Source organism: Bos mutus, chromosome 18 (assembly GCF_027580195.1).
Source record: "Bos mutus isolate GX-2022 chromosome 18, NWIPB_WYAK_1.1, whole genome shotgun sequence".
NCBI classification, from domain to species: Eukaryota; Metazoa; Chordata; class Mammalia; order Artiodactyla; family Bovidae; genus Bos; species Bos mutus.
Genome location: NC_091634.1, coordinates 48491351 through 48735370, shown reverse-complemented (window position 1 = coordinate 48735370; position 244020 = coordinate 48491351). Strand labels below are relative to the sequence as shown.

Below are 244020 nucleotides of genomic sequence, written 5' to 3'. Positions count from 1 at the left end.
ATCTCCGCCTTTGGCCCCATGAACATCCTCCTTGTAACACTCTGCCTGATGGGTGTGCTGTACTGTAACTGCTTTTAGACAACACTGCTCTGGTTGGAAAGGACGAGATCTCCTCCAGGTGCACTCTGATCCTGGCGCTGGGCAGTGAGCTTCCTGTGCGCTGCTCGTCTGTCTGCTGCTTTGTCTTTGGTGCAGGCAGGGCTTTGTGGCATCTACATTGGTCATTTGGAAAATACTGCTTCACTGACTAAGCAGAGCTTCCAAATGCCGACGAGTTTCATTTTATAGTATCAAAAACTCTCATCCGAAAAGTCCTTAAACTTGGGAAACTGCCAAGCTTTTAGGGAAGACAGACGTTTCCAAAATTGCCATTTTTTTCTCGAAAGCACAAATGCTTGTCACTGGCAAGTGTAGTTCTTCACTCAGAAGCTCAGAGGGACCAGGACTCAGGGACTGAAGATGTCCTGAAGCTGATGTGCTTTGTGTGGGTAGGTGGTGGTGAACTGTGGTGCCCTGGTGTGTGTGGAGCCTCTGGCAGTGCGGCCCCCCAGCTTCTGCACTGTCCATGGGTGTGGTGGCCGTAACCAGCCCCCCCCAGTGCAGCCCCTGGTCTGCTGACCACCTGAAGAACTGCTGGTGTAGGAGTGTGGGTTAAGTTCTGCAAGAGAAGGAGGTAGATGACCCCTGAGGTGACCAGAGCTGAGCGGCTAGCTGGCCGTGCCTCCCCAATGCCAGCGGGGTCACCTGACTGTCCTCAGTCTCGGGCTCTTTCTGACTGGTCCCAAGCCGCTACATCTCAGAGGCTGCCCTGCAGCGCTCACAGAAGAGCCCCTGGGCTCTATGACCCGCCTTCCTGCAGCCTCCCATTTCTGAAGCACAGGTGTGACTGTGTCCTGGGCCCCAGACCTGTTCCCAAGGGGAGGACAGGTGGCAGGTGTTTGAGCTGCAAGCAAGAACTGAAGTGATTCTGCATCTTCCTGAGCACTAGTTGCAGGCCATCCTTATGGGGGACAAAAGAGCAGCCCTGAGGGGCGGAGGCGTGGGAGGGGTCATCCTGGGGAGAGCGGGCTGTGAAACCCAGTCGGAGGCTCTGACTGACCCACGGGAGGACCGTCATCTGTTCTACATGATACCCAAGGATGGACCCTGGTGGGAGCCCCCTCCACTCTTGCCCTCTGCCCTCCTGTCCTCCAGCTCTGCCCAGTGCTCTGCGGGCACCTGGGGATGGATGCTTGGGCAGCTGCCAGACCACCTCTCCAGCAGCTCAATGGGCCAGGCGGAGGCAGCTGGGAGGAGAGGTACACTGGAGCTGGAACTTGGTGGTCAAGAATGGACAGAGCATCCGGGAGAGGTTAAGGGTGGAGGGTCTCCCTAGAATGAGCAGTTGTGTTGTGTTTTTGGCGTCTCCTGTCTCCTTGGCTGCCATGTCCCCCTGGCCCCTCTTGAGTTCTGCAGCAGAAGCTCACCTACTTTCTCGCAGACACCGAGGCGTCGCAGTAGAGTGAAGCTCAGCAGAGCCACGAGGCTGGAGCCAGCATGCCTCACTGCTCACCTGGCAAGGACTCTGTGTTTGCCGGCAGAGGCCTGCAGACCCCCGACTTGTAGAGGGGGTGCTGCCCGCCGCGCCCAGGTCCCAGCCTCTCCCTAGCACCTCTCGGTTTTGGCTGCCATGGTGCTCTCCCTGGAATGCTCCACCATCTGCAAGGTGATGGAGGCTGGAAACTTTTGTTCCACTGAACTTTGCCAGGGAGCTATACTTAGCCACCAAGTGGAGGCCAGGAGTGGGCTCTCTGAGTATAGATAGTAACCAGTGGGCTATTTTCAAACTTCCAGAGAACCCCCGGAATATTCTGGGCCAACCCGATATTTATGGAAGCCTCTGGGCTCCCTAGTGCGTCTGCAGATTCAGGAGAGAGGTCTCAACAGGGAGTGGGGGGCAGCTGGGCCCCCAGGAGGCCGGGCATCCCTCCCACACCTGTCCTGGGATCTGAGCCATGAGCCGGGCGTGAGCGTCCCAGTCAGAAGGTGGCCCCAGGGGTTTTTTGTCTGCCGCCCCTCACGAGCCTCCCGGGAGCACTTTTCATATGGTGCAGATGCCGCCCCCACCCCAATTCTCTTGTCCAGAATCCTGCGGATTTCTTAGGCTCCTGCTTTTGCCCAGACTTAGCCCACTGCCTCCGAAACACCTGCTTCCTATTCCTCAAGTCCTGGGGCTCCTGTCCCCCAACCCAGTCTCTTGCCCTGGAGAGAGGCACTGACAGTGTGCTTGGAGCAGTGTGATCAAAAGGCCTTCCGACGGGAGAAAAGAGAAGTGTGACACATAAAAATCTGGGTAGAGAAAAGAAAGCCTGTGGTTGCAGGGCAGGAGACCCAGATAGCAGTGCCATACCTCACGTGGGGTCAAGTGTGAGTGAGGGTTGGACCCCTTCTTGATCCCCACCCGTGGGTGTTGGGAGTGGGCTCCAGAAACCCGAACACTAAGCGAGTGTCCTGGGTCAGTGCTGCTGCTGACTAGGCAGAACCACGAGGAACAGAGAGGTGGGAAGCTGTGAGGCCTGAGTGGCCAGCGGGGACGTGGCCCCATGGCAGGGACGCGGTGTGCTGACTGCGGCCACCCTGCTCGGAGGGGAATGTCTCCCCCATTCATTCCACGTTGGCTCCCTGGCAGGTGCCCGGGCCTGTCTTCACCCTGCCTGCCAACCCACCCTCCGCCAGCCCAGATATAAATATAAGAGCATTTTCCATGGGCCAGCACAGAAGGGCAAACATGGGACTTTATTTTAGGCTTGTGAAATTCCCTTCCTCCATCCCCAACAGGTGCATCGGCTTCATTTAGATATTGGTGCTCAGAAATAGAACACAATTTACAATATAGCTTCCTTCAGGCATCTGGATGCCATTTTAAAAAAGCTGTCCAGCGCGGTGGTCGGACACAAACACAAGTGCAGTTGGAGCTCAGCCTTTGCCAGGAACCAGCAGAGGCTCCCGAGCCCTGGGCTGCCCACCCCACCCAGCAGCGGCCCGGGCACTTCAGGAGACGGTGCGGGGTGGGGGTGGGGTGTCCCTGTAGGCCAGAGGCCCCTTCTCACCCGCAGTGGGGCCCTGACCAGGACAGCGGAGAGGAGGTGGGGTCAGGCACCAGCAAACTCCAGAGTGGGCTGTGGGGGTGGGCTCATGCTGCCTTTGGCGAGGTGTTTCTTGTGAGATGGCTGCCGCCTCGACCCTTCGTGCCTGAGGGGAACAGGGACCCACCAGACATCTCTGGGCAAATGTGTGTTGTCGTCAGCTGTTACAGGGTGAACAGTGCCCCCATTCATATACTGAGGTCCTGACCCCAAGGAACCTCAGAATGTGGCCTCATTTGGAAACCGGGTCTTTGCGGATATTGTCAAGAGGAGGTCATCAGGGTGGGTCCTCGCCCAGTCTGACGGGTGTCCTTATAAAAAGGGGAGATCTGGACACAGAGACAGACACACACACGCGGGGAGATGGAGGCAGAGATGGGGGTGATGCTTCCATGAGCCACAGAATGTCAGAGGAGCCAGCAAAACAGGAGCTAAGAGAGGCCTGGGGCCCCAGAAGGGACCAGCCTGGCGGGCACCTCAGCCTCAGACTTCCGGCCTCCAGGCTTGTGGGGGAGTCATTCTCTGTGGTCTGAGGGCCCCGCTCTGTGGGTTTGTAACGGCCACCCCAGCAAAGGGCACATTTCCTTCAAGGGAAACGTCCGGTTCCTGCCATCTGTCCTCGAGAGAGGCTGACTCCTGTGAGGGGGGCAGCGGGCCTGGGAACGCGAGTGTGGCTTCCTCCTCAGGGTCTGTGTTGTCAGCAGATGCAGTCTGGTTCAGGCTGGATCAGGGGCTCTCCTGGGTGGTTAGTTTCATCAGGGTCACCTTCGGTCCAAAGAAGCCCAAGGTCCAGTTTCCTCTGGCATGTCCCCGGGTCCCTTCTGACGGCCGGATCAAACCAGCCACCCGGGGCCTGTTGGCCCCCTGACGTGTCCCTCAGGGTCTGTGTGTGCAGAGCCGGGGACACTGTGGTCCTGTCACACAGGACACAGGAAGGGGGTCAGCAGGTCCAGTGGCTCAAGGCTGAGAGCGGGGGCCTCTGCCACTTGCCATGTGACTTCACCCTGGAAGCGGGACCGAGGTGCCTAACTCTGTCCCTTGGCCAGGACCAGCCCTCCTGCAGAGTGGAACAGGCGTCCCCTCCTGGTGTCAAGGACTCAACCCATCTCCGCCAGACTCAGGCTTCCTTCCTGGTTCCTGAATGCCACCCCACAGGGTCCAGTGCAGACGACTCAGACACGCTGCCAAGAAGCCGGGCCAGCCCAGCAGGTGACTGCCCATAACAAGGAAATGGGGTCTCAGCGTCTGAGTTAGCTTGGAAAGCTGTGTTCTGGGTGGGATCAAAGATGGGCTGTTCGCTGGTTTGAGGGTGCTGCAGCCTCAGGAAGGCGCTGCAGCCTCAGGAGGGCGCGTGCAGGAAGGAGGCTGCATGCTGAGTGATGGGCTTGGGCCGCGGGCAGGGGGCTACAGTGAAGCTGTGTCCGTGGTGGTCAGTACAGATGCTGCAGGCACAGCATGGACTGTCCTCTGAGTTAGGCTTTGAGGAGATAAACGCCCATCACAGACAGCCGGCCTCGGGTGCTCTCTCACACCCTCACCCCGTCCCTCGTCTGCGTTGAACTGTCCCCACGTCCTTCCGAGGGAAGGTGCCCTGCTCACCTGGGGCTGCCAGCCCAGAAGGACCGCACAGCTCAAGGCCCTTGACCCTCGGTTTCCCCTACTCTGGCCAGAAGCCAGGATCATCCAGGTGCCCTGCAGCTGCAGCAGCCTGTCAGAGCTCAGCCTCTTCCGTGGACCTGGGGGACTGGGCAAGCCTCAGAGGCCAGCGCATCGGGAGTGCAGGCTCTTTATCACCCTGAATCCACCCGCCTCGGGGCCTCCTGCTGCTCCCTCCTCAGGACAGCCTAGTGAGGAGGCAGGGGGATGCGTGTCGTGAGTGTGCGCCTGTGCACACGTGACATGAGACAGCTTGGCCCACCCCCAGGCAGGTGGAGGTGAGCCTCGAGGTAGCTCTGCCCGCGGGTGGCCCCCAGGGATGTGCTTGGCCCAGGTCAACCTGTCAGTCAGGAGCGGAGGGCACCCAGGGTAGCCCCGGCCTTGTCAGCCTCACTCAGGGGTCGCCTGTGTCGGCTGAGCACGGAGGTTCTAGTCAGGATGAGCGTCTTCCCTGGAGAGAAGCCCCTCACCTGGGCAGGGGAGGGCGCCGGGCTCCTCAAGGACACCCCTCCCCTCTCAGGGGGCGCAGCAGCCAGCCTCCTCATGCCGCGCCAGGAGCGCCATGCGGGAGAAGGTCTTGGCGCAGCGCTTACACCGATACTTCTTGGTGTCCGAGTGTGTCTGTAGGTGGGCCCGCAGGTTGGAACGGTCAGCGAAGGCCCTGCTGCAGTGAGGGCAGGTGTAGGGCTTCTCACCTAGGGGAGCAGAGGGGACACCGGTGAGGGACCCACTTGCAGCAGTCAGAACACTGAGGGGGAAGCCCCCGCCTTGTGAGTGAATAACTGCCCCATCCAGAGGCTCGCTCAGCCCCCCAACAGGGACTCCAACGCCTTCCTCCCCATCGCCCCCTCCCTCCGGATAACTGATGGGGGGGTCCTCTCCACGCCTGCCCTCAGCCGAGGGGTCACGTGCCCAGTAACCTGGGCAAGACCTCAGCAGCTAAAACACAGACTTTGGTGAGATGGCTCTTCTGCTGGAGCTCCCCAGGGCCCCTGCCACCAGCCCTGGGCAGGAGAGGCGCTGCGAGCCTTCTGGGAGCTGTGCCCACCCCCACCTCCCCCCAAGCCTTGAGGGTGGCCATGCGCGGGCAGCATACAGGCCCTGGAGTGCACCCGTGTCCTCCAGGCCGCCTCCAGTCAGGGCAAGCGGGGATTTGGACAGAGTCCTTCTGCTGGGACCTTCTGTTAGGCCGACCCAACAGGTGTAAAAGGAAGGTCAGTGAGAGTCCTCTGTTCAGCTCTGCCTGTGTGGAGAGTCCTGCAGGGCCCTGAGCATCACGTTCCCGCTGCCCGGCCCTTGTGTTCCCAGAACAGGGCGCTGACCCCTGACGGTGTGATCGGGCACCCGGAGGGGGACATCCTCAGTGAGTGGTCAGGGAAAACCGGATGGATTTCCAGCCTGAAGAAAGGCTCCTATGAAACCCTCCTTCCCGTCCCTCATTCAGTACGACTCACAGGGCTGTGACCGAGGTGTAAGGGAGGGTCCAGTTATGGAAAGTGTGTATTGTAAGGCCCGGAGCTGTCTCTCCGTGCCTGTCTCTCAATCACCAAGTGCTTCACAAAGCCCAGGACTCGAGATGAAGAGTCCCCGAGGGCAGGGCAAGGCTGGGCCCTTGCAGTCTTTCTGGGCTGTTTAGTTTACCACTAAGACGTGGCTCCCTGCCCCACATTCCCCTCCCATCTGCCCCTCTTCTGCAGCACTTGGCACTCCGCGGCCACCCTCTCACCCAACGATGGGTTTGCTCCAGAGTAACTCCCAGCCCCCGTCTCTGTCCCTCAGACAGACTGTGCGATCCCCTGGGGTCCTCCTGCCCAAGCCAGGCCCTTCTGGCTCCTCTCCTTTCCTTCTCCTCCAGAATCTGGAAAGGCCACGGAATGTGAGAAGTCAGCCCCTGCAGACGCCCTGTGCATCCCACCAGGTGTATGAGTTGATACTGGAGACAGGAATGTCCCCAAAAGGATGCCTGTGTGTCCTAAACCCGGGTACCTGTGAGTCTGGGGGTGTGGGCCTTTGAGCCGCAGCCTCAGGACACCAGGAAGTAGAAGCAGTGTGTGCATCTGTCCTCTTGCTTATGAAACCACCCCTCTCCCTGCACCTCCCGCTTTGAGAGCCAGGCCTCACCCCGCCCCCAGCTAGCTCCTTGGGGGCCCGCGTCTACCTGTGTGGGTCCGGAGGTGGCCCTGGAGCAGCCAGGGCCTGGAGAAGGCCTTGCCGCAGATGGCGCAGAGGCAGGGCAGCGTGTGCGTGCGGATGTGCATCTTGAGGGCGCCCAGGCTGCCGTACTCCTTGTCACAGAACTTGCAGGTGAAGCAGCGCTGGGCCTGCAGGTGGCAGTGCAGCTGCTGATGCCCGGCCAGGGCGGCCGGCGCGTGGAAGGGCCTGTGGCAGGGGAAGCCCCCCGGGCTGCAGGGGGCCCGCTCGGCCCCCGGCAGGCAGCAGCCCGGAGGCTGGGCCCCATCTGCGTTCAGGATCGAGGGCCAGCGCGTGGGCAGAGCCAGCAGCGGGGGCAGGTTGAGGTGGTTCACGCTGTCTCTGAGAGGTGCGCTGGGGGCCCGGCCAGCCCGGGGGTCCTCCAGGCTGACTTCCAGGGGGCCTGGCCCCAAGGCCCTGCCAGCTTCCTCATTACACAGGAATGTGGGGAGGGGCAGGGAGACGTGGGCAACGACGGAGGTGAAGTCCCAGGGCTGGGGAGGGTCGCCAGATGTGGACGGGGCTGCCTTGTCTGGGAGGACGAAAGGCACCACCAGCCCCCCACAGGCTGCACAGGCACCACTGGTATCTAGAAGCAGGGCAGGGAGACAGGGCATGGTGAAGTCTGAGTCCCAGTGCTGGGAGTCCTCCAACCCGCCTTCCTGGCCCAATCCCACAACCAGGCCTTCGGCAGCCCTGTGCAAAGGAGGTCCTCACCAGACAGAAGTGTGGGCCACTGGGTCAGAGCAGGAATCTCAGCTCCTCTTTAAAAACAAGGACAGAGAAACATCTCACAGGGTCCCAGAGCAGCCCTCAGGGGCCAAGGGAGACCCCCTGACCCCCTGGGCAGGACAGGCCCTGTCTCTGAGCCCCTGCCCCAGCTCAGGGCCAGCTCAGAGCTCCGTCCTGCGGGCTCCCACACAGCATTAATTCACAGCACTTGGCAGCAGGCCGATGTGTGTAAAATAGCTAATTGGCCTCCAGTCACCTCCGACCCCGCTTGCCCATCACAACATGGGTGCACACAGCCTCCTGCAGATGCTCCCAGGTCAAAACAGGTTGTTCCAGCTGGTGTCTACTGCCTTCTGGGTTGGCCTTCCCTCAGGCTGTGGGCCAGCATGCCTCATGCTTGACCCAGGGGGCAGAAGCCCCCAGAGTAAACAAGTTAGGCAAGTTCAGTTCTGCACTTCCCCAAGATCAAATCTCCAAACAGCTCTCAATCTATTTCTTATTTCATGTGTCAAAATAAATCTCTGGCCCCATTTCTGTGTCCGCACTATTGCTCTGGGTTGAGAAAGACAGACCATAGAATGGGGAAAATATTTGCAAATCAGATATCTGATAAGGAATTAGAGTCAAGAATATATAGGGAAACTTTGCACTCAACAATGAAACAACAAATAATCCAATTTTTAAATGGGTAAAGAATCTGAATAGACATTTTTCCAAGGAAGACATACACACAGCCAATAAGCACCAGAAAAGATGCTCAGTGTCCTTAGCCTGCAGGGAGATGCAGGTTAAAGCCATAGTGAGGTGCCACATCATACCCATCTAGGATGGCTAGAATTAAAAATAGGCAATTAGATGTGTTGACGAGGATGCAGAGAAATGGATAAGTGAAGGAAGTTTTCCCTTTCTCCACCCTCTCCTGACTTCACTGTTTCCCACTGCAGTCTTCCCAGTGATAACATCAACACACCAGTTTCCTGTCCTTCCAGAAGTAGAGGCTGGACAGTGACTAGCTAAGGGATGAAGTCCAAGTAATTTCTGGAGACAGCACTGGGGTGCCCAGAGAGTCTAAGGGCCCTTGTATAGGAAGAGAGTCACCTTAAGTCTCTGAGGCTCAGCTACTACCCAGGCCCCAGGTGCCACCATGGAGCCAAACCCTATCTGGGGGCCGGTGTTGACCCCACTGGGAGGGCAGGGGAGAGGCAGCCATCTGCTGGGTGCTTGTGACTGCATGCTTCTGTTAATACTTTTCTTTTTAGTTAATTAATTACTTTGGCTGCGCTGGGTCTTAGTTGTGGCATGTGGGATCTAGTTCCCTGACCAGGGATTGAACCCAGGCCCCATGCATTGGGAGCACAGAGTCTTAGCCACTGGACCACAGAGGAGTACCTCTGCTAATACTTTAAATGTTTCCCCATACATCCTGGGTTAGCTAGATTGTTTTATTCATCCTGTAGCTCAGATTCCTGGGAGAATAGACTTTTAAATTCCCTTCTGGCTTCAGGGGTTCCCTGGGGAGGCCCAAAAGGGCACTTATTGAAAAGTGAAGAATGCTGCTGCTGCTGCTGCTGCTGCTAAGTCGCTTCAGTTGTGTCTGACTCCGTGCGACCCCATAGACGGCAGCCCACCAGGCTCCCCCGTCCCTGGGATTCTCCAGGCAAGAACACTGGAGTGGGTCGCCATTTCCTTCTCCAATGCATGAAAGTGAAAAGTGAAAGTGAAGTCGCTCAGTCGTGTCCGACTCTTAGCGACCCCATGGATGGCAGCCCACCAGGCTCCTCCGTCCATGGGATTTTCCAGGCAAGAGTACTGGAGTGGGGTGCCATTGCCTTCTCCAAAAGTGCAGAATGGGGGACCCCAAATCCAGCATCTCAGGTCTATGCTAGGGTAACTGCCTGACAGAAAGAGGGTCACCACAGCCATTTGGCCTCAGGAAGCTGGTGCTCAAGGCTGAGGGAGAGGGGTAGGGAGCAGAACACTGGTGGCCCCAAGGCTGCTCCCTGACCATCAGTCACTGGGCCTTGGGCGACTGTGGGGTCTGCACAGATGAGTGGGGTGCCTGTGACACTGGACTCTAGACAATGGTTTTTCAGCCTGTAAAGCCACGACCCATGTGAATTATGTGTCCTGTCATACATGTATATCCAAAAGAAAAGTTTCCTTTACCATCTGCATTGTACTCTGATGGTTTCTGTTCTTTTTTATTTTATAAAATTGCTGGTGGTGACTCAACTGGATTTCTAAATGTGAAGTTGAGAATCCCAGTCCTAGACTCTGCCCACTGGTGACAGCACCCGCTCCCCCAGCCTGGACTGTCTCCCTGCTGCCAGTCCTGAGTGGGCACCGACTCTGTGCTCTAGTCTCCACAATGTCCCTCCACCCCACTCTGAGACAGCAGTACCCCAGAGGGTCTTCACCCCAAGAAGCTGTGGAGCTGGGGGCAGCTCTGACCACTCCAGAGAGGCCTTTGCCCTGGCACCTCCACGTGTTCTGACCCTAAAGGGAGTGGAGATGAGTGCACAGGCCTGGTTGCTGGACGCCCGTTTCCCCACCTGGGTGAGGACTGTCCTCCCTTAGTCCAACCTACCCTGGGCAATCTTCTCTAGGGTGAAGGGAGGTGGGAAGGAAGGAGACCCCCAGAAGGGGTGAGGAGGCATTGGAGGGGGCCCAGCAAACTACTGGGCGAGCTGGGGCTTGGCACCAAGGGCCCCCTGGGTCACTCTTCCCATTCCCTCTGCTCACCACCGACGCCAGGATGCTCTGGGGGCCTTTGGAGAGCAGCCTGGGGTCACGTCGTCTCTCTCCGCAATATCTGTGGGGCTCTCTCAAATATCTTGTCCCAGGAAGATGGCCCTGGGGTCCTTTTTCTAGGATGAACATGCCAGGCCATAGCGAAGAGCCTCAGAGTGACTAGGGGCCTGGAAACTTATCTAAGTGGACAGAGAATCCTCACCCACTCTGCCTGACGCGAGGCCGAGGTCCCTGGAGTGCACAAGGCGCCCGCGGGACACCTTCCTACCTTCAGCTCCGTGGTCCCTCCTCCCACCTGGGACAGGTGTCCCGGCTCCCGGGGGGCGCGGGCGGACGGGGACGAGGCGTCTCCCCTCTTGCCCCGCGGGAGTCGAGCTCTGGGCGGGGCAGGGAAGCGAGCAGCCCCTACCTCTCTGCGTCTCCAGCTGCCCGTAGTTGGGGACCCTGTGGCTGGAGTGCGTCTTCACGAGGAAGGAGCGCGGCATGGTGCCCTCGCGCGGGTGGCGCTCAGCGTCCGCCGGGGCCCGCGGGCTGCGCGTCCCGCAGGTGCCTGGAGGGTCAGGTTATTAGCATAGCGCGCCGCCTCGGCCAACCAGCGCGCGGCGCGGCCGGGCCTGGGCGGGGCCGCGGGGCGGGGCCTCGGGCCACGCCCAGGACAGGTGCGCGGGCCGCGGGGGAGGGAGCGCGTGGCTGCGTGTCCAGCCCACGGGACTTCCCTGGCGCGCGCCATGAGTCACGCCGACCCCGAGACCTGGCGCGCCCACTCGCCGTGGACTGAAAGGAGGAGGTCAGGGCTGGGCGGAAGCCGAGCTGGGCTCAGTCCACCCTGTGGTGGGAGCGTGAGCAGAGTCCAGCTTCGGAGAACCTGCTCCAGCCAGTTATAAGCTCGCCCCGCCTCCTGCGCAAACCCTCAAAGGTAGGTTTGATGAGCGCCAGCCCTGAACTGCAGAGCTGACCCTGTTGACCCGCTAGAGTGGTGACCAGGGGCTCGACCGGCCTTGGGGAGAGTGGCCCTCTCCCAGTGGGAGGGGACCCAAAAGAGACAGTACTTTAGCAGTTGGCTCCAGAAAGCTCATTTGGAGAAAGGACACCACCTGACATTCCGGAATTCCGAGGGTTCAGACAGGCAGTTGTGGGAAGTGGTGTGAGAGGGCAGTGTGCGTGCACCCGCTGCCGCAGCCTAGTCTGTGTGACCCAGGCAGCCTCACCTTCTGTGTCTTTTGGAATTTTCAGTGCCACCAACAGCCGGCCATGCCTGCATGTCTGGTACCTTCTGATGTGGACATTTTATGAGTTCAGGGGTCCCTCTCTGGCGGGGGTGGAGGAACACACTGCCAGGCCCCTAAGAACCACCAGGCACTTCCCTGGCTGTGCAGCAGGCCTGCCTTGAGAGACACAGGCACCATGTGCAGCCTGATGCTTTGCCAGCCAGGAGCCTGGGGGTGAGTGGAGGTGGTGAGGAGTCCACAGAGGAGCCTCAGAGAGACGAGGGGAGGGAGGCCTGAGTCACATCGGGTCTTACATGCCTTCAGTTTTGCAGAAAAGAAAACGTGCCAAGGTAGGCTACAGTGGGACTGGGACTGGGGCTGGCACTTCCAGCCTCATTCAGGGTGTCTGTTGCTTGGTTGGGGCTCATGGAAGAACAGACAGGTGGGGCACAGATGGGAGAAGATGTCTGTGTCTCCCATCACCTGGCTTACCACCGGTTGCCACTCGCTTGCATTTCAGAGAACATGTGGCTGCCTTCTGCTTGTGTGTTTCTCCCGTGGCCTCGAGCTTTCCATGTGTACCTTCCCTTCCTTTTCTTCTTCCCAGATGTAGATAACACTTGCAGATACCTGGGCCAGCCCTGCACCCACACCGTCCTTCTTCGCCCAGTAAGCCACTGTGTGGCCACCCCAGGTTGACTTTAGTCCCCAGAGGGACTCGCGCACTCCCATGGAGAACCAGCTGATCTCATCCAGGAAACACCCCAGGGATTTCGAGGACCCTAGATCACCTCTGGGGTGGGGTGCTCCTTTCCGAGGGCTGCCATGAGCAGTGACCCAAAGGGAAGTTTGAGGTCCCTGCCTACTGCTCAGAACTGCCCTCCTGTGGTCACGCAGACTCCCTGTTCGGCTGTGACTCACAGGGTTGTGTCCGGGCCAGGCTGGAGTAGGATTCACAGAGGAAAACCCGAGTGTCTGCCCTGTTCGCACCCGGGCAGTGCTGGGAGGTCGGTGGCAGTGCCCCCTCACCCTGCTCTGTGTCCTCTGTCTTCAGTATGACCACCTTGCCTTACAGCTAGGCCCCATGCTATGCTGTCGGAAGCTCACTCCCCCCGGCCTCCTGGAATGGTGCTCCCCATCAGAGCAGGACGTTCAGGGACCCCAGCGTCTGCCCTTGACACCTGGTGACTTCTGCTTGTGGTCACATGCCCGCTTGCCTCTATCAGACACTGAGCCAGCAGAGGCCAGGTGAGATTGTTACAATTCCTCCTACACTGGTGTTCTCTTTCTTTTACAGGTATGTTTTGTTCTTTTCTGTGCTTTACAATGTGGCTCTGGGCTTGTGCACCTGTATTCTGTTAAGCCTGGATTTTCTACTGCCTGGGCTTCCTGGCCCAATGTGTAAAGCCCGTCTCTGTTAGATGCAGCCCAAGGGCTGGAGAGGTGGGACGCTCTCGCCCTCCCCCACAGCGCCTGGGCGAGGTTGGGTCTGTGGTTGGGGCTCAGCAGTACCTGTCAGATTAGATGGAAAAGTGTCAGGTGTGGTCCAGGCATGCCCCTCCCCAGGGATCTCTCAAGTGTAGACACGTGGGTGAAGGGACCTGGCCCCGCGGTGGGCCTGGCTCTGGGGCTCAGAATGGCACTCAGAACCTGGCCTTGCAGCTGGGGCTCAGCTGTCCCAGGACTCGGGGCACTTGCCCTGGTGGCGTGGCCCCTGTGTGGGTGTGTGGTGTATTTGTCATGAGGGCGTGGCTGTGACAGCCTGGCTTGGAGCATCCTTGTGGCTGGGTCCAAAGTCATGGACACAGTGCTCTGGCTCAGGCTGGTGGCCAGTGTGTGTGTGGTCACCCCCAGAAGGGGCTCATAGCTGCTGACAGCTGCAGGATCGCTCTAGAGGGCTGGTTGTTAGAGGTGATACTGGTTCTTAAATGGGGGGAGGGGTTCACATGCTGTGTGACATGGGGTTTCTGGGAGGGGACCCTGACCTTCACCCACAGCTGTGACCCACAGTGGGTGTATCACCAGGCACTGAGCCTCACGGGTGATGCAGGGCTGAGGAGGGATGCATAGGTGTGCATGCATCAGTGCTCGGGGGTGTGCAGGCCTGCACTCTGGCGTGCACACAAGCAATGCCGCAGGAGCTGTTCCAGGTGTCACTGTGGTTGGGCTTCCGCAGGTGCGCCGGGGTTTGCAGGGGAGTGTCTGCTGGTGCACAGCCGAATTCCCAACTCTGGGCCCCATGGCACCCTCTAAGGGCCCCTTCCCTGTCTGGGCCCTCGTTCCTGGTGGCTTGTGGGAGAGGCCAGAGGGCCACGGGGCGTGGCTCTCTTCTCTGTGATTGTGAGGGCAGCTCCTCCTGGTGGGGTCCCGGCCCTGGCAGCTGGCTGGGCTGGAGAACAGGGCTCACCATGGGTTCTGGGCGCGGAAGCTCGCTGCCGGCTGGTGCTGATCACACGCTGCTGGGGATGTGTTATCAGGCCCACGGTGTGGAGGTGTCTTTGGGCCCGTTAGTCTGCACTGCCTTGTCATGAGGGAGTTCAAGGCTCCTTTCAGGGAGTACGTTTCGTGGGTAGATGCGTGGTGCTCAAGTATGTCAGAGTCCAGAGGAGGCGCTGCAGCCTGGGCGTCACCCCTGGGGACTGCCAGCCTGCTGTGGCCAGGAGCCCTTGGTCGAATGCTGACATGGTGGGTGCTGAGGCCTCTACAGGGCGAGACTCGGGGACAGACACCCGGGCATCGCCTCCTCGAGGGCACTGTGAGGTCAGGACCTGCTGAGGCTGCCCTAAGGCTGCCCCTGGGACTCTCTGGGCACCAAGGGTTGTGACAGGCACATGAGAACAGCTCCATCCTCCCCAGGTGGCCTGTGGGTGGCTGACCAGCCTGGCTGTGTCCAAGAGGGGAGAACGTAGCTGCCACCAGCCCCGCTCCCAGGGCTGGAGGCTGAACTGGGGCTGGGACACGGGCCCAATGACCCCAGAACCCCATGTATCCCAGACACGACGTGCTGGCAGCTCCGGGGTGGCAGGGGGAGAAAGCGACAGGTCCTGGATGGGGGCAGGGTGGCCAGCCCCGGAGGAGTCAGCAGTGATGACTGCCGGGGGCAGGGGAGGTCGTGGCGGAGTGAGGTGCTGGGCTGGTGGGGGGAGGACGCAGGGCAGCATCTGCACCTGTCTTCTGGAGCCGGGCGGTCCCCACGCTGCCCCCGCTGGCTCCAGGCCCTGGGTGACCTGCCAGGGCCACCCCGAGGCTCCCCTACCTGCACACGGGGGCCTGAATCCCAGCCCCTCAGCCTCCTGCAGGAGGGGGACTTCAGCCACACGCTTCCTTTCCCTCCAGCCCTGGGGAAGCTGATGCTGGGCCTGGGTGGCCCCCGGATCATGTCACAGCCTCTTTTGGAAGGTAGCAGGAAGGACGGGCTGGCAGGTGGCATCTGTGGCCAGTGGGGGGCGGGGTGCTGGTGGCTCCTGAGGAAGGCTTTCTATAGCGGCTAACTGAGCCCCAGGCAGGACGGTCCTTTCGTGGAGGCCTCTGCTTGTCAGCCCTGCCATGGTCAGCGGGAGCCTCACCTTCTCCTGAGGGGCAAGGTCCAGGGCACAGGTAGGGGAGGCAGGCAGGGACAGCTCAGCAGCGCACCAGGACCCTGACCACACGGGGTTCTCGTCGCGTTTTAAAGGCCTGTGGTGACTTGGAAACAGCAGGGGGCTCCTGGCATTGATGTTGGCCTGAGACCACTGTCCCTGGATGGATGTCTGAGAGGAGGGCTGGCTCCTGGGCTGGAGTGAGGGCACATGCTGAGGGCACAGCCTAGCAGGCTGCCTGGGGAGGCTGTGGGAGCCTCAAAGGTGGAACTCCTTGGGAAGGACACATGACCGCAGGCCTGCAGCAGAGGATGGCCTCCTGACCCCACTCCAGCCCTCTGCTGTTAATGTTTGCTGAAAGAAACGCACTGGTCAGGCCGCTTGAGATGCTTTGAAACGTTTTATTTAAATTTTTTTTTTTTTTAAAGACAGCAATAATTTACTCCAGGAACCAAACGAAGGTGCCAGTGAGCATTTTCTGGCCTGACCAGCCACTGCCCCGGCCCCGCGTTCTGCCACCCTTGGGGGTGGCCCTGCCTGGGCCGGGAGGCTGTCAGCTTCAGAACAGTGACTGCGGGGCTGAGGCCGGGACCCAGGCGGGGGGCCAGGAGCAGACCCAGCTGCCTCCGCAAGTGGCCAGACATTGGGATTTCTTCTGGCTGTTATCACAGGGCCCCTGGGGAACGGCGAGGTGACCTGGGCAAGTAGTCACCTTGGTCCCCAGGCACAGCCGTTGTCCCGTCTCTCCCTTCCTTCCCCCACCTATCCCACAACCGTTCATTTTTGATTGTTTTTTTTAAAAAATATAATTTTGTAAATGTTCCATAAAAATACTATTGTTCCTAGTCAAACACAGATATTGCAATATGAAGGGTAACTGCTCTGTCTTTGCTCTAGAAAATGTGAAAAGGTCATCACACCGGATAATATAGAAAAGTGCGGAACCTCTAGGTATCACAAAAGCCAGTACCGAGCGCGCGAGGGGGAAGCGTTGCCAGGTGCTGGGCTGGGCCCCTGCGTGTCCCTGCTGGGTGGAGGGGCCTGAAGGGTCCTCTTGGCAGGGAGGACAGCATGGCTTTGAGACACGGACAGGGGCCGCACTCGCCACCCCACGAGGCCATGTGCTCAGCCCGAGCACCGAGGAGCCAGCAGCGCTCAGCAGGAGCGCAGGTGGTGGGGACGTGGCCTCTCCTCTGGCAGCAATGCGGTTCTGCCCGGCCCTCGAGGCGCCTTCCCAGGCGGGTCTGGGCGCAGGAGCTGGCGGGCTCTGTCCTTGGAGGTGGGAAGGCTCAGCCGGTGGTGGCACCGTCAGTTCTCGGAGAGAGACAGGGCCAGGGCGGCCTGGAAGGCGGCCTCCTCGTCGATGCTATAGTCCTGGAAGACGGGGCGGAGCTGGGCGGGACGCCGTGGTCTCTCAGGGCCACCCCTGCCCGGTCACCTCAGACAGACTGGAGTGCAGTCCCCCCGCCCTGCTGCTGTTCAGCCTCACAGTCACGGGTCCTGGGCACCTCGTGGCAACTAGTAGGGGATGGTCTGGCTGCCCTGAGGACACTGCGCCCGGTGACGGAGGGCTGGACAGACTGTGCGCGGTGGACGCGAGGAACGAAAGCTGTCCTTTCCCCCCAGATTCAAGGACGGCAGGGTGGGGGAAACCAGCACCCCCGTGTTTCTACCATCAGGACCAGGTGCGGGCAGAGTGGAGGCGGGAGCCTACAAGGCTGGGTGCCCGCAAGCTGGCAGGGGACGGGAAGAGCAGACCTCGGGGCGCACAGGAGGGGAGCGTCTGCAGGCGGGATGTGGCTCTTTCCCAGTGGGCACTGGAGGGGCCTGTCCCCAAGGAGGGTCTGTGTCCCCAGGCCTCAGTGCAAACCCGGGGAGACGGTCCCCCTGCGATGGCGCCTCCCCCAGAGGACCCCCCGAGTGAGGAGAGCTGGTTGGCCCGTGGGTGAGAGGCCCACTCTGCACAGCCCAGGGTCCCCAGCCTCTGCTGGCCCTGCAGACCCACCCACCACCAGCGCTGGGAGGGCAGGGGGGGGCGGGTCACCCACCACAAAGGTGTCGTAGGAGAACTTGTGCCTGTGCAGCAGGTGTTGCAGGAAGTTGGCGCTCTTGTAGCTGGGGTCACCCCAGGGCATGGCCGAGCAGATGGGACATACCTGGGACAGAGCCGGGGGTGGGGGGTGAGCCCACGGGGCCTGGGAGGCCGTGCGTGCGGGGAGCAGGGTCTGGGGCACAGGCAGGCTTACCACGCGGTTGGGATCGCTGCGGTGGTTGTCCACGCAGTGCTTCACCAGCTCCTGCTGGTCCAGGTTGCGGGCGCCACAGTAAGGGCAAGCGAAGGTGGACCTATTGGGGACGGCGCTGGGCGGGGGCGAGGGGTAAGTGGCGCTGCCCCTCTTCCTACGGCCTAGCCGGCTCGCCCTCCTCCGCACTGTGGGCCCTGTGGTCGTGGAGCCCGTCCTCCTCTGCACGTTCCACCAGGACCTCCCACCTGGTAACTCCCAGTCTCTCCTTCCTCGACGTGGCTGCCCGCCCAGAGTGGTGTCTGTCTGGCCCCAGCCTAAGGACTGCGCTCCCATTAGGGGGTGACAGGTAGGCCAGGCCAGGCCCTCCTGGGTCCCCACCTGCAGGGGTTGAGGCCCTTCAGAGCCCTCCCACCTCCTCAGGGTTGAGCCACGCTGCCCATCCTGTGACGTAGGCCAGAAACTGCCCCAGAGGATGACCTGCGCGGGGCCTACCTGGGGATGGGCTGGGACGTGGGCACCACGGGGACGAACTTGGGACAGTTGGCCATCTGCTCCTGGACCTTCATGCAGGAGGACACGTGCACTCTCATCTTGGCCAGCGTCACCTGGGAAGAGAGAGGGGAGGGTCGGGGCGGGGGCTGAGGCCCTGGCTACTGACACCCCGGCCAGCACCGTGGCTGGAGAAGGAGGCCAGTGCACCCAGGGCTGCAGAGCCGCACCCAGAAGCAGGTGCTCACAGCTCACGCTGTGGTCATGCAGGGGGCAGGGGGCCTCCAGGGAGCAGCCCTGACGGGGCCCCTGGGGAGCTGGGAGACATGGGAGGGTTGTTCGTTTAACTGGTTGATTGATTTGGCTGCTCTGGGTCTTAGTTGCCCCACTTGGGATTGTCAGCTGAGCCTTGTAGGGTCTAGTTTCCTGACCAGGGGCCGAACCCGGGCCCCCTGCATCAGGAGCGTGGAGTCTTGGCCACTGGACCACCAGGGAAGCCCCATGGGAGGGTATTTACTTGTGAAAGGTTACCCCTCATAACGGGAGCCAGCAGACAAAATTCTAGGCAGTCAGATGTGCTGAAAACTCCTTACTAAGAAGCAGAAAAGCTAATGTGACACAGCCTTCTCAATCACCAGGTTGCCCGCTCCGGCCAGAGGTGGAACCGGCTCGGCAGGGCAGGGCAGGGTGCACTGGCTGCCCGGGGCAGGCAGGAATGAGTGGAGAGAAAGAGGCCCGGGCAGCACTCCCAGGTGGCACAAACGGGAACCTCCAGGAGCGCCCACCCAGAGCCTGCGGTACAGGGGGAGGGCCTCCTGACACCGGCCTGGCCCCCCTCTGCCCAGGGCTGGGGACACTGCATGAGGCCTGCCCCTCTGATCCCACCTGTGTGGAAAGAACCACGGCACAGACCGAGCGCGGGGCACCTCATGCTGCTCCTGGGCTGGGAGGGAGGGGCGCGAGAGCCTGAAGGAGGCCCCTGGACATTCAGACCTGTGACCCTGAGGACAGAGCAACCAGGGCCGCTTCCTACTGTGGTAACTCAGGAGAGTTAACCTGTTAACCTGAGCAATGGCGGAATCTGAAAACCTCACTTCACGTTTTGCTCCCAGGCTGGGTCCCTTGAGAGCTGGTATACCTGCCTGCAGGAACAGCAGGTGTCGGGCGGGCTGGGGGGGCTCGGGTGCTGGAGGGATGGTGGGCCTGGGCCTGCCTCAGTCACCGCCTGCAGCGTGAGGGTCACTGGGGTGTTAGGCTGCATCTAGGGCGGGCTCAGCTCAGCCCCCATCCCCGCATTGGCCACAGCCCAGAGCCTGGGCCACGCTCGGGAAGTGAGTGGAATGGCAGGTTGCTCAACAGGACTGGGGGGTGGCCTGCACCTGGTTCCCCCATGCACCCGCCAGGAGCCCAGCCAATACCTTCTTACTGCAGCCTCGGCAGGGCGCCTTGTAGGACGCGAGCTGCTTCTCCACGTGGGCAGCCTTGTCCACCTTCTTGGGGTCAAAGGGCAGGCGGCACAGCGGGCACAGCGGGGACGGCACCTGCAGGCAGGGCTGGAGGCACTCCCCACAGAACCTGCAGGGGGGACATGGGCCTGAGGGCTGCGCACCCCTACGTCAGCAGGTGCTTCTGTGCGGGGCCTGAGGGCGGAGTGGGCACTGTCTGGCTGAAAGATGACCACTGTCCCTGCCCCATCATGGGCTCCTGAGCTGCAGCCATGACCCCCTGTCCTGTGCTGGCTCCCAGACTTGGTCCCAGCAAGAGCACTGGCTGCGGGAGGGCCAGGGCCCACCCTGCCCATCTCACTGCCACGGGTGATGACAACACCTCGGGGGCTCCAGGACAGCGTGGGAGACCCAGGAGGCCCTCCACCCACTAAGTCTGGGGGTAAAATCACTAACCCCCAGTGCTGAGAGGAAACCACAGGGCCCCAGGGCCCAGCACTCACTGGACTGAGCAGGGCCAAGGCTGGCCAGGAAGCGTCACCAGTCTTGGGACATGCCCTGTCCCCAGGCAAGCAGGGCTCAGGCCCTGAGCAGAGGCAGGGTGGCAGAGGGGCTGTGCCCAGGTGCCCAGGCTCCTCTCGGCTCTGAGCTCTTAGCCACGTCTCTGGAGGTGCCATGTCCTACACCCTCAGGTGCTTGGCCACAGCAGCTCGTGTTCACAACCAGCCCTGTGCTGTGGAAGAGCACACACCGCAGGTCAAACATTCTCAGCTGGGAGACAAGAGGGACTGAGAGCCTGATCTCAGGACCAGCTTGGTCTGGCCTTGTAGGAAGTGCTGGGCCTCGTCCAGCAGAGACTGGGGCCTCGTCCACAGCCCACAGGCTCAGCCCCGCAAGAAAGGTGGCAGCTTGGCGGCCTGCACAAACCCTGCTGGGCACTGGGGTTTGTACTGTTCCCCACGGGTCAGGCAGCTGGGGCTGCGGGCATTTCTAGGGGCCCAGCTGAGCGCAGGGTCCCCATCCTTCTGCCTCAGACTTTCACCTCTTTTCAGGAAGAGGCACCTCAGGCGATCCAGAGGCCCTTCTCCTGCATGCTGGCTTCCGTGCAGCCACCTCTGTGTGCTTTCAGTGAGGGATGTGTCCCCTGAGCCACAAGCAGCTGGAGGAAGCTTGCAGAGCGCCAGGCTGAGGCTGTACTCAGGACAAACCGGTCTTGGGTCAGGGGAGGGGTGCCTGGTAGGGATGGGAGGCAGGGAAGCTGCGGTTCCAGAAGCAGGATGAGCCCCGCCTGACCCGCCCGCCACACTGCCAGCTCATCTTACTCCCTAAGGAGCCGGGGCAGAAGGAGGTGCAGCACGGCCCCTGCCCTCGCAGGTGCACGGAGGCCTGGTTAGGGGGTGGGGGCGCAGCCCGTCAGCTGGCCGGAGCCTCTTCTGCGTGGGCCCATCGCTCAAGTGCTGCCCCCACTGGTGAACCCCTGCACAGACACAGGGGAGCCACCTGGGACCCTGAGAGGCCACTGAGCCTGTGGACAGAGGCCTTGCAAACTGAGCAGAGAAGCCCGCCCCAGGCTGGTAAATGCTCAGCAGTCCCGGGTCTCTGCAGGCACTGGACCACGGGCGCTGGGGGCTGTGGCCACAGAAGGGGCCTCAGTGACAGGGTGAGAGGCTGGCCTGGCCCAGTAGCCTGAGCTCCAGCCTCGGCTCTGCTGAACGCCTGGGGATTGCCCTCGGCTGCCCCGATCTCCTTTCCCTTGTGCTGGAAGAGTAACAGCACCTGTCTCCCAGGCCTCTGCAAGCAGGGAGGACTCAGAAAATGTCTGTTACCACCATTCTCTACACATCTCCTGACGCATAAGTGTGCCAGTTTTCTACAACTTCTGTTCATTAACAGACTGCACGTGGGGACACTTAAGCGGGGGACAATGTGACGGCACTGACCAGAGAGGGCGACAGAAGAGGCACAGTGGCTGGAGGCAGCCCAGGCAGAACTCTGGCCCCAATACACTGGCACTAGGGGAGGCTTTGTCAGAGCATTCGAAACAGGAGGTGGCTTCTGGTTCCAGATGCGGCTTACTGCCCAGGGCATCCCCTGAGTGTGACAGATTACTGGCTTATCTGGGGACTTCCTGGGAGCGCTTTCACAGTCTCCACCGAGGAGCCCCCTTGCCTCTGGGCTCCTGCTGGAAAGCCCTCCCTATGACCTGCCCCTTCTGTCGGGTGCTAGAGCAGGAGTCCAGGCCCAGGCAGGGCTGCTGTCACCTCCAGAAAACCTATTTTGTGGAAGGAAACTGCTTAGTTAGGTAGCTGTGGGGTGAGGCAAATAACCAGACCACCAGCAAACTTTTTAAAAGGAAAGGCGTGTCTTTAAATCTTTCATGTTCGTTTGCGCTGCTGCTGCTGCTGCTGCTGCTGCTAAGTCGCTTCAGTCATGTCCGACTCTGTGCGACCCCATAGACGGCAGCCCACCAGGCTCCCCCGTCCCTGGGATTCTCCAGGCAAGAACACTGGAGTGGGTTGCCATTTCCTCCTCCAATGCATGAAAGTGAAAAGTGAAAATGAAGTCGCTCAGTCGTGTCCGACTCTTTGCGACCCCATGGACTGCAGCCCACCAGGCTCCTCCGTCCATGGGATTTTCCAGGCAAGAGTACTGGAGTGGGGTGCCATTGCCTTCTCCTGTTTGTTTGCACACACGCCTTCAAAACATCGGACAAGAAACTTATAGAAAGTAGGCAGCAGAGATAACCAGCCAGGAAGTTTACATCAGCAGTAGGGTCAGGAAGGAAATATTTCTAAGGCAGAAGCTAAAGAAGAGGCTGCTGCAGGACCAGCTCAGGAACAGGAGCAGAGGAGTCTGATTCTGCCGAGAAAAGTGTGGGGAGAGGGTATTAGAGAAGAATATGCTTTCACAGCAGTTTGTGTAGTTCTGTATTCTAAAAAGACTTATTTGGGAAAAAAGGCTTGTGTCTAGGGCTGGGTGAGTGTTGATAGAAATCCTAAGCCCAGGAAAGGCTTTCTAAAATTGGGCCCCAAGACAAGCTCTGCAGCTCTCTCAACGATTGGCTGGAAGAAGCTGAACACACTGTGACAACACCCACTGATGTGTGTTGATGAGAGAGGTGCTGTTCAAAGGCTGCCCCTGCCAAAATGTCACAAATGGCATGAAAAAGTGAGGTGCAGCGCCTTCAGGACTTGTCAGCAACGCTCCCCCAGGATGCGCAGGTGGGTGTCTGTGCCGTGTGTGTGTGTGTGTGTATGTGTGTATGTGTGTGTCTGTGTCTGTGCCGTGTGTGTGTGTGTGTGTGTGTGTGTAGGCTTCCCGACTCCTGACACCGTCCTGCAGCCCGAGGATACACAGCATACACACCTAGCAGTTCCAGTTCCCTCTTTGCATCAAGAACCTCCTGGGCCAGCTGCCTTTGTTTGCAAAATGTTCTGGGGCCTCCTACTATCCTGGGTGCACCTCGGCCCCACCTCCTCAGCAGCTCTGCGGGCAGCCAAGCCCTCCTGTCCCCTCTCCCACCCTGCTATTTTCACTCAAGAGCTGTGTTATTCAGCCTTCTGGAGAGTTGGAGACCACACACTCTGATCTCAGGCCCCTCCCAATCAGGCTGGCAGCTCCCAGAAGACAGGAGTGCAGCTCTCTGCTGGGAGAAGAGCTACATCCTCAGGTTTGTGTTCCTGAAACAACTGGCCCTGGCGCAGCTTAAAACCCTAGCAATGTGTGTGGCATGTGGTCCACCGAGGGCCAGCCTGCCTGGCTGCTCAGTGACCCATGGTGACCCAAGTTCTCCATCAAAACAAAACAGCACCAGACTCCAAGAAAGCCTTTGTCCAAACTTTAGGGAACTCCTCTCCTCTGCAGTCACGACAAGCTGACAGCAGATCCAAAAAATAGTTGACAGCAAAAGCCACAAAGCATTTATTTACAATTGCCCACCCCAGTCTCCACTAGACAAGAGGGAAGGCGACCGGCACAGAGGTCGCACCCGCTGCCCTTTGAGTTCCCAGGGAGGCCCGCCGAGGCCGTCAGCGGCTCCTGGCACACGAGACCGGGCAGAGCTGCAGGTCGGCCCTGTCTGCCGACGGGGTGATCGGGGTCGAGCGCCCGGGGCGGGCGGGCAGGACGCTGGGCTGAGGCGGATGGACGTGCCCAGAGGGCAGAAACGGCGCTGCGCGTGGAACCCCTCGCCCCGCAAGTTCTCGCGCGCTGGGACTGCGCTGGGGTGGCCTCAGACCTCCCCGCGGCGGAGCCCGACCCCGCGGCCTCCCGGAGGCCAGCGCACTCACGTGTGGCCGCAGCTGCCGATGGCCACGGGCCGGTGGTAGACTTCCAAGCAGATAGGGCAGCTGTACTGCGCCTCCAGGGCGCTGTCGCCGCCAGCGGGCCCGCCCGGCGGCTGTCGCTGCTGAGCCGAGCCCACCAGGCTGCGGAACATCGCCATCCCGGGGCCCGGCCAGCCGCCGCCGCCCCTGTCCCGGCTCGGCCTGCGCGTCACGGCCGCGCCGGCGCCGAGATGACATCAGAAGGAGCGCCCGCCCCCAGCTCTAGAGTCACGGCTGCGCCGGCGTCGTGTTGACGTCATAGAGAGCGACCGCCCCTCGCGGCGGCGCCTAGGTGACGTATCAGGATGCGCCCCGCCTCTGCCGTCGAAGCTGTCTGCTAAGCGACACAGCGCAGCCATGTGCGAGATGTCTGAGGAGTACCGGGAGTCCGCCCCCAAAGGGCCGCCGCCGCCACGGCTTGGGTAAAAGTTGGGCAGCTGCACCCGCCACTTCCTTTCCGATCCTCCGGCAGGCGGCGAGCCCTGCCCCGAGGGCCAGCCCGTACGCGCTTTGCGCTCAGTCTCGGGGGCCACGCTCCGGGAAGCCCGGAGACCGCCCAGGGCGGGTCCTGGGAGTCCAGGAATCTCTGGTGTGGGGTGGACCTCGCTCCTCAGCATCCGGGGAGTGCCTGGCAAGCCCGTGGTAAACACTTGGCGCGCTCGCACCTCTAATTTTTGTAGCCAGTGGAATGGTTCCGCCTCTGACCAAGCTGTCCTTACTTGGCGAGGAAAGTCGACCTGCCGGCCGCTTCTGCACTCTGGTTCCAGTTCTCCCCTCCAGCGCCTCCCAGAGCTAGCTGTCTCTTTTCTCGTGCCAGTCCTAAGAGACAGAGCCCACTGAGCTGGCTTTGACGAACTGAAATCCCCTTAGGGCCCTGGTATTTCCTCAGCGGGGTAGTCTGGAGAAGAATACTAGGTCCGGTCTGTGAGGTGCAGGCTCCTTCCTCCCCACCCCGACCCCCACCACGGTCTCTGGTACAACAGCTTGGGATGAGAAACCGGCTGCCGCCTCCCTGAAGCCCCTGAGCGCATGTAATCAGTGTCCTGGTCTCTCTTCTCCCAATGCCTCAGAACTGGGGATCAGAAGTGTGTGAAGTGCAAGGAAGGCCTGCCTGTGGTGGTGATCCGGGCTGGAGACGCCTTCTGCAGGTGAGGCCTGGAGGTGGGAGGTGACCCGGCACACACAGTCTCAGTAACCAGGACTGCCTCCATTTCTGCGGCTTTATTTCTTGCTTTTGAAAGCATTTTACTCCTAATGTCCAGGGGTGGGTGAGTGTGTGTGTATGGCTGTGGGTGTCGGTTTTTGCGTGAGTGCCGTTCTCCCAGGTGTGCATCAGGAGGCAGGAAGGTCCGAGTGGCGCTTACAGAGAGTTGGGAGCGAAGGTGAAGAGGAGTGTGGTGCAGGCGAGAAGAGCTCCTCAGGGCAGCTGGAACGTATTCAGGGGCAGCTTGGAGCACCCTGGGCTCTCTGGCAGGCGCTCTGTGTGTTGCCTGTTTTACTTGTGAGAGAGGGATGAAAGGGGGAGTTCTAACCTCCCAGCTGTGGGGGCATCTCTGGGGATTTTTTGTTTTATTTATTTGGCTCCATCAGGTCTTATTTGAGACATGTGGGATCTAGTTTCTTGACCAGGGATGGACCCCAGGCCCCTGCATTGGGAGCACAGACTCTTAGCCACTGGACCACCTGGGGCAATCCGTGGGGGGACCTCTGGACAGGAGCAGGGGCTGATCCCTGGTCCCAGAGAGGCCTAGCATGTTCCGTCTGATCTGAAGCTGTCTATGGCCCTGTCACGTTGGCCATGAATCATAACTTTCAGTGTCTGGTCATGTTCATGGGGTCCGTGGGTCCACAGGGGTCAGGCTCGTCACCTGCTTTATGAAATTTAGGTGACGTGACATGCATGGCAAACAAACACGTTGAATTATTTGACGAGCTCACATTTTTAAATTGGTCTCCCAAAGTATCAGACTCTACTTGTTAAGTTTCTGAAAAAGAAGCTAAAGGAATAGAATAAGTTGTTTTCTCCCAAACTTTCTCACAGTTGCCCATTTTTGCGGGGCTGAGTAGATTTGCTGTGTGCTGTCAGGAAATATGTTTTAGATACGAAAGTCACTGCTTTAACCACATAAGAGCATCTGGAAATGACGGTCTCTCCAGTCTGCTTGGAGAGCTCCCCGATGAAGAGGAGAGAGGCCACAGTGACTCCTTCTGGGCCCAGGGCTCCCCTCCCCTGCTCGCTTAGTCTGGAAAGAGGTGATAGACTGGTCTTCCAGGTTGCAGATTTTGGCAGTCTGGGTTTTGAGCAAGTTCCTCATTGGTGGAGAAGGTCAGCATGTAGGAAGCCCTTGCCTTGCCTGACCAGAGGGAGAGCGTGGTTTCTGGGGCCTCATGGTGCTGTGGGGGGCACGGCTGTGGCAGCTGCAGGGTCCTCTCTGCCACTGTGATCATCCGTGTCTGCCCAAGGAACCTCCCGGGGCCCTGACCTTCCAGGAGCCACCCCGTGGCGGATCCCCTGGGGTCCCTGGAGCCTCAGTGTTCTGCTGTTGAGTTACTGTCCACAATGCCTCCATGGGGTGTTTGGTCAGCTATTCATAAGCAGGGCCTGCTCTGTGTTGGGGGCTGTTGTGACACTAGATCATCTGACCAGCAAGAAGTAAATGCTGTGGGGCACAGCCCCAGGCTTGGCCACTGTCTGGGGCAGCGCTGCTCACCTCTGCTCAGGTCCCTCTGCTTGGGTCCCTCTGCTTGGGCCCCTCTGCTCCACCTGCCTGCCTTCTGGGTTGCTGGGGAGGGAGCTTGCTTTCTCTCTGCTTGTCTCTCTTCTCTCTTTCTTCTCTTTCCTCCCTTCTTTCCCCTTTTTCCTTTCTGTCTCTTTCTCTTCCTTTTTCCTTTCTTTACTTGCATTTTTTTTTTCTCATTTCTACCCTCATACATCTTTGGGTGCAGCTCTTACTGTCAAGACATTGCTTTAAGGGTGGAAGTTGCTAAAAGAAAGTGTAACCTGGTGGACTCTCAGGCTGTGCCTGCGAGGTGTTGGTGGGTGGCCTGGGCTGTGTTGCCGCGGCTGCCAGTGTCTGTGTTGCAGGGACTGTTTCAAGGCGTTGTACGTGCACAAGTTCAGAGCCATGCTGGGGAAGAGCAGGCTGATCTTCCCAGGAGAGAAGGTAGGCTGTGGCGCCCCCCTCGCAGGCGGCCCGTCCCAGCCGCATCGTGCCAGCCCCTCCTACGGGCGCACACCCGGACTCCTGGGGGACTCACGTTTGGAGACATCCCTGGGCGGAGTAGGGGGCCGTGTTGGAGGTGCGGTGCCCCCAGTGATGTTCCTTCTTCCGCAGGTGCTCTTGGCGTGGTCTGGGGGGCCTTCGTCCAGCTCCATGGTCTGGCAGGTCCTTGAGGTATGTCTCCACACCATCCTCCTGCCACGCCTAGCCAGGATCCAGTGTGGGGGCTGACACCAAGGGACTCTTGCTTGGGGCTGGAGAGAAAGGTCCTATTCCCAGCCAGGATGCTCGGGGCTCTTAGATGTGGGCACGTGGACGCTGGCCCTGGAGTGGTATGGGGAGTGCCCAGCCATGTCTGGGTTTAGTGCCCTGTCCCTTTGCTCGAATGCAGACATGTGTTGCTGGACAGCACCAGGCACCAGGGTGGCACCAGGGCAAAGCGCCCCTCAAGGCGTCCAGGGGCGTTCCCCTGGTCCAGGGACGGTGTCAGAACAAGACAGTAAAGCAAGAGCAGGTGCCCCAGGGACCTGAGGGCTTGGGGATTCAGGGTGGCTTCCTTGAGCAGTTTAAGGGGGGGCTTGGAGAGGCAGGGTCAGGGTCTCGGGGGTTCAGTGGAGAGACAAGGGGCATGGGGGCTGTGCTGGCCCATCCACAGGCCTACTTTGGGCACTGGAGGCAGTGGGACTCCTGGTAGCCCTGGGGCGCTTGGGAGGCCTTGACCCGCGTGGCACATACCTGTACCCCTGCGCACCCTCTAAGGGACGGTGGTGTGGCCTGTACCAGGGCTTCCCGGAGGCGGCACTTCTGCGCTTGGTTTTCTGCCCTTGCCTCCTGGTCTCCTCAACCTGGCCAGAGGGGGTGAGACCAGCCCCCTCCCCGCCCTCGCCTGGCGGTGCTCTTCCCCGTGACCAGAGACGCCTTGCTGTCATGGTCTCTTCTTGCTCTGAGTGGTCTGAAGGGCTTGGCAGGGGCTTCTCGGGTGTTGCCAGGAGGCACAGACAGGCTTTGAGAGCGGGTTTTGCTTGGAGGGGGACAGAGGTACCCCAGGGAGTGCCACTCTGAAGCGCGCTGGGCTGTGCCTCTGCCCTGTGGGCCTGCGTGGAGTCCGGCACAGCACAGGGGACACTGCTGCCCTTTCCTGGGGCCCTTGGTCTGGAAGGAGCAGAGTCTGCAGCAAAGTGCCCGGTGGCTTCTGGCCTTGGAGCTGAGGCCCTGTCACATCCCCCCAGGGCCTGAGTCGAGATTCTGCCAAGAGGCTGCGTTTCGTGCCAGGGGTTGTCTACATTGATGGTACGTCTCCTCCTGGGCCCTGGTGTTCAGATGGGCCTGCTGACTGCTGGCGCTGTGCCCATAGGAAGCCCTCCTGGGGGCATTTCTCTGGAGACAGTGAGCGTGTTCGGCGGACAGCACTACTGCTGTCCTAAGTCTCAGACCATCCAGGGTTGGGCAGAAACGTCTACCGAGTGTCCACCACGGGGTCCAGGGCACTGAGTGAGAAGGGCGAGTTCATTGCCTGAGGGGACCTGCCCTTCCGGCCTCCACCCCATCCCCAGAGAACTCACCAGCCACTCTGAAAATGCCCCCCGAGGAGACAGGTCAGCATTCAGAGACTGCTGCCCCCACAGGGCTGTTGGTCCTGACCACTGCCCACATCTCTTGAAGCCTGACTCTCTTTTTCTGCCTGCGGGTCTCAGAGGGAGCCGCCTGCGGCCAGAGCCCCGAGGACAGAGCGAGAACTCTGGCGGAGGTGAAGCTGGCCCTGCAGACCACTGGCTTCCCATGGCATGCTGTGGCCTTGGAGGAGGTGGGTGGGCCGTCCCTGTTCGAGGGCCTGGGGGCGAGCACTGGGTGCCTGAGGGGCACGGTCTGCTTCCCCCACGTTGGGTGGGTCTCACAGCTCTGCCCTCCTGCAGGTGTTCAGCCTGCCACCCTCTGCGCTGCGCTGCTCTGCCCAGGAGGCAGCGGGGACGGAGGGAGCCTACAAGGCAGCCGTGGACAGCTTCCTGCAGCAGCAGCATGCACTGGGCACCAACGGGGTAGAGCGGCAGAGCCAGCACTGTGCCCAGGACCCCCAGAGCCCCGCTGGGCCACCCACGACCGCCCAGACCCAGGCACTGTCCAGGTTGTTTGACTCAGTGAAGACGCTGACGGCCAAGGAGGAGCTTCTGCAGACCCTGCGGTGAGTCTGTCTCGCCCTGCCCCCCGAGTTCTGGGCCTGTCTCCCTGCGCTCCTGAGACCTCCCGCCTCGATCCACAGGACCCACTTGATTCTCCATGTGGCCCGGAACCACGGCTACTCCAAGGTCATGACGGGGGACAGCTGCACCCGCCTGGCCATCAAGCTTATGACCAGCCTGGCACTGGGGAGAGGGGCCTTCCTTGCCTGGGACACGGTGCGCCTGCAAGCTGCCCAGGGGTCACCCAGGAGGCAGGGAGAGGTCGGGACCCCCCAGCAGGCAGGGACAGCCGAGTATAGTGAGGAACACTGTCCCCCTCACCACCCCCAGGGCTTCTCAGACGAGCGACATGGTGACGTGGTAGTGGTACGGCCCATGCGTGAGCACACGCTGAAGGAGGTTGCCTTCTACAACCGTCTGTTTGCCGTGCCCTCCGTCTGCACGCCGGCCCTGGACACCAAGGTGGGCAGCGTGCACGCCCCTTGTTGTAGTGGAACCCGCGTGGGGCATCCCTGTGCTCCCGGAGTGGGGGTTTGTGGGGGTGGGGTGAGGGGCAGGACGGGCTCTGTCAGGGTGCCTGATTGAACGGGGGGGCGCTCTAGAAGTGGGGCGCCTGGTTTGCTGCACAGCAGACTCTCAGGGCTGATGCTGTGAAGTCCGGGGTCCACGCTCCTCTCAGGTGGGGCCCCTCCCACAGCTGCCCCCTTGTCTCATTGCCCCAGGCACCCGAGAAGGCCAGCATCCACCGGCTGATGGAGGCCTTCATCCTCAGGCTGCAGGCCCAGTTCCCCTCCACGGTCAGCACCGTGTACAGGTGGGTGCGTGTAGGCACTGGGGGTGGGGGCGCTGGGGGGGTGGAGCCCCCGGCCAGCAGTGTCTTAGAGCCCTGTCCCCACCCCAGGACAAGCGAGAAGCTGGTCAAGGCCCCCAGGGCTGGCTGTGCCGCCGGCCCCCGCTGCCTGCTCTGCATGTGCACGCTGGACGTCGACACTGCTGGTCTGTCCTCACCCGTGCGGTGCTGGGGCGGAGCACCCGCGAGTGCTCTTGGGGTTTTGTGGCCCCCAAGGTCCCCTCAGCTCCTCTCTGTTTGCAGATAGCGCCACGGCTTTTGGGGCTCAGACCTCACATCTCCCCCAGATGCAGACCCCTGTCACACAGGCTAGGGGGGCTGCCGGGCCCTGCTGCTGTGCCGGAATGGGTGGGGCCCCCAGCTGCTGCAAGAGGTGAGTCCCTGCCTCGACCTGTCGTGCCCCCCACCCTGCTGTGGTCGGCACCTCGTGGTTGCACAGTGTGGGTGCGCCCTGGGGTCCTCACTGAGGACCAGGCCAGGCGCTCAGTCCAGCGTGCTCTGCAGGGAGGAACCCCGGGCCCAGGTCATGGAGCAGCTGTGCTACGGCTGCCGAGTGAACATGAAGGACTTGGTGAGCGGCCACCTCTCTCCCGGGTGAGGGACAGGTGGGCACTGGCCAGCCTCGTGCCTTTCAGCCCCTCGCCTGTGCTAACTCTCTGTTGCAGCCCTCCTTGGAGCTCTTGCCACCCTATATCCTGTCCGAGGCCCAGCTCCGCAGCCAGAGGTACTGCCTGTTCTGCTGGGGAAGGGAGCATAGGAGGGGTCCTTCTGGGTGTCCGTTCCTACCATGCAGTTCCCCCAGGGCCACAGCCGAGCAGGAGATCCGGGAGTACCTGCTGGGGGACAGCGAAGACGAGGCCGGGACTGGCGAGAGCTGAGCTCGCGGACCAGCACCTGGGACAAGAGACCCCCCGGGAGCAAGAAGGCAGGCAAGGCTGGGCAGTCGGCATGTGATTGCCCCTTTGTATAAATAAAAACGTTTTAATTAGAAAACTACAGTACGCGTGGGGGTGGGGGACAACATGAAGGGCCAGCAGTCCTGCGCCGAGCGGGCCGCGGCTTCCTGTGACAGCAGCATCAGGCTGGGGCCTCGACTCCACCCATGGTGGCTCTATTCCTTGTCGCGCGTCCACTTGATCATGGTCTCGGGTGAGCGGTACAGGAAGATGAGCTTGGCGTAGAGCTCCTCCTCCAGCTCCAGCTCCCGCGTCTCCCGCACCAGGAAGATGTCCTGGCATAGCTTGAGGATGCGGTCCACGCAAGGCAGCTCCTCAAACATGATGGAGTGCGAGATCTCGCTGAAGAAGCCGCGCACGAACTTGCCGATGACCAGCACGATGGACACGTACAGCCCCATGATGCTGGGGGCAGGTGGGTGGGCAAGTGAGCCTCGGGGCTGCTGCTGGCCTGCACCCTGCTCCAACCTGCCCCCCAGCACTGCCACACTCACCCATAGCCGGCCAGGAAGCCCAGGCTGGGCGGGCTGACCTTGTCACTGAAGATGACCATGGGCAGTAGGTTGCAGTTGGCCTGGCAGTCCTGCAGCTCAATGACCCACCACTCGAGGAAGCCAGCTGCCCCTGTGCCCACACGCTCCCTGCGCAGCTGGATACGCACGCCGAGATAGTCAGCCTCCTCGTCTAGGTGGGAACCGGGAGGTGTCAGGGCCCCCAGCTGTCCAGGGCCACGGCCACAGCCAGCACCCCCACCCAGGACCCCTGCCCCGCTCACTGGGCTGCAGCTGCTTCACGGGGTTGGCTTCAGGCCCATTGGGGGCACGGATGTACTTGGGGAAGAGGTGGGGGATGACCCTGTGGGGAGAAGTGGTAAGTCAGGCCTGGTCCAGCCCTCCTGTGGCCTCCACGCCCGGTCCCCCCACCCACTCACACGGACTGGTCCGAGGTGCCTTCCAGCAGGCTGGCCAGCTGCCGCCGGGCAGTGCTATTAGGGGCCAGGTCCAGGGTGTGCTTCTCGTTGGTGTACTCCACGCTGCCGCCCTTGGCCAGGTCCCTACAGCGGGGGCACAGTGTGACCTGGTGGGGTGTGTGACCCTTTGAGGTTGCCCTCTGCCCAGGACGCACCTCTGAAGTTCCAGGTGAAGGGTGGGGTGCCCCCCCGGACGCACCTCTGGAAGTTCCAGGTGAAGCGCAGGGTGATGTCGGCCGTGCCGTTATACAGCTCCCGCTTCATCTGTGCCCGGCTTGGCGGGCTGATGCGCCACAGTGCCCCGGAGCTGCCCTCGATGTGCACTGTGACGATATCCTCAGGGCTGTACTGGCTGATGAACTGCATGGCCAGCTGGGTGCAGGGCAGCATCTCAGTGGGGAGCAGCCGGACCCTCCCTCCCACCACAGGCAGACGCACGGGGGGCCACTCACTGGGTGGGGGTCGAACTGCTTGGACAGCTCTTCGTAGGCATGGTGCGTGAAGGGCACGATGGATGGCTGCTGGGCGCTCATGGTGAACAGGGGCTGGCGGTGGGGACATGGTGACCTGGCGCCCGGAGAGGGCCCCCAGCCCCGCCACAGCAGCAACGTGCAGCCAGACCCCCTTATGATGCTCACCTCATAGCCGCCCAGCTTGAGGGTGACAGTGACGTCGATGGGCTGGTTGACGACGCCGACCACAGAGCGCACCAGGGACATGAAGAGCAGCGGGAACCAGATGATGGCCACGAGGAACAGGATGATGAGGCCGCCCATGCCGTACTTGACAATCTTTTTCTTCTTCTGCCCCTTGGGCTGCGGGTATTTCTGGGGGTGGGGGGTAAACACAGGTCACCCACCTGGCCCTGTGCCAGTCCCTGACAGCAGGCATCGTGGTCTCAGGCTCCCCTGTGACCCCACAAAGTCAAGCCTTGACTATACATTGAAACTGAAGCCATAGCGGTGAAGACAGCTGACCAGGGAGTAGAGCCCAAAGCCAGAACCAGACCCTCACCTTGAGGCCGTGGGGAAGGAAAGCCTTTGCCACAGAGGGTACTGGTCACCCACATCCTTGACAAAGATGAACTCATGGGAGACCTAAAGCAGTAGATGCTTTCAGGGCAGATCTACCTGATAAGGGTCTGACTTCCGGGATGCATAAGGAACCCTCACAATGACCAAAAACCACCCAAGTAAGAACCAGAGAGAAACCTGGACACTGTCTCTCCAAAGACAACGATACACAGGTGACCAACAAGCACAGGGAAAGATGCGTGATGGGAAACAGAAGTCAGCAGGTGAAACAGAAGGAGAAGCACAGTGCGACACCTCCCTGCCAGGGCGTGGCGCAAGCAGGCTGGCGTCCCTGCCATGCCATAGCCACAGGGCTCGGCAGGGGCCCCCAGAGACACGGTTCTTTCCTAAGCGCACACCCAGGAGATGTGAAAGGCTGTGGAGGCTTTTTTTTTTTTTTAGGACATATACAAGTCTTAACCACAATGGACTACTACTTAGCCTTGAGAAGAAACTGTGGTACAGCTGTATGGATAAGCTTGGACCACACTGCGCTGCGAGAAGCCAGTTGTGGAAGGCCATGCATTGTGGGTCCATGCAGCTGGCGTGACAGGAACAGGTACACCTATGTAGGGGTGGATGGGGGCCGGGGGCCAACTGTTTGTGGGGCTGAGGTTTCTGGATGATGAGTGTGGTCTTAACTGTTCTGATGTTTGTGGAGATTTGAATATACTAGAAACCATCCACCTGGTGATGTGTGAATGTTATCAATAAAACTGATGAGAAAGCACAAAAGCCCAGTTAACAGGTCAGTGCTCACACTGTGACCCACAACAGTGAGCCAGGGCCCAGAGGCCAGGCCTCCTGCTCAGTGTTGGCTCTGGCCCCTCTGTGGTTGGGCCACCCCTGAGGCAGCCTCAGTCACCGTCCCCTGGGAGGAGCCCTTTCTGGCTACCAGGAGGATTTTAGGACAGTGCCCTCTCGACTTCTGCTGTGTGGGCAGTGAACCCCAGGCGGGACCCCAGTGGGGGTGAGTGGCCAGTGCCCCCTAGGGCCCCGGCACCTTCTCAGTCTCTCGGCTGCACTTGATGATGAAGATGTTGGCGTAGATGTCCTCCACGCACATCCAGTTGGACAGGGACAGCGTGGTGTCCGTCCACACCCAGTCCATCACTGCCCGCAGCTCCACCAGGAACGGCACCAGCCGGAACCTGCCCAAGGTGGGGCACCATCAGGAGGGCTGAAGGGATGATGCCCCCTACCCCCAGACCAGCACCCCAGGCTGGCCACACACACCCCTGGAAGAGGAAGAGGTTGAGGTGGTTGTACTTCTTGGTGAGGAAGTTGCCGAGGATGCGGGTGGGGTAGCCACAGCGGATCTGGTAGGCGGACAGAGCGAAGTAGATGCATTTCACAAAGTACCACAGCTGGGCCACCGCGTTCTGGCTGAACATCCTGGATGGGACCGGGAGGCCAGGTCAGAGGTCAGGCTGCCCATGCCCCCAACCCTGCCTCCACCAGGCACCACAAAGCCTGTGTCTGGGCGGGGCCTGCACCCTGGCACGCACCGCTCAGTGACAGCGGGCAGGATGAAGAACATCCAGAGGTGGACGGCCAGCACCAGGACGACCTGGAAGGCCAGCTTGCCCAGCACGGTCTTGCGCAGGTAGAGGGCGCGGTCAATGACCATGGTGCTGAACTGGATCAGCAGCATGACCAGGAAGGCCTCGGGCACCTGGTCATCTGACAAGGAGGACGTGATGTCCGTGGCTGCCGAGTGCTTCTGTGGCCGGGAGAGCAGAGGTCAGAGGTGCTGGGGAGGCCACGGGGCCTGGGCTCACCAGGGCGGAGACCCAGCTCACCCCAAAGGCCCAGAATCCGAAGATGATGATGATGAAGTCGATGACGTCGGCCAAGAACATGAGCGCGTAGACGTCGGTCGCGGCCCGGTACTTCGTGTGCAGGATGTCCTGGAAGAAGCGCCGCACGGGCCAGTACATGCTCCGGGCCCTGCGGGCGGGCGGGCTCAGTCCAGGCCCTGCTCCTCCCACCCTCGCCTGGGTGCTCCCAGCAGGGCACTCACAGGGACAGGCAGAAGCTCTGCAGCCGGACCCCCAGCACCCTCACTCTTTCCTGGGGGCGACTCCGCCTCTTCTCTGTCCGCAAGGTCGCTGCCCCCGCCGCCACCACCGCCACTGCTGCCTCCTCCTCCTCTTCCTCGCCTTCTGTGAGGAGCAACCGCCACTGACGGTGGAGCCTGCATGGCACGGGCTGGCCCAGCTCAGACTCCTGACCATCCCAGGAAACCTCTAAGGGGCTGCCAGTGTAACCAGCCCACTTTGTACAAACCAAACCGAGTGCAGGGACCTCCCCAGGGTCACCAGCAGAGGGTGTGAGGGCCGTGGGATGTGAGTGGCTCCACCGGGTGGGCCCTCGTACCAATGGCCTGTCCTCTGGTTTCCGTGCTCTCCTTCCTCCTCCTCCTGAAACGGAGGCTGATGCGCCTCTTGCCGCCGGGCTCTACGGGTCCACCCTTCGCTTCCGCCTGGACATTGTCCTCAGCAGGGGGCCTGGCCGCCCCTCCTGGCTCCTCCTGGGGCGCAGGCAGGGCTGGCTCCTCCTCAGCCCCCTTCTCCTTTGCACTGCCCCTATCGTGCTCCTTGGACAATGGGGGGTCCTCATGGTCCCAGAGGCCGTAGCACTGTGGAGTGAGGCAGGCTGGTGAGGCTGGCATGGCCACCCTGGGCTGGGTGAGATGGCCAGGCCCACCCTGGGCCCCAGTATGTCCCGCCTGCTTCCTGAAACAAACTGGCTGTGTGTGTGCGTGTGTGTGCGTGTGTGTGTGTGTGTCAACCTACGTGTGCAGGTGTGTGTATGAGTACTCACCAGCAGCTGTGCGCGGTGGAAGAATAGCGCCATGAGCTGCAGCAGGTCATACTTGACGTAGCTGTCGCTCTTCTCCAGGCCCAGGATGCGCGGCGGGAAGTAGGGCTTGTTTTCATAGCGCCGCAGCACAGCGTGGCTGTTCCAGGGGAAGAAGCCAAACTGGAACAGGTACTTGGCGACCACCGTGACCTGCAGGGGTGAGAGGTCAGCGTGGCGCCCGCACCCCCCCCCCACCCCCACCCCTCCAGCGACGCCCACCTCCGTGAAGACGATGGCCGTCATCCAGAAGCGCTTGCTGGGCCGCGGGATGGAGAGCATGGCCCACAGGAAGACCAGCACGGGCAGCACAAGGGAGGTGGCTGAGGCAGTGACCATGTGGTTGAGGACGATCACGAAGTAGCACAGCAGCTCCGAGTGGGCAGCCACGCACTGGTACAGGGCCTCCAGCAGCCGAAGCGCCCGGCCCCGCCCCGCCGCGAACTGCTCCGCCTCCTCCAGCTCCGGAATGTGCACGAGCCTGCGGGGGACCAGGCTCAGGCCTGGCGCAGAGGCCTGGACGGCACCAGCACCGGCACCGGCTCGGAGCCTCGGGGGCCACCCGCTGTGCACCCCTCCCTGCTCACCTGTCCACCAGCAGCTCGCTGGCCGTGCGCATTCGGGCGCGGCCGCCAGCGGGAAGCTCCCCAGAGCTGCGCAGAGAAGCCCCAGGCTCGGTGACCACCTCTTCACTGCTGCTGCGGGTATTGTAGCCAGTGCTCAGGGGGCTGCTGGTGTTCTCGGTCACGCTGCTCAGCGGCTCTTCCACCCCCAGCCCGCTGCGGGAGAAGGCAGCTCATAAGGCGGCCTGTGCTCTGCCCGGGCTCTGGGGGCAGTCCTGGAGGGCCTCTGGGTCTCTGGTGGACAAGGGCCCAGCCGGCTACCGCCCCCTGTGCAGCAGCTCAGGCGCTGGGGCTGGACAGGCCGCGTGAGGTGAGTCCCCACTGTCCTGAGCCGCCCGCCCCTGCTCCTACCTCGATGCTGTGCTCAGCGCATCACGGGCTGCCTCAGCTTCGTTGGCGTACAGCTGGTCCAGCACGTCCCGGCGCACCTCTCCGCCCTGCAGGGCAGCCAGGGTCTCAGGTCAACCGACTTGGGCAAATGGGGGGCGTGGCAGGCGTCTGTGCAAGGGCGGGGCATGTGGTGGTGGGCGGGGTGTCGGTGTAGGGGGCGGACCCGGGGGAGTGGCAAGGCGGGGCCGGGGCAGCCCGCTCACCCGGAGCAGCTCCTGCGTGAGCAGGTAGCGCTCTGCGCGCAGTACGTCGCTTATGGCGCGGTGGTGCCGCGTGAAGTCGTGCAGCCAGCGTGTCAGCCCGTCCACCAGCGCCTGGCCCAGCACCCACAGGAACTGCACGGCGCTCAGGACTTTCTGCATCACATGGCTGCGGCCTGCGGTGAGGGTTGGGCAGGAGGGCATAAAGGAGCGGTCAGCGGGTAACCCCCACTCCCTGACCCCAGCCCTTGGCACCAACTCACCGGTCACCTCGTCCTCCAAGCCCTCTGCCGGCCCTGCTTCCTGGCTTGGGTCGCCTCCTAGGCACAGGGGACCTGATCAGCGCTTTGCCTCCCCACTACCCCACAACCTGCCCATAGCCAGACTCACCTGTGCGCAGCTGCTCGGCCCTCTGCTGCCGCTGCTGCCGAAGCACCGTCTGCGCGTTGGTCACCCACGCCTGGTAGGCCATCTGCAGGCAGGGCCCTGGGTTAGCACCCCTCCACCCCTGCCATGGGATCCCATTTACCCACCTCTGCCTCCCGTCCAGGAGCAGCCTGGGGTCAGGAGGCCAGAGTGGGGGCCATCAGATCCCTGGGGGGCTGTGGTGGGAAGACGGGGGTGGTACATGAGCCACCCAGCACATCCTGGCTGCCACTCAGTGCCAGTCCCCATGCTGAGAACAGGAGCCCAAAGGTGGACAGGAAGGGTGTGTCTAGCAAACAGTGAGCCTTCTCAAGAGACCAGGCTGGTCAGTTAGGGCCCGGGGAGGTGGGCAGAGGGGCACACAACTGCCCATGACCTTTACCCCTAGATCCTGCCTTCCCCCCCATATGTGAGTGCAGGAGGTCTGAATGGGCTGGGTAGGTGCCCTAGGCCTAGGGAGTGTCGGGCCCACATGCTCACCTGAAAGGCGCTCTGTGACGATGGCCTGGGGTCCTCGGGCTGGGCTTCCTCCTCCTCCTCACTGTCCGACTCGAACAGGAAGTAGTCCCCAGAGTGGATAACTGCAGGCAAGGGGGGCACTGAGAGCCAGCCACCCTCCCTCCTCCCGCCAGACCCTCAAGTTCATCTCTTTGGTTTGGGATGGGTCCAGTAACAGTCTGGCTATTCTGGCCAGCTTGGGACCCTCAGCAGCCCGTGACCCTGGGGCAAAGGCCCGCAAGCCACACTCCTCAGAGGGACGGCCACGGGCAAGAACCAGGGAGTGGCAGGCCGGGGGACAGCAGCACATGCACAGGACACAAGCAAGAGCAGGGGGGGACGAGACCAGACTGGACGAGAGGAACACGAGTGGGCAGGACTGGGAAGGAGGGACACTGCCAGCCAGCAGCCAAGACTCATACTTCTGAGTCCAAGAGTTAGAAAGCAGAAGACACACAGAGCCTGTTGTAGGGATGTGGCCCCTGATGACCCAGAGGCTCAGTGTGAAGCCTGAGAGCAGGGCTCCTGGGAGGTGCCGGCCAGGTCAGTGCAGGGCAAGAGGGAAGCCTGCCTAGCGCACAGCGGCTCTGAAAGGGTGGTCAGGGAAGGCCAGGTGGGAGCAGTACCTGTGGCGTGGTCCAGCCAGGGCCGCCACCACTGTTGTTGTGGCGGGGAGGAGCCCCCTGGACTGCCGGGCCCTGTGGAGGGGCAGGGTGCGCATGAGCCAGTGGGAAGGGGCGCAGGCGGCCCCTCAGCAGACACAGACTCGGAGCCCCTGGGCAATGAAGGGGCTACATGAAGTGCCACGGTGGGTGGAGGACAGCCCACAAGTGCAGACGGATAGTCATGGTCCGGCCATGTGGCCTGCAGGGACAGAGTGACCACACAGCACAGGGTGGATGGGCCAGAAGCCCCGTGGGACATCACACAGCATGGACATGGCTCCAGCGGGCGTGGACACATGGGATGTGGGCGCCGAGCCTCTGTCCACACTCACCTGGCTCTTGGCCAGGGTCCGGGGAGCCCTGAAGGCAGCCTCGGTTGGCCCGGCCCTGCCTGTGCTTCTCTTGCTTGGCCCGGATCCGCTCCATCCTGCAGAAGGGGAGGTGGCTCAGCATTGGGCAAGTCGGGAAAGCCCTGGCCTTGCCCACATGGCACCTACTGTCTTTTCAGCTGGGCCAGCGACTTCTCCTCCGCTCTGCGGTGGAGCTCGATGGTCTTGAGATTGGCAGCATTGTAGAGGGCAAAGCCCCTGTAGGGCAGCAAAGCTGCGTATTAGCTATGGCCTGGCCCAGGGGGCTCAGGTCCTAGCCGCCCACACCCCTCCTTGTCCTGCTGTGGGGAGAGGGAAACCCTCCTAGAGCCTCCAGTATCACAGGGAGGGAGGGAACAGGAGCAGCCAAAGCGCAGGGCTGGGGAGGAAGGCCTCCCAGTGGGGACGCAACCTCAGTCCAGCCAACAACCAAGAGGGGGGCGAGACCGCGCCTCGCCAAGGTCCTGAAAAGGTCCCAGGGGGTCTGTCTCCTTGGTTCTCCCTCTAGGTGACAAGTCAAGTCACAGAGGGGCAGCACACCTGGAGGCCTGCAGGGCGGTGGCGCGGAGCTCGGCCTGAACGTGCAGGAAGTAGTAGCTGAGGAACACCCTGCGCTGCAGCAGCAGAAACAGGAAGCAGACACTGTCCCACAGGACGCCCGCCTCCTCCACGGGCAGCAGGCAGTCCTGGTCGCGGCCCAGCATCTCCTTGGCTGCGGACAGATAGGGTCCAGGTCAGGGTCCTGTACGCCGGCTATCCCGGAGCACCCCCGGAGCCCCGGCCGCCTGCTTCGCCCACTCACGGTCGTAGTAGCCCTTGACGGTGCATACGAGGCTGAAGAGCTGGATGACCCAGCAGAAGCTGCTCTGCATCTGCTCCACGAAGACGCAGGACAGGAGCTGCGGGTGGAGGAGGGTCAGTCTGGGTGGCAGGGCGGGGCGGAGCCAGGGGGTGGGGCGGGGCCAGGCGAGATGGGGCGGGACGGGGCGGGCGGGGCCGGGCTCACAGAGAGCATGTTCTTGGAGATGATGACAGTGACATTGTAAAGGATGAGGCAGTCCCACAGCACGAGGCGGGCACGCGTGTCCTTCTGCTGCAGGCTGGTGCCGAAGAGCAGCAAGTAGAAGCAGGCCAGTAGGTAGCCCAGCCCAAAGACGCTGATTCGCGTGGCCCCCGTGATGAACACCACCACCAGCACCAGCCAGAAGAAGTAGCGGAAGACAGCCACCTTCAGCATGTCGAGGTAGGACCTGCCGAGTGGATGTCACCGTGGACCCAGGTCACCACCACTTCCCCAGCAGCCCGGGACCACGGCCCCAGGAGTCCCACAGCCTCTAAGACCCCCACCTGCAGTGGATGAAGTTGGGCACGGGGTTGGGCTCCCCCCGCAGAGGCTCCAGGCGGTCAGTATTGACGCCAGCCATGTGCCGCCACTCCTCCATGCGCTCGGCCGAGAACACCTGCCACTGCTGGGAGGCGCAGAGCAGCAGCAGGAAGTCACCTGTGGGCAAATGGGAGGCCACTGTCACGCCCTGGAAGTGCAGTCCACTTCCTGCCAGCTTGGCCCTTATCCTGGGGTGATGGGTTGTGTGGGCAGCTGGGCAGAAACGCCCATGCGTATTTACGCCAGCATCTACACACCGTGCGGATGTGCACACAGGTGTCAGAGAACATACCTGTGTGCATTTTCTGTGTGTACATGTAGATCTACATACACACACACACACATCAGGAAATAGGCCAATGCGAGCCTAACTGTATGCCATGTGGCATCAGTCTCCACACCCGTGTCCGCCCATGTCCACTCCTGCATGCACACCTGCGCCCACACCAGTGAGCAGACATGTGTCTGTGTGGTGGACTGTGTACATGGGAGATGGGCCTGTGGGACAGGGTACATTCATGGAACACAGACCCCACAGGGATGGCAGGACTGGACTGCCTGGTGAGGCCTGGACAATGGGCCCCTTGCTGGCTGGAGAGGAGGGTTGGTGCCCACCCGCTGACCATCCCATGGGCATCTGCAAGGTCTCAGCATGGCTGGCAGTGGCACGTGTGTGTGAGGGGCTGGGGACTCACTGATGAGGTTGGTGGCATTGGGGGTGCTGAAGAAATCAGGCAGGTATAGCCACTTGATGAGCGCAGAGTTCATGGGGACGGCCCGGCTCCAGCGCCACGGGTAGTCTGTAGGCAGAGGGTGTGGTCATCCACTGTCCCAACCCACCTCCAACCCCAGTAACCCCAGGAGTCGCACATACACACCCTCTTGCACACAGGCCTAGGGAGCCCAGTTCTCACAGACATGCGCTCCAGACGCCCTGGGTGGGCAGGGGGATGTGGGTGGGGCACAGGGGTTGAGGGGGGTGGGGCCGGAGCCCTGCGTGTGGGCCACAGCCCAGATAGACCCAAATGAGGCTTCACTGCACACCTGTCAGAATCGCTAAAACAGTGTGGACGCCCAGTAACGGAGCAGAGGGGAACTGGCAGGACTACCTGGGGTGATCACCCCAGAGAAACAGAAACCACGGCCCCACAGACACCTGCACACTGGTGAACAAGCAGACCTCTGCAGCACCTCATCCCCGACATCTCCTGCACCTCTTCTGGTTCTTAACTTGGGTCGCTGTGCCAGGTCAAGTCAGAGGCTGACGCTTCACAACTACGTGAAGCATGTTTACAAGCTCTGTTGTGCTTCTGCTGCTCTCTGTCAAAACTCACAGACTGTCAACCAAAAGCGGCATTTCCCGGGCCAGGGATCTGCCTTCCACAGACACTGAGGGAGGAAGGGCTGCCTGGGGGCTCCAGGCACCGCCGAGACGCTCCGAATGTGAAAGGGAGCACAGGACATTACAAGGCGTCCAGAGAAACCCCTGTACCTGCAGACCACAGGAAACAGCAGGAGGGGGAGAAACCCCAACTCCTCTCACAGAGAGGACAACTAACGAGTGCGCCAGGAGTAACGGAAGTCGGAACCGATGTGCACCGCACGCAGGCCTGCCCGCAGCAGGGAGTCTGCAGGTGTGGATGTGCACACACGACCGCGAGCCAGCCCCTCAGCACGCAGGGCTGATGGCCGCTCACTCCCCCAGCTGTGGGCCGTTCCTGCCCACGTGTTCACCAGCCTCTAAGCCTGGGGCATAGCCCACAATTCCAAGATCAGGGCTTTCTGCCAGCCCGTGGCCTGACCCCGGAAAGGTCCCAACAGAAAGGTGACGGAAGGAGATGGCCAAGCGCTCCTGTCAGGTCCTGCTCAGAGCCAGCAGCCACCAGGGACACGGCCTTGAGGATGCGGCCACTGAGCTTGGATGGCACACCAGACCAAGGTGTCGTCCAGGGATGGGCGGCCGAACATGGTCACCGCCCTGCACACAGAGGCCTCCACCCTGGGCATACTGGACGTGGACTCCAGACAGCCCCCACTAGCCAAGAGGAGCGCACGCCCAGACTATTTTTCAAACTCTCAACCTCTCTGATCATTTGAAACTTTTCAAAATAAAATTCTTGGCAAAAAGTAAACAACGGATTCAGGGAGACCAGTGAATGAGGGGCCAGCACTGCCCGCTAGAGCTGGCACGGCTGCGGCCCACAGAGCCCACGGAGGGGGAGCGGGTGCAGGTGGGAGGGGCCTGACGCCACACCAGTGGCCAAGGCACCCAGCGTGTGCCCAGCCAGCGGCCCACTCACCAATGCACAGGGCGGGGGGAACACCCAGGCACAGCAGGTACTGGTACAGCAGGAAGAGCGCCAGGAACAGGCAGTAATTGGGCCAGAGGCGGGCGATGGCCTCCCGGCGTCGGCGGGTAAGGATGGCCACCAGCCAGCAGCCGTGCAGGATGACCATGAAGTTCATGCGCTGCCCGATCACGTTCACGGCCGCCAGGAAGCAGACCTGGGGGTGGCAGAGAGGAAAGGGGTGGCCAGAGTGAGGACAGTGAGCCGGCGGTGGGGGTGGGGGGTCCTCCTGACTCTGCCTCTGGGTGGCCTTGGGGGGCAGAGGGTGTTGTGCCCAGGATGGGGGCAGCGGCCCAGACCACTCTCCTGGATGAGAAGAGAGGCTAAACACGTCTCCATGCTGGGGGAATCAAGGTGGGGGTCCCACGACAGAGTTGAGCCCAAGCCCAAGCCCACCTCCAGCTGGGGCACCTGGCCCCCTTGGTCTGCACCCCCCCATCCACTCTAGCCTTTGCTCAGCAAAGGCCCCACAGAGGGTGGCAAGGACCCCTGCGGCTGAGCCCAACCCCATGGAAGGGGCAAGAGTTGACCCCCGCCTCACCTCCAGCCCAAATTTGTAGAAGAAGAAGTTCACGTAGTACTTGAGGCAGCTGGGCAGGTCGCGGTCCAGCCGCTGGCGGGTGCCCTCGGCGCAGACAGCCTGGGCAGGCAGCGGGGCCAGCTGGTGCCGGCGGCGGTGGTAGTCCTGGCTCCGGTACACCATGGCCTCAAACACCAGCAGCAGCAGGATCTGCAGGTGGTTCTGAGGGGCAAGGGCAGTCAGGCCCCACCTGCCCCACAGCGCCCCCTACCCGGCCCACCTGCCTGCTGCACTCACCTGGATGTAGCCCAGGTTGGGGAAGCCCTTCCGCACCCCAAACCAGTTGGCAGGGTCAACAGGCCCGCGATACAGCAAGGACTGGCGGATCTCCGTCTTCTGCAGGTTCGTACTGTTGGGGAAGGGCTGGGAGAGGAGCGGCGGGCACTGCATGCTGACCCCAGGGATGGACCCCCACCCAGGCCCTCTGTGCCCGCCCTTCCACTGTGACACGTACCTCCGTGCAGTTGCTGGCATACTCGTGGGGGTTGACCACCTTGAGCTGGTACAGCATCTTGCACACGATGATGATGCAGGTCCACACAGTGGCCAGGCATGAGGCCATGGGCCGGAAGCGTGGGTAGGGCAGGGCGAAGGCCCAGAGCACGACCAGCAGGAAGTTCAGCACCGACACCTACGGGTGGCGGCGGCCGGATCAGTGCCCTCCCCACAGGCCCCTTGCCCCCCTAACAGCACCCAGGGGGCCCAGGCGGGTATGCGAGAATGTCCACACTCACCTCCTTCAGGGCCACCCACACGGTGTACAGGGCCACCAGCTTGAAGACGTGCAGCTCCAGCAGGCGCCGCACCAGCACCTGCACGCGGGTGATGACGTCCGAGAAGCCGGTGGCCAGGTCCAGCAGCCGCTCAGCCACCAGGCCCCACTTGCTGGCTGGGGGGGCATTGGGGGGACAGTGAGGAGGAGGGGCCTGGGCCATCCTGTCCCATGCAGATGGGGCTCCGGGGCTCAAGTCTGGGCACCTTGAACTTACCCTCTGGGACCTGTGTGACCTGGTGGGGGCTGGCCGTGCCCAGCCCCTCGTCCCTGGGTACCTCCTCCTCTTCCTCCTGCTGCAGCAGGGGGGTCCGGCTCACCGCGTCCTGCCTAGGACAGGGCCCCAGAGTGTCCTTCCCACCTGTGCTCCTCAGGCGGCCCTGCAGCCCCTTCCTCTCCTGCCTCCCCCTCCCCAGCTCTGGGACCCCGGCTGTGGGTGCTGCAGCCACCAGGTGGGAGCATGGGGCCTGCTGATCTCCTGACCCCTGTGACCCCATTGGGGCACCTGAAGGCTATGGCTGAGGCCCTACCCCCATTCCAGGTCTCCTGCCCAACACCACCAGCCTCTGCAGACCCCAGCCCCAGGGGCCAGGCCTACCCGGGAACCCAGTGTGGGGTGCAGGCACCAGGTAGGGGCCGGTGCTCGGGGTCGGTGAGCTGCATGAAGGGCCGGTGGAAGTAGTGCAGCTGCAGAATGCAGGCAAGCAGGAAGAAGCCGGGGACCAGGATGCTGGAGAAGAGCTCGGACACGCTGAACTGCTCCAGGCCCAAGTCCCCCAGCCTGGGTGGGGGGGCGGGGTAGGGGTCAGCATGGTTGCATGGCCCCTATGGTGGCATCCCGCCGCCCCCAGCCCCATCCCAGACTCACTGCTCATCGGTGAGGCCCGTCAGGTTGCGCCAGTAGGCCGGGAAGTCCTGGAACTGGAAGGTGTAGACGGCCACCAACACCAGCATGGTGTAGGCCACCACCAGCCACCAGAATGCCTTGAGCAGCTTCCGCCACAGGCTGTAGTAGACCTGCCGGCCAACGGGCGCAGTGAAGCCGGCTGTGAGGCCCAACCGCCTGACTCCGTGCCCCTCTGTGCCCCCACCTCCACCTCTCTGTGCCCCGTGCCCCCACACCTGGAAGAGGATGAGACAGAGCAGGAAGAGCAACATGTAGACGATCTTGTAGACCACCAGGCGGCCAGCAAAGCTGACCACGATGAACATGCCTGCGCACACGTAGATCCAGTACTTGGCGTAGATGCCCCTGACCAGCTCCCCCAGGCTCCGCAGCAGCATCTGCGTCCGCGTGGGCTCTGCAGCGGGTGGGGCACGGCATCAGGACCAGGCAGGTGGGAAGGAGCTGCCCCCCAGTCACCCAGCCCTCCCGCCTACTCACCCGTGGCGGCCACGGTGACCTCCGTCAGCGCCACAGGGGCCCGTGCCCTCCTCAGCAGCTTCTCCTTCACAAACTGGCGCAGCAGGAGCCAGAAGGTCAGGGTGCACAGCAGCTGGGGAGACGGGGGCGGCATCACTGAGGGGCCCAGGCAGGGGAGCCGGAGGCGAGACTAGAGCAGGAAGGTGTCCCCCAACCTGCCATCCTCCTCACAGGCACGAGTTCACAAACAAACGCGCACACACTCCCACACAGTGGCTCCTACTCACACATGATCTTGTGTGCACACAGACCCACAGGTGAACACGGGCTCACATGTGTTTGCATGCTTGCATGCCCGTGGACTCACATGGTGAGGTGTAACCCACACCCCCCACATGGCCACCGGTGGCATGGATGCCCAGGTGCAGTGACCTGTCTCACAAGGGGCACCATGAGGGCACAGAAACTCACTGGGACCTGGGACCACATGCAGTGCTCACAGAGCCTGTCTCAGGCAGATAGGATGGTGCCCCCAGCAACGTGAGGTTGTCACACATTCACTCGACAAACACCGATTGAGCAACTATGCTGGGCTTGGCCAGGGGTCCAGGTGACACCCAGACACAGGCCCTGGGCTGTAGCACGCCCACCACACTGGGAGCCGGGGGAGGGCCGGGCGGACTCACCATGGCACCCAGGTCCAGGCAGGGGTAGCGGGTGTGCTCCAGCCCCAGCTGGCGCAGGCTGACGGGGCCCAGGGCGGTGGGCAGCTCGGGCCGCAGGTCCATGGCCCACACGTAACGCAGGCAGCAGAGTGCCAGCCCATAGAGCAGGATGAAGGGCGAGCAGAGCATGGCCAGCTGGTGGCGGCTGCGTACCGTCCAGATGAGGCAGGCCCAGAGCAGCAGCACGAAGGTCAGCCAGCTGTGGTAGGTGATGCTCCACACCTGCGGGCCGGGCGGGGCAGGGCTGCACGCACGCTCCCCAGGCCAACAGGAAAGCAAACCCGCCCTGCTGGCCCACCCACACACCCACCGCACAAACGTGCACACACAACCACGCAGCTGCTGGCTGGCCTGGACGGCTTGTGGCCCAGCAGGCAGGCCACAGTCCCACCCACCTCTGGCGACAAGGCACCAGGCCACCATCCTCTCCTGGAATGCCGTGAGAGCCCGTGGGAAGGCCCAGCCCTCGGCTGGTCCGGGCCAGTGCCCTTACCATCATGGCGATGAGGGCACACACGTAGCTCTGGTCCATGATGAGGTGGCCCAGGCCGTGCAGCGGAGACGTCTCCTTTGGCTCAGCCAGCCGGGGGCATGCTAGGGTGAGGGTAGGGGTCACAGGTGAAGCAGGATGCCTGCTGGGGAGGCTCCAAAATCAATAGGGCAAAGCCCCTACCCATACCTGACTCAGCCCCCAAGTGCAGACAGTGCTGGAGCTGCAGTCTGGGGCGGGGGCGGGGGGAGCCATGCTTAGCACAGTCTCATAGGGGCTCTGGGGGCAGAAAAGGGTCCAGGTTCCTGTCTGACCCTGTTCCCAATGTGTCGTGGGACCCTGGCCCATTCTCACCCCCCCTCCCAGCTTTGGTTTCCAAGACTCTAGAGGGACAGGGTGGACGAGATGGCCTCAGTCCTTCCAGCTCTGTGAGTGCCCACATCCCCAGAGGCCAGCAACTTCATCCCCTTTGTAAGATGGAAATCGAGGCTTAGGGCAAAAGAAAAGAAAGAAAAAGCACCGAGGAAAAAAGCCCAGACCTGCCCTGGAGACACAGAGCCAGCCCAAGACAAAGCAGTGAATAACTCTGGGACTGAGAGGCAAGCGGACAGGCAAGGGAGATCCCTGCAGGGTCTTGGGTCCGTGAGTAAGTGAGTGAAAGTCGCTCAGTCGTGTCCGACTCTTTTTGACCCCATGGACTATACAGTCCATGGAATTCTCCAGGCCAGAATACTGGAATGGGTAGCCTTTCCCTCCTCCAGGGGATCTTCCCATCCCAGGGATCGAACCCAGGTCTCCCGCATTGCAGGCGGATTCTTTACCACCCAAGCCATGAAGGTCCGTGGGCAGCCCCAAAGAAGGGTGAAGCTAGAGAGGCCGATACGGCAAGGCCGCCAGGGGGCAGCACTGCACGGCTACATATACTTACAGGTTCGCTGCTGGACGGCGCTGTGGCCAGTGAGGTCGTGTATGATGCAGTTGTCCTCAGGGTCTGGTGTTGTGGGAGTAGGCATTGTGTGCTGTAGACAAGCCAAGCCCATGAGCCAAGCCCGTGGGCAGAGGGGTGCCAGCCCCACCTCTCAGTCCCGACTGCTCACCTGGGCAGCCCCTTCCTCCTTGATGGCCACAACTCTGGCCTGACCCTGGGGCCACTGGTCCACCTCGGTCAACTCCACCTCCCGTGTGTCATCGTCCCCGGCCGCCTCCTTCCTCTGTGGAGACCAGAGGTGACGATCAGCCCCCTTGCCCTGGCCCAAGGGGGTAGGGGACGCAGGGCGCTGGCCTGGGTGCTCACCTGGTCCACAGGCTGGTGGGCATGGAGCTTCAAGAGCGAGGTCACCGTGTAGCAGAGCAGCAGCAGGATGCCGGGGCTCACGTACACGGGCCAGTCGTGGTTAGCATTGATGACCAGCACGTTGGGGCTGGAGCAGTTGGTGGGGGCCAAAAAGTCCTTGAGACCAAACACCCTGCCCAGAGAAGGCGTGTTGGTGACTGCGGCAAGGGGGTCATGGGTGCCGGGTGGGCAGGGCTGGGGCGAGGGCAGAGCGGTGCCTGGGGCGAGCCCTCACCTGGCCCAGATGCCAGCAGGTGGGAGAGTGGCCTGGGCGAGAGGTGTCTGGTAGCAATAGAGGCAGATGAGATGGCCGGTGCCAACGCAGCTCACCATGACACAGAGTGTGTTGAAGCCCAACAGGCTGATGGGGAAGTGACAGGCCCACCAAGTGCCAATGGCCAGGAAGAGCAGGAAGTAGACACTGGAGAAGGCTGAGGGGTGGGCAATGCCTGCGGGCCAGGCAGGGGCACACAGGGTCACTCCTGGCTGGGGTGGTGTGACCACCGTCTCACTGGTCAGTGGGGAGCTTGGCTGCTGAGACCCCTCCCAGCGTGATGGTCAGAGGTGGGGTCCCAGCCCCCTGCCCAGTGAGTACCTGCCAGTGCGAGCAGCATGATGGCCAGAGTCCGCCCAGCTGCCACGAGCAGCCAGTGAGCTGTGATCCGGAACCGGGCGGCCAGCCGAGATCTCCGCGTGGGGGACAGTTCAGGGGCTTCCCGCAGCTCCCCCAGTGAGCCGGTGTCCAGTTCCTCACTGTCATCGTCCTGCCAAGGTCATGGGAAGAGCAGAGGTCAGGCACATGATGGGGGAGGGGGAGGAGGGAGGAGGGAGTAGAGAGCGGGAAGGGGAAAGAAGGAAGTGGGGAGGAGGGGGCAGGGAGGGAGAGGGAGGTGGGGGCAGGGAGGGAGAGGGAGGAGGGAAAGGGAGGAGGAGGGAGGGAGAGGGAGGAGGGAGGAGCCCACCCCTATGGCCATCTCCCTGGCCCCCCTTCACACCCACTGCTGGCCCTCTGAGGTCACAGGGCCACTAGCCTGTGTGCACCAGTGCTGCCCTCCATGCCTGGTCTGCCCACCACCTTCCCATGGCCTCGCAGCCCTGGAGGCCTTCCTGGAGGTGGCCCACTGCAGCAGTGACACCTTCCTGCCAAGGCCTGGCACTCAGATGACCCAGGTGCCCCTCAGGTGTGTCTTCTTTATCTCCCACCTGCTCCAGGGGCCCTGAGGACAGGGCAGCCCACAGGCTCATGCATCTGTGCCCCAGGCCCCTGGCCTGAGAGCGCCCCAGTGGGTGTCCCCAGTGGACGCATGCCAGGACCACAGGTGCTCCTTATTCTATGGTCACAGAGCAGCTCCACACCCTACTCCTGGCCCACAGCACCTTCCTTATAAGAACGGCAATGGAGGCTTGGGGGTGGGGGGACTCAGGTCACACTGTCAGGGGAGACTGCGTCAGGGGACAGCCTGCTCTCATTCTGCTGCCCATGGGGCGTCTGGAGAGTGAGGTGGGCCTCCTGGGTGTCCCTGGCCAGCCCTACTGGCCTCACCTGTCCGCAGGCACGGAGACCCACCAGGGTCTGTCTCCTTGGCCCTGCCTCAAGGTTTCCCAGAACAGACTGTTTCGTGGAATTGGGGAGCTGGAGGGAGGCAGAAAGAACAGCCTCTGTGTCAGAAGCCCAGGCCCTGGGTCTCCACCTGAGATGTGGGCGCTGGCCTGTGCCTCACCTGTCCTGGCCAAGGCAGCCCTCGGTGTCCAGGCTGAGAGCATGGGGGAGCCAGGAGCCCTGGTCACACCCCAGCACCACATCTCCCAACTGGGCAGCCTCGGCAAGCCCCCTAACCTCTCTGAATCTGTCTTCTGCCTGTCAAATGTAGGTGGGGAGCTGGGCAGGCCCCAGGGAGTGCTGCTGGGCCATATCTGTTAGTGTGGAGGGGACAGGGCAGGGCAGGAGGCCCAGCCTTGGGGTCAGAGTGGTACCCAGGGACATACCCCTCGTTATGTCCGGGAATGGGAGTGGGGGGTCAGCCCTAGAAGGCACAGCAGCCAGGCCTGAGCTCACTCCACCCACAGCCTGGCCCCAGCTCTGGGAAAGCTGCCATGGAAAATGAGCGCTTCTGGGTGTGGGAAGAACAGAAGCAGCTGCTGGGCGAAAGGACAGGTGCTGGGGGCCGCTAGCAGCGTCCAGCCTGCCTTGGCCAGTCCCCCAGGTCGCACCCCTCACTGCAGCCCATCTGAAATGCAGGGCAGGCATGGATACACGTGTGCCAAGTTGGGATGGGTGCATGTATGCAGACGCATGTACTATGGCCCTGCCAGGTGGGGTCGTCCGCAAGGGGTGCTGTGCCTGCTTCTGGCTCAGACCTTAAATGCTGGGTGCCTGTGATGCCTTGCTCTGAGGTCTGAGGGGCGATGGGCAGGGTGGAGTGGGGGGCTGGCATGGGGAACCAGCTAGCTCCTTCCCGTCAGAGCTGTTCCTAGAAGCCCTGGCTCTGCTAACGAGGAAACCAGAGGCTGCCCTGTGCCTGCCAGTGCCACACGCCATAGGGATGGAGGGAGCCAGCCAGTCAAGGGGCTGCCCCAGCCCCCACTCGACCCCTACAAGTACCTGGAAGAGCTGCTTGATCTCCAGGCCCCATGTCCTCTGTGAAATGGGGGTGCCAGCCTTGCCCCCCAGGACTCAGGGGATGGGCAGTCAGTTGCAGGCTGAGCCCCACCCCAGTCCGTGACAGGAAGGGCCCCCTCTCTGGGGACTGAGGCCCTCATTTCCACTAGCATCAGCAGCCTGACCAGAGGACACTGGGGCTAAGGGTGTGAGCCTGTGTCCCCCACCGCCTCCTGGGCAGGGACCCTCCCTGGATATCACAGACCTGACCCAACCCTGGAAACCAGGTCCTACTGACAGAGGCCGAGGCCGAGTGTAGGACCCAAACGGGGCTCAAGACTACAGCCCTCATGCAGGGACAGGAGAGCTGAGCCTTTAACCAGAGGACCCAGAGGAAAGACCCAGGGTGGGACTCTGATGCAGGGCCCTGCTCTAGGCCTCCTGCCGACACAGCCTCTGCCTTGTCCACAAGCCCATCGATGCCCTTGCTGTGGGTGGTGATCCTCAAACATCCATCTGTCTGTCCATCCGTCAGTCCCCAGGTGCTCCTTGACGGCCCCACACACGGCCTCCCAGCACCACTGATTCCCTGTGGCCTGCATCCCTGAAGACCCTCCTCAGGAGCAGCTCTTGGGGCAGATGCTGCCTGTAGCCCCCGCACGTTCTGGGACCGTGCGCTGCGATGCCAGTGCCCCGCGGGACACACACTTGACCTCTCCGCTGCTGTCACGTCTCTCCACGGTGGGCACATACAGGCTTTTACAACTAAAATGTCCACGTTTGTTTAAGAAAAGAAAAGAAAGAAAGAGGACATACAACAGTCCTCAAACGGCTGGGACCTGGGGTGCCCCATAGCCCTCACCGGCTCCTGGACGTGCTGGCTGCGCCGGGCTGTCCTCGTGAGGCGCCTGCAGACCCCAAGGCACAGGGAGGAGACTACTAGGATGCCCAGGTCAGGGGCCACCAGGCGGATGGCATTGGAAATGTCCTTCAGGTCCAGCCTGTAGAGGGCAGGGAGAGCCCATGGTGGGCTTAGTGGGGCTGGGGCCACTGGGGGCACCCCAGGAGCTGGAGGCCCCCACCTCAGGCCCAGGAAACCCTGAGGGAGACTGAGGACTCTCACCTCGTGACCCCAGTGAGCCGGGAGATGGCGTCCCAGGTGATGGCGTCCCCGGTGCTGCCTGCAGAGAGAGGCGGGGGAACCAGGTCAGGCAGATGGGCGCCAAGAAACCCTCTCGTTGCCAAGAGGCCCTCAGAAGCCCTTAAGCCACAGGCCCCCAGGTTTCCAGGGATGCTCAAGAATGCTGCTTATGCTGGTGGGGAAACAGGCCCAGCCAGGGAAAGTCTGGTAGGTCAGAGGCGTATTAGTTCTGCCTGGTGGAATGGGGCTCACAGCCCAGCTGGGTGCTGTGTGGCCGTGGCAGGGCTCTCAGGTCTGTTGGCCAAGGCTGACTGCTCCTTGGGAGCCAGAGGGGGCACACATGGGAAACCTGGTCTCAGAGCCACCAGGACCAGAGAGCCCTCAAGGCACATGACTTCCAGTGTCTAAGCTGCAGGAGACACATGATCTTCACAGAATGAAAATGGGAAGCCAGGTGGGACATCCTGCCCTCCACAATCCAGGCGGGACATGGAGGTGGGAAACCCCTCCTCCGAGCAGTGGGGATGGGACCCCAGGGCTCCGTCATCTGCACACTGGGGTGCTGGAGTCAGTGGAGGTGGGAGGGCTGGGTGCCAGCTGGAGATTCTGTCCACAGGTTGAAAGGGTGCAGGATGGTGGGCAGGCAGCTCACCTGGTCTGCTGGCACCCCTGTCCCCCCAGCCTAGTCTCTAAGCCTCCAAAGGCTCAGGAGGAAGATGTGAGCAGGTGGGGCCTGAGAAGTCCAGGGCTGTCCAGTGAGCCAGATGCCAGGCTCAGTTTGGTGTTGCTGATGTTCAGCCCAGCCCCATGGCCACCTGTTACTGGGGCAGTTAACCTGGGCCCATTTGCACTGGATATAAATAGTGGATAGAAACTCAGAGGTAGACAAAGCCTGGGTGAGGCAGGGTGGCCCCTGAGGCTGGCTGACCTTGCTGAAGAGTGTGAGGCTCCCCAACCCTGCCCAGGCCCTCTGGTAGCTCAGGGAGACCATTGGCTCTCCCCCAGGCCTGCTGCCCTCAAGCATCCCCCCAGGCCCCCTGGTGACTCACAGTTTGGCTCCAGAAGCTGGTCCAGGCGGGGCACAGTATGCAGGCATATCTGGAAGGTGATGTGGGCTGCCAAGAAGAGGAGGCTGAAGCCCAGCAGGGCTCGGAGGAGGCGACCAGTGTGACCTGCAGGCAGAGTGGGCAGGGGTAAGGCCAGCATGCAGCTGAGCCTGTGGGAGTACAGGGAGGCGGAGACCAGTGAAGGCCAGTTAGCCCTGGCTGTCAGCCCTGAGCCAGGCTGTGTCCACCAGCCTAGCATGGACCCAGGGTCTGTCAGCAGAGAACTCAGGCAGCACACCCCTCCTACACCATCCCACTGATCACTCACAGCCGCCCCATGGTCCTGAGCTATTGTGACCTCACTTTACAAAGAAATGGGCACAGAGAGGTGAAGTCACTTGCCCACAGTCATACAACAAGGAATCAGTGGAGCACAGCACACCCAGGCTGCCAGTGCTTGAGTCTCGCCCCCTACTTGGGGCATGGGACATGGGGGGCAGAGCCAGCACCAGGAGGAAAGGTCCCCTCAGGCCGGAGGCCACCTTCAGGTCTGGTCACGTATCCAGCAAACATCTGTGTTGCTACTTGACCCTGGCAGCATGGTACTGCCTCACCCCCAATGTGGGCTGAAAGCATGCACCATGCAGGGAAGACCCTGTCTGACACTCAACCACACGACTTATCAAACCTGCCCACAGAACAAAGCCTCAGATTTCCAGAGGTGACTGTACCCCAGGAATTCACATGATGGATGGGGGACAGATGGAGGGACAGACGGAGGGATGGATGATGGCTGGATGGAGAAGAGGATACACTGGATGGATGAGAGGATGTACCATGGGAATGGATGGGAGATGATAGATGGATGAATGAATAGATTAGAGAAGGGATGGATGGCAGAAGGTCGATGAGAAGACAGAGGATGGGAAGTTGGATAAATGGATGGGCAGCTGTGATTATGGACATATGAATGGATTGGCTGTATGAGAAGATGGATGGATGGGTAAATGAGGAATTGATGGAAGGATGGAGAGATGGATGAATGGGAAGAAGGATGGTGGGAAAGATGGGATGGATAGATAGGAGGACAGAGAGGTTAATGGATGGGGATGGATGGATGGATGGATAGAGCAGTGGGTGAATGGATGGAAGGATGGATCAACAGGTGGAGGATGGATATATAAGTGAATGGGTGGGTGGGAGGATGCGTGGATAAATGGAATGATGGATGGAGGATAAGAGGGTAGCAGGATGGCTGACAGCAGTGTTGGGTGAGGCCGGGAGGCAGCTCTAACTTCAGAGGGTGGAGGGCAGTCAGGCTGGTGTGGGGATCCTGAGAGGGTGGGGCGGTGTGTGTGGGTCCTGGGCCACCCACTGCAGTTGCTGGAAGCCCTGCCTGCCTCTCCCCTAGATCTGGGGTCACTCGTTTGGTCTTGTGAGGCCTGCAGGGCACAAGGAGCATGGTGGAAGGATGGCACCCTGCCTTGGTGGGCAGGCGACCCCCACCTCTGTCGTGCAGGGGAGGGGTCAGACAGAAGTGTTTCCTTCTGAAGGATCCAGGATGCCGCTCAGGCCAGAATCTCTGGAGAAGCAGGAAATGGGGCTGGGAGGCTGGGGCTTCAGGCGTGGAGGAGAGGGAGCTTGTCGGGGTGCAGAGAGCATTTGACCAGAGTGGGCACTGAGGCTCAAGCCCCAAACCTCCCTGATCTGACCGCTCAGTACTCAAACACTCCAGGACAGCCCCACTCCCATGACCCTGTTCTGGGGCAGCCTAGGACCCCTGTGAGTGTGGTGCCCACCTGGGCCCAGCTCTGGCACCATGGTGAGCTGCTGGTCGACCTCACCCTCCCAACATGAACTGGGTGAAGGGTGCTAAGGGAAGGGGAGTCCCCTACTCATCCGAGGCCCTATCACAGGGAGGATGGTCCAGAGGTGGGGGGCATGGAGGGACAGGGCCAGAGAAGGTCAGAGCCTGAGCTCGAGGCCCTGGGAATCTGCTGTGCCACGCCTGGCACATTGTCCGCCCAAAGGCAGGAGGGCACAGGTCTCGGGAGGACAACAGAGCCTCTCATCCCCTCTTCCAAAGAGCACTGGGTTCTCCTGGGGCGCCGTTCTGTGACGTGAACGAGGTCTGCCCTCCAGACCCTCCCGTCCACGGCCCCCAAGTCAGAGCAGAGCCCAGGGCTCCAGGGAAGTCACCCTCTCCGGACAGCAGTTGCAGGGCCTGGCCCCTCAAGTCCCTGTTAATCAGGTCACAGGAGCTGACCCTCAGGTTTCCCTGAAGCTTCTGCTGCAGCTGTGCTCTGCTGGGGCATGTGGTCCACAGTGCCAGCAAAATGACCGAGGAAATGCTGGAAGGTTCCTGAGGATGCACTGAAATGGACACGTCTCTGGCCAGCACAGGGAGCTGGGGTAAAGCTGACACCCACGTGAGAATAGAGCCAGGAATCAGCACCCACAGGGGACCCGGGCAGCCTCAGACCTTCCACCCAGAGCTGGCGCCAAGGCCCAGCTGCAACACGACTGTGACCCTGTGGCCAGGCACTCAGGCATGGATGGGCCTCACATTTTCCTCTCTCCCACCCGGAAAAACCCAGCAGGCTCTCTGACCCTGAGGGCCTCTGAGGCCAGACAGATGGACAGAGGGAGGTCAGGCAGGCGAGTCTTCCCAGTGCCCTGACCCTTCCCCACCCTGGACTCCTGCCCTGGCTGAGAGCCTGTGCTTCTTCCAGCGCCAATTAGAAGAAAGTGTTCCCCATCACTGCAGGGCATGAAATACAATGGAACAAACAGCTGAGAGCTGAGACCCTGGGAACGGGGTCCACGGAGAGGAGGGGAGGGCCTGGACTGCCCGCAGTCTCCCCAGGTTGGCCCAAGCTGCGGATTGGGGAAGGGCTGGGACAGCCAGCTGTACAGGGTTGTGGCCTGGAGATCCCCGTGGCTCCCAGCCCTACACCTGTGTGGGACCCCTCCCTGAATTCTCCCTGCACTCCAAGGTCAGGACCCCCCCATACCAGTGCCCATGGGAGCAGAGAGTCTGACCAGACACCACAGGCCGGGGAGGGGGACCTGTGACCCTGTGGGAAGCAGGTTGACACCCCTCCAGGAGGACCCATGCCCCAATCCTGGGACCCTGTGAACATTCCCTGATGCAACAAAGGGGAACCAGGAGTGCCAAGCAGCTACCCTTAAACAAGGGCTGCTCCTGACCACCCCCACCCAGGGCAGGCCCAGTCTCACTCCAGGGTCCCAACCATGGAGACAGGGCAGGAGGGCCCAATCAGAGTGATGGGGGGTGATGTTCAACTAGCCATTGCCAACCTGGATGATGGGGAAGGATCGCCGAGCTGAGGAGCTGGAAACAGGAACCAGATTCTCCCCAGATCCCCCAGGAGGGACCAGCCTGGTGACACCTGGGTTTTCACTCCAAGAAGCCCATGCTGGACTCTGACCCCCAGACTGTGAGCAGGGACCTGCAGGTGGCTGCTGGGTATGAGGTGGTCTCTGCAGCCACAGGACACACCTGAGGCCCTGGGCGGCCAGCCTGCCGCCAGCACCTCCCAGGGGCAGCAGGTGTGGGCCTGGCTCCCTGCGGTGGTCTTGGTGATCCCTGCCAGGCTATTCTTCCATGACCTCTGTCCGGAATGGGATGGGGGTCACACCACTGACAATGTGCTCCCTGGGAACCCTCTTTTAAGCCTGGGCATCTCTCTTCACCCTGGGAAACCTAAGGGCCTCCCTGCCCATGGGGCACAGAGCCATCCACAGCACCTGTCCTTACTGAAAAGCCAGGACAAAAACTGACCCGGAAGCACCCCGAGAGTGGCTGGTGGGACTCCGGCCTGAAGGGGCTCCTCAACCACGCGCCTCGTGCTGTCAGCCTGCAGGTCTGCGTTCCCCTTCACAGGGACCTGTCTGTGCTCCACAGGACAGGGGGCAGGGCGCCCTCCTACTCTGGGATCCTCTCCACTCTCAGCCCCTCTCAGATAAGCCGGTTCTCTGGGCCTCACTGTACAGACTGCCCTGGGGGCAAAGGCACCCTGACAGGCTTTCCCACACATCTTGTCCGCCTGGTGTACTCAGAGGCCACCCTCCAGGAGCTCAGAACTAGGTGGGGACCGCCGGGCACCCAGTTACCCTGACAACAAGGTGGTCAGAGGAAAGCACTGCCCCACAGAGCACCGAGCACACATGGATGGAGCCTGAGTCCACAGTGGGGCAGGGGCACTGGTGAGGTGGCTGGACTTAAGGGTTGGCCAGAGCTGCTCAGGGCAGATGGGCTGCAAGGTCAGTGCTGGGACCGGGTAGGAGTCAGGGGAGGGACCTGGCAGGAAGGTGGCCCAGCCCATGGCCGGAGGAACACGGCATAGGACCTGCAATATGAGGTCACAACAGAGATCTGAAACAGCCAAGGGTCCACCATGAAAAACGAACCTAGGACCACTCATCCTTCACCAGTGGCTCTTCAACCACAGAGAACATAACCCGTGCCTGGTTCAGCCATGGCCCAACTCTACCCTGCCCCGGGCATCTGGAGAAAGAGCTCTGAGACCCCTGAATCCACACCCCCACCCCCACCGAGCCCCACCCACCCTTACCTCGGATGCTGTGCCGGGAGGGGCCCGGGAACCAGGGCAGCAGCAGCAGGAACAGCAGGTAGACCAGGGAGAGCGCGTTGACCCGGAACAGGCAGGCTGCGGAGGAGACGGGACAGTCATCAGGGCTGCTCGCCAAGGGAGGACAGCCAGCCCCACACCCCAGCCGCTGCCCCGAGCCTCCTCGCCACAGGTGCGGTGCTTGTCACCCCAGGAGGCTGCCCACCTCCCTCCACATGTGAGAGACCACACTCGGTACAGGACGAGTCACCTGCCCCGGGAGCCCTGTGTCTGACCTACGACAGGCTCTGTTTACACTGAGCAGGGGGCCCTCATGCTGCACATGTAGCAGGACTCGCTCTGCAGAGCTGCCCCCCACCCCCAGGGCCAACACAGAGGTCATGACAACCTCCCCACTTGTTTTCTCTCCTTTGTAAGACTTTACGTCCCCAGGCAACATACAGCATGGCTGACTTTGGGGTCTAGCTCTCTAAATCTCCTCCCTCCTGCCCAACCTCCACTTCCTGGACACCCTGGTGCACCCACTGGGGCCGTGGCCATGTCCCCCATCACGTCTCCCAGGGGAACCACGGCATGACCCCTTCAAGCCATGCATGCATCCACAACTCACTCCCGGAAGCCTCCCCAGCGCCATCCTGACAGAGTGCAGCGGATGCTGGGACTGGGGAGGCTGGGGAAATGCCAAGTGTCCCAGCTCGGGGCTCATCACCCAGAAACCAGCCCTCTCAGCCTTTCCCAGGGGCCTGAGAGGGAGCTGGGCCAGGAAAGTCAGGCTACCAGCCCAGAGGGTACTGGTATCCCTGAAAGCGGGCCCTGGCCTGGAGCCACCTCTGCCCATTCCACTCCTCAATCCACGGCCAGCAAGTGGCCCCAGTGACCTGGCCCTGCCCACCCACCCCCCAACCAGCCCAGGACAGAGTGGACAGATGCGGGTGCCAGTACCCACCACAGACCCAATCTCACCCCTAGACAGTCCAGCGTCTTGGCCCTGTCATCGTGACTGAGCAGAGTGGCACAAGGGTAACCCCCTCCTCAGACTGGCCTCCCAGGGGTGCTATCCCACTTCCACTCTCACCCCTCAGGCTCCCAGGTGGGGACCGTGAACCCAGCAATAGCTGGACCTCCGCTTAACAGCCCTCTGGACGTCCTGGGCCAAGACAAGCTGACCTGAACCTGGCCACACCATCTCCCCAGAGCAGTCAGCAGGGCCAGATTGGGTGTTCAGTCCCCAAGCCCTCCAACCACCCCAGCATCAAGGTAACCTGGAGAACCATATGGGAAGAGCTGCGACCCTGAACTCTGATCAGCAGTCTTCCTTTCTGGACACCACCATGCTCTCCTGCTCCACGGAGCACCCTGACATGAAGCTGCCTCCTTCCACGAGGTATACTAGCCATAGCGACCGGCTCAGTCAAAGCCTAAAACTGCTCACACTTACACAGTTGCATAAAAAACAAACAAAAAATCAATCTGATTTGGCCCGAGAAGACCAGGGAAGAGCATTTATGGCAAAGGCTTCTAACGTTCTGTTCTGTTCTCCAGGGCCGCACTTTTACCCTCTGGGCTCTGCCCCCTGCACCCACAGCACCAGCCAGGTGATGTCCACCCATCTGACCAGGTAAATTTCCTCCTAAGGGTGCATCCTGCTGGTCTCTGTACTGAGGTGTTCCTGTTCTGATCCACCAGGGACAACAGCGCTGGACAAGCACTTGAGCCCCTTTGACAGTGTGTACAGGCCCGTGATAGGGAGGCTAGCTCAGTGCAGCCCTGGGGAGCTCCTGGCTCTGACACCAACCCTGAGCTGGAGGGATGGTGTGGAGAGAGGCGGAGTCAGAGTTTCATGATGAGGGCTGCAGCCTGGAAGACGCAAGGTTCTGGAGGTGATGGTGCCGGCTGCACGATGCTGAGAATGTAATTAATGTCACCGAACCATCCACTTGAAAATGGTTAAGGAGGGGACTTCTCTGGTGGTCCACTGGTCAAGACTCCACACTCCCAGGGCACAAGGGTTCCATCCCTGCTTGGGGAACTAAGACTCTGCATGCTGCATGGTGCGGTCAAGTAACTAAATCAGTTAAATGGTTAGGATTGTGAACTTCATTTTATGTGTATTTTACCAAAATAAAAGAATAAATGGTCCCAGAAATCAGTGAAGGATCTCAGACCAGAACCAGAAGGGCAGGGGCCACCCAAGCCCCCTCCTCTGCCACCAGTGGGGCCACAAGGCATGCGGAGCTGGGCCTCTGCCCCTTCCCCAGCCCAAGCAGAAGGAAAAGACTCTAGAAGCTCCTTCTGCCAAAAGCAGGAAATCAGAGATGAAGGGTCAGAAGGGAGGGCGTGGGAAGACAGGACAGACACAGTCACCCCATGTGGGTGCTGCCGGGCACACTGCCCTACCCTGAGATGGTTGCCAGGCACCAGAGTCCACATAGGGCCTGCCCTGGAAGGGGGGAACAAGGACCCCTCAGTCATTCATTCATTAGACGCAGAGCTGTCGGCCCAACGGGAGTCCTGTCTCCCCAACGGGAGTCCTGTCTCCATGAGGATACGGCAGAGAGCTAGAGAAAGTGTCCCAGGTGGTGCTAGTGGTGAAGAACCCTCCTGCCAATGCAGGAGATGTAAGAGATGCGGCTTCCACCCTGATCAGAAAGATCCCCTGGAGGAGGGCACGGCAACCCACTCCAGTATTCTTGCCTGGAGAATCCCATGGACAGAGGTACCTGGCCAGTTCATAGGGTCGCAAAGAATCAGACACAACTGAAGTGACTTCACATGCATGCATGCACTGCCAACACAGATGAGGAAACAGAGACCCTGGGGTGTCCAGGAGTGCAGCCCAGCTGCTGGCCCCACAGAGACAGGCTGAGAGATGGCCCCCCAACCAGGAAACTGGCACCACAGGCAGTTGGTGCCCGGACAAGCCCTGGACTTGACCCAGGGGACGTGAGCTGGGAACGTAGCCCAGGGGTTGTGGGCCCACTGGCCTCCAGCCCCAGCAGGGCAGCCCTGGGCCAGGATGAGAGAGGCTGAGGTCACATTCCCAGACCACCTTCCCTTCCTGTTATCAGGGCCTGGGGCGAGAGGCTAGCAGAGCAAGAGTGACAGGGGGCCGGCCTGGACACAGAGACTAGAGGCAAACTGGCCTCTTGGGGGAAGCCAGGGTGGCTAGAATCAGGTGCCTGGGGGCAAGGGGTTCGGATGGGAGACCGGGACTTTGGTGTAGACTCCTGGCTGCATACCTGCCCTTGGAGTCACTGGTCTAAATGCCAAGGACATGGACTCACTGTGACTCTGCAGGACCAGGAGACTCAGGGCATCTGAGCAGGCTGCCTGGAGGAGGAGGCACAGCTTTTGGTCTTGAAGGCCAACTAAGACTCAGGAGGTTTGGGTCGGCCCCAGCTCCCACAGAGAAGGAAGATGCTCAGCTGGGGAGGCAGTGGGGACATTCTGAGACAGGGGGACAGGCTGCTCTGCCCAGGCAGCTCCCACCTCCCCAAGAGAGCTGCCAGTGGCTGGTGACCTCATGGGGGAGATATGCCTTTTCCTGAGCAGGAACAATGGGGTGGGGGAGGGCTGTGCCTGCAGGGCTCTGCCTGCAGGAAAGGCCCTGCAACCCCTCCCCGAATGCTTAACCCTTCAGAGCCTCCCTGCCCCTGTCCTGCAGGTGAGGCAAGTGAGGCCTGCGGGGAGAGACGGAGTCCTGGTCTCGCTGGTGCCTGGCCAGGAAGGGAGGCGGCATGGAGGGTACAGACACCCGGACACTGCGTGCAGAGCTGGACCCCACCGCCTGGCCTGCAGGGAGACGGGGTCCCTTGCTGGGGGCTGGACTCTAGAGACCCCAGGCCTGCACGTGGTGCCATGACACAACCCCGAGTCTGGCTTGCGTGTGCCACCCCACCAGATGGGAGACATGTGGACAGTGAGGCCCCATCCTCTGCTCCCACGCCCAGCCCTGATTTCCCTGCCTGTGAGGTGGGTGGGGGCTGCAGCTCTGCCCGTGCCCTCGGGGTCCTCATCGTTACCCTCTGAGGGGTCTTTCAGCCCATCTGCAGGGAGGCCTGAGCACCATACCACCTGGCTGGTGGGACCCACACACAGGGTGGCACAGGTGGGTGACCCCAGGGTCAGCAGGGATGGCAGGAGGAGGCTCAGAGGTCATGTCAGACCTGCATCAGCATCCAAGCTGGAAGGACGGAGGAACTGGGAGAGACTCCGGGAGAGCGCAGAGGTCAGGAGTGGGGGACGCACAGCGGCCACCACCATGACTGTCCTGGCACCTCCTCTTCGTAGATAGGGAGACAAAGAGAGTCCCAGGCACAGGGGCTAACGCTCCCGCCGGGGAAGTGATGTGGGTCTAGGTGGCCCAGGGTGTAGAAGCGGGTGGGTGAGGGTCACTTCCAGGCCAGGCATTAGGACCTGCTGAACCAGCTCTGGAGGACAGCCGGCAGTAGACAGATGGGGCAGGAGGGCTGGACCAGGACTGGCAGACCTGTGGGGTCAGCTGCGGACAGGGGCCCGACGTGGGAAACCAGGCCCCGGGAAGAGCTGCCATACCCTCCAGCAGGCTAGGGACACCAGGCCCCTTCCAGGGCGGCCAGCACCATGGCACCCGGAGAAACAGGGAGGAGGATGCATGGGCGTGGGGCCCAGAGTCCGGGGCAGCTGCAGCTCCCTGGCCCTTCCTACTCTCCCCACTGGTCCTGCTCGAGGTCAAGGGGAGAAGAGCTGTGGGCCTCCGCTTGGGGATCACTTCTGGTGTGAGGCGGCTCAGGAGTCCAGAACCTGGACCCCAGACCACGAAATTCTTCCTTGAGAAATGACTGGAGGAGACCCAGTCCTGCAGGAGACAGGCCGCTCCAGGCCGCTGTCTCCCCAGCCGCTGGGTGCGGTTGGACAGCTGATAACCACCCTGAGGGGCTGCTGCCATGGGGACAGCGCCAGACGGGCAGCAGAGAGAACTAGCCAATCCCCAAGGTATCGTGCAGGATGGAGGCCACAGCTGGCAGCCACGCCCACCACCACTCCTTGTGTAAAACTTAAGTGAGAACAGACACACACACGTGTAAACATCACAATTGCCCAGAAGAGCCATGCCAGCAGAGCCAGTGTTTACCTGCACAGGAGGGACCTTGCTTGCCCAGGAGTTTCCTCCTCGGGGGTGTGTTACTGGGCTTGTTGGCAGTGTGACGAAGAGGGTGAGACTGCAGGACACACCACAGAGCCGTGGGTCCCCAGGCCCAGGCTTCCCGGTCACAGACGTGGCGGGAGGCTGGGGAGGGTGTGCGTCACTGGAGTCCCCAGGCGGTGGCAGGACTAGGCCCGGGGTCTCCTGACCCGACAACGGGCACCCTTGGGCCACCTCTGTGCCAGCTCTTCCGGGCAGAGCCGGGCGGGGCCCAGAGGCTCCGAGTCCCCAGGGGCCCGCTGCCAGGCCACAGCAGCAGCCAGGGCGGGGGTCCCGTCCGAGCCTGTCCTCCCCCAGCCTGCTGCATCTCCCGCCAGCTTGTTCACCCTGCCTTATTTGGCCTGGAGGAGAAACCCATAAACACTTCCCTGCTCACTTCGGCCAGGGGCCGGTGGGTGGGGCGAGGGAGGAAGAGGAAGACAGAAGAGGGGAGACAGACACAGTGGGACCAGCCGTCCCCTGCCATCTGTGGGGCCGCACGGCCTCGGAGCGCCCATGGCAGCGCCCACGGCACTCGGTTGCTGCACCTGCCACCACTCCCACCCACACCAACCAGGCCCCGACCCAGAGAAAACCAAGACTCAGATCAGACCCGACTTTCTGAAGAAGAGGGCGAGGGGATGGGCTGAGGGCCCCCCAGTGCCCCCTACCTCAGGGGACAGGAGCCCGGGGCCAGCACAGGCAGTGCGGATGGCACCTCAGGGCCCCTCAGAGGGCGTGCAGGCGGCTGGGGGAGAGGGGAGTGAAGGCCCTGCTGCCCAGACCCGCCTGCAGCCAAGACACCTGGCTCTTCAGCTGTACTTCCTCCACTGCCTGCTGCCTACCCCATGCTCCATCCAGTTCGTGCCTGCCTGAGACCCCGTCCCACTGGGGTACCACCTCCGCTGAAGCTCACCCGAGACCCCGTCCCACTGGGGTACCACCTCCACCAGAGCTCACCTACCTGAGACCCCATCCCACTGGGGTACTACCTCCACTGGAGCCCACCCAGCTGAGGGTCGCACACAGGCGTCCAGAGGCTCCCTCCATGGCCACCCTTAGGGTGGCGGGGGTACACTGCACGGCAGGAGGGACGAGGGCAGTGCAGGGTAGCCTCCTCCAGCTCAGGGACCAAGGAGGATGGGCCCACAATGCCCTGGAGCCTCAGTGACCTTCACAGGAGTCCCCTTCCCTCCACAGTAGAAGCTGAGGCCACAGGCGAAAGGAGGCCACAGACACGGCCGCAGGCTCATAGGGGTGCAGGACGGAGTCAGGGGACAGGAGAGGCCAAGGGACACGGCTACCTACTTGGAGCCCTGCCAGCAGCCTGGGCGCCCAGGGCAGGCGGAGGGTTTAACCACCACCGCGTCCAGGTTTAATGAGCTCGGTGTCCAGGAAACCAGGTTCCAACTTGCCTGAGTGCACACAGGTGGCCGCCCCTTCCCCACAGCACGGGCTCCAGGAAGCATGGTGATCAAACTTCCAAACAGCGCGGCCCAGGCCAGGGGACACGGCGGGGGCCAGGGGTGCTGAGAGAGCTGCTCCTGGGGTCAGGCATGGGCTTCGGGGCTGTTCACAGGCCTCCTAATTCAAAGGAGAGCCGCCCGCAGCCCATGCTCTGCCAGGGAGACATAGGGGAGGGGAACTTTGGCACCTGTCCCCCCCAAGGCTGCTCAGACCCCTTCCCCCAGAGCTCAGCCTTCCCTGAAGACCCTCAAGCACTGCTGGGAATGAGCCGGTCTCCCCAGACCAGGGCCGCACTGCTGTCCCGAAAAACAGCTGCCCCCCAGGCCTGTGTCTGGAGCTTCAGGTATTCGCTGTGGTCCGAAAGGGTCAGGGCTCCCACCCCAGCTAGCCCTCCACAATGGAGAGGCTGGATTCCAAGCCTGGGGTGGGAACCACATTCCACAGGGAGGGACAGAGAACCCCTGCCGGGCCCCCAGCCTCCCCGGGGCAGGAGGAGACAGCACTTATCTCAGTCTCTGCAGGTGGGACTAAGGGAGGACAGACACGCCCCTCCCACCCCTGCCCGGGTGCGGCTTGACCATGCGGCCCTCCCCAGCACCTGGAGCCCAGGGCCTGGCAGACACATGGGTCACTGCTGGGGCTTCACGGAGGGCCACAGTGAGCAGGTGACAGTCAGCCGCGTCCCCAAGGCCAGCACCCAGCAAGAGGAACCCACCCTCCACAAGGGCAGACAGGGTCCACCGGCCTCTCCACGCGGGTCGGCTCTGGGCATGGCTCCTGCCCTCCTGGACTCCCCAGGGACAGGCAGGACCCTCTCCAGCCTCAAGGAAAGGGGCTTCCAGCTGAGCTGCACCCCCAGACTGAGGGGAGTACACCCCACTGCACACCATTGCACACTGCCACCCCCAACTCCAGGCTCTGTGCCAGCAAGGGGCTCCTGCTGGCCATTAGTCAGGAGCAGAAGCTGAGGCCCGGCAGGGTCCACATTTAGACCTCAGGGCCTCCCACAGCCCGCTGCTTTTCCGGTGACCAAGTTCTGACCACCTCCTCCAGGCACCAGCCTCACTCGGCAGGTCCCACCTGCTCTCCCCCAGACCCTGTCCCCAGCCCCCCAGATCAGATCAGATCAGATCAGTCGCTCAGTCGTGTCCGACTCTTTGCGACCCCATGAATCGCAGCACGCCAGGCCTCCCTGTCCATCACCAACTCCCAGAGTTCACTCAGACTCACGTCCATCGAGTCGGTGATGCCATCCAGCCATCTCATCCTCTGTTGTCCCCTTCTCCTCCCACCCCCAATCCCTCCCAGCATCAGGGTCTTTTCCAATGAGTCAACTCTTCACATGAGGTGGCCAAAGTACTGGAGTTTCAGCTTCAGAAATCCCAGAGCTGATCTCCTTCAGAATGGACTGGTTGGATCTCCTTGCAGTCCAAGGGACTCTCAAGAGTCTTCTCCAACACCACAGTTCAAAAGCATCGATTCTTCGGCGCTCAGCCTTCTTCACAGTCCAACTCTCACATCCATACATGACCACAGGAAAAACCATAGCCTTGACTAGACGAACCTTTGTTGGCAAAGTAATGTCTCTGCTTCTGAATATGCTATCTAGGTTGGTCATAACTTTTCTTCCAAGGAGTAAGCGTCTTTTAATTTCATGGCTGCAGTCACCATCTGTAGTGATTTTGGAGCCCAGAAAAATAAAGTCTGACACTGTTTCCACTGTTTCCCCATCTATCCCATGAAGTGGTGGGACCAGATGCCATGATCTTCGTTTTCTGAATGTTGAGCTTTAAGCCAACTTTTTCACTATCCACTTTCACTTTCATCAAGAGGCTTTTGAGTTCCTCTTCAATTTCTGCCATAAGGGTGGTGTCATCTGCATATCTGAGGTTATTGATATTTCTCCTGGCAATCTTGATTCCAGCTTGTGTTTCTTCCAGTCCAGCATTTCTCATGATGTACTCTGCATATAAGTTAAATAAACAGGGTGACAATATACAGCCTTGACGAACTCCTTTTCCTATTTGGAACCAGTCTGTCGTTCCATGCCCCTAGGAGCCCCCCAAACCCCGTGTATCAGCTCACAGGGGATGGACAGGCAGCCCCCAACAACCAGAGTGCCCATGTGCCCCCTGCAACAAGGTGCCTGCCTGGCGGATGCAGACAGAAGCGGTCGTGGTGACAGACAGCAGCCCAGGTGCTCAGCTCTGCGTAAACAAGGATGCTCACAACCCGGGCACTCCCACCCCACCCCAAACCTCAAGCCAATTGATATGATGGGGTTCCTACGGGGGTGGCCCCAGCATGGGGTCCCCTTGAGATGCCCTGTCCACAGTGTCAGGAGCGGGGTGAGGAAGGGCAGTGCCATATAGGGGACCCTCCTGAGCCAGCACTGAGGCATGTCAGCCCTGGGGCCTGAGGTAGCCTCAGCCACCAGCATGCCTCCCACAGCCTCAGCCAGGGCCTCCCATCCCCGAGCAATGTGAACAGGTCACAAGGTCATGGAGAATGCGGGGAGAACGGGGAGGAGACGTGAAGCCACGGGAGGTGCTGCTCACACGAGTCTGGACAGAGCCTCCCCTCCGGGGTGGGCAGGCCCTGGACCCGGGCCTCCTGCACAGACAGGGCTCTCCAGCCAGCGGCCCAGATCCTCCCCAAAGTTCTTCACTGTGACCAGATGTGGCAGAACCCGTCCTACAGAGCCGTGGTCCTCCCAGTGGGTTCCCAGGCCACCCCATCGCATCCCCTGTGGATCTGGCAGCGAGGCCCAGCTTGCCCAGCCCTGCATGTTGTGACACAGCCCTGCGGGACTTGCCTGCAGACAGAAGGTTACCCAGACATGGAAAGAAGCAGGTGCGTGGTTCTCCCAACAAAACGGTTACTTGTGGGACCCCCTGCTACAGCCTAGCCTGACCTGCGGCATCTTGGCAAACAGTGACCCCCAAGTGCCCCCAGGAGAACAAGCTGCCTCCCTGAGTCCTTCATCTCCCGCAAGTGGAGGTGACGTCCACTGTGAGGCTGGCCTCAGCAGCCGGGGCTGAGGCCTCTGAAGGCTGAGGTGCTGACTCAGAGCGCCCGCCCTGTGATTCAGCACCCCAGTCCCTCAGCCTCTCCGGTCTGGCTAGTGCAAACAGCCCCAGAGCCTGGTCACGGTCCCCCCACTCTCCAGGGCCCTTCCTGGCATCTAGTGAGGAATGCCACCCAGCCGCCTCGGCTGGCAGGTGGGGGCGGGCTCACTGGCTGAGGGAGGCAGGCTGGCCAGCAAGAGAGGGTCTGCAAGTGCCTTCAGAGCCCTGCCCTCCCCATGAGGTGGGACCTGGGGGAGAACAGTGTCCTTGCCTGGGCATTTATTTATTTTCAATCAGTTTATATTTTAAATTGGGATAAAGCTGCTGTATGACATATTGGTTTCTACTGTACAACCACGTGAATCAGCTATACATATACATAATTAAACACCATCTTCCAACAACACAAGAGACAACTCCACACATGGAAATCACCAGACGGTCAATACTGGAATCAAATTGATTATATTCTTTGCAGTCAAAGATGGAAAAGCTCTTATACAGTTGGACAAAATAAGACCTGGAGCTGACTCATATCATGAGCTCCTTATTGCAAAATTCAGCCTTACACTGAAGAAAGCAGGGAAAACCACTAGGCCATTCAGGTTTGACCTAAATCAAATTCCTTATGATTATACAGTGGAAGTGATGAATAGATTCAAGGGATTAGATCTGATATGGTGCCTGAAGAACTATGGATGGAGGTTGGTAACACTGTAAAGGAGGCAGTGACCAAAACCATCCCAAAGAAAAAGAAATGAAGAAGGCAAAATGGTTGTCTGAGGAGGCCTTACAAATGGCTGAGAAAAGAAGAGAAGTGAAAGGCAAAGGAGAAAAGGAAAGATATACCCAACTGAATGCAGAATTCCAAAGAATAGCAAGAAGAGATAAGAAAGGCTTCTTAAGTGAACAATGCAAAGAAACAGAGGAAAACAATAGAATGGGAAAGACTAGAGATCTCTTCAAGACAACTGGAGATACCAAAGGAACATTTCATGCAAAGATGGGCACAGTAAAGGACAGAAATAGTAAGGAGCTAACAGAAGCAGAAGAGATTAAGAAGGGGTGGCAAGAATACACAGAAGAATTGTACAAAAAAGGTCTTAATGACCCGGATAACCACAATGGTGTGGTCACTCACCTAGAGTCAGACAGCCGGGAGTGTGAAGTCAAGTGGGCCTTAGGAAGCATTCCTACAAACAAAGCTAGTGGAGGTGATGGAATTCCAGCTGAGCTATTTAAAATCCTAAAACATGATGCTGTTAAAAGTGCTACACTCAATATGCCAGCAAATTTGGAAAACTCAGCAGTGGCCACAGGACTGGAAAACATCAATTTTAATTTCAATCCTAAAGAAGGACAATGCCAAAGAATGTTCAGACTACCGTACGAATGCACTCATTTCACATGCCAGTTAGGTAATGCTCAAAATCCTTCAAGCTAGGCTTCAACAGTATGTGAACTGAGAACTTTCAGATGCATAAGCTGGATTTAGAAAAGGCAGAGGAACCAGAGATCAAATTGCCAATATCCACTGGATCATAGAAAAAGCAAGAGAATACCAGGAAAACATCAACTTCTGCCTCATTGACTATGCTGAAGTCTTTGACTATGTCAGTTCAGTTCAGTCGCTCAGTCATGTCTGACTCTGGACCCCATGGACTGCAGCACCTCAGGCTTCCCTGTCCATCACCAACTCCCAGAGCTTGCTCAAACTCATGTCCATCAAGTCGGTGATGCCATCCAACTGTCTCATCCCTCTATAGTCCCCTTCTCCTCCTGTTTTCAATCTTTCCCAGCATCAGGGTCTTTTCTAATGAGTCAGTTCTTTGCATCAGGTGGCCAAAGTATTGGAGCTTCGGTTTTAACATCAGTTCTTCCAATGAATATTCAGGACTGATTGACTGGTTTGATCTCCTTGCAGTCCAAGAGACTCTTCAAAAGAGTCTTGTCCAACACCACAGTTCAAATGCATCAATTCTTCAATGCTCAGCTTTCATTATGGTCTAACTCTCACATCCATAAATGACTACTGGAAAAACCATAACTTTGACTATACAGACCTTTGCCGGTTTGTCATAGTTTTTCTTCCAAGGAGCAAGCGTCTTTTAATTTCATGGCTACAGTCACCATCTGCAGTGATTTTGGAGCCCAAGAAAATAGTCTCTCACTGTTTGCATTGTTTCCCCATCTATTTGCATGAAGCGATGGGACTGGAAGCCATGATCTTGGTTTTCTGAAATGTTGAGTTTTAAGCCAACTTTTTCACTCTCCTCTTTCACTTTCATCAGGAGGTTCTTTAGTTCCTCTTCACTTCCTGTCATAAGGGTGGTGTCATCTGCATATCTGAAGTTACTGATATTTCTCCCGACAATCTTGATTCCAGCTTGTGCTTCATCCAGCCCGGCACTTTGTATGATGTACTATGCATATAAGTACTCTTGCCTGGAAAATCCCATGGAGGGAGGAGCCTGGTGGGCTGCCATCTATGGGGTCACACAGAGTCAGATACGACTGAAGTGACTTAGCAGCAGCAGCAGCACTCTGCATATAAGTTAAATAAGCAGGAGTGGATCACAACAAAATGTGGAAAATTCTTAAAGAGATGAGAATACCAAACCACCTTACCTGCCTCCTGAGAAATCTGTATGCAGGTCAAGAAGCAACCGTTAGAATCAGACACGGGAAAATAGACTGGTTCCAAATTGGGAAAGGAGTACGTCAAGGCTGTATATTGTCACCCTGCTCATTTAACTTTACACAGAGTACATCATGCAAAATCCTGGGCTGGGTGAGTCACAAGCTGGAATCAAGATTTCCAGGAGAAATTTCAATAACCTCAGATATGCAGATGATACCATCCTAATGGCAGAAAGTGAAGAGGAACTAAAGAGCCTCCTGATGAAGGTAAAAGAGTAAAAAAGCTGGCTTAAAACTCAACATTCAGAAAACTCAGATAAATGGCAACCAGTCCCATCACTTCATGGCAAATAGATGGGGAAACAATGGAAACAGTGGCAGATTTTATCTTCTTGGGCTCCAAAATCACTGCAGATGGTGACTGCAGCCATGAAACTAAAAGACACTTGCTCCTTGGAAGAAAAACTGTGACAAACCTAGACAGCATATTAAAAAGCAAAGACATTACTTGCCGACAACGGTCCATATAGTCAAAGCTATGGTTTTTCCAATAGTCATATATGGATGTGAGAGTTGGACCATAAAGAAGGCAGAGTGCCAAAGAACTGATGCTTTCAAATTGTGGTGCTGGAGAAAATTCTTGAGAGTTCCTTGGACTGAAAGGAGATCAAACTAGTCAATCTTAAAAGAAATCAACCTTGAATATTCACTGGAAGGACTGATGCTGAAGCACCAATACTTTGGCCACCTTATATGAAGAGCCGACTCATTGGAAAAGACCCTGATGCTGGAAAAGACTGAAGGCAGGAGGAGAAGGGGGTGACAGAGGATGAGATGGTTGGATGGCCTCACTGACTCAAAGGACATGAGTTTGACCAAATTCTGGGAGATGGTGAAGGACAGGGAAGCCTGGCGTGCTGCAGTCCATGGGATCACAAAGAGTCAGAGATGACTTAGCAACTGAACAACACCAATACATAATCCCGTCCCTCAGGGGCCTTCCTCCCACCCCTCTAGGTCACCACAGAGCACCAAGCTGAGCTCCCTGGGCTACACAGCAGCTTCCCACTAGCTGTCTGTTTTACACATGGTGGTGTATATATGGCAATGCTCCTCTCCCAGTTCAGCTCACCTGCCCCTTCCCTGCTGCGTCTGCAGGTCCATTCCTACGTCTGCGTCTCTATTCCTGTGTTGCAAACAGGTTCATCAGTACCATCTTTCGAGATTACACATTATGCGTTCATATACATTTGTCTTTCTCTGACCTACTTTGCTCTGTACGACAGACTCTAGGTCATCCACATCTCTGTAAACGACCCAGTTCCATTCCTTTTTATGGATAAGTAGTAATCCACCGTATATATACGCACTGCATCTTCTTCATCCATTCATCTGTCATTGGACATTTAGGTTGTCTCCGTGGTCTGACAGTTGTAAATAGCGCTGCTGTCCACACTGGGGCATGCCTGGGCATTTAGGGAGGAGGCCCTGTTTGTGTGTGTGTGTGTGTGAGATCAGGAGATGAAAGGGGACATTCATGGCCCTCTGCCCCACGACCATCCTGCTTTTGAGGAGGTGCCTGCCCCAGCACGGTGCTGACCCCAGAAGGTACCCCACAAGTATGTGACTGAGTGGGTGCCAACAGCAGGGAGCAGCTGGAGAACCTGGCCACCCTCTTCACTCGGGTGAGGGTGCTAAGGTCAGGGGATGGTCTGAGAGCCTGGAGGTGTGACCAGAGACATCACATGCCAACCAGCTCATGCAGATTTCTTTTCCTAGAGAGGCAGACGGGCTGAGAGCTTCTGCAACGGGCCTCAGGCCTGTGAGGTGCTTCATCCCGTGTCCATCAGAAGCTGGAGGACGGTGGATACTTCCTCATAGTAAAGCCTGAGACCCCCAGGGAAGGACGAATTCTCCAGCCCCTTCAGAGTCTGGACACCAAACTGCAACACCAAGGCTTGTTCCAATTTCCAGCCTGCTGGGCTCCCTGCAAATTTCAGACTTGTCTCACAATTGTGCAAGCCAATTCTTTAACACAAATCCTTCTCTCCCTCATGAGTGTATATATATGCCTCTTCTGTAAGACACCACACCCACTCTATCCCTCTATTACTGGCTCTGTTTCTCTGGAGAACCCTGACTGATCCACCGGCTCTCGGGGATTCTACACTGTGAGCCACTGGCTGACCTGCCCGTCTCTGAGGTCTGGGCCCTGGTGGCTGCAGGGCTGGGGCAGAAAGGGTGTCGGGGCCCTACTTGGGCTCTGGGACTGCAACAAGCTCAGAGTTACTGAGGGAGAAACCAACACCATCTAGTCCTAACAACCAGCCTGGGCAGGGTGGCTCAGCCTGGCTTCTCCCGCAGGGCACCAGCCCCTGGGGCATAGAAGCAGCCCATGCTGCTCTGTGCACCCACCCCCAAGGGCAGGATGGCCGGAGGCAGGGCCTCCCCAGGCCTGAACTCTGGTTCCGTCAGGCCAGGAGTGGGCGATCTCTTCCCCTGGGCAGGAAAGGGTGCTGACCAGCTCACAGAACATTCACTTTCCTTTCCTTCCTTTTCAGAAGTTTTTTAGATGCGGAGAAGCACAGAAATAACAAACAAGTGAGTTCCACTCCTCCCGCTCCTGTGGTCTGGCTGTCACACAGTCCTCCTGCCAAAGCACGTCCCTCCAGGTCACACGTCACCCTCGGTCGTCACACTCAGCCCGAGTGTCCTTTGCTTATCTCCCCAGGCCTCCTCTCCCCTCCCTGAGAAAAAAACGCGCATGAATTTCAGGATATCCTTCCAGGAAAGAGGCACTTCTGGGCTCTGGAATTCCATCTGGGGTGGTTTCCAAGGGGGCATCTGGGCCTGCAGCTGCTGTGTGTTGAGCCGGAAAGAAAAAAAGAGCCCTGGGCATGAGGGGCCCCCTGGCCAAGCCCCAGGCCCACCATGGAGGGTGGGCCACCCTCACCCAGGCTCCCAGGGGCCTGTCTCAGCCCCTCCCCTCCTGTCTCCCAGAAGACCAGAACCCAGAGGACCCTGCCAGCCTGCCCGACAAAGGTTGAGCCGGTCTGGGGCTTTCTCCCCTTTTAAATCTGTGCTGAAACTTCCTGAGGCATGAATTTTGAGCCTGTGGAGAAGGGGCTGGGGAAGGGTGGGGGTCAGGGGCAATGATCAGCTTTGCTGGAAACCCCTGCCCCTCCGCTCCATGTTCTCAGATTCTGCAAGTGCAATGCTATCAGCGCTCACCCAGGGCGCCAAGACAAGCCCACTGCTATCTGCTCATGGAGGAGGGAGGTCTTGCAGGTCACAAGCGACCATGGTCGCTGGGCCAGTGAGTGACCAAGCCGGGCCTCTCACTGCGTACGGGGCAGCCTCTCCGCAGCGGGAAGCAGCAGCCCTCTCGTGGAGGTCCTCTTGGGACGAGGTCTACTCCACAAGCTCCTCTGTGTAGCTCCTGTTGCCTACAGACAAGTCCACACTCCTTACTGTGCCCCCAGCCCCTCCAAGCTGTGCCCACAGCTCCACCACCCCTGGGCTCTTCCCTGAACTAGCCATGAGATTCACACCCTTCCCCATGCACAGAGGACCTGCCCAACCCCTGGCTGAGCTCTTCACCACCTCTTGTGGACAATGGACCCTCCAGACTGAGGCTGAAACCCCCAAGGGTCTGTGCTGTCAGGCGAGAGGCCAAGGCCAGGCCATCTCCCCCTGTCCAGCATCAGTGGCTGAGAGGTGTCCCCCTCCAACTTGCCCAGCTCTCAGACCACATGGTGGGAGTGTCCCTGCCAGCTCCTGATGATGGAGTCAGCTCCCCAGACAGAAGAAGCAACCACTTAAGAGCAGAGAGCACTGTCCCCGCACCCCAGGGGGAGGCAGTGGGTGAGGACAGGGCACTCCTGGCCAAAGCCATACATTCAGTTCCTGGAAAAAGAGGCGTGACAAAAAAGATCGAACACTGCCTCTCACCCACCACATCCTGTTTTTATGGAAAACTAATCTAATTCCTGACAGCAAAGCAAGCAGCAGACATCCGCGGGGGTCCCCAGGGACCTGATGGATAGGCCCCCATAAGGCGTGAGGTGGAGCCAGCGCCCACCCCCCGCCCTGAGCAGCCCCACACCCAGGGTCAGAGCCCCCATCTAGCATCCCTGACTCCCCAGGGAGGCCGGGATTGACAGACCTTCTTTGGCAATGAGGGGCAGGCCAGCTCCTGTCTACTTCCCCCTAGTCTCAGCTGGCCCTACTCCAGAGGGCCTTGGCTGGTCAGCACACAGACAATGGTCACCACAGGGCTGCCACCCACAATGGATGGGTCATGAAAGATGAGGACGCCCTGAGCTGCGAGAACAAGCTCCCAGGTGGGGCAGCCTCATGGCCACAGGACTCTGGCTCAGGAGTCCAGTAGCCTGGGCTGGGGGGCTGTGAGGTGGGGACACCAAGACCATCCATCCTAGAGGCTGGCTCATGGGTGGTTATCAGCTGGTGGTTCTCTGGCAGCAGGGAGAGAGCTCGCTAATGCCTGCCGGAAGCCTGGCCTGTGCTTGGTCCACCTGCCCAGAGCCCAGGGGCCCTGGGCCCGGAACCCAGCCTCAGGTCACCTCCACCACTGCCACCTGGCCCTGGACTCCCTCCCAGGCCCACCTGCTCCTAAGGGTCAGTGCCAAGCCTTCGGGAACATGCAGGCTCCAGTCATCACAGGGAGGAGGCCACATCCAGACCTGGCTGCCGTTGGGTCCCCGTGGGGTACTCGCTACACAGGGACAGGCCACATGGTCTATGTTCCATCCAGCTGCTGCAGCCAGTGGCGGGAGACCAGGAAGGCCAGAAAACTGGAGGAGGCCCACAGAAACCCGCTCCCAACGCCCCGCAGAATGTCTCTCCACCCAGAGGGGCTCCCGAGGCCTGAGAGGTCCCCCATACAGACATGCCTACAAGCGGGGAGCCTTCTCACTCCCTTTGCCAGCTGAGCATGTGATTCCATCCTCGCACCCTCATCAGACGAATCCCTGGGAAGCCTGGGCAGGAACCTGACCCCAGGACTTCCCGTCCTTGTGCACCCTGATGCCAACCGCACACCCATCCCCCTGGATGGGTCACAGCCCCACTGACTTCTGGTTCTGAGGATCCAGTTTGGGACTGGGAACCAGCTCAACTTCTCTGGGCTGCAAGATTCTCTTCTGCTCCCTCAGAGTCAGGCTGAGGCAGACAGACTCTTGTGGGGGTGTTGGGGGGGGTCGCCAGGAAACATGGCCAGCTGCCACAGCCCCAGGAGCCCCTAGCACCCCCACCCAGGCCTGGGCTCCAGGCAACATCCTCCATTCTCTCCCGGCCTCCGCCAGCAGCCCAGGGCCGGCCACGTGGTGTCCAAGCTGCTGTCCCAGGGGAGTGCCTGGCCGCCGTGACTTATTCAGACCCAGCTGGTTCCACTGCGCTTGCCTGAGTGAGGTGTCCTCACCCCACCACCCTCGCCTCAGCCGGGATGTCACCAGCAACCCTGCCCCAGATTCCCCCCTGGTGAGACCGCCGCATGTCCTGAGGCTCAGGGCACCTTGATTAAAGCACTGGGCGGCCAGGCTTCCTGAGAGGCGCCTGGGGGTGTGGGCGCGGCAGCACAGCAGCCTCAAACTCAGCGACTCAACTGAATATTTCCACCCACGTCACCTGGCAGGTCACCCCGAGGGCCGTGGGGCCAAGCAGGGTAGGTGCTAGTCTCACAGCTAGAGGTTACGACAAGCAGGCGCAGAGATGCGGGAGCCTGGCGCAGAGCAGGCTCCGCACCCTGGCTCCGCTCCGGACGGCCTCCCCGCAACCCAGTGTGTCCTGCTTCTAAAGGTGAGGCGTGCAAGGCCCAGAGAGGCTGCGTCACTTTCCCCAGGGTGCCCAGCAGCAGAGCCAGGGCTTGGCCCAGCTGGAGACTGGGAGTGGAAAGGTGACAGAAGCTTGTCCCGGGAGCCTTTCCACCCCACTCCTCTGCTCCGAAGGTACCCGCCACCCAGCAGGCAGAGGGAGGAATGTGCGGCCTCAAAGTACGGGTGCTGAAGTCCCGCCGGCAGGTGCTGGGCACGCTGCGGCCACACTCACTGGGGCCTGAGTCCTGGCCCAGCGGTGCCTGTGACAGCACTCAGGGCCAGGCAGGGACCGCCTGAGGTCCCAGGACAGGCCTGGTGGGCCCCCACGCCCCACATGCAGAACAGGACCGGGCAGGGCACCGATGTGCAGGAGTGACACGGGGTTACGACATCCAAACACCCGTTCATAAACACCCCCGAAGCCCCGGGACCATCCCGGTGGGAGTTGGATTCCAAGCAGGGTGCTGGCACAACCATCCGCTACCTCTGGGTCCAGCATCTGTGTCTCCAGACCTGACAATCCAGGTCTGTGGTCAGAACAAGGAAGAAGTAATGTGACTCCAGGACCCCGTGCCAGGCAGCAAGTGAGGAAGCTGATGATATGCCCTTTCCCACACAGAGAGCCCAGTGGACTGTGGTGGCCTGGCCATCACAGGAGCCACCGGAGAGAATGCAGGGCAGAGAGGAAAGCAGCTTCAGGTTACAAGGAACCAGCAGACGGGCGCTGGATGCCTAACTCCTGGTGGCCTTGCTCACAGCGCGAGGCCCCTCGCCCGCAGACAGGAGAGACAGAACAGCCTCAGCTCCATCCCCCTCCGTGGCTCCAGAGCCTGCCGCCTCCTCGCTTGAAGGGTGGCAATGGCGCCCCGGCCCATGGCCTCAGGTCACCCCTGCGAGGGCGCACCTGCTCCCAGCCCGCCCCTCTGCAGCAGCACCATCCCCGGGGCCCCTTCATCTCCCAAGTCCCAGCACCCCGGCCCACGGCCCAGCCCCTGTAGGCACCCTTCACTTCCTGAAGACACGAATGGGCTCCCCCTGCCCACCCTCCACACACCCCCCCCAAATGCCTGGAAGTGTCTCAGGCTCTGGAATGTGACACAGCCTGTCCAGCCCAGAAGCTTCCGGGAGCCGCCTCCAGAGGCAGCCATTCCTTCTCTGTCTGCCTCGTGTGCCTTCCAGGCCCCTGAGGTCAGAGGGCTCCTCCATTCAGCGTGGGCACCCTCCTCCCCAACAACTCTTGGCCTCCAGCCTTTCATGCCTCACTTTTGCGAGGAAGGGAGCAGACGAGGTGGGGTGGGCACTGCCCCCCTGGTGTGGTCACCCTTCTAGTCTTCATGGTGTGAGGGAGGCGATGGTGAGGGCAAAGGGGCCGCGTAGGGGTGAGGTGGGAGGTGCACCCCCCGGGGAGTGGAGCACAGGCTTCTCCCTCCCTGTGTAGCCCAGGTTTCGTTCATTCAGCGAAAGCCTGGACAGAGGACCCCCCAGCTAGAGACTCCACCTGCAACCCTGGGACAGAAGCCACCCCCCAACCAGAGGCCCCAGTTCCTAAGGACCGGAGTCTGATGGGGCAGCTGCTGACGGCCCCACAGAGCCAGGGTGCAGCCCCCAGGGGAGCAGGGGACACCAGGACAGAGGATCCAGGGCCCAGGCCCTCCCCTGACCCCAGAGCTGCCTCCAAGCCAAAAGATGCCCCAGCACTTTGCTTTCAGAGCTACTCCCGCTTCCTGAGGTCACATTATCTGCCCGTCAGGACGAGGTTTCAGAGGCAAGAGAGGCCCTGGCTGGGGTCACCTGTGACGTTGCCCACCCCAGGGCCCCCTCTGGGACCACTCAGGGGGCCCCACAGGGTGTCAAGACCCTGTCTCTGGATCACCCACACCCCTGCCAGTGCCCCCCGCCCCTGACCTCCAGAGATTAGGGCCTGACAGGCCAACTCTCCCCGGCGGGGAAGGTCTGCACCACTGATAAGCAGCAGAACGCTCCTGGAGCAGGCAGGGCTCAGAGCCCGCAGGCCTCTGCCTCAACCACTTCCCACTCGCAGGGCTGGGCACGGGCCCACCCTGGCCGGGCCACAGCAACAGTGACAAGGAAACAAGCGCCCAGGTTCAAATGGGCACCACCCCGACAGCAAGGGTGGAGATGAACCGTGAGGGCGCCTCCGCACAGGGTGGAGAGACGGGCTAAGCGTGTGCCGAGCTGGGCAGGGCCCAGAGGAGACAGGAGCAGGCAGGAGGCAGGGTGCCGGCCACCCTGGACATGGACAGGCCCCCGGGACCAACCACCTCCCCAGAGGCTCACATGAGACTCACACCCCAGAGTGTGCATCCAACAGCAAGGCTGTCCTGCCCTCGGACTTGGGGGTCCGACTCTGGGGGCTTATGCTTGGGGGTGGGGAACAGTCAGGAGGGAAAGCCAGTGAACAAGAGCTGGTCACGTGTCCATGGGGACCACAGTAATTGAGGTCAGGAGGCCAAGACCATCTCTGCAGCGCTTGAAATGGACCCACTTCATGCAATCAGCGGCTGTGGGAGGTCACACGTCATGACAGGCAGAGTGAGGGTCCCAGCGGCAGGACTGACACCAGGACAAGAGCCTGCCGTGGCAGGACAGAGGCCCCAGAGGAGGTCTGAGAGCCGGCAGAGCCCTGGGTGGGCAGCAGAGGCGGGTGGGATGGGAGGGCGAGTGGAGGGTGCAGGAAGGGCAAGGGCAGGGTGCAGCGGAAGCGGGAAGGCCCAGCCCAGTGAGTGGGGGGCCCACCCACCAGGGAACACTCAGAGACCCCGCCACCAGCTCGGGGGAGCAGGAGAGGATGTCCCAGCCAGTAACATCTGAGTTCACGGGACTTTGAGCTAGAGACACTTGCCCTTAACCGGACACCATAAAGATGACGATTAGCTCGTAACCGGGCACCATAAAGATGACAATCAGGATTGTAAGCCACAGGCAGGGAAAACCACACGCAGTACAGAAGGGTGATAAAGAGCTTACAGTCTCACATCCACAAAGAACCCCCCGAGTCAGAAATAAGAAGATAAACAATCCATTTTTTTTAATGGGTGCAAGATTCTTAGAGACACATGCCAGAGAAGATACCAAGGTGATTAGCATCATTGGCATCAAAGTAATGCAGCCTGAAGTCTCAGGAGATGCCACCTCACGCCCACAGACCAGCTGGAATCAGAGGCCAACACCACGTGTGGGGCGCCCTGGAACATCCCCAAATGACAACCAGGAGGACAGATTGGAGCATACTTGCAGTGGACAATCGAGGCCCGTGACCCGGCAACCGATGCCCAGGAGTGAATGAAACACATGTGTGTCCGTGGAGATGCACCCGCTCGAAGCCTACGCCGACTCGCCAGGAGGGTGGGTGACGGGATAAGCAAATGTGGCGGTACTTTCAGGGGACAAGCCAGCGCCAGAAGGGACCACCGCCACGCGGTCACAATCACACAAACTCAGTACTGAGGAGACAGCAGACACAGCAGTACACGCCCCCAGGGGTCCCTTAAGCATGGACCCCCAGAGCAGGGAAAACCAAGTTGAGGGCGGGGCGGCGGGGGGGGCAGTGCAAGAGGTGGAAACGTTTTCCAAGTCCTTGGGGAAGGTGGTACGTGGCTGCACTGGACTGTTAACCCAGCCTCAACTGTGAGGCCTGCCCTCCACCCCGAGCTCCAGCTGTCCCCATGGAGAGCTTGATGTGTGGGCTGTGCTGTCCTCCCCTGGGGGCTCTGTGGGGACCCCAGAGACTCCTAAACCTGGGCCGAGCGAGTGTCGGGGGGGCCAGAGGGGTGGCCGTGGGAGGTGGTGGCAGGGGGACAGCTGGCAGGTTCCAGGGTGAGGACAGGTTCGGGGAGTTGGTGGGCCAGATGGAAGTTCTGCAGGCAAAGAGCTGCAGCCAGAGGAAGGAACCAAGGAGCCTCCCATGTGCTGACAGGCGCCGGGGCGGGCGGCTCCCAGGAGGCAGGGGTGTCACGGCCAGAACTCTGGCCCTGAGTGCTCATCTGTGACACGGGGCCACTACTGCCCACCCTCAGGAGTAGAAAAGTGAGTGGAGATTCATCCTGAGGGGAGACTAGAAAGCTGGGAGGCCCTGTGCCAGGTGAATGCAGCAGAGACGGCATGGTGGGCAGCAGGCAGTTCTCGAATGACTGGGAAGGTCACCTTTCCATGGGACGCATCTGGGAGCAGAGCTGGGAGCCTGGGGCCCCCGAGTGTCCAAGCAGAGGCTGTGATGCCAGTGAACGTGGATGGAGGCTGCAGGGTTGGGGTTGAGGGGTGAGTGGACACTGAGGCAGAGACATGATGCAGAGCTGTGTGCCCACATGACTGGAGGAGATGGTCAGTGCTGGCTGCCCACACAGGCACATGACGGTTAGGGGCCTGGGGACCTGCCCTGCAACATCACAAAGGCAACTTGTGCAAACCTTTTCCCAGCTGCCCCTGGGCCCATGGGAGCCCGCTAGGGTCTCTGCCATGAGACTGACTCGTTCCCCCATGAAGCAACCTAGGGATACTCCCCCAGCAGGGGAGCCAGGTACATGCTGCACAGCCTCCGAGGGCTCCTGGGAGCACCCCGTGGTTACTATGACCCCTGGCCATTGACAGGGAGGAGCAAAAGGGGAGGATGAAGCAGCTGAAAGGGGGAGTGGAATAGGAGAGTGTGCTTCCCTTTGAAAAGCATCCTTTAATGCTGTTGTAATGATGTGTTGTTTCAGTGTTTTAACCATAAATATGAATAAAGTGAATGAGAGGACGGAATTGGGAGGGTGGTGGATGAGGGGGAGGGATGGGGGTGAATGAAGGGGAGGGACTGGGGGGAGCGGGAATGAAGGCAGAACAGGAGCCTGAGCCCCAAGGGGAGGCTGGGGTGTGACAGGGCCCAACCGACAGGTCACAGGCCTGGTGGCTCCAGGAGGTGAGAGAGACCGAGACTCAGGCCTGAGGCTGGTGAGGCTTCTGCTCCGAGGCCCCTGCCCAGGAGCCCAGGCTGTGTGCTCTCTCGGTTGGTCCCTCCAGACTGGGCTGTGATCCTGGCCACAATCACAGGCCTTTGGCTGCTCATGCGGGCCCAAGGAATCTGTGCACATAGCAGTTCTGTTCTTTTGTTTTCCCTCAGAGGATCCACCAGAGGCCACCGAAGGGCAGGGGAGGTGGGGAGAGCCAGGGAATGGCCGCCGGTACACCTGGGCACTGCCACAGTCACAGCCGAGCCTGGACAGGGCCCAAGAGGCGCGTCCCTCACAGCCCACCACGCGGTCAGCGGTTCCGGACTAGGGACAGACCCCAACCTGCTCTCGAGGACAGAAGCCCCCAGGCCCCTCCCGCACTGCGGAAGCTACGGGGCCTGGTTCAGCCGCCTGTTCACTGGCAAAGGAAACCACAGGAGGCGGCTGAGGTGGCCACGGTCCCGCTTTAGCCTGACCCCAGGGAAGGAGAGGAGGCCCAACTATATATACTCTGGGAGACAAACAGCGCAGGTCTGAGCCTGGTAAACAGCCGGCCGTTACAGGGAACTAAAAATACTCCCTATAATTATGTGATTAAAACACACCAGAAAAATCGACCCGCCCCACTCGGCAAAGGCCCGAGACAGTGCATGGAAGTGGGAGGCCACGCACGTCGGCCTGAGGTGCCCGGGGCGGCTGGTCTGGGCCAGCACTGCCCATCGCATGCTGGTGGCTTTCCAGGGCTGCCCGAGTGCCAGGCCTCAGCCTCGCAGCCTCCTCCCCAGGGCAGAGGCTGGCGACCCTGGGCACCCGCAGAACCCCAGCCACAGGGCACTGCCATGGCTCCAAATGCTGGAGCCACCTAACCTCAGGAGGGGGACACAGCAACCTCAGGCCCTCACCACTGACCAGGGCCTTGCTTTGGACAAAAGGGAGAAGAAAGGATGAAAGAAGAAGAAACTTACTCTCATCTGATTTAACTCTTGGCTATTTTAAGACAAGTATTCATACGTTACTTTTGTAGTGAACGTTAATACAGATCAAAACGTGGGGGGGGGGGGGGATCAAGTCCCTCCTGCCTGACTGTCCACTGGGTGCTGCCCCTTCCTCTCCACCCCACCTCAACCCTCCGACTGGCCACTCGGGGGACTGGAGCCCCCATCTGGAGGCCATTCATTGACCTCCTTCCACAGACGGCCTGACCCTGGCTGCACTGGTCTGGAGCCTTGGATCTGCCTTTCTGCCCCCTGCCCAGCATGGTGGACAACCTCTCTCCCTCCGGCAGACTGGTCTTGCCTGGTGCCCACCCCCACTGCGTCCCCCAGCCCCCTCCAGCCCAGACCTCGATCTGTATGACATTTACTAGGGGACATCCCCGGGGACGGTGTCACTGACGGCACCATGTTTCTCTCCCATCTGGACTCAGCACAGCGTGAACAAACACGGCAAAGGCCCTTACAGAACCAAGGTGCCGGAAGCTGGGGGGATCCACACCTCCTTTATACCCAAGGAAACCTTGGCCCAGTTACAGAGGAGAGCAGGCCCAGGTCCTTCCATCCCACCGCCACGGGCCCTGAACCAGAGCCTAGGAGGCTGCCCGGAGCTCCGTCTCAGGAGACCTGGTGAGACGATGCTTGAATGAACTTGGGAACACGTTCCACGTGAGCACAGGAATCTGGGCAGGCAGGTGTCAGGCAGGGTAGCCCAGCTGGCCCTGGATACCACACCTCCTGCCCTGGAAACCACCTGTGGCCAGTGGGCAGCCGAGTGGGTTCGCAAGTGTCGCGGACCCACTCGGCACCCCCAGCACTGTACAAGGGAGGGCTGCCCGGCCCTGCCCCGTCCAGAGGCCAAGAGATCAGAGACCTGGCATTGGCCTTCAAGCTTTTACTGTCTTGTTTACAGGTGAGGAAACTGAGGCCCAGAGAGAGGGGCGAGGGCCTGGCAAGTCAAAGCAAGGCAGAGGCTGGCACCACCTTGAGCTTGTCCCGCAAAGCCAGCCCCTAGCCTCCCTGAGGCTGCCCACCCTGGGCTCTTCTACAGGTAACACCTGCCAACAGGTATGCAACTCACTTGCCCTGGGAAGGAAAACCCGCTTGTGTTCTCATCCCCCAAGCCCCTCCCCCCACCCTCATCCAGAGAGCAGGCTCAACTCAGAGGGGTTCAAAGGTCAAGAGTGGGAGGAGCTCACACAGAGGGCACTGACCTACCTCCTGGCGGCACTCAGGGCAGCCTTCTCACCTGCTTCTATAACACCTGGAGCCTTTACCCCAAGGAGGAAGGAAAACTGCTTTGGAAACCAGAAGGGAGAAGTCTACATACAAAGGAGTCTACATAAAAAATGTCTAGGAGAAGAAAATGGCAACCCACTCCAGCACTCTTGCCTGGGGAATCCCTTGGACAGAGGAGCTGGGCGGGCTACAGTCCATGTGGTCACAGAGTCGGACACGACTGAGCTACTGACACACACACAAAATTGAGGAGATACTTGGTGGCACAAGTGTATACTTTATCTATTCTCCCATCTCCTGCAGGAAGCAGGATAGGGCAGGCAGCACCAGGGGGCAGGATGGCTCACCCCCACCATCCCTTCTGGAAGTCTTGGGGCCTCAGTGCCTGCAACAGCTGGCCTTGGGCAAATAAAAGACTTAAGTGTTTTTTTTTTTTTTAAGTTTATATATTTCTAAAAATAGAAAACACAGAAAAGACCAATACTTCATTGGACGAGGGTGGTCAAGAGTGGCTTCCTGTAAGAGGCAGCTCACACTGGGCCCTGAAGATAAGGGGCAGGCCCAGGGGATACCCTCAACCCTTGCAGTGGCCCCGCCACAGAAGGCAGTCCCCTGCGGCTGCACACAGAGCAGAGGGCCCCTTTCCCTCTCCATCTCTGAGCACTGAAAGTGTTAGAGGAGTGACACCGCCCAGGAAGCAGCCTCAAAGCCAGGACCCAAGACGTTGCCCACCGCTCCATCAGCACTTCCTCTGCAGGACCCTTCCGACTGGTACAGATGCCGGTGGGGTGGCCATTCTCAGCTCCCAGGCTGACCCCGGCCCCTCCCTGATCACACTGATTCCTCAGGGCCCATCAGCCAGACACCTGAGTCCTGCAACATAATCAGTCCTGGGAGCAGGCAGGGGCTGCCAAGGCTGAGTCTCCTCCCTAAGGTGGCAGAGGAGAGCAAGACCCACCCCTAGCTCTGGGGGGGTCTCTGAACGGGACAGCCTGGGCTTGCTGCTGGCTCCAAGAGCCTGGCAGCCCGGGAGCTGAGGTGGACTCTTGGGGCTGCATTCCTAACAGGGGCCCCTGTCTTAGGACTGCCTTCTCACTGCCTTCCTCACGGTAGCGTTGAAACAGTAATGGTGAATACCCTATGTAGAGGAGGAAGCATCCCCATTCTAAACGGTGACACAGCAGTGACAGGCTGGCAGGTGACGTGGCGTGCGGTGGGCGTGCCTGAGAGGCCGGAGCCCCATTCCACAGGAGGAAGCCATGTTGCCACCCTGCACATGTCTGCCGGTCAGTGATACAGTTACCACCTTCTCACCACCTGCCTCGCTGCTACAGTGCTACCTTCAGGCTGCCCCTGCCCCGTTAGGTCAAGAGTTGGGGGCGGGGCCGTTCCTGGGGAAGTCACAAAGCGTTCTGTCCTGACGTCTCTCTAGAAGCTTTCGGCTCTGGGTCCTGACCCCCGCAGGGCTGCAGGGACAACAGGTGAAATGATGAAGGCAGTCCTGGGATGGGGGACTGGGGAGCCTCTGACGTACTAAGGAAGTGGAAGTGGGATTTTGGGAGGCTAGAGGTGCCCTAGGATAACCCAAAGCCTCAGATGGCCTCATCCAGCACCTACTACTCACTTTGAAAACTCTGCCGAACTAACCATTTCTACCAAAGCTCATCACAGAGCAAGGGGTGCTCAGAAGGCAGAACAGTGACCATCCCGCCTCGAGCCAGCAGCACAGCAAGATCCCTCGGGAGCTACCCGGCCCCGAGAGCTGGCCTCCGGCCTCCACCCTCTCAGGTGTCACTGGGCAGGGCTCTTGGCCAGCTCTACATCACCCTCGCCTGAAGCTCAAGAAAAAACATGGAAGTCCAAATCCTACACCCAGACACAGAATCCGTGCGGGGTATGGCCTGGGTATCCGGGCTTTAATTAATAGACTTTATTTGGGGGGACAGTTTCAGGTTTACAGAAAAACTGAGCAAAGGACACAAAAAATTAGTCATCAGGATGTGAAAAGCTCCCAGGAGACTCCAATACACCCAGGTGGGAACCCTGAGTAGCTCCACCCCGCATCCAGAGAACTAGAGACCTACCCTCCCCCCTACTCCATCACCCACTTGAGTTACAGCCAAGGGCCCGAAGAACACAGATTAATTCTCGGGGTCAACAAACCTCAGCTCTCAGTCTCAGCCTGGCTCCACCACTTGTTTTGCTGCAGCCCACAAGCTAGGAGTGGTGTTTACATTTTTTAATAGCTGGAAAAAATATCAGAAGAGTTGATGATGTGAAAATATTTACCATCCAGCTCATCAGAGAAAAGTCTGCTGACCCTGAACAAGGAGACTGCACCGTGGAGAGAGGCATGCCCCTTCAGGAGGGAGGCCCCTCTCGCACAGGCCAACCCGATTCCCCTCGTGTCTTCGGAGTCTAAGGAGAATGCAGGTGTGCTGCAGGCCGTCAGAGGCAAGCCTGCAGTGAGAAGGTTACGGACTTTTGAGCCCAACCTCCAGCTGGGTCTCTTCTCCTGGCTTGGTAACGTGTGTTTTCCCGAGGCGAGAGGAGAAGGACAGGCCAGCTGACCCTGCGCTCTTCCCAGCACATCCTGGGCTGTTCTGTCCACACAAGGCTGACTCAGACCCTCCTCCCTGACCTCAATGGTTTTCATTGATTCCTGTCCTGAAAATTTCCCCAAGTTTCACCACCTTTCTCTGCTACAAATCAAAACACAGTCTGTGTGGGAGTTGGTGCCGGCTGCTCCGGGCCCCCATATTCCTGGCCCACTGGAGCCCACGCCCACCTATGACAGAAGTGGGCAGAGTCCACCTGGAGCGATTTAAGAAGCTCTGCAAAGGCTTTCAGAGTAAAACCACCAACACCCACCATGGTCTGACGGATTTCCACCCAAAGGCAGACTCACAGTGCAAACCATTCCCTGTTTCTCTGAATTAATCGGACCACTCTTCAGCTCACACCCAGTAGAGGCAGCAGCCCCAGAGGAGGGAGCTGGGGACAGAGCGCTGGCGTGTGAAGCGTGAAAGGAGGCTCCGGCACTCTGCCCTGGGCACAAGGAGGCCAGGAGGGGTGCAAAGGGGAGGGGCCTTGAACAACAAGAACCACAGCTAGAGCTTTCCGGAAGGGGCGCAGATGACAGCTCAAGCTGGAGACACTGATGCCAGGGTGGGGACCTCAGCTCTGGCACCAAGACCAGAGTCTTCTGGGGGCACCCTCTCCCCCAGCCCAGATCAGAGCCACCCCCGGCCCCTCCCGCAGCTCTAGAGCCCAGCGGAGGAGCCCAGGCACCGGGAAGACAGGGAGGAACCCGAACTATTTTTTCCAGAGCAAGGGCCTGCCCTAGTCCGGCCGGGGGTGGGGACGGGAAGGGGAAGAGTGAGGGGGGCCGAGCCCAGGGCACAACGACGTTAGTTCTGCTCCAGAGGCTCCAGATTAAACAGCTCCAGGCAGGAAGCCCGCCTTCTCCCAGATTGGTCAGGAAGTCGTGATGCAAGTTTGCGCTTTTTTTTTTTTTTTAACACGAAAGAGAAAAAGAGATTCGTGCCCCACTCACCGACACCCCAGCCCCTCCCATGAGGGCCCACATTCCTCCCCCTGTCCCCGTGTCCCTATCCCCAGCGCCGCGGGCCGAGGCACCCGCCGCCCTCTCCGGGGGGCGCTCGCCGCCGGCCTTCGTGGGCGCCAGAGTGCCATCTGCCCGCCACCCCGCCGCCGCCGCCCTCCCAGCCTGGCGCTCGGACGGGGCCCCGGCCTTCCCGGCGGGCCCGGCGCTCTCATGCTTCTGGAATGCGGGCGCCCAGGGCCGTGCGTCCCGGGGAATCTCCGCGCCCGCCCGCGCACCATCCTTGGCCCGACCATTCTCGCCGGGTGGCCCGGCCGGAATGCCGGGAGCGGGGACGCAGACCCTGTCCCAGTCCAGAGCCCTCCACGCACGCCCCCACTCACCGGCCAGAAGCGCGAAGGGCAGCAGCAGCCAGTACAGGACGGCGCCGAGCACGTGCGGCTCCATGCCCGAGGGGCCCGGGGGCCGGCCAGGGTCTCTCGGCCGGCGCGGCGCTAAGGGGCGGTGCCGGGGAGCCCCGGCCGGCGCATGGCGCACAGGGCGGGTGGCCGCACGTGCCGCGCGCTGCGGCCAGGACCCCGGCTGGTCAGCAGGGACCTGAGCGCCTCCGCTTCCTCCTGCTCCTTCTCCCAGGGCCGGGGTCCGCAGCGCCCCGCCGGTGCCGACGGCCGGGGTCCGCGCTCGCTCCGGTGTCAGCCCTGCCCCGTAGCGAAGCGCCGCGCGCGGCTCGCGACTCTCTCGGCGGCTCGCGACTCTCTCGGCGGCTCGCGGAGGCCGAGCAGGGCGGGACGCGGCTCGGCGGCTCCCTCCTCCCTCGGCCAGCCCGTGGGCCTTTATAAGCTCGGCCTCCGCCCTCCCGGCGTGCCCGCCCCCGCGCCTCCCCGACTGCCCGGCGCGCCCCGGCACCCCCTCTGCGGCTCCACGCGGCCCGCGCCCGGTACTGGCCCTCACGGTACGGGGTGGCCAGTAGGGGCCGGAGACCCCCGCTCGGCGCACTTCCCTAGAAGATCCCCCACCCTCAGTAGCCTTGGCGGGGCCTTTCGGAGTCGCGTGGGTGCGGGCGGGGACAGCTTCCTCCCCGGCCGTCGCAGCCAGGAGCTCTCGGTAAAGGTGCCCTAGCCCCGGGCTTCTCGGACAGCACCCCACTCACAAGTGCGCCCCGCGTGGCAGGAGCAGCCGAAACCTTGCTCCCCCGGCCCGCAGCGCCCCCTGGGACCGTGGAGTGGCTCGGAGGCTTCCACCGGCGCCTCCGCCTGCCACCAGCACCACCACGGGCCCTGCCGTAGGAAGGAAATGAGAACTTCCCTTGGGTCAACAGGCCAGGGTCTGAATCCAGGCTGCACTGGGCACTTCACTTGGCCACCCCAGTTTGGCCTTCTCTACCTTGAGTTGGGCTGGGAAAGGAGAAAAAAAGAGCCGCCCAGTGTGCAAGGCAGAGCGCACGGAGGTGGCAGGACTCAGGGCCCAAGGACACCTGAGGCAGCTGGCGCTGCCTGACCAGCTCCAACACAGGCCCAGACCCTCCCACTCTTCAAGTCAGAAACTTTCAGTGGACTTTCACGAAAGCTAGGATTTCAGTGCTGATCGTGTTTCTCCTTGCCTCTCTGCTTGCTCGTTCCTGGAGTCATGTCTGACCCCGGACTTTTTCTGGACCCCTTGAGACTTTAGCTTCAGGGTTCCTCCCCAGGTCAGAACCCAGAGGAGTCTGGGGACATGGGGTTGAGCTAACTGAGAGGCCCAGGACTGCCTGTAAATGCTACCTATTCCCAGCCTCTAGAGATGGCTGGAACCTGGCCACTGGAGCCGTCCCTTCGCAAGGACGTGGCCAGAGTCTCTGAGCAGCACCAGCATCAACAGAGAAAACTGCAGGACAGCCCACAGCGGCTCCCCTGGGTGCCGGCCTTCTGCCCAGGAGGCCACCTGCCTCTCCAAGCCTCAGGGGACATCCGTGAGATGGGGTGGGGGCTCAGCTGCAAAACTGTGAAGACGTCAGACAAAGCCATGTAAAAGTGATGTGAAGTGACACACCCCCCTGAGGGGTCACCATCAGTCCCCTAGGTGACCTTCCATCATCCTTCTTTCCTGGGGTATGGGCTGGAGAGAAGGGGGCAGAGGGAGTGGGGCTCACCCAGAGAAATGGGCAGAACAGACTCAGCATCAGGGTCAGGGCTCCCCGAGCCCTGTCCTCTGCCTGGCCTGCCCTTGGCATGACTGGGGCAGCCGAGGGCCCCTCTCAGGACACGGGACACAGGGCCTTGTCTGCATAAACAGTTTAAATGCAAAAACAACAAAAAGCTTAAAAATCACTTCTTAAGCTGAGTCCGTCTAAGGCCTGGGGTACAAGGTTCTAGACTCTGTCCCAAGAGCAAAGCCTGAGAGAGAAGCAGGAGGACTCAGAAAATGAAGACGAGGGGAGGAGAGCCCCGGGCGAGCAAGCCCCCAGACCCACCATGGCTTCAGGGACCTGGCTCACAGCGCTTCCCACCTTCCAGTCCGGCTCCAGAACAGAGCGAGAACTCTCCCTGCAAAGGAGCACAAGGTATGCTTCCAAGAATTGTGAGCAGCATGATTGGAAAAAAACTAACTGTTCTGGCCAAGTTAGGAGCCCTTAAAGAAATCACAGTATATCCTGCAGTGGAGGCTTCAAAGCAGTTAGAGACCCAAGCAACTCTCTGTGTATCAATATGGAACAATTCCTAAGATACAGTGTTACAACTGGGGAAAGTAGCCCCCTTGGATCCAGCCTGCCACAGATATTCCACTCTCTGGGAGGCACACAAGCCTTAACCAAGCTTTGGGGGATACTATCAGATAGGAGGAACAGCGGAGAAGGCAATGGCACCCCACTCCAATACTCTTGCCTGGAAAAATCCCATGGACCGAGGAGCCTGGTAGGCTGCAGTCCATGGGGACGCTAAGAGTCGGACACGACTGAGCGACTTCCCTTTCACTTTTCACTTTCATGCGTTGGAGGAGGAAATGGCAACCCACTCCAGTGTTCTTGCCTGGAGAATCCCAGGGACAGGGGAGCCTGGTGGGCTGCCGTCTATGGGGTCGCACAGAGTCGGACACGACTGAAGCGACTTAGCAGCAGCAGCAGCAGCAGGAACAAAGGTCGCTGAAATGCCCTTTTACGTTTTGGGTTTTTTTTTTTTTGGCTGCACACATGTATCATCTATTCACATAATAAATTCTATATGAGCACAGTGGGGACAGATCCTCAGCAGAAGAACTTCCCCACCTGCCAACTTGCCAAGTATCAGGTGGGGGGAATCCTGGCTGTTCAGTAACACAGATTCTAATCCTTTGCAGAGGAGGACACAGGGGCCTGACAGGGGGACGTCTGCTGCCAAAGGCCACGCCAGGCCTTGAGGGTTCCTGATTCCAAGTCCAAAGCCATTTCTGCCCCACCACCCCATGGCTTGGCGTCCTACCACATTTGTTAATTAAAACAGAAATTTAACCACTATGGAGAACAGTATTAAGGTTCCTTAAAATCTAAAAATAGAGCTACCATATGATCTAGCAATCTCACTCTCGGGCGTATGTCCAGAGAAAACCACAATTCAAAAAGACACAGGCACCCCAATGTTCACTGCAGCGCTATTCACAACAGCCAAGACATGGAAGCAACCTAAGCGTCCATCAACAGAGAAATGGATAAAGAAGATGTGGTCCACATATACAGTGGAATACTACTCAGCCATAAAAAGAGTGAAATAATGCCATTTGCAGCAACATGAATGGACCTAGAGATTATCATACTAAGACAGAAAAAGATAAATATCATATGCTGCTAAGCTGCTAAGTCGCTTCAGTCATGTCCGACTCTGTGCGACCTCAGAGACGGCAGCCCACCAGGCTCCCCTGTCCCTGGGATTCTCCAGGCAAGAACACTGGAGTGGGTTGCCATTTCCTTCTCCAATGTATGAAAGTGAAAAGTGAAAGTCAAGTCACTCAGTCGTGTCCGACTCTTATCGACCCCATGGACTGCAGCCTACCAGGCTCCTCCGTCCATGGGATTTTCCAGGCAAGAGTACTGGAGTGGGGTGCCATTGCCTTCTCCGAAATATCATATGGTATCACTTAAAAAATACAAGTGAACTTATTTAAATAAGTTACAACTTATTTACTTATTTAAAAAGACTATTTGAAGAAACAGACTCACAGACTTTGAAAACAAACTCACGGTTACCAAAGGGGAAACAAGAGTAGGGGGGATAAATTTGAGGAGTTTGGGATTAATGTATACACACTGCTGTATGTAAAACAGATAAACAACAGGGACCAACTGTACGGGAGAGGGAACTCTACTCAAAATTCTGTAATAACCTATATGGGAAAAGAACATGGAAAAGAATGGGTATATGTATGTACAACTGGCAACTGTACACCTGAAACTAACACAACATTGTAAATCAACTACACTTCAACATAAAATAAAAATTAAATTACAAAAATAGTACTTTAGTCGTGGAAGAGCAGGAACTGTCAGGTCCCCCACGGAGAGAGGAAGGGCCAGGGCAAGAGCGTCATCAGAGGGGATTTCATCATTCAGGCCTAACTTTTCCCCAAGGAGATCACAGTTATCCTTACCTGTCTCTATACTTACAAATTATTTCTGAAAGAACCCAGATACTCATGAACAGATGAATGAGTAAAGCAAATGTGATCCCTCCACACAATGAAACATTATTTGGCCATAAAAAGGAAAGTCCTATTGCTACTACAACCTGGATGAACTCTGGGAACATTCTGCTCAGTGAAAGAAGTCAGATACAAACGGACAAGTATTACACAGTCCCACTTAGATTTAAAATAGACAAATTCATAAAAGCAGAAGCTAGATTAAGGGTTCCTGGGGCTGAGAGGAGGAGGGAGTGGGGAGTTATTACTTAACAGGTATGGGTCTTCCTTTTGGGATGATGAGGAAGTTCAGGAAATAGTGGTGGTAATTACACAACAACGTGAACGTACTTAATGCCACTCAATTGCATGCTTAAAAATGGTTAAAATAATTCATCTTGTATTATGGATTTTTCCCACTTTAAAAAATTAATGTGGGGGATTTGCATGTAGCTAAGGTTTCCCTGTAGCCTACACCAGGAGCCTCCCTGCTGCTGCTGTTGCTAAGTCACTTCAGTCGTGTCTGACTCTGTGTGACCCCATAGACGTGACCCCATAGACGGCAGCCCACCAGGCTCCCCCGTCCCTGGGATTCTCCAGGCAAGAACACTGGAGTGGGTTGCCACTTCCTTCTCCAATGCATGAAAGTGAAAAGTGAAAGTGAAGTCGCTCAGTCATGTTCGATTCTTAGTGACCCCATGGACTGCAGCCTACCAGGCTCCTCTGCCTCCCCAGGCAAGAGTGTTGAGTAGGGTGCCATTGCCTTCTCCAAGGAGCCTCCCTAGAGGCTACCAAGTTGTCTGTTTCTTCCGGATGCTGTCTTCCTGATTCCCGCCCAGAGACTTGATGAGATTGGGGATTATTTTTTAATTTCCCTGAGTACATTCCCACTGAGTCTCCCCAGACCCCCTTTCCTGGAAACAAGACCAGGAATCAATCCAGCAGAGAATAAGCCCAAGTCGTGCTCCTGTCAGTGGATCTCAGGCCAGGCTCCTTCTACAGGACACGTCCCCCCAGAGCCCCCTCCCATCCAGCTGCCCATGAAGGCCTAGCCCTTGGCCCTGTCCCTGCTCAGGACGTGACTGGACCAGAGTCAACACTGGTGCTTGGTTCTGCACTCAATGCTCCCAGCTGGTCTGGAATCTGCCCGCTGACCGCACGGGCCAGCTGAGTCCAGAGGCTGGAAATCGGCGCCTACAACACAGAAACATGCCTATGGGGCCTGTGGCCGCAAGCTCTTCACGAGCCATCACCAGGAATGGCGTGGGCACTAAACCCACACTGTGGGAAAGGTGGCCTGCTGAGTAACTGAGTTTTCCATGTGAAGCCAACGTTCAGAAGTTGGTCAGTGGTTTCCCTACCCCCATCTCAGCAGCCAAACAGGACTCCAGCTGGACAGGATGACAGAGGGACCAGGCCAGAATGGCCTTGTGGTGCTGATGGCCCGGTCCCAGGCGGCAGATACTTCCCAGCTGCAGCAACAAACCGGGCCAGCGCCCAGTATCCTGTGGCTGACAGGCCAACAGGGACAGTAGGCTGAGGGGCCTCACAGAGGTGACGGGCACGGCTGAGACTCATGGCTCTGCCCAGCCCCCCGCTCTGCCTGGGAGGGCGGTGGAGGGAGACTATGCCCACAGCAGGGGGCACTGGCAAAGGAGAGGGGGTGGCCAGGGGCGGAGACAAGGCTGAAGCACAGCCCTCCACGTGAACTGGGGTCATTTCCACCATCCCCGTGAACTGGGGTCGTTTCCGCCATCAGATATTTCTTGGGATTATGAGGGTAGGGATGCTGTGAAAAATGTCCAGCACTAAACTTGCACAAAGCAGGTGAATGAGGGAACAGAGGAGGCAGGTGACTGTGGGCAAGAGTGAGATGGCCTGTCACCCCTTCATCGATTAGCGCCTGGGGGCCTGGAGTCAACATTTCACCTGTGGTTCTAAAGAAAACTGGGGACTCCCTGGTGGTCCAATGGCTAAGAGTCCATGCTCCCAATGCAGGGGGCCCGTATTCAATTCTGGTCTGGGAACTAGATCCCACATGTCCCAACTAAAGATTCCACAGGTCACAACTAAGACCTGGCACAGCTGAATAAATAAATAAATCTTTAAAAAGAGAGTAACACATGTGTTTGTTTCTAACACCTGAAGAAACTGAGCTCAGAGAAGGGGTTGCCAGGCCCAAGGACAGTCCAAACTGACCTGCCCCTCTGCCGGGTCCCAGATGTAGCAGAGGCTTGGGCTGGCTTTGAGGACTCCAGGGCCTCTCTGAGCAGAGGACCCCTGCCCCCTCAGATCCCACTCAGGCTACGCCGAGTAAGGCGTGACATGCAGACGGCAGTGTCTCTCATCACTTCTGCATCTTCTTCACCTTGGTTTTTGGGGAGATGGTGGTGTTCTGAGCTCCCATTGCCCCAGCAATATGCTGAAGGAACCCAGGGCAGACCACCAGGGTGTCCCAGGGCAGCTCCCCCCACCCCTGGGCAGAGCAGCAGGCAGATGCTGCCCAGGATGCAGCAGCCTCAGCGACCAGGCACTCCAACCCAAGCCTGGCAGGACAAGGTGGACATCACCAGGTGAGCAGGTCAGCTCGTGGTCCTGCTGGGTCACACTCACCCCTCCTCCCTTCCGACACTGTCCGATCTCAGTAGCCAGCCTGCCGCAGCCTCCTCCAGGCCTCTCACCCCACAACATCCTCTGCACGGCAGTGGACTGGTCTATTGTTAACACGGATCTGCCTGCCACTTTCCTCCCCACCAGCCTTGGAGAAAGTTCAAACTTGATCACAGTATTCTGCGTCCTCTGTGGGCTGGTGGTCACACCTGCCCTGGCCACACTGTCCGTCCTGCCTTCAACTCCCGAAGTCGAGGGCTGGGCCCTCCTTATCCAGTCCTTGGATGTGCCAGCTTTGCCCCGTGCTGGTGACCAATCAGTTCTCGCACCCGAGCACTGCCCTAGAGGCAGCAACCTGTATGCTGGCCCTGCGGACACACAGGATGCCCTCCTGGGCGGTGCGCTCACCCGCACGAGGGCACACAGCATCGTGTGGGAGAGTCGGCCTGTGGCCTGATCTTGGGCCTGCCCACTCATCTCATCCAAAGCCAGGGGCTTGTGCCCAGGTGCCTGCAGCAACCCCTGCCTTCCTGCCCAGGCTTCCTGCCCAGCCAGGACAGTGTCTGAAAATCCTGCCAGCATGCGGCTTCCACTGCCCTCAGGAGAGACCAGATGCCCTCTGAGGCCAAGCCCGCCCCCTCCCACCAGCAGATCGCCCTCACTGCCTGTGCTCCGGGGGCCCCTAGCCCAGTCAGAGCCCACGGCGGCGCCCCCCCGGGTGTCACTGCACCCAGTCCACCTCGGCTGGGTCCTGCTCCCCTTTATACACTTATTCAAGGTATGTTTCTGCACTGGCGGCTCCCCGAGGTCCCCTGTGCTCGGAGCACAGTCGGCGCTCCGCGAATGCTGGACGAACGGCGGCCTCACTCCAGCCCCAGTTCTCAGCACCAGCTCACCTTCCACTCGGCCGGTCTTGAGCCCTCAGAGGCCGGACACCCCCCTGCTTACAGGCGGCAGGCCGTCAGGGCGTCAGAGGGACGTTTACAGAGCCTCGGGGGTAGTCCACGGGCCGCGGCTACCTCAGGAGGGGTGCCCACCGCCACCCTCCGGGGGAGGGAAGGAACCCCGCTGGGCAGACGCTGGTGTCATCTGGCTTCCGGAGACAAGCCCCTCGGTCTCAGGAACGTCTCTGTTGTCTCAGGTTGTTCACGCAGGTTTAGGACGTCTCGCCACGTGGGGCCACCCTGTGGGCAAACGGTGCGCCGGGAGGGCAGCAGGTGACAGGACTCGGGGTGGTCAGGGCAGGCAAGCCGGAGCGTGACAGGACCCTGGGACTGTGGTGACCAGGTAGCCCGGCGCCCCCTGGCGGCAGATGCCGCGACTGAGGTACCCTGTCCGGCGGCAACTCCTGGAACTCTCCCGCTTTGGCGCGCGGCCCCGCCCCTGGAGGCAGCCACGCCCCTGAGGGCTCGCCCCGCCCATCACGTGGTTCCCCACCGCCTGGGTGGGCAACGCCACGTGACGGACAACCAGGCCCCTAGCCTAGCCCCCACTAGTTCCGGGCCTGCGAGATTGGCAGCTCCAGGGTGCGTTGCTCTCATGCCCCGGGTGGTGCGCGTCCACTCGAGGGCTGCACCCAGGATTGGCCCTCACCTCCGGCCGCCTCTTCTTGCGTCGCAGGGCCCTCGCACCGTCTCTTCTTTGTGTCAGGTCCCTGGTCGTCCACACGGCTTCTGCCTGCTCCTGACTCCACAGGCCGGTGCGCAGTGGGGGGCCTCTGGCCTGCTCTTGCATTTGCCTTTAGCTAATTTTAACACTTTTTGCCCTTATTGGAAAAATTTAAGTCTACTTAGAATAACTTGGGCACGTGATTCCACTCTTCCAATTTCATGATTTCAAAATAAAGATCGAGTATTTCCATGACAGTTTGGCACGCTCCAAATTGAGATGTGCTGTCAGTGTAAAATCTGAGAAGGCCATGGCACCCCCACTCCAGTACTCTTGCCTGGAAAATCCCATGGATAGAGGAGCCTGGTGGGCTGTAGTCCATGGGGTCGCTAAGAGTCGGAAATGACTGAGCGACTTCACTTTCAATTTTCACTTTCCTGCAATGGAGAAGGAAATGGCAACCCACTCCAGTGTTCTTGCCTGGAGAATCCCAGGGATGGAGGAGCCTGGTGGGCTGCCGTCTATGGGGTCGCACAGAGTCAGACATGACTGAAGTGACTTAGCAGTAGCAGCAGCAGTCAGTGTAAAATACAGGCTTCACTTCATATGATTGGTACTAGTGATTAGTACTTCGTGATGATGATGGTAATAGTAAATTTTATATTGACTTGTTGAAATAACATCTTGGAAATACGGGTAATTTATCTCACAACTGTCACCTTATCCTTTATACCTTTTTAATGCAGCTACTAAAAAATGTAAACTACACTTGTGGCTCCAGCTACATTTCTTTTGGACAGCACTGTGGTAGACACTGACATTGGAGCAAGACAGTCCCCCACCCCCACCCCAACCTGCTCTGAAACTAAGAGGGCTGGTGACAGTATCCGTCATCATCACGTAAGAGTCTCAGGCTCAGTTCCCTTTTCCATGATTCTCACAGTAGCCTGCTGACACCAGGTTCCCTTTAGGTCCCCCTGGTATGGACGAGGAGACTCAGGCCTGGTGGGGGGGAAGGGGAGACTTCTTGGGTCACTCACACTGGAGCCAGTGGCTTCCACTTTGTCCCATCCTGTTATGGAGCCCAAGGTTGCCTGGTGGACAGTGAGCGAAGTGCAGATGGATCCTGGCTGAGATCCAAATGTCTTCACTGAAGGTGAAAAACCACCTCCATACTTGGCCACGGACCTCGTGTGACAAGCCAAGACCACTAAATGCACCCTGGTGGCTGCCAGTGGGGGCTTTTGGCCAGGTCCATGGGAGTCCCCAGAAGCCTGAATTCCACCACAAGTCTCTGACTGCAGAATAAAGAGCAGCAGACTGAGAGGCAGAGGTAGGGATACAGACACAGCTTCCCAGTGCACCTGCTCTGTGTGCCGGGAGAGTCGGTTTCTTCACCCAAAATGGGAGACCACTTATAGGGTGAGACAGATAAGGCATTCCACTCACAGGGGCCAGGGCCTGCACACAGCACACCCCAGCAGAGGCCAGCTAGTTTTGTTTTCTGAAACTGTGTAAAATCTGTAAGTGGCTACACACCCTGGGTAGTTGCTGTGACGTGTAAATGGTGCCAAGGTACAGAACTGGGGATCAGAGACACAGGTACTAAGGTGGCAAGACTGGCAGGAGCAGCAGTGGGGCTGGGTGGACCCTAGGGAGGTCAGACATGGCTGTGGTCCAAACTCGGAACCTACTGCAACTCTTCGTATTTTGCAGTGTGGCTAAAGTGATGGTGGTGATGGTGATGATGGCAAGCCCCATCTGCTTGGACTGGCTGTGGTCCGAGCACTGTGCTGGGCACTTCACCCACACTAATCCTCATGGGCCAAGTAGTATTACGATCCCTTGTTACAGATGAGAAGACTGTGGCTAGGGTGATGCAGCCACCTGTGTGGAGTCACATAGCCAGATTCCACTTGGGCTGTTTGACTGAAGATCCTTCACCCATTCAGACCCCAGCTGTACACCCCTAAAAATTACTGAGGACCCCCTAGGGGCTTTTGTTGATGTGGGTTATAGCTATCAATATTTGCCATATTAAAAGAGGCTTTAAAAGCCTACGTATTAAATCATTAAAAATAACAGTGATGGACCCACACTTTAAAAAAATGAAAATGAGTTGTACTTCCCAAGACAAAAAATGTTAGTGGAAGAGTGGCATTCTTTTGCTTTTTGTCAGTCACTTTAAAGTCTGGTTGAATAGGAGGTGGCTGGATTCTTACAGCTCCTCCACGTCCAATTTGCTGTGATGAGCTGTTTTGGTCAAAGCATATGAAGAAAATCCAGCCTCACATTGGGGATGCTGTCTGGGACCAGGGCACAGTGACGGAGGGAGTGAAGCACCAGATTGCCGGAGTCTGTAAACTTCAGCTTGTGGCCTGATGAGACCAAACCCTGGGCTGAGGAATTCTGCAGGAAAAGCAAACTGGATACCACAGCAGTCCCCTTGGCCAACCTCCAGGTTGAAAGTTTAGGTCAGCCCACAACCAGTGATGTTCCTGTATGTAGATCCAGAACAGGCCTGGCTGACAGAGATTAAGCCCACAGGCCTCTCAAGGAGCTGGTGGAGGGACCAAACTAAGTCACTCCAGTCAGGGATGGGGGTCACCTGGGTGGGCACAGGCTCTGGCTCACCTCAGATGGGTGGGCTGGCCAGCAGTGGGGGCATGGGTTTGAATTTCAGTTCGGTCTCTTGCAGGGTCTGTGACCTGAAACAAGTGGCTCAGCCTCTCTGATCTCAGTCTTCATATCCATGAAATGGGCATATCTGTAGAATCTATGTCCTAGGTAGCTGTGTGTGTCAGATGTAGCAGTATATATAAAGCTCTCAGGACTAGACCCGGCACGTGGTAATCACACACACTTTGGTCATTAATATTCAATGCCTGAGTCCCTTCTCCTTGTGGTCCTTCGTCACTCAATAAACACTGGTTGACCAAATGACTGAAGGCACAGTCCCAGATCTCCAAGTTTCTGCAGGGTAAACATCCACAGACAAGGACCCTGGCCCCTCTGCCATTTGGTCTCTCTTGCCCAAGCATTTCAGCCAGACTGTCCTCTCTGAGCATTCCACACCTACAAACTAACCTGACATGTCAGAGGAACCTTGTCACAGAAGGGGATCTTCCCAACCCAGGGACTGAACCCGCATCTCCTGCATTGGCAGGTGGATTCTTTACCACTGCGCCACCTGGGAAGCCCCAAGACTCCTTGGGTTGGGAGAAATAGAAATCCACCCGGCACTTTAAGCTAAAGAGGCGGGTGTGTGGGACGGAATCGAGGCTACCTCAGAAAACTTGGGCCTCACAAGAGATCAAAATGAAAAGAATAACAATCTGAGTTAGTTCTTCTCTGGGGCCACAAGGCCCTTACTCTGTCTCTACACACATGGTGAAGGTGGCGGTCCTCCTCCATCTCACTTTTTGCCACCAGAGAAGACAGAGGGGATTCCAACTCCAGAGTCCTGGGTCCCAGAAGAGGTTCTGATTGGCTCAGCTGCCCCTCAGACCAGAGGGCCATGTAGGGGAGGGCTGACACACTCCATCACTGCAGGTGGGTGGGCAGTTCTCTTGAGAAGTAACTGGCCCCAGGGTTAAAGTCACCCCCAAATGCCTACTCTCCAGGGTGTATATATATATGTGTGTGTGTGTGTGTGTGTGTAAAATATCACCGTGCTATACAGCAGACATTAACTCAACACTGTAAAGCAACTGTATTTCAATAAAGTAAATTAAAAAATTTTTACTGGGTGACACGAATACACACACCAAAACAAACGTGTAGCAAAATGTAGCCTTATAGCCTCGGCCCACGAATAGCTTGCTCCTGTCTGTTAAACTACTGATCTAGTTGCGGACACCCTTTATTACATACGGGAAACGATGCTTCTATATCCACCTGTCTCGGGGGCTCCCAACTTTATCAATCTCGTCATTTTGCAAACAGCAGCCCGACAGATGTTTCTGTTCCTTTAACTTTTCTAAAGGCACAATTCACACTCTTTACACAAAACTTGGCAAAGATGGCAAAGTAAAACGCCAGTCTAGTCTCAGTTTTCACCCCCTCCCAAAGACAACCCTTGTGATTTAGTTTCCTCCCAGACCTGCGGTCAGACTTCAGGACCGGGCTAACTGCATTCTTCTATGATGGGAATTCCACAGACACGGAACCTGCCAGATAGCCCGATAATCACGTTCACCCTTAAAGAAGTGTGCAATTCAGTGGTTTCGGTCGGAGAGGCGCACCCCCGCTGCCTCAGCGTCCGGGTCCACACACTGAGCCTCAGGCCTGGCCCAGGATGCGCCTCCCACATGCACAGCACCCTCCAGGTCCGAGCAGCCTGATGCCAGCTTTACTGCACCGTATTAGCTTAAATTTCCGCTGGAAGCAGCGTACCATTTCCCTCTTTGCCAGGACAGCACTAGCTTGGCGCCCACTCGCGCAGACCCGGCCACGGCCTGGAAGATAGCAGGAAACAGCCAACGTCCCCAGGCCTTCCCAGTGGCGCATGCGCGGGAGGCGCAGCCCGAGCCAGAGCGGCGCGAGAGAACCACCGCGCATGCGCCCCGGAGCGTCTATTTCGCGCCAACTCCCCTGGCCGAGGTGCCGATGGTCCCGCCCATGGCGGGGGCGGAGCCAGGGCGCGGCGCGAAAATCCGCGGGAAGCGCAGCTCCACTTCCGTCCGCCGGCCCACCACGGTGCTCCTGCTGCTCCAGATCCCGCCGCTCCCGCCATGGCGCAGCGCCGCCTCACCGACTTCTTTGCGCGCCGCCGTCCCGGGGGCAGCGCCACGCTGCCGCGCGCCAAGCCGGCGTGGCGCACCCCGAGCCCCGCCAAGTCCGCGCCCTGCGCCGCGGCTCCAGGTCCCGGCAGCAGCCGCAAACGCACCCGCCCGCCTGCCGAGCCCACGCGCGACGAGCGTGTGCCGCCCGCGCGCAAGAGGCTGAAGCTGTCGGCTGACGCGGTAAGAGCGCGGGGCGCGGAGGGGAGGGGGAAACTGAGGCCGGGGTGACGGACAGACGGGAGGGAACCCGTGGAGAGGGGATTGGTGCCGGGCGGGAAGGAGGCGGGGCTGCTGGAGAGACCAGCCCTGGAGGAGGGCACCGACAGGGGGCCTGGAAGCCCGGGGTGAACCTAGATCCACCCCCAGTGGGAGGAGGGGCTGGGCCAGGTCACGTGCACCTGGTAGGCGGGGTCCTCCCTTCCAGAGGACGTCCGAGATGCGGGGATGCCTGCCGGGTCTGACCGATGTTGGAAGAGGGCCAGCGGGCTGGTTAACACCAGGCTCGTCTGCAAGACTGGCCAGGGGTCGGGCCTGGATGATTCGACCTGTCTGTGAGTGGGTGTTTACTGGTTAATTGAGGGGACTGGAGAGACGCTTTCTGGGAGACGGTGCACCCCAGGGTCTTGTGGTTTCATCACCTTTGGGGTCCTTCCCATCAGGTCTCTGGCCCCAGTTCCCCGGCTGCCCCTGGCTCCCCAGAGCACCCTTCTCCCCAGAGCAAGGAGACAAAGAAGGCTGCCCGCTCAGCTGGTGGGCGACCCTGCTTGGCAGTTCAGGAAAACAAGGTGAGGAGGCTGGACCGAGGGGAGGGTAGGTGGCCTAGAGTGGGCTGACAGGCGGGCTGAGGAACCCTGTGTCCACAGGTCCCTTCAAAGGTCACCTTATCTGAGCTCAAGTCGTGCCTGCAGCGGGCACAGGAGCTGGGGGCACGGTTCCAGGAGCTGAAAGCAAGTGCACAGAAGGATGCTGGGGAACCCAGCGCTCCAGAGGATGAGGGACGCCTGGAGGAGCCATGGTGAGTCCTGAGTGGCTAGGCACCCCAGGAAAGGGTAAGCTGATGGGAGGCCTGATGAAGCTGGGCTGAGCTGGGTGTAGGGGGACAGGATTGCTCCTTCCAAGGGGGTCAGCATAGTCCACAGGTCTCAGCTTCTGTCTGTCAGGGCCGGGCAAAAGTTACTGGGTACCTTTTGCCCGGCTGCATGCTGTCTTCCACCCCCAGGTCATGTGGTTATCATATGCCTCTTAGAGGCAAGGAAGCCAGGGCTGGAGGTGGTCGCGGACCTCCCTGGGTGACAGCTGGGTTTGAAGCCATGCTTTTGTCTCTGTCCCTTCGTCGTGCCAGGGAGGCATGTTGGGGCTTTGTAAACTGGAGTATAGTGTATCCTGGGGCAGCTCTGGGATCTCCCCCACCATTCTGCCCGCCGTTGAGCGCTGGAGGGGGTGGGTCTGGTGCTTCTCTCACAGCCCTGCTCCCTCCCTGGCAGTGGAGAGCAGATGCCAGCCTACCAGCGCTTCCATGCCCTGGCCCAGCCGGGGCTCCCGGGCCTTGTGCTGCCCTACAAGTACCAGGTGCTGGCCGAGATGTTCCGCAGCATGGACACCATCGTGGGCATGCTCTACAATCGCTCCGAGACCGTGACCTTCGCCAAAGTCAAGCAGGGCGTCCAGGACATGATGCGCAAGTGAGCGGGGTGGGCCAGGGCCTCGTCCTGCCCTTGAAGTCTGTGTGCCCTCTGGCCCCGGCTTTCTGACCCCTGCACCCTCATCCCACAGACGCTTTGAGGAGCGCAATGTGGGCCAGATCAAAACTGTGTACCCCGGCTCCTACCACTTCCGCCAGGAGCGCTTCGTCCCCACTTTCAAGGATGGCATCAAAAGGTCCGATTACCAGCTCACCATCGAGCCGCTGCTGGACCAGCGTGAGTGTACCAGGCCTCAGGTTCCTGACTGGGACACTGCCTGCTTTGAGCATGGGTGTGAGGTGGCAGGCACTGGGCCTCATCTGAGACCCGCAGGTGTGGGCTGGGTGACTGGGTAGGCCTGGCCCCGGGGCTCAGGCCCTGACTCTTCCTGCAGAGGCTGGCAGTGCAGCCCCCCAGCTCACAGCGTCGCGCCTGCTGCAGCGGCGCCAGGTCTTCAGCCAGAACCTGGTGGCCCGAGTTCGGGAGCATCACAGGGTGAGCAGGTGCCCCAGCTTCAGTGCTCAGTTGTCCCTGCTATTGCAGTCGCATCAGATCCACAGGCAATGGGCTCCTCCCAAGGCTGAATCCTAGAGTTCTTCTAACTGTTCTCCCTGGCTGTCTTCTACACATGGGTGGCTGTAGGGCTGGGCAAACTGGGAACTCAGGGCTGCAGCCTCTGGCCCCCGGAGGCTTGGGAAGAGTCCCAGAGATGCTTCTGGGTGCTCTTTGCTTTGCCCCCAGCCTAGCTGAGCCCCTGCAGCTCAGAGGTGAAGTAACTTGCCCATTGCTTAGCTGGGACAGGAACTGGGCAGATGTGCCCAGGGTCACCAGCTGGCCCCCCTTCTCACATAGGCCTTCCTGGCCTCCCTGAACCCCCCCATGGAGGTGCCAGAGGACCAGCTGACACGCTGGCACCCCCGCTTCAATGTGGATGGGGTGCCTGACATCGAGCCAGCTGAGCTGCCCCAGCCGCCCGCTGTGGAGAAGCTGACCACCGCCCAGGAGGTCCTGGCCCGTGCCCGTAGCCTGATGTCACCCAGGGTAAGGCTGGGGTGGAACGGCCTGACCCCCATGTTGGTGTGTGACAGGCTCCACCTTTGGCCACAGGCCTCAGAGTGGGCGGACGTGCCTTTCCCACTGTGGAGCACCACCCACCAGCAGGCACTGCCCTGTGCAGGCGAGCATGGGCCCTGGATGTGCTGGAATGAACCTGGGCTGGATACAGGGCTCCTGGGGGCTCCCCTGCAGCTGGACGGGGGAGGCTTCTGACCTCTCCCTTCGTATTTGTCCCAGATGGAGAAGGCCCTGAGTGACCTGGCTCAGCGCACAGCTGAGCCTAGCAGCCCCAGGTCCCCCAGCCTGGCACAGCCAGCCACCCCGCCAGCCACTCCACCTGCTGCCCGCCTTCTGCCCTGAAAGGGGTGTCCCAGGCCCTGCTGGAGCGAGTGAGTGTTCAGCGTTTCTATGGTGGGTGGGTGTGGGGTGTGTGTGTAAGAGAGGAACAGGCCCCTGAACACCCATGCCCACCTCAGATCCGGGCCAAGGAGGCGCAGAAGCAGCTGGCACAGATGACACGGCGCCCAGAGCAGGAGCAGCGGCTGCAGCGGCTCGAGCGGCTGCCCGAGCTGGCTCGGGTGCTGCGCGGCGTGTTTGTGTCAGAGCGCAAGCCAGCGCTTACCATGGAGGTGGCCTGTGCCAGGATGGTGGGCAGCTACCGAGCAGCCATGAGCCCCGGTGAGTGCGGAGTGAGGGTGGGCACCGTACCCTTGGGGTTACCTCCTGAGGCCCCACGGGACTTGCCTGTTCTCTCAAGGCCTCTGGTCCCTCGAGGCAGGGCAGCCCATGGTGGGGTCTCTGTGGGAGCACGAGCTGCTGGGCGAGGCTGCGGGGTCACTGTGGCATCTTCTCCTGTCTTGTTATGGGAGGTTTGACAGGGTCCTGGCACCCAGCCTCATGCTCCCCTCTCTGCAGGGGAGATGGAGAAGCACCTGCAGCTCCTCTCTGAGCTGCTGCCTGACTGGCTCAGCCTCCACCGCATCCGCACGGACACTTACGTCAAACTGGACAAGGCCGCCGACCTGGCAGATGTCATGGAGCAGCTGGCCCGCCTGGCCCGTGCAGAGGAGACACTGTGAGCCCGGTGGACATGTGCCTGGCCTGTGTCTTACTCCCTTTTGGAAAATGATGCACTTTGCTGTCCCTGTCCTGAGTCTCATGAGGGCCAGGCTGGCCTGGGCTCAGGCTGCTGAGCTAGAGGGTCTCTGGTGGAGGCCCCCTGCCTTGTATACAGGATGCAGGGAAAAGGGGGGGTGGGGGAGGGTAGTGTGACAGCCAGAGTTACCCTCTTGGGGGCCCACAGGGGCTCCTGGAGGACCCAGTATCACACATGTTCCCACAGAGGGAGGCCTATGCAGAATCTGAGATTGAGTCTCCCTGCAGCCTCCAGGAAGAAGCAGCTGTGCCCTCCCATGCCCCAGATCTTGTATTTGGTCTCTAGACTGTCAGATAAAGTTGTTGGAAGTAAGCATGTTTGTGTGATGAGTTACAGCAACAGGGGAAGGCAAGTTGGGGTGCCTGTGCGTGCAGACAGCTCACAGGGCTTGAGAACCACCAAATGCTAACATCAGAAAGTGCCCAGCCTGCTTACTGGGCCGTTTCACCCCGTCGCTGGGAAGTAAACTCTGCTCTAGAAAGTTGTTTATTCTCATTCCATTATCAATCAGCAGGCAGCTCCTGGCCTCGGGGGTTCCAGAGCCTCAGCAGGGCCTCCGGGGCAGCCCCACCCTGAAGAAAGTCACTCAGCCACAGACCAGGTGAGAAGCCAGTGCCCCCTGGTGGCCAGTGGGGGTTGCTGCATCTGCCCATGCTGGTCCTCTCCTTTCAGGTGGCTTGGGGCTGGGGTCACTCGTACTGCAGGAGGGAGAAGAAGGGCACAGCCCCCAGCTTCTCCCTGCCCTTCAGTGAGGTCAGCTCCACCAGGCTTACACACTCCAGCACCTCAGCCCGCAGCTGGCCCAGCAGCTCACAGGCTGCGCACATGGTTCCTGGTGGGGGAAGAAAGGGACCATGGAGACAGCCCCTAGGAGACTAGAGCTGAAGCCTGTTCCCACCCGGACACCAGGCCCACTGCTGGGAAAGACCCTCACCACCAGTGGCAAGCAGGTCGTCCACAACCACCACCTTCTGCCCTGGTTCCAGGGCATCTCTCTGGATCTCCAGTTCACCCTGCAAAGTAAAGTGGACATGTGACCTACAAGTGTCCCCAAAAAACGGCCTTGGTACACAGAGCTGGGGAACTAATAAGCGCCACCTCCTAGGCCCAGTTCTAACCCACCCTATCTCTTGGCTGTGTCAATCTGGCCCAGCTCCTCAGCCTCTCTGAGCTCCCATGTTCACTACAACCACAGTGGCTCCACTGGAGTCCATGGCTTTCCTTTTGGAAATGCACGGTCCACGGAGGCACCCCCCGGCCTTCTCACCTTCCCGTATTCCAACGCATATGAGGCGCACACGGTGGGGCCTGGCAGCTTCCCTCGCTTGCGGATGAGAATGCAGCCCAAACCCAGCTCCTGGGCCAGGGATGGACCAAACAGGAAACCGCGTGAGTCTAGGCCTGTTGGCGAGACCTGGGGTATTGGGGAAAGCCGTGTACTACAGCAGCATTGCAGTCCCCGTAGTTAGGGCTGGACAGTGACACGTAACCATCGTGACACAGGACACATGGCCTCGTGGGCTCCAGGTGAAAGACCAACACCACCCATCCACTTCAGGGACGTTGACAGATTCCCCTATCACCCCAGGACTGCTGTGTGCTGGAGAGCAAGAGGTCAGGAGCTGGGCAGGGGCCACTCCATACAGCCATGTAAATAGCCATGTGGCCTGGGGTAAGTCACCTGACCTCTCTCCAAAGTTCAGCTGCTCACCACTGGCTGGTGGTACCTGAAATGCCCTTTGCAGATGGCTCAGCATCTGCCCTAGGAACTTCAAGTCCAGGAGAGGCTGTGACTGCACGGGCCACCTCGGGGATGGACTGAGCCCTTCTGGGGGAGCTCAGGGTCTCCTCCCCACGTGGGAGTTTTGGCTAGGGAGGGAGGCTTCTGGAGGAAAGACTCCACCTCTGCTAGCCAGAGCCCCTCCCAGTTCCAGGGCCCAGCAGTTGGCCCCTCGGGGTATTCAGGAATCTAGTGACGGTTAGACATGGGGCTCTCAAGAAGACACATGACCTGACGGGGTCTTCTCGGATCTGCTGCTGCTGCTGCTGCTAAGTCACTTCAGTCGTGTCTGACTCTGCGACCCCATAGACGGCAGCCCACCAGGCTCCCCCATCCCTGGGATTCTCCAGGCAAGAACACTGGAGTGGGTTGCCATTTCCTTCTCCAATGAGTGAAAGTGAAAGTGAAGTTGCTCAATCGTATCCGACTCTTCCCAACCCCATGGACTGCAGCCTACCAGGCTCCTTCACCCATGGGTTGCCATTGCCTTCTCCCTCGGATCTTCTGGGTTTTCCTAAAACCCTCCACTCGGTACAAGGCCTGGCACAGGGCAGGCGCTCTATAGGCAGCAGTACAAGAACAAGCAAGCATGTTTGGCCCTGGGGAGTCAGCCTGGGAGCCCCATCTGTCCAGGGCTGGGGCAGGAAACTGGGGTGCAGTCCTCAGCCCGCCGCCGGCAGCCACCGAAGAAGCCGTTCCCAGGCTGAAGGGGCCTATTGCCCCACTTTGGATTGTTAAGTGGGCGTAGGGCAACGGGTCTGTTCTTACAACTTCATTGGGGGCGTCTGGTAGGTCCCCCCTCCCCCCTCATCAAAGCCCTCCCCTAAGCAGAATGCGGCCGCCCTCCCAAAGCCTGCCCTGCCCAGAGTAAAGGACCCTCGACACCGCGCCCTCGTGGCGGACACGCGCAGCCTCGGGGAGGGTCCGGGGACCCAGCGAACGCCCGCCGCTCCACTTGCCCGCGATGTAGTCGATCCTGCCGCCGTGGGCCTTTTTCAGGTGATTCGCCAGGAGGCTGATGGAGGCGCGGAAAGAGGTGGGGTCCTTCAGGACGGGCGAGATGTCCCTGGCACGCGAGGACAGGCCTGGTGACTGCCGGACCCACGCAGAGGCCACCGCGTCCCGACAGCCCTGGCCGCGCGGACCCGTCAGTCCCTCCCGCCGCCCGTTACCTGAACAGCACGCCCGGGATGGGGAAGTCGGGGAAACTGCGGATGCGCCGCGCCACCAGCTGCAGCTCAGGATCCGCCATCGCCACTTCCGCGCGTGTCGCTGGCACGACGGGCCGGCTCGGCGGCTCCGCGCCTGCGCGGAGTGGCAGCGGAGTCCAGGGGGTGGGGCCGGACGCCAGGGGCAGGCTCAGCAGCTCCGCGCCGGCGCGGTGGGGGGGGGGCGGGACCCCAAGGAGCGGGGCCACTTCCTCCCGCAGGAGGTACCGTATTTCATCGAGTCTTAAGTACGGTCGGTTTTAAGACGCTCGCTTGTTTCTGGTGCCCAGAACACAAGCGTCCCCGCCTCGAGGACGTTCACGCAGGGCCCAGATGTGAGTCTGGGTTGATGAAGTACAGCGTCTACGCAGGCCCAACCAGAGTTTCGGGGAAATACTCGCCCAGTTTCGGCCGAGCCGAGAGTGCCCGCAGGTCTTCGGCACAGCTGTGGCCGAGACCCCAGGCCTTGGGTGGCGCGCACCGACCGGCCTTGCCCACTCTCCTTCCCTCCCAGCGGGTCTCGGCTGAGCTCCGGCAGAACCATACGAGGGGGCCTTCCCCTCAGGACCCCCGCCTCCCCGCCAGTCCCCGGTGCCTGAGGACCGGAGCAAGAAGGGGTTCGGAGCAGGGCCTGAAGGGGAGCAGTTCAGAAGACTCAGGGCTGAGAGAGGGGCGAGCCAGAAGTGGAAGCCCAGGCATTTGGCCCATTCCAGCCCCCACCATGGCACCCAGGGGGCCACCTTCCCTAAATAGAATTTGTTTTTTGAAAAAGCTAAATGCCTGTTACTTTATTCTAAACCCGTTTTCTTCACCATTCCCCAAATCTTAACAGTAGAGTTGGCAGGGCAGCCTGCAGAGCGGAAACCACCCCATGGGAGTAGCCCACAGGCCCTTAGGGTGGGTCCCCTGGAAGCTATGCACAGGCTGGCTCAGGCTCATCTTCAAGCTTTGCCACCCTGGACTCCACAAAAGGAGGGCAGGCAGGGAACCTCTGAGGCACAGACAAACCCCAGTGTCTAAGATGTCTAAGGGAGGTGCTGGCATCAGCAGTCCCCACTGGACTAGGGAGGCTCTGGGTCAGAAAGGCCCTTGGCCACCCCCATCATGTTCACACCACACCCCTGCACCATGGGGGTGGGGTACACGGGGGAGGTGCTGGGGGAGGCCCTGTGCACAGCGCCAAGGAGCAACAGGATGGGAAGGCAGCCTCAACACCAGGACCACAGTCCTCGAGGGGCTGCATCTCAGCCTCTGGGTCCAGGGACAGAACTCAGACCCTAGACGAGGCGGCCATGAGGTAGCTGGAGCAGGGTGGGAACACGAGGCGGGTAGCCTCCAGTTCAGGGGCTGCTGTGGGCCTCAGGCAGCAGTCAGGCGGGCCAGGACAGCTGGCGAGAGACTCCAGGGCTGGGCTTGGGCAAGTACCGCTGCTGGCTACAGGCGACGTCCGTCTGGCAGGCTGGCAGGGCAGAGGGAGTTGGTGCTCTTCTAGCCGAGGGCCCTGAGGCCAGAGCCTTCCTAGCCCGGGGCTTGGGCCTGGCCTGAACCCAGGCTGTCGCTAGTGGGGCCAGGAGCACTTCTCCGGGACAGACTCCGGGGGTGTCAGGCACTTCCCTAACTTTTCACAGCCTGGGGGCGCCCAGTTCTAGGTAATGAAAGTTCAGAAAGAGGACATGCAGTTACTCCAAGCACTTTCAGACTAGGTACTATCCAGACTCATGCCCTGCCCAGGCCTGTGACCTGCCCCACCCCAACAGATGGATGCCACAGTGTGGAACCACCTGTCTCATCTCCACCTGGCCTGGAAGCAGCTCTGCGCCTGAGGCTGGCACAGGAGACACTGCCCTGCGGCGACCCGGAATTAACATGGCCTGCTTGTCACTGAAGGGGACAGTCTGCTAACTGCCCAGCACCATGGCCTCTGCAGGCCCCCAGGTGGTGGAGGGGGTGGGACAGACTCCTCTCTCCCCTAAGCTATGTAGGTGGTGGCCTTGGTGCCTCTGCAGGCTTGCCCAGCTGCACCTTCGAGCGCAGACTTGCTTTGTGTGGCCATGATTTCCTGGCAACAGGACACTCACATCCCTGAGAAGGAGCCTTCGTGGCTTTGCTGGGTCCCCCAACACAGGAAGTGTGCCCTCCCCAGAGTCACTCCACCCACTCTCGCCCCCCTCAGACCTTGAGTCTGAATTGGAGCATCAGTGCCTGTGAGAACCACGGCTCAAGTCTCCCCTGCCCTGAACACCATCAGGTGGCTCTCTAGATGCACAGCCACCTGGCAGAGCCAGGTTTAGGAAAGGGAGCAGTTCCCAACCTTTGACGCAGGGCAGAGAAAGGGGTTGGGTGCACGCAAAAGCCTGTGCGCCTGGGGGTCAGGGAGGGTGTCTGTTGAGGCCCTAGGGAGACAGGCTGCAAGCTGCTCTTGTCCTGAGAGCGGAGGACACGATCCAGAGTCTACGCGCTGGTCCAGAGGAGCTGGGCGGAGCAAAGCACGGAGGCTGGGGAGTGCTTTGCACACTGGTGCGCACATATAGCTGCCCACATGTGTGTAAGCCGCTGAACCTCTTGTGGCAGTGCTTGCTTCAGAGTCTGAGCCCAACCCCCACTGTTCACTCACTTGGGAGCCGTGGCAGTTCCTGCCACGCCCAGGAGGTGGCGGCAGCGCCTGTCAGGTTGGCCCCTCCCCATCTGCTGTACTGTCATTCTCTGAGCCACCTGGCCGCTACCTGGAGACTCAGCCCACAGGAGATGGTGTGCTGGGGTGGGGACAGCACCATGTCCAAGACGACAAGATGGGCTTGAAGGGGGCACCGGGGGCTCTTCCCCGGGTGGAGGTCTCTCAGCCACTGGGACCTGAGGGACCTCGGTGGTCCCGAGACAGGGCCCTTCTGCTCCATTGCTGAGTCCAGGGGCCAGAATGCCAGCCTGGTGTCCTTCTAAGGGACAGGGAGGCCCTGCTGGCCCCTGCCCCGAATCTTTCCCTGTGAGCCCTGGATGTGGACCACAGTGACCAGGACACCCCCAAGGACAGCTGCCCCCGGCACTCCTCACCCCCAGGGAATACATCCAATGTCCTTTAGTTCTTGTCCCCGCTCCTCCACCCAGCTCAAGGCAGCAGCTCGGGCTGCACATCCATCCTCACAACTCCAGCAGGGTTTGGTGGGGGTGGGTGGGGAGAGGGGCTCACAGGCTGGCCGTACCCCAAGCCATCCACCCAGCCGGTCCACACCCACATCCCACACAGGTTTGGCTTGTCTTGCTCCTGCAGAGAGGCCAAGAGACCCTCTGCCGCTCCTGTGAGGTTGGGGCCAGAGCGGCAGGAGGGAAGCGGGGCTCATGTCTGAGGCAGACAGCTCAGCACACACGCAGCCCTGGGCTGCCCCCACAGTCCACGTACAGACCACTCACCATGACTGCCCGGTTGCACACATTGAGCTGGGGCTGTCCGGGGACCAAGGCCTCCTGGTGCTGCTGGACGACTGGGGTGATCCTGTGAAGGGCGTCCAGGTACTCGATGCTGGCAACACTGCAGGCAAGCGGCACCAGGTCACGAGGTGGGGGAAGGGCAGAGCGAGCCTGGCAGCCCGCTCAGGTAGACCAGGGTGTGGGGAGACCGAGGGGACAGTCCTGCTCCAGGTGCCACCATATGGCAACCTGCCAGGAAGACAGGCTGGGGCTGTGGTCCCCCCTTGTCCTGCCTGCCCACCCTGAGGTGGGCACTCAGGAAACCATCCAGCAAATGAGGGTTCAGGCAGAGCCAGGGGCCCAGGACAGTGGCTGTGACTCTTCAACCTGCTCCTCAGCTGGAAGCCCTGGAGTGCTGCCCAGAACTGGGGGGCTCTTTCCTCTCTCAGGGTCCCTTTTAATCCTCTGGCCCAGGCTCCTTTTTCTTGGAGCAACTGGTCCTGGTGGATTTGACCGAGCCCACTTGGCTCCTGGGCCCTCGGCGTCCTGCTCTGTTGGCTGCACTCGTCCTACCAGCTAGTCTCCCCAGGATCCTGTGTGACGGCATCGGGGGAGACACCTGGGAGACCTCGTGCTCAGCCCTGCACACTTCCCAGACAGGTGGCAGCTCCAAGGGCTTCTTGCCCAGAGCTCTGTCCCCCAAATCACCCCATGCAAGTCATGTGGTCTCCCCACCGGGGGAGCCTGGTATCCACGCTGGGCCCTCTTCTTGGGCCAGTGACCCTGACAGTGATGGTGGGGTCTCCTGGGGGCACTGGCAGGTATGTTCCTTGGGACCTCGAATTTCAGGAGACACCATCTGGCCAGCTCAGAGCTAGCTCACAGCCAGGGGCAGGGCTCGCTGCTGCTGCCGCTGCCGTCTAATAGGCACTTGTATTGGAAGTCACGTATCTCCCTCTCTCTCACACACACACACACACACACACACACACACACACCTGCCATCCAGGGTGGGGTCAGATGATGTCTCTCCTTATTCCCCACCTGGAGACCTGGAGGCCCACACTACTCATCTGTGAGGCGGGCTAAAGGCCTTGGGGCTGCCGGGGGTGGGATCATGTGCCCCACCTCCACCATGGCCTGGCCGGAACAAACATCGGGAGCAACAAGCAGGTGCTGGGAGGTGACTCAGGGGAAAACCCAGGAGATGGAAAACTATGGGGTGCAAGAGAGCAGGGCCAGTGACTCACTGGCCTTGACCTCTGGGTGGCCCCAGGGGGCAATCAGGCTGCTGGGGCCCTGTAGGCATAGGGCCTGTGGTCTGCTCTTGCCAGGTCTCAGCTCCACACTGACTCCCAGGCTGCCTCAGCCTGGTTGTAACCTCCAGCCTCAGTCTCCCCGACCTGTGCAAGCGTCCTGGGCCCCACAAGCCCCAGGCTCACCTGAGGGGGAACCTCTCTCCGGGGTCTCGGCCCAGGTGGAAGATGAGGGGCAGCTTCGTGTGCTCCTCCTGTGAGTGGGTGGTGACCCCTGAGACATTCTGCCCGGGACAGAAATCAATGCCCTGAAATGAAAGGTGGGGGGCTGCAAGTGAATGCTCGATCTATGGGGCTCCTTGAGGCGGAGCAGGTCACAGGACGGCAGCAGCCGGCGAGCCCAGCAGGAACCGCAGACGGAGCCTTCTCACACCCGGCCCAGAGCTGCACCACCTGCCCTGAGCACCGTCCCCTAGGGTTTCAGTACTTTTCTGTGGGGAGGGGTGAGTCTCTTTAAAATACTTTAGTCCACATTCTACTTTTTTTTTTTTTTACATTCTAATTTCTAGAACAAAGCTTCTCACGTCCACCCTGTGAGCCTTGTAGTGATGAGGTACATGGCGACCAGCATTCGTCCGAGACCCCTTGGCTGGCTAAGGAGGAAGGACTACGGACCTGAAGCCAGAGGAAATACAGGTGATCCCAACGCCCGCCTTTAACAGGAGTTGGAGCATCTGTTCCACCAGGCTTAGGGTCCAGCCCTGCTCCATGCCCTCCGGGTGGCCTCTGCCCTTGGGTTCAGCCTTTGATGCTCGTGTGAGATGGGGTTCCTGTGCCAGTGAGGCCTCCAGGCTAGAAGATGCCCCCCGGGGCTCCCTGACTTAGTTCAGGGAACTGCCTGCTGCTATCCTGGGTGAGTCAGGTGAGGCTAGGGCAACCCTCCGGAACGACTGGGACCCCAGGGCCCCATAAACAGCTGGACAGAGGTCTCCAGCCACCATTGGACATCGTTTACAGGATCTGGAATGGAGCCCTGACTGGGCACGTTAATCCTGACCAGGGCTGGGGACACAGTGGTGCTCCCTGCTCCTTCTGACAGGCGATCCTCCCAATACCCATGTGTCTCTCCTGGCCAGCCAGTCAGCAAGTATTCTGCTGTTCAGTAAAGCAGGAGCCGAGGAGCCTGGGAAATTCCATTGTCTGCACCAAGCTATAGACCCCAAAGTCCGTCTAAGCTGCTGAGGGCGGCGAGAATGGACACCCAGGTGGTTCCCAAGTGGGTGACTCTCTGACCTTCTGGGAGCAGCCCAGCTGGAGAACAAAACGGATTTAATGGTGGGAGAAACAACTACGTTCAGCGTAAAAAAGATGACCGGTTAATGGAGAAGAATCCAAGTCTAGATAGAAGACACAAATTATAATTTGGATGCAAATCAAATAAGCTATTTAATTAAGAGCCCACTAATTAGCACTGGATTTTTCTCTTACGACTGCTCACGGGAGGGAGGCCTTGCCCCAGGGGCATTGCAGCTGAGCGCCACCACCGCAGCCCAGCCAGGCAGAGAGGGGTGCGGAGAGGCCCGCCCAGCACAGCGCTGGCTTCTGGAGGGCAGGGTAGAAGGAGGGAGAGAGGGAGCAGAGTTGTGCCCTTGAGCTGACCTTGTGGGTTTAGTCCATAAATGCAGAAGGTCACGTGGACACACGGACCCTCCTTCCTGCCTCAACCCCTAGGCATCAGACACCCTACAAGGGGAGGTCAGGGACTTGGTGGGGACAGGCATGGCACAGCCCTTCTCCTCCCTCAGTCTGGCACCCAGTACCTGACCCAGGACACCCTCAGGTGGCTCCCAGGATACCAGGCCAGGGGCACGGAGCCCTCCCCAAGAGGCTCCATGGGGCTGAGACCTCTCACCTGTTTGAACTCCTCCCAGGAATTAGTCCAGGTCCAGAAGTGGGCCTTGTACTGGCCGAGCGTCACTGCCATCAGCGTGTTGCCGCGGTAATAGAATATCGGCCTGTTGGGGGACCGGCAGGGTCAGGAGAAACGGTCCCTGGGCTTCAGGGGAGGTCCCCCGGCAGGCCCATGATCCTTGGTTCTGGGGAGGCTGGCAGCAGAGTGAGGGGGTGGTGCCTGGGCTTGGCAGGTGGCCTGGCAGGGAGGGCCATGGTGGCCGGCACCTCCCCAACCCCTGACCCTGCAGTAACAAGCTCTCATGGCAGGTTTTAAGACAGAAAAAAGGGAGCAAGCTGTCTGCTCCCAGCTGTAAACCTGCTCCAGCTATGCTGTTCACACTTTAGAAACTGCACTTGTTCACAGCACCCAGGAGAAATGATTTTGTTTGAGCACAACAGTAGTTGGTCTTGAGCTGGAGAAAATGACTGGACAGCGCCCGGGAGGAGCTGGACATGAGCAGAGGGTGGTGAGGGACACCGTGGGGAGGAGCAAGGCCTCTTGGCCCCACCACGCATCTCACGCCCAAGTCCCCTGTATCTCACCTCCCTCTGGGCAAGGATATCTACCTATCTGTCAGGCGGCCCTGCAGCATGGCGGGCAGGAGGTCCAGGCCATCGATGGCCCTGTCCCTGGGCGGCTCCAGGCCTGCGAGGGACAGGCTGGTGGTGAAGAGGTCCATGATGCTGCCCAGCTGGTGGCTCACCTGCAATGCATGTGGTTCTGTGCTGCCCAGATGCGCACAGTGAGATGCACACATACACGCGTGCACACACACACACACACACATGCAGTTACATCCCACACGGAGAACAGAGGCAGTCCCTGACCGATGACACATACATGTGCCCTGGTGAGCACAGGGAGAAGGCCAGGAGGGGACAGAGCCTTCTTGCCCCAGGATGACCACAGGCCTGGCACAAGGCCTGCTCTGACTCACCTGGCCGGCAGGGATGTGTCCGGGCCACCAGGCTATCGCAGGCTCCCGCATCCCACCTTCAAATGTGGTCTGCTTCCCGCACAGAAAGGGCCCGTTGCTGCCACCTGGGGAGACAGCTGCCCATCAGCCCATGTGCCTGAGTGCCCAGGGTCACACATGCCCTGCCGGGCACTCGACCTTGTGACATGACTGTCCGCCTGGCTCCCTGCCCGGCCCTTCAGAGGTGCTGAGCACCAAGGCCACCTTGGAGACAAAGGACCAACCCTGGGGTTCAGGCCTCAAGTTCAAGGTCGGAATGACTGGAGATGGCTGTGACCTAGAGCTGTGGTTGTAAGGCTGTGCCCCTGTGGACAGCGACCATGGATGCACAGAGCATGTAGACTGTTGGTGAGACGTGAAATGTGAGACAGTTAGAACCCCAAGCCTGGCAGGTGCTGGACCCTCAAACACCAGTGTGCATAAGCAGTTCCTGTGCGCTGGGCTCTAGGGGAGCAGACCCCGTCTTTCTGATATGCCCCACTCTGAGCAGGCGATCCTTGAATCTCTGGGCAGAGGGCGGTCAGCCCGGCTCTGGCTAACAGTGCCCGTGACAGAGGGAGGGTTCCTGCCCCCTGGGGACCTGGGGGACAGGGAGATGAACGCAGTAGTGCAACGTTCAGCAGCGACCCCATGGCTCATCCCTTCCCTGCAGCCCAAAGCCCACCTTGCTGGTTGGCACAGGGCCAGCAAGGGTCACTGGCCAGTGGCCGACAAGAACTGTTCCTCGTGTTTCTCCAGCTGCAGGTGCGTACACGGGTCGTCACCGTACTGTCCTCCCCCTGCAGCTCCTTCTCGGCCAGTTGCTCTGGTCCTGTCGCTGAACATCCCCGGGCCCCTCTCTGCCCAGGACTCACAGCTGCAGGGTCTCCCAGGGCCTCCCCATGCAGGCCCAGCCCCGGAGGGTTTCCAGCTCCTTACAGAGCTGAATGACTCAGGCCCTCCTGGGGCCCCCAGCGTTTTTAGAGACACGTCACCACAGGGGTGTGAAACCCTTATGGGACCATGAAAAGCCAGGTATAACAACCTCCCTCCACGATGTGGAAAAGCCTCAGATCTGAGCGGCCTGGAGTTCAGGGTTCTGAGCAGGCCTGCAGTGGGCCAGGAACTGAGGGGCCCCAAGTGGACCCCATCTGCTGGGGCACCTGCCTTGTCTGGGCGCAGAAATGAGGGCGGCACCATTGTCAGATGTGAAGAAAACAAAGGTGTTCTCTGCGATGCTCAGGTCCCGGAGGAGACGCAGGATCCTCCCGACGCTATCGTCCAGCTCACGGATGGCGTCCCCATACCTGCGGGAAGAATGGGGCAATCAGTGGGGGCCAGCGGCGTCAGGACCCAAGGGCGGTCAGAGCCTAACCTCAGGGATGGAGAGGAAGGGGCACGTGGGTCAGTCTCAGGTGGAATCAGGGTAGCGCCAAGCCCTCCGTCCACCCCCTGGAAGAGGCACAGATGCTTCATCACCCACAGCTGATGGTCACTTGTGACAGTGACTCTGCCCTGCAGATGATCAGACATGGCTGACCATCCCCCTCGCCACTCCCGCCCCAGGGGTCCAGGTCTCTGGGGCAAAGGGCTCACCGCCCTCGTTGGCTGGTGCCCAGGAAAGGCTTGGAGGCGTAAACGGGCGCATGTGTAGCGTCGACAGCCCAGTAGAGAAAGAAGGGGCGGTGGGCTGCCTGCTGCCTCTGAATGAACTCCAGTGCCTCCTAAGGAGAAGGGATGACGGTCATCCCCACCGGAGACCACCCCACTCCCTGGCCCGGGGCCCACCCAGCACCATCATCCCTGCCCGAGACCACCCTACTCCCTGGCCCAGAGCCCACCCAGCCCCAATATCCCCACCCAAGACCATCCCACTCCCCAGCCCGGAGCCCACCCAGCCCTGTCGTCCTGCCCAAGACCACCCCCTCCCGGGCCCAGAGCCTGTGTGGCACTGGCAGCCGTCACCTGCAGATAGATCTGGGTGAGGTTCGCTTCTCCGGTCTTCAGGTTAATTGGAAATTCTTCATAAAATCTGAAAACAGTACAGACCCAAACAAAGATCAGCCTTCACTGCAGGGAAGCCCCCTCCCTTATCTCCTGGATAAGTCTCCCTTCCTCTCCTGGAGGAAGTCAGAGCCTGGAAGGTCCCAGGTCCTGGGGGACCAGGTCGGGGTGGGGCTGAGGCTGCGCCCCTGCCCGGCGGACAGGCAGGACTGGGAGAGGAAGGGGTGGGTCCCCGGGGCTGTGGAGGGCACAGGGCCTTTCTCTGGGGTGCAGGGGAGTGGTGCTGGGTGAGCTACCCAGCTCTGTGGTGCACTGACGTGTAATAAGCTCCAGCAAAATACAAATAATAAAAAGGAACAAAGAAAGGGAAGTTAACCCAAACCCCGCCCCGCAGCCGCCCGATGGTCAGAACAGGTGGTCCTGCAGCTGATGGCCCCTGGACAGTGGATTAGAATGAGGCTGATCATTTGGAACACAGCCCCCTGGCCGCTTCAGGGGTCGGGCCTGAACCCTAGAAGCCGAGTAAAGCGTCTGGGGCTCTCAGCACATTTCCTGAGACTGTTAGAAGCCCCCTGAGGTGGGGCGCTTATCAGCCATGGCTTACAGGACAAGTCTGGGCGTGTGCAGGAGCTGGTGGAGTGGAGCTCAGGACTCAATACCTGCCGACCATCTCCTGATCCCGGTACACCGGAATGTTGGGCCTCGCCTTGTTGTCGTAAGGTCCAAAGTGACAGTTGGGGGATCCAAACCACTCATCGAATCCGTGCTTCAGGGGGTGGAACTGAGGTCGGTGGCCCAGGTGCCTGGAGACAGGAACCCAGGGCACTTCAGGGAGCTCCGCAGAGCAACCACCCTCGCCTTTGGAGAAAGGCTCAGGAGACGAGGTCCTGCCAGCCCAGGGTGCCCTGAGTCTGGCACCCGGAGGCCACAGCCCCTCCCTCCTTGGCCACCCAGGAACAGCAGAGGGGAGCACACCCTGGGGCTGCCTGGACCAGGTCTGGTGATTGTGCTCAATGCCTGGGCAGGAGCCAGTGGAGACAAGAGAACATGGCGAGATGCCTGCAGGGCGACAGCCCAGCTGTTTCCTGAGGCTGTGCTCGGACCCACCCCCTGGTCCCACCCAGGGGCCCCTTCCCACGTCGGGTCCTTCTGCCAGAGACTCTTGAGAAGGTATGGCTTAGGAAAGCAGCGTCCGGGCAAGGTGCCCCCACCCTGGGAAGTGGACAGGTCTTCTAGAGTCACGTCTGCAGGGTCGCTGGCACAGGCCGACCCCAGGTGACCATGAGCTCACCGCGCTGCTTGGTCACTCGGCCAGGATGGATGTGGCCAGGGCACCAGGGCAGGACAGAGCCAGAGCTGAGCTGGCCAGCAGCGGAGTCTGGGTGCCTATAAGCAAACCTCTCTGTCCCCCACTGTGGGTCCTGACCCACTCTGCCTCTGAGGGATGGCTGCCGGCCTCTGCAGCCCTTGTGTGGGGCAGGGTAGGGGACACCGCACCGGCTCTGCCCTGAGCTCTCTTTAGAGGTGCTTCCTCTCTGGGCCGCAGCTACACAGCAGGGCTGGGCCTGAGTCCTTCAGCCCAAACGGCCTTCACGGAACAGAAACACCCATGAAGGTCCAGCTCGTGTGAAGCTGTTGATTCAAAGAGCTGGTCCCAGAGTAGCTGTGGGGTCAGCACTGTCTGCAGGTCTCAGAGCCCATCCTAATCCTGGCCAGGGCCATCCTGACCCCAGCCCGTCCACCTCCCTGAGTCCACGCCGGCTGCTTCTCTAGGCCCTGCCATGCCCTTTCCTGCCCAGAGTCCACCTGCCTCCAGAGCTCATGGGGACAGGTTCCCCCTCCAGCTGGGGCAGCCCGGAGTCACTGACCATGAACAGAAGACTGCTGGACCAGGGTGGAGCTGCCAGGCTGGGCAGGGAGCACCAGTCATCACAGGCACTCCCTCTCTGTGGGTACAGCCCTGGCGCAGCCCAGCCACTGTCTCCCCGGGCCTTCCCGTCTCTGCCGGAGCCATGCAGGCTTCTACAACCCTCGTGCCCTCTTCGGCTTTGCGCTGCAGCCACCACCCTCTCCCAGCTCGTCAACTCAGCAGGACGGCTTCCGCCTGGTCTCAGGAGTGAGGAAGTGCTCCTGAAGCCTCCAGACTCCCCGACTCGCTGAGTCTCCTCTCCTGGCTTCTGCAGATCCCCCTGCCGCCACAACAACCAGGTGGAGCAGGGGCCCCCAAGAGGTACAGATGAGGTGCTTGAGAAGGTGCGTGCCAGGGGGCTGAAGGGGAGAGGGTCTGAAGCACAGCAGCAGCAAAGGAGACACAGTCAGGTCTGGAAAAGCAAGGGAGGCTTCCTGTAGACAGACAGGCCTGGTCTCTGAGGGGTCCAACGATCAGGAGAGGGAAGAGAGGACATCCGACCTCTGCATCAACCTCCAGGGCCATGCATGGGGGTGTCCCCGGGGAGCAGGAGAGGAGACACCTCACAGCCCTCTAATCATCACCCCGATGACCCAACCACATGACCTTCCACCCCTGCCTGCTTCCTGGTTTCACCATGAGACAGAGCCTCCTGACGTGTCCTCCGTGATGGCATGTGTGTGCAATAATGGGGCTGCTTTGGTGGTGCTGTGCAGCCAACACCCCAGCCTTGTCACAGAGTTGGCTGGCGGGGTGTGGGACTCACCACTTGCCCACGATCTTGCTGGCGTAGCCAGCTCCCTTCAGCAGTGCCGGCAGCAGGAGCTCCGAGTCCGGGATGCCCCCCACTATCTCCTGTGGAGTGTAGGCTGCAGAGCAACACAGCCCGTGAGCTGCTCGCAAGGGAGGCCACGCACCGTGAGGATCGAGGGGCAGAGCCCTGGTGGGGGTGGCACCGCCCGGGCACTTTTTGGGTCTTCCAGCTATACCTCACTGTCAGCACTGTTACCGGGGTAGGACGGGCAAATGTGCCCCCCGAGGGGGGTCTGGACCTCAGGAGAGGGCCCACCCCGGGGTCTCTGAAACACACCCTCCTCCAAGGACCATGGGAAACCCCACCAGGTCAGGGAGCCCGCCCTGGAGCCTACCGTTCCTGGCGTGCCCATTGGTGGTATAGAAGCCGCTGCGGATGGGCAGACGTCCGGTGAGCAGAGCTGCCCTGGCTACACAGAAGGGACACGACAGAAACATGTGTCACACGTCCAGCCTGAGGCTGGCCCTGCAGTACCTGAGTCCCGGAAGCCCCTAGAGAGCCGGGTGGGCGCACAGCCTCCCGCCTCATGCTCTCCAGCTCCTGGGACAGCCTGTGGGTCATGGCCAGCCCCACCAGGATTACTTCTCATCCTGAGATCAGAGATTCTCCTCACCTGTAGGGCCCCCACACCTCTGGCTGACAACCACTTCCCCAGCCCAGCGCCTCCCCTGAACGAGCCGCTGAACTCAGCTCCGTGAATGAACAGCTGCTGCCAAGGTCCCCACAGGCTCCAAGCCCTTGGTGACCTCTGACAGCTCTGGTGGCCCCATGTCCGCCAGAGGGTGGATCCTGGGAGCTCCCCAGCATCAGGGTTCGATGGACACCTGAGTCGAGGCTGCCCCTCCACACCCCCGCCCTGTCCCATGCCTGCCCCCTGTATCCCACCTCCCGGTCTGCAGGTCCCCCCACCCTGCCTCACTTCACTGCTGTCTCCCTGTTCCATGTGTGCCCCCTGCTCCCACGCCCCAGTGGCCTGAGCCGGCCCTGACTTACATGGGGAGCACAGGGGGTTGGCCGTGTAGAAGTTCGGGAAGAGCATCCCCTCCACGGCCATCCGGTCCAAATTCGGGGTCTCTCTGGAAGGTTCTCCATACACCCCCAGGTCGCCCCACCCCATCTGCAGGAAGGAGCATGTGGAGGTCGGGTGAGAACACAGCCGAAGCCGCTCCTGGTACCCCAAGTAAGGCCAGGACACAGTCTGCCACTTCCCCGGTGCAGATGCCAGCCCACGTGCTCACAGGGCACCAGCATCAAGACTCCTCTGTCCTCCACACAGACACAGAGGCCATCCTACTCCATGGGGCAAACTCAGATTTGAAAACAGCGGTGAGGGCCCACAAAGCCAACCCAGTGAGGCCCCGAGACCCGCAGTCCCTCCTGAGCTTGCCACCTGGAGAACCGAGCCGGCTGGCACCCAGACACGGGGCAGATGTCCACAGCAGCAGGACTCCCAACAGCCCTAAGAAAACACCGGAGTCCATCACTGATCAACAGTGGACAGAATGTGGGCTGTCCACCTAGTACCGGGGTGAACAGAGGCCCCCCGCAAGCTTCTTTCCATTCAGAACCTGTGAACGTAACTGTATCTGGAACACAAATGTATCAGCCTGCCTGCACCTGTGCAGAAGGCAACCGGACCCCGGCCCTGTGGTTCCCCTCCTGCCCTCCACCTTGCTTTCCTTAGTGGGACGTTCAGGGCTTCTGGGCAGTACAGGTGCCACACGTGGCTATGAGGAATGATCACGTGCGCGCGCACGTATGTGTCCACGTCGACACATTTGGGAGGAGGCCCTGGAGATTCAGGACACTGTGGGGACCCAGAGCTGGTGTTTGTACAGCTCGGCCTCACACCTCCCAGGAGTCATGGGGGCCTCCTTAGTCCTGTTTTACGAGTAAAGAACAGAGACACACACGGCGCTAGGGTCCAGGTGGGCAAGAGGGAGCTCTGTGCCCCGGCCCACAAGCCACAGAGAATGGAGGTGAGCCAGAACCACTGAAAAAGGCTACTCAGCATCTTCTAAGAACTTCCATGAGCTGATACCTACTGGGCCTGCACTGGGTCTGAGGACCTGCGGGGGGGCACCCCCAGGCCTGATGACCGTAGGGGTGAGGCCGGGTGAGGACACAGCACTGTTGGGGGCCTGAAGCCTGTCTGGTCTGGAGAGCCGTGTTCCCCACTAATGCTCAAGTTGCTTTGAGTCTGTTTTCTAACATTCACTGACCAGGACAGAGGTCTCCCCAACTTCTCTGGGCTTCAGCTGCCAGAGTCACAGGAGGAGATGACACAGGAGAGGTGGGGGCACCAGGGTCTTTTGGCCTACTGTTCCTGGTTCCTGGGGCCCACCCTGGGCACCCAGGTGGACAGTCCCCCGGTCAGCCCCCTTGAGTAAGATGTGCCCAGCATTGGTCCCCCTCCACCACTCAAAGAATGCAAGAGAGACCAGGAAGCCACCCGCTAGGCCTGTCATCCAGCAGCCCCAGTAACAAGCAAAGAGAAACACTTGGTGTGGGCACAGGTTTTGTTTTGTTGCTTTAGCTGAGCAGGGCCTTAGTTGCTGTACACGGGACCTTCCATCTTTGTTGCAGAATTCGAACTCTTAAAAAAAAAAAACTATTTATTTGGCTGTGCCAGGTCTTAGTTGCCGCACCCAGGATCTTCAGTCTTCACTGTGGCATGTGAACTCTTAGTTGCGGCAAGTGGGATCTAGTTCTCTGACCAGAGATTGAGCCCCAGGCCTCCTGCATTGGTAGTGCAGAATCTTAGCCACTGGACCACCAGGGAAGTTTCCAGGTTTTTTTTTAGCTCCATAAATCCAGGAAACGACCATCTCAACAAGCCTGCAGCGTCAGTCTTTCCTAATGAACTGTCACCTTGGGGAGAGGAGAGGCAGAAGTGGGAGAGGCTAAGGGCTCAGCTTGATTCAGCCTCAATGATTTAAGTACTTAAACAGCCTTCCTGCCTGGGAACCTCAGCTCTGAGAAGGCTGACCCTGACACAGCAAGCATTTCCAAGACCCACGTATTGGTTATGAAGCAAAGTTTCCTAACCAGCCATCAGACGGGCTCCCAAGAGAGGAGCTTTGGGGCCCCTTCGGGAGCCAAGGTGTCTGAACAGCTGTGACTGAACTGAAACACATTCTATCTCACCTCTGAGAGGAGCCACTACATATTGGTGGCTCTGCGATCTTTTCTAGCTTATCTGAATGTTGTTAGCTTTTTGTAATAAAGAATTAGGGATTCCCTGGTAGCTCAGCTGGTAAAGGATCCGCCTGCAATGCAGGAGATCCTGGTTTGATTCCTGGGTTGGGAAGATCCACAGAAGGGATAAGCTACCCATTCCAAAGAATTACTTTGATAATAAAAAATGTTGCATGAAATATATTTTACGTTTTTGTCTTATAGTAGATGTTTGAAATCTGAGGGTTTTACACACACAGAACCTTGCAATTCTGACAAGCCAGGAGCGTAGAGCAGCAATGTGAGGCTCGTGGCCTCAGTCCAAAGACTACTGGGAGTCTTTGCTGGCCTTTTGGGGGAACTTTGAGATATTTTTACTCGCAACTCTTCTGACACTAAATGTGTGTGGGAACCTCCATTTCACTCATCCAAAATACATTCCTGGCTTTCTTGGGAAGGAGGATGAGGACCAAGTCATAAAGAAGCTGGGAACAGCTCGGTTTATCCCCAGACTTGGCTCACCAGAGTGACCAGGGTGACCTGGGGCCACACACATGCTCAACGGGGGACATTCCTCTGGTTCAGTTCTTTACCACCCCACAAAGACCAGACCTTTGGCCAGAAATCCCAGCAGAGGCAGAGCAGCCAGATCAAGGAATTCTGGTCCAGTAGGGCAAAGACAGCAGAAGGGACTTTCAGAACAGGCAGGCCGGAGTCTCAGTCAGCTCTGCACTCTTTTTCTGCTACCAACGCCCGGAGAATTGGAGGGCAACAGGTGAGCAGAGGTCCTGGAGATCTGGTCCTCACGTGGCCAGCACCACAGTTGGTCTGGGCTGCCGCTCAGACCTTCCTGCGCGGTGTGGGGCAGGGATGGGGCAGTGGAGGCACAGGGCAGAAAGGTCTTCTGGTCCGGCCCGCAAACGCCCACCTCACTTCAGCTTCACTCAAGAGCCACGCTGCGGACGGCAGAACCAGGCATGACCCCCACACCGCTGGCCGCCCTTCCCCTGCCCCCGACCCCGCGCCGAGCGCAGCAGCACTCCCCGGAGCCCGGCTCGCGCGGACACTCACGTCGTCCATGAGCAAGAGCAGGATGTTGGGGGGCTGAAGGGCGCGCGCGACCCCCACCTCCGCGGCGCTTAGCACCAGAAGCAGCCACCACCTGGTCGCCACAGCAACCGCCGCCATGGCAACCAGGCCAAGTGCCACGGACCCCGGAAGCTGCAGGAACCTGACCGGCGAAGCAAGCTGTCCTTCCGGCCTGGCGATGGGGCGAGGCCATAATGTCTGAGTGACAGGAGGGGCGGGGTCAAGGCTCTTACACTAGAGATGGGGGCGGGGGGTAGGGCGGGGTCAGGCCCACTGAATACCAGAAGAGGCGGGGCAAGGCCGGCTGAGTGACAGGAAAGGCGGGGTCGCGGCCGACTGAAAGACTGGCGAACGGGGCGGGGCCTGGCCGGCCTCGTGACCGGCGTCGTCGTCATGTGACGCGGCCGGTCGGGCTCCCAAGATGGCGGTGTGTGTAGCGGTGATCGCCAAGGAGGTGCGTATGCGGGCTGCAAGGCCCGTTCCACCGTCACCCTCTTTCTCCGCCTTCCCTCCTTCCCTGCCTCGGGGACTCCAGAGGGTGGGCTCCGGGACTTTGCCGAGCCTAGGTGGCCGGGGCGGGCCCGGGGTAGGCGCCGCGCAGACCTACACCTGCCGCTGCCGGAGCGTCACAGACCGGGTCCTCCTCTTCCGTCCCGGCCCCTGCTCCGCCCAGCCGTCGTCGGCGGGCTCTGTGGTTTCCTGCTCCGGAGTCTAGCCGTCCACTTCGGTCCGTCGTGCTCCACCGCGCGCTTCCACTGGCCGGGCCATCGCTTACCTTCCACCCCAGACGACTGACTCGCTTTTCTCCGCTCGGCAGCCACAAATGTACCGTGACACACCCGTGCCTAAAATCTCAACAGTGGCTTCTCATTGGAATCACGTCTGAATAACCTTCCTCCCATACCAGTGACATCCTCCACTCCAGCCGACGGAATTACTTGCAGCTCCCCTGCCAGGCTGTGCTCTCTCACTGGGCCTTTGGACCTGAAACCCCACCCTGCCCTCCTCCACTCGCGTTCCCTCCACTGGCCACCATAGATTTCACTTTCTCTAGAAAGCTGTTTCTAAATCCTACGATTGAGCTGCGTGGCCATCCACCCGCCACAGTATACTGCAGGGAACCTTGGTAGCCTCACAACCTTTTGTTAAGACAAGGTTTCTGAGGCAGTTCTCCCGTGAAGCTCTTGCTACGCTGGGTTCTGTGTTAGCACGTGCTGCGTTATTTGTCGGTGGGTTTGTGGACTGTCTCTTTAACCCGACGTCATCCCTATCAGTCAGGGTAGGGGCAGTGTTGTGCACACTATATTTGTGCAGCACCAGGCCTGTGGCAGCCTGGAAAGATGCTGTTTAAACTCCAGGGTCAGTTCAGTTCAGTGGCTCAGTCGTGTCCGACTCTTTGGGACCCCATGAATCGCAGCACGCCAGGCCTCCCCGTCCATCACCAACTCCCAGAGTTCACTCAAACTCACGTCCATCGAGTCCGTGATGCCATCCAGCTATCTCATTCTCTGTCGTCCCCTTTTCCTTCTGCCCCCAATCCCTCCCAGCATCAGAGTCTTTTCCAATGAGTCAACTCTTCTCATGAGGTGGCCAAAGTACCGGAGTTTCAGCTTTAGCATCATTCCTTCCAAAGAACACCCAGGGCTGATCTCCTTTAGAATGGACTGGTTGGTCTCCTTGCAGTCCAAGTGACTCTCAAGAGTCTTCTCCAACACCACAGTTCAAAAGCATCAATTCTTTGGCGCTCAGCTTTCTTCACAGTCCAACTCTTGCATCCACACATGACCACTGGAAAAACCATAGCCTTGACTAGATGGACCTTTGTTGGCAAAGTAATGTCTCTGCTCTTCAGTATGCTATCTAGGCTGGTCATAACTTTTCTTCCAAGGAGTAAGCGTCTTTTAGTTTCATGGCTGCAGTCACCATCTGCAGCGATTTTGGAGCCCCCAAAAATAAAGTCTGATACTGTTTCCCCATCTATTTCCCATGAAGTGATGGGACCAGATGCCATGATCTTCATTTTCTGAATGTTGAGCTTTAAGCCAACTTTTTCACTCTCCTCTTTCACTTTGATCAAGAGGCTTTTGAGTTCCTCTTCACTTTCTGCCATAAGGGTGGTGTCATCTGCATATCTGAGGTTATTGATATTTCTCCTGGCAATCTTGATTCCATCTTGTGCTTCTTCCAGCCCAGCGTTTCTCATGATGCACTCTGCATAGAAGTTAAATAAGCAGGGTGACAATATACAGCCTTGACGTACTCTTTTTCCTATTTGGAACCAGTCTGTTGCTCCATGTCCAGTTTTAACTCCAGGGTCAGGTTGCTCCAAAATGGCTCTGCAGAGATGGAGGTCTGAGCTGACCCTTGAAGGATCTAGAATGAGTCTGCCAGCGCCTCTGCCCAGGTGACAATTGCAGGAGTTGGCATGTTGGGAAACAGCCAGTATCATGGGGTTAGGAGAAGGGCACCCACTAGGGTGGGGCCTTGTTTTCTGGGCCAGTGCACCCAGGGTGGATCCTTGTCACTTCAGCCACCATCATCCTTTTCTTGCAGAATTATCCTCTTTACATCCGCAGCATCCCCACGGAGAATGAGCTCAAGTTCCACTACATGGTGCACACATCCCTGGACGTGGTGGATGAGAAGATTTCTGCCATGGGGAAGGCCCTTGTGGACCAGAGGGAGCTCTACCTGGGCCTGCTCTATCCTACAGAAGACTACAAGGTGTATCCTTATGTCTGTCAGTGACTTCAAGTCTGAGGATTTTCTGCAGTCTCAGAGTGCACTGTAGCATCAGGTCCCTTTGAAAAGCATCTTATAACGTCACTTGGAAAGGAAAAAAGATGTGGGCTTTTGATCAATGGGGAATTAGAGCAGCTTGAGACCAATTACGACCTCATACCCCTTTTCCTTCAGTTAGGAGGATGATGTGGGAACAGCCAGGCTTGAGTTGCCTGGAGAATTGTGACAGTCCTCACTTGTCCCTGGGGTTTGTGGAGGGACTGGGGACTCTCTAGCATCATGCCTGCAAGGATGCCTTCCTGTGCCGTCCCAGCAGGGCCACCACCTCCTGAGCCAGGGGTCTTCGTTCGCTAATCTCTTTTTTAGGCTCAGCCCCACCTGTCACTGTAAGATCTTGACCGGTCCTCAGGACGTATTATTCCAAAACCCATGGAGTTCAAAGACATTCCAACAAATATTTCATAGTAATGACCTTGCCCAGTGTCACTGCCTGGGAGCCACTGGTCCACAAGACAAAGTAGCCTTTTGAGGTTTGGGTACCTTAGGCTGACTGCACCTCGTTTGTGCAACCTCTGGTTTTGCAGTTAACTCTCTGGGGCCAGGAATTGGTGCAGAGAGAGGGTGAGGTGCCCCAGGGTTTGGGCAGGTTGCCCCAGGACTTGAGTTGTGACAGGCCTTAGTTGCCTGCCCTCTGCTCCTCCAGCAAACACCGGAAGCTGTATAAGGACGTGTCCGGTCACACCTGGCGTGGCCCTGTGACCTCCTGGCACTGCAAGACAGGCTCAGCCCAGGGCTGGTGCTGTGATGCAGGTTGTCATGCACCTCCAGAGCAGCTGAGGAGCTGGGAGACATGTGCAGATGGCCCTGCACTCACAGACTCTGCAGTGATGAGTCCCTGTGTTAAGAGCGAATTCCCTAACCAGCTGTGCAGATACGGCTACGTGACCAACTCCAAGGTGAAGTTTGTCATGGTGGTGGATTCCTCCAACACGGCGCTCAGAGACAACGAGATCCGCAGTGTGAGTGTGGGGACTAGTGTCTTGATTTTCCCTGTTTCTTTAGAAATGCTGAGAAGCCCCCAACGTGGCAGCAGCTGTGCGTCCATGTGAAGTAAACATGTTGCTTCTTGTTTCAGATGTTCCGGAAGCTGCACAACTCCTACACAGACGTGATGTGCAACCCCTTCTATAACCCGGGGGATCGCATTCAGTCCAGGTGGGCGTGGCACCTTCTCTGGTAACCCCTGACCTGCTGAGAGGCAGCAGTTCTGAGAGGGATGGAGAGAGGGAAGGCCTTTTTAAGCAACAGGCACTGTGCCTCTAAGGCAGCTGTTCTGAAATGGCAGAACCCTGTTTTTCCAAACAGGGTTTGGAAATGCTTACAAGGATCTCCAACACGTGAAACGGAAGGGGAGTTGGGGAGCAGGGCGGGGGCAGAGCTTGTCCATCTGGTCTTCCAGGTGCGCCCAGCAGGTACTGGGGCACCTCCCCAGATCCCAGTGAGGGCCCAGGCATATGGACAGGAGCCTTCTGGCAGAAAAGGTTCTCTTGCCAGTGCTGATTTTGTCTTTGACATTGAACTTGGATGATTAGAAAATTAGATTACAGATATCTTCCAAATAGCCTTCAGTTAAACACAGACAAAACACTGGAATGTCAAAAAAGATGTTTCCCAAAGAACTGTTCATGCGTATGTGCTCCAGAACTGCTCCTGGGAATTCCCTGCGTTCCCAACAGGTGACTCCAGCCAGACCCTTCCTGTGGCACCTCCCCTCAGTGGTGACACGGTGTCTTGGGTCATCCGGGTTCCCACCCCTGACTGGAGACCCAGCCAGGGCAGCTCTGTGGAAAGTCGCGCAGGAGTGAAGCAGGAGACTCAGATTCTCACCACCCAGTGTGGGAGGATGCACACGTGGGCCTCAGCCAGCTTCACTTACCCGGACCTGGGAGACTGACGTCTCTGCCAGCCGGGGATGGAGGGCGGGCGTAGGTCTGCCTCTTTGATTGGTCCATTTTTCTCTCCAGGGCCTTCGATGGCATGGTGACCTCCATGATGATCCAGGTCTGCTGAGCAGAGCTCTGCAGCCCCTGGCTGGAAAGAAGGGTTCTGTACATAACCGCATTGTCCAAATGTCTGTTCATCTCACTTGCCTCTCCTGGGGGTTGCTGGGGGCAGGGCCTCATGCTCGGGGCATGTTGACTAAAGGTCTTGTGAGATCAGCTTTGGGTTTTTCCTTCTGAGACAGCAGAGGCTTGAATTAAAGAGAGTTTAGGAACTCCCCTACTGGTCCAGTGATTAGGACTCTGAGCTTCCACTGCAGGAAGCCCAGGTTTGATCCCTGGTGGGGAACTAAGATCCTGCAATCTATGTACTACACCCCAAAAAAGAGTTTATGTGGGACTTTACAGGGGACAGAGCTGATCAGGGACCAGATGGAACAGGAACTCTTGTCCCCACTAGGCATGAAGGGGCAAGGAAAGCCTGGTGGCAAGAGCTCCTGGAGCTTAGAGCCCTGAAGAGGCTGCAAAGGGAGGGGCAGAAGACCTGTAGACCGGCCACCCTGCTGCATCAATGCCGTGGCTGCACCCCCCAGTGACTGAGAAGGTGGGCTTGTCTGGAGGGGTCAGCCTCCTGTGCCCAGAGCCCAATTAGAGGGGCACGTGGGATGGCCTGCACACCTTCCCCTGGGGGTGGGGCTTGCCCTTTTTGGTTTTGCTCCACCCTGGAAGGCTGCCTTCCAGAGACCGTGTAGCTAGCATCTCATCAACTGCTGGTGGGCATCAAATGAGCAAACTCTGAGAGTCCCCTTCTGCCTCCTCAGTCACTCTGGAGGGGGTCTTTGGCCAGGAGAAGGGTGGTTTAGACTCATTGGGAGTGGGAAAGCTGTGATCTGTGAGTGTTGGCAGCCCAGGGCTAGATCTGGGGTGCATTCTGCTCCGCTTATCTTTGGGTTTACTAGCACAGATGAGATTTTTTTATAATTACAGAAATAAAAAAAATTAGCTCAGAGTGTGTGTGAAAGACACAAGTCCCAGGTCACCCCCCCCCCACCCTCCACACACACATACACACACACACACACAAAGGTGGGATCATAGGACCTAGACGAGGGCCGAGAAGTGTGATCAGCAGGTATGGGGCTGATGCAGCCATCTTCATGTGGGCTTTCTCCCCAGTCCATCGTCAGAACTCTGGTTGAGCTGTTACTAGTAATCTGTCCTGCCTGAGGAAATGACCGAAGCAGGGATTGCAGTTTGCTAAGCCGACATCCATTTTGTCTTGTTTCTTTACTAATAGGTCCCCAGTGTTATTGGGGACAATTGGTCAGACAAAATATACTTCCTGTCCTCACACGGGTAGGTCATTGTGGCATGTAAGTGGATGGTGTTGGGAGGCACTTGCAGGAAAGATACTTAAAAGAGGGATTTAGCTGGCAGTACCTTCACTTTTCCTCTTCTATCCTGGAACTGGATGTGATGGCTGAAGCTTAGGAAACTATCTTGAGAGCATGCAGACAAGATTCATCTCTAAAGATGGGGAGCAGAAAACTAGGCAGTGTCTGGGTCTTTGGTGACATATCAGTCCTGAATGTTCAGCATTTTTTTTAAATTAAAAAATAAAACCCCTATCTTGTTGAAGCTACTGCTGTTTGGGTTTTTCTTTGGGTGGAGCCAGATCAACCCATAAATTGCTTTATATTTATGGGTTTTCACATGCATTTCCATTTTCAGCCTGAGAAAATAAGGGTTAGAAGTAATGTGCTTGCCTTTGCCAGCAGAACTCTCAGATAGCACTTTCACCTTAACTTTTTTTTTCTTTGTACCATGAGGCTGGCCTCAACAGAGCCTGCCTGCCTGTTCGTCCCCACCTGCCCCAGGCCCATCCTCCCTCCAGGGGCTGAGCCCTGTCAGATGCAGCCCCTACTCAGCCCTTGGCTGTTGCACCAGTGATTTCTGTTGAAGTTGGTCTTCCCTCCCCATCAGGAGTCCTTCTCCCTTCTGTGCCAGGCCAGATGGACCAAGAGGATGCTGCGTGTCTTGGCTTCCTCTGGGCATAGCTAAGGAAGTGTGGGTCGGAGCCCTGGCCGCCCATGTGGGCTGCTCAGACCTGAAATCCAAGGGAAAGGAGGGCCTCCCAGATCCATTCTCCTTGAAGTGGCCATACAGAAGGGATTAAGAAGGTACTTCTGAAAAGGGACCAGTTCCTTGGGGTAGATGGCTTGTCAGCAGGTACTTACAGAAAAGTAACATGCAGGGACTTCCTTGGTCATCCCAGTGGCTAAGGCTCCACACTCCCACTGCAGGGGGCTGAGGTTCAATACCTGGTCAGGGAGCTAGATCCCACACACTGCAACTGAGAGTTGGTGATAACTAAAGATCCTGCAAGTTGCAACTAACAGATCCCACATACCACAACTGAGACCCAGCACAGCCAAAGAAATACACGTTTTCTAAATAGAAAAGCAATGTGCACAGTGACAGTGTGTAGCCTGCTTGCCAAGGAGGGTACTGACCTCAAGTGTGGAGCAGCAGGAGCTGGTGCTTCACGAAGTTCAGCTCCAGAGTGTGGTGCAGGCAGCCTGTCTCTCCTGCAGCCCCCTAAGTGCACATGGTCCTGGCAAGGGCCTTGCCACTCAGCCCCTCCCACCCATCTCCAGGAGTGGGTAGTGGTGTGTATGTGTGAGCATGCTGGTGCGTGTGTAGAAATAGAATCTAATTCTCTCACACGGTTCTGGGGGGCAGAGTCAGAAACCTAGGGGTCAGCAGGGCTGGTTCATCCTGGAGGCTCTGCTGCTAAGTCGCTTCAGTCGTGTCGGACTCTGTGCGACCCCATAGACAGCAGCCCACCAGGCTCCCCCGTCCCTGGGATTCTCAAGGCAAGAACACCGGAGTGGGTTGCCATTTCCTTCTCCAATGCATGAAAGTGAAAAGTGAAAGGGAAGTCGCTCAGTCATGTCTGACTCTTAGCGACCCCGTGAACTGCAACCTACCGGGCTCCTGCGTCCATGGGATTTTCCAGGCAAGAGTACTGGAGTGGGGTGCCATTGCCTTCTCCAGAGGCTCTGAGGGAGGGTCTTTTCAGCCTCTCCAGCTTCTGATGATGGCCAGCAATCATCATGGCTCCTTGGTTTATGGACACATCACTGCAACTTCTGCTGTCTCCACATTGCTTTCTCCGTGTGTCTCATACCCAGTTTGTGTCACTGGGTTTAGGGCCACCCAGCTGATGCTTAGTTGCATCTGCAAAGACCCCTTTTCCAAATAAGATCACATCTACAAGCACCAGAGATTACGATGCAGACATATGTGGGGGGAGGTTTGTCATTCACTCCTCTATAAGGACCATTGCTGACCCCAGATCAGCAGGGGAATGTCAACCTGGCCTGATGGACAGGTGGATGGAGAGTAGAGGCCTACTGGCCCTCCCGAGAGAATGCTATCTTCACTGGTGCTGTAAAGACACCAGGGACTGGGGACCTTTGGGGCTTGGAGCCCCAGAGCAGCTGTGTTCGAAACTTGAGGAGCTGATAACTGAAAGATTACAAGGCAAAGAGGGTTGCTTTAGAGAAGCCCACGGAGAGGTTTTTTAGTTACTTAAGGCCGTGACCGAGTGTGTCTGCAGCCCAGACCCACAGCTTCCTTCCTCAGCTCTGAGCTGAGCATAATCAGTGCACACTGCCCCTTCAGGGAGAGAGTGGGGCATCTGTCTGGGGGTGGGGGTGGTGGTGCGGGGCACAGGCAGGGGCCCAGCATGGAAACCTCTGTATTCAGGTCTCACCAGGGCTGGGCCTGTGCCAGGTGTACCATCCCTCTGCCCCTCGTCATGGGGCGAGCACGTGTCCAGAGGCCACCAGACCTGGGGTGAAGACACAGGACAGCTTGCCCCTACGGTGTGAGGAGGCTGCCCGTTGGCTGTTAGCGTGTGTCTCAGAGGGAGACACCCATCAACTGCTTTCTCTGCACCTGAGGAAACAACGTCCGAGTGAGGCGAATTAAAGGGGACACTCTTGCCATGTGCTTTTAAAAAATATTCAAGTTTAATAATTTATGCTTTACCAATAAGATACATATTTCTACTTTTCTATAAAAGGCGTTAGTGGAACATCCCTGATTAAGTCAAGCCAGCGCTGACCCCGTGGTGCCCGGACCTCACCTGCCCACAGCTTCGTCCCATGCCCTCCAGAGCCCGGAGTGGCATCCGCGCCAGGCCCACCCTGTGCCCCGCTCCGTGCATGGTGGCCTCGGTGGGGTCCGGCAGTCCTCCAGAGGAATGAAGGGGGCGGGGAAGTTATTCTTAGGAGCACCGCTGTTGATTCCTGACCCAGCGGCAAACCCCACTGTCAAAATCCGGTCCTCACTTCAATATGGAGAAAACCACGGTGAGAATCTTCCGCGTACCCTGCGGGAAGGAGAATGGGAGGTGAGCGGCCTCCAGAGCTCCGCCCACCGAGCCCCGCCCCGCCCCAGTAGGTTACCGCCCTCCCAGGGCCCCGCCCACCGGCTCCGCCCTCGTGGCCTGAAACGGGCCCCGCCTTGAAGGCCGCTGTAGGGGAAGGATCCCACTCTGGCGCCTGGGTGTCCCCGAAGGCCCCCGCGGTCCGTGGAACTGATCCCTGGTAAATTGGTCCTTTTGGGCAGCACCTGGAAACAAAGGCCAAGTCCGCCTAAGACCTCTGTTCTCATATCCTCCTCCCCACCCCTAGCCGAGAGGAAGGCTAAAGCTGCCTTCCTGGGTTTTCCTGCTGAAGGCTCTTAAGCAGGTGAACATAGGCCCCAGGGCATGAGGCTGCCTGAGGCATCAGACCCTAGCCTGGTCCCAGTCCTCTCAAGATCTCCACTTAGGCCACAACAGTACAGCCACAGCCTCAGTCAAGCCAGTATCTCCCCTGCAGGTGGGGTCTGGATCAGGAAGGAAGCCTCCCCCAGCAGTCCAGCTGATGTGCCCAAACACCAGAGACTGGCAAAGGGCCAGGCTGGGGCAGCTGTGTGTCCTTGCCACTCGCCCTACCCCCACCCCCTCGCCTTGCAGTGACACACACCTTGATGACCCGGCCTCGAAAGATGCTCTTGTCCAGCTCCACGGCGGCCTGGGCCGAGCTCTCCGTGGCAAACTCTATGTAGGCATAGCTGGGATGGAGCAGGGGCCAGTGAGGGCAATGCTTACCCAGGCACAGCTGTTCTCCCCGGGCACCGGACCCTTCCTCGAGGTCCCCTCCCCAAGGCCCCACACTGACCCCTTGGGGTGTCCAGAGAACTTGTCACACAGGATGGTGACCCGGTGGATCTCCCCACAGTGGTTGAAATAGGCCTCCAGCTCCTGGGCCGTTCCCCCATAGTCCACCTGCCAGGCATGGGCCATGGTGGGGGGCCTCGTGCACTGGCCTTCCCCTCCCAGGGGCTCCTGCAGCACGTTTTCTTGGTAGAGAGGGGTTGATCGGGCCCCGGGGTGGGGGGTAGTAGCTTGGGCCTCTGTCCTCCACCCCTGTTGGAGGAGGGGACTGGATACCCAGAGGAACGCTCCCCAAGTTCACTGGCCTAGGCAGGGGTTGTGTGGCTTTTCCCAGTGGAATTCGTTGCCAGTGATTTGCTCACTGGGAGACTGCATGTGGAAACCCTGAATCCCAGGCTACAGTGGGTCTGACCACAAAGGGTCCACACTCCCTCTTGGGGATGCCCCCTCATCGGACCCCCAACCCAGGCCACAGTGGGTCTGACCACAGAGGGTCTCCGTTCCCTCTTGGGGATGCCCCTTCATCAGACGCCCCTCCTTTTTCTCCCTTGCAGGCCTGTGTGGCTTTGGAGTCTGCCCCTGAAATGCGGCCCTTCGCCCTTCCTTTAATCCTCTCAGCCAGGAGGGGGCTGCAGTTGCCTTCCTCCCCTCACTCACATTGCCCACGTAGATGGATCTGTGGTCAGCCTCTGCCTTCTCCAGGGGGCTGTCTGTGGAGAGAGGGGCTTCAGGACCAGGGGCTTGTCTTGGGCAGGGGGCTCCTGGCAGCTGCTAAGGGCAGGCGCCCACCTGGGTGGCTCAGTCCTCACTCCTCTGAGAAGAGGTGCACCCGCATCTCTCGGGGGCTCTTGGGGAAGACCACCTCTTGGGGCTTATCCAGAAGGCCCCACTGCCAGGCTGGACCTCATGGAAACCCCGGCCTCTCCCTGGGAGTTTGCAGTCATCCCAATTTACCAGGAAAGGGGTGCTCAGAGCCATGCAACCGAGGACTCAGCCCCACGGCCCAGGACAGCAGTCAGCCTGGCCTGCCGGCTCCTACCTGTCTCGGGACTCAGTAGCTGCCTGGCCAGCAGGGCCCCGGCGGCTTCCTCTCCTTCATCCAGGTTCTGCACCCTGGGCGGCTCCGGCCCCTGGGCCTGCTCCATGGCCCACAGCTTCAGTTTGATGGCCTCCAGCTCCTGCCAGCACATGGCCCAGGCTGAGCCTCGAGGTGGGACGGCCCCCAGGCTTCCCTGGAGCAAGGACAGAGGGGATGGGCCTGCCTGTCCTCAGGTCATGCTGGGGCTCCCCGGAGGGGCGAGGGAAGCCGTGAGGACCCGGGCCTGCAGAAAGCCCCTTTTTGACACCCCAACACACAGAGGCCTCTCCAGCTTATGTGTGGCGGGTGTCCCTACACCCTCCTCCAGGCGGGGGACAGTGGCCTTCTAACCCCTAGAGGCAGAGCTGCAGCGGTCTATCCCCGGGCCCCAGGCACCGGGTTCTTCCGGTTCCCAAGATCCCACTGGCTTCCCCCAGGCGTTCTGCTCAGTGGTTACCTGGTCAGGCACTGGGCACTCAGCCAGGCCCTCCCTCTCCAAGAGAGACAGCAGGAAGCCGGCATCTTCCTTATTGTCTTCCTCAGCTTCCCCCGTCTCCTCCTCCTCCCCGCCAGCCCCCGGGTCCAGATGGGTCTTCTCCGCTGGGCTCCAGGCCCCCCAGCCCTGGGCCTCAGGGTCTGAGGAAGCCCTCTGGAGCCAGGCCTCAGTAGGGGGAGGGAAGAGCGTGCGGCTGAGGAAGGGCCACATGGCAGCAGGGGCAGGCCAGGCTTCCGGGCTCACTCCACGCCAGCACCTGCCCGCACCCTCCTGGGTTTTAAGCCTGCCCTCCCAGGCCAGGTGTTCTCACTAGAGGCTTCAGCGGTCTCCTGGCTGGGGCCAAGCCTCCCCTCTGGCTTCTGGGCCCTGAGGGATCAGAGGCCAGACCCCAGTCCCAGGCCTTTCTTCCTCGCAGGGTGGCCCCTCCGGGACACTTAAGATGGAGAGGGTGCAGCTGAGGTGGGGGGTGGGGCTGGGAGGTCCATCCCCCCACAGCTCAGCCTCACCTGCCAGGATGCAGGAGTTGTTGTCCATGGGGTTGTCTATGGGGTTGTTGTCTACACGCCTTGCTGTGTCATGCCTCCAGTGGTCGACCACCGTCAGGATGACACAGGCACAAGCAAGTTGTCCGAGTGTGCAGAAGCGAAATTGGGGCATGGGGGTCAGAGCAGGCTTCCCGGAGAAGGTGGCATTCGAGCCAGCCTTCACAGATTGGGTCAGGCAGAGCCGAGGCGAGTGTGGCCTGGGTGGAGGGAACAGCTTGAACAAAGGTCTGGGGGTGGGGGTTGGGTGCCACGGGGTCAGAGGTCTTGCAGAGTGGGGTACTGGGCCAGAGGAGAGACATCCCTCCTCTTGACCCCCCTGGATCCCCCACGGACCCTCCCCCCTCAACCCTAGCTCTTAGGTGGGAACCCTTGACAAAACTGCAGGCCTGTGGAGATCAGGCCTGGATACCGGGGGCTTGATGGCAGCTTGTCAAATCCTGGCCTCTTCCCCGCACTCTCCTCAAGGACGGCTGCAGACCTGTGTCCCTGGGTGCCCTGGTTTCCGGTCTCCCCTCCCAGCAGCTGCTCTGGCCTCTTTCTCGCCCTGGTATGGCATCCTCCTGAGTGTTTGCTCACCCAGCCCATATTGCGCCCTCTAGGCTGTAGCTGGTAGGTCCCCTTGGACCAGTTGGGGTCTCTTCCCTGGGATGTGGAGCTGGGGGATGGGAGAGCTGAAGCCTGTGGACCTTGGGGGGCCACTGGTGGGAGGGTGAGGCATGTGCTGTGGGGCCCGCGGTGGCTGCCTTTCTCCTCTTGGCTCTGTTCTCACCTCTGGGGAAGCTGAACTAAGCCTGCATCATCCCCCCTCCATCCCCCGGGGCCCTGGAGGGAAAGGAGCCGGCCTGAGCTGGCTACCAGCCTTTAGGCATGGCCTGCTAGCTCCCAGCCCTCCTGCCTGCTCTTCTCCCCTTGGCTTCACATGGTTTTATGCATTTGCATGTCTGAGGTCCCCGGGGCACTATTGCCACTGTGTTGCTGCTTCCAGGAAGCCCTCCTGATTGCTCCCTCTGTGGCCACAGTGCCCAGGCCTCTGCTGGTCCTGTGTCAGGCACACATCCCCAGGTCCCCCCAACCCCGGCTGGCCAGAGCACCTCAAGGGCAGCACTGAGGACGTGGCCCCGGCCTGAGGGTGGTGGACGAGGACAGAAGTGTCGCTGCCGCAGGTCTCTCTCACAGCTCAGGGCAGTCAGCTCCCCTCACTTGCAGGCCGAGACTCCATGGAGGGGCTCTGGCCCGGGCGCCTCCCTCTACCTCCACATGGCTAAGCGACTGCATGGCGGCTGTGTCCGAGCCAAGGGCCGGCTGGACTCCGGCCTGGCCCGGCAGGCTCCTCTGAACTCAGATCTCTGCAATGGAAAATTGCTGTCATCCCCTCTGTGCCGGCACTGCTGACGCACCAGGCCCGCTGGGGCTCCCGCCAGCCGCCTGGCGTGGGGACAGGCTCGCCCCCACGCTGGCCTTTCCAGTGGTGCCGTTCAGAATACACCATGTTCCAGGCTGGGCTGGAGTATTAATAACAGCCTCCTCCCAGGACCGCCCCGGAGCTCGGAGCCCTAGCCCGGGACACCCGCTCTGGGCAGGACCTGCCCTGTGAGCCGGGACACTACGGCAGGGACACCCCGGCTCTTTGGGGTCAAGGTGTCCCTTCCCTTGGTGTCCACCCTCAGAGCTTGTGGATGGTGCCCACACGGCCACAGGGAGGGGTGTTCGGGCCCTTGAAGCCTTGAAGTCAAGGTCGTCCCAACCACCTCGAGGACACACCTTTGAGCGTGCACTGTCCTCCCCCAACCCTTGGCCAGAACTCAGGAGGCAAGTCATCTGCCCTGTCCTGTGGACACTCCCACCCTGTGTCACATGTTCGCCCATCCTCATGGGTCAGGGTCTTGTCCCTCTTGCCTGGTCCCGAGAAGGCCCCCACACAAATCTGTGTGAAATGGGTGTAGATGGAGTTGCCAGACACTCAAGGAGACGCGGAGCCCGTGTTGGTGAATGGTGGCTTTATTCCATGACACAGAACCCACGGGGCCTCGAACAGAGAGATGGAGGGCGTGGGAGGGCGGCTGCCAGGACCCTGCCCAGGACTGAGGAAGACAGCCTGACCCCTTTGGGAGAATTAAAACATAGCGTGACATAAAAAGAAGAGGAAGTGGACAGTCAGTCCTTCCCCACCAGGCTGTGTGTGGCTATGCCTGGCTGGGCTCCCACTGCCTGAGCCCCTCACCCACGGAGGCTGGCCTGGCTGGGCCCCTAGCCCTGCATTCAGACGTTTAAGGTCAGGCTCCCACTGAATCCCTGATGTTGCATTACTGCTGTAGGGGTCTCTGGTGAGGCGCCCCAAGGGGCCGACTTAATTGAAATGAAAAGAACAGGAAGCAGGCAGACAGAGTTTTCTGGAACACTTCGGACTGTATGGGTTGCTCCAGACAGCCGGCTCCCCAGGCCACCTCTGTGTGGGGCGTCCAGGCCCCTCGACTCCTCCGCCTCCTCCTCGGCCAGCAGGACAAATCTGGTGGAGGGAGGGGGTACTGGAAGACACCTGTGGGCTGTGGGGGCCTGGAGGCAGGTATGGGGCCGCAGGGGCCAGGGAGAGATGGGGTGGGGGCTGCACTAGGCCTCCAGGGTCCTGGGAACTCCGGCCTCATCAGCCTGGGCGGGGTGCCTTCTCCACTCTCCAGCTCTGAGGGGCTCACTCCCAGCTCTGGGACCCCCAGATGGAAGACAGGCAAGGGGGAAAGGTGGAGCCAACAATGAGCACCCAGAGACGGGGCTCTGGGAGCCCTGGTGTCTGGTGCCAGCCAGCTTGGGGCTCTGTCTCCCTCCCTTCCTGGAGACGCCTCCGGGCAGTGACCCTGATGACAAGGAAAGCAGCAGGCACCGCCCCCTGCAGTGTCCAAGTCTTGTCAGGGAATGTGACTCCCTGACGGACGGCCCTGATCACAGGGCCCCTGAGCAGCTGTGTGGGCCACCTCCAGCACCTCTCCTGGCCCAAAGCCACCACACTTGCCAGGCGGGCCCAGACTGGCCAGAGCTGTTGCTACAGTGTCGGTCCAATCTGCCCACAATGCCTGTAGTGGAACCTGGTCTGTCCCTGGAGCAGGCCTGGATCCATGGGAGGGGCACTGGGAGGGGATGGCCAAGGTGGCTTTGGGTCACTGAGGGTGTTGGTGCTACACTGGGTCCTGGCTGGGGATGGACTGAGGCGTGGTTGTGTGGGTTAGATGGAGACACATGCATGGAGTGCAGACGGGCGGATGGTGGAAGGATGAATGGGGGCTCAGGTGACAAAGAGTAATGGACAGACGGACAGATGGATGGACGGATGGGTGAGAGACTGGATGGCCAGAGAGGTGACCAGATTGGCCGGAGGGATGAACTGATAAAAGGATCAATAGATAATTTACAGATAGCCTGAAGAGATGGGCAAAACAATGGGCAGACACACGTGCTATAGAACTGGGTCAGGCAAGGTGAGTGGTGCCAGGGCCTGGACTCTGGTGTCCTTTTGAGGATATATTGGAAGAACTGGCAAACAGGAGGGAGTCAGAGCCGGTCCTGACCTCTCTCCACAATGTCATTGGGATGAAACCAGAAGGCCCCTCTCCTGGCCCCTTCCCAGAAGGCCGGCTCCTCTGTCCTACGGCCCGTACCCTCCTGGCCCTGAGGCTTTCTCCAGCTCTCCTCTCTGCCCTGTAGCACCTAAGGCTTTCCTTTGGTCCTGGTGGGCCATGGGGACAGGAAGCCTCCTGATTCCGATGGGGTCTGGTGTGTGCCAGCCTGCCTACACAGGGAACGGGGGGCACTGGTCTTTGCCAACAGAATACCCCCAGACACCACCTGGGGACAGTGACACATCCTAGGAGAACGGCCAGAGAGCACAGGGGGTGGGCAAGGTCAAAGGGCCTCACACCAGGGGCTTTCCGCATGGGAGTCAGGGGGCCCGGGCCAGCATCTGCCACCCTGGCCTTGCCATCCTCCCTGGCAGCTGTGGCTGCCGCCTGCCTCTCTCTGCCCTCCTGTCCTCGCTTTGGCCTCAGAATGGGGGTAAAGCTGCTGTTTCGGTCTGACTTGCGGGGAGGGAGATTCTGCCAGCAGCCGCATCCCACAGAGCTTTGGGGTCACCAGTGTGTCCAACCTGGGCCTCCTGGGAAGAGATCCCCACACATGCACCAACCACCGGAGAGCCTAGGGGTAGCAGGGCAGGACGGCCTCGGGGCACAGAGAGGAGGGGGACCCCTTCTGTCCAGACGTCCTCTTGGCTTAAGAAAGTTAGCTGCTGTAGAAGCAAACTGTGGGAAAACACGGACCCCCAGTCCCCCTCCCACCAGGGCTACTCATTCTGAGTTTGCCTCTTCAAGCAGGGCCTGAACGCAGTGACTAACAGAAACAGGCTCCCAGGGCACAGAGGAGGCCTGCCTGTGTGACCCGGCCCACACCTTTGGGATCTGCTGACACGGCACCCACTGGGACGCCCCCTCCCTCCCGCTCTGGGCCTCAGCCTTCAACTGTGCTGCCCACCCAGCCACCACCCTCTGACCCTGCGGCCACTCGCTGCCGGCAGGGGCTCCATCCGTTGGCCTATGGCCGGCCCCTCACGTGAGGCTTCTGCAGCCCCGGCCAGCGGCAGGTCTTAGTGTATGAGATACGGGTGTGGGGGCCACACCAGGAAGAGAGCCTTCCCCGGCGGGCTTGCAGCGACCTCTTCCCAACCACTGGGGTGGGAGGGGCCACCCCAGCTCAGACCCTCAGCCTGTGGTCTGGTCCCCCAGGCTGGTCTGGACTGAGGCCACCATCTGGCCAATGTGCCACCACCCCTGGTGTGCCTGCCTGTCCTTGAAGAGGAGCAGAGGCCAGCCAAGCCCACCTGCGGGGCTGCAGTAGTCCTGACGTCAGGGCCTCGGACCCCCCAACCAGACCCCAGGCTGCCCTGGGCACCATCCGCTCCTGCCTACCTGCAACCTCATAGGAACAGAGGCCAAGGGAAGGTGGGCCTACATCATAGCATGTGCGAAACTGCCATTTCAACAGGTTCAGCGCTTGTAAGAGAGCAGACTGCCCACGTGACAGGTGCCTCACGAGAGCCTGAAGCCCACACGGCCCCTGCTCTTCTGAAACCCACAGAAGCAAGCCTCTGAGAGGCTGGCAGCCCTGTGCAGCTCACAGGCTTCTTGGAGGGTGAGAGGTCTAGCTGGGCGGTCAGAGTTAGGGCTCCTGCCAGGTGGGATTTGAACAGCACCTGGTCTGTGGCGATCGGATGGAGTCCTTCCTCTCAGTACTCAAAGGATAAGTTCTCACAACTCTGGAAAGTAACAGTGATCAACACACACATCGCTGCCTGGTGGACCACAGTTCGGATTTCTCTGAAAACCTAATTCCTATTCTTTACATACTTCCATGGTTTCTCTCAATTTTTTATTTGGCAAACATCTCTTCTTTATTATCATCATCATGAATATCATCATTTGGACCTCTGCAAGGACTATATACATTCACATTATCGTATACCATTGACTTCTTGCCTCTCGGCAGGCCCCTGGGCTCTGGGTTTCAGTAGCTGGTCACTATTGCACTCCAGTCCTGGAACTTCTTACAGCCATGCAGTAAAATCCCGATCAGAGACTGTGTCTGCTGTTTATTCTCCCACTGAGTACAGATCAGAATTTCCTTATTCCTTTATTTCCTCCTTGAGATCGCTGGGGGAGCGAGTGGGATGGGGGTCAGGGTGAGGCATGGGGCGGGGACTTCAGAGAGACCATCCCCTGAGGAAGAGCTGGACAAAAATGCAGGGTTATATACAGCTGGTCAAGTCTCCAGAAGGTGCAGGGAGGGCAAATTGCTTTTCTTTGTGGGTTTTTTTTTTTTCCTTTTTCTGCAAAAGTGTGAAGACAAGAGAGGGGCTGCAGGAAACACGGGGGCTGGGATGGAGAGACGGGCTGGGCGGCAGGCTTGTGTAGCGGGCAGCAGAGGTAGAGGAGGACGAGGAGGAGCAGCAGTGGAAGGCGTGGTGGCTGTCTCCTCACACTCAGAAAAGCAGTCGAGAATCAACCCGAAAGATTGTCACAGTTTTGTCTCGGAATTATATTCTTTCTCGGAAGGACACATTAGCACTTTTTTCACAAGTGGAAAGGATGAAATGTGATGGAAATTCACAGAGGGTGTGAGGACGGACAAGATACCCTTCCTGAGCGTGTGCAGATACATGCTGGGTGTGCCCCAGTGGACATGCACACACACGCTTGCACACACGTGTGGGTGCCGAGGGCCTCACTGCCCACCCCACCTGGCCCCAGCGGAGGCGCTGCCATGGAGTTGAAAAGAAAGAAGTTGCTTCCTGTTGGACAAAACACTCCAAACCCCAATACCCCATCGCCCCCCAAACAGAATCAAAGCAAGAGAAAAGACGGACATTGGAACAAGCCCAGGCGTGGAGGAAAACAGTGAAAAACATCCTTTGGCAGTGACAACAAAATTTTGGATTTTGACTTCTTGTGTATGTTTTTTGGATTTCCTTTGGAGCAGAGGTGTGTCCGGCATCCTTGGCTAGCTAGCTGGCAAGGTAGTTTACAGGTATGCTTCCTTTCAGTTCAGTTCATTTCTGTCGCTCAGTCGTCTCTGACTCTTTGCGACCCCATGGACTGCAGCATGCTTCCTTTACCTTTTTTTTTTTCTTTTTTTAAAAAAACTTTTTGGGTTTCTACTTAAAGCCAAAGAATTTGACATTAAAGGAGAAAAAAATCTGAAATGAAAAATTACGACTTGAGTCTGACATCTTTCTCACCAGCCTCACCGCACTGGCCACACACCCCTGGGGCGGTTTCCATGAACTGGCGGCTCGGATCTCCGGCTATGAAAGAACAGTTTTCCTTTTCCCTTTTGAATCAGGCAAGGGGAGAAAACCCCAGTTTTCTTTGTCCATTTCTGAGTAGCTCTCTTGCCACAAAGTCCCCCAAAATTCTTCAATGAAAATATAAGCCACCAAACAATTCAATTTTTTCATTGAAGAGAAAGTATGTGAAAGTCATAAAGAGATAAAAACAAGACAGAGCGAGACAAGGAGGGAGAGGCGGTTGTGGACGAGCTGGTCACCTCTGGCCAGCATCCATCCGCCACCTAAAGTTCAGCTGGGGGCTTCTGAGGATTCGGAAGAGGTCGAGGTGTGATCGTCAGGTAGCTGAGGAAGTCGTGTGGATGCAGTCTTGTTGGTTCTGTTTTCTTTTGGAGAGAAGCAGTAGCAGCGGTGACTCCCATGGTCGGCTCCCAGGGCTGGGTGCGCATCCTGCTGGGCCGGGCGGGGCTGGGCAGTTTGATGGACATCAGGTCCTGGCGGGTCAGCGGGGCGCTGCGTCCAGGGGGCCAGGTGGGCCAGGGGAGCCGGGGCGGGAAGGCCCAGTGGAGCCCGCCTCGCTGGGGCTGGCAGCGGCTGGGGGCAGGCAGGGGCCCAGGCCTGTGGCGGTGTCGGACTGTCCGGGCACAGGCTCAGCCACGGCGGCCGCGGGGCCCTGCAGGCTCTGTCCGCACACATGGTGGTGCTTCTCCCAGTCCTTATGCTGGCAGAAGGAGCCGCAGTAGCGGGCCGCGTTGCAACCGCTGCACGTCTCGCTGGCCTTGCGCCCACAATTCCAGCAGCTCTGGAGGTGAGGGGGGACGATCAGGGTGGCCTGGGCTCGCCCCGTTTCCCCCAAGCACCCACCCAGCTGCAGACCAGGCACATACTCCAAACACACCGGCTCAAACCCAGCCAAGGCATCACCAAGCAAGAAGAGAAAAAAACTCCGCTCCCAGGCTCGCAGGTGATCCTCTGCAGACAAGGCCCCTTGGCTGGGCCACTCTTGGGGGACAGGCTCCCACCACCCCAGCCCACCCCAGACAGGTTCATGGTGTGCCATGGCCCCTTCCAAAGGGGATCTTTCAGGAATCCCTCCTAGCACTGACAGGGCTTTGATACCAGAATGTCACAGTCTGGGCAGAGTAAAGGGGCGGTGAGTGCCCACAGCTGCTGGAGTCCTTTCCCTACCACTGGGCCTCTGCTTTTTTTTGGAACAAGCAATGACCCCAGCCACCCACGTGAGCAGAAGGTGGGCAGGGATTCTACCTTCAAAAGGCCGGAGGCAGCAGCGTGGGCTGTAGGGTGGGGAAGCCAAGCCACCCTAGGAGGAAGGACCACGTGCCCAGGCAGCCTCCCGAGCCTCCTGCTGGCCACCCTCTGCAGGTGTGCCCCCAGCCCCCGCCCTCGCTGCTCCCTGCATTCCTGCAGGCTCACTCCCTCCAGGACTGCCCGGACGGACGACCTTGCTTATGGGCTTCCCTGACACCCACCGTCCCCCCCATGCACGTCCATGGCCTGAAGCAGCACAGGCCATACTCCTGCGTCCCCACTCCCTTGGCCCCTCAGACCGTCAGGTCTTTCTGCTCCAGCTGAGAGCGCAGTGGAAAAGAGATGCAGATGGGCACCACCTGACCGGAAGTCATCTCCTCATTCCCTCTCAGGGCCGGCCCAGCACAGACAGGCCCAGGGGATTTTGGAGAAGTGCCCTCCTTGAAGAGAGTCCAGGGGCCCCTGAAGAGGGCCGCACCCTTCTCTTCACCTCTCTGCCTTCCGAGCCATTCTCAGACAAACAGAGAATGTACTTGGTCACTCAGGGTTCCCACCCACCCTTCTGGACCAGTCCAGCCCCCAGACACACAGGTGCCAGGACGGTGACTTGTGCACCCTTCTGCTTTCATGGGTCAGAGAGATCATGGGCTTTGGTGTCAGCCAGCCTGGGTTTGAACAATGGTCCTGCCACTTCCTGGGCAGTGACCTGGGGTGAGCCAGACTCTCTCTGGAGGCCTCAGTTTCCACATCTGTACAATGGGAACACCCACAGGATCCAGCTCACCAGGCCACGTGGAGTCAAGAGGCCCTGGGGCTGCACAAGGTCACGTGGCTGGGAGGTGGTGGAGCCGGGGTGGTGCCCCGAACTGGGGGCAGGGGTGGGGGGCGGCCCTACCTCGCTGGAGTCCTCCTGCTGGTTGACCACAGTGAGGGCGTCCTCGGATGCCTGCCGCCGCGCCTCGGCCAGGGCCCGCTCCATCTTGGCCCGCTCTGTGCTGATGAGCTCGTGGGCCTTGCGCTCAGCGTCAGACACGGCTTTCTGCAGCTCTGACATTGCCTGCCGCTTCACCTCGTTCACCGCCTCCTCTGAAAAGGACACCTTGGCCTGTTCGTCTCGTGCGCCAGCCCAGCTGGGTCTCCCCTGCCCACAACCCCAGAGGGGGCAGGCAGGCATGGTTATGGGGGAATCTCCAAAGCCTGCCCTCTACTGTGTGCAGAGCACCACACCCTAGAGGGTGGAGAGTCGGTCAGCAGGCCTGGGAAGGCCCTGCTGGGCCCCTCCAGCATACGGGGAGGGTGGGAGTCTGGGGCTCCAGGCCATCCACACTCACCCGCCTTCCTCCAGATCTCCTCGGGCATGTAGCCGGACAGGGTCCGAGGCATGAACTCCCGGTGGACGTCTGAAACACAGGGGCACCAGCGTCACACACAAGACAGGGCCACGCCCTCTTGGGCCCTGGGGGCAGGGTGTGGGAGTGATCTTGGGGGTCCCTGAGGTACACAAGGGGGAAACCCTGTCTCTGCAGCTGGTGGAGGCGGGAACAGAGCAATGTCATGAAGGGAGACTGTCGGGGTCAACGGGCCTTGGATTTGACTGGGAGCTGGGCCGAGATGGCCTCTCTCAGGTTCCACGGTCATCAGGCCCCCCGGGGGCCTCCCAGTGCCGAGACCCTGTCCCATCGGAACCAAGAACTGGTCCTCCCTGCAGGTCAGGCAGTGTGTGTGCAGCAGAAGACCTTTCTTCTTCAGGTGGGGCGATTTGGGTGCTATTTCCCTGCAGGGCCATGACCAGTGATGGCCTGGCCCCTGATCCCCCTGCTTCGGCCCCACACGTGCCCCCCAGCACACCTAGCTGAGCACCCTCTGTGCCCACGGAGCTGCCGAGGGGCCTGGCAGTTGGCCCAGGGCCCTTCTTGCTGTCCTCTGCCGCGTCGCTGCAGCGCCGGATCCAGTGGTTGAGCTCCTCGCGGTCAGCCTCCTGGCAGCGGCGCAGCACGGTCAGCGACCGGCGCGTCTTCTCGGCCATGTCCATGATGCAGTTCAGGAGCTGTGGGCACCCAAGGTGAGTAAGCCGTGCGCAGAGGAGGACAGCTGGGACACTGTCCCACACTCCGGCCCGGTCCACCCGACCATGTGACCTGCCCACGGCTCTTGACGCATTGGCTGGAAAACCCATTTCTGCTGCTGCGAAAGATCCCTGAGCACCTGGACAAGGACTGGGGAGGCACCCAGGGCTCCCACTGGTGGGGAGACTGTCCAGGACCCAGAGCTGGAGCTCTCCTTGCAGCCCTGGAGTCGCGGTCTGCCCTGTGGAGCAGAGGGGTCAGCGCTGCTCTGGGGACCGCCCTTTTCTTGGGCTCCCCTCCCCAAAAGGACGCGGGACAGGCATGACCTGAAAATGGTGTTGAAGAGGTCCAACCCTTATGGTCAAGGGAGACAGTTCATGATGGCCCAGGGGGCAGTGTTCTGAGGGCTGGTCAGGAGTGCAGGGGAAGCAGAGGTGTGGGCACAGTGGCCTGCCCCTGTAGCCCCTGCAGATTGGGCAGAGCGCCTGGGAGTGGCTGTGGCACCCCGTGGCCTGAGCCTGGACACTCACGTTATTGAGGTGCTTCCACTCTTCCGCCCACTCGCGCTCCGTGAGCCTGTGGTCAATCACTTCCTCAGGCCGGGATCCGTGCATTGCTGAGGAGGGAGCGGAAGCTCAGGCCCCGCTCCTGCTAATCAAGCCACGCCCCTGCTCACGCCCCCACCCCAGGTCCCGCCCACGGGCTGTGCCCTCCTAGGGAAAGTGGGGAGGTGAGGAAGGGAATCCAGGGCTCTGACCCTCTCTCTGCCCACCGCCCTGGGTGGGGTGGGTCAGGAACAGGCCTCTCCTCTACTCATGCTTGAGAGGAAGAAACCGGTGTCCCCATCCCTCGCTTTGACTACTCCTTCTTCCCCAAATCCAGCCACTCTCTCTTTCTGCCCCCTGTTGCCAGAGAAGTGTCCGTGGACCTCACTTAAGGGGTGTCTCCACTGCTCAGGGTCTCCTTGTGGCTGCCTGGCTTCAACTCACACTTTACTGCTTTTTCTGAGCTAGCTGAACTCCTATGCGCCCTCCAAAGCCCAGGTGGCAGGCTCCTTCCTCCTCAGCAGCCTTGGGCTCCCAGATTTCCTTGAGCCCTATATATCTCTGGTTGTTTAGTAATCACAGGTGCTTCCTTGTTTATTCTCAATCACCCAGCAGACTGTGTCAGTCCACAGGGCAGGGCTGGCAAGGCCTGTTCCCCTCTGTGGGTTGAGCTCCTGGGCTGAGCTCCTGCTTGGTAAGAGGGGTGCATGGCTTAATCTGCTGGGCCTCAAATGAGCAGCTCCAAGTGTGCTCTCCTGGGAAACAGTGGGGCTTGGAAAAGTCAAAAGCCCTGGCACTCATTCCCCATGGGGCCTAGGCCCCTTGTCTTACCTGTGGCCTCAGTTTCCCAGCCTCCCTGCCTCCCTAGTGGGAGGGGAGAGTCCCTGGTGTGGATGGAGGAGGGCTCTGTACTTAGGGCTCTATCCATTCATCCCTGCTTCATCCTCTGGGGGAGGGGTTCCTGCCATTATTTCCACTTAACAGATGAGGAAACTGAGGCTGGTTAAGGGGACATGTTGATCAAGGTCAAGCAAGGTCGACTGGCGCTGGGGCTGTGCTCTTAGCCACTGGCTGGTACAGCTCCAGGGACTGAAACAATGGGATGCCCCCTCCCCATAGTCAGAAACAAAACAACCATGAGCTGAGAAATTCATGCCAGAAGGGCAGCATCTGGCGTTCTCACAGCTTCTCCTCTTATACTACTTGAAATACCGAACACGATCACCCTCACTGTGACCCAGCATGCTCCATGCTTCCTGGGCTGGGGTCTACTTAGGCCTTTCTTGGTCCCCAAACCTGAAATGCCTCCTCAAATTGCAGCTGAGGTGGGAGGTGGTAGCCACAGGCCGCTGTCCACCCACCGCCCTGCCCTGCTGCCCGCAGAGCTGGGGCCCGCGCCAACGCCCCAACCAAAATAGTGGCTGAGATCTGCCTGACAGCTGGCGTTTATTTTTGCGTTAGCAGAAGCGGATGGGAATTAGCACCTGCCTGACCCTGCTGTGGGGAGCCAGACACTGTCACCTGCTGCCTGGGCCCAGGCCCTGGCAGCTCCCATAGGGAGGAGGAGGGGAGACGGCCTGATAAGGGGCAAGGCCTCTGCTGACCCTGCCTCCGGGCCCCCGCTTGGTGTGCTGGGCCTCCGTCTCAGGGGCAGCCTTTGCAGGCTGGTCTTATTCATCTCTTTGACCAGCACAGAGGAGGCTCAGAAGGCCAGTCGTCGTTGCTAGGCAACTTTGGGCATGTCCATTATCCCTCCGGGCCTCAGTCTGCCCATCTGTGATGTGGGCGGGCTAACACGTCACACAGGTGTATCAGAACACGTTGGGGATGCCGCCTTCTGGAGCCCAGTAAAGCATACAGTGCCAACCAGACTTCCACCAAGAGCTGTCACCCTGCCGCCAGCACAGCTGGGCCCTATGGCACCCACTCTGGACCCAGCCCTCTATTAACCCCTCATGCCCCAAGGGCAGGGCTGCTAATCAGCAGAGAGGCTGCAGGTGTGCAGGGGTTGGGGGGGCTGTGACTTGCCCAGGGGCACACCTAGGGAATCTCAGAGCTCAGAGGACCAGGCAGTCCTGCCCCTAGGGGTGTGGCCCCAGTGCCCAGTCTCTCTCATCTCCCTCCTCTGCTCAGGGACCACCCCCTACGGATCTGGTGTTTTGGTGTTGATGCCCGTCCCGTTAGAGGGCAGAACTGGCTGTGTGTGATCAGCGGTGCCTCCATGTTCCCTTGGGGCACCCAGGCCTTGGAGGCGAGGCCACGGCTCCTATGACTTGGGGACCCCCACGTGCCAGGTATTTCCTGGTTACCATGCACCCCGAGAGGCTCTAAGTCCCCCAAGACAGGTACCCCTGCAGCCATGGTGCCCCTCCCTCCATGGGGAAGGGTCTTCCTGGGCCTGGGGGATGTTGGGTTGCCCCCAGGACAGAGTCTCAAAAGATGACTGTCCCTCAGGCTTCCAGGCGCAGCCCAGCTGGGGTGGGGCGCAGACCCTTCCTCTGCACCGTATTCTCACGTCCATCCTTCCAGACAGACATGTCCAGGTGGCGCCCGCCTGCAGGTACACACAGCCGCCCTGGCCGCCCCTGCCCACACCACTCACCCAGCTGCCGATGGCGCTCCCGCAGCTCCCGGGGGTCAAGGTGGCGGTAGGAGTCCCGGAAGTGGTGGGCCATGGCCATGTCCTCCAGGCGGTAGTGTGGGGGCGGTGGCGGATGGGGCAGCCCATTGCTGGGGCTGTAGCGCTGGGCGGGGCTCAGGGTGCACGGCCGTTTGCTGAGGTGGTCTGGGTGCAGTGGGTCCCGGTCTGACCCATTCTCTTTGGTCCTGGTCCAGAGAGCAGGTGGGGATAGTGGTCAAGGGACCACGAGCCACGGACCCAGGGGAGAGAAGGAGGCAGGGGCATGGACAGTGTGAGCGAGCGGGAGACAGACCTGCCCGCTGGGGGCCTGGCTCCCCCTCTCCCCTCCTTCTCAGGGGTGTGGGCTCCTGGGACTTGGGAGTCAGGGTTCTTGGGTCTTCTTGGAGAGAGCAGGGAGAGACAGCCTTCCTGGCAGCAGGACACACACCCGCGCTGTGACCCAGCAGTGGGCATCAGCCCAGGCATCTGGGGACCTTGGGTTGTTGGACGCTCAGGCACACCTGCAGGGAACTCCTGCCAGGTAGACTCTCTCCTGCCTCCTCCCTTGTCCCCCCGGGGTGGGGTGAGGGGCATCTGAGTCCTCAGGAGGCCTCGCCACGGCCGGATAGCATGGCCTCCCGGTGGTCAGCCTGTGCAGTTAAGGCTGAACTTGACCAGCCCAGTGGCTGCAGCCACAGAACACAACACGGTTTCCACCTGCGTTCTCAGCCCTGGCACGGGGCGCCCGCTGAGCCTTGGCAGGAGGGCAGCTCTCAGGAGTCAGAAGGGGAGGGCGCTGCCAGTTGCGCCCCTAGGTACCTGTCGGGGGTCCTCCTCTTGCCGTTGTCGTTAACCTCCAGCAGGAGCTCCGAGGAGTCGACAGGGGAAGAGGCGTCAGCATCCAGCAGGGCTTGCTCGTGCTGGGCCAGGTACTGTGCAGGGCTCTGCTTGGCCAGACGGGCACAGTGCAGGAGCTCCCGCTGCAGCAGGGGCAGGTTAGCCTGCGGGGAGGGTGGGACCGGCTTGGATTGGCTGCTGGCTGAGGTCAGGGCACGAGTGTGCTCAGATGTGAGGCAGGGAGGCCAATGGCCAGCCTTGCTGTGTGACTTTGGGCAAGATGCACGACCTCTCTGGGCCTCGAATTCCTCTGCTACAGCTTGGGAATGAGGGCAAGACCATGCCCCTAGGGGATTTGGGTTTTTCTTCCAATCACTAAACTCCCTTCTGCTCCGGCATCAGGAGAAGGTGAGGAGGGCTCCTCCTCAGGACCCACTGCCTGTACCCGTGGGAGCAGGTCTTGGGTGAACCCCTCTCGGAGGAGGGGGTGAGGCTCAGAGCGGAGGGGCGGCCCCCAACTCGACTTGCACCATGGAGGAGCAGGACTCCAGCACGCCTGCCCCAGATGGCTGGCCCCTGCCTTCCCACTTCCTGTGGGTCCCCAGCCTGGCCTGGAATGAAGGCTCTGTGTGCCCACATCACTGAGGTGACATGTGGTCACCTCCCGGGGGAGGGGGGGTCTGGACATGACCACTTGGCTCCACATTTGTGGGTTAGGGCACCACAGCACAGGAGGGCGTGGTGTGTGTGGGGTGGGTACAGGATTCGAATGCAGATCTGGCCTGCGACAACCAGACGTGACCGCTGTGCCCTCCAGCCTCTGCCCTCACCAGGCTCTGGGCCTGCCAGCTGGGCCGCAGGGGGCTCTGTGGTCTTCCCAGAACCACCACTGGGTGAGGGGTGCAGGCTGGATGGGGGCCCAGCGGCAGGCCGCTGGGGACAGCCAGAGTTCTGAGTATTTGTAAATAAATGCAGTTCCTCAACTTTCTCATGGTGTTTCCAAGCTGCCTCATGGCCCCTCCCACCTCCGCCTCCCCAGCCCCCGCCCGCCATCCACCCGGACGGATCAAGCAGCCGATGCGTTTTTGTGAAGCAGCACCGGCTGCCAGGCCTGTTTTTCTATTTGGATAGCTGAACAAGGGCCAGCCCGCCATCTGTTGAACACGTTAGGAGCATGAGCTGGGAAAGGAGGTCCCGGGAGATCGGAAGACGCCAAACCTCCTCCCTCCCGCTCCTCTCCCGGCACAGCAGGGCGGGGACAGCACGGCTGGCCGCTGGCTGCCCGCCACCCATGGAAACATCTGGATTCCTGGCCGGCTGGGGCCAGCTGGGAGCGGGGGCCCTGGGCAGAGGGCCGGCCGGGTGGGTGGCATCTCCCGGCTTCTGGAAAGCCCACCACACAGCCACGTAGAGTGTCAGGCTCAGGAGAGGATGCAGGGCTCCTGGGGCCCCAGGCTGGGGGAACAGGGACCCCAGGCCGGAAGAAATGGGTAGAGATTGGGGAGCCTCATGTCCCTCCAAGACAGCAGCCCGAGTGCTGTCTCCAGAACTCAGGATGCCTGGGATGCCTCACTGAGATGTGAACGCTGCTCTGCCCCTTGATCAAAGGCTCCACCCTGCCCTCTTCCCAGAGGGGAACTCAGGCCGGTGTCAGTGGAGCAGATGTCTCTCATGTAACGAGGGTTTATGATGTTTCCATCATCTCCACTGCACACACAGCCTGCGTGACTGGGGGCCCTGTGTCAGCCCACCCTGGCTATGCTGTGTGACTGTGGGCAGGTCACTTAACTTCTCTGATTCCTGCCTCACCTGCAGCTGGAGCTGCGAGCTGTGGCTCCTCCCATTCCTCGTGTGAGTTAAGACCAGTCCCACCTGGGGAGGTGGGTGGTCACACCCAAGGGACCCGGGAGGGAACTGGGAAATGGGGGTTTCAGTTACCCAAGGGCAGAGCTGGTTGTGAGCCTGGTGGACCGGATGCAGCTCCTGCCTCTTTCCTGGGAAATGGCCCGGGGAGCCACCATGCAGGTGCACCATGGTGGGCCTGGGGGGCCATCAATTCACTGGAAGGCACTGTCCCTGCTGCTCCAGGTCACAGGCGGGAAAACTGAGCCCCCCCCCACAGCAGGCCGGCACACCCTGCAGGCTCCCCAAGGCACTCTGCATTCTGAAGAGGCCAGTGTTCTACAGTGAATGGGGGTCAGGGGAGGGGCACTCCCTGGGCAGGGCTCTGGCTGGTGCCTTGTCCACAAGACCAGGGAACAGGCCTGATCTGCCCAGAAGCCCCACGTCAGGCAGGTGAGTAGACTCTGTCCCTGACAGCACCTTGGTCTAGGGCCCTGGGCAGGGCCATGGGCATTCAGTGTGGCCAGCACTTCCCTCACCCCAGTTGCCCGTTACTGGGAGGGCAGTCAGGGCACCAGAGTCCTGACAGCCCCATGGCTGTGCTGTGGGCAGAGGGGACACCGAGGCAGGCGGTGCCAGGTTGGGTGTGTCCCTGAGAGGAGGCAGGGGGTGGCCGAGCTCAAGGGGCAGGAGGCTGTGGGCCTGGTTGGGTGAGAGCAGGGATGTGTCGTGTTTTCCCTGCTCCTGGATAAACGTGGGCAGCTGACATGGGGGGGCGACATCTGCTGTAAATATCTGATCTGACAGAAGCAGGCGCACAGTGTCCCCAAAGATGGGGAGCGAGGAGTCAGCAGTAAGTTGAAAGGAGGAGCGGGAAGGGCTCCTGATGAATGCAAACGACTGCCAGATGGGGAAGCCTGGGCCCAGCTCAGCGTGAGCTCAGCAGGGTGTGGGCGGAGGACAGGAAGGCGAGTGGAGGCAGCGGATGTGGGGGCATGATGTGGGGTCCCTTCGGAGCAAGGTGCGGGCCTGGGGCACACCCTGTGCGGGCCGGGGGGCTTGGAGTTGATGGATCCTAGTACCCCTCCACAGGCGGGGGCCTCAGTTTCCCTGCTTGTTAACTGGGCACAGTGGCAGCGTCTGTGTCGCCCCCTGAGGGCTCCTGGGGGCTTGGTGGGGGCAGCTGCAGAAGAGTCTTGCAGGGGACACCTGTCTGTGGAACCCCTGAAATCCCCAGATGAATGGAGCACATGTCAAATTCTTTGCCTGATCGCTCCCTACCACCTTCCCAACAGCCAAAGAATGGCTCCCAAGTTCCAACCACAGACACGGAGGCACTCCATCAGTGGGACTCGCCGGGCCCAGGACCACAGGGGCTAAGTGGCAGGATCAGGGCTTGAACCTGAGTACATCTGCTCTGGCCTGTCCCCTGGAAGGCAGGCCCCACCAGGGCACAGCGCACATGGAGGGATGAACCCACGGCTGTGAGCATCACTGTGGCCCAGGAAACAAGAGCCCGAGGCGGGGATGTCAGCCACACTCAGGGCGGACGCTTCCCAAGTGCGCTGTGGAACCTGACCTGGGGAGGTGAGAGAGCAGAGGCGCCTGTGGTCAAATACTTTTGGGGAGCACCTTGTCTCTATCCACTCTGGGGGATGTGTGGTGCTCACAGGGGAGTGAAGGCCCTGAGAAGTCCTGCAGGGCAGACTTGGGTCTGATGCTGTCTGCACGCACACTCCTGGTTTTGTGCAAAAGCTTTGCTCGATGCTTTGTTCAATGCAGATTCTGACTCGGGGCGTCTGGGTGGGGGCCCAGAAGCATGCATTGCTCACGTGCCCTGGTGTAGCTGCCACCAACCCAACATCAACTGCTCCTGCCGAGAGGCCCTGGGCCACTGTTCATCTTCCCTGATGACCACATCAGGTGGCTTCCCAACTGACACCCAGTCTTACCCATCTGTCTGCTCACTTACAAGCCTGCGGTCTGTCCACTGTCCTGATCCCCTCACTGTTCCAGGCACAGGATCGCAACACAGCAGGCACACACACACCCCCATCCCCCACCTCAGGGCCTTTGCAGGCCTACCCCTGCCTCAGGGCCTTTGCAGGCATGCTCCCTGCTCCCTGGAAGGTTCTGCTCCCCACTCTCCTCCTTCATTGAAATGCCCCCTGCCCGCAGCTCCACAGAATCTATGACAGGTTGGCTAGCACACAGCAGTTGCTCAGAACATAGCTGTTGAGAGGCTGAGTGTCCTGGCCACTAACTGCAGGACTGGTCCTGGGAGCTGTATGTCAGAGCCTGGGGTCAGGGGAGGACGGCTCCAGCCCAGCAGCAGGTTTGAAGCAATCAGCCGACGGGTTAGCACTGCTCTCCCTGGGGGGTGGGGGATTAGAGTTTTGAGGGTGGGGCTGATCTAAGCTGGCTGAGGACAGACTCAGGCCTCCTGGGGCCTCAGGGTGGGGAGGAGGTTTGGTCCCTACCTTCAGGAAAGGGATGACAAATGGCCGCAGTGGGAAGTTGGTGGCCTCCTGGAGCTTGGAGTGGAACTCCTCGATGGTCAGCGTAGAGTTCTGGGGAAGAAGACGCTTGGCTTCAGCCTGGGGAGGGGAGGGCAGAGACCGAGGCTGGCCCGGCCTAGGGCCACCGCATCCCCACCCAACTCACCACGAGCCCCAGCACCAGCGTGCGCACGCGCTCCCCAATCTCTGGGGAGATGTCGCTGCCGAACTGCTGCAGGGTGGCCAGGAAGCGCTTGAGCTTGCTGAGCTGCCGGGCCCCGCAGGCTGGGGGCAGCTGCTGCGTGGATAGTGCGGCTGTGCATGAGGTGGCCGGGCCATTGCTGAAGCCGTTGGGTGTGGACGGGGCGCCGCTGATGGCTGTGGGCGAGTGGCTGCTGCCATTCATCACTGCGGGGGGAGGGGGTGAGGATGCAGCAGAGCGCCATGGACTCCACAGACACCCTTTACATACATGCAGACTGGGGCTCCGGTGCAGGGAGGAGCCGAGAGTGGCCACCCTCCAGATGTGCCCCCGCTCAGCTGTCCTTTGGCCTTGCTCTGGGCTGTGTAGTCAGGCCCTCCATACCCGGAGACACCTGGGCCCTCCCACTGCCTGGCACCCATGCATCTCCGTGAACAGGTGGAGGGGCTTCCCTTCCATCAGGCTCTGCTGGCCCATCTTCTCATTCCCCTGAAGGTCAGTGACCCTCATACCCGCCATGATGGCCCCAGGCTGTGTCCCAGTGCCTACACAGGCCCCACTGCCTGCATGAGGGCCCCAGTGCCAGGCTGACGGGGCTCAGGGTGGGCCAGAGGAGCCCGGACCCCAGGACAAGCTGGGCTGGATGCTGGCAGGGGCTGCTGCATGGCGGACATGTGTGCCCATGGGCCCTGCTGTGTGGAGGACAGGCTGGTGACCCGAGGGGTCTTAGATGAGCTTGTGCAGAGCTCCAGGAGCAGCACAGTGGGTCCCAGGGTGACAGACACTGGGGTGCTGTGAAGTGGTCCTGGGGCAGGACCATAAGCTCAGGGGAGCCTATCCCCAGGGGCAGGGAGTCCTCCCATGCCTGGCCACATGCAACCTGTCTCCTGGCCTCAGAGCCTGCACAGAGGTCAGGGGTAGAGGGCTTCCAGGGTCCTTGATGACAGGGGAGGGGGCTCTGGACATGGACACCTCTGGGAGTCCTGCAGCGCAGCTCATAAACTCAGCGGTCACTCACACCTCTGTAATCTGCTCCTTCAAGTTTGCACACTCGGCCTGAGTGTGCTTGCCCGCCAGCTCCTCCCTACGTGACCCTCCCCCTCACACATGCCCTTCATTCCCCATGCCCTCCCTCCCTTAGCATCTTTGCACGCACACTCTTACAACATACCAAATACACGTGCACTCATGCTCGTATACATATACATACACGTACACACAACACACACATGCTTGCACACAGGCCTATATGCACCACACACACACACACATGTAAGTGCACATGGACATAGTGCACACCCCACATGCACAAAGATGTATGTATGTTCACACACAGGCACACAGACACCACAAGCATACACCCCCATACACACCTGCACACATGTACACCTGTGTGTGCACATAGGCATGATGCAGTGCAGCCCCACAGCACACACGCATGCACGCGCACACACAGCACACACCTGTGCACACCTGCACAGTGAACACGTGCATGTCAGCATGGTGCATACATGCACGCACCTGCACAGCACACACACATGCACCCACATGGTGCACACACATGCACCAACACAGTACACATGCACCCGCATGGTGCACACACACATACATGCCCACAGAGTGCACGCATGTGCGCGCCTACACAGCACACGTATATGTGCACACGCATACCTCTCACTCGCTCTGCTGTGGTTCCCAGGCTGGCCCTGCCCCTACCCTGTCCCCAACCTTCCCCGGGCCTTGTCTGGCTGGGTCTGTGCAGAGGCCGTGCGCTCACACCTCATGGCGGGGATTCTGGGGGTGCTCAGAGCCGCTGCTCCCTCAGGGCTGCATTTCTCTGAGGCTCCAGCATCCCCTGGTGATGAGGGAGCAGGAACCCTTTCCTTCACGATTGGGACGTTGCTGAGCTGGGCTCTGGGAAGTGGCCCCTCCAGAACAACCACCTACAATCATTGTTTACTTGGCCACCTTGGATGGCAGGAGTGTCAGTTTGCCCCTCCAGACCACACAGCCCTGCCATCCTGCCCTGGCTCTGGGGGTGACCTCTGCGGACCGTCTTGGCCTTGCCAGCCTGGAAGGGCGGGAGCACGTGAGGTGGGGCCACACGCCTGCCCCCCTGCCCCGGGCCTCGGCTCTCCCAGGGCTTGGCTCTCCAGGTCCCTGTTACCGGCTCCAACCGCCCCTGCAGGCCCAGGGGACAGAGTTCCCGCTGTCTCCAGCCCCCCTGGGCTCTGGAACTGGCCCACCCTGTTAACCCCGAGTCTGCTGTCTGGTTGGCTCTGCCCACATCTCCAGCTTCCATGACCCCTTGCCTGCAGCGACACCCGCAAACACCCTCCTCCCCTCACTGAGCAGCAGGTCAGGGACCACCCCCTAATCCACAGACGGTGGGCCTCACGGTCCCTGCACCCTGAATGCGTTGATTAAGGTTGCCTTTTGCCCTCAGGTGCCCCGGCACCGTGCCGCTCCTCAGCGGCAGGCTGACATGGCCCTGCCCCCCAAGTGCCCTGGTCAGGAGTGGACGTCCCGAACCAGCCCAGATGTGCTGTGGGGGTGAGACTTGGTCCTGGCCTCAGTTTCTTCATCTGCAAATGGCCCTTGGCCCGAGCCAGAGGTGGGGTCTCGGGGCTGGGAGGACGGTTTCTGGCCTCCTCTGTCTCATGCCCCTGCTTGTAGAACACAGGTCATCCTTCTCCCACCAGAAGGGGCTGGAAATGCTTGACCTGACTGCTTTCACGTGCTGGGTGATCGCTCATCCAGAACTGGCCCCCACTTGACAGATGTCTGGGAACCACTGATTGAAGGCCAGGTTCAGCACCAAAACAGACGTGCCCCCTGCATGTCCTGAGGAGGGCTGGCTGTAGGCAGGGGGCCTGCTCTGCCCCTCGGCCCCATCTTCCACTTGGCCCTTGGTGCTGCTGCTCCCTCCCCTGGAGACGCAGTACGGGTTGAACTCTGTTTGCTCCCGATGGGCTGGGGGACCCTAGGAGCCCTTTCTAGAACCCACAGGTGACACCCTGGCTCGGGGACAACCCTGAGGACATTGTGCCTCATTCCGGGGATCCCTCTTGCCCGGGGATGGGTAAGCTCCAGACACAGACAAGAAGGGCCCCGTCCCTCATCCTCTCCCAGGATCCGGGGACCAGAAGACCCCACAGTTGTGCTACTTTTCTCTGTCCCTTCAGAGCTCCACTGATCCCCTTGGTGGACACCAACACACACACACACCCCGACTGGGACTGATGACAGCCACTGGCGGTCACCCAGACAGGCTGGGGGTGGCCTGCTGCATGGGGACCTCACCGCAGCAGGGCCTCCTGGTCAGTCGCAGCAGAGCTGGGCCGTCACTTGGGGTCTGGCCTTCCAGGGGCTTCAAAGACCTGTGGCTGGCCCCGCCGCCTGGGCACCCCCCCGGTGGCCCCTGGCCCAGCCTCTCTGTGGCGCCCTTACCCGCTGGCCTTCGGTGCCTGGTCCTCCCGTGGCTGGCCTGCCCTCGCTCGCCGAGTTCCCTCCCGGGCTGCCGGGCAGTCTCAGCAGCTTGCTAAAGAGACGCCGAAAATAACCCCCGGCCACAAGTGCTTTCATTCCCACAACAGGTGTGTTACTAAGATAGACCACACGTGTCCCGGCCGAGGTTTTTGGGGGCATGGAGCAGCACCCCCATGGCTCCCCCAGGCCCAGAGCCTGGGCGGGGTGAGGGGGAGCTTAGGATGAGGCATCGAAAACAGCCCCTCCCGCCAGCCCCACCCTCCTTCGGGCACCATCCTCCTGGCCACACAAAGCACCCAGGCCTGGCAGTACCGCAGCTGCATGGACGCGCCGGGCCCCAAATGAGGTCACACACCTGGGCTTACATAGCTGCACGTGCAGGCTGATACACTCCCAGCATCACCCTGCACGAGCCTCCCCTATGGCACCAGCTGCAGCCCAAGCTCTGTGATGGGAATGTCCACTGGTGACCAATACCCGTGGAGCACCCTGCATGTGCCAGGGACTCCCATGACATGACCAGCAGCACCCTGGGGCTCCGTGTCATTGCCTCAGCGCTGGGCCCATGACTCCTTTTCTACAGGTGGGGTTCCCTGCCCGAGGACATAGTGCCTGGAAGGGTAAGAGCGGGGTCCACCCTGGGAGAGGCTGCAGACTTGCTACTGGCATTCAACCATTCTGCAACTCTGGGACCCGCCTGATTCGCCCAGTTCTGAGTCAGGGAGATGGGGGCTCAGAGAGGCCATCCACCTGCCCAAGGTCACAGTGTGTGGGCGGCAGGGCTGGGTGTGAGCCCGGTCTGTGGGCTGCAGACCCCACTGCTCAGTCCTCCTGGTCTGCCCCTGGGCCCTTGTTCCCTAAGGGAGGCAGGCCTAGCATGGCAGATGCAGGGGGCGCAGACAGGGCAGTGGGCACTGGGCAAGGACCTCTGGGAGACCAGTGGTTTTTGTTATTTTACTTACAGAGACAGACCATAGACCATTTTAAGCAGCCATGAAAACGGCCATGGGGCAGAGACATCGCAGGCCCGTCCTCTCGATCTGTAAGCAAAATAAGAAAAACACGCTGTGAGGAAGGAGGCTGGGCTCCAGACCCTGCCCGGGGGGGTGTCTGCAGCCAGCCCCTCCCCTGCTTCTCGACAGCGTTTTGGGGGTTGGGCCTCTGTCATCACCTAGGGCCAGTCCACTCCCTTCTCTGGGCCTCAGCTTCCTCATCTGTGAAATGGGTGGATCAGGGATCTCCTGGGGCCACTTTTGGTGGGAACTTCTGGGGCTCAACCGGAATTCTGGCTCCTCGTGGGCATGAGGGGACACCCTGGCTCTTAAACATCTGTTTCTGGAAGGTGCCCGGTGATCCCACTTGGCACCATCCTCAGGGACCTGGAGCCCAGGCTGAGGGGCTTGGGGTTTCCATCGACAGACAAGCTAATGGTGGTTCCAAAACAAAGGCCAGGTCTGAGCTGCCGTGAAGGGTGGAAGCACCAAACAGGAAGAGAGATTTGATTTGTCTGAGCTGAGGTCAGTGGACAAAAGCCACAAGGAGAAAAGCCGTACCACCAAAAACAGAGAGTGTGCCCCCTGTCACAGGGGGTAAGGGCAAGATGGAGTGTTTGCCCCTTAAGGGTCCTCCCAGCTGCAGAATGGCTCCTCACATCCCTCCCCAGAGTTCTCTTGGCACTCCTGCCACCTTCCTGTGGCCACGCCACAGCTTCAACTCCAAAATAAATTTGTGCCCAGGGCAGTCACTGGTCAAGAAAAAAACCACAGCCCTCAAGCTGTGGCTCCCAGTCAGTCCCTGGTCAGCTTGGCTTGCAGGTCGGTCCTGGGGCAGCGGGGGAGGTTCTTGGCAGGAATCTACGCGGAGTGCAGAGGATCCATCTACGCTGGGCACCACCAGCCAGGTGCACAGATGAGATGAAATGTTAACCTCACGTTAACATCCTGCTTTCAGGGAATTCCAAGGCTTAGGGAACAAACCTGAGGCCACCCCAGAGGCAGCCCGACACTCAGACAAAAGCTCCCAGCGGCCAGAGGGAACTAGGTGTCGGCTTAGAGAAGAAAGACCCGTTCTCTCACAACCTGCATGTTCTGAACAGAGCCAGGACCCCCGCCAGAGGGGATGGACCCCACGCCACACACGGGCCTGCCACCGCATATCTGTTCACCAAGCCCGGTGGCATCCCACCCCAGCCCCATCCACAACCTGGAACATCTGGTTCCCAGACCAGCGCCTTCCGGAACATGGGCTCCTGGACTGAGAAGAAAAGCAGGCCACAGAGCCACGCCCATGAGGATCGGAGACCCTGGCTCAGAGCCCTTGGCCAGACCCTCCAAGGGTCCACTGGTCTCTCCCACTTGGAACCGGACAACAGAGTGGGGCGTCATCATCCCAGGGGGACCTGCTGCTGCCCCGTCAGGAAAATTCCTTTTCCCGCCTGGGCTGCACGGACACCCTGGGCTGCATGGATGCGGGTGAAACTCGGCCAGGCCGGAGCCTCACCTCTCTACCAGTGAGGCTGGACAGGGCAGCTGTAGTCAGTAGACAGAGATCGGCCCGCAGTTCAGCCCGAGGTGAGGACTGACTCTTCTGGAGAAGAGGGAGGGGTGACCGGATGGCCAGAGTCCCCAGGTGAGAACAGTGAGTGAGCAAAGTCTGGCCACCTCTGGCCCCTCCTGTGTGGCCAGTGCAGGCCGGGCACCCAGGGGTGGATGGCAGGGCCCCGTCTTGAGGCAGGAGGCAAGTGTGGGGACACGGGCTCATCCCAGTGTCCATCATGTGTGGGGCCCCTGGCTCAGACTGACCCCACTGGGGAGAGGTGCTGGAACTGTTTGTGCCAGACAGTCCTGTGTTCAGCTGGCCGCACCTGGGAGCAGGTGGCATTTTCCTGTTTACCAGCAGAGACCAGCATCCTGCAGCAAGGGACCTAGCTGGACCCCTCGTCCAGATGGGGGCCACTGCCCAGCCTCTGATGGCAGGACCAGCACCATTCACAACCAGGAACAGATGGAGCCAGGCCAGGGCCTGGGCTCTGGGAAGAGACATGGACCCCAGTGAGCGGGGTGGGGCCTGAGGAACCTGGGGGCGGCCAGGGGCCACCAGGCTGAGGAACTGAGGTTCCTGCTCCAGGGGGGGGCTTCATTTGGGTCCAAAGCCTGGGGAAGGGAGCCCCAGTGCAGGGCTTTCTGTCCTCTGAATGTGTGGGTGGGAAGGCATGCGGAACGCCCAGAAACACTTAGGACACATTGCTGAGCCCCTGGTCTTAGGGACAGGGAACTTTGTCCCCCACACAAGCACAAGCCGGGGGTCTCCTTCCCAACTGCTCCGACTCAAAGGCCCAGGGCTTCAGGGGTGGCTGTGGACTCCGCAAGCCCACCTATACCTGCTGTGTGCACCAAGATGCTCAACCATGGCCCAGTGCCAGTGAGGCACCACCTTGGGGTATGGTCTGCCTATCATGTTGCTGGCAGCTAAGGCCCTGCGGACCCAGTTCCTGGCCCACCCACACACCTGGCTCAGGACTGGCCGCAGAGCTCTTCCAAGGCCAGAGATGCCTCCAATTGCCCCTTCAGGGGGTGCAGGCCAAACAGGATTCGCCCACATGCAAGTAGTCTGCTGTGTGACCACGAAGTCCTCGTCCCTGTCTGAGCACTGGTATAGCAGCTAACCTTGATGGAAGGTTCACTGTGTGCCCACCCTGCTGAGAACTATTAACTCACTCATCCTCACAGCAGCTCAGTGAGGCAGGGCCACGGCCAGCCCTGCTTTCCCAGTGAGAAACGCCAGGCCCAGAGAGGTTAAGAACTTTGCCCAAAGCCATACAGCTACCAAGTAGAAGAGCTGGGGTCTGAACCATAATGAGATCATCCCTCTCAAAGGCCCAACAATGGGGCGTTTACAGGTCCAGGTGAAAGGTCGGACCTCAAACGACTCAAGGGATCCCCCAGAGGTGACTCACCCCAGTGCCCCCTTGAGACCCAGCCCTGGGGTTACTCACTAGTGTGGGGCGTGAAGGAGGGGTGTCGCGTGGCCCCCTGGGATGCGGCAGGCGGTGGGGGCGGCATGCTGGGGGGCGTGGCCCGGGGCTGCGTCTTCACCTCGGCCGGGGAGTCGGGCATCGCGGTGGCCTTCTCCTTCCTGTCTGCTGTGGGCACCACCGGGGGTGGGGGACGGAAGAAAGAGACAGAGAGCAGGTTAGTCAGGCCGAGGGGTAGAGGGGTTGGCACACCCCAGGCCCACCTGGTTCCTGGGTGAGGCCTCGAGCAGCTGGAGACCGGGCAGGGGACACTCTGCCCACAGCCCGCCCTGGAGAAGCCTCAGGTGTGCTCACAGGTGGCTGGCATCCCACCCACCTGGGATCAGACAGCAGGATGGGTCAGCCGATTTCAGGCGCTGGAGGGCATAGCTTCAAGAACCCGGGCAGCTAGAACAGGCCTGGGGTTCTCATTGTGGGGGTGGCCCTTGGGAGCTTGGGTTTTCTCAACTGCAGACCAGGGAGTTGGGGGCACCCCCTGAGGCTGTGGTGCCCCCACTTCCTCAATTAGAAGCTCCTGGAGGGCCTGTGTGGACGACCTCCCCACCCCCATTTCTGATTTTGCAGGTGCGGGGCTGGCCTGAGACTCTGCATTCCTAATAGGATCCCAGGGGAACCCCCGCTCAGAGACACCCTAGCATTATCCATTCTAGAGCAGAGGCTAAAAGGCACGTCTGGGGGTCTTCCCCGGGGAGAAGACTGGGAGGCGGGAACCTGTATTTTCACCATTTCCTGGCCCAGGCAACCCCTGGGGACCAGCCAGGCCAAGGACACATTCGGTTTCAGGCCATTCTAGGCCTGGCCATCCAAGTGTGGTCCACAGAGCAGCAGGTCCTGCCCCGGACGCTGTGTCAAAGATTCCACAGAATCCCGCTGTGTCAAAGATTCTGATGCTCTGCTAGGAGTCAGGGGTGTGGAGACAGGGTGGAGACATGGAGAGACCCCGGCCTGACATGCCCCCGAGCCCCTGGGCCCACAGAGCAGGCCCTGGGAAAAGGCCTCTGGGTGACTGACCGTCCACACGATCCCGAGGCAGCAGCTGCCTAGGTATTCTCAGCTGGGGGAGGGAGCGAGCCTCTGGGCCGCCCCCCACCCTACCCGCTCCCACCCCAGCTCAGCGTCAGCCAGCATCAGGCGACCACAGAGACCTGGGAGGGCAGCTGGGACTACAGGTGGGCGTCCCCGCCCATTACAAACTGGCCAAGCCTGTGCTGCCCGCCCTTCACCCCCGCCACTGCCCATCCTGCTAACCCTGATGGGGTCTCACCGGGAGCCAGGGTGTGACGGGGCTGGGCTGGACACCTGTCAACCCATTCACTTCTTCCCCTCCTCCTCCCAGGGGCCCCATGTGATCTGGGCCACCTGCCTCCATGGACAGTGACTGCAACAATAAAATGTTTGTGTCCCAGACTGAGCAGACCTCCTTCATTGCCCCCACATCCTCCATACCAGAAGGAGACACCCACAGCACCCCGGGGCCCCTGGGATTGGAGCAGAAAGCCCCCTCCTCGCTGGCCCCACAGAGGGGGAAGCAGGCGGTCACCGGCAGCCACCGGGCCGCACAGCACCTGCTGTGCCCTCAGCTGTCCCCCCGCCGCCAGGCGCCCTGCCCCCCGCCGCCGCCTGTCAAGAGCTGACGGCCGGGCACACGTGCGCTGCAGCTGTGCGGGCCTGTCAACACCATGCCTGGCTGCAGGGCCGGTGGCCAGTCCCCAGTGACAACCAAAGAAGGCAAACGTGGCCAGCGCCACAGGCCCTGGGCCACCCCTGTGGGGTGCAGTCCTGCCTGTCCTGGCCAGCCCTTCATCTGACCAGGCCACCCTGGGGCAGGCAGTCCCGCCAGCAGGCTGTCCAGGGAGGGTACTCAGGACGCCAGGCTGGGACGCTGGGGACATGGCCTGTTTTGACCTTTCCAAGCCCTTCCACACTGGGGCTTCGCTGGAGTGTCACAGGTGAAGCAGACCAGAGACCCTGGCTCAGGGGGCATAGGGGAGGGGTGGACTGAGTGTGCCTGTGTCTCATGGAGCCTCTCACCCATCCCTCAGGTGTCCACAGACCCTGAGGGCGAAGCTTCAGGCTGCCTACCTATGGAGGAGACATGCCTGCACTTGGCAGATGAGTCATGGCTCCTGTTATCCTCAGGAAACCCAGCACGGGGAATGCTGCTTCCAGCCCCGTTTTACAGGCACAGAGAGGTGCAGCCATCTGCTAAGGGCACACAGCATGCATGGGTGCGTCCCTGCAGGGCATGCAAGTCCGCAGGGTTTCAAGGACTGGTTTGCATCAATGCGAACTCTCCTTGCAGGAGAGGAATCAAACCCAGGTGGATGGAGGCTTCAGGTTAGTGGGGGTGCATCCCCACCTCCCACACTGGGCCTTGGGTCCCTGGGCTGCACACAGTGGGGCCACGGGTGCAGGAAGCCTCACATATGTTGAATCTTGTTTGAGTCTGGCTCTATTGCCTGCTGGCTGTGTGATGTAGGGCAAGTCACTTCACCTCTCTGAGCCTTTCTACTCCTCTGTAATGGATGATGGTGAGCTCTCAATGCAATCAAGAACAGTTTATGAAGCAATGCAAGTGCTAGAACCCTGCTCTTGAGGTTGGCCTCGGCCTAGATCCAAAGCAGAGCGTGCCGGAGGCCTCAGGGAAGAGCAAGGGTGGTGTGACGACTGCAAGGAACAGAGTGCACGGGCCTCTCTCTAGTCGTGCAAAGAATCCAGACGAAGCTGGCGGGTAGTAGGGAGCCCGTGAGGGTGTGCACAGGCATCGCCTCTGCCGCCTGAACCCTCAGCAGCTTCCACTGCACATGGGGCTCCCCGGGGCCTACCCCCAGCCCTCCTCCCACCACACCCATCTCCTCACCCACCCCTACACCCAGAGCTGTGGTTCCGAGCCCCCACCTCCCCCCATCTCCCCTTCCCTCCTGGGTCTTCAGCTCTGACCTCACGTCCTCAGGAGAGGTGCCCCATATGAGGGTCTTTGGCTCCCCTGGAACGTGATCCCCTCTGAGACGACCCTGCTTCCTGACCGCTGCCCCCCGGGCCCAGGGTCTCTGGCTGGGCTGGCACTTCCAGAAGGCTGCCCGTGCACATGCCGGAGGCCAGGGGAGGACTCAAGAGTGAGGTCACTGCTGGGCAGCCCTCTGAGAGGAGGGGCTCCCTGCTCAGAGCCTGGATGGGGCAGGTCAAGGGTCCTGGCTGCCCCAGCCCCAAGGTGGACCGACCTGGGGGGCTGTGGATGCAACCATAGCTCACCCTGGACACTTGCCTCCTCGGGGCTGGCCAAGCGAGGACAGTAGGGTGTGAGGGGGCTAGAGGCCCACCCTCCAGACGAGCGGCTGCCTCTAAGCTGGGCTCCTCGTGTCTACATGGGCACACTTGTCACCCACCTCCCGGGGTGCAACATGGGTCAAATGAGATGGAGAAGTGTGCTTAGCAGAGGGCAGGGCACCCACCATGGTCGCACCATCATGGTGGCAGCTGTTAATTGCTGTTATTAATTACTGCCCTCTCTCCACCTCTGCAGCCCTGCCTGCGTGTGGAGGCCAGGCCTGCCCGTCTGCCAGCCTGCATGGTCTGAGGGCACACGGCTAACAAGCTGCCAGATGGGCAGCCTCAGTCTCCTGAGCACCGGCCTCCTGACCAGCCCCTAGCTCCTTCTAAGGCCCACAACCCCCAAGGGTTCTGGCACAACCTGACTGCCTGTCTGGCCGCCCTGTAGGGCCACCCAGGGGGGACCCTGAGCTCACAAACCAGCGTGAGCAGGAGCTGGCCAGGTCGTGGGGGCTGGGGAGGGGCCCACTGAGTGGTGCTGAGGGCCAGGAGGGGGGCAGCTCCCACCGCCGTGAAGACTCCTGAGGGTGCCAGCATGGTCAGCTGGGCACAGCTCCCGGTGAGGTCCAGACTCCACCCAGAAGCCTGAGCTGGCCGTGTGGGGCCGCTCTCTCCCCTCCCCCATTCTCAGGTCCTCCGCCCTCCGGGGTCCACTCCCAGGTGTCCCAGCCCCGGGGGAGCTGGGTCCTGTGCCCTGCACGTCCACGCAACCTCTCATTACACCCTCATGCCCTCCCCAGAAAGCGCCGTCAGTCCCTGTGCCTGCCTGTGAGAGACATTAGACACATCTGTGGGACACCCCCCCAGCTCGAATGGTCCCCCCATACCCACTCTGGGTCTGTTTCCCCACTCCTGATTCTGAAGTCATTGGGGACCCTCAGTCCCACATATGCCCCCACCCAAAATCAGGATATCCCCTGCACAAGCCCCCTTTTAGGGAGCTCTGACTTAGCAGGTCAGTGAGGGGGCCCTGGCAGCTGAACCTATGTCTAGCTTTAAGTTCTTTCACTTTTATAAGATTAACATATAAATAACAGCTCCCCACGCGAGGGCTTGGCACGTGTCCCATGCACATCAGTGTGCCCACTGAGGGTCCCAGGCACGACTGTGACCCGGAATGCCACGCCCTGAGGGAGGATTCAATGCGTCTCCACAGGGGCCCCCATCAGGCCCATTTGTGGATGGGGAAACTGAGGCTCGGGGAGGACAAGTGTTCAGGGTCTCAGAGCCTGACAGACAGCAGGGCCTGAGCCCAGGGCTCTCCAGGGGTGCCTCAAGCACCAGGCCCCACCACCACCTGGGAGATTAGAAAGTTCTGTAGCCACCTCATGCTCCCTGGGGAACATCACGTGGGCTGACCAGACATAGAAAGGGTGGCTGCCTGGGGTTTGAGGCTAGGGTGGGTTTGCTGCTCTGAGTCAGTGGGTGATGCCCTGGGTGCCCCAGCTTTGCAGCAGGTTAAGTGCGAGGACCATCTTCCCAACTCCCTGGGCTCTTCCTAGATGTTCCAGGGGAGGGGGGAAATTGGAGCAGCCTTGGCATCCCTGGGCCTCCGCTGGCCCCATCAGCAGTCAGGGGCCATGGCGTCCACAGGACCCCATGGAGAAAAAAGTGGGAGATGGGGCGGAATTGGAGAAGACATGTCTGGGCTTCTCCCTGACCAGGGTCCCTGTCAGCTCCCCTGGAGCCCACAGAGTGCCTTGCCATAACAGCGGCCCTTATGCTGGTGTGTGGTGGGGGGAACTCTCGGGGTGCTGGCCCCTTCCCTGTGGTCCCCTCCCCGTGTGCTCAGGGGGCAGGAGTGTGCCGGGGGCCCAGCCAGGAGTCTGACCGTCCCACAACATGGCAGGCAGCCCGGCTCTGCTCCATCTGACACACACGAAACAGGCACAGAGAGGATGGGTGACCCGCCGAGCTCACACAGCCGACAGGGGGCTGGAGGTGGCCCAGAGTCCTACCCACCCGAGGCCTGCTGCTCCCTCATTCGCTCCTCTTTGAACTGTCCATCCCTCAATCCTGGAGGGTGGGGGCCCCCATGGTGTCCTGATGTCTGGCTGCAGTGCAGGAGCCAGAGGGTGAGAGGGGACAGCCTACTTGGTCACAGCCCCACCACTGGCCCCGGCTCCAAGCCCTCGAGAACATTCCCAGACCCGGGCGGTGCTCCCCAGGCCCCTGGGGACCCTGCGTGTTTCCCAGACAGTGGCTCCAGTTCCCACTAAATGTCACTAACCCATCGTCAGAGGAAGCCGCTCTCCGGGGCCGGGCGGAGCCGGTGGGAAAGAACACGGAATGTGCCGGAACAAGCCACCCCATCCATCATTGTCCCTGTCCGCCTGTGTTCCCAGCCCGCCCTGCGCGGCTGAGAACTGGCCACAGCCCCGCGCTCCCAGCCCTGGGGTTCTAGAACCCCAGGAGGGGTTGCTAGATGCTAAGGAGGGGGCCCTTAGCATCAACACAGCCCATCCCCCACTGGTGCTGTTGCGGAATCAGGGCTCACTTTGGCCTCTCGTGGTCTGACTCTTCCTTCATCTCATCTGACCCTCACAGAAGTGGCAGGAAGTGGGCAGGTAGGCCCAGTACCAACAGGTAACCCTGCTCCAGGGGCAGGGCCCTGACTGTGAGCCCGGCCTCGACCTGTGCACCCCACACAGCCCCTAGCCTGCTAGGTGGCCAACAAGGAAGCCCAGGGCCCAGAGGCCACTCTCTGCGGAGTCTCGGGCTGTGACCTGTGACATGCCCAGACCCTGTTCCTGGCACTGACCTGCAGGCAGGCAGGGTTCCCCAGGCCCGTGGAGGCTTGGCAGGGAGCCCTGCACCCCAAGGAGGGGCCCTGATCCCCGGCCCCAGTGAGCGGGTGCCCCTGGGCACACTGCCCAGCCGCAGCTTCCACAGCTGCAGGTGGGGACGAGGACAGAGCACCAGTGGCCCAGGCCCTGACGTCCTGGCCTCCGCCCCGTGCTGGGGAGCAGGCCGAGGTCCAGAAGCTCCTACCAAGGCGGGCAGAACGCTGGACTTTCCTGGAGGCAGAGGGGCGAGCTGGCCCCTAAGACACGTCACCTGAAACCATTACCGGGTGGCCCCTGCCTCTTGGCGGGCATCCTGAGTGCCCTCAGGGACTTTTGTGACTGGCCGTCCCCTCCCTGCCCTCATCTCCCACGTCTTTGTCTGAATGTGACTGTCTTCCTCAGTGAAACAGTGTGCAGGGCAGGGCCAGGCACACAGCAGGTGCTGCATAAACGCTGTGGAGTCAGGACCAAGAAGGGAGATGGCCCATGGATGGCAGGACAGTCCCGCCTCCCAGCTCCACAGGCGCTCTTTCGCCGAGGACAGCCCCGATTCCTCTGCCCTGTACATCGGCCAGGGACTGGAGGGAACCTCCCTGGTCAGGTCAGGTGTCCCCTGGAGCCCCGTCCCCGTCCTCCAAAGGTCCGGGGGTGGGACAGCAGCGGGCTGGTGTCAGGTGTCGGGAGCGACGGCAGGCACCACCTGTCCCCAGCGCCTCCAGGCACACTCTGTCCTGCTCAGGCCAGACTCTCCCGGGAGGATCGCGGCGTCCTGGCCTGCAGACACTCTGCCCGGGGCAGGGTACAGCTGCCCGTGGGAGGTGCCCCTCTGTGAAGGCCGCACCTGGGCTTCCAGGATCCTGACCATGAGCGGGGACTCCGCTGGCAGCCCTCGCCAGTCCTGGAGGAAGACGCACTACCACTGGGTTTACAGATGGGACCCCGACACTGAGAGTCGCAGAGAGCTACGGGCCTCCAGGGTCCAGAGACCACCGTGCCTCCCACAGTGTCCCAGCTCCCTGTGCGGTACTCGGGGCCTCACACAGCCTCATCCCATGTCCTCCACAATGGCCTCCAGAGCCAGCACCTTCCAGGCTCCTCCATGGGTCCAAGCCCCAGGCCAGGTGGGCATGACTGCCCACTGAAGCAGTGAGGAGATCGAGGGGGCAGAGGTCAGGCTTCCTCCAAGGCCGCAGCTCCGTGAGGCTGCAGAGCCCTGACTACAGATTTCCTCTTTTCTCCCACTCTTTCCTCCAAGACCTTCTATTACAGCACCACCATGAGCCCCAGAGCCCCCTCCTAACTACGACAGCTCCGGAACCTCCAGAAGCCCAATGCCACATTTGTGGAAGAGACAGAAGGTGGGTGTGTCTGAGGGGATTCAGGCCTCACAGCGCTCAGGGAGGGGCAGCTTCAGGGCATCCCTCCTGGGCAGGACCCACTGGAAGACACCCCCACATGTCAGGGGTGGACCCGGTGGGGCCCTTGGACCCCAGCGCAGTGCGCTCCAGCATGGGCGTGGTCCCCTGGCAGTGACAGCACGTGGAGGCAGGAGCCGGCTCCCCTGGCTCGCAGATGGCCCTCCTGAGCTCTGAGCGTCAATGGGATCCTCCTGCGTCCACGTGAGGGGTGGACATTGTTCTTCTCATGTGGTCCCAGGCAGGCTTCTGGCCGTGTAACTGTTGGGCCAACCTTGGAAGTCATGAGCAACACAGCAGATGTGGGTAGTGCAGCAAGTCTTTCCTGAAGGCCAGCCCAGCCCAAGTACCTCCCTACACTGCCTTCACCCCTACCCCCGGTGACAGATTCACCTCCTCTGAGCCACTGACCACTGCACACTGCACACCAGCCACTGCAGGGCCTGGGCAAGGTGGGACAGGTCCACTGCCAGCACACAGGGGCTAGCAGGAGGGGGGGGGCAGATATTTTGGGGGGGCATCTGAGCCTCCATATCGCTGCTTGGGGAGCTTCTGCCCCCAGAATACCCTCCCTTCCCCTCAAGGCTTCTTGGAGGGTAGATGGGGACTTGTACTCCTGGACCCTGGGGATCTGGAGCAAGCCAGGCAATCTCCCCAACCAAGGGCCAAATTCCTGGGGCAAGGAGGGGCACGGACTCTCCTGGAGCCTCCCAGTGGGTGTGTTGGGGATGGAGGGAAAAACCAGGCATGCACCCCAGGAAGCAGCCATGACTCAGAAGGGACGGACAGGGCTCCCAGGCTGAGGCAGAGGGACTCAGGGAGCCCTGAGGACATGGGGTTGACCCCCCACATCAAGATGGGTGGGTCTGACCAGGAGGCTGACCCCGCCCTCACCCTCCAAGGCCAAGGTCAGGGATGGCTTGTCTTTGATCCCCAATGCTCTGCAAAGCAATGAGAATTTTCAGGGGGGCCACAGCCCTAACAAGTTCCAGGCGCTGGAACTTGGACCGCTGCCCACATCTGGTTTCAATCAGCCTCCGCCGCCTGATGAATCAGTGATAATACACACAAGGATTAGTGTTTCCCTCCCTTGGTCCAGGCGGCCCTCCCACCCCCACGAGTGCTCCAGCCACGTCCCCTGGATCCTCTGCCCAGCCCTTCCCAGTCCTGGGGTCTGACCGGGCTGCTGTTCCTCTGCCTGTTAACGCTGTGACCCTTCCCACTACACAGTGCTAGGCCTCTCTGGTCCTCCTTCCCCCAGGGACCCCATGATCCCCTGGGCCTGTGGGTGACAACACCAAGGATGCTGGTTGCCGTGGCAACATCACTGGACCAAAAGCCAGGAAACCTGCTCTGTGACAGACTGTGAACTGGGGAAATCACCCCAGCATGGCCCAAGCCTCAGTATACCCACTGATAAAATGGGCCCGTAACTCCTGCTTCTCAAGGTTGGGGGCAGGTGATGGGGGTAGTCTTAGACAAAGGACCAGAAGGGGAAAGGCCACCATGGTGCCCATGACACAGAGGTTCTGACTGGCCTCCCTCCACCCTATCTCAGCCTCTTGGCCTGAATGTCACTGACTTTTCTACCCAGGACTCAGTTTTGTCACCTGTGAGATGGGGACAAGAGCAGAGCCCCTGCAGTGGCACAGAGGGATGGGACAAGCCAGCGAGAGGCTCCTCTGAAAGACCTGGGTGCTGAGCGGGGCCCAGCTCTGATTGAGATGGGCTGCCTTCTGCCGGGAGTGGTGTATATGCCTGGGTGCTGAGACCTCCTCATTCTGATAAAGCCCAGACAAGTAAGACCTGGGTTACAGACAGGGAACTGAGGCTCACAAGATGCAAGCCTGGGTCACACGGCTGTCACGTGGCAGCTCCCATGCGTGTCCAGCATTCTGGCTGACCCACTGCTGGGCTCAGGCAGGGTCATCACTGTGGGCCCTCAGAGCCTGGCCAGAAGGGTGGCCGGGAGGGTCCACAAGAGGATGTCCTGCCGCACAGGGAAGACCCTCGCAGCCCCAGAGGGGACATCGCGGTGGCTGGGCTGCCCCCTGTACCAGCAGGGGATTGCGAATCTCGCCAGTGCTGGGAGGGAGCCACCCTCCTGGACAGGAAGGTCCCTACCATCAAGATGCCACCGAGGTGCGGTGAAAGTGAACCAGACCCAGTCTCACCACCATCCTCCAGCCCAGGGTCCCCTCAGAAAGGGCCCATACTCTCCTGACCTGACTGTGCCTCCAGTCTGGGAGGCCCGGCTAGACTCTCCCGGGCGGGCTTGGGGCGTCTCCACCTGCTAGGATGCTCCCCTGTGCTCCACAAGGTTGTTCCCTCCTCACTCAGGATCGAGCCCAAATGTCCCCCCTCAGAGGACCCCTGCCCTTCCCACTGCATCACCCACTTAATTTCTTGGGGAGCACTTGTCAGCACCTGCCATCGCGGTCTGTGTGGGTCCTGTCTCCCCGAGGACATGGGCCTTGTCTTTCTGTGCACTGCGAAGTCCAGACCAGCGCCGACACCTGGTGGTCATCGAGACGCTGCATGCAGGTGTGCTGACCGGCCTGTGAGAAACCCAGAGAGGCCCCGCCTGCCCCTGTGCCGTCTGGGACCCTGGCCTGTTGCCTTGGAGGCTGTGGCGGGAGCCTGGGCAGAGCTTGGGTCAGGAGCTGCCCCCTGCCCGGTGGCCTCAGTGGGCAGCTCCCCCATGTGTAGGGCGTGGGGACCAAGGAGCTACTCTGAGCCTACCCATCATCAGTAAAGTTCGGTTATGGCGGATTAAGATATCCTTCACCTGGGGGTGGATGCATCACAAAATGGCCTCAGTTCTCCTCCCCAACCACATACACCCCTTCTAATGTGACTGCAGCTCTTCCCGCCCAGCTGCTGTTGCTGCTGCTAAGTCACTTCAATAGTGTCTGACTCTGTGTGACCCCATAGACGGCAGCCCACCAGGCTCCCCTGTCCCTGGGATTCTCCAGGCAAGAACACTGGAGTGGGTTGCCATTTCCTTCTCCAATGCATGAAAGTGAAAAGTGAAAGTGAAGTCGCTCAGTCGTGTCTGACCCTCAGTGACCCCATGGACTGTGGCCTTCCAGGCTCCTCCGTCCATGGGATTTTCCAGGCAAGAGTACTGGAGTGGGGTGCCATTGCTTTCTCTGCTTCCCACTCAGAAATGGGCTCAATTCCCTGCCCTTGGATCCGGGCTGGCCAGGGACTTGCTCTGGCCATTAGGATGAGGCAGGATGATGGCAGTCAGCTCTGAGCTGGACATGAGGCAGTCAGTACCTCTGGCTGTCCTGCTGAGCCTGCTGAATGGGAAAGCTCACTTGGGCGAGTTGGCCCAGCTGCCCTAGCTAGGGATCCAGGAGTGTGAGGACCCGGCCACACTCAGCAGAGCTGCCGACCTCAACCCAAGAGCAAGCCCTGCTGGGACTGCCCAGATGAGCCACCCAGTGGGACCCTATGGAGCCTGAAATCACGTGGTGGGTACCTTCACTTTGGAAACTGCTTTTCAGCACCCACCAGCCTGAAATATTGTGCACCCATGGCTCAGTGATTTGCTCTGAGGCAGGGAATCAACAGAAGAGCAAAGAGCCCAGCATCGGCAGCAAAGGATAAGAATACTCACTGGCCACTGTCACAGAGGTCCATTAGGAGGTCAGGGGGCAGATCCACACAGCAGAATACTACACAGCAAGGAAAAAGCACACACACAACCCCACACACCAATTTGTCAAATGTCACCAACACGTGGCTGAGTGAATGACACCAGACCCCAGAGAGGATGGGCCACATGCCTCTACTTACGGGCATTACAGTCAAGGTGGTGGGCCCATGACCGGCAGTGACCCGGGAGAGGGGCTCAGGGCCTGGGGCAGGTCAGGGAATGCTGTCTGTTAACCTGCACACTCTGAACCTTCATGCACACAACACTTTTCTGTGTGATGTGTTGTACTTCAAATAAAGAAAAATCAAAAGAAGTAGAAACACATGTAACTCCATCTTGCAAATGAACATACGTGCAGAAAATGACAAGAAATGAAAGGTGACCACAGCTCCTGGTAGAAGGCCGGTCAGAGCCATTATGTCTGTGCCTGTGTTTGCAGAAGGGGTCTGAGGGTTTGGTTGGGCCGAGAAGCCCAGAGCTGCAGCCACGTACAGACGCTCCAAACAGAGTGGGGCAGGGGTGGGACTTCCTTCTCAGACGAGCTGGGATGGTCATGGAGCTGGGTCCGGGATGCCCTGGTGCTGAGCAGAGTTCCGAGGTGGGGAGGGTGGAGCGCGCTTAGCGGCTGGAATGGAAACCCTCCCTGCTCTCTGCCGGCCGCAAACGTGATCCAGATGTCCCCTGCTCGCCCCGCGGCTGGCGCACGGAGGGAGCACATTCCTCACCCAGCTGCTGGGGCTACGCTGCCAAGAGCAGCTCCCGAGAGCTGGCGGGGGGGGGGCACCCACCATCTGGGCCGCCTGCCGTGTGTGTGTGTGTGGGGGGTACCAGTGGAGGGGAGGGCCGCCCTCTCCCAGCACCTGGGACCAGCACTCTGGGGCCCTCTCCTGTTCCCCCATGCACACCTGCCACCAAGGGGGCGTGGCTCAGCTGCAGGCTGGCACACCCAGCGAGTGTGAATGGGCTGTGACAAGAAACATGGTGGACCCTGGGTGGGCTTGAGGGGTGTGGGCATGTGGACAGAGAGAGTCACGAGTGACTGAGCAGAGGTGGGTGGATGGTGGATGGGTAGGTGGATGAGTTGGGGGGGTTGCATCCTGACCAAAGCATGACACAGAGCCCCCTCCTGGAGCTCAGTGGTGGGTACACAGGCCAGCCCAGGAAGTCGAGTAGTAGTGGGAAAAACCCAGCTTTGGGGTCTGGCAGGCCTGAGTCCAGCCGCGGCCTCATCACTCGGGTGGCCTTGGCCAGGCTTCCTCCTCTGAGTCTCCTCAACTGTACACTCGGGCTGACGTCACTGTCAGGATCAGGCCAGTGCCTGTTAAGCCAGCTCTCTGCTTTGCTCACATACACACCTGGCAGGGACGTGAGGGGCGGGGGACCCTGAGACCCCAGGAGGCGCCCCAGCAGATGGGGGTTGGGGGGAGGTCCTCCTAGAGCCAAGGACCACCTACAGTTAGTCTGAACAGAAGACATGTCCCCCGAGGGGTTGTGGCAACATGGGGCAGAGTGTGGGCAAGCGCATTTCCTGGGGGAGGGGTGCGACCCCAAAAAAGACCACAGGAGCCCCTGGAATACAAGATGATCCAATATGTACAGAGTGTCTCTAGAAGGAAAAAGAAACAGCCCCTGGAGAGGGGCAGCAGGACCCCCTCCTCTCGGCCTGCCTCTTGTACCAGCAGCACTTCTAAAGTAATTCCTGATTTATTGTTAAACTGCCTGCTGCCCACCAGCACTGTGCCCACCCCAACTCTGACCAAGACAGACAACTACAAAGTTTCACTTAACAGATACACTCGTCCAGATCACTTGTTTTCAAGAAGGAATTGACAAAACTCAAGGAACTGCTCGGCCAGGACGCCTCTGAGGCCAGTCAGTGCTCAGATTCGCATGAAGCAGAAAGTCCCGCGTCAGCGCTCACACATCTGGATCGGGTGCTCGGGAGTCAGGGAGCCTCCCGAGAGGAGGAGAACCTGCACTTGTGTGCACGCCTGAAGCCAGGAAGGGCGTCTAGCAGAGGCACAGCTTGGGGAAGTCGGGGCAGCGGGAACTCTGTGCACGAAGGTGGGCAGCGATCAGGGAGGCTGGGGGCTCTGGAGACCCAGGCCGCATGGTTAGGGGTTCCCCTGCTGGCATCGAGGCGCCACGGAAGGCTGACCTGAGTCCTAGAGCATGTTCATTGTTGGAAAGCATGCAGACTGGCTGCATGTCACCTTGAACTCCCCAGAGGAATGTTGCCAAAATATAAACTCATTGTGCTGCCCCTGCGAACACTAAGCAGTATTTAGGGCTGGTGGTTCATCCCACATGCACACCCCTCTGAGCGCATCCCTGAGAGCGAGATGATCCTCCCACCAGCTCCAAGCCACAGAACCGCCGCCCTCGGTACACACGGCCTGTGAAGGCCCCGATGACCCATGATGGGAGACATCAATGCAGGATGCTGCCCCCAAGCTGGAGGGACCCCAAGTGGTGAGAGGCACCAGCTGGAGCAGGTTTGAGGTTGGGGCTGAGTAGGTGGTCTGGGCAGGCTTTGCTCAGGGGACCAGGGGCGTCTCCGATTCTCACGCCCCGCTTTCATAAGGATGACATGAGAGCTGGTTTGGCTCAGCTGTGATGAGTGTCACCCTGACGTGGTGTGTCTTGGTGCCCACTGCGGGACCCCCGTGGATCTGGCGAGATGCCCAGAGACACCCAACCCCTCTTCTATGCTCTCAGTTCCTGGATATGGAAGGCCCTGCCCAGGGCCCTCCCAACCCGCATACCCAGGGACCAAAACTGGCCCAGGAGAGACTTCATCGCTGCAGGGCCCCAGACCCTCCCATCCTCCTGCCTCTGTCTTCATGGGCGAGGCTGGGGCCCCTGAAAAACTTGCGCTTCTTTTGGCAGAGAACGTGGTAAAGGTGGGAGGGGAGGCTGTAGGGATGTTTACATTTATGTCATTGTCATAATTGTAGTCAAAGCTCACAACACTGGGGAGACCATCACTGCCTCCCTTCCCAGATGCTCAGAGAGGTTGAGGTCTGCACCTGAGGTCACACAGCACTGGTGCAGGCTGGAAGCTCCTGAGAATACCACCGGCACCTCTGGCTGCAGCAACTCTGTCTGCTGCTCACCTCAGATACCTGCGGTTACTCTTATGACTGAACCACAGCCATGCCAGAGAGGCCTGGCAGCGTGGAAGGAGAACACTAAGCCCCAGCCTCTCTAGTGTCCTGGGTGCGGAGCTCTGGGTGCCAAGCTCTGGGTGCCATCTTCCCAGGGCCCTTCTCCCAGAAGGATTCCAAACAATCCATATTCCCAGGAACCATCGAAATGTTCCAGAAATTCCAATCGTATGTCACCCCAATGGCACGGCCCAGACCCTCCCCTGCAGGGGAGGCCAGGAGCCTCTGGGGTCCCACGTTTTCTGGGACCCTGGGGTCCCAGACCTCTGGGGTCTGCCCGTTTTCACTGCAGAGAGCTATCTGTACGTTTGTTGAGTTCCACGGGCCATGTGCTTCACCCGCGTCACCTCACACAACTCCTGGAACCCCACTATTTCCTACTTTCAGAGTCAGCGACGTGTCCCGTGGTGAGCATGGCAGCTGGCCCAGCTTGGGGTTTTAGTCACGCGGGAAAGGCATGTTCCCAACCGCCCAGCCCCCACCCATGGTAACCACTGTTGACGGGTCTATGGACCCCTCTAGATATTTCCGTGTGAATATAACCCTCGGTACGTGTACTCGCAAGGAAGGGGCAGCCACGACGCATACCCGTCAGCTCTACAAGCTGCGAGTTTTTCCGACGAGACCTGGAAGCTGTATGCTCAGTCCAGCCTCAGGTTCCTCACCTGTGAAATGGGGAGATGAGCCCCACCCCCCAGGGTTAACAGGAGCTGGAGAGTAATAACCAGCATACACAGCAGCCAGGCATACAGCAAGTGCCAAATGAGTGCCAATCTATAGACAGGAGTCACTCTGAGCACTCGCTTCTTGGAGGTCCTCCTTGGAGCCCTCTAAGGCTGACTCCGCTCTTCCACCCAGGGACATCCCCTAAAATGGCCAAAGGGTTGGACTCCGGGAAGACAGGGGCTGCTGGCCGGACACCACAGTCCCCAAGCTGGCCACGTGATGGAGGAACATGGAGCTGCCACAAATGCAGGTGGAAAGGAAGCCCCCCTCCCTGCCCAGAGGAGCCCCTGGCTTGGCTGCACAGGGTCCCCTGCTATTTCCCAGCCCTGCCTCCCATCCTGCTGGGTGGTCTCCCCGGCCTTGGCCCACCCACCCAGGAGGTCAGAGCCCCCTTGGGCCCTGGGGATGACACCACAGCAACCCCCTGGAGAGGCATCCCTCTAAGCTGGTGTCCCCACAACCTGGGAACAACCTCCTTCCTCTGGATATAAGGCAAACAGAGTCCTCTGGAAGCAAACCTTTTAAGCAGATGTTTCCTCTTGGCACGCACCTCCGGGCGGGGCCTACTGCTCTCACATGGAGGCACAGGGGAGACCGAGTGATTTCAATTCTTCTTTTTAGGAAGGGGGAGGAAAATATTTTAAAAAATGTGTTTTACAAGCCTGCTTTTGCCATTGTTTATGTAAACAGGTAAATTGTTTCCTGCCTCAATTAAAAACATCTGCCACATAAATGAATACCAATTAACTCATCCTGTTTTTAATTACTCTGTTAATTACACGCAGGCAGCAGAAAGGATGGCTGGGAGTAGGCGAAGTCGAGTGCACGCCCTCCCCCCAGTTGGCAAGGATCCGGACTGTGTCTGGCTCCTGGTGGATGAGGGTGGCAGGGAGGTGGTGGCGCGGTGCCAGCCGGGATTCCCTGATCTGGGGCTGCCGGGTGGGCACCTCCTCCAAGGGCCCTGGATGGGGGCCGGCCGGGGCTCCCAGCTCACTCTAGGGAGTGAGGAGCCCCCTCCTGCAGGCCCTTCTGCCCTCCCCCTTCCCACTCTCACCTCCTCCAGCCACTCTCCTCCCATCACTGGAGAGGAAGAAAGGGCCTTAAGGGGGCCCGTCATGTCTTGGCCATATTTGTTGGGGGAGAGGGGGCAGCTGGAGATGGAGGCCTGCACCCCCTCCAGGAAGGCCTGCCTGGGGCTGGGGGAGGGGAATACTGCTCTGACAAATGCTGCCTGGTGGCACCCTGAGCACCAGGACTGGGAGCCACCCCCGGAGCACCCCTCGCCGACCCATCACCCACTCTCCTTGTCCATAGCCTTCACCATGGTTTGTAATTTCTCTCCCCTCTCCTGCTTGCTTCCCTGAACCCGGCCCAGGGCAGGCAGGCAGGAGGCGCCCGAACATAAGTCTCTGAGTGAACCTTATCCAGGGGTGCTCACAGAGGAGGTGTCATTATTCCTATAGATGGGGTTGGCTTGGGAGAGGACCCTCTGAGGTGTCACATGGTTGCACCAGCCTTCGTGAGGGGCTGGACTTGAACCCAGCAGGAGCCCTACTTCCAGGATGCGTTTACTGCACTGTCAACATCACCAAGGCCAAGCTAGGAGTCATGCTGTCTCCAGGGGCTGGAGCTGCTGGGCCCTGGGGTGCCCCCTCCCCCACCTCCCACAGATGCTCTCCCCACCCCCTCCCAGGTTACATGGCTTACAGAAGCAGAGGTGGTCAGAGCTGGCTGGCCCTCACAGTTGCCCAGCTGGTGTGGTTGGTGGGTTTCCACTTGGCCCATCAGAGGTAGGCAGCAGAGCATCTCTGTGAGAATGATGCCACTGCCTGAGGTGGGCTCAAAGGGAAAGATGTGCCTGACATTGATTGGTGATGTCTGCCACAGCCATTGGAGTGTGCAGATTGACTCGCCATGTCTGCCAGTCGCATCACATATGGAGTAATAGGGAGGTACCAGGATCCAGTCCACTTTCACAAACAGTGCTCCAGAACAGAGAACAGTCTGCCTCTCCTACTGCCTGTGGGCACCTGCTCAGGGGGCTGCCTGCACCAGCCTTCACTGAGACATGGGTCAACAGTCCACAGATGGACAGGCCAGAGTCCAGGGGCCAACCCCTTCCAGGCCAGGTTCCAGCTCACAGTCCCCACCCAGAATCCTGTCCCAACCTTGGAGCAGGGCTGGGGAACAGCAAGTACCAAGTGATCCACAGTTTATTAGCCCATTTAATCCTTCCAACAGCCCCATGAGGCTTTTCTGTTATTTAATAGTAACAGTGAAATGTAAAACATGTTATTACACCCATGTTACAGGTGGAACAACTCACAGGTTCAGTAACTGCGGGGCGCATGGCTGGAAAGGGCAGGGCTGTGAGTCTGACCCCATCGTGCAGACATGCACAGGTCTGGCCTGAATTCACCCTGCTGCCTGGACCCAACCCACTCCCTCCAGATTTCCAGTCTCCCAGACAAGCGACCAGGGGCAGGCATAGCCTCCAGGTTTGAGTTGGGCATTGTCCAGTTTCTGGCCATAGGCTGTGAGCAAGTGCCTCCACTTGGCTTGGTCTCAGCATTTTCCCCTGGAAGACGGGGGACGCTCACCCTGCCTCGCAGCACTGGCATGAGCATACTGGGGCTTTCCTGCCAGCCTCTCTGCCCACCGCTCCCCTCCTGCCTCTCCTTCCAGGCAAGCCACCAGGCTGAACACCAGCATGTAGCTGGGCAGTCTCCTGAGCTGCTAGAGGCCGAGGCCAGCGTGGGTCAGGGCCTGCCCTGCAGGCTGTTGGGGAGCCTGCACCTCAGCCTTGCCCGGTGGGGGTCCCTTTCAACATCCATCAGTCATCCAGATACTGGGCCATTCTCTCTGGGGCCTTTTAGCCACTTTCAGCCATAAGACATGTCTAATAGTAGCTCCTGCAGCGTGCTGGGCAGCTGGGTCTGGTGTGGGGAGCCGCGTGCTGGCCCACCTGACCACATCTCCACACCTGGGGCTCACTGAGGAGCAGCCAGGAGCAAAGCCAGCTCCAGGGCTCCTTGGCAGCCCCTGTGTGGTTGAGAGGGCCCGCCAAGCTGTGGGGAGGAGCCCAGACTCACCGGTCAGGAGTTCAGAACGGTGGTGGCCACAGGAAAAGGGCCACAGGAATCCTCGGGTACAGCCCCCAACCGAGGTCTGTGGCAAGGGCACACGATGACCAGAGTCAAGGGCAGGGACTCTGCACCTCAGAGGCTGTATCTTCCCAGGGAGGGCTGCACTTCAGAGTTTAAACCTTAGTGACCTCCTCTCTGTGCAAATGGAAGACCCACCCCCTCAGAGGTGACAAAGGCCATGTGCGGCAGTTATAACAAGGGGCTGTCCCGCAGAAACCAGAAACCACCAGCCAGCTCACTGGTCAATCAAGTCCAAGGTTCAGAGTGTCCACATGCAACACCAGCCCCAAGGGGGAATCACTGTGCCACTTCTGAGGGGCACAGAGAGAGCGGGAGCCAGCCCGGGGTCACACAGCAATGGAATCACACAGCGGCAGCCTCACCCGCCAGCCCTCAGCCCTGACCCGGAGAACAGGCTGTGTCCCTGGTGGACAGAGGGTCTGTTTCCAGCCCCTCCTCCCCGCCTTGGACGGCCCAAGGCAGGCAGATGGGCCGGCGCTGGTGCAGCCGCGGTGGCAGCTGCTCTGGGGGAGGCGAGCGGGAAGCCGGCTCCATGCCTCCCTCCCCGGCGGAACCTTCTGGATGTTTTGACTCATTCCACCACATGGTCTCCCAGAACCCCAAGGAGATCTGGGGGTGGGGCCCTGCTGAGTCAAAACAGCCTTGGGGGTTTTCGGCAGAGGGGCGTGGCATCCTCCTGCTGTGCCTGGAGTCTCCCCTCTTGTCTCTGAGAAAGCTCCAAGGCCATCTCCCCATTTGACAGCAGGGAAAACCGAGGCCACTGCTGGCCCCTGGGGTTTCCCTTCTGACCCAGGGAGGCTCCGTCAGGCCTGTCCTGAGCCCTGGGGCACACGTGGAGTCCACAGCACTTCATCCAGGGCTGCACCTCATCTCCCGTGTTCCCCTGGGGGGAATCTTCCCAAGGCATAGAAATGGGGAGACCATGGTGGCTTCAGAGGCCGCGGGGAGTGCCCAAAGTCACATGACACCTTCTGTCTGGTCAGTGTGAACATTTTCACAGGGACATTTATTGTAAAACAGAACGACTAAGGAGGTCCTGGTGCCTTGGATGGAAAATCTCTCCGTGTCCAGAGGCCTCACCCCAAGTAGTGGGGAAGGGTGTGCGGGACTCTCTTGCTCCTCTTTGACCAGGGATACCCCACGGCGGTGCAGGTGTGTGAGCTCAGGCAGTTCAGACTTGCAACTCTCCAGCACAGCAAGCTTCCAGGGAGCCAGCAGGCTTGACCCGAGCGGCAACCAGGCTCAGTTGTGGGCTATTCCAGCTCCACCCCCTTGGTTGCCAAACCCCTCAGGATGCCCATGGGGCCTCCTAGTCTCTGAAATGTCCATTTTCTGACCCTCTCCAGGCAGCACAGGGTTCAGGGAATAAGCGACTCTCCTTCCTCTCCTCCCACATGAGGGACCCCCGAGGCCTCGGGACAGATGGAGCTGGAGCGCCGGCGGTCAGCTCAATCAGGAGGATGGAGTGAGCGCCAAGCCCACCAGTGGTGGAACCACATAATAGCCGGCAGAACGACAGGACCGGTTTTGGGTCCCTCACCCTGGGCTCCCACACAAAGGCTTTGGCTGCTGGCCACAAAGGCACAGCTCCGGGCAGAGATCTCCCCCAGGGACAAACTGGCCACTGCCGTGCAGTCGTGAGGAGACATCAGGCAGACCCCCAGGGTAAGCCAGGATGCCTGCTGGATCAGCTCTACGAGTCTTCAGTGCAAACCCCCGGTGCACAGGAAATGCATGACGTTTTCATGCCTTAGTATTTATGCCACCACCTCCACCAGCTGAAGCCCTCAATGCCCACAGGCAGCTCCCAGGCCATCCTCCATCCCCTTGCCCTCCTCCCTTGTGCTTCTCCTCTCCACCTGCAAGGCCGCCTTGCTGGCCCACAAATGTGCCAGGCGTGCTCCTGCCCCAGGGCCTTTGCACTGGCTGTCCCCTATGCTAGAGGGCTGTGCCCTGGTGGCCCCCTGGCTGCCTCCCTTCCAGGCCTCAGCTCAATGTCACCTACTCAGAAAAGCTGCATCTGGCAAGGACAGGCCCCACCTCCCAGACCCAGGCCCTGTCCATTCCTTGTTTCCTTCGTTTATTGTCCATCTCTCCCCAAACAGAGTAGCAGCCACACGAGGGCGGGTCCATCTGCTGGATTCCGGAATAGCGGCCGACACATGGCAGGCCCTCAGTCGCTATCTGTCAAAGGAACAAGTGCCTAAACCAACTACGTTCTCATCAACAGTTTATCTCATCTAAGTGTCACCCAGCTCTGAGCTGGTGCCTCACAGCCGCTGGGCATGCACTGTGCCAGGCAGCAGTGACTCCTACCCTGGGGTCAGCCTCCTGGGCTTCATCCGGGAAGGAAACAACAGTTGGAAAGGAGGGTCATCCTGGGAGGGGCACCCATGGGCAGATGTGAGTGGTGTGGGGGCGTGGCCAGTGCCTCTGGAGTCAGAATGCAGGTCCCCCAGGCCCTGTGCAGCTGAGGGTCGTGTGGCTTCCATCAGTCCCACCCCACCCCCACCAGCAGGGAGCTCAGAGGAAGAGCAAGGAACCGAATTTCTGCCATACATCGAGAGCTACATGGTCTTCTGATGTGCAGAAAAATGGAAAATGATTATTTCACATACCCTCCCCAGCGCCTGGGTATTCGAATTCTGGCCTGTGTCCAGACAGGCTGGGGGAGGGGCAGGTCCACCTATCCTTCTCCAGGGACCTCCCTACCTGGTCCCCTGGCCCCCCCGTGAGGTGACAGCTGGGATGCCCAGGGGGACAGCAGCTGTGTCAGCTGATGGGGGATGGGCACACCACCAGGTGCCAACCTGGTTCCGTCCAGGCTCAGCGGTGACCCCAAAGCCTCGGTTTCCCTGGCATGCTGGGAAGGAAACACCTAATTTCTTAGTGGCTCCATGGGGGTGGGAGAAACGTCTCAACTTGGGAGACTGAAGCAAAGGTGACCCAGGGTGACCTCCACTGCCCTCCCCTCCTCTGCCCCAGACCAGTTCTGTGGGGTCTCCTTTCCCAGGGGCCTGTCCTGACCCCTCCACCCTGAAGCCTTCCATAATTCTTCCTGCAGGACCGGGGCTCCGGCCCCACCACACGGGCTCCTCATGCACGAGGAGTTCCCAGTCCTGGGCAGCCAGATGGAGGGGCAGAATCTGAGAGCCGGCACCTGGTGGTCTGTGCCGTGGAGTGTGGGGTGTCCTGGCCACGGCAGTCAGGGCTGTGCCCTCTCCTGTCTCCGAGCTGCCCATGGAGTGGGCCCTCAAGGAGCTTTTGTTTGCGAGTGAGTGGGGTCAGGTTTCAGCGAATGGCCCTGCAGAACCCTGGCCACCTCCTCTGTGCTCCCATGAGGGCACAACCCTGGCTGCCTCCCTACATGCCCTCACATAGGCAGGACCCTGGCTGTCCATCCCTCCGTGCCCCTACGAAGGCAGGATGCACGACCCGACTCCAGGGCTGGAGAGCAGATGAGATAGCTGTTTGTGGAACCAAATACAGCGACAGCTTGCAGGCAGGCGGGCCCTGCTGTTCAAACAGCACTCTCCCAGCACCCAGCGAGGGCGTCCCTGCAGCCGTGACCCTGGCATCACTGCCTGGAGATGGGGCGCTCACAGGTGACACACGTTCCTGCCCGCCCCGGGCCTCCTGTGTGTCAGGTGCCTGCCTGGGCTCTGAGGCAGCAGGGCCAACAGACAGCAGTCTTGCCCTCACAGAGCTGACCTTCTGGGGAGGAAATGTGGTAATGTGCAAAGAAGAGGGGGCGCTGAGGGCTGTGGGGACACGGGTGGGGGTGGGGATGGGGGCACTCAGAGCAGAGGGGACTTCTAGGTGGGTTGGAGCAGTATGGTGGGAGCCATGTGGATGTGGGGCGGGACACACAGGCAGAGGGACCCTCCAGTCCCTGGGGTGCTGGGGACGCAGCAAGGCAGGTGGGTCAGGATGAACATTTAGGGGGAGGGCTATGTGGTCTTGAAGTCACTGGCAATCTGCCTCTGTCCCTGGAGGGGGCCTCTCTGGTTGACACATGGTGGCCCCAAACTACTTCCTCTGAGTTTGGGGGGGGTGGGGAGAATGAAACCAGAGAACAGGTGCAGAATCTTGTTCATGCCAAGGACCTGGGACGCGGGTGCCAGGGAGATTCAGTAAGTGTTTGTAGAACCAAACACAAGGACAGCTTGTAGGCAGACGAGCCCTGCTGTCCCAACCACCCTCAGGCTCCTGGCAGGGCGTCCTGCCAGCCAGTGACTTGGACAACTGCATGCTCCCCACCCCCACCTCCAGGCCAGGGTGTGGTCACCTGTGGAAGGGGTGAGCTGACCCAGGGACGTGATGCAGGGAAGCCAGGTGACCAGGGCAGGAGGCTTTTCATGTGAATTCATTCCTTGAAACCCGGAGGACAGTGACCTAAACTGATGACCGCTCAGCACAGCAGATGCTGTCCCAGGAGTGACCCCAAGAGAACTGAAAACACACACCCACCCAAGAAGGTGCTTGGGAAGGTTCACTCCAGATCATCCACTCTCACCAAAGGTGAAGTGGCCCAGCGTCCATTGACTGATGATGGACACACAAAATGTGCAGATCTGAGTCACTGAATCTCAGTCATTAAAAAGAAGGAGAGCAGTGACACATGTGACAACATGGACGGACCTCAGAAACATGGGACCAGCCTGCGGCAGCGCTAACTACAAGGGTCCTGCCCGTCTTCCCAGGCGTGGTGATCTGTTCACCTGGGGGCCCCACCCGACAAGCGGGCAGGACAGCTTCTCCCTTGCTGACCCCAATCCAGCTGGGCTGGCAGGCCCAGGAAGGAAGATGGTGAGGACAAGCCCTACCGGTTGGTGACCCGCTACCTTCCAAGGCATGCCCCACATCCAGATGTGCACCCTTCAGAGGCCAAGAGGAACCTTAAGATGGTCTCCCCTAATAACCTCCTGAACCAGGAGTCTAACTGGGATGATGTTCTGTGTAATGTGAGGATTATTAGCCAGAAAGAGGTCCGGGCAGCAATGAAGGGACCTCAGCCACTTTTAGACTCAGAGAAAAGCCTCCTGAACGCAGGGTCAGGCCCAGGACCTCATGACCACCCCGACCTGTCCCCTCCACTCTGAAGCCCCCAGGACCATGCTGATCAGCAGGGCCAGGAGCTGTGCTGGTACCTTACCAGGGATTGAATGATTACGATTGTGGAGATTTCAAAAAGGAGTTTTCACATTAACAGAGAGGAAACCGAGGCTCCAAGAAACCACACAATGTACTGCAGCTGGGGGTGAGCCTGTGGGCCGAGATTCCACCTGGGTGCCTGACACCCAAATGAGGCTCTCCTATGACAAAGCCCTTGTCCGTGTGTAGTGACAGGTGACCAGGGACAGTCCTTGTCTGTGTGTAGTGACAAGTGATCAGGGACAGTCCTTGTCTGTGTGTAGAGACAGGTGGCCAGGGACAGTCCTTGTTTGTGTGTAGAGACAGGTGACCAGGGACAGTCCTTGTCTGTGTGTAGTGACAAGTGACCAGGTGTGAAGTTACAGGCATCCTGGGAAAGTCCTTATAGATGGTAGTGACAGGCATCCTGGGACAATCCATGCAGATGGTGACAAGTGTCCTGGGACAGTCCTTATCTGTGTGCAGTGACAGGCTTCCTGGGATAGTTGTGCAGATGGTGTTGACAAGTGTTCTGGGACAGTCCATGCAGGTGGTGGTGACAAGTGCCCTGGGACAACCTTGTCTGTGTATAGTAACAGGTGGCCAGGGGAAGTCCTTGTCTGTGTGTAGTGACAGGTGGCCAGGGACAGTCCTCATCTGTGTGCAGAGACAGGTGACCAGGAACAGTCCTTGTCTGTGTGCAGAGACAGGTGGCCAGGAACAGTCCTCGTCTGTGTGCAGAGACAGGTGACCAGGGATAGTCCTCGTCTGTGTGTAGTGACAGGTGGCCAGGGACAGTCCTTGTCTGTGTGTAGAGACAGGTGGCCAGGGACAGTCCTTGTCTGTGTGTAGAGACAGGTGGCCAGGGACAGTCCTCATCTGTGTGTAGTGACAGGTGGCTGGGACAGTCCTTGTCTGTGTGTAGTGACAGGTGATCAGGGACAGTCCTTGTCCGTGTGTAGTGACAGGTGACCAGGGACAGTCCTTGTCTGTGTGTAGTGACAGATGATCAGGGACAGTCCTTGTCTGTGTGTAGAGACAGGTGGCCAGGGACAGTCCTTGTTTGTGTGTAGAGACAGGTGACCAGGGACAGTCCTTGTCTGTGTGTAGAGACAGGTGACCAGGGACAGTCCTTGTCTGTGTGTAGTGACAAGTGACCAGGGACAGTCCTTGTCTGTGTGTAGAGACAGGTGACCAGGGACAGTCCTTGTCTGTGTGTAGTGACAGGCATTCAGGGATAGTCTTTGTCTATGTATGCGTGAGCTGGGTCACCCTTCACAAGTGCTCACAGGGTCACCGTGAAGCTGGGCTGGGACGCGTAGGTGGGATCTGGTACAACACGCACTGCTGCAGCCGTCAGAGTGTAGACATCTAGACGGGTCACATGGCTCCTCTATGAGTGTCCTGGGCAGCTGCCCTAGGGACAGTCAGGGAGATCACACATCCTCCTTCTGCCTGGTTTTCACAGCCTTGCACACATACTTACCTGCCCCGTGTACACCCCCTCACGTGCACACTCACACACAGGGCTCCCATAGAAGGTGATATCCACTGCGGTCCCTGGAGTGAGCTGCTCCCCTCCTCCCAGGGACCTCCCTGAAGTTGCCCTGCCCCCTCTCTGCCACCAAGCAGAGGGAAAGGCAGGGCACTGGGAAGAACAGCTTTTCATGATTAAGCGCCCTTGCTTCAGACCATTCTACCAACACCCAGACCTTTGGACACAGTGGGGGGCTTCTCCACCTGTCCTGGGGGCTCAGGCTCAGTCTGCAGAGCTGGGGGCGCCTGCTTCTCCTAGACATGGCCTTGCCCTCCGAGCTACCTGTGTCTGGATGTCGCCTTCCTGGCCCTGTCCCCCTTCACCTGTCCCCCAGAACCATCTTCTCAAAATGCAAACCTGATCAGCTCCCACCACTCAGCTCCACTTAGGGGCCTTCCCTGGGCCCTGGAGACTCCAGGGACGAAGGCCAGAGTCCTGTCCAGGTCCATCAGCCCCACAGTCCTCCGGTTTGGTCCCGGCCCCTCCTCTTTGCGGTTGGTCACCTCTACACAGTCGTCCCCAACTACACGTCTCAGAGCCGCACGCCTGCACCACCAGGGCCACCACGGCGCCCCTCAGCAGAGCCACCATTGGGGAACTCCCTGTGTCCTCACCCTGCTCTGTCTGACACAGTAGTCACCAGCTAACCAACAAGACTGTTCGGAACTCAGACTCAAAGCAAATGTAAACACATGTGGAATTTCAAAGAGTTTTTTAAAAAGATCTCAATACTTTAAAAAAAATCAACTACATGCTGAGATAACAACATTTTGGAGACACCAGGTTAAATAACACATATCACTAGAATCATGTGGGTTTCCTTCTTTTCTCCTTTTTCTCCACGTGGCCACAACCCTAAGTGGCACATGTCTGCTCTGCATGGGCACGGCTCACCAGGCCATGTAGGCTGATGCATCCCGGGAGAAGCTGCCCTTCAGAGCATCTCCTGTGGTCACAGTCTTGGGGGTCCCAGGGTGCACATGGCAAGTCCCACCCAGTAATAGCTACTCGGATCACAAGCCAAGCAAACAAGCTGCAAACTGCTGAAAGCCTCTGAACGGTTCAAGATGACACCGTGTGTAAAGAGTCTGTCTCAGAGCACGGGGACTCCCTGTCTACACACAGTTGGACTCCAGGGAGCTATCTGGGCAAAGACCACATGGGGGGACAAGACCAGCGGTCAGTGGGCCATATGGAGAGGGTCTCAGACCCCCAACCTGAGCCTTCACAAGTGGGGATCTGCCGTGGGTAAGAGTAATACCTGCAGGGCTGCCCGGTCCAGTTCGGGCTCCCAGGGGCGTGGCAGACGGGGTCACTGCAGGGCAGTGTCATCCTGTCCCCTGCCTGGAGACAGGCGCCTGGTGGGGTAAGGCAGTGCTCTTCGTGGGAGTGAAAGGGACCGCATGCCCTTCGCTCTCCTCCGATGTTCTCCACGCGGCAGAAGGGCCTCTCTTGCACAGCCAGGCATGCAAGTGTCAGCACACGAACCGCTGCCCTTCCCACCACCCTGCACACAGCCAGCTTGGATGCGGAATGCTGCCCTCCAGCCCACTCTGACTCCTCAGAGGCAGGGAGGTGGGGAGGAAAGCCCCTGGTTCACTCCGCTCACGAGTCTGGCAGGGCTGGGTGAGGCTGGGGAAGCCCAAGGCCCCCAGAAGAAGTCACAACAGCCACCTGGGGACTCAGGTATAGGGAGAAGACAGAGGTTCCCGAGTCAGAATCCCACCTCTGCCACCAAGTAGCTGTGGGATGCGGTTTCCCACTGGGAGGGGCGGAGTGGAGCATGGTCCCTGGGGACACTCAGGTCCTGTGCTCTGAGCTGTGTCCCCAGCATGGGGATGGGGTCAGCAGGCACAGGGGTCTGGGCTCCACTGAGGACACAGCCTGTCTCTCTGGACCTGGGGCAGGAGGACACGGGGGTAGGCTGGAATCAGAGCAACAGGGTGTGACATGGAGCTGCCCGACACTCACACCCACCAGTGAAACCCAGGATGCACTGAGTGTCCCCCAGAGAAGGCCTGTGACAACCACATCTAGAGCCACCCGTCAGTCAGATACACAGGACCATCCACCCTCCTCACAACCCCAAGAGGGAGGAGCCAGTGAGACTGTGTTTAGCATCGAAATAGATTCAGAGAGGGTGAGTGGTGTGCTGAGGGTCACACAGCCACCCCCAGGAGGGGAATCAGGCTTCAAATCCCAGTAGCTCATAGAAGCCAGGTGGTGTCCCTCCCCCTCCCCCTGCCCACAGCCTGGATACACAGGGCAGAAGCTCCCCAAACTGCATGCGAGCTACAGCCTCCTCTGGTCCTGAACACCCCCACTTCTCCAGCCTCTCAATATGCTCCCCGCCCGCCTGTCAGAGGGGCCACTGCAGCCGGAAGCCTCTCCTTTCCTCCCTGGCTTCACTCTGGATTTTCTGGGTCCTCCCGGGTCGGGACCACCAGGTGAACACTTCCTGTGGGCCCCACGCATGGCCTGGGGCCTTCAGGTGCATAGGGAGCTCCACAGCCCTGCCCCGGCAGCTGTGACTCCTGCCCTACCCCCGCTGTGGACTTTTCTCTGCCCAAGTAAACAGAAGGCACCCAGGGCCGGACATCCTCCCAAACCTCCTCCCGCCACGTCCACCATGCTCCAGCCTCAGGGGCAGTGGGGGGTCTGAGAACCCAGGCCCTGGGGAGGCTAGGCGCATCCGTGGACAGGGAATGGGATGGACAGCGGTGGCTGGGAGCCTGTGGGTGGACAGTCGATCAGGGCTGCGGACGCCCCGGCCCCAGGAGGCGGCTTTCTTATCACAGCCAAATGCATCTTTGCTTTCCTTCCTGCCGACATCTGGCCCCCGGCGCGTCCCCGGTTACAGCGAGCAGAAGTCCCAACGTCTGTTTTATTGCCAAAGGTCATCGGAGGCCCCACTCAGCCATCAGCCCGTGCCCCGTGCGTGCTGTGAACTCAGAAGCAAGAACTGGGAACCCACGACTCACTTTCCTTGTCCCGAGTTTCCATCCTGAGCACCAGGCCTCTGCCTAGGTCTTTCCACTGAGGCTACAAGGGTGACACCAGCCCAGAGTTTGCTTCCAGAAACCAAGCTCTTGCTGCCATTGTGGTCCTGGAACAGGGCCAGGCTGCCTTCTGAACACAGCAGACAGCTCCAGGGGTCTGTCCACCCCCTGTGCCATGGGAGCAGCACCCACCTCTCGTGAGCCTCTCCCGGCCTCAGTGTTCCCATGTGGAGAATGGGACGGCAAGGGTGCCCACCTTCAGGGTTGTCCTGAGGTCAAATGAGGGGCAAAGCCTGCAGCCAGCCTGGGAGCTGTTGTTGGGGCTGCGTGACAATGACTCTGCCCCCTGCCTGGGTGACCCTGTGTCCAGTGACACAGCCATGAGTGACAAGCGCCTTCCAGGTCAGTCCTGTCCAGTAAGTCCGATCGTGGCCACATTCCTGCATTTACCAGTTTCAGAGTTCAGGATCCTCCTCCACCTCCCACCCCCACGCCTCCAGGTCTGGGAAGTGACACTAGCTGCCCAACAGACTGTTATGCCTGGATACCCTGTTGAAACAGCCAGACAATGGCCAATGCCGACGAGAGGTCCTTGAAAGGACACCAACCCCCTAAGCTCCTACACTGGGTGGTGGGAAGGGGAGGGGGCTGGCCTCAGGCCTCTGCAACCCAAACAAGGCAGAAGGTGCTCATCCTCCCGGCCCTGATCCCCGTGGTCCCTAGCCCCAGGGAGTACCCTAGGTGTCAGTTACTGTGCCCACGTGCCAGAGTCTGTGTCCAGGTGACAGTGCTGACATCTGGGGCACTAACCCCTTGTCAGTGCCCAGCAGGCGTGGGAGGAATCCTTACAGGCAGGCAGGGGGCCAGGCCCACAGGCACGGATGCCAGGAGGCTGCTGTCTGGAGGGAGCACCGGGGCTCCTCTCGTGGGATCAACAGCCTGCACCTCCCTGGGCATCTGTGAAACAGGGAAAGTCCCCCCATGGGCTGTCCTGCAGACTCGGGGTGGTGAGTTCAAGCGCAGAGCCTGGCTAGACAATGCCCCGGGGTGACTTGTGCTGCTGGGGGCTGGAGAGGAACCATGCGCCTGAGAGCCACGCCACAGGCAAGATGGAGCTGCCCCATGGAAGCGCCTGTTCCCTCCTCAGAACAGCACTCATTTAGCACCTACTGTGTGCGAGCTCTCCAGCACACCCGTTTTGGATTCTGAGCACACACGTGTCTGCACACACACACACACACACACACACACACACTGATTGGTGAAGAAATTCAGAAGAGCTGAATTCAACCACCATCCCGCAGGCCCGGGAGGAATCAGCCAACCCAAACACAACTGGACAGAGGAGGGAGGCCGCCGAGAGTGCCAGGGCACTTCCAGGTAGTAGGGAAATGCCTCCTTGGATGCCAGCGGCCCTCCCTGACTGCCCAGGAACCAGTAGCGCTCAGAGCCAGCCCCCTCTGCCCCTAGGGCAGCCTCACGGGCTTGGATCCTGCGGATTACTGACCCAGCCTGCCGGCGTCTCCAGATCCTTGCGTAGGAAGGAAAATTAATTTCTTCCAGTCATGCAGAAATGAAAATATGTGCAGCCAAATCAGAGAGATTTCCTGGAGGTGGTAACTCAGTTACGTGGATCACCTGGTGACAGAGGGAGGGCTGGCAGGTGGCCTGGGCACCCCCAGGGGGTCCCAGAGGAGGACCTCCGCCCCGCATCCGCCAGCTCGCTGGCCTGGGGGGGAGGTGCCCTGGGTGGGCCTGTGAGAAATGTCCCCTCCCCCAGTCACACACGGATCGAGGCAGCTCGAGAGAGAGCCGGATTCTGCCAGAAAACTGGTCCTAATGTGACATTCCCTCCCACCCAAGTCCGCCTAGCTCTCGGGAGCCCCGAGTGCCACATCTGTTCCTGCACTCAGCACCCCTCCCCTCCTTGTCCCTCGCACGTACGAGGGTGGCTCAGCCACACAGCCCCACGCAGCCCGGCTCTTTACGGACCGGGCTGTTGGCTGCACAGAGCAGAACTCTCTGCCTCCTGGGGGTCTCCAAGCAGAGGACAGAGGTGGGGGTTGGGTGACACACAAGACCCTCCTGTCCATCACAGTGCCAGCTCTCTGTGGATGTGCCCTGCCCCAGAAAGGATGCCCCCAGGGCCCCAGCCTGAAGAAGTTTCTCAAACCTTGTGACAACTTGGGAGAGCAACGCAGGAACCCAAAACAGCTGCCCATCCTCTGCCCCTGGCCAACCCCTGTCCTTTGAGGGCGGCCGCCCTGGGAACCTCCTGTTTCTGGGTCCAGGGAGGAAACACACGCCCAGTTAGACATAATGATTTGGCATCCTGGCTGCCGGTCAAAGTGGGGGCCTGACCGTTGCTCAGATCACCCCAGACAGAAGCACAAGATCTCTGTTCTCAAAGGAAATATTTTTCTCCCCGGCCTCTAGAACAGGCCAGAGGTCAGCCAGCCTCAGCTCCGATGTTGGGGAATACAGTTATCCTGGAGGGGAGGTCGGGGGGTCTGGCATTCCTCTGAGCACACACACAGTTTGCGGGGGGCCGGAAGGAGGGACAGCCTGAGGCTGTGTGTTCAGAGCCGCCGGCTCAGAGTGTGGCTTGCCACCAGCCCTGCTGCCTTCTGCTCCACGTAAGCCCGTCTAGGGCTGAATTTCCAGCCATCTGTCCCTCCACGTCGGCTCACACCTCCCTCCCCGCCGTTCCCACAGCCTGGCTCTGGGCCTGCCCAACATGCAGATGGACGGTTCCCAAAGCCTGTGAGTGGGACCGCTGCCACCGGGCTTTGCCCGAGGCCCGGGAGCTGACAGGATCCAGGGGCTGTTATTTAAGATCTTCTCCCCACCCTGGGAGCCGGGGCAGGACATCCCCTAGGGCAGTCTTCACCCCCAAAAATGTTCAATGCCTCTGCGCTGGGCGGCATGTCCAGGGACCAAAACAAGAAGGGGAGGGGCTAGAGGGAGCTCTGGCCCGCCTCCCCAGCCAGGCCATAGGCACGTCCATCTCTTCTAGGGTCACCTCCTGTACCCCCCGACTGGTCCCCTGTCACCTGGCCCAGGCCCTCTTTGTCAGGAAGCGCAGGCAAAGCAGGGGAACCCTCAAGACTCCCCACCTTCCACGCGCAGGTCCCACCTTAGGTCTGACCACACCCCCAGCAGGTCAAGCTCCGGCTCACCTGGGGGGTGGTCAGTGGGCGGGCGCTGAGTGGGCTGGCCCCACCCCGCTGTGGGCTCCAACTTTGCAAAGTGGGGAGGGGGTCCCCGGGAGGCCTATGCACTCTGTGCAGCTTCAAGGAGACCCCGGGACAGCAGCCACGGATGGAGTCGAGTGACAGCGGCGGCAGCGCGGACGGACGGAGGAGGCACTTACGGTCCAGAGGTCTGGTAGACCGGAGGCGATTGCACTCTCGCGACCCGGTTCTTGTAGTGGCTTTTCCTTCGAACTCGGTCCCTGCCTCCGTAACTTGGGGGCAATCCGCGCGCTGTCTTCTGGCGCCGACCGCACTCAGGCGCGAGGCGGGGCCGCGGCGCGCGGGGCGGCCGCCCGGGCCATCCCCAGGCGGGTCTCCGGCCGCTCGCTCCGCCCGCCGGCCGCCCGCGCGGGAACAAAGCGCGCACGCCGCCCCGGGCGGTCTCCGGCCTCCGCTGCCCGCTCCGGGTCCAGCCGCCGTGCCTTTGGCTCGAGGGCGCCGGCTCCGGCTGCCGCGCGCTCGCCCGAGCGTCTCACGGGGCTCCGCGGCCCCCGCCCCGCGCGCCCCGCCTCCGCCTCCTGTCCCCCGCCGCCGCCGCTGCGCCACCTGCCTCCCGCCCGGCGCCCATCGCGCTCAGCTCCGCCCCGGGGCGCCGGGCTCCGTGCGGGGCCGGCGCGGGAGAGTGGCTCCGCCCGCCGCCGCCCCAGCCACTCGGGCGGTCGCGGACCCCGGGGCGCGCCCTGAGAACTCAGCCGAAGGCGCGGGCCAGCCGCGGGGGCCGGAGGCTCTAGGGCGCAGCCGGCGGCCAGCAGCTCCGGTGCGAGTGTGAGGGCCGCGCGGGCGGGTGTGAGTCGGGAGAGCGCGGGTGCGCGGGGTGCCGGGGTGGGCGCGCTGTGCTGTGTGGAGAGAGACGCGCGCCGCTCGGTGGGGAGGGATGCCCGTGAAGGGAGCGTGGGGGCCGCGGAGCCGGGAGCGCAGAGGGTGCGGGAAAGCGCGGTGGCGTGCTGGGACGCACGGGCGCCGGGGCGGGGGTGGGTGTTAGTGTGGGTGCCGTGGGCGGGGAGCGCGGGGTGCCGTGAGGAAAGCCGTGAGGGTGCCTTGCAGGGAGCGCGGGAGGCGCGCCGGCGGGCCCCTCGCCCGTGCCCACCCCCGCCGGCTCTTCAAGCCGCGCCCTGGGCGGCCGGGTGGGGGCCCGGAGCAGAGCGCGCCGCCGCGCACACCCACCTCGGAGCAGTCGGCGGCGCCCGCCTCGCAGTTTTACGGCCGCGGCGTCTGGAGTCCGGGAGGGAGGAGAGCAGCAGGCGCCCCTCCTCCGGCCGCCGCACCCCCTCCACCCCCGCAGCGTGGGCCGAGCCGGGGCCGCCTCCGCGCGCTGCCGGCAGGGGGCGTCCTCCCGCCGCGCCCTGTTCTCAGTGCCTGTGGCCTCGGGCCCATGCTGACCCAGTTACCCGCAGGAGTGCGGGGACACTGGACCCGGGCCCACAGCCTCTGGCCCGGGGCGTTTGCATGTGCTCTGCGTTATCTGCATCCCATTCGCTTAATTTCAGTCAGCAGGACTTCCCCAGCCGCTGCCCTGGCCTCTGTGCGCCCCCTTCTCTCTGCCTTGCAGCCCTCACCGTACCTCATCCCCCGCACCTGTTTGCCTCTTTCCCTGAAGTGCTTTGCAGTATATCTGATGCATCTACCCGGTTAGTACATTTTGGTTAAATCGGTGCCACTCCCCCTTTTCGCCTTCCCCAACCCACACAGACTGTTTCCTCGAGACAAGCTGGGGGTCCCAGGGTCGGGTCTTAGGAGACAGAGGGTCCAGACCTCGGAACAGCAGAGCCCTGATCTACATCTCATTTGGCATAAATCTGCATGTGAAAGTCCAAGGTCCCCAATTCCCAAGTTCAAAAATACAGCAGTATACCAAAAAACACCTTTCTCTTTGAATGAGCCCCACCCCCACCCCCACTCCCGTCACTGGGGCGAGTTGGGCAAAGGAAGCCAGTGGAAACACAATGCAAGGCTCTGGGCAGGGGGTCATCCCTGCCTCACCCTCGTGGCCACTCCCAGGGGCACTGGACAGAGTCTCTGGGTGTGTGGCCCCTGCCAGTCCCTGACCTCCTGCGTCTCTATCCTTGTGGAAATAAGAGAAGTGTGGTGAAGGATTACTTGGAACACAAGTTTCTGGCATCTCCCTTCCCCTGACTTTCCGAATGTGATCAGGTGTGGACCCCTCCTGTCCCAGGGGAGAGCAGACGGTCCTGAACTTGTGTGTGGAGATGACAAATAGATTTAAGAGATTAGATCTGGTAGACAGAATGCCTGAAGAACTATGGACGGAGGTTCATAACACTGTACAGGAGGCAGTGACCAAAACCATCCCCCAAAAAATGAAATGCAAGAAGGCAAAGTAGTTGTCTGAGGAGGGCTTACAAATAGATGAGGAAAGAAGAGAAGGGAAAGGCAAAGGAGAAAGGGATGCAGAGTTCCAGAGAACAGCAAGGAAAGATAAAGCCTTCTCGAGTGAACAATGCAAAGTAACAGAGGAAAACAATAGAATGGGAAAGACTAGAGATCTCTTCAAGAAGATTGGAGATACCGAGGGAACATTTCATGCAAAGATGGGTCACAGAAGAATGTGGATTTAAAAGTAGGCGTCCCAGACTTTACACACCAGGGTTCATTGATACCAGCTCCCTTACTTCATGGACTCTGAAGCACCACTGATGTTAAGATTCTCCTCATTTCATGCACCACTAAGAAAAGAGAATGCTCTCCTGGTTATAATCCTAAGACGCCTCTAGATTTCAGAGATGTTAACAAGCCACCAGTGGACCAGGTGGGGCACTGAGCAGCAAGCAGACACCCTGAAGCCCACCTTGGTGCTCCCAATGGGGCAGGGAGGTGGACTGACTGACAAGCACCGAATTCTCACAGAGCATTAGCAGAAGCCGGGCCCAGCCTGGGGCCCGCTGCATCTCATCCCCTGCAAACAGCACATGGTTGTCAGTTCTTTGTGTTAAATTGCCAGTTGCAACGTCACTGATTTAAGCAGGGTATTGAACACCACTGGAGATGTGGCAGATCTCAAAACACCAGGAATAAAACAGCAATCATCAGCGACCACACGCTCAGGCCCCGAGCCAGCCCAAAGGCTCCTGAGTTCCTGCCTGGGAGGATTGAGGCCTGCGCTGAGTGGTCACAGGGACAGCCAGGCCAGTTTGACCTCGTCAACAGTCATGGTGAGTCATGGCAGGAGCTGTCACACTGAGGAGGGTTTGCTGACGGTGGGCACTGAGCTGAGTACTTAACTCTCCCTCAGCTATCAGGCAGATGCTCCTGGAGCCCCCATATTACAGGTGGAGGGACAGAGGCTCCGAGCGGCTGCATGGGTGGAAGCTGAATGCTTTACAGCCTCTACCCTTTGGGCTCCCTGTTGCCTCCCCTGGGCTGGTTTCTCAGGCTGGAAGTGGCCTCAGCACAACCCCTGGGTCTTTGGCAAAGCTGAAGTCCCACCATGCCAGTTCAACCTGGGCGTCCAGCCACTGCAGACCACTTGTCTGTAAAAATAATTCTGGGACTTCCCTGGTAGTCCAGTGGCTAAAACTCCACACTCCCAATGCAGAGGGCCCATGTTCCATCCCTGGTCAGGGAACTAGATCCCACATGCTGCAGCTAAAATCCTGAATGCCACAAGGAAGATAGAAGATCCCATGTGTGGCAACCGAGACCCCGCGCAGCCAGATAAATAAATATTAGAAGAAGACAAAGTAATTCTGAGTGATGACGGACTTCCTCAAATACATTTCTGTTGTACGTAGAAATCTTCATCAGGAGTTTAAATAGTTGCCAAGAGGATAAAATCTGCCGCACCGTTAAGCACGGATATTTCAAAATAAAAGAGAATATGCTGGTCTAGTAGTGATAGCCTTTTGATAGCCATCCTTGTCCATTTAAAAATCCACAAACTAAATCTTCTTTAACATCTGAATTTTCACCAACTTCCAAGCTGACACAATGAGCTTTTTAGATACAATATCAAAAGCATGATCCAGGAAAGAAAAATTGGGTCAGTTGGACTTCATTAAAATTTAAAACTTCTGTGAAAGATACTATTAGAATGAAAAGACAAGCCACAGAATGGGAGAAGATATTTGCAAGACACACACCGGATAAAGAACTGTTTTCCAAAATGTATAAAGCCTCTGCTTCTCTGACACCTGACTTCACATAGCCCCTTCCCCCTCGCTGTGTGTTTCCATTCTGCCCAACAGAATTTTGCCCTAGTTTCAGTTTGAAATTATTTAGATTCCTGTATCACACAAAACGATGTAAAGACATCGGGATCTCAAGATTTAAACATTCTCTTGTGTTCAAGTTTGTCTTCTAGATTGGGTTATTGTTTTAATTACAAGTGGTATGTAGCTGATACAAATAATGTGAATTTATTACACATTTTGAGAATTATTAAACATAAAAGGTAATTTTTTAATTAGAAATTCCTAATAAATGGGCAGGTTTTTTGGAGTAGTTTGTGTATCCACCCATACATATTCCTTATTTCCAAGAAAAGAAGGAGTACAACACAAATCCCATTCCTATACGGATTTTTACTGTGCAACTGTAAGAAGTCCCAGTTACACAAGTAAACAGATCAGCAGAGGATGAGATGGTTAGATAGCATCATTGACACAGCGGACATGAATCCAAGCAAACTCTGGGAGATGGTGAAGGACAGGGAAGCCTGGCGTGCTGCAGTCCATGGGGAGCAGAGTCAGACACGACTGAGCCACTGAACAACAATGAAAGGTTCGTGTGCTCTCGTGACACCACCGTGGCCTCCTTCCATTAGTTTTCTGCCCCGGACCTCAGGGTGACCAGTCACAAGAATGATTTTTAAGGACTGTCAGCTGACAAATTCATGGGCCTCTGTCAATTTTGTGGCAAGGAGTGGAAACGGTCTGAATTGCAAGAAGATATGTTTGCTGCAAGCTGGGAGACAGAGAGGCATCATGGGTAAGCCCAGCAGGGGGTACTGACCTTTTTTGGGGAAGTGAGAGAGGGGTGACTATGCAAAGAAAGCTGGGAAGAGGGGCTGTACCAGGGCCCAGGTGGGCAGCGTCCTGCCCTGGCCATCAACTGAGCTGGTGTGGGCACCAGATTCTGTGGCTTTAAGTCAACCACAAAGGCAGGGAAAGAGCCTAAACAGAAAGAGTCTTAGGCTCCAGCAGGAAGCTGCCTGGACCCGGGGGCATCTCTCGGTTCCCCAACCCACCCGGATCTAGGGGTGGCTCCTCCTGCAGAAGGGGAGGCTCACTTAGAGCGCCAGGCAGACACAGCAGGAGGGCCAAGCAGGAGCGCCGTGGAGGTCATCCTGTGTGCCTGGCATCAGGGCTGCAGAGTGCAGCTGTGCAGGGTCCCAGCAGACAGGCAGGGAAGGCAGGTGAGGCTGTATTAGGGGGCAGAGGTGCCTGACTTCACGACCCCAAAGACAGCTCTGCCTATCACCAAGGGGCTCTGTCAACCACATCTGAAACACCTTCTTGGGGTGTCCATGGAGAACACTGCCTGCCTGGGCCTTTGGCCCACCACCCCACTGTCTCTCACCTCCTCTTCCACCTTCCAGGCACAGCACCAACTCCCCCGCCCCCGCTTTAGGTCTCCATCCTGACATGCCCACGATCCCTCCAGGACTCCAGGATACCACCCAGCACTGGACCCTGCCCAGCCAGCCCCAGCCTTTCTGCAGGTTCAGAAAGAAGCTCATTCTTGGCTCAGATGTGAGTCTATGACGCACTCCAGTCAATGGGATGTGCAGAGAAGGGGTTCTGGGGACTGTCCTGGCTCTCACGTGCCAAGAGGAAGCTGCTGTGTCCTTGCTCCAGGCACTGCTGTGTCTGGAGGGGGCCTGTGGCCAGCACCGAGGGTGATGCTGATGCAGGAGTGGGGCAGACAGATGGAGGGGATGGGGCCCGTCAGAGCATTGTTCAGCTGCTGAATCAACCTGCAACCTGTTTTGTCCCTGAAACCCACCCTTGTTCTGGAACTCTAGTGCAATAATACACTTCCTATTGTTTAAGCTGGTTTTACTGAGTCTGCTTCTTGCAATGAAACGCACCTGACTTTATGCCTTACTTTTTAGGCAGTCTTGATCTCAGCCATCTGAGGGCTGCTTTGGTTTATTAAGTATCACCCTTGATGCAGAGGGTCTGAAATTTAATGTACATTAGGATCACCTGGAGTGACTGTGAAAACGCAGTCTCCTGGGATGGGGACCTGAGAGGCATCAAAAGACTCCCCTCAGTGGTTGCGATAAGTCACATTCTAACCCAATATTTTAAAATATTAGAAATAATGACAAAATCCGTGTGAGCAAAGTATCAAAACTTTAAATAAAGATGAGATCACCATTACTCATGTCTCCCTTTGGGTCAGGCTCCAGAGCCCCCATGGCTGGCTCCTTCCCCAAGGTGGGATTAGAAGGGCGGGGCATTAATCAATTACCAACCCACCATTTCCACCATGTGATGCTGGGGGGCTGGGGGTGGGCTAAGGCCACACTGTGGGAAACAGGACCCCAAAGCAGTCTCAAGTCATGCACAGGCAGGCTTCCCATGGATCAGGCCTTCCCTTTAGGTGGAGTCAGCTTGGCAGGTGGGCTGTCTAAACCAACTCCTCCCTGGATTCTGGGAATGAGAGACAGGCTTTGGGAAATGGGGCACTGTCTTATTTGGTTCCCCCAGAGGGTGTCTGGTCAAGGCCAGGAGGCAGGGCAGGGGAGTGGGAGGGAGGGAACCAGCAGCAGTCCACCCAGGGTCAAAGAGGTGGGAGGACACAGATTTATGCAGCAGCTCCTGCCCCTTCTTGCGGGGTTGTTCCAGGGACCCTCACCCCGCCTGCGTCCTCCCTGGCACGCGCAGAGGGAACACAGATGAGGGTGGAGAGAGCTGATGGTCGCAAGCAAGTTGGTATGCGCAGAAGGGGGGACAAGGCGATGTGGGCGTGGCTGGGAGTGGGCGGGGCCGAGCAGGGACTGACGACGTGGGCGGGGCGCAAGGACAGCTGCCTGCTGAGCAGAGAGGCTGGATGGACCCCTGCCAGGCTGGATGGACTCCATACTCTTCCATGGGTCTCCCTTCACTTGGCCCAGGGCTCCTCAGAGTCCTGGAGTCCTGGGAGATGCCTCTGGGGACTCGCAAGCACTGACTCCAGGTCACTGTTTTTATCTACATCAACCTTTGTCAGAAATCAGGATGGTGGCCACCTTGTGAGAATTGGGAAGACATGTTCTCCAGGCAAAGCCATTAATTATTCTGTGTGCAGAGCCAGGCAGCTAAATCCCCAGTTCCTGGCTGGGCCAAGTGCAGCCTGGGCTAGGTGGCCCCAGAGGCACTCTCTCATGGCGGGGGAGAAGCCACCTGGTGTCCCACCTGTGCAGGGCAGTACTGGGCGCTTCAAACGCGCTTTCATCCAAACCCTGGAACAACCCCCGTGGCAGCTTTCTGCAGAGGAGGAGACCCAGGGAGGCTGAGAACCCACAAAGGGTGGTGGTGGGGCTGGGGTAGAGTGGTCCTCCCAACTCCAGCCTAGGCCCCTCTTTGCTGCACTGCCCTACCTTGTTCACTTCTGCCCTGTTATCTGGCTGGTCACACCCTGCCACCTCCTGGCCTGCCCATCTAGCAGCCTGGCCATGCCATGGGCGACAGCCATAGGAAAGGAGGCTGTAGAAGGGCAGTCCACGGGCCTCCAGATTGTGGGGAGGAACCAAGACAGAGGTGGCTCTTGAGGACTGGGCACTGAGGGAGGCCCAGGAAGACCCAGATGTGGCTCCTGCCCAGGGGCGCAGCATAGCCACACAGCTGCAAGGCGGGCTCTTGCTGTGGGGGTCAGACCCGGTCACGGCAGCAGTTTGTTTCCTGCACCCGGTTCTCTGAGCGATTCTCGATGAAGTCAGAAAAGGAAGGTTTTCATAGACTTTCTCTGAAGTGCCCCAGACCCCAAGGCTGTAGGAAAACACGGACCCTCACTGGTGACCTCAGGACTGCTGGCTAAAGAGACAGATAAGCTCCCCACCCAGAGAAAGGGCCACATTGAAAAATGAAGGTGTCCAGGGACTCCCCTGTGGTCTAGTGGCTAAGACTCCCTCCTCCCAATGCAGGGGGCCTGGTTCAATCCCTTGTCAGGGAACTTGAACACACATGCCGCTACTAAGACCTGGTGCAGCCAAACAAATAAATTTTAAAAGTATTAAAAAAACATGTTCAGTGTGGGTGAGGGTGCCGGTAAACAGGCCATGTGACATTTCAGCCATAATGACCCAGAGCTGTAAACAGACCCAGCAATCCCTACATGCATATTGGTGTACCAGAGGATATTTCCGATGTGAATGTCGCAGTGCAACAGTGAAAGTCAGAAGTGGTTACCAAGCCCACCTGAAAGAAGCATACGCACATGTAATAACTTTCTCCACTTTCAGGGTTTTCCTGCTAACCCTCCCCAAGCACTAGATTCCATCGCCCAGGGTCTGACCACAGTAAAACAGGAATAGCCATCAGGTTGCGGGGCATGCACCCTGCACTGGGCGCGCCTGCGTCTCAGCACCCCTGCTACCCGCTCTCAGGCCTGTGCCCAGGCCCAGCCTCCGTCAGGAGCACTGTGGACCTCCTGTGAACTCGCGAGGCACCTGTCCTTCATTACCGCTTTCAGATGTTTACCTGTGGTTTACCTGTTCCCTGGTCTCTCTCCCCCGGGGCAGGGAGTGTCTGTCTATTCCCCATCAAGTCCCCAGGGCCTCGAAAGGCCCACACCCTCAAAGAGTATTTGTTGAACGACTGCGTGACCTTGTTTAACCTTTATGCCAGTCTCTGAGAGGTTTCATTATTCTCACTTCATCTTCACCTTCCTTTCTCTTATCTGCATGTTTGGATTTATCATTTTATCTTAGCATGTTAAGTCGGGGAAAATAGCAGTTCTGACAGTGCACTTTCAGGGCATGATCAGGATGGCTGCCCCATGCCAGGCCTGTGGCTTCTCAGCTCACCCCTCCACCCCGCTGCCGGCTCTGGTCTTAGGCCCCAGGGCTGCACCCAGCTCAGAAGGCCTGTGGGCAGCACAGACTGGGCCACGAGGAAGGCATGTGACCTGGCCGGGCCAGTCACGATCCTTGTCTGGGATGTTTTGAACTGGACCAGAGAAGGGGACTTTCTCTTTGCTCTGCTCAGGAGGCTCCCTCAGAGCTGCCCAGGGCCATCTGCTCTGAGAGGCGAGAGGGCCTGCCCTGATCGTGTGCTGGCTGGACCAGGGCCCCTGAGGCCAGTTCCACCCCATCCTTCCTGAAGCCTGTTATTGAGCCAACACACCTGGGTCCTGCCTGAGCTCCAGGACGGGGTCTCTGTCACCTGCAAGCCTGGCACCCTTGCTGCACGCCCTGGCTTCCACTGGTCCTGGCCCCTGGCCACACATACTGGGAGTTGTTTTGGGAGCAGCTGGCAGCAGCCACACTCCGTGCCTGACAGGGTGAGAACAGCCCGCCCACGGCAGCTCCACACCCGGGGCAGGCCCAGCTGGGCCATCTCAAGCCCACACACATCTCCAACTGAAACGGGTGTTTATTACCCCTGGGGCAGGGGCATCCGTAGGCCTTCTCCTGCAGGGGGCCTGGTGCCATCACCCCCGACAGAGACCAAGTCCACCTCCTGCGCGGCCCCTCAGATACCCGCAGCTCCCTCCACGTGGACCCTCTTGCCTGAAGCTTCTCTCTGCCTCAGAATCTGCCGAGAAGCCTTCCCGAGTCAGGGGGATGCCCTGCTGTACCCCCATGACAGTCCCATCGCAGCTGCTCACGTGTTCAAGGAGGCAGGGTGCCCCTCGACTCGTGGCTGTGGCTTCCTGCGCCCGCTTGTCCCAGGGTACGAGTGTGCAGGACCCGCACACGGGCTCTGCCAACACTGCTTTTCTGTGTCGCCCTTGAATGAGCAGCTGACAGAGGACCACCCTCACCCACAGAGAAAACCCTACTGGTTCCCCATTTGTGCCTCAAATATCCCTTGAACAATCCCTCCTTCCCCCAGGGGCACTAACAGAAGATGAGGCAGGAGGCAGGGAGGGTGTGTCTGGAGACGGGGTTCCCCCCGCCGGGCGCCCCAGATCCCCCTTCATCTTCTCTGTCCTTCAGTCTGTCTGGGGATACCCCCCATTGTCCTCAGTTTGTGACCTTCTTGGGGGGGGGGCTCCCCATACAGGTGACAGACCTCGGAGCTGATTTCACAGCTCTGATTTCACTGATTTAACAACCATGCCCAGGCCAGGTTGTTGGCCGTTTCTTCCCAGGCCATCTCATTTCTGGGACTGCAGGAGTCTGACAGGGATGTAACCCCCAAAGGCCTTTTCCTGCCAAGAGGCCAGCCCAGCAGGGGTCTGACGGGGAGCGGTGTGTGGCTGACCTTCCCTCCTGCCCATGGGGCTAGTCTGGGAGCAGCTCTGAGGCTGGATGGAGCTGGAGCCAGGTCTGCCCTAGCTCTGCGGGAGAGCTGGGCTTTCTTGACAAAGATGAGGGGACGTTGCCTCCTCCCTGGTCTGCCCTGGGGAAGCCGGAAGACAAAGGTGGCCATGCCTGGTCCCCCAGTCAGCCCCACCCCCTCCTCTTGTGTAAGAGACGAAACCTCAGCTCGCGAAGGGGGCAAACCCATGCCCAGGCCCAGGGACACGCCACTGTCCCCACATTCCCGCGTGGGCCCAGGCCGGCTGGGGATTGATGAGCCCCTGGAGCTAGCGTGTGGGGCGCTGACCAGTGCTCCCCAACCTTCACAGACCTCTCCCCAACCCCAGCCACAGTCTACTTGACACCCCTGCTCAGGATGGGCCAAATTCCAGAGACAGCCCCCCTCCCACCCACACCCTGGAGTCTGGACACAGTTGGGTGTTGGGGGAGGGGAGGATGTGGGCAGGATCTGAATGCAGTGGGCGGAACACAGATGCTCACTGCAGGGCAGGCCGGTCATTTCCCACCCACCTGGGGCACTTCACCTGTGACCCCCACGGAATCCTCACACCAGGCCCAGGCAGCAGACCTCACCTGAGCTGAGGCCCAGAGAGGGGCAGCCACTCCCCACCCGAGACACACAGCGTGTAGGCGTGGGCTGGATCTCACCAGGCTGCCACACACTCTGAACAACGGAATAGGATTCTCCGGAAAGAGGAATGATGAGCCCTGAAAGCATCACGCTCAGTGAAGGAGCCAGACACAAAGGCAGCACATCACAGCATCCCATTGATGTGAACCGTCCAGAGTGGGCGGATGGAGAGACAGGAGGAGACAGGGGTGGGTGAGGGTGACTGCTGAGGGGCACAGGGGTTCTTTTAGGGGAGATGAAAATGTTCTAAAATTAGACGGCAGTGACGGTTGCACAGCTCTGTGACCAGACTAAAAGCCACTGCAATTGGGCACCTTGCATGGGTGAACTGTATACTATGTGAGTTATCTCAAGAAAGCTGTTTTTAAATCAAAGCAGACCCAGAATTAAGGCACCTTCTGAACCACAGTCGTCCCTGGCTCCCAGGAGAGGGGGCAGGTGAGGGCCGCGGTCCAGCCTCTCTCCACCATGGCTGGTGGGGCAGGCAGCCATGGGTCTGGAGGCTCAGGGAAGGGAGTTCCATGTGGCCGGTCCATGCAGAGAGGCAGGGCCGGGGTGCAGGCGGGTGGGAGGAAGACCTGAAATAGCTCTCAGAACCTGAAACTCCGGGGAGAAGCTGAGGGCAGTGTGGTGGCCGTGAATGGGGAACTGGGCTGCTCCGAGGGAAAGGAGAAGTTCTACTGGGGGGGTGTCGGAATGAAGAGGCAGGGGAGGGTGGCAGAGGTAGACAAGCAAGGATTCTCTCGTGGGAACACTCACATTTCCAGAGCCCCTGGGCACCACTCACTAGTTTGTTTGTGGAAGGACCCCGAGAGAGTGGGGGGAGTTCCATTCCTCAGATCTGAGACCAGGGTGGGGGCTGGGGGAGAGACCAGTGCAGCCCCAGAAGAGAAGGAGGCCCACCCTTTTCCATCTGTAAAGGGGTAGACTCTGTGCCAGGCCCCAAGGGCACACGGCAGGTGCTGTGAACTCGGACACGCTGTGAAAGGGTGGAGCCTTGAGTGCGGAGACCGTTTGAAAACTGCAGAGAAGGTGCGAAATGAGAAGTCAAAAAGTCCTGGTTTGGGAAGGCACTTCAGACTGGGGATTGGACCCCTGTCCTGGGCGAAACCAGAAGTCTGCTGCCTGGGGCTTCTGCAGAAGCCTGCTTTTCCTTATATGAAGGGGCTGGTCCAGTTTTGTTCTCTGCATCTTCTCTCTTCCTCTTTCTTCTTGCTTGGAAGGCAGACGTGATGCCTGGAGGTGGTACAGCCACTTTGCAGCTAGGAAGCCACTAGTAAATGGAGGTGGAATAGAAAGAGCAAAGCAGCCTGTGTCCTGGATGGCCACACCAGCCTCGACCACCTGCTTCTGAGCTTCTGCTACGTGGACAAAGACGAACAAACCCGGTTTCTACTGCTGTTGGGTTTTCTGCTATTTGTAGTTGAATGCAATCCTGTTGGAGACAGGGTTGAAATCCTTCGTGGGGAGGGTTGCCAGATTAATACTCAGTTAAATTTGAATTTTAGATAAGCAGTGAATAGTTATCAGTATAAGTGTCTCCCAGGAATTATTTGGGATATACTTATGTGAAAATATTGTTTATCTGAAATTTGACTTTTCATGGATGAAGTAACGGATCCCAGAGAGCTTTCACATCTTGTCTGAGAGCTTGTCCTGAGCGGTGTGGGGGTGGGGACATAGCTGTATCCTTGTGCTCTGGGGACGCTAGGGCTTCCTAATTCTGTTGTTGTTCAGTCGCTCAGTCCTGTCCAACTCTTTGCAACCCCATGAACTGCAGCACGCCAGGCTTCCCTGTCCCTCACCACCTCCTGGTGTTTGGTCAAGCTCATGTCCATTGAGTCAATGATGCCATCCAACCATCTCATCCTCTGCCGCCCTCTTCTCCTTTTGCCCTCAATCTTTCCCAGCATCAGAGTCTTTTCCAACGAAGGACTTCCTAAAACCTGCCGTAAAACCATGCACAAAGGAGACTCATTGCCCAGGACAGAGCAATCCAAACCAAGTGTGGTCCGAAGACAAGACTCGAAGAGAAAGCGATGATCGGTGGTGGAAGCCTCTGCCCCAGTTTTACGTGGTCATGACATTTTCATCCCATTTGACTAAAGTGCCAGCTGTGGATGAGGGGACAGTTGTTCCCCATGGACAGTGTGTGACCACCAGTCAGGACTAGCCCTGGGAGCACTCTGCTATGAGTGATGCCGAGACCTCATCCATGCTCCACAGAAAACTACTGGGATTGATGAGCCAGGCCTGCCCCGAGCTGACAGAGGGGCGCAGGCTCCCAGGTGACCTGCAACCAGGTCAGCCAGGGGACCAAGCTGCCAAAAGTCCACACGCCAGGACTGAAACATGTCCAGGTTCCAGGACCCACCTTTCAGGGGTCACACTCACTGGGCCCCACGGAGCATGGTTGCCCTCAGCATGCCCTTTAGCCCTGGGGGCGCCTGGCAGAGCCTGATGTCACAACAGCAGGCAATCTGGTCTGGTCTGTGGCTGGGGTCTTCCCAACTGGCAGGCATCTAAGATTCTCCAGAGACCTGGCCAAAGGTGTGTGACGGAGGCCTGGGGTCCTTGCCTTCCAGGCCTGTGGTCTGCCCCCTCCTCTCACCTCTCCTCTCCTGAGCCCCTCCTCCAGTGAACAGTGAGTCTCTTCCGCAGGCTGGACCACACCCGAGGCTCTGCCTCAGGGCATAAAGACCCAGCCAGACTCCTCTCCTCCTCACCTTCCTCTGATAGAAACGCCAGTCTCGTGTCCCTGTGTCCAGTCAGGCTTCCACGGTCAGTGGGCATCCCGCCACGGGCCTGGATGTCTTTCTGTTGACGCTGATTGGGCCCCAGACGCTACAAGTTGAGAAATGGCAACCCACTCCAGTGTTCTTGCCTGGAGAATCCCAGGGACGGGGAAGCCTGGTGAGCTGCCGTCTATGGGGTCGCACAGAACCGGACACGACTGAAGCAACTCAGCAGCAGCAGCAGCAGCAGGAGAATCCCAGGGACGGGGGAACCTGGTGAGCTGCCGTCTGTGGGGTCGCACAGAGTCGGACACGGCTGAAGTGACTTAGCAGCAGCAGCAGCAGGAAACCGACAAGTTGCAAACCATTTATGCTCACAGTGAAGACTGTGCTTTACCGACTGTGTTTAGGGGTCTCAGGGTGGCATTCTCTCTTCTTGGGATGGAATGTCGCCCACATTCTCCCTTGAGTCACCTTTGCCTCCCAGCCGGCTACCTCAGCAATCACACAAACACAGACACACTCTTCATAGAAGAGTGGTGTTTTTAGCTTTTCAAGAGTTTGCTTTCACCTGCCTTCCAGCTTCCTTCGTTTTCTCCCCATCCACCCACCCGTCTGCCATCCATCCATGTACATCAGCAGTGGAATTCCAAAGTAAGATGAGCTGAGTCATTTAATAACATACTGATTTGAATTAAAGCTGACAAATGTCAGTCTTGTTGTTCAGTTGCTAAGTCATGTCTGACCCTTTGTGACCCCATGGACTGCAGAACACCAGGCTTCCCTGTCTGGGCCTGGAAAGTTTGGTTTTGGGGCAACGCTTCCACTAATCCAGGTGTAAACCTGCAACTGCAGCCTCAGGGTTTCCATGAAAATAAGCCCCGAGCATATGTGCAGCATAAAACATATGACATGCTAGACCACATGACCTGTTAGATGGTAAACACAGTGTTAGATGTTGCAAGCCAGACTGTTGGCATCATCGCCCAGTCTTAGGAAGATGCTGGTGAAATCACTGCATTTTCCTAATCACCCAAGATCTCTGCTCCTTGAAATAATTGGCTTTTACTTTAGTCTCCCAGGCCACCCTGAGTCTCAAAAGTCTGACTCAAGAGCAAATGATTACCCCAAGATCTCTGCTCTTTGAAATAAATGGCTTTTGCTTTAGTCTCCCAGGCCGCCCTGAGTCTCAAAAGTCTGACTCAAGAGTGAATGATTACGAAATATGAAGATGTAGAGGAAAAGAATTCATGTTGGGCTTGGAAATCGATTACAATTTAGACTATAAACCAGCCACAGAGCAGAGTCACTGAACTCCCACTTCCCTGAAAAATCTGGATAAAGGTCTGACACATGTGGGCTTCACCAGTGGCTCAGTGGTAAAGAACCCGCCTGCCAATTCAGGAGAGGCACGTTCGATCTCTGGGTCGGGAAGATCCCCTGAAGAAGAAAATGGCAACCCGCTCCAGTATTCTTGCCTGGGAAATCCCGTGGTCAGAGAAGCTGGGTGGGCTACAGTCCATAAGGTCACAAAAAGTCGAACACGACTGAGCACACACACATGCACACCCGCACGCTGACACACATTCTGAAGTTGTTTTCAAGACCTCCGCTAGGTGAAAACTCCTGATACAAGCATGTAGATCCCAGACCAGGTGGAAAGCAGAAGGCTGATGATGCTCAAAACTTCACCTTGATGCCAACCAATCTGAGAACTGTGCACCAGCTGTGCAGACACCCTGCAGCCCTTCCTCACCTGGCCTCTGAAGCCCCTTCCCTGAAAGCCATTGGCGAGTCTGGGTCTTTTGAGCTTGCGCTGCTCGCTCTCCTTGCTTGCCACCTGTAATAAACATGGTACTTTCCTTCATCACAATGCGGCATCAGGGAACGGGCTCTGCAGCCTGCGGGCGAGGGGACCTGAGTTGGTTCAGTAACAGTGGCAGCAAGATGCCCACTCGGAGGCCCCAGTTGGGCCTCTGCGACCTCATCTTGCTTTCTTCCGAGGGGGTGGGGCACCTGCTCGCTACCGCACATCTCACACATATTAGCCAGCAGGAGTGTTAAGGTCACTCTTTTCGCGGCCAGCATGTGGGGTGAAGCCAGCCATCACCGTCCAAAGCTTCTGCAGCGGCAACAGCTCCTGTCATACCCAACACAAAAGCAGCAGCCCAGGGCTGGTGTGACTGAGCTGGGTGAGGCCGCTTTGTGAGAAACAGCACCTTACAGGGGACTTGATTTTTAAAAGACATTTTAGGGAACATGCCAGCCAAAAGTCACGGAGCCAGCCTCAGATCCCCTGGCTTGGAAGCCAGATCCTGGCATCCAGTACATGGCAGGGCCATGGGAGTGAAATGGGGTGCTCACATGTCTCCTTTGTGGGAACAGGGAGAGCTCGGCGAGGTGCCACTACTATTACAAATGCCCCACCCCCTGCCTCTGGGCTCCGTCCTGACGGCAATACCCCATCTGCACACCCTCCGCAGCAGGGGCTGTCCTGCCAGGCCCGGGCTCCAGCACAGCCTGTCATGTATTCCTGGCCTTGCTGAGGGGTGCACGGGTGTGTCTGCTCAGTAGAGCAGTCTCCTGACTCCTCCAGGACTGGCCATGGCCACCTCTGTGCAGTGCTGTCTGGGGGAGGCCTGGGGAGGGGTGCTTAGGCAGCCAACGGGCAGATACCAAAGTCCCCTTGGCCACCTCTTCCTTCTAGCATCATCAAGGGGCCACTCAGAGTGCCATTTCTGGCTTCCTGGAGTGGGGTTTCCCAGCTTGGAGACCTCAAGCCTGCTGCTTGGCAGCCACACCACCAGGACTTTCCACCACCCAAGCCTCACACTGAAGGTCTGGAGCAGAGCTTGAGTTGGGGAGGGGAAAGTGCAGACCGAGGGAGACCACACCAGCCTCTCCTCTATTCATCACAGCCAGACTCCCTGCCACAGCCTCACCCAGATGACTGCTGAGCTCACGTTCAGAAAAGGTCGGATCAGGTGGGCCGAGGCCTCCACCGGCTCGGTGCTCAGATGCCACCCCACCTCCACCCACGCTAGTTTCCGTGGGTGGGGCCTCCCCAGCAGCCACGGGGATTCACAACCTACAGAAATGCCCAACATTGCGCTGGACACGTGACTGTACAAAAGGCCTTCTCAACAGGAGCTATAAGGGGTCACCTCGCAGCCCCACCCTCCAGCTGCCTGGCTTAGGGGGCCACCAGGCAACACGGCCACGCCGGTGCTGATGCCGTGTTATCTATCATCATGGGGAGAAAAAGGAAGATCGCCGGACTCAATACTTCTATGTAGCAATTTAAAACACAGACAATTACAACGTATCTGGGAAAGACACAGAGATAAAACAGTTCCTTGGACAGTTCCACAGGTGGGCGACTCTGGTGTTGACATGCGACACAAGCCCCATTTTACATTGAGGATTCAGAGCCGAGTTTGGGGGACCGACCTCACAGGGCATCCTGAACTGGGTCCGGGACCTGCAGCCTGGCTTTCAGTGATCCCCAGGTTGGGGCAGGGGGGCAGCCTCCAGGGCAGTGGGCACTGGATCTACGAGCAACTCCTTTTTATGAAGAAGTGCAATGAGGGAGCAGCTCTGGGACGAAGTGACAGCTTGTTTCCCCTGCTTGGGATGGGGCTTTCCTGATGTGGGCAGATTATTTCATAATTTAAATGAAAGGTGGCCCAATGGCAGGAGCGGGCAGCATGTCAGGGGCCCCCCGCAGATGCCGACCAGGCTGGTCCCTCTGTCTCCCAGGTCCTGCAGGCTCAGCAGCCTGTGTGGTAGAAACTGGACGTGGCCTGCGTGTGAAATGTTTCATATTCTGGCAGAGAAATCGGCTTTAAATCGTCTGTTAAATCTGGTCTACCTGAAACGTTATCATTTTCACTTGTATTCAAGTTAGAAATTATTCAGGTATCTGTTGCATCCTGCTTTTGCCCAAAGACTTTGAAATCCCATGCCAGGGTATCTCCGGCTGGACGGGCAGCCCCAGGGGGTGGCAGAGCCTCAGGGCTGGCTGGTCTCATCTGTGCTGAGGGTTGGGTCAGGGGCTCAGGAAGGTGCGTCGCCATAGTGACGGGTGAGAAGCAGAGTCTGGACCTCGGACATTTGCCTGAAAGGGAGGCGGCTCGGCAGGGCAGGGCTGCAGGACCTCGTCCAGCTGTCTCTGGTCCCCGCGGGAGGGAGGGAAGCACCTGGCGGTTTCAGTTTCCACAGGAAGCTGCCTGCTCCTGTCTCCCCTCCAGCCAGCTGTGCTCTCTGCCCTGCAGCTTCGAGTGGCGGCCCCCGCCTGGAGAGCCCCCCAGGTGGGGACAGCCCCTCGAGCTGCAGACGAGGAAGCCCGGGTCGAGGGGCCAGAGCTGAGCAGAGTCCCTCGTCCGGCCTCCTGGGCCTCAGAGGATGGAGCAGGGTGAGACGCACCTGGGGGCTGCGAACTGGAACGATACTGTTCTGACTTGCAGTTTTTTGTCACCTGCTTTAGAATATCAAGTCCTGACCCTGGGTCTAGAAAACACTGTGGTGGTGGAGGGGTGGAACGGCGCCTGTCCGTGCATCCGTCTGTCCAGGCCTCCTAAGAAACAGGAGCGGAGAAGCGAGGGTTGTGCACACGGAGCCTCTTGGGGAGGCTCCTGGCCCAGAGGCTGAGGCGCTGCCTGGCAGGAGTGGGTGTGTGGTCAGCAGTGGGGCTGGGGTGGCGGGCAGTGTCCTGGGGAGGTGGGCCCTGGGACCACTCAGTAAAGGGTGATCTCTCTGAGGTCTAGGGTATGGGTGTTGGGGTTCCTGTGTCTGTGCTGTCGCTCTGCTCACAGCGAGGCTGGAACCTTAGACCTTTTGTCTTAAAAAGAGGACCCGGGTGTGGGGAGACCCCCACAGCCACAGCCCCTGAGCTTTCTGAGGGGCCCTGTCGGCCTGGGAGGCAAGCGTCCCAGTGCCCCTCCTGCTTGGCCTCCCCACTGCCATGCTGCCCCCTCCCAGGGCCTGTGAGGTTGGGGCTTTCCATGCACTCAAAATGCACCCTGATTTGGGAGGAAAGGAGGAAGCGCTGGGAGTCCCAGGGCGGGCGAATCCCTACTTCCTTCCACGGGGCCCCTTCCTCACTCCCACCAGGGGCCTTGGCCGGGGAGGGGGTGCAGACAGGGGGTCACAGCCAGGATCCTGCAAGGGCTGAGAAGGGTGGGTTGGGCCGGGTGGGTGCCGGGGTCCTCCCTCTCCATCCCCAGCTTTTCGGGGGCTGGCTGCCACCCCCACATCATAGACGAGAAGACAGGCCTGTGGGGTCCTGGGCAAGTGATGGAGCTGGTTTCCAGCCCGGCCCTCCCCTCCTGGTTCTGACCTGGTCCAACCTGAGCAGACAGGTCTGGAGGGCGCATCTTCAGGGTGGCCTCCCTGACCCCTGGCCAGCATGAGGGCCAGGCCTTGGTTCCTGTCCACCAGACCAAGGGCACCAAGGACACTGGTCACTTTTCTAGGGCAACAACAGTCCATCAGTGTGGCTCCTGCAGCTGTGAGCCGGTGGGGCCCAACTCTCTGCCGTCTGACATGTGCGCCTTCGTCCACCAGCCCCCCCAGGCCGTAAGCCCCCCAGGCTGTGAGCCCCCTGGAGCTTCCTCTCAGGAAGGGACCCCTTGCTGCACCCACAGAGTGAAAGCCACAGTCAGAGTCCCCCTTGCCCCATGAGCCCTCAGTTGCATGGAGTGGCCCTCAGAAAGCCCGAGCTCATTTCAAGGGCAGGCAGGAACCTGGCCGGGCCCGGTTTTCTAAAAGTTGCAGAGTAGCAAGGAGCACAGGGCTTTGCCCTGAGGCCTGGGGTGGGCGGCCCTCGGGCATCAGCGGGGGCAGTGCTCTGTCCAGCTGTCAACTGGGGTGCCGGCAGCATCTGCTCGGAGCTCCCTGGCATAGAGCCAGCAGACCCCACCATGGGCTTTCAGAGGGCTCAGCCCAGGTGCTAGGCTGCCAGGTGTGGCTCCCACACTGGAGTGCTGGGTGCCAAGGGGGTCCCTTTCCTGAGGCCCCACCCAAGTGCATTTCCTCCCAGGGAGGGTGCTGGGCAGACAGGGAAGCTCCAGCCCTCCTGGGGACTGCTGTGTGACCTTGGGTATTTTTCTTGGCCCCTCAGATTTGCCTTCATGTGTGCAGCCAGGTCAATGGTGCCTTTGAAGGGTTACTGGGCAGAAGCCATGCCCAGGGCCAGGAAGGACTCTGGAATGGAGCAGCCCTCTCCTCTGCCTCCACCCTGCCCCCTCCTCCAGGGAGCAGCCTGTCCTTGGGGAACAACCTTGGCAGTCCCTCCTCTGTCCCTGCAGAGGCCCTGAGCCTCTGCTGTCCAAGGAGCAGGCCTACAATACACAACCCAGTCATCACCCAAGGATCACCCAGACCCCAGCAGTGCCACCCAAGCCCTCCCATCCGGAGCAGAGGTGGCCACGACTGAGGGATTCTCCACTCAGACGCTGGCCTGGGTGGGTGAGTCCACATCTGACCCACCCTGCTCCCACTTAGGAACTGGGGGAGGAATGTGTGCACCCTGGGTGTCTGACCCAGTCCTCCAGGGCCAGATAGGTGAGGTACGAATGGGCCTGGGTGGGCTCTGTGGCTGAGTAGGTGCTGGGATGGGGGTCAGCAAAAAGGTTCCTCCATCCCTGGGATGTAGGATGGTTAGCAGGTCAGTGTTTGCAAGGCAACAGGACCCACCAGGATGGCGGGAGGTGCCTGCCCTCCCTGCAGTAAGCATCCCCATCTGGCCACTGTCCCTTCTCATCCCTCCCTGGGCCTTTCCTGGAAGTGCTGCTTGGTGGTGGTGGGGCACAGTGGACCAGGGAGCTCTTATCACACATCAAACCTGCTGGCACGTGATCTTGGATGGCCAGCCTCCTCATCTGCTGTTTATAAGCCGCCTGCCTGGGTGTTCTGTGGCTTGGCAGTCCCTTTCCCTTTCTGGGCCCTGTGCCCCCCTGTAGAGGACACGGGGAGGGAAGACGGGAGGGCAGGTGGTCCAGCACCATCCACGCCTCTGGCTGCGGGGGAGGGAACGCTGGTGCCCGTGGGGAGAGGCTGGGACGGGCTGCCCCGGTCTCACCCCCAGGCCTGGGTCCGACTCAGCCCTGGGGCCACATGCTGTCTGACCCCTGGCAGGTCACTCCCATCTCTGGGCCTCAGCTCCCGTCTGACAGCAGCTGTGATCTAGCATCTAGAGACCAACACAAGCCACTCACCAGGGCCCCTGTGCTGATCAGCGCACTCGCTGTCTGCGGGTGGTCGAGTCGCCTGGACACGGGGTGCACTCTCCACCCAGTGCTGGGCACCCTGGCAGTGCCGCTCCAGGTGCTGAGAGTGCCATGGCAAGCAGACAGCGGAGCCAGCACACCAGGGAGACAGGTTAAGTAGACACAGAACCGCTTCCTTCGTCAGATAGAGTAAAAAGTGAAGGGGAAACAGCAGGAAAGGAGGACTGGGCACACAAGTTGGAGGGGAGGGGAGGGTAACCAGAGCAAAGACTTAAAGAGGGGGTGGGAGGGAGCCAAACGGAAGACGAGCCCATGGGGAGGGAACAGTGCCAGGGCGGGAGGGTGTCTGGGGTGTTGGTGGGGTGGCCATGCACCAGCTGGATAGAGGGAGAAGGGTGGGCATGGGAGGTGGGCAGGGGAAGCCCCCAGAGGGCGTGCACACAGTGGAGAGGTGATCCGGCCTGACTTTTCTTGAATTCAGTCTTGTAAACAACGGAATGGCAAATTGACTCCCCAAAGTCCCATGAAAAGAGCCTGTCAGCACCCCACCCCCAGAAGACCCTTGGATGGGGTCCCCATGGATGCCACCTCCATTCTGGGCCACCCTTTGCCGATCACTGCCTGCCCCAGGATGTCTGCCTGCCCTGGCTGTGCTGGTGAGACTGTATGAGGGGTTTTAATGCTGAGAGTTTGATTAGCGTCATTGCAGCCCTACCTCTGGCCCCATCACCTGTGTGAATGAGCCCGAGTCCAGCAGTGGCCCCTTTTTCCCTTCCCTTGGCCTCTCCTCTGCCACTGCAGTTGTGGAAGTGAAGATGTGAGAGGTTAACACCAATGCCTTTCTTCTCAGTCAAGACACTTTGAGAAGTGAAAGTCTTTGCCTCCTCTAGCTACCCGCCAAGGGACCACTTCCTTCAGGAAGCTGGCCTGGATTGCACCCTGTCCCCTGGGCATCACTCCTGCCCCCAGCTCTGTCTTCTGAAGTTTGGATTTGTTGTCTAACAGGTGGGGAGGACGTGGGTGGCTGGAGTCCTGCTGGCTGCCCCCGGAAGTCTTTCTCCCAGGACTGTGGGATGGGACAGCGTGGAAACTGCAGGTCTCAGGGAAAGAGTGCTCCACATGTACCCCGGGGGTAATGCACTCCTCCCAGGACCTGGGGTGGAGTGCAGCCCTTCCTCCCCAGACTTACGCTGGGTCCTGACCCTGGGCATGGGGGGATGGGGGCAAGCTGCACCCCTGCTCCCCTGGAGGCTGGCCTGGGGCAGGTCAGGAGACCCTAGGAGATGGTCATGGAGGGAACACACGGGCGTTTGTCCTGCCGTCCTCTCTCCAGGGTTCTCCCACTCCGTTCCTCTCCTGGCCCCTCTCTTAGCTCATTCCTCTCCTCCCTTCCCACCCCTCAGGTCAAGGAGTGTCCCCCAGACTTCTGTGCTGGCCGGGCGACTCTGTTTGATCTGTGTCAGTGGTTTCTCTTCAAACTGTCCACACTGTTGCCCAGTGGTCATGCGAGCAGTTTCCTGCCAGGACCAACTGATCTGGCAGGTGTCCAGGGCTCCTTCCACTGTAATGGGCCCCCACTCCCATCTGGCCCTTCATCCATCCTGTAGGGTCAGTAGAGCCGGGTCCAAGCCTGCCTCTGCTCTTGCCTGCTGTGTGCCCCTCGGAACCTTGGTATCTTCTGAGATGGCAGTCACAACCTCACATGGGGCTCGGCAGCCCTGAGCCGATATCCTGACACAGGAGCCCCCAGCACCATGTGGTCAACAAGCAGTGGAGATGGGCCTGGGGAAGGGAAGGAAGCCCTGCAGGATGTGAGCAGAGCAGGGACAGGACAGCCGTCCCACGTGAGGCAACGGTACACGAGTCAAAGGACAAATCGCTTGCAGTACTTTGCACAGAGATGCAGATGGACGGTCACTGTGGGGCTCGGTTCTCAGTCCCACACTACAGAGAGGGGCTGTGGACTTTGCCGTCCGCCCAGGCACACGCCAATCCCAGACGCCCTGGGCCCTCCCAGTATGAACTCCCCAGTATCCATAGCTGACTGTCTCCTGACAGCCCTGAAAGCGTGGCCAAGGGCCTCGGCTGATCGGAAAGTGGGGTGGCAGGCGGGCAGTGGGGCAGAGAACACACTGGATTCTGATAACCTGGCTCCCCTCTTGCAGGGTGCAGCCCTTGAGGCTCCGTGACCCCCATGGCAGCTGGAGGCCATGAGCCCAAGCCCTGGGCCTGGCTGTGCCGGAGGCAGCTGTGCAGGCCATGGGCTCCTTTGCCCCAATCCTGCCACCTGGAACGCAGACAGGATGGTTGGAGCTCGGTCACCTGGAATGGGGTGGCCCTAGATTCCAAAACCACTTTTTAGAAGAGGAGGAGAGGCCGCATTAAGATGGGGGCAGAGATGGGAGGGATGCAGCCACAAGCCAAGGATGCCTGGAGCCCCCAGGAGCTGGAAGAGGCAGGTGGGACCCTTCCTCGGAGCCTCTGCAGGGAGCCTGGCCCTGCGACCCTCCTGATTTCAGACTCTGGCTTCCAGAATCGGAAGGAGATTTCTGTTGTAATTCACCCATTTGTGGTGATTTGTTACAGCCTTCCCAGGAAATTAATACAGCAGGGATCGGCATTCCAGACAAAGAATGTTTGTGGCTGGAGTGGGGAGGGGGTGGGGGGGTGGGGACAGGAGGAGGGGGACAGGGGAGGGAGGTCAAGGCCACTTGGTGACAGTGGTGACCTCTGAACCCCACCCCTGTGGCCAGGTGACCCAAGGTTCGCAAGATGGCGCCCTCCACGAAGCTGCCTCGCTTGGACCCTCTAGTGATGGGACACTCCCTGTCTCCCTGTCACTCCCCTGTCCCTCTCAGGTGACACTGAACAGGCCTGACTCAGTTTCCCCTTCAGGCACTGCCCCTGAGCCTCCTTTGCCCGAGGCACCCCTGCCAATGTGCTGGCTCCACCTCTTGTTTGTGGGGTTCAGCTCCTAGCACACACGACTGGCACTTTATTTTTGCCCGCACCTTGTGGCATGCGAGGTCGTAGCCCCCACAGTGGAATATAGAGTCTTACCACTGGGCTGCCAGGGAAGCTGGGCACCTAATAAGCCTGAGTACAGTGAACACCCTCTAACCAGCACTGTTCCTTTCTGTCTGCTGCCGCGGCTGCACACCCCTCGGGGACGCACCAGCAGGGGTGGGTCTGTCCACGGGTCTGTTGTCCCCCCACCCTCAGCACTGCCCCACTTCCTACCAGCAGGAGGGCAGCGCAGGGTTCACACACGTTCTCAGACAGACAGACTCAGCTTTAGAAGATACTACTTACTATTCTTTTAGTGGTTTAGGTGCTACTTGACGTTTGGAATCTCAAAGCTTTTCACAGACTCTTGGGAAGCCTGCAGGACAGACCCACTGACCCAAGGCCTGTCCTGGACCCCCCGGCTCCCATGAACTCCAGCACAGCCCCACCTGCCACTTCCCATGGTGGAGATGTCTGGCACCTGGGGACCCTCTGCCCCTTAGGAGGGGCATGGGGAGCTGGATGTCTCCCCACGTGTCTGTGTCTGTCCCATGGAGCCAGGTGATTTAGAGAAGATGGGCCATAAGTTCCTAAAAGCCGCAGTCCCAGGACGGGGACCCCGTGCCCAGGCAAGCCCCCAGCTCGACGCATGAGCGAAATGCCCACTGCTTTCCCTCCTGTCCGTGAAGCGCCCCAGGAAGCTCCAGAGGCCCGCAGCCCAACCCCTGGAGTGACATTGTGAGCGCCTCAGGTGCATCACGTTTCCCGGCCTCAGACCCCTTCCATGCGGACATGCCACCATCCATCTGAACACAGCCACGGCCGGCAGCTCACACACCCTCACCCGCTACCCCCTGCCCACCCCTGGCCTTGAGAAGCAGCTTCTTGACCCTTTCATGGAGCCGAAGGATGGGGCCTGACACACAAGGAACCTGAGGCCCAGGTGAAGAGGGACTGGTCCCAGGTGAGGAGCAACAAGTGGTCCCAGGACAGTGGGGTTCAGGCAGGGCCACCCTGGGGAAGAAGGAACAGCTGTGTGGTCGCAGCTAGAGCTGGACGGGACCAGAGACTGTGGTCAGCCCGAGCGCAGGGCAGCCATATCCCAGGCCAGTGACTGGAGCCTCCCTGGCAACGTCTTAGAATCATCAGCAGCACGCTAGTGACTGTGGAGAGGCAGGCTTTGCACACCCTGGGGCCCCAGTCCTGGATGTGCTGAGTGCCAGGTGGAGCTGGCCCTCGGGTCCCTGGCTGGGGCAGGTGGGAACCCGCTTAGGGCAGGTGGTCCCTCTGCAGGGGAGATGGGCTGTCTGGGGTTGGGGTGCTGGGGTGACTCAGGCCTGCTTGCACTCTGCAGGCTACTGCAATGAGACTTGAGGATCTGTGTTCCTAATCCATGGCCACGTGGCTATGGCTGGTGAGCGGGCCTCCTGTGTGCAGTTCTGTGGGCCCCTGAGTCCTGGGAGAGCCGGGCAGGTGATCCTGCAGCTTGGGCCCACAGCCTCCTGCACCCCCAGTCAGCAGCCCCTGGAGGTCTTCCCTGTGCAACCACCTCTCCCTGGCACTGGCTCCGCTGGTGGGAGCCCTGGAAGGTTGCTCCTCATTGAGGGCGGAGCAGGTCCTGGACCACCACTCGCTCCTGGGGCCCTGGACCAGCCCCTTTCCATCTGGCCTCAGTTTCCTCCTCTGACCTCCAAGTCTTAAGGGTCCCCAGCGCTCTGCACACCACCTTTCTCGCCGACTCCTGGGGCCCTGCTCACTGAGCAGCCTCCACCTCCAGCGTCTGCCTCTGGGTGGGGCCAACGGGTGGGGCCCACCCGTAGGCCTGGCACCTGCTGGCCCTCCCCGGCCACCTGCCCCAGCTGCACAGGTCTGTGCCCGGTGGGAGGCTGTGCTGATGTTGGACATGAGTCAACAGGCCGGGAAGCACAGCAAGGAGATGTCACTGCCTCATGCCACCTGCTCAGCGCCGCTTCCGCCCCCAAACCAGTTCCATCCCCTTACCTGGACCGCCCTTCCTGGGACCCCGGGGCGTTGAGCAGCTGGTGGATGCTGAGGGCCCACTGTCCAGCACGGGGGACGCCCGGGACATGGAGCCGGAGGGTGGGTTCAGGAATCTGAATCCTGCTGAGGTGGGAGGTGGGCAGCCCTGTGGTGGGCAGCAGCGTGGAGCCTGGTGAGCCCCACACTAAGTGCCCTTCTCAACCTTGTGGGCCCTCGAGGGAAAGACACAGGCCTCAGCCAGCCTAGGCTCCTCTGAACTAGAGGTCTCCGTCCCCCAGACTGCTTCAGGCCTTCTTGCAGCTGCCTGGGGAAGGGGCGGGCAGCCGCAGGGGCTCATGTGATGCGGGGCGGGCCTGGGGAGGCGCCGGTGGGGGAGGTCGCCTGCAGCCTGCGGCGAGGCAGCCAGCTGTGTCACCGTGATAGTGCGGCCGGCCGGGGAGCAGCCGTGCAGCTGTGCCCACTGCTTCCTCAACAGGAACCATCTGGGCCCGGCCCTGCCCGGCCTCCCCTCACGGCAATTCCGTTCTGACTTCCCAACAACTTCCTCCTCCAGCCCAGCCGGTGACACTCCACCCACCCAGAGCCTGGCCCACTGGGCGTGCTTCCTTGACCTGGGGTGGTGCAGGGGGGACGTGAGGGCACAGATCAACAACAGAGGGACAATGTCCACCCTGGCCAAGCCTCCCAGCCCAGTTGCGCCTGCCTATCTCCTCTCTGGCCTGGCCCATCCTGCAGCCTGGGGTGGTCCGGGGGTCTCCACCCTCTCCTGACCTCAGCCAGACTTGTCCCAGGGCCCTCCTCCCAGGGCCAGCTGTTCTTGGGCCTCACTCGTAACCTTGAACCTGACTTCTGGGTCAGCCCTGGTCTGATCCTGGTCCTGCCACTCTGGCCAGCCCCTGAACTCAGGCTTTCCCCTGCAGCCTGGAGGTCCTGGCCCCCAACCACCCTGAAAAGCGCTGCCCACTGGGCTGGACAAGGAAACCCCCTCTCTGAGCTTGTCCTCCTGGCTGGGGTCTCCTTGGAGATCCTCACCCCATTTCCTGATGGACTCCTTGGGGAACAGTCAATTCAGACTCACAGGTGGAATTTGCTGAGCGTGAGGCTGCTCCCTAGTCTGAGGGATGACAGAAAGCATGCCAGGGCCCTCGGTCACCTCTCAGACTAGACACGGGCGTCCCAGACCCCTCACCCAGCACAGAGGAGGTGAGGCTGTGCACAGGCACACAGTCACTTGGTGAAGGTGGTGACCACCATGGGAAGACCCCTTGAAGGAGACAGCGTGCCCCTTGCCCTCCACTGGCCTGTCAATCAGTCCCTGGGGACCCAAACTTGGTGTAGGCTCAGGGCCTCAGACTGGCCAGAGGTGTGCAGCCTGCAGCCCCAGAGCTCATAAATTTTGACAAGCTGAATTGAATTTCTAGGTAATTCCTGCCCGTGGGGAGCAGTCCCAGCAGTGCAGAGGGCGCAGGGCACCCAGGGAGAACCCCGTCCATGCCCCTGCCTCTGTCTTTCCCCAGAGGCACTGCCTCCACAGGTGGGCATCCTTCTAGAGCCTGTGCAGCACAGACCCTGTCTGTTCCTGGAAGGGGCCGCCACGTGCACGTCCCCTGTGGGCCAGGCTGCCCTGAGTCCCCAGGGTTCAGATGGAGAGGACGGTCACGGGAGCCAGGGCCCAGTCCCCGGTGTCTCTGCTCTCCTCACGGCCCCTCCTGGTCTGCCCTGCTCCAGGTTAGGGTGGGATCCAGGGTCACACTGGCCACCAGCTCCCCTACCCCCCAACCCAGTTTCCTCGGTGTGTGTGATGCCCTGATCACCGTGGTCCCAGCTCCCAGGCCGCTCAGGGTGGAGAATATGGAAGATGTCGGGCACGGCCTGCATCAGGGTCCATGGGGCAGCTGTGACCCCCACTGCTACTGGAGCCCTGGGTCACCCCATTTTCCAGGCTGCAGATGGGACCTCTCTAAGCTGGGGAGTGAAAGGGTCTTAGGGAGACGCAGGCCCCTCCCCTGTGAAGGCAGTCCCCACCCTGGCTCTGGGCAGATGTTCAGGGCACCTTGCACCTGCGGGACACCCCAGATGGGACACTTCCACTTTCGTGAGAGGCCTCTCATCCTGCCTGGTTTTCTGATCAGTGGGGCTGACAGAGGTTGAGTTGAAATAGAAGAAAGTTGTCCACGAATAGGGAGCGGGTGCCACACCGCTCTTGGTGGCCATCTCTGGAGTGTTTGCCTGCTCCCCACTCCCCCCGGGCCGGGCAGTTGGGGCTTGTGGGGAAGCAGACGTTGGTTGTGGCTTTCGGAGCTGGGAGGCCCAGGAGATAAGGCGCCCAGGAGGAAGCGGCTGCAGTAGGAGGGGTGGGGCCGCTCCCTCCAGAGGCCACGGCTGCCAGCACCCCGTGTGGCGGGGAGGGGGCGAGGGGCCTTTTCTCCCACGGGAGGCAGACATTCAACCAATAAGCCCCTAAGAGATGTGGCCCATGGGGCAATCAGGGGAGGTGATTTGGAAGCTGTGTCTCAGGGATCAGAGCTGCCCCTGGGGAGGTGAGAGCAAGTGCTTTCCAGATAGAAGGGCCCTGAGGTGATCACAGCTCCAGGCTTTCAGGATTCTGTAGGACAGCCAGGGTGCTGGAGGGAGGCTAGTGGAGGCCAGTGGTGAGAGGCCACTAGGCGGAGAGGGGCAGGGAAGTCACTAGGATGGGTGTCTTATTTCTGCCTCCTTTCCTGTTCTGTAGGAGCCCCATGATTGCTGAGTGAATGACTGACTCGATGGAGGTGGATAGATGGATTAATGGGTGGATGGATGAACGGGTGGGGTGGATAAATGATGGATAGGTGTATAGATGGGTAGATGAATGGATCACAGGAGGATGGTTGGGTGGATGGAGGGATGGGTGGGTGGTGCATGGATGGCTCACAGGAGGATGGGTGGAGAGAGGGATGGGTGACTGGTGGATGGACCAGTGGAAACACAATTCTATGCAAATCTTAGGTAAGCTGTGCTTTAGAGAGCAGGGACTGCGACTCACAGGGGTGACATTCCCAACCACAAAGCAGCCCCCCAAAGAGGGATATGAGACACAGGACAGCCCCAGAGAAGGCCCGATGGGGAGATGTGAGCTACAGGGGAGCCAGGACAGCCCAGCACTCTTCAACCCACAGCCTGGCGGGTGGCTAACCTCTGCTTCCAGGTCTGGAATGAAGTGGTCTGATGATCATAGTGTGCTCGCTCAGGACTGACAGGCGAAGCCAGTCCAGGGCCGGACTCCTGGCCCACCACTCCCCAGTCAGAGTGTCACAGAGCAAACTCAGGGTCACAGGGAAGGGCCACTTGCATCCTGGTTTGATACGTGGGAATCCCTCACACGAGGCAGGGCTCCGGGGCTCCTGGAGGAAGTTGGCACACTTACTGGCAGCAGGAGTTCTATCTTTTGGGGCCAGAGGCTGGAGCCCACGCAGACAAGCAGGAGGACACTGAGCTGATAGCAGGTGTCCTGACCCTCTGGTGCTGTGGGCACCTCTGGTGTCTGGTGAAACCCATGAGCCTCGACTCAAAGCAATGTTGGGAACACGAATACATTCACAGAAGTACAAAGGAAACTCCTTTCATCCAAATACAGATGCCAAACTGTTAAGATCTTTCTGATGTAGCAATATACATGCTTCTCTATTTACCATAGATGTGAGTGAGAACTGTGACATCAAATGTCACAGCAGCCGAAATACAAGACGCTAGGTTGAACCCCATGAAATTCCTGCTACTTGACTGCTGCTGACCTACAAATGTGACAAACGCAGCTGAGTCTGTCCGTGCTGAGCTCACAGGAATGGCTGACACACCTGTGTTCGTGGTAAAAGGAAATGCTACACTTTGGTTAGAGGTTAGTGAAGTACAGGTGTAATCTTTTTTTTTTTTTTAATATTTATTTACTTGGCTGTGCCAGGTCTTAGCTGCAGCATGCAGGATCTTCATTGCATCACACAAGGTCTTTTGATGTAGAGCATGGGCTTAATTGATCTACGGCAGGTGGGTGGAATCTTAGTTTCCCGAACAGGGATCAAACACACATCCCATTCATTGAAGATGGATTCTTAACCACTGGACCACCAGGGAAGTCCCTGTAATCTTTTCCTTATCCAAGTTCATGGACCCCTCTCCCTCAATAAAGAACCACTGTTCTAGCTCATGTTGAAGACCCCTCCCTTCCAGTGCTTCAGTCAGGGCCTTCCATCCCTGGAGAACCTGCCACGTGGAGGCCTCGAGTCAGAGACCCCTGGGGTCACACTGTCACGTTAGCTGTCTTTGCTGGATACTCTTGGGCTGGCTACTGAACCTCCCTGGGCCTCAGTTTCCTCAACTAGAAAATAAGAGGACCGCACGGCACACCTCACAGGGTGCGGTGCATGTTCAGTGAAACCACTCCGCGGAGATCCTGCTCTGCCGAGGCTGGCTGTGGTCTCTGTGGGCGTGCTGTCGCCAGAAAGCTCATCCTGAACAGAGTTCCAGTCAGATTCCCTGAGAATTCTGCTTGTCCAGCTCAGGACCCTGCCCAGGGAAGCCCTTTGGGAGTGAGGGCTCCCCTCCCCTACTCCCCCTCCCTCTGTCCCCCCCTTTCACTGTCTGCAGAGACCTCCTCCCTCCTCTCAGCCCCCTGGCTCCTGCCCCCTACCCCCACCCACAGCAGGAACATCTGCCCAAATTACACAGTCATCATCCAACTCCTCTTCATAAACCTTCAGTGGCTGCCCAAGGCCCCAGGACGGATGCCAAAGGCGACCCTGGATACCACCTTGCTCTACTCCTCTCCGCTCAGCAGCTGTCTCTCTCATAGGAACTGCTTCTCTCCCCAAAGTGCCTTCGTTATGTCTGACCTTTCGCAGCTCCTCCCACAGACGGGTCCTCACCTGGCAAACTCCTACACGTCCCTCAGAGCCCTCAGGAAGCGCCTCTCCTGTGCCTCCACAGTCCTGGATGCCCCATCACAGCATTAGCACCTTGGATTGTGGTTGCTGTGAGCCAGCCTCCGTGGACAGCAGGAGAGCAGCCCCAGGGTGGAGACCTCACCCTTCTTGGCGATGGCTGCGTCCTTGGCGTGCAGCCCAGGATCCACCTGAGTGTGGTGGAAGGCCGAGTGTGTGCACACACACCATCTCTGGATGCCCCCCACCCTTCTATAACCTCCCAGGCATGAATTCTGCCCTCAGGACTCCACTCCCCACCTTCATGAAGAAGACAGAAGGAATGACCACCTCTCCTCAACCTCCAACCCCAGTGGTCCAACCAGTTCAGGGGAAGTGGGTCCCGAGGCCCAAGAACATGAGTGGTTGCCTCTGGAGACCTGGACCCTAGAGGGGTGCTCCAGGCTCAGGTTCCGGGAGATAGAGGCATGGGGTAGCGTCCCCTGAGTTTGGGGACCAGGGCTCGGTAGCCTGTGCTGGGTCAGCGTGGGCCTCCCGAGCCCGGAGGTGGGTGTGGAGTGGGGGAGCCATGCCACGCCTCTTGCCCTGACCGTTGCCTACTCAACAAGCAGGATGGGGGCTTTGGGCTGAGCCCAGTGAGGACAGAGTGTGAGGATGGAAATAAGAGCTAGCAGTGATAGCCAAGCTCCCCTGACCTGGTGCTGAGATGGTTCCCCGGTGTGCTCCGCACCTGACCCAAACACCCTCGCCACCACTGTCACCCAGAGGCTCAGCAGCCTGCTCACGTCACCAGGCAGTGCACGAGTCTGGGGTCTGGTACCAGGCTGGGTCCAGTCAGACCCAGAGAGGGGCTGGGGAAGCCGGGCGGGTTGGGTAAGGACCCGCTTCAGTAAGGACCCCAGCCCTCCCTGCCCCACCCCTGGTCTCTGCTCCTCATCAGCCCCCATCCTTCCCAATGGGGTCGAGCCTGGACAAGGTTGTCCATCTCTGGGGATGGGAAACTGAGGCTCAGAAGGGAAGACTGTCACCTCTGCGTGACCCCAACCCTCCTGGGGACCCGCCCACCTGCCTGCAGAGTGCATCCTCTGAGTCATGGGGAGCTGCCCACTCTGCTCCCTTGAGCAGCCAAGCTGCAAAGGGGAAGGCCCCTCCCTGAGGAGGCCACTTTCCCTTTGAGGAGTCCCAGGTGGAGGGTGGGGTCGGCCCTGTCCGGTCTTGGTTTCTCTCTGACTGTGGGCTGAGGTTTCCCGCGTCCTGGGCACCACTCAGCCCCATGCCCCGAGCTGCCTGCCTACAGAGAAGCCGTGTCTGCCCCCATCTCAGCACTCAGCTCATACTGCATTTCCTCTGAGCCCACCAGACATGAGGCAGCAAATCTGGTGCTGTGTTTGATCCAGAAAGAATTAAAGTCGTGGGCAGCTCCCCAGGACTCAGAGGATGCACTCTGCAGGCAGGTGGGCGGGTCCCCGGGAGGGCTGGGGTCACACAGAGGTGACAGTCTTCCCTTCTGAGCCTCAGTTTCCCATCCCTAGAGATGAACAACCTTGTCCAGGCTCAACCCCGTTAGGTAGGGTTGGGGCTGGTGAGGAGCAGAGACCAGGGGTAGGGCGGGGAGGGCTGGGATCCTCAGTGAAGCGGCGTCCTTACTCCTCTGGGATCAAACTTACTCCACTGGGCACAGATGTCATTTTTCCTCCCTTTGCCCCCTTTTCTCCTCTCCCTCCAGCCTTGGGGTTGGCACCATCTCCGGGTGAGGAGATTTTCTCACTCATGTTGTTTATTGCCTGTCCCTCCACTAGAAGGCCAGCTCTGTGGGGCTGGGTCTTTTTCTCTAAAATAGACTACTTTTTAAAGTCATTTTCAGTTCACAGAAAAATCAAGCACCTGTCCCTCCACACTCACAGCCTCTCCCATTATCAATCCCACCAGGTGGTACTTTGATTACAACAGATGGACTTGCACCACAATCACCCAGAGCCCACAGTCTACACCAGCGTCCCTCCCGGTAGTGTACATTCCATGGGTTTGGACAAGTGGATAATGACCTGTACGCACCATCATAGTCGCATGCAGAGCAGCTTCACTGCCCTAGAAATCTTCTGTGCTCCACCTGTTCATCCCCACCTCCCCCAAGTCCTAGCCACCACTGATCCTTTCACAGTCTCATAGTTCTGCCTTGTCCACAGTGTCTTAGAGTTGGAATCACACAGTCTGTAGCCTTTTCACATTGGCTGCTTCACTCAGTAACTTGCATTTAAGGCTCCTCCCTGCCTTTTCACGGCTTGACAGATCATTTTTTTTTTAGTGTTGAGTAATATTGCACTGTCTGGATGAAGCATAGACTTTTTATCCATTCTCCTTGAAGGACGTCTTGGTTGCTTCCAAGTTCTGGGGACTGAATAAAGCTGCTGTAACCATCCAGGTGCATGTTTGTGTGTCTGCAGGCCCCACGTCTCTCTGTGCATCCAAGTCCCCTCTTCTTAAAACAACACTGGTCAGACTGGATCAGGACCATCCCAGCAGCCTCATCTTCAAATACAGTCACATTCTGAATCATTGGGGCTCAGGGCTTCAACCTACCAATATGCGGGGGGACACAGTGTGGCCCAGAAGCCTCTTGGAGCCTTTAGGTGGAGCACAGCCTGTGGACACTTTGATTCTGGCCTCCCTGCCTCCAGCACTCAGAGGAGACAGCGTTCTGCCACTCTCAGTCTTCTGCACAGCCCAGAAGGCGAGGCCGTCTCATTGGTCATCCCTGCAGCCAGAGGCCAAGGGTCTGCAGGAGCTTGCCCACATTCGGTGGTCCACGTGTTGCACACGCACCTCCCGAGCACCGACTGCAGCTGGATGCTGCTCTCTGCACTGGGGCGAATGAGGCCAGGTCCCACCCTTACAGGTCTGAGGACACCTCAAGAGGAAGGTCAGCAAAACAAGAAACCACAGTAAAAGTAACATGTCATATGCAGTGAGGCATGGAGGAGAACAGTCTTGCTTCGAGGGTACGAAGTCTTGAGGTTGACAAATCTCAGGGAAGGGCTGTCTCGCAGGAGGGAAATCTCGTGGGAGGGAAGTTTCGAGAATGGCAAGTCTCCTGGGAGGAAGTCAAGAGCTTTGCAGACCCTCGAACCCACATGGGCTCTTCCCACCTTTTCTGTGGGGAGTGCTCTCGAGCAGAGCCAGCTGCTTCTAAAGACCCTGAGGCCAAGGCACTTGGCAGGTCATCTTTTCAGAACCCTGAGGTCCTTTCTGGGTCCCCTCCCAGGCCCCTGTTCCTTAATGCCGGCCTCTGGTAAGACTCATCAGCTCCCCTGAAAGGCAAGACCCTTCCTCAGCAGGCCTCACAGCCTCCCAGGTGGTGGGGACAGACTCCCAGACTGGCTTGAGGCAAAAATATGACGCATTGGGACGTATTTGGATGTAAATATTTTCAGCTGCGAGAGTAGCTGAGAGATGAGGTCTTGTTCCCGGCGTCTCTGCAGAAGCCGGGAATCCGGGCCATCTGGCGCCTCTTCAGCTGCCCCCCTCCCTCACTTGGTGGGGAGGGAGGCTCCACCTGGCTCCGGGACATCTGAGCCTCCCCAGCCTCACTTTCCCCATCTGTCCAGTGGGGGCCTGAGGGTGAGATGGGGCAGCAGCCTGGTTACCTTTCCTTGCTCATGGATCTGACCTAGTACAGGGGAACGGCCAGGTGTAGCCTTGTGGGTAAACCAGATGGCCTGTCGTGGGAGCAGGCGGGCTTGGCTGCCTCCTTGGCTGCAGGGAGGATCCCGGGATTCACACTCCTCCCCACCACCAGAGCAGACTCCTCCAGCAAAGCTCGAGGGCAGCCTGGGAGTCAGGGAGCTCCCAGGATTCAGCCTGGACTGGGGGTGGGGGTGTCCACTCATGACTCATCCCTGGCTCCCCCTCCCTTCTCAACCCTGATTAAGCCACCTAGTGCTTGTCTCCAGGATGGCTCTGGGCAGTCTTTAGGAAGTCCACTCCCCTAGAGGGACCACCACCTGCCTCCCCATGGCCAGCTCAGCTCTCTTCTGCTACAGTTGTGGGGTCATGGCTGATTCAAGCTGGCAAAGCCCTTGGAGAAGGTTCAGGGCAGTGGTTCCAGGCAGGGGTACACTGGAGGGGGCTTGGGGTCAGGGGGTGGGTGCTGGCCCCCCTCCAGTTTCAAATAGGGAAGCAGGACTTCCCTGGTGGTCCCGTGGTTAAGAATCCGCCTGCCAGTGCAGGGGACAAAGATTCAATCCCTGGTCCAGGAAGATTCCACATGACACGAGGCAGTTAAGCTCGTGTGCCACAGCTACTGGCCTGAGCACCACAACTGCTGAAGCCCATGTACCTAGAACTTGTGCTCTGCAACAAGAGAAGCCACCAGAATGAGAAGCTTGTGCACCACAGCTAGAGAGTAGCCCCCACTCGCCACAGCTAGAGAAAGCCCTCATGGATCAATGAAGACCCAGCACAGCCAAAAATAATTTTTTAAAAAATGGGCGAGCCCGGTGGGGGTGGTTTCAGTATTGGCCCAAGGTCACCAGGCAGTGAGTGGCGGGGCTGTCCTGGCTTCATCTCCAGGTTCTATGTCTTCTCCACTGGCCTCCAAGCAGGGCTGGCAGTGGACCAGGTCGAGCCTGGGAATTCAGTTACTATGCTTTGCATTTCCTGGGGATGCTTTCAGCTTCAAGTAACAGGAGGCCCAGCTAACAGAGGTTTAACAGACGCACTCACTAGTTCTCTGGAAACTTGGAGAAAGTGATGCTGGATTAGGTGCAGTGAGTTGATGTCATCATCAGGGACCCCGGCTCTCCCAGTCCTCATGCTTTGCCATCCTGAGTGTTGGCTTGTTGGCTTCTGGCTTGCTGCCTCGTGGTTCTACAATGGTGGTTGTGGCTCCAACCATCACAACTTGTGAACACTGCATTCAAAGAAGAAAAGGAGCCAGGGAGAAAAATCTTTTTCAGAAATTTTCAGAGTTCTCCCTTCCAGCTTATTGGTTAAACTGTGGCTGTGCCTAGATGCAAAGGAGGCTGAGAGCATCCCATGAGGTCCCTGCCTTTGGGAGGGAAAGATCTGGCCATGTGCACTTGAGAGGGAGGGGAAAGCAGCCAGGGGCCAGAGGAGGCAGGACTCGCAGGACCGGAGGACCGGGTGGAGAGGAGGAGCTTCCCCGAGGGTGGGACAGAGGTGGGTTTAGGAGGGCAGGGAGGAGGGCTGGCCCTGCTGGTGCTCAGCTCTCAGGCCTGTGTGGGGCCAAAGGTGTGTAGAGGGGTGCCTCAACAACAGTGCATGGTCCCTTCTCTGGACCTGGGCGTGAACAACACAGCTGAACTGACGAGGGCCCTGTCCTGGCAAGTGGCTCAGGACAGCTCCGCTGGGATGTAGACAAAATGTGAGTTGCTTCTTGTTTCCAGGGGCCGAGGAGCAAACTCACAGCTGCAGAGCAGACATGTTCTTCTTGTCCTGGCCAAGGGGCCAGAGGAGGCACACCCCTGACTGATGCCCAGGGGTGTTTCCCTCTGCCCAGCTGGACACTGCCTGCCGCTGGGCATCCTCGGGAGACCCTGCTCCTTCTCAGTACAATGAGGACCCTCAGACCAACAGAAGGATGCCTTCCTCCTATTGCCTGCCACCTACTAAGAGCCCCAAAGAGATTAGCTTTTATTATTTGCCCTGAAAATCTCAATTCTTCCTTTTCAAATGAAGAGTCCTCTGATTCCTTTAGCTATTAATTCACGTACCACATAGGGACGTTGTGTCTATGGAGGGCAAGCATCTGTCTCTTCACTGATGTCCCATGCCCCTGGAACTGGGTCTGGCATATAGTATGTGATCGATAAGTGCTTGCTGAATGAATGAAGGAAGGAACATGTCAACCGCAGCCTCCCCTGTACCAGGTCTGGGAGGCCTGCGTGCACTCGTTATGTCTGTGTGTATATATGTGTGTACAACATGTCAGTCTTCCTTCCCAGATGGACAGAGCCCGAGGACAGGGAGTCCTCTCTGAGCACCACCCCTTGAGGACCTCACACCCAGCTGCAGTCTCAGGGGCCCCGGGAGGCAGGTGACTGATGCCTATGGACAAGGGAATCTGCACAGAGTGAGCTGGTTTTTGTAAGACCATCAGGCCTGAGAGGGACACAACACCACAAGCCAATGAATCACACAGCTTTGCTCTCAGCCCACAGGGTCTGCAGCCCCGGCCTGCTCAGCTGTTGTTTGGGCAGGCTCCCTGGCTGCCCTGGGCCTCAGTTTCCCCAGGGTCAGCCGAGAGAACAGGTGTTGTCAGAGGAAGCAAGCTGTTCTCTGCAGGAAGAGCTCGGGTGGGGCAGGTGGGTGGCTGCTACCTGGCTCAGGACTTCAGCCACGGGATGGACATCTTTCTGCAGGGTCCCCCAGGACCCGGGACAGCACTGTCTCTCCATGGCAACAATCACATCGCCATGGGGTCACTGTCTGCAGGGTCCCGGTTGGAGCTCCAAGTCCAAGGCTGCATCCGGCAGACTTATCTGGGTCCCTGGGAACTTCCCCCGGGGCCAGCCGCAAAGGTGGCCCCAGAGATACTCAGCATGGGGGGTGGGTGCTTTCCTGCCTGTGACATGATTAAGTAACAAAAGCAGTTGCTGGTGGGAACATGAGCCACTACACTGCCATCTGGCCCTGCCTGGCCCCTCTCTGCCTGCTGACCACCCGCTCTCACTCCCAGGATGGACAGGGGAATTACTGCATCCTGTGGTTTGCAAGAAGCTTATAACAAAATCTGCGACCAAACCCAAGGTGCAGAATGAGGCTCCTTGCCCACGGGCACCTGGAGCCTCTCCAGCCAGGCTCTGGGGTCTTGCCTGGAGCCAGTCCCCGTCCCCCGCCCCTGGGACAATCTCCTCCCACCCTGCCTGCTGCAGGACGATGTTTTGCTCGCACACCTGCACTCTGTATGGTTCACATCAGCCCCTCAGTGTAACCGAATCCAAAAATATTAAACCGGGACCCATCTGTTGGCCAACTGATGAGCGCAGATGTGCTCTGGATTTCAGAGGCGACTGGCAGCCCATCAAGGCTGTTAGAAGTGGCACCTGCTGCCTGTTCCCCCCTTCCGCTGCCCCTCCCGGGCCCAGGAACCTGTGCCCAAAACAACCCCTCCCAGAAGGGGCTGGCTCTCCCCACCGAGCAGGAGGAGCATCCCAGGGCAGAACCCACAAAGAGCCTCACCCACCAGCGGGAGCAGGGACCCCCAGGTGCAGCTGGGCCCCTTTGCCCTGAGCCCCTGCAAGCCCGACTGCGGGGTTAAAGCAGGGACAGGCCCAGGGCTCCTCCGAGAGGCGGTGGCTGCAGCCAAGCGCCAGGCAGGCTACCTCAGGGCGTATGCACCTGCAGGGCCTCTCCCTGGAGCTCTCCCCAGGGGGCTGCGTGCCCGCTCCCCACCTCCCGCAGGTCTTTGCTCAGACAGGACTGAGACAGATGAGTATGACTGCTTCTGTCTTGCTTTGAGACTCACATCAAGACTGTCTGCCTCACGTTGTGAACATCTCTACTGGTCTTATCACAAGAGGGGACGAGAACAGGAAAGGCACAGGTCTTCTCCCCAAGACAGTGGCAGACACGGGGGGGACCAGCAAGAAGGCTATGATTCAGAAGTTGGAGGACGGGGCTTGACCAGGAGGCAAAGGTGTCAGAGGTGGAGAAGGTGCTGGAGTCGGAATGTAGCCAGAGGAAGAAGCAACAAGACTGCCCAGGGAGAAAGCTGAGGAATGAGAGGTGGTGCCCCCATCCCGAGTGCCCCTGTGGTCCACACCTGCTAGGCGACAGCCAGGTGAGCGGCAGCCCCAGGCCCAGGGGTCTGAATGGCTGGTCAGAGCCAGGGCCTGCCCAGAGAGAGATGGGCCGTTGAGGCCAAGTCCTGGGCATCTGTCCCCCACTGGACAGGCGGGAGACCTAGGTCTAGGCAGGGGAGAGCGTGGCAGGCCATCTGCTGTCCACCATCCCTCCGCTGTGGGCCGGCAGGAGGGCCATCTTTTAAGGCTCTTTCCTCTGTCCCTGAGGGCCATGATCTCCTAGGCCAGAGACAACAGAGCTGGAGTTCAAACTCAGTGCCTCCTCAAAGCTCCAGACATCCACACCCTCTGGTCCCCAGGTGGCCGAGATGTGGGACACAGGCCAGCCCTGCCTCGCTGAGCAGGGGACCAGACATCAGAGCTGCAAGCCAGAGGCCCTGCCTTCACAGCTGGTCACTCACTTCCCTTGGAGGGACCCAGAGCAAGGACTCCCCACCCAGGGACCCGGGAGCTCCATCTGTCCCCAACCCCTCAGAAGTCTAGGTTTCCTCACCTGTCAAATGGGAATCAGAACAATGGTCCTGGTGTTTTACTGAGAATTGCCCAGATCTGTGTCTTTAAAGCCTTTTCTTCTTTTTTTTGGTAAGTAGCACAGAGATCTTAGTGCCCTGACTTCCTGGACCCTCTGCATTGGGAGCATGGAGTCTTAACCACTGGACCACCAGAGAAGTCCTGGTTTTCAAGCCTTTTTGAGTATGATCTATTGTGAGAATACAGTTTGTATGCTGCCCAATGCTTACTTGCTCCTGTGTGTTACACGCATTTGCTGGCACCTCTGATGTTCTACAGCTCACTGTGTGCATGTCTGCCTCTGTGTCCAGATTTCCCCTTCTTTATAAGGACACCAGTCAGACTGGGTGAGGACCCACTGTGAGGACCTCAGGTTAACTGACTGCACCTGCAGGGACCCTGTTTCACAGGCGCCAGGAGGACTCAGTTCAGCCCAGAGTTGTCAAGTTCCCTGAATTTCCCGCAGACCAACCCGACTTCCCAGAGTCAACGGTGTGGGGATACAGCAGGATCTTGAGGGGTGAGGGGCTTGGGCTCTTGGGTGGTGGGGCTGCACCTCGGGCACCCTGAGGCCCCTGTCCCCACCCCCTGCCGTGGCTTCCTGCTTGCAACTTTCCTGTGAGTCTCACTCGGGTGGCTTGGACAGACCCTGGAGGAGCTGGTCACACTCCACTGGGCCAGTAATACGGGCTCTGAGCCTGAGTCAGCGGAGCTCTGATTGCTTCCACCCCACTGGTGCCCTGTACAGGCTGCTCATCCGGGCTGCCCAGCATACACGGTCCCCAACAGCAGTGCCCATGCCTGGCAGACTCCAGCCCCAAGCCACCATGATTCTTCTCTGTTGTGAGCGTGGGAAGGGCCAGCAGCCCAGCCTCCTGTGGGATCCACCTGGGCCGTGTGGGGATGAATTTTCTCTCTGTTACTGGGGCTGCTTGCACTCAGTTTAAGGACTGATTTCCAAGGCCTTCTGGGGTCTGAGATGGAGCTCAGGCAGGCAGGATTTGAGAGGGTGTCAGTCAGGTTCCCCTGACTAGCGGAGGCTGCCCAGGAGGCTCCATAGTCAGCAGAGAGGTGGACAGGCTGCTGCGGGACAGACCTCCAGCCTGAGTTTATGCCCTTGATCAAGAACTGGGAGGGCAGGCTGGCCTCCCTACCTCTGAGTCTCTCTGAAAGCCTCACAGGGGTGTTGAGACCCCTGTCCACAAGCAGGAGGGGACTGGAGTCCCTGTGAGCTGTGGCCCAGCCCTCCCGCCCTCTCTCACTTCCTCTCTCTCTCCCTCTGTCTCTGTCTCTCTGTCTCTCCCTCTCTGTCTCCCTCTCTCTCTGTCTCTCCCTTTCTCTCCCTCTGTCTCTGTCTCTCTTTCTCCCTCTGTCTCTGTCTCTCCCTCTCTCTGTCTCTCTCTCTCCCTCTGTCTCTTTCTCTCTGTCTCTCCCTCTCTCTCTCTTCCTCTGTCTCTGTCTCTCCCTCTCTCTCTCTGTCTCTTTCTCTCTGTCTCTCTCTCTCTCTCTGTCTCTCTCTCTCTGTCCCTCTCTCTCTGTCTCTGTCCCTCTCTCTCTGTCTCTCTCCCTCTCTCTGTCTCTCTCTCCCTCTCTCTGTCTCTGTCTCTCTCTCTGTCTCTTTCTCTCTGTCTCTCCCTTTCTCTCTGTCTCTGTCTCTCTGTCTCTCCCCCTCTCTCTCTCTCTCCCCCTCTGTCTCTGTCTCTCTGTCTGTCTCTCTCTCCCCCTCTGTATCTCCCTCTCTCTCTGTCTCTCTCCCTCTCTCTCCCTCTGTCTCTGTCTCTCTGTCTCTCTCTGTCTCTCGCTCTCTCCCTCTGTCTCTCCCTCTCTCTGTCTCTCTCTCCCTCTGTCTCTTTCTCTCTGTTTCTCCCTCTCTCTCTCCCTCTGTCTCTGTATCTCCCTCTCTCTCTGTCTCTCCCTCTCCCTCTGTCTCTCCCTCTCTCTGTCTCTCTCTCCCTCTGTCTCTTTCTCTCTGTCTCTCCCTCTCCCTCTGTCTCTCCCTCTCTATGTCTCTCTCTCCCTCTGTCTCTGTCTCTCTGTCTCTCCCTCTCTCTCTCTTCCTCTGTCCCTGTCTCTCCCTCTCTCTCTCTCTGTCTCTCTCTCTGTCTCTCACTCTCCCTCTGTCTCTCTCTCTCTGTCTCTCCCTCTCTCTCTGTATCTCTCTCTCTGTGTCTCTCCCTCTCTCTCTGTATCTCTCCCTCTCTGTCTCTCTCCCTCTGTCTCTGTCTCTCCCTCTCTCTCTCTGTCTCTCTCTCTTTGTCTCTCGCTTTCCCTCTGTCTCTCCCTCTCTCTGTCTCTGTCTCTCTGTCTCTCCCTCTCTCTCTCTCCCTCTGACTCTGTCTCTGTCTCTCCCTCTCTCTCTGTCTCTCGCTCTCTCTCTGTCTCTCTCTCTCTTCCCCTCTGTCTCTCCCTCTCTCTCTCTTCCTCTCTCTCTGTCTCTCTCCCTCTCTCTCTCTGTCTCTCTCTCTTCCTCTGTCTCTGTCTCTCCCTCTCTCTCTCTGTCTCTCTCACTCTGTCTCTCTCCCTCTCTGTTTCTGTCTCTCTCCCCCTCCCAGCCCCCTACAGTACCTTCTATTCCTCGTCACTCAGGCAGGCCATCATTCCTCAGCCAACTCTCTCTCATGATTATAAGAGAAATCTCCCCTCGAAAGCCTCCGAGTGTTTGTGCATCTTCAGGGCCTGTGGGCGGCACTGTCATGGTTGTGCCCAGTTAACAGTGAGGAGACTGAGGCCCAGACAGTGGAGGCAGCTGCCCAGGGCCCATTTAGCTTGGTCTCAGAGCTGGGACTGACACCCGGCTTTGTCACCTACCCTCACACACTCCATGCTGTGGCAGTGTCAACAGGAACGTCCCCCCAGGAGGACGAGTGTGTCACCGCTGAGGATGGGCTTTGAGGACGCACAGAGCTTCTGTCCCGTGAGTTGCTGAGTCCACTTGCTTCTTACAGAAAATCTTCCCTGATTGAGTTGCAGTTGGTTGTGTTTTCGAGGGAAATTTTAAGAGAAGTGAAGACTGTGTCCGTCACAGGACACCACTCACTCTGGATCCCTCACCACGAGTCTTCCTGGGGGACTGGGCCCGCGGTTGCCAGGCTCTTCCTGGCGAGGCTGCCCATCACCCCTGTGAAAACTGGACACAGGAGGGGTGCAATGTGAAGCAGAGACAGGGGTCATCACAGGAAGTTTAAAACAACAGTGATTAATACATTAAGGGATCTAATGGGAAAGGCAGACTGCGTGAAGGACAGATGGGTGATGTGAGCAGAGAGATGCAAACTTCCTGAAAGAAGAAAAAGGAAACGTGAGAAACGAACGTGCAACAGAGATGAAAATGTCCTTCTGCAGGCAGGTTAGTCAGCCCAACGTGGTCAAGGAGAATCTGCCAACTTAAAGGCAGGTCGACAGAAAATTCCTAAACTGAAACAAAAGGAGGGGAAAAGGGAGAAATCAACCTCAGAACATCCAAGAACTGTGGTACAGTGTCGAAAAGTGTAGAGCACGCAGGATTGAACCAGGAGGAAGAGGCAGGGAGAACAGAGCTGGAGAGCCACGTGACGTAATCACGACAAAGAACTGTCAAGAATTAACGCCCGACACCAAACCAGAGGTCCTGGAAATCCGAGGACACCCAGCAGGATAACAGCAGTGTGGCAAACCCCACGTCTGGGGACATTCTATTCCAACCTCAGGAAGCCAAGGACAACGAGGAAATCTCGAAAGCAGTGAAGAGGAGACCTTACCTACAGAAGAGCAAGAGCGAGCATCACAGCGATTTCTTGTCAGGCTCCAAACAAGCCAGAGGGGCGTGGAGAGAACGTTTCAGGAGTTAAAACAAGAAGACCCGCACCTAGAAATCAGCAAATTATCCTTCAAGGTGAAGAAAAAGCAAAGACTTCTTTGCAGAAACCGGGAGCTCATCTCAGCAGACCTGCCTTGTGGGAAATTAAGAGGAAGTGACCCCCTTGGTCTGCGTGACTGTGACTCACCCACCTCACTGAGCACCTACTGTGTCAGCGTTTTTTCAGGCCCTGGGGACATCTCTGAAGTGTGCCACCTGAGGAAATTCAGCCAGGAATGGGCTGGGGGTGCAGGGGCTCTTAGTGGGGACTCCTTAGAGCAGACTCGAAGGAAGGGAGGGAACAGGGGCCCAGGCAGGGGCATGGCAGGTGCAAAGGCCTTGGTGTTCAAGGCCAGTCTGGCCAGAGCAGAGGAGGGAGGCTGGGGGCGCAGGGTCAGAGGTCACATGGGGTCTCAGGGCTGGCCAGGGTGAAACCATTGGTGCCAGGCAGTGGGGAGAGGCTGATTCTGCTGACAGAAGGGCGGAGCTGGTATAGGACGATGCCAACTGTGCGGGAGGGTAGGCTTCTCAGAGGAGAGACAGGCGACGGGGAAGGAGACGAAGGAGATGAAGGAGTTTACTCTGCAGGTTTGGAACCAGAGGGGAGAGGGGATCCGCAGAGGGAGTGGCCGCAGATGAGAGAAAGAGACCAGAGCTGTGGGTGCAGCAGAGGCCCTGCCAGAAGGCCAGGTGGCCAAGCATCTCCAGAGAAAGAGGTAGGAGCAAGGGTGGGGGAGGCACAGAGCGGGGTGCTTGGTGGAAAGAGGGGGACAGCAGTCTCACAGGCACCTGGCACAGCCCTAGTGGCCCTCCTCCTCCAGAGCCAGCCCCAGCCCAGAGGCCCATCCTCACCAGCCTGCTGGCCTTTTGGCCAGGCGGCCCTGGCCTGCTCCCCTGCGGCGGGCTCCCCAAAGTGAGCCCACTCCACTGCTCCAAAGCCTTGCTTACATCCCGGCTGCAAAGCCTTGGCTCTAAAAATAGGTGCCACCTGGGAGTGGAGACAGATGGGAAGCGTTGGCCCCGCCATCAGCATCCTGGCACACAGCTGGCTGGCTTGGCAGCTCCCTCAGCTGGCAGTGGGCCGGGCAGGCCCCGGTGGCTCCCGCATGGTCCAGTGCGTCCCCACGTGGCAGGGGAGACTGGCAACGTGGTGTGTGGGCCCCCAGGCTGGCTCCGGCTCACCTCTGCCTTCTACACCCCAAGCCCCTGTCGTGGAGTGTGTCCCACACTGGCAGGCCCTGGGCCTCACGCTGGCCCTTCTGCTCACTGCACACCTTGGACAGGTCCTAGGGCCTGTCTGGTCTGTGTTTCCTGCTCCTTCACCTGGCAGCGCCCACCCCAAGGGCCCGGGCAAGGGTCTGGGGAGTTAAAACACAATGAACGCCCAGGGCAAGAGGTGCTGTGACCATCACTGTCCCCAGCCCAAGGCCCCTCACCCCTTGGCTTCGCTTGTCTGATCCCCTCTCTCCTGGCCACCCAGGTCCAGCCTGGAGTCCTGGGGTGTGGCAGGTGGTGCAACTCTGATGATCCCCTCCCTGGCCTTCCTCTGATGGGATTACCCCTCAGTATGTACACTTGGGGCATCACTCAGCAACCAGAGGGAGCCCAACACACACACACACACACACACACACACACACACAGTGTGTCCCTGAACTGGTAGGAGCCCGAGAAGGCAGGTACAAAGAGCATGCTCTATTTAGACAAAGTTCCACAAGCAGCCAAACCAATGTTGTAACAATAGGAGGAGGGCAGTGATTGAATTGGGGTGGGGGTGTTGATTTTAAGGAGGGGCAACATGATGGAAATATATCCTCATTGGAGAAACAGTTTACCTGTCAGTTCACACTCAAAAAACTGAAAATATCAGCTGTTGGTAGGGCTGTGGAGTAACCAGCAATGCCCCGAGTGTAGACACACCACATCACGACTGTCCACCACCTACACTCGGCATGGTCACTACTGTGGATGAATGGAGCTGCTGAGGGCATCTGTGTCTTGGTTTTTTAAAAATTTTAGTCTTTCTAGTAGGTGAGCAGTGATGGCCTGTGAGTCCGCTGGATACTTTCTCTGGTGACCAGTGGTGTTGAGCATCTTTTCGTGTGCTTATTGGCCATTTTTGTGTGTCTTCTTTTATTGACGTGTCTAAGTATCAGGGCCACATTTTGTTGGGTTGTTTGTATTTTTATTATGGAGCTGTTGAGTTCCTTTTTAATATTCATTTTTGTTTTATGTCTTTTTCTGTGCTAGGTCTTAGCTGTGGCACACAGATTATCAATCTCTGTTGTAATGTGCAGGATCTTTAGTTGTAGTATGTGGGATCTAGTTCCCCGACCAGGGATTGAACCCGAGGCCTCCTGCATTGACAGCATGGAGTCTTAGCCATTGGACCACCAGGGCAGTCCCGGAGCTCTCAGGTTTCTTTATAAACATCCGTAGGAGCCAACTCCTGAGGATTGGGAGAGAGGTCGCTGCCCTCATGCCCCGAGGAGCTCTTGTCCAGGTGGGGACAGTGTGTTTGTCCTGGGGGGTGGGGTGTCTGAAGGCCTCATGCCCCGAGGGGCTCTTGTCCAGGTGAAGACGGTGTGTGTCCTGGAGGGAGGGAGGGGGCCCTGATGCCTTGATGCCCCAAGGGGCTCTCATCCAGGTGGGGATGGTGTGTGTGTTCGGGGGGAGCAGAGAGAGGGGCCTGAGACAACAGAGATCTACTTCCTCCCCATTCTGGGGGCCAGAGTCTGAAGCTCAGGTCCACCTCTCTCTCTGTTGGTTCTGGGGAAAGTCCCTCCTGCCTCTTCTGGTTCCTGAGGCTCCAGGCATCCTTGGCTGGTGGCCGCCTCCCTCCCATCTCAGTCTGTCCCCACGTGGTTGCCACCTGTGTGTCTGAATCTGTCTTGTAAAGATTTCAGTCTTTGGGTGCAGAACCCCCTCAGCCCAGGCTGGTCTCATCCTGAGAGTCTTCACTCAGTCCACCTGCAAAGGCCCTTGATCCAGACGTGTCACGTTCCCAGGCTTCGGATGTGGACGTGCCTTTTTGGGAGACGCTTCAACACAGACAGAGGCATCTGTGAGACTAAAGCAGGGACTGGAGGGAGCTCAGCCCCTCTGCCCTCCCGCTGCCAGCCATTTCTGCGAGCTGTTCCACGCGCCGTCTTGGTGAGTTGTTGTGACAGGGGTGTGATCGCATGTGCCACGGATACAGGGAGGCCGCAAGTGGGCATCCTCCGTGCCTTCCTGTGCCTCTCAGATGCTCTGGTTCTGGCTTTGCACTTCCTGTCTCTGTCACGCGTCGCCAGCACGGAGCCAGGTGACAGCCAGTGATAACCTCTCGGAACCTCTGCTTCCTTGTCTGGGAGAGGGAGACAATGTCCCTCCAGATCAGTGGGGACGTGAAGGGAGGGAGGCTTGAACTGCCAGCTCCCCAACTGTGACGACCGTGTCTCGGATGGCACCCCCACCAAAGCCCAGGGTCCCCAGGGGCTGTGGGTGGAGTTCTTCATCAGGAACCCCTCATCAAGCTGGGCTGCATGAGGCATGAGGACTTGGATCTGGAGGGTGCAGATCACTGGGGAAGGATCCCATGGCAGGAGGAGAAGGTGGGAGAGAGGATGGGGGTGCACAGGTGGAGAGTGGGGGGTCAGGAGCCCCTCACCCCATCCTTAGCCCTCCTCCCCACTCAGCCAACGGGCAGCAAAAAGATGTCAGCCACCGACAGCCCTGCCTCGTTGCAGAGAAAATATTCCCTGAAAGACATTAAAATGAAGTAAATAAAAGAGATAAAAATGGAAATATCAAGGCAGCAACTTCTTCTCTTCTGATTACAAAGCAGGCGGCGGGCGGCGCGGGCCCTTGAAGACGCAGCTGCACAGCCGGGCTGGCCTGATAAGGGCCCGCCGCCTGTGCCCATGAGATAAAGCCGTGGTGCTGCCTGGCTCAATCCTGCCCGGCCATCAGTATTCACACGCGGCCGCTGGCGCTCAGATAGAGCAGAGACGGCTGCCTGCCGCCAAGCCCCTATTAATCCGCTCACAGGCGTTTAGACTCGGTGGAGAGTGCCTGAGTCCATCTCGTCCCTCCTCCCACCCTCCTTCGTGTCGCCTCTGAGACAGCAGTTCACTGGGAAGTGAAGTTTTCAGCTGCAAGGGAGGGACCAAGAGGGGCGGGGAAGGGGGTCCCTGCGCCTGCACACCTTCAGGGAGCAGGCAAGGGTAGCCCCCCACCTGCCCCAGCCTTGGGGGGCTGCAGTGATTCCGGAAGGAAATGACTCCTGTTGGTTCCGCAGAGCGAGCCGGTGGCAGGGCTCCGCACCTCCTGGTCTTTTGTGTGCTGGAGCCACCCTTTCCTCCCAAGCTGTCAGCAGCAGGCAGGGACCCAGGCCAGCAGAGGAACACAGGCAACATGATGACAATGACGGGAAAGGGGCACTTGGGCGTGACAGGAGCTGGGAGGACACCCGGCCAGGCTTGTGCTCATACCGCCGGGGCTCCAGAGGCCTGGCTCCTTCCCGGTCCTCAGCATGCTGGGCTCACTGAGCTTAGGGTTTCTGCTCGTGCACCTGCCTCCCCGAGATGTCCACTGGGCCCGCTCACAGAGGCCCTCCTGACCACCCTGAGCCTCAGTGCCCCTCCCCCACTGCACTCACAGTCACAGGCACAGGTGTGTGTGCCGCTGTGACCCTGCCGACCCTGGAGCTAGAGCGGTGCTGGCATGCAGCGAGTGTCCGCTGGTGCTCACTGAGAGAAGGAGGGAGGCCAAGTGGGGCACCTGGTTCAGACGCTGGGAGGGAGATGGGCGTGGGAATGTGGATGGACGCGTCAGTGGTGGACAAACGGAGAGTAGGAGGAAAGACCTCCAGGCAGAGGGACTGCCCTGTGTGAAGACCTCGGGGTAGAATCTGATGCCGTTGGGGGGTTGCTGAGGCAGAGGATGCAGGTGGGCCAGGAGACATGCCTCGGGCTGAGAAGACTTGGAGGGGTGGGTTCTTCCCAATATCAACAAGAAAGCTTGTCCAGCTCCTCTGGGCACCCTGCACCCCTGCACCCATATCCAGCACACACACAGCACCTCTGCACCTGGCCAGGTACTACTGCATCTCCAAATCAGTGATTCTGGTGGAATCCCAGTCCTACTGACTAACCTCAGGAGAGGCCTCAAGCTGCCCTGCACCCCTCCCCCAAGGCTGCCCATCTGGGGCTGCAGCCCCTGCTCAGTGCCCTCTCCTGCCCACACAGGGAAGAATCTAGATGGATTCTTCCATCAAGTCTTATCATAACCAGGTTTCCATGGGGGCGCACCAACAGGAGGGAGCACCTTTCCCCAAAATGAAGCAGGACCCTGGAGGGAGGCTGTGTCCCGGCACAGTCTCCTTCCAGGAGGGGTCCTGCCCATGTCAGCAGCAGTGTTTCCTGGAGCCGAGGTCTGTGGGTTACCTCTGTGGGCGAAGACCACTATTCTAAGTATAATTAGGACACACCACTCATGGAAAAAGCAAACACTGTGAGAGCTGGTTTTGGGGAGATATGCCCAAGTTTGGGGATGCCCAAGACTGCTTGCATCCACCCTGGACTGTTCTGCTTTGCACATGTGCACTGGTCCAGGCTCATAGCCTGCCTTCACTGACCCCGGTCCACAGCCAAGGAAACTGAGGTGCGGAGCAGTTAGCCTGCATGAGGGCAGCTCAACTTCGCAGTGGACAGACGAGGCAGGTGTGCTGGGTGTGTGCTTCTGGTGGGATGCCCCCAGATCAGTCTCCTTTCCTCTCTGAGCGTCCATTTCCTCATCTGTAAATAGGCACTGCTGCTGTCACTGCACACAGCTCATCCCCACTCCCCCTGCCTCCTCTGGTGCCAGAGGCAGAAGGGACGAGGCCTCACCTTCTGGTTGAGGTCATAGCAGCCAGCACATCCAAAGTAAAATGTACGAAATGCAGAGAGGAAATATTTTAGAAAGTCCAAGGGCACAAGAATAGCCAAACTCCTAATTTTTCTAGTCAACAAAGTGTATATTTAGTCTTGCGAGCCTCCAGGTCTGGGAAGCATCAGTCCTGCATGTGATGGCAGTTATCCTCTGGGCCGAGGCACTGCCTCCTCCAGCGTCTGTGCTCAGAGTTGCCCTTCACCTCCTGAAGGGAGCAATGGCAACGCCAGTGCCATTGCTTCCCTTCCCTCAAGTCCAGGCTGCTTCCGCATCTGGCTTCATTCATGAGCAAATGCCAAGTCACCCATATCCAGAGCTGCTAGTCAGCTGGAAAGCTCTGTGCAAATTTCAGCATCATTAATAATCACTGATGAGAACTATAAATAAATGAGAATTATAATAGGAAGGTCTTTCTCAATAGTCAGTACCCAGGGAGGCACAGGGAGCCTTGGCTGATGCACCTGGCTCTCCCTGACTCCCTGTCACCAGCTCTGACTCTTACACCCAGGCCAAGCTGTGGGCTGTTTCTGGGGGTTGTGGCTGTCAATGGTGATCTGACCTCTTCTGTAGCTCCTCTTTCTGGCTCCAATGCACAAGTAACCTCAGTGTTCTCAGGTGTAGTCGGCATCCCACCAGCCTTGCAAGGAGAATGCATGAAATTGTGGGTCCTATGTCTGGGTCTGACTCCTCTTCTTTCAAGCTGTGAGACTCGGGGCAAATCACTTCCTGCTCTGAATCTGAGATTCCTTATCTGTAAAGTGGACATGACAAGGCTGCCCTCACAGGCAGTTGTGGAGATTAAAAGAGTTGACACAGGTGGTGCACACTGCACACCCAAGCACGAATGGAGCCACAGCTTTTGGTATTGTGGCCACAGCCCCAAACTCCCCCGGATGAGCCTGCACTGGTCCTTCTGGAAGTGCTGCTCTGTCCGTGGTCCTGAACCAAGGTCTTGTGTGAAAAGTTGCTTCCTCCACCTCAAGATCCAGGCACCCTGTCCAACCTCCCCAATGCAGTCTGTGCCAGGTGAGGGGCAAGAAAGTGTCAGGAAAAGTGAGTTAGCAGAGTAAGGAGAGAGAGAAGAGGAAGAAAGACACAGACAGTGGCAGACAGACAGAGAGGGTCAGTCAGAGGATGCCATCTCTGCAGCAACACATCTTGTGGGAAGCCAAGCCTCTACTTTGTTCTCATAGATCTCCAGCCATCCATCTACCCTCATACCCACCCATCCAGCCTTTCACCCACCCACCAACCCACCCACTCACTCACCCACCCACATTCACCCGGCTGGACCATGTGCTCAGCTGCTGTGCCAGCTGTTGGGAAGCAGAGCAATGACAATACCAGGTACCAACCATCAATCTCCCAATCTAAGTTGGGGCTCCAGGCAGGGGTGCACACACCCTGGGGGCTGCAAGGAGGGAGATGTAGGCACCTCTATTTGCATGAATCTGAGCTCATCCCATTATTATTATTTTATAAAACATTTTCTTCTTTTATTTTTGGTTGTGCTGGGTCTTCCTTGCTGCATGTGGGCTTTCTCTAGTTGTGAGCTTGGGCTCAGTAGTTGTGGCACACAGGTTTAGTTGCCCTGTGGCATGTGGAATCTTCCTGGACCAGGGATTGAACCTTTGTCTCCTGCATAGGCAGGTGGATTCTTTATCACTGAACCACCAGAGAAGTCCCCATCCCATTATTTAAACAACTCCGTCTGTGCCTCTGTTTGCAGGGAGGGTGGTGCTCAGCCCGTGTCTCCTCCAGGGACTGCAGTCAAGGGAGTAGCGACTCAGCCAGATAAGCATGAACTCAGCAGCTCAGCCTGGAAGAGCCTCTAGAGAGGGCTGTGAAGCTGCAGGACATGTGGTGTCCAGAGATCTAGGAGCTCTCCTAAGAGGAGGTGAGGAAGCGTGGGTCTTGGAGGAGGAGTCTGTGGGGTGGAGAAATTGATGAAGAACATTCCACAGGCAGAACCAGCACAGCAGGGGCTGGACACTGGCAGGCACCACAGGACTGCAGAGTGGGCAGCTGCTTGGGCTCCTGAGTGTGGGGCCGGGGAGCAGCAGGGGGCAGGGTAGGGTCAGTTCAGCCTT

General features: G+C 59.4%; 10 protein-coding genes and 1 long non-coding RNA gene across 28 annotated transcripts; 4 read left to right on the top strand and 7 right to left on the bottom strand.

Annotated features, from left to right (window-relative positions):
• Positions 1 to 2756: 2756 nt before the first annotated feature.
• On the bottom strand, positions 2757 to 10992 carry SNAI3 (snail family transcriptional repressor 3). Of its 2 annotated transcripts, XM_070388565.1 has the most exons (4): positions 10864 to 10992; positions 6940 to 7560; positions 5252 to 5476; positions 2757 to 4602 (listed from the first exon to the last, which is right to left on the bottom strand). In XM_070388565.1, the coding sequence occupies exons 1-3, from the start codon at positions 10937 to 10939 to the stop codon at positions 5298 to 5300; spliced, it is 876 nt and encodes a 291-aa protein (XP_070244666.1). In that variant the 5' UTR covers positions 10940 to 10992; the 3' UTR covers positions 2757 to 4602; positions 5252 to 5297. The 2 variants fall into 2 exon arrangements, with proteins under 2 accessions (XP_070244666.1, XP_005892468.1); XM_005892406.2 differs by having other exon boundaries at positions 2757 to 5476.
• Positions 10993 to 11136: 144 nt separating this feature from the next.
• On the top strand, positions 11137 to 15798 carry LOC138991837 (uncharacterized). Its single transcript, XR_011467727.1, has 3 exons — positions 11137 to 11370; positions 12738 to 12910; positions 15669 to 15798. It is a non-coding gene; the product is annotated as an uncharacterized lncRNA (long non-coding RNA).
• On the bottom strand, positions 15622 to 23969 carry RNF166 (ring finger protein 166). The gene is made up of 6 exons (XM_070388564.1): positions 23710 to 23969; positions 19394 to 19550; positions 17979 to 18091; positions 17487 to 17601; positions 17289 to 17396; positions 15622 to 16614 (listed from the first exon to the last, which is right to left on the bottom strand). The coding sequence occupies exons 1-6, from the start codon at positions 23862 to 23864 to the stop codon at positions 16549 to 16551; spliced, it is 714 nt and encodes a 237-aa protein (XP_070244665.1). The 5' UTR covers positions 23865 to 23969; the 3' UTR covers positions 15622 to 16548.
• Positions 23970 to 24008: 39 nt separating this feature from the next.
• Positions 24009 to 30989, top strand: CTU2 (cytosolic thiouridylase subunit 2). Its single transcript, XM_005892404.3, has 15 exons — positions 24009 to 24167; positions 24816 to 24893; positions 26831 to 26909; positions 27081 to 27140; positions 28196 to 28256; positions 28661 to 28770; positions 28880 to 29145; positions 29224 to 29359; positions 29474 to 29605; positions 29866 to 29957; positions 30045 to 30139; positions 30237 to 30366; positions 30498 to 30564; positions 30659 to 30717; positions 30796 to 30989. Exons 1-15 carry the CDS (start codon positions 24103 to 24105, stop codon positions 30869 to 30871), a joined length of 1506 nt encoding a protein of 501 aa, XP_005892466.2. The 5' UTR covers positions 24009 to 24102; the 3' UTR covers positions 30872 to 30989.
• PIEZO1 (piezo type mechanosensitive ion channel component 1 (Er blood group)) lies at positions 30943 to 87474 on the bottom strand. Of its 4 annotated transcripts, none has more exons than XM_070388560.1 (51): positions 86723 to 87474; positions 57404 to 57499; positions 52809 to 52931; positions 51742 to 51799; positions 51481 to 51619; positions 48615 to 48783; positions 48255 to 48468; positions 47981 to 48152; positions 47784 to 47897; positions 47615 to 47705; positions 46690 to 46790; positions 46158 to 46418; positions 45493 to 45604; positions 45231 to 45409; positions 44977 to 45125; positions 44707 to 44889; positions 44326 to 44438; positions 44071 to 44225; positions 43791 to 43967; positions 43574 to 43699; positions 43298 to 43498; positions 42709 to 42913; positions 41104 to 41208; positions 40372 to 40525; positions 40031 to 40274; positions 39827 to 39923; positions 39565 to 39736; positions 39154 to 39243; positions 38989 to 39083; positions 38618 to 38689; positions 37974 to 38074; positions 37458 to 37539; positions 37331 to 37387; positions 37071 to 37243; positions 36829 to 36914; positions 36442 to 36633; positions 36077 to 36335; positions 35819 to 36007; positions 35372 to 35633; positions 35016 to 35157; positions 34795 to 34942; positions 34501 to 34715; positions 34229 to 34387; positions 33996 to 34143; positions 32558 to 32746; positions 32372 to 32464; positions 32119 to 32291; positions 31881 to 32003; positions 31725 to 31804; positions 31444 to 31633; positions 30943 to 31354 (listed from the first exon to the last, which is right to left on the bottom strand). In XM_070388560.1, the coding sequence occupies exons 1-51, from the start codon at positions 86784 to 86786 to the stop codon at positions 31105 to 31107; spliced, it is 7542 nt and encodes a 2513-aa protein (XP_070244661.1). In that variant the 5' UTR covers positions 86787 to 87474; the 3' UTR covers positions 30943 to 31104. The 4 variants fall into 4 exon arrangements, with proteins under 4 accessions (XP_070244661.1, XP_070244662.1, XP_070244663.1 ...); XM_070388561.1 differs by having other exon boundaries at positions 35016 to 35154; XM_070388562.1 differs by lacking the exon at positions 38618 to 38689.
• Positions 87475 to 99601: 12127 nt separating this feature from the next.
• On the top strand, positions 99602 to 104127 carry CDT1 (chromatin licensing and DNA replication factor 1). The gene is given in 11 exon segments (XM_070388558.1): positions 99602 to 100147; positions 100627 to 100752; positions 100831 to 100982; positions 101452 to 101649; positions 101741 to 101886; positions 102044 to 102144; positions 102502 to 102690; positions 102943 to 103048; positions 103051 to 103094; positions 103182 to 103383; positions 103621 to 104127. Coding segments are annotated over 11 exon segments (1659 nt in total). The 5' UTR covers positions 99602 to 99916; the 3' UTR covers positions 103785 to 104127.
• A 207-nt stretch (positions 104128 to 104334) lies between these two features.
• Positions 104335 to 106972, bottom strand: APRT (adenine phosphoribosyltransferase). Its single transcript, XM_005892403.3, has 5 exons — positions 106814 to 106972; positions 106601 to 106707; positions 105129 to 105262; positions 104796 to 104874; positions 104335 to 104693 (listed from the first exon to the last, which is right to left on the bottom strand). The coding sequence occupies exons 1-5, from the start codon at positions 106891 to 106893 to the stop codon at positions 104551 to 104553; spliced, it is 543 nt and encodes a 180-aa protein (XP_005892465.2). The 5' UTR covers positions 106894 to 106972; the 3' UTR covers positions 104335 to 104550.
• Positions 106973 to 107065: 93 nt separating this feature from the next.
• On the bottom strand, positions 107066 to 123617 carry GALNS (galactosamine (N-acetyl)-6-sulfatase). 6 transcript variants are annotated; one of them, XM_070388555.1, is made up of 15 exons: positions 123392 to 123529; positions 122933 to 123276; positions 120137 to 120260; positions 119478 to 119552; positions 119096 to 119198; positions 117080 to 117223; positions 116382 to 116448; positions 116013 to 116140; positions 115584 to 115723; positions 114399 to 114502; positions 114028 to 114164; positions 113420 to 113522; positions 111694 to 111815; positions 110255 to 110372; positions 107074 to 108308 (listed from the first exon to the last, which is right to left on the bottom strand). In XM_070388555.1, the coding sequence occupies exons 3-15, from the start codon at positions 120258 to 120260 to the stop codon at positions 108120 to 108122; spliced, it is 1554 nt and encodes a 517-aa protein (XP_070244656.1). In that variant the 5' UTR covers positions 122933 to 123276; positions 123392 to 123529; the 3' UTR covers positions 107074 to 108119. The 6 variants fall into 6 exon arrangements, with proteins under 6 accessions (XP_070244655.1, XP_070244657.1, XP_070244654.1 ...); XM_070388553.1 differs by lacking the exon at positions 122933 to 123276 and having other exon boundaries at positions 107073 to 108308; positions 123392 to 123600; XM_005892402.2 differs by lacking the exon at positions 122933 to 123276 and having other exon boundaries at positions 108167 to 108494; positions 123392 to 123600.
• A 99-nt stretch (positions 123618 to 123716) lies between these two features.
• On the top strand, positions 123717 to 129789 carry TRAPPC2L (trafficking protein particle complex subunit 2L). 2 transcript variants are annotated; one of them, XM_005892400.3, is made up of 5 exons: positions 123717 to 123863; positions 125963 to 126135; positions 127083 to 127170; positions 127287 to 127366; positions 128176 to 129789. In XM_005892400.3, the coding sequence occupies exons 1-5, from the start codon at positions 123831 to 123833 to the stop codon at positions 128219 to 128221; spliced, it is 420 nt and encodes a 139-aa protein (XP_005892462.1). In that variant the 5' UTR covers positions 123717 to 123830; the 3' UTR covers positions 128222 to 129789. The 2 variants fall into 2 exon arrangements, with proteins under 2 accessions (XP_005892462.1, XP_070244660.1); XM_070388559.1 differs by having other exon boundaries at positions 123778 to 123863; positions 125986 to 126135.
• A 2398-nt stretch (positions 129790 to 132187) lies between these two features.
• Positions 132188 to 140758, bottom strand: PABPN1L (PABPN1 like, cytoplasmic). Its single transcript, XM_070388552.1, has 6 exons — positions 134917 to 140758; positions 134421 to 134559; positions 134039 to 134091; positions 133191 to 133278; positions 132650 to 132792; positions 132188 to 132550 (listed from the first exon to the last, which is right to left on the bottom strand). The coding sequence occupies exons 1-6, from the start codon at positions 135163 to 135165 to the stop codon at positions 132506 to 132508; spliced, it is 717 nt and encodes a 238-aa protein (XP_070244653.1). The 5' UTR covers positions 135166 to 140758; the 3' UTR covers positions 132188 to 132505.
• Positions 140759 to 141334: 576 nt separating this feature from the next.
• Positions 141335 to 219189, bottom strand: CBFA2T3 (CBFA2/RUNX1 partner transcriptional co-repressor 3). 8 transcript variants are annotated; one of them, XM_070388543.1, is made up of 12 exons: positions 218934 to 219189; positions 161686 to 161832; positions 158654 to 158731; positions 154167 to 154408; positions 153983 to 154072; positions 149643 to 149824; positions 148806 to 149029; positions 146189 to 146274; positions 145441 to 145639; positions 144924 to 144992; positions 144488 to 144678; positions 141335 to 143125 (listed from the first exon to the last, which is right to left on the bottom strand). In XM_070388543.1, the coding sequence occupies exons 1-12, from the start codon at positions 219019 to 219021 to the stop codon at positions 142826 to 142828; spliced, it is 1896 nt and encodes a 631-aa protein (XP_070244644.1). In that variant the 5' UTR covers positions 219022 to 219189; the 3' UTR covers positions 141335 to 142825. The 8 variants fall into 8 exon arrangements, with proteins under 8 accessions (XP_070244644.1, XP_070244651.1, XP_070244646.1 ...); XM_070388550.1 differs by lacking the exon at positions 218934 to 219189 and adding an exon at positions 193022 to 193457; XM_070388545.1 differs by lacking the exon at positions 218934 to 219189 and adding an exon at positions 193022 to 193152 and having other exon boundaries at positions 161686 to 161829.
• Positions 219190 to 244020: the final 24831 nt, after the last annotated feature.

Excerpts from the sequence above, each read along its gene's own strand:
- SNAI3 (XM_005892406.2), bottom strand. The coding sequence starts at position 10,939 with ATGCCGCGCTCCTTCCTCGTGAAGACGCACTCCAGCCACAGGGTCCCC. Across the intron at positions 7,561-10,863 it reads GCAGCTGGAGACGCAGAGAG|ATACCAGTGGTGCCTGTGCA; the intron begins GTAGGGGCTGCT and ends CCCTGCTTCTAG. Across the intron at positions 5,477-6,939 it reads CCACCTCCGGACCCACACAG|GTGAGAAGCCCTACACCTGC; the intron begins GTAGACGCGGGC and ends CTGCTCCCCTAG.
- RNF166 (XM_070388564.1), bottom strand. The coding sequence starts at position 23,864 with ATGGCGATGTTCCGCAGCCTGGTGGGCTCGGCTCAGCAGCGACAGCCG. Across the intron at positions 19,551-23,709 it reads ATCGGCAGCTGCGGCCACAC|GTTCTGTGGGGAGTGCCTCC; the intron begins GTGAGTGCGCTG and ends TCCCCCCTGCAG. Across the intron at positions 17,602-17,978 it reads ACGTCCCAGCCCATCCCCAG|CGCCGTCCCCAATAGGTCCA; the intron begins GTAGGCCCCGCG and ends GCCCCCGCCCAG.
- CTU2 (XM_005892404.3), top strand. The coding sequence starts at position 24,103 with ATGTGCGAGATGTCTGAGGAGTACCGGGAGTCCGCCCCCAAAGGGCCG. Across the intron at positions 28,257-28,660 it reads AGGGGTTGTCTACATTGATG|AGGGAGCCGCCTGCGGCCAG; the intron begins GTACGTCTCCTC and ends TGCGGGTCTCAG. Across the intron at positions 28,771-28,879 it reads ATGCTGTGGCCTTGGAGGAG|GTGTTCAGCCTGCCACCCTC; the intron begins GTGGGTGGGCCG and ends GCCCTCCTGCAG.
- PIEZO1 (XM_070388560.1), bottom strand. The coding sequence starts at position 86,786 with ATGGAGCCGCACGTGCTCGGCGCCGTCCTGTACTGGCTGCTGCTGCCC. Across the intron at positions 36,008-36,076 it reads CGGCCATCGTCTTCACGGAG|GTCACGGTGGTCGCCAAGTA; the intron begins GTGGGCGTCGCT and ends TCACCCCTGCAG. Across the intron at positions 32,292-32,371 it reads AGCAGTTCGACCCCCACCCA|CTGGCCATGCAGTTCATCAG; the intron begins GTGAGTGGCCCC and ends CCCTGCACCCAG.
- APRT (XM_005892403.3), bottom strand. The coding sequence starts at position 106,893 with ATGGCGGATCCTGAGCTGCAGCTGGTGGCGCGGCGCATCCGCAGTTTC. Across the intron at positions 106,708-106,813 it reads ATCCCGGGCGTGCTGTTCAG|GGACATCTCGCCCGTCCTGA; the intron begins GTAACGGGCGGC and ends CTCGCGTGCCAG. Across the intron at positions 104,694-104,795 it reads CGACCTGCTTGCCACTGGTG|GAACCATGTGCGCAGCCTGT; the intron begins GTGAGGGTCTTT and ends TTCCCCCACCAG.
- GALNS (XM_070388553.1), bottom strand. The coding sequence starts at position 123,508 with ATGGCGGCGGTTGCTGTGGCGACCAGGTGGTGGCTGCTTCTGGTGCTA. Across the intron at positions 116,141-116,381 it reads TCACCCAGATCTATCTGCAG|GAGGCACTGGAGTTCATTCA; the intron begins GTGACGGCTGCC and ends CCTTCTCCTTAG. Across the intron at positions 114,165-114,398 it reads GACACATCCCTGCCGGCCAG|GTGAGCCACCAGCTGGGCAG; the intron begins GTGAGTCAGAGC and ends CATGCATTGCAG.
- TRAPPC2L (XM_005892400.3), top strand. The coding sequence starts at position 123,831 with ATGGCGGTGTGTGTAGCGGTGATCGCCAAGGAG. Across the intron at positions 123,864-125,962 it reads TAGCGGTGATCGCCAAGGAG|AATTATCCTCTTTACATCCG; the intron begins GTGCGTATGCGG and ends CTTTTCTTGCAG. Across the intron at positions 126,136-127,082 it reads CCTACAGAAGACTACAAGGT|ATACGGCTACGTGACCAACT; the intron begins GTATCCTTATGT and ends CCAGCTGTGCAG.
- PABPN1L (XM_070388552.1), bottom strand. The coding sequence starts at position 135,165 with ATGTGGCCCTTCCTCAGCCGCACGCTCTTCCCTCCCCCTACTGAGGCC. Across the intron at positions 134,092-134,420 it reads GCTACTGAGTCCCGAGACAG|ACAGCCCCCTGGAGAAGGCA; the intron begins GTAGGAGCCGGC and ends CTCTCTCCACAG. Across the intron at positions 132,551-132,649 it reads AGGCCACGAGGGCGGAGCCG|GGTACGCGGAAGATTCTCAC; the intron begins GTGGGCGGGGCC and ends TCCTTCCCGCAG.
- CBFA2T3 (XM_070388543.1), bottom strand. The coding sequence starts at position 219,021 with ATGTCCCGGGCGTCCCCCGTGCTGGACAGTGGGCCCTCAGCATCCACC. Across the intron at positions 158,732-161,685 it reads CTCCTTCACGCCCCACACTA|ATCGAGAGGACGGGCCTGCG; the intron begins GTGAGTAACCCC and ends TTTTGCTTACAG. Across the intron at positions 146,275-148,805 it reads GGAGCGCCATCGGCAGCTGG|CAATGCACGGATCCCGGCCT; the intron begins GTGAGTGGTGTG and ends CTCCCTCCTCAG.